The following is a 288,358-nucleotide window of genomic DNA, read 5'->3' on the forward strand; positions in this document are numbered from 1 at the left end:
CAGCTTGATGTTGTACTGTACTTCATTAGTCCAGCTTGATGCTGTACTGTACTTTATTAGTCCAACTTGATGCTGTACTGTACTAGTCCAGCTTGATGTTGTACTGTACTGTGCTTTATTAGTCCAGCTTGATGTGGTACTGTACTTTATTAGTCCAGCTTGATGCTGTACTGTACTTTATTAGTCCAGCTTGATGCTGCTGTACTGTACTTTATTAGTCCAGCTTGATGCTGCTGTACTGTACTTTATTAGTCCAGCTTGATGCTGCCGTACTGTACTTTTTTAGTCCAGCTTGATGCTCCTGTACTGTACTTTATTAGTCCAGCTTGATGCTGCTGTACTGTACTTTATTAGTCCAACTTGATGCTGCTGTACTGTACTTTATTAGTCCAGCATGATATTGTGCTGTACTTTATTAGTCCAGCTTGATATTGTACTGTACTTTACTAGTCAAACTTGATGCTGTACTGTACTTTATTAGTCCAGCTTGATGTTGTACTGTACTGTGCTTTATTAGTCCAGCTTTATGTGGTACTGTACTTTATTAGTCCAGCTTGATGCTGTAGTGTACTTTATTAGTCCAGCTTGATGCTGTACTGTACTTTATTAGTCCAGCTTGATATTGTACTGTACTTTATTAGTCCAGCTTGATGCTGTACTGTACTTTATTAGTCCAGCTTGATGTTGTACTGTACTGTATTAGTCCAGCTTGATGTTGTACTGTACTGTATTAGTCCAGCTTGATGTTGTACTGTACTTTATTAGTCCAGCTTGATGTTGTACTGTACTTTATTAGTCCAGCTTGATGTTGTACTTTGCTTTATTATTCCAGCTTGATGTTGTACTGTACTTTATTAGTCCAGCTTGATGCTGTACTGTACTTTATTAGTCCAGCTTGATGTTGTACTGTACTTTATTAGTCCAGCTTGATGCGGTACTCTACTTTCTTAGTCCAGCTTGATGTTGTACTGTACTTTATTATTCCAGCTTGATGCTGTACTGTACTTTATTAGTCCAGCTTGCTGCTGTACTGTACTTTATGAGTCCAGCTTGATGCTGCTGTACTGTACTTTATTAGTCCAGCTTGATGCTGCTGTACTGTACTTTATTAGTCCAGCTTGATGCTGCTGTACTGTACTTTATTAGTCCAGCTTGATGCTGCTGTATTGTACTTTATTAGTCCAGCTTGATGCTGCTGTACTGTACTTTATTAGTCCAGCTTGATGCTGTATTGTACTTTATTAGTCCAGCTTGATGTTGTATTGTACTTTATTAGTCCAGCTTGATGTTGTACTGTACTTTATTAGTCCAGCTTGATGTTGTACTGTACTTTATTAGTCCAGCTTGATGTTGTACTGTACTTTATTAGTCCAGCTTGATGTTGTACTGTACTTTATTAGTCCAGCTTGATGCTGCTGTACTGTACTTTATTAGTCCAGCTTGATGCTGCTGTACTGTACTTTATTAGTCCAGCTTGATGCTGCTGTACTGTACTTTATTATTCCAGCTTGATGCTGTACTGTACTTTATTAGTCCAGCTTGATTCTGCTGTACTGTACTTTATTAGTCCAGCTTGATTCTGCTGTACTGTACTTTATTAGTCCAGCTTGATGCTTTCCTGTACTTTATTAGTCCAGCTTGATGTTGTACTGTACTTTATTAGTCCAGCTTGATGCTGCCGTACTGTACTTTTTTAGTCCAGCTTGATGCTCCTGTACTGTACTTTATTAGTCCAGCTTGATGCTGCTGTACTGTACTTTATTAGTCCAACTTGATGCTGCTGTACTGTACTTTATTAGTCCAGCATGATATTGTGCTGTACTTTATTAGTCCAGCTTGATATTGTACTGTACTTTACTAGTCAAACTTGATGCTGTACTGTACTTTATTAGTCCAGCTTGATGTTGTACTGTACTGTGCTTTATTAGTCCAGCTTTATGTGGTACTGTACTTTATTAGTCCAGCTTGATGCTGTACTGTACTTTATTAGTCCAGCTTGATGCTGTACTGTACTTTATTAGTCCAGCTTGATATTGTACTGTACTTTATTAGTCCAGCTTGATGCTGTACTGTACTTTATTAGTCCAGCTTGATGTTGTACTGTACTGTATTAGTCCAGCTTGATGTTGTACTGTACTGTATTAGTCCAGCTTGATGTTGTACTGTACTTTATTAGTCCAGCTTGATGTTGTACTGTACTTTATTAGTCCAGCTTGATGTTGTACTTTGCTTTATTATTCCAGCTTGATGTTGTACTGTACTTTATTAGTCCAGCTTGATGCTGTACTGTACTTTATTAGTCCAGCTTGATGTTGTACTGTACTTTATTAGTCCAGCTTGATGCGGTACTCTACTTTCTTAGTCCAGCTTGATGCTGCTGTACTGTACTTTATTAGTCCAGCTTGATGCTGCTGTACTGTACTTTATTAGTTCAGCTTGATGCTGCTGTACTGTACTTTATTAGTCCAGCTTGATGCTGCTGTATTGTACTTTATTAGTCCAGCTTGATGCTGCTGTACTGTACTTTATTAGTCCAGCTTGATGCTGTATTGTACTTTATTAGTCCAGCTTGATGTTGTATTGTACTTTATTAGTCCAGCTTGATGTTGTACTGTACTTTATTAGTCCAGCTTGATGTTGTACTGTACTTTATTAGTCCAGCTTGATGTTGTACTGTACTTTATTAGTCCAGCTTGATGTTGTACTGTACTTTATTAGTCCAGCTTGATGCTGCTGTACTGTACTTTATTAGTCCAGCTTGATGCTGCTGTACTGTACTTTATTAGTCCAGCTTGATGCTGCTGTACTGTACTTTATTATTCCAGCTTGATGCTGTACTGTACTTTATTAGTCCAGCTTGATTCTGCTGTACTGTACTTTATTAGTCCAGCTTGATTCTGCTGTACTGTACTTTATTAGTCCAGCTTGATGCTTTCCTGTACTGTACTTTATTAGTCCAGCTTGATGCTTTCCTGTACTTTATTAGTCCAGCTTGATGTTGTACTGTACTTTATTAGTCCAGCTTGATGTTGTACTGTACTTTATTAGTCCAGCTAATGCGGTACTGTACTTTATTAGTCCAGCTAATGTGGTACTGTACTTCATTAGTCCAGCTTGATGTTGTACTGTACTTTATTAGTCCAGCTTGATGTGGTACTGTACTTTATTAGTCCAGCTTGATGCTGTACTGTACTTTATTAGTCCAGCTTGATGCTGTACTGTACTTTATTAGTCCAGCTTGTTGATGCTGTACTGTACTTTATTAGTCCAGCTTTTTGCTGCTGTACTGTACTTTATTAGTCCAGCTTGATGCTGCTGTACTGTACTTTATTAGTCCAGCTTGATGCTGCTGAACTGTACTTTATTAGTCCAGCTTGATGCTGCTGTACTGTACTTTATTAGTCCAACTTGATGCTGCTGTACTGTACTTTATTAGTCCAGCTTGATATTGTGCTGTACTTTATTAGTCCAGCTTGATATTGTACTGTACTTTATTAGTCAAACTTGATGCTGTACTGTACTTTATTAGTCCAGCTTGATGTTGTACTGTACTGTACTTTATTAGTCCAGCTTGATGTTGTACTGTACTGTGCTTTATTAGTCCAGCTTGATGCGGTACTGTACTTTATTAGTCCAGCTTGATGCTGTACTGTACTTTATTAGTCCAGCTTGATGTTGTACTGTATTGTGCTTTATTAGTCCAGCTTGATGTTGTACTGTACTTTATTATTCCAGCTTGATGTTGTACTCTACTTTATTAGTCCTGCATGATGTTGTACTCTACTTTATTAGTCCTGCTTGATGTTGTACTGTACTTTATTAGTCCAGCTTGATGCTGTACTGTACTGTATTATTCCAGCTTGATGCTGTACTGTACTTTATTATTCCAGCTTGATGCTGCTGTACTGTACTTTATTAGTCCAGCTTGATGCTGCTGTACTGTACTTTATTAGTCCAGCTTGATGCTGCCGTACTGTACTTTCTTAGTCCAGCTTGATGCTGCTGTACTGTACTTTCTTAGTCCAGCTTGATGCTGCTGTACTGTACTTTATTAGTCCAGCTTGATGCTGCTGTACTGTACTTTATTAGTCCAGCTTGATATTGTGCTGTACTTTATTAGTCCAGCTTGATATTGTACTGTACTTTACTAGTCAAACTTGATGCTGTACTGTACTTTATTAGTCCAGCTTGATGTTGTACTGTGCTTTATTAGTCCAGCTTGATGTGGTACTGTACTTTATTAGTCCAGCTTGATGCTGTACTGTACTTTATTAGTCCAGCTTGATGCTGTACTGTACTTTATTAGTCCAGCTTAATGCTGCTGTACTGTACTTTATTAGTCCAGCTTAATGCTGCTGTACTGTACTTTATTAGTCCAGCTTGATGCTGCTGTACTGTACTTTATTAGTCCAGCTTGATGCTGCCGTACTGTACTTTATTAGTCCAGCTTGATGCTGCTGTACTGTACTTTATTAGTCCAGCTTGATATTGTGCTGTACTTTATTAGTCCAGCTTGATATTGTACTGTACTTTATTAGTCAAACTTGATGCTGTACTGTACTTTATTAGTCCAGCTTGATGTTGTACTGTATTGTGCTTTATTAGTCCAGCTTGATGTTGTACTGTACTTTATTATTCCAGCTTGATGTTGTACTCTACTTTGTTAGTCCTGCTTGATGTTGTACTCTACTTTATTAGTCCTGCTTGATGTTGTACTGTACTTTATTAGTCCAGCTTGATGCTGTACTGTACTTTATTATTCCAGCTTGATGCTGTACTGTACTTTATTATTCCAGCTTGATGCTGTACTGTACTTTATTAGTCCAGCTTGATGCTGCTGTACTGTACTTTATTAGTCCAGCTTGATGCTGCTGTACTGTACTTTATTAGTCCAGCTTGATGCTGCTGTACTGTCCTTTATTAGTCCAGCTTGATGTTGTACTGTACTTTATTAGTCCAGCTTGATGTTGTACTGTACTTTATTATTCCAGCTTGATGTTGTACTCTACTTTATTAGTCCAGCTTGATGTTGTACTCTACTTTATTAGTCCAGCTTGATGTTGTACTGTACTTTATTAGTCCAGCTTGATGCTGTACTGTACTTTATTAGTCCAGCTTGATGCTGTACTGTACTTTATTAGTCCAGCTAATGTGGTACTGTACTTTATTAGTCCAGCTTGATGTTGAACTGTACTTTATTAGTCCAGCTTGATGCTGTACTGTACTTTATTAGTCCAGCTTGATGCTGTACTGTACTTTATTAGTCCAGCTTGATGCTGCTGTACTGTACTTTATTAGTCCAGCTTGATGCTGCTGTACTGTACTTTATTAGTCCAGCTTGATGCTGCTGTACTGTACTTTACTAGTCCAGCTTGATGTTGTATTGTACTTTATTAGTCCAGCTTGATGTTGTACTGTACTTTATTAGTCCAGCTTGATGTTGTACTGTACTTTATTAGTCCAGCTTGATGTTGTACTGTACTTTATTAGTCCAGCTTGATGTTGTACTGTACTTTATTAGTCCAGCTTGATGCTGTACTGTACTTTATTATTCCAGCTTGATGCTGTACTGTACTTTATTAGTCCAGCTAATGTGGTACTGTACTTTATTAGTCCAGCTTGATGTTGTACTGTACTTTATTAGTCCAGTTTGATGTTGTACTGTACTTTATTAGTCCAGCTTGATGCTGTACTGTACTTTATTAGTCCAGCTTGATGTTGTACTGTACTTTATTAGTCCAGCTTGATGCTGCTGTACTGTACTTTATTAGTCCAGCTTTATATTGTACTGTACTTTATTAGTCCAGCTTGATGTTGTACTGTACTTTATTAGTCCAGCTTGATGCTGTACTGTACTTTATTAGTCCAGCTTGATGTTGTACTGTACTTTATTAGTCCAGCTTGATGTTGTACTGTACTTTATTAGTCCAGCTTGATGCTGTACTGTACTTTATTAGTCCAGCTTGATGCTGTACTGTACTTTATTAGTCCAGCTTGATGTTGTACTGTACTTTATTAGTCCAGCTTGATGCTGCTGTACTGTACTTTATTAGTTCAGCTTGATGCTGCTGTACTGTACTTTATTAGTCCAGCTTGATGCTGCTGTATTGTACTTTATTAGTCCAGCTTGATGCTGCTGTACTGTACTTTATTAGTCCAGCTTGATGCTGTATTGTACTTTATTAGTCCAGCTTGATGTTGTATTGTACTTTATTAGTCCAGCTTGATGTTGTACTGTACTTTATTAGTCCAGCTTGATGTTGTACTGTACTTTATTAGTCCAGCTTGATGTTGTACTGTACTTTATTAGTCCAGCTTGATGTTGTACTGTACTTTATTAGTCCAGCTTGATGCTGCTGTACTGTACTTTATTAGTCCAGCTTGATGCTGCTGTACTGTACTTTATTAGTCCAGCTTGATGCTGCTGTACTGTACTTTATTATTCCAGCTTGATGCTGTACTGTACTTTATTAGTCCAGCTTGATTCTGCTGTACTGTACTTTATTAGTCCAGCTTGATTCTGCTGTACTGTACTTTATTAGTCCAGCTTGATGCTTTCCTGTACTGTACTTTATTAGTCCAGCTTGATGCTTTCCTGTACTTTATTAGTCCAGCTTGATGTTGTACTGTACTTTATTAGTCCAGCTTGATGTTGTACTGTACTTTATTAGTCCAGCTAATGCGGTACTGTACTTTATTAGTCCAGCTAATGTGGTACTGTACTTCATTAGTCCAGCTTGATGTTGTACTGTACTTTATTAGTCCAGCTTGATGTGGTACTGTACTTTATTAGTCCAGCTTGATGCTGTACTGTACTTTATTAGTCCAGCTTGATGCTGTACTGTACTTTATTAGTCCAGCTTGTTGATGCTGTACTGTACTTTATTAGTCCAGCTTTTTGCTGCTGTACTGTACTTTATTAGTCCAGCTTGATGCTGCTGTACTGTACTTTATTAGTCCAGCTTGATGCTGCTGAACTGTACTTTATTAGTCCAGCTTGATGCTGCTGTACTGTACTTTATTAGTCCAACTTGATGCTGCTGTACTGTACTTTATTAGTCCAGCTTGATATTGTGCTGTACTTTATTAGTCCAGCTTGATATTGTACTGTACTTTATTAGTCAAACTTGATGCTGTACTGTACTTTATTAGTCCAGCTTGATGTTGTACTGTACTGTACTTTATTAGTCCAGCTTGATGTTGTACTGTACTGTGCTTTATTAGTCCAGCTTGATGCGGTACTGTACTTTATTAGTCCAGCTTGATGCTGTACTGTACTTTATTAGTCCAGCTTGATGTTGTACTGTATTGTGCTTTATTAGTCCAGCTTGATGTTGTACTGTACTTTATTATTCCAGCTTGATGTTGTACTCTACTTTATTAGTCCTGCATGATGTTGTACTCTACTTTATTAGTCCTGCTTGATGTTGTACTGTACTTTATTAGTCCAGCTTGATGCTGTACTGTACTGTATTATTCCAGCTTGATGCTGTACTGTACTTTATTATTCCAGCTTGATGCTGCTGTACTGTACTTTATTAGTCCAGCTTGATGCTGCTGTACTGTACTTTATTAGTCCAGCTTGATGCTGCCGTACTGTACTTTCTTAGTCCAGCTTGATGCTGCTGTACTGTACTTTCTTAGTCCAGCTTGATGCTGCTGTACTGTACTTTATTAGTCCAGCTTGATGCTGCTGTACTGTACTTTATTAGTCCAGCTTGATATTGTGCTGTACTTTATTAGTCCAGCTTGATATTGTACTGTACTTTACTAGTCAAACTTGATGCTGTACTGTACTTTATTAGTCCAGCTTGATGTTGTACTGTGCTTTATTAGTCCAGCTTGATGTGGTACTGTACTTTATTAGTCCAGCTTGATGCTGTACTGTACTTTATTAGTCCAGCTTGATGCTGTACTGTACTTTATTAGTCCAGCTTAATGCTGCTGTACTGTACTTTATTAGTCCAGCTTAATGCTGCTGTACTGTACTTTATTAGTCCAGCTTGATGCTGCTGTACTGTACTTTATTAGTCCAGCTTGATGCTGCCGTACTGTACTTTATTAGTCCAGCTTGATGCTGCTGTACTGTACTTTATTAGTCCAGCTTGATATTGTGCTGTACTTTATTAGTCCAGCTTGATATTGTACTGTACTTTATTAGTCAAACTTGATGCTGTACTGTACTTTATTAGTCCAGCTTGATGTTGTACTGTATTGTGCTTTATTAGTCCAGCTTGATGTTGTACTGTACTTTATTATTCCAGCTTGATGTTGTACTCTACTTTGTTAGTCCTGCTTGATGTTGTACTCTACTTTATTAGTCCTGCTTGATGTTGTACTGTACTTTATTAGTCCAGCTTGATGCTGTACTGTACTTTATTATTCCAGCTTGATGCTGTACTGTACTTTATTATTCCAGCTTGATGCTGTACTGTACTTTATTAGTCCAGCTTGATGCTGCTGTACTGTACTTTATTAGTCCAGCTTGATGCTGCTGTACTGTACTTTATTAGTCCAGCTTGATGCTGCTGTACTGTCCTTTATTAGTCCAGCTTGATGTTGTACTGTACTTTATTAGTCCAGCTTGATGTTGTACTGTACTTTATTATTCCAGCTTGATGTTGTACTCTACTTTATTAGTCCAGCTTGATGTTGTACTCTACTTTATTAGTCCAGCTTGATGTTGTACTGTACTTTATTAGTCCAGCTTGATGCTGTACTGTACTTTATTAGTCCAGCTTGATGCTGTACTGTACTTTATTAGTCCAGCTAATGTGGTACTGTACTTTATTAGTCCAGCTTGATGTTGAACTGTACTTTATTAGTCCAGCTTGATGCTGTACTGTACTTTATTAGTCCAGCTTGATGCTGTACTGTACTTTATTAGTCCAGCTTGATGCTGCTGTACTGTACTTTATTAGTCCAGCTTGATGCTGCTGTACTGTACTTTATTAGTCCAGCTTGATGCTGCTGTACTGTACTTTACTAGTCCAGCTTGATGTTGTATTGTACTTTATTAGTCCAGCTTGATGTTGTACTGTACTTTATTAGTCCAGCTTGATGTTGTACTGTACTTTATTAGTCCAGCTTGATGTTGTACTGTACTTTATTAGTCCAGCTTGATGTTGTACTGTACTTTATTAGTCCAGCTTGATGCTGTACTGTACTTTATTATTCCAGCTTGATGCTGTACTGTACTTTATTAGTCCAGCTAATGTGGTACTGTACTTTATTAGTCCAGCTTGATGTTGTACTGTACTTTATTAGTCCAGTTTGATGTTGTACTGTACTTTATTAGTCCAGCTTGATGCTGTACTGTACTTTATTAGTCCAGCTTGATGTTGTACTGTACTTTATTAGTCCAGCTTGATGCTGCTGTACTGTACTTTATTAGTCCAGCTTTATATTGTACTGTACTTTATTAGTCCAGCTTGATGTTGTACTGTACTTTATTAGTCCAGCTTGATGCTGTACTGTACTTTATTAGTCCAGCTTGATGTTGTACTGTACTTTATTAGTCCAGCTTGATGTTGTACTGTACTTTATTAGTCCAGCTTGATGCTGTACTGTACTTTATTAGTCCAGCTTGATGCTGTACTGTACTTTATTAGTCCAGCTTGATGTTGTACTGTACTTTATTAGTCCAGCTTGATGTTGTACTGTACTTTATTATTCCAGCTTGATATTGTACTGTACTTTATTAGTCCAGCTTGATGCTGTACTGTACTTTATTAGTCCAGCTTGATGTTGTACTGTACTGTGCTTTATTAGTCCAGCTTGATGCTGTACTGTACTTTATTAGTCCAGCTTGATATTGTACTGTACTTTATTAGTCCAGCTTGATGCTGTACTTTATTAGTCCAGCTTGATGTTGTACTGTACTGTATTAGTCCAGCTTGATGTTGTACTGTACTTTATTAGTCCAGCTTGATGTTGTACTGTACTTTATTAGTCCAGCTTGATGCTGTACTGTACTTTATTAGTCCAGCTAGATGCTGTACTGCACTTTATTAGTCCAGCTTGATGTTGTACTGTATTAGTCCAGCTTGATGCTGAGATATCCACAGAGTTCTACGTCATCACAGAAAACCCTTTCCTTCTGCCACACGGCAAAATAATAGTACAGCACAATGGCTAACTGATAGAAAAGCATGTTGAATAAATAATGTTAAAGAGCTTGACAGCGTCATGGGACTGTACCCAACCGTCCACCCTTCCCTTTACCATAGGCCCTAATGCATCTATCTCCTGTTCCCTGTAGGCTAAAATAATTCCTCCCAGCACCAATCCTCCCAGCACCAAGTCTAAGAGAACATACCAGCTATTTTATCTATCTCTGCTGAAGTGCTTAGTTTTACACACAGGGCTGGATGCATCATTTAAAAAGGGTTGAAATGCTTTATTCATCACGGAGTGCAAAAATGTTCTTTGAGGAAAGGAAGTCAGGAACAACAGAGATGGGGAAGTAGAGGTCCCGTGTGGCTCTGTTGGTAGAGCATGGTGTTTGCAACGCCAGGGTTGTGGGTTCGATTCCCACGGGGGACCAGTATGGAGGGGAAAAACATTTTTTTAATGAAACGTATGCATTCACTACTGTAAGTCGCTCTGGAGAAGAGCGTCTGCTAAATGCCTAAAATGTAAAATGTAGAGGTCTGCATCCTAAGTGGCACCCTAGTCCTTACACTGTATGTGTCCTTCTACAGAAGTGTTGGAAATTGGGTGGGGATTTATATAACAATTTTATATAACAATAATGTGTATCCTTATTTTCCTAAAGTTTCAGCACACGTCTTCCAATATGCCAGGTAGACATAAATACGACTCACACACTTTGTATTGTATATTTGAAAATATTTTCCTGAATTCCTTAGCCCACCACTTCATTATGTCACTACCTAAACATAGTGAAAGAGTTACAACAAAGGGAGATCCATGCACAGTCGGGATCACCTTTGACAGCCATTACAGCTGTGATTCTTTCTGGGTACTTCTCTAAGAGCTTTGCACATCTAGATTGTAGAATATTTGCACATTATTCTTTTTTTTTTATTATTCAAGCTCAAGTTTATTGTTGATCATTGCTAGACTGACATTTTCAAGTCTTGCCATAGATTTTCAATCCGACTTTAAGTCAAAACTGCAATTAGGCCACTCCAGTTTATATTTGGCCTTGTGTTTTAGGTTATTGTCCTACGGAAAGATGAATTTGCCTCCCATTCTCTGCTGGAAAGCTGACTGAACCAGGATTTCGCCTTGTTTTTGTATTTATTGATATTTATTTAACCAGGCAAGACAGTTAAGAACAAATTCTTATTTACAAAGACGGCTCACCCCAGACGACACTGGGCCAATTGTGCACTGCTCTATGGGACTCCCAATCATGGCTCGTTGTGGATTCGGCCTGGAATCGAACCAGGGTCTGTAGTGACGCCTCTAGCACTGAGATGCAGTGCCTTAGATCGCAGCACCACTCGGGAGCTTACAGTAGCTCTATTCTGTTTATTTTTATTAAAAGACGATGACAAGCATATTCCTTGACGATGACAAGCATATTCATAACATGATGCAGCCACCACCATGCTTGAAAATATGATATGTTGCATTCAGGACATACTGGGGGGAAAAACATGCCACATTTTTTGCAATACTACTTTAGTGCCTTGTTGTAAACAGGATGCATGCTTTCATGTTTTAGGGGGGGGGGTGAAGGTCATACCAGGGATCGTTCACATTGAATAACAGATAGTCCTTACTGCTATTAGCCCATAGAAACACATTGAATAACAGATTACTGCTACTCGCCCATAGAAACACATTGAATAACAGATAGTCCTTACTGCTATTAGCCCATAGAAACACATTGAATAACAGATTCACTACATCGAACAACACATATTCCCTCCCAAAAAATCGAAAGGAAGTTTGTTCTGAAGTGTCGGTCCAATATGTGATGTAAGAAAGATCAGGAAGCATTATTATTATTTTGTATATGTATCTAACTCCTTATTTTGGCGCTAAACCGTCTCCATATACAGTGACTTCTGAAAGTATTCAGACCCCTTGACCTTTTTCCACATTTTGTTACGTTACAGCCTTATTCTAAAATGTATTATATTGTTTTTTTTTTCCCCCTCATCAATCTACACACAATACCCCATAACAGAAGTGGGACCAAGTCATTGTTTTACAAGTCACAACTAAGTCTCAAGTCTTTGCACTCAAATCTCAAGTCAAGTCCCAAGTCAAGAAAGGCAAGTCAGAGTCAAGTCTCAAGTCAAGACCGTCAAGTATCAAGTCAAGTCTAAAGTCCTAAACTTTGAGTTTCGAGTCGTAAACAAGTCATGTGACTCGAGTCCACACCTCTGCCCCATAATGAAACAAACAATTCATGTGACATATCAAAAACAGGTTTCTAGAAAATGTATGCAAATTATATATTTTTTTAATCAATTGAAATATCCCATTTACGTACATAAGTATTCAGACCCTTACTCAGTATTTTGTTGAAGCACATTTGGCAGTGGTTACAGCCTCCAGTCTTCTTGGGTATGACGCTACAAGCTTGGCACACCTGTATTTGGGGAGTTTCTCCCATTCTACTCTGCAGATCCACTCAAGCTCTGTCAGGTTGGATGGGGAGCGTCGCTGCACAGCTATTTTCAGGTCTCTCCAGAGATGTTCGATCAGGTTCAAGTCCAGGATCTGGCTGGGCCACTCAAGGACATTCAGAGACTTGTCCCGAAGCCACTCCTGCGTTTTCTTGGCTGTGTGCTTAGGGTTGTTGTCCTGTTGGAAGGTGAACCTTCGCCCCAGTCTGAGGTCCTGAGCGCTCTGGAGCAGGTTTTCATCAAGGATTTCTCTGTACTTTTCTCCGTTCCATCTTTCCCTCGATCCTGACTAGTCTCCCAGTCCCTGCCGCTGAAAAACATCCCCACAGCATGATGCTGCCACCACCATGCTTCACCGTAGGGATGGTGCCAGGTTTCCTCTAGACGTGATGCTTGGTATTCAAGCCAAAGAGTTCAATCTTGGTTTCATCAGACCAGAGAATCTTGTTTTTCATGGTCTGAGAGTCTTTAGCTGCCTTTTGAGAAACTCCAAACTGGCTGTCCTGTGCCTTTTACTGAGGAGTGGCTTCTGTCTGGCCACTCTACCATAAAGGCCTGATTGGTGGAGTGCTTCAGAGATGGTTGTCCTTCTGGAAGGTTCTTCCATCTCCACAGAGGAACTCTAGAGCTCTGTCAGAGTGACTATTGGGTTCTTGGTCTCCTCCCTGACCAAGGCCCTTCTCACCCGATTACTCAGTTTGTCCGGGCAGCCAGCTCTAGGAAGAGTCTTGGTGGCTACAAACTTCTTCCATTTAAGAATGATGGAGGCCACTGTGTTCTTGGGGACTTTCAATGCTGCAGACATTTTTTGTGATTTTTTTGGTGGTTGTCCTAGAGCAAAACAACATGTACGTGAGAACACCATCTTTCCATAGATGGGTCATAATAGTTTTGTAGGCCAAACCGTCCTGATGCTACAGACAATTTTGTGAGACGAACGATTTTCGGGATGTCTCATGGTCTGACAAACACTGGCCTGCTCATCTTTCACTGTAGATGCGGATATATGACATCGGCGAATGTAGTGGGTTGAGAATCATCCAATGCAAAGAAAACAGATATCGCTAGCTTAAACTGACAGATTTCTATGGGGAATGTTTTGTTATGCTAACTAGATGGCCACAGGGGAGCGGACATCGACTCTCTTAAGTAAATGTTTACTCTTGAACTTATTTAGGTTTGCCATAACAAAGGGGTTGAATAACTATTGAGTCAAGACATTTCCGTCTTTCATTTTTTAAATTTATTTGTAAACATTTCTAAAAACATTTTTCTTTGTCATTACTTTTACTCTGCGAGGTCCGAAGCCTGCTGGTTTTCTGTTCTACCTGATAATGAATTGCAGCCACCTGGTGTCCCAGGTCTAAATCAGTCCCTGATTAGAGGGGAATCACCCACCTGGTGTCCCAGGTCTAAATCAGTCCCTGATTAGAGGGGAATCACCCACCTGGTGTCCCAGGTCTAAATCAGTCCCTGATTAGAGGGGAATCACCCACCTGGTGTCCCAGGTCTAAATCAGTCCCTGATTAGAGGGGAATCACCCACCTGGTGTCCCAGGTCTAAATCAGTCCCTGATTAGAGGGGAATCACCCACCTGGTGTGCCAGGTCTAAATTAGTCCCTGATTAGAGGGGAACAGAAAAATGCAGTGGAACTGGCTTTGAGTGCAAGGGTTATACATTTACATTTGAGTCATTTAGCAGACGCTCTTATCCAGAGCACCTTACAGTAGTGAATGCATAAGTTTCAGACTTTTTTTTCTTCCATACTGGCCCCCGTGGGAATCAAACCCACAACCCTGACATTGCAAACACCATGCTCTACCAACTGAGCCACACGGGAGTCCAGTGAAACATCTCAATATAATCCATTTTAAATTCAAGGTTGTAACACAACAACATGTGGAACATGTAAAGGGGTGTGAATACTTTCTGATGGAACTATATATATCCTAAAACATTGCGGCGAGTACCCATAAAATCAATTATGAATGATTGTACAAAGAAGCCTCTAGCAACTACAGTATTTAGCAATTAGGGTGTTACTGTTCATTAAACTGGCCAGCAGTACCTGGCTACAGTACCACAGCTAGCCCAGATGGACAGGGGTGTTACTGTTCATTAAACTGGCCAGCAGTACCTGGCTACAGTACCACAGCTAGCCCAGATGGACAGGGTTGTAATATAGACATTGCCCAAAGAGAACGTGAGAGAGAGAGGAGAGAGCAACGTTCCCTAGCCTGTTTAGGTATGGGCTGACTGGTGGCTCTCAGAACAACGCTGTCGCTGCTTATTTCACTCACGTAAAGGAGGAACTTAAGGTCACGTTATGTGTGAAAATACAATATGGATGTCTGTCGTCCCTGAGTGAACCTGAGTGACTGAGATTATGTAATATGTTGAATACTTAACCAGGAAGGCCTTAGTCATATGACAGGTAATATACTGTAGAGTGATGCTGATAGCCCTTAGCCCTTCCTGTCTTTATTATAATGACAGGTAATATAGTGTAGAGTGATGCTGATAGCCCTTAGCCCTTCCTGTCTTTAGTAATATGACAGGTAATATACTATAGAGTGATGCTGATAGCCCTTCCTGCCTTTAGTAATGTGACAGGTAATATACTGTAGAGTGATGCTGATAGCCCTTCCTGTCTTTATTAATATGACAGGTAATATACTATAGAGTGATTCTGATAGCCCTTCCTGCCTTTAGTAATGTGACAGGTAATATACTGTAGAGTGATGCTGATAGCCCTTCCTGTCTTTATTAATATGACAGGTAATATACTGTAGAGTGATGCTGATAGCCCTTCCTGTCTTTGTTAATATGACAGGTAATATACTGTAGAGTGATGCTGATAGCCCTTCCTGTCTTTGTTAATATGACAGGTAATATACTGTAGAGTGATGCTGATAGCCCTTCCTGTCTTTATTAATGTGACAGGTAATATACTGTAGAGTGATGCTGATAGCCCTTAGCCCGTCCTGTCTTTATTAATGTGACAGGTAATATACTGTAGAGTGATTCTGATAGCCCTTCCTGTCTTTATTAATATGACAGGTAATATACTGTAGAGTGATGCTGATAGCCCTTCCTGTCTTTATTAACGTGACAGGTAATATACTGTAGAGTGATGCTGATAGACTGTAGCTGTGGTCAGAACAGAACTGGTCCATTAGTCCATTATACTGTAGCTGTGGTCAGAACAGAACCGTCCCATTAGTCCATTATACTGTAGCTGTGGTCAGAATAGAACCGGTCCATTAGTCCATTATACTGTAGCTGTGGTCAGAACAGAACCGTCCCATTAGTCTATTATACTGTAGCTGTGGTCAGAACAGAACCGTCCCATTAGTCCATTATACTGTAGCTGTGGTCAGAACAAAACCGTCCCATTAGACCATTATACTGTAGCTGTGGTCAGAACAGAACCGTCCCATTAGTCCATTATACTGTAGCTGTGGTCAGACAGAACCGTCCCATTAGTCCATTATACTGTAGCTGTGGTCAGAACAGAACCGTCCCATTAGTCCATTATACTGTAGCTGTGGTCAGACAGAACCGTCCCATTAGTCCATTATACTGTAGCTGTGGTCAGAACAGAACCGTCCCATTAGTCCATTATACTGTAGCTGTGGTCAGAACAGAACCGTCCCATTAGTCCATTATACTGTAGCTGTGGTCAGAACAGAACCGTCCCATTAGTCCATTATACTGTAGCTGTGGTCAGAACAGAACCGTCCCATTAGTCCATTATACTGTAGCTGTGGTCAGAACAGAACCGTCCCATTAGTCCATTATACTGTAGCTGTGGTCAGACAGAACCGTCCCATTAGACCATTATACTGTAGCTGTGGTCAGAACAGAACCGTCCCATTAGACCATTATACTGTAGCTGTGGTCTGAACAGAACCGTCCCATTAGTCCATTATACTGTAGCTGTGGTCAGAACAGAACCGTCCCATTAGTCCATTATACTGTAGCTGTGGTCAGAACAGAACCGGTCCATTAGTCCATTATACTGTAGCTGTGGTCAGAACAGAACCGGTCCATTAGTCCATTATACTGTAGCTGTGGTCAGAACAGAACCGTCCCATTAGTCCATTATACTGTAGCTGTGGTCAGAACAGAACCGTCCCATTAGTCCATTATACTGTAGCTGTGGTCAGAACAGAACCGTCCCATTAGTCCATTATACTGTAGCTGTGGTCAGAACAGAACCGGTCCTTTAGTCCATTATACTGTAGCTGTGGTCAGACAGAACCGTCCCATTAGTCCATTATACTGTAGCTGTGGTCAGACAGAACCGGTCCTTTAGTCCATTATACTGTAGCTGTGGTCAGAACAGAACCGGTCCATTAGTCCATTATACTGTAGCTGTGGTCAGAACAGAACCGTCCCATTAGTCCATTATACTGTAGCTGTGGTCAGAACAGAACCGTCCCATTAGACCATTATACTGTAGCTGTGGTCAGAACAGAACCGTCCCATTAGACCATTATACTGTAGCTGTGGTCTGAACAGAACCGTCCCATTAGTCCATTATACTGTAGCTGTGGTCAGAACAGAACCGTCCCATTAGTCCATTATACTGTAGCTGTGGTCAGACAGAACCGTCCCATTAGTCCATTATACTGTAGCTGTGGTCAGAACAGAACCGTCCCATTAGTCCATTATACTGTAGCTGTGGTCAGAGAACAGAACCGGTCCATTAGTCCATTATACTGTAGCTGTGGTCAGAACAGAACCGTCCCATTAGACCATTATACTGTAGCTGTGGTCTGAACAGAACCGTCCCATTAGTCCATTATACTGTAGCTGTGGTCAAAACAGAACCGTCCCATTAGTCCATTATACTGTAGCTGTGGTCAGAGAACAGAACCGGTCCATTAGTCCATTATACTGTAGCTGTGGTCAGACAGAACCGTCCCATTAGTCCATTATACTGTAGCTGTGGTCAGAACAGAACCGTCCCATTAGTCCATTATACTGTAGCTGTGGTCAGAACAGAACCGTCCCATTAGTCCATTATACTGTAGCTGTGGTCAGAACAGAACCGTCCCATTAGTCCATTATACTGTAGCTGTGGTCAGAACAGAACCGTCCCATTAGTCCATTATACTGTAGCTTTGGTCAGAACAGAACCGGTCCTTTAGTCCATTATACTGTAGCTGTGGTCAGACAGAACCGTCCCATTAGTCCATTATACTGTAGCTGTGGTCAGAACAGAACCGTCCCATTAGACCATTATACTGTAGCTGTGGTCTGAACAGAACCGTCCCATTAGACCATTATACTGTAGCTGTGGTCAGAACAGAACCGTCCCATTAGTCCATTATACTGTAGCTGTGGTCAGAACAGAACCGTCCCATTAGTCCATTATACTGTAGCTGTGGTCAGAACAGAACCGTCCCATTAGTCCATTATACTGTAGCTGTGGTCTGAACAGAACCGTCCCATTAGTCCATTATACTGTAGCTGTGGTCAGAACAGAACCGTCCCATTAGTCCATTATACTGTAGCTGTGGTCAGAACAGAACCGTCCCATTAGTCCATTATACTGTAGCTGTGGTCAGACAGAACCGGTCCTTTAGTCCATTATACTGTAGCTGTGGTCAGAACAGAACCGGTCCATTAGTCCATTATACTGTAGCTGTGGTCAGAACAGAACCGTCCCATTAGTCCATTATACTGTAGCTTTGGTCAGAACAGAACCGGTCCTTTAGTCCATTATACTGTAGCTGTGGTCAGACAGAACCGTCCCATTAGTCCATTATACTGTAGCTGTGGTCAGAACAGAACCGTCCCATTAGTCCATTATACTGTAGCTGTGGTCAGAACAGAACCGTCCCATTAGTCCATTATACTGTAGCTGTGGTCAGACAGAACCGTCCCATTAGTCCATTTTACTGTAGCTGTGGTCAGAACAGAACCGGTCCATTAGTCCATTATACTGTAGCTGTGGTCAGAACAGAACCGTCCCATTAGTCCATTATACTGTAGCTGTGGTCAGAATAGAACCGGTCCATTAGTCCATTATACTGTAGCTGTGGTCAGAACAGAACCGTCCCATTAGTCTATTATACTGTAGCTGTGGTCTGAACAGAACCGTCCCATTAGTCCATTATACTGTAGCTGTGGTCAGAGAACAGAACCGGTCCATTAGTCCATTATACTGTAGCTGTGGTCAGAACAGAACCGTCCCATTAGTCCATTATACTGTAGCTGTGGTCAGAGAACAGAACCGGTCCATTAGTCCATTATACTGTAGCTGTGGTCAGAACAGAACCGTCCCATTAGTCCATTATACTGTAGCTGTGGTCTGAACAGAACCGTCCCATTAGTCCATTATACTGTAGCTGTGGTCAGAACAGAACCGTCCCATTAGTCCATTATACTGTAGCTGTGGTCAAAACAGAACCGTCCCATTAGTCCATTATACTGTAGCTGTGGTCAGAACAGAACCGGTCCATTAGTCCATTATACTGTAGCTGTGGTCAGAACAGAACCGTCCCATTAGTCCATTATACTGTAGCTGTGGTCAGAGAACAGAACCGGTCCATTAGTCCATTATACTGTTTCTGTGGTCAGAACAAAACGGGTCCATTAGTCCATTATACTGTAGCTGTGGTCAGAACAGAACCGGTCCATTAGTCCATTATACTGTTTCTGTGGTCAGAACAGAACCGGTCCATTAGTCCTAACCCTCAGCAGCCAGCTGGTGCTACAACATAGGTAAACACTGGGTACAGTGTTAATATAGCATCTGGTAGGTACAGTGTTAATATACCATCTGGTAGGTACAGTGTTAATGTAGCATCTGGTATGTACAGTGTCAATATACCATCTGGTAGGTACAGTGTTAATATAGAATCTGGTAGGTACAGTGTTAATATAGCATCTGGTTGGTACAGTGTTAATATAGCATCTGGTAGGTACAGTGTTAATATAGCATCTGGTAGGTACAGTGTTAATATAGCATCTGATAGGTACAGTGTTAATATAGTATCTGGTAGGTACTGTGTTAATATAGCATATGGTAGGTACAGTGTTAATATAGTACCTGGTAGAACCTTGGGGTTCTTGTAATGGGGACAGGACACTAGGGTAGCATCCAAAATTACACCCTATTCTCTATACAGTATACCCCTGGTCAAAGGTAGTGCACTATATAGGGAGTAGGGGACCATGTGGGCTTCCTGCTCAACCGGCCCAGGGAGAGAACACTCGGAGATCTGTTTCTGGACGGGAGCTGAACTGAGTGTTGTTGTGTTTGCTGCATAATCACGCAGTGCCAACATTTACCCTGCAAACCAAAAGGAGTGGTACATGCTGATCTGCAGTGCTTTGTGGTTTTAGTTAACCTGCCAATCGGCTGCTGTGACCGTGGTGTTTAAACAAACACGCATGGTCGCTTTTACCACAGGCTGAGGGATTCACACACCATTTACAATTCAGTCGAATACAATACAATATAACTTGATTAACCCTCAAGGGGATACTGTAAGTAGATCTGGGGGAAAGAGCCTCTGATAAATTATTCACATGTAAAACATTTAAAAGTCACAGGGAAATCCACTTTAGCAGGAGAGTGGAGAGGTTGTGTAGACGTTATAGAGTTGGAGTCTGAAGCAGACAGTAAATACAGGGAGAGGGAGAGGGAGAGGGGGAGAGGGGGGGAGAGGGGGAGAGAGACTGCCTCTGCGTGTTCAGTGAGTTAGAGCAGACTAAGCACTTTTCTCGTCACTTGAAATAGCATACGAGGGCTGAATGGGAGCAGGAAGGGCTCTGCCTGTGACTCTTTGGAAATTCCTATTCCGCGTTCGGGAACTCTGTAACATCCCATGATAGTGTACAGGAGTTTGAAACGTACTGTAGGAGACTGTAGGAGACTGTCTGCTGATTTACCCCGGATAAGTGATCAGAGGGAAGCAAAGTTAATTCTCATCTACAGTATTTCTTCTGATACACAGATGAGACAGGTAGTTCCTTCGAGACAGGTAGTTCCTTCGAGACAGGTAGTTTCTTCAAGACTGGTATAGTTCACATCCCCCAGATATTTAAGGTATTTTATTATACATTTTGCAAGATGAAATCTCTTGCAATGCACAATCTCATTTTCAAGAATGTCCAAATAAAACAAACTAAAACAAACAATACTTAGAGGTCATCTATCTGCAGTGACGAGGGTGATACCAGGGTGAATATGACTGTAGAGACAAGGGTAATACCAGGGTAAATATGACTGTAGAGACGAGGGTGATACCAGGGTGAATATGACTGTAGAGACGAGGGTGATACCAGGGTGAATATGACTGTAGAGACGAGGGTGATACCAGGGTGAATATGACTGTAGAGACGAGGGTGATACCAGGGTGAATATGACTGTAGAGCTGAGGGTGATACCAGGGTGAATATGACTGTAGAGACGAGGGTGATACCAGGGTGAATATGACTGTAGAGACGAGGGTCATACCAGGGTGAATATGACTGTAGAGACGAGGGTGATACCAGGGTGAATATGACAGTAGGGTGATACCAGGGTGAATATGACTGTAGAGACGAGGGTGATACCAGGGTGAATATGACTGTAGAGCTGAGGGTCATACCAGGGTGAATATGACTGTAGAGACGAGGGTGATACCAGGGTGAATATGACTGTAGAGACGAGGGTGATACCAGGGTGAATATGACTGTAGAGATGAGGGTGATGCAGGGTGAATATGACTGTAGAGACGAGGGTGATGCCAGGGTGAATATGACTGTAGAGATGAGGGTGATGCAGGGTGAATATGACTGTAGAGACGAGGGTGATGCCAGGGTGAATATGACTGTAGAGACGAGGGTGATACCAGGGTGAATATGACTGTAGAGACGAGGGTGATACCAGGGTGAATATGACTGTAAAGACGAGGGTGATACCAGGGTGAATATGACTGAATGTATCTTTGTTCCTCAGCCAGTAAGGGTAGAAGGGGACAGAGGGTGGTATCAAGTGATATGATGCATAAAATGTGACGTGGAAAGTCAATGTGTTTCTACAGCCGAAGGCTCAGATAACAAACGATTCCGTGCCAGTGACGACAACTGTTTGGCACTGCCAGCCCGCTGTTTGAAACGCCAAGTGACGCCAAGTAGTTTGCTGAAGAAAAACAAATAATTACTAGCTATTTCTCTATCTAAACTACCCGTAATAGTTTATTATAGCAACTATAGTGTGCATTTTTTTTATTTCAGTGCTTTGTACAGTATGTATACACTGAGTGTACAAAACATTTAAGGTCAGCCTTTTGCCCTCCAAACAGCTTCAATTCGTCGGGAAAGAGATCCACAGGGATACTGGCCAATGTTGATTCCAATGCTTTCCACAATTATGTCAAGTTGACTGGATGTCCTTTAGGTGGTGGACCATTCTTGATACCTATGGGAAACTGTTGAGCGTGAAAAAAATGCAGCAGCGTTGCAGTTCTTGACACAAATCAGTGCTAGACCAGAAACTTCAGTGGTCCGATGATAGACTAGATACTTCAGTGGTCCTGTGATAGACTAGATACTTCAGTGGTCCTGTGATAGACTAGATACTTCAGTCAGTGGTCCTGTGATAGACTAGATACTTCAATCAGTGGTCCTGTGATAGACTAGATACTTCAATCAGTGGTCCTGTGACAGACTAGATACTTCAGTGGTCCTGTGATAGATTAGATACTTCAGTGGTCCTGTGATAGACTAGATACTTCAGTGGTCCTGTGATAGACTAGATACTTCAGTGGTCCTGTGATAGACAAGATACTTCAGTGGTCCTGTGATAGACTAGATACTTCAGTCAGTGGTCCTGTGATAGACTAGATACTTCAGTGGTCCTGTGATAGACTAGATACTTCAGTGGTCCTGTGACAGACTAGATACTTCAGTGGTCCTGTGACAGACTAGATACTTCAGTGGTCCTGTGATAGACTAGATACTTCAGTGGTCCTGTGATAGACTAGATACATCAGTCAGTGGTCCTGTGATAGACTAGATACATCAGTCAGTGGTCCTGTGATAGACTAGATACATCAGTCAGTGGTCCTGTGATAGACTAGATACTTCAGTGGTCCTGTGATAGACTAGAAACTTCAGTGGTCCTGTGACAGACTAGATACTTCAGTGGTCCTGTGATAGACTAGATACTTCAGTGGTCCTGTGATAGACTAGATAGTGTAGATGAAGGACATTCCACACATGGAAGAGGAGACGAACAAGATGCTATGCTGATGATGATACATTTGTCCGTAGTCTAGTAATACAGTTAATTATGTTATGCTGCTTGATAAAGTTAAATATGCCTTCAGACCAGTCTTCCTGATTGAACTTTCGTAATCTACATTTGCCGATGGTGATGGCAACGTCTTTGATCGGGCAAACCTTACCAGAGAGGAAGAGCAGCCCCGTCTTGTTGAGTTTGAGTTGAATTAATGGTTTGACATCCAAGCTGAGATGTCTGCCAGGCACGCAGAGATGCGTGTCGCCACCTGGGTGTCAGAAGGGGGGAATGAGAAAAGTAGTTGAGTGTTATCTGCAAAGCAATGATAGGAGAGACCATGTGAAGATATGACTGAACCGAGTGACTTGGTGTCGAGAGAAAAGAGGAGAGGGCCTAGAACCGAGCACTGGGGGACACCAGTAGGGAGAGAACATGGTGCAGACACAGATCCTCTCCACGCCACCTGGTAAGAGCGGCATGTCAGGTAGGATGCAAACCAGGAGTGTGCAGAGCCTGAGACGCCCAGCCCTGAGAGGGTGGAGAGGAGGCAGAGCCTGAGACGCCCAGCCCTGAGAGGGTGGAGAGGAGGCAGAGCCTGAGACGCCCAGCCCTGAGAGGGTGGAGAGGAGGATCTGATGGTTCACTGTGTTGAAGGCAGTGGATAGATCTAGGAGGATGAGAACAGAGGAGAGAGAGTCAGCTTTGGCGGTGCGGAGAGTCTCCGTGACAACAGAGGAGAGCGGCCTCGGTTTAGTGACCAGTCTTGAAGCCTGACTGGTTAGGGTGAAGAAAATCCTTCTGAGAGAGATAACAAGATAGTTGGTCAGAAACAGCACGCTCAAGTGTTCTGTGCTGAAAATATATACTATTTGCCAGAGTCGACCTGTCACAACTGTCATGACGTTGCCCTTTTTGAGTACAGGGAGGACAGTTGACCCCCTCCCCCTTGCACCATCCCCCAACCTACCTCCCCCCACACAGGCCCTGTGTGAAGGGGTGGTAAAATTCTAGAGGAGAATCTCTTGCCACATGGCCCAGTTGAGACACAGAGGGGTTTCATAGAGAGACACAGGAAATTCTTCCAACTCACAGAATTGGGGAACCGAACGACATTTATGTTCTGGAGAAGGTATAAAAAATTTGTGAAGAATCCAGCTATGAACTGGTCCGCTTGGTACAATTTTGTGATACTCAGAAGAGACAATATAGCCATATTACCATAAAACGGTTTATATAATAGCCTCAGCTATGGGACTTGCATCCAAATGGTTGTATAAAATGTATTAATAAGGCTAAAGCTATTTGGAATACGTTGAGATGCCATGTACTGATGTTAATGTGATAGAATGTATTTCTGTTCAAAGCATCGGCACGCCCCCCATGGACACAGACAGGACCAGGCGTCATGTGACAAGCCTGTTCTATGTTCACGTATAAAACCCCACCCTGATTTACTTTCTTTAGAACAGCTTACCTCAGAAGAGAGAGCCAAGGTTTGACCACCCAATTCCTCTACTGAAAGTTACCTATACCACGTGGTTAAACTTTTAGACTATCGAGACCGACAGAATAAGAACAAGTCTTTGATATTATTATTAGTCTGCAGCTAGAAATTATATCATTGAACGCGAAGACCAACGAAACATCCATTCTATAACGACATTAATGAATGCCGCTTTGAAAGATCCATTCTAACCGAGAGAGAGAGAACTCTCCAACAGAACAACTCTCCAACAAGGATCCCGACGACACACTGAGCGTAAATATATATTGATTGCAATTGTTCACGAATGAGTGAGCGTTCATGTGCAAAGGGTGAGCATATCAATTGTTAATATTAATGAACTCTGTGTGCCTCCTCAGCTGCCCTTTATGACCCTTTGTTTAACCTCTCTAGGCTAGGCAGGACGAATTCGTCCCACCTACGTAACAGCCACTGCTATCCTGTGGCGCGATTTTCAAAACCTTAAAAATCCTATTACTTCAATTTCTCAAACATATGACTATTTTACAGCCATTTAAAGACAAGACTCTCGTTAATCTAACCACACTGTCCGATTTCAAAAAGGCTTTACAACGAAAGCAAAACATTAGATTATGTCAGCAGAGTACCAAGCCAGAAATAATCAGACACCCATTTTTCAAGCTAGCATATAATGTCACAAAAACCCAGAAGACAGCTAAATGCAGCACTCACCTTTGATGATCTTCATCAGATGACAACCCTAGGACATTATGTTATACAATACATGCATGTTTTGTTCAATCAAGTTCATATTTATATCAAAAAACAGCTTTTTACATTAGCATGTGACGTTCAGAACTAGCATACCCCCCGCAAACTTCCGGGGAATTCGCTAACATTTTACTAAATTACTCACGATAAACGTTCACAAAAAGCATAACAATTATTTTAAGAATTATAGATACAGACCTCCTCTATGCACTCGATATGTCCGATTTTAAAATAGCTTTTGGTGAAAGCACATTTTGCAATATTCTAAGTACATAGCCCAGGCATCACGGGCTCGCTATTTAGACACCCGGCAAGTTTAGCACTCACCATAATCATATTTACTATTATAAAAGTTTGATTACCTTTTGTTGTCTTCGTCAGAATACACACCCAGGACTGCTACTTCAATAACAAATGTTGGTTTGGTCCAAAATAATCCATCGTTATATCCGAATAGCGGCGTTTTGTTCGTGCGTTCCAGACACTATCCGAAATAGTAAACAAGTGTCATGCGCATGGCGCAATTCGTGACAATAAAATTCTAAGTATTCCATTACCGTACTTCGAAGCATGTCAACCGCTGTTTAAAATCAATTTTTACGACATTTTTCTCGTAGAAAAGCGATAATATTCCGACAGGGAATCTCCTTTTCGGCAAACAGAGGAAAAAAATCCCAAAGGCGGGGGCGGTCGGGGTCACGCGCATAAGCCAGTGTCCCTTGATCGGCCACTTGAGAAAGGCGATAATGTGTTTCAGCCTGGGGCTGGAATGACGACATTCTGTTTTTTCCCGGGCTCTGAGCGCCTATGGACGACGTGGGAAGTGTCACGTTAGAGCAGAGATCCTTAGTAAATGATAGAGATGGAAAAGAAGTTCAACAAATGGTCAGACAGGCCACTTCCTGTAAAGGAATCTCTCAGGTTTTGACCTGCCATTTGAGTTCTGTTATACTCACAGACACCATTCAAACAGTTTTAGAAAATGTAGGGTGTTTTCTATCCATATGTAATAAGTATATGCATATTCTAGTTACTGGGTAGGAGTGGTAACCAGATTAAATCGGGTATGTTTTTTATCCAGCCGTGTCAATGCTGCCCCCTAGCCCTAACAGGTTAACAGGCCGCCATGCCTGTTTAGCCCACTAGGGCACATTACTCTACCAATTCTTTGTGACGATAATTACTGTTTGTATGCTTTCTGTGAATTACTTAGTTTAGTAAATAAATGATTTTAAGACAATTGATGTATGGATGACTTTACTAAAGGCTGGATTCGTGCAGATACAACAATTACGACGTTTGGAATGAGACTGGACGCGAGGTAAAATACACCATTTAAACCAGAAGATAATCGGCCTATGCTATAATATAATATAATATAATATATAATGTTATAATATAGGAAAGTTATATTAGGAAAATTATAACTTTGTAATCTGAATATTTTCCTTGGTGCCCCGATCTCCTAGTGAATTACAATTAAACGATTAATCAGTTTAATCGCGTGATAATAATTACAGGGAGTTATTTTGATAAACATGTCTTCAGTTTAATGGTGCCCCAAAGACACGACACAACTCTCCTTCCCTGAAAATAGATAACAGTAAAACTCCAGCCAACATGTTTAAAACGCTCAAAGGTGACGGCAAAAAAAGGGATACCGGTCTGTAGCTTTTGACGTCAGAGGGGTCGAGTGTTGGTTTCTTGAGGAGGGGAGCGACTCTGGCCATCTTGAACTCAGAGGGGGGACAGCCAGTGGTCAGGGATGAGTTGATAAGGAATGGGAGAAGGTCTGGAGAAGGGAGAAGGGGATGGGGTTGAGGGGGCAGGTTATTGGGCCGCCGCACGTCGCAGGATTTCATCCGGAGATAGAGGGGAGAAAGAGGTCAAGGTATAGAGTAGTTCTCTGTGAGTGGGACCTGTGGATTCAATAGGCTGAGTGAATGAGGAGCGGATGTTGTATGGAGTGAGAGGGGAGAAAGAGGTCAAGGTGTAGAGTAGTACTCTGTGAGTGGGACCAGTGGACTCAATAGGCTGAGTGAACGAGGAGCGGATGTTGTACGGAGTGAGAGGGGAGAAAGAGGTCAAGGTGTAGAGTAGTACTCTGTGAGTGGGACCTGTGGACTCAATAGGCTGAGTGAATGAGGAGCGGATGTTGTATGGAGTGAGAGGGGAGAAAGAGGTCAAGGTGTAGAGTAGTACTCTGTGAGTGGGACCAGTGGACTCAATAGGCTGAGTGAATGAGGAGCGGATGGAGTGAGAAGGGAGAAAGAGGTCAAGGTGTAGAGCAGTACTCTGTGAGTGGGACCTGTGGACTCAATAGGCTGAGTGAAGATATTCCTAGGGTTAGAGGCAGAAGCTTGATATTTATTAGAGTAATAAAAAGTCACTTTACAGAGGAACAGAAGGTAGGGAGGAGGTAGTGAAAGGATGATAGGTTCTCCGGAAGTTTAGTTTTGCTCAACTGCCCACAGCTCTATTCTAAGAGCTTGCAGTTAGTCACTCAGTCACTGAACAGGATGGGAGGGCCGGGCCGGCCGGGAGGAAAGGCAACAGTGAGATTCATAGGATGCGGAGGAAAGTAGGGTCGAAGAGGCAGAATCAGGAGCCAGTAGGGACAGTAGGGAGATGGATTTAACAGAAGGGAAAGATGATAGGATAGAAGAGGAGAGAGTATGGGAGAGAGACAGAGTGAAGATTGCGACAGTGCATGACCATCTGGGTAGGGGCTGAGTGGTTAGGGTTGGAGGAAAGGAGACAGGAAAGGGAACAAAATAGTGATCAGAGACCTGGAGAGGGGCTACAGTGAGATTAGTAGGAGAACAGAGACCTGGAGGGGGGTTACAGTGAGATTAGTAGGAGAACAGAGACCTGGAGGGAGAACAGAGACCTGGAGGGGGGTTACAGTGAGATTAGTGGGAGAACAGAGACCTGGAGGGGGGTCACAGTGAGATTAGTAGGAGAAGAGAGACCTGGAGGGGGGTTGCAGTGAGATTAGTAGGAGAACAGAGACCTGGAGGGGGGTCACAGTGAGATTAGTAGGAGAACAGAGACCTGGAGGGGTGTTACAGTGAGATTAGTAGGAGAACAGAGACCTGGAGGGGGGTTACAGTGAGATTAGTAGGAGAACAGAGACCTGGATGGGGTTACAGTGAGATTAGTAGGAGAACAGAGACCTGGAGGGGGTTACAGTGAGATTAGTAGGAGAACAGAGACCTGGAGGGGGGTTGCAGTGAGATTAGTAGATGAACAGAGACCTGGAGGGGGGTTACAGTGGGATTAGTAGGAGAACAGAGACCTGGAGGGGGTTTACAGTAGATAAACAGCCTGTAGTAAAGATGAGGTCAAGCGTATTGCCTGCCTTGTGAGTTGGAGGAGAGGATGCGGTCAAAAGAGGCAAGGAGGGGAAAGAGGGTTGGAAAAAATTTTTGCAAAGTCAGTCGGTAGGTTGAAGTTGCCAAGTACGAAGAGCGGTGAGCCATCGTCGGGAAATGACCTCATTGAGGAACTCTCCAAGGGCACCTGTTGAGGGATAGATTACAATGTTAAGCTTGAGTGGACAAGTGACAGTGACAGAATGGAATTTAAATGAGGAGATGGAGAAAAGAGAAAATCTCCAGTTAGGAGAAATGAGTAGCCCTGTTCCCCCACCGTGACGACCAGATGCTCTCGGACTAGGAGAGAAAACGTAGTCAGATGAAGAAAGAGCAGCTGGAGTAGCAGTGTTCTCTGGGGTTGATCCATATCTCCGCCAGGGCCAAAAAGTCAAGGGTCTGAAGGGCAGCCTAGGCTGAGTGGAACTCAGCGTTCTTGACCGCAGATCGGCAGTTCCAAACGATGTCAGAGATCCGGAAATTCCACATGGGTTGTGCGTACAGGGTACACTAAAGTAGAACTGTTGTAGCCAAGGGGTAGGAAAGCATCTGTAAAAGTTACAGGGAGAGGAGCGAACAGGGGTATAAAACACACACAGGCTAAGTGTGTTTTGGAGGCTGTGCTCCACAGCACCGTTGATGTAGGTCCCCTAGCTAGTACATCAGTGTTCCTCTGCAGGGATCTACAGAGAGAGAGAGAGAGAGAGAGAGAGAGCTCAGAGCATCCGTGCAGAGAACTGCTTCTCCATGGGACAATTATAGTGTCCATGTAGATGTATAAAATTCCTAGTTTGCATCTCAAATGGCACTCTAGTCTCTATATAGGAACCTACTGGCCCTGGTCAAAAGTAGTGCACTATATATAGGGAATAGGGTGCCATAGGGCTCTGGTCTAAAGTAGTGCACTATAAAGAGAATAGGGTGCGATAGGACTATGATCTAAAGTACTGCACTATAAAGGGAATAGGGTGCCATAGGGCTCTGGTCAAAAGTAGTGCACTATAATAAGGGAATAAGGTGCCATAGGGCTATGATCTAAAGTAGTGCACTATAAAGGGAATAGGGTGCCACAGGGCTCTGATCTAAAGTAGTGCACTATAAAGGGAATAGAGTGCCACAGGGCTCTGATCTAAAGTAGTGCACTATAAAAAGGGAATAGGGTTCCATAGGGCTCTGGTCTAAAGTGGTACACTATATAGGGAATACAGTAGTAAGGAAGAGAGAGAATGCATTAATGATTATACACTTGGCTCACTGTGGACATAGAGCCAAATCACACCACCACAGTGGATATAAAAATACTCAATGGACAGATTAATCTAATTTGTAAAGTTACAGACAGAGTTCATAGACATCTTGAAAGAGAGAAACCATTTGTACCAAGCATCTCAAGAATCTAGTTCCACCTGTCCAGGTAGTTGTGGGGCTTGAGTAGGAGTGCTGATATAGAATCTAGTCCCACCTGTCCGGGTAGTAGTGGGGCTTGAGTGGGAGTGCTGATCTAGAATCTAGTCCCCCTCTCTGTCCAGGTAGTAGTGGGGCTTGAGTGGGAGTGCTCATCTATAATCTAGTCCCACCTGTCCGGGTAGTAGTGGGGCTTGAGTGGGAGTGCTGATCTAGAATCTAGTCCCCCTCTCTGTCCAGGTAGTAGTGGGGCTTGAGTGGGAGTGCTCATCTATAATCTAGTCCCACCTGTCCAGGTAGTAGTGGGGCTTGAGTGGGAGTGCTGATCTAGAATCTAGTCCCCCCTGTCCAGGTAGTAGTGGGGCTTGAGTGGGAGTGCTCATCTAGAATCTAGTCCCCACCTGTCCAGGTAGTAGTGGGGCTTGAGTGGAAGTGCTGATCTAGAATCTAGTCCCCCTCTCTGTCCAGGTAGTAGTGGGGCTTGAGTGGAAGTGCTGATCTAGAATCTAGTCCCCACCTGTCCCAGGTAGTAGTGGGGCTTGAGTGGGAGTGCTGATCTAGAATCTAGTCCCCGTCTCTGTCCAGGTAGTAGTGGGGCTTGAGTGGGAGTGCTCATCTAGAATCTAGTCCCACCTGTCCAGGTAGTAGTGGGGCTTGAGTGGAAGTGCTGATCTAGAATCTAGTCCCACCTGTCCAGGTAGTAGTGGGGCTTGAGTGGAAGTGCTGATCTAGAATCTAGTCCCACCTGTCCAGGTAGTAGTGGGGCTTGAGTGGGAGTGCTCATCTAGAATCTAGTCCCACCTGTCCAGGTAGTAGTGGGGCTTGAGTGGGAGTGCTGATCTAGAATCTAGTCCCCCCTGTCCAGGTAGTAGTGGGGCTTGAGTGGGAGTGCTCATCTAGAATCTAGTCCCCACCTGTCCAGGTAGTAGTGGTGCTTGAGTGGAAGTGCTGATCTAGAATCTAGTCCCCCTCTCTGTCCAGGTAGTAGTGGGGCTTGAGTGGAAGTGCTGATCTAGAATCTAGTCCCCCTCTCTGTCCAGGTAGTAGTGGGGCTTGAGTGGGAGTGCTCATCTATAATCTAGTCCCACCTGTCCGGGTAGTAGTGGGGCTTGAGTGGGAGTGCTGATCTAGAATCTAGTCCCCCTCTCTGTCCAGGTAGTAGTGGGGCTTGAGTGGGAGTGCTCATCTATAATCTAGTCCCACCTGTCCAGGTAGTAGTGGGGCTTGAGTGGGAGTGCTGATCTAGAATCTAGTCCCCCTCTCTGTCCAGGTAGTAGTGGGGCTTGAGTGGGAGTGCTCATCTAGAATCTAGTCCCCACCTGTCCAGGTAGTAGTGGGGCTTGAGTGGAAGTGCTGATCTAGAATCTAGTCCCCCTCTCTGTCCAGCTAGTAGTGGGGCTTGAGTGGAAGTGCTGATCTAGAATCTAGTCCCCACCTGTCCCAGGTAGTAGTGGGGCTTGAGTGGGAGTGCTGATCTAGAATCTAGTCCCCGTCTCTGTCCAGGTAGTAGTGGAGCTTGAGTGGGAGTGCTCATCTAGAATCTAGTCCCACCTGTCCAGGTAGTAGTGGGGCTTGAGTGGAAGTGCTGATCTAGAATCTAGTCCCACCTGTCCAGGTAGTAGTGGGGCTTGAGTGGGAGTGCTCATCTAGAATCTAGTTCCACCTGTCCAGGTAGTTGTGGGGCTTGAGTAGGAGTGCTGATATAGAATCTAGTCCCACCTGTCCGGGTAGTAGTGGGGCTTGAGTGGGAGTGCTGATCTAGAATCTAGTCCCCCTCTCTGTCCAGGTAGTAGTGGGGCTTGAGTGGGAGTGCTCATCTATAATCTAGTCCCACCTGTCCGGGTAGTAGTGGGGCTTGAGTGGGAGTGCTGATCTAGAATCTAGTCCCCCTCTCTGTCCAGGTAGTAGTGGGGCTTGAGTGGGAGTGCTCATCTAGAATCTAGTCCCACCTGTCCAGGTAGTAGTGGGGCTTGAGTGGGAGTGCTCATCTAGAATCTAGTCCCCTCTGTCCAGGAAGTAGTAGGGCTTGAGTGGGAGTGCTCATCTAGAATCTAGTCCCCCTCTCTGTCCAGGTAGTAGTGGGACTTGAGTGGGAGTGCTCATCTAGAATCTAGTCCCACCTGTCCAGGTAGTAGTGGGGCTTGAGTGAGTGCTGATCTAGAATCTAGTCCCACCTGTCCAGGTAGTAGTGGGGTTGAGTGGGAGTGCTGATTTAGAATCTAGTCCCACCTGTCCAGGTAATCTTAGTAGTGAGGCTTCCTTTGGATCGCTAATCCTCCTACACCATTTAAACTAGAAACGTCATTCAAACATTAAAAACATGCAGATCGGTCTGGATTGAGTTGCTAGTCTGCAACTTTTTTATATATGTTATACCTGTCACGTCCTGACCAGTGAAAAGTGTCATTTTGCCATAGTAGTATGGTCAGGGCGTGGCAGGGGGGTTGTGTTGGGTGTTTCGGGGTTTTTTTTGGTTCAAGGGGAATTTGTTTTCTATTTCTATGTTTCGTTTTCCATGTTTGGGCCGAGTATGGTTTCCAATCAGAGGCAGGTGTATTTGGTTGTCTCTGATTGGAAGCCATACTTAGGCAGCCTGTTTTCCTTTGGGTTTTGTGGGTTGGTTGCTTTCTGTTTAGTTTGTTAGTATACCTGACAGAACTGTTTGGCTGTTGTTTATTTTTATATATTTTTTTTTGTGTGAAGTGCTTTCATTAAAAGTAAATGATGAGCACTGAACACTCTGCGCCTTGGTCTCTTCAATGCGACGCTTGTGACAATACTTTTTGGTCCTTTGTTTTGGTCCTTGTTTTTCTCCTCCATCCACTTTCATTTCCTCGTCATTCTAAAGGCCCCATTGTGATGTCATCACTTTCAACATTCCATTCACTGGTAATTCAACTAATGCAACTTTGACCAAAAAGTTGGGAGCTCATGAAATCTTCCTCAACTTCTCTGTTAGTCCAATCGGAAATCCCAAAAAATAAATTAAAAAAACATCTGCTGCCAATCAAAAATGACAGCTGTTTGTCAAAATTTTAGAGTGACAAAAAGTAGCTAGCTAACGTCTCTCACGTTTTTTTTCAATGAGCAGCCGTAATGGAGCTGTCGCTATGGATACTCACACACACACACACACACACACACACACACACACACACACACACACACACACAGAGGAGCACATGGGGCACCACAGGCCATAATTATGATGAGGGTGATTTAATTTAGAACAATAGCGTAATGAAGTTGAAGAATTGTGAACACCAAGTAAACAGCTACAAGGAGGCAGCTAAAGGCAAAAGCATGTCGTCTTTCTCCTCAGGATTGTGCTCTGTTCTCTAAATAACTCATCTGGCTAGTTTGCCTGAGTGTAAAGTGAAGGACGGGCTGTACGTTGATCTCGCTGCTCTGATTGGATAGAGCGAAGCTCTCTCGATTCACTTGCTTCATATTTCACTCGATCACTTCTCGTCGCACGTCTGATCATTTAGATTAGTTCTGCCTCCTGTTAGCCCGCTACCATGATAAATCAATAGGCGTGGACGTTTGCTAGCAAGCTGTCAATGTGCATAATATCTAACAAGTGAAGCGAGAGTAGGGAAAGAAGAAGAAACGCTGAGTGGCAGCACACTTGTCCACCCCAGCTGTAAGGTTTTGAGGACAGGACACAGATCCAGTCACACGCAGACACACCTCTGCATGCTGCTCCTAATCTGCAGCATGGTTGGTATTTTTTTACCTAGTCAGGCATAATAAAAACACTTTTATGTTTTCAACTGTCAATTTACAGATACAGTATGATTACGAGTATAGCCAGGTCATTCCCCTAGTAACAACCCAGTAGATTAATCTGATACGTAGGCTAAAGGGGAAGACAATTTTTTTTTTTTTTTTTTTAATGAAAACATATTTCAGTTTTCACACGTAACAACTATAGTTTAGATGTTTTAATTTGAATGAGAGTTCTGAAGCCTTTTCAGTTCAATCAATCAGAATCAGTGATACATAGTTTTTTATCCAACTCTCTGAAAACGGCACAGAAATACCCCTGTGTGTCTCTACTCTTTATGTAGCCATTAGCGATGATGCTAATGATCACCATCTTCTGGTAGAGAAGTAAAAGCTTTCCCATAAACCTTCCTAATTATTAAATGTTAACTATAAAGTAGCGTATGCCTACCTGGCAGAATAATATTGTGATTATTTGCATCAATCCAGTGGCCATTTGTTTTAGCAAACTCTGCAAATCACATGATCGCTACAGAAACGTTGCTAGCCAAACAGCGATCTCTTGCTGGTGCTGCACTGGAATTAAAGCATAACTACACCCTCAAAATTGAAATGTCTTCTATTTTTCCCAGACTTCAAAGGTGATCTTCTGATGTGGTTTAAACGTTGTTGAAAAAAACATGGTCAAATTTTCGAACTTGTAAAACAAAATGGAGAAAATTAAATTTGGGAAAAAACGGAATCAGGCAACATATTTGCTATGCCCAGTTAATTTGTGTCCCCCCCCTCCTCCTTGGCCAGAGGTGCTCTGAGGGAAAGGGTTCTTCCCACTGATTCCCCCTACACCCCCAGAGAGGTCTTCATTAACGTCATTAAAATACGTTGTAAAAAAAAAAATTCTCTGTCTCCGTATTACTAACATTTATTCTGTCATAAAGCCCAGCGACGGGAGGATTGATCCAATCTCTGTCTGTCTGTCTCTCTTTCTCTCTTTCTCTTTCTCTTTCTCTTTCTTTCTCATATGAGGGAAATCTTTCATTTGTATGCAGTCATTCCAGATGACAGGAAGCCTGCACAGGTTGATGTTTATTGGCATGAGTTCCCGAGTGGTGCAGCAGTCTAAGGCAATGCATCTCAGTGCTAGAGGCGTCACTACAGACCCTGGTTTGATTCCAGGCTGTATCACAACCGGCCGTGATTGGACGGTGCACAATTGGCCCCAGCGTCGTCCGGGTTAGGGTTTGGCCGGGGTAGACCGTCATTGTAAATAAGAATTTGTCTTCTTAACTGACTTGCCTAGTTAAAAAATAAAATAAATGAGCCTTGCCCAGGAGGCAGAACTGAGTGATTTCTGCTAGATGGAGCAGCTGCAAAGTCAAAATGAGGTTTAAAATGGATGACTTTGTGGCTGTGCCAGCTAGCGACCACTCTGCAGTGCTACCTCCCAGTACATGATTCATCCCACTAATGCCAACCTGCTAAACCTGCTGTAGAGTGATTTCACACCTACTCCAGCAGAGTAGTAAACCTTCTACTGTAGGGATTCATGTCCCCCATCGTACTAGAATATAAAAATGGCTATTTAATAGTAAGGATTTAATAGTCTTGCAAAGTTTCGTTATTTGATAAGATCCGATTAATTTGAGACGATGGAATAATGGTCTCTGGAGGAATAGGAAGTGGCTTAATGACTTCAAGTTACGCTGGCTTGTCTCAACTTGATTCTCTAAATGTTTTTAAAGCGTTTTATTGAAATGTCGATTTCTTCTGTAAGTCCTGACGTTAACAGGGTTTTATGTCTCGGTGTTTGCTGTTGGTCTCGGTGACATTGGGAATATCCTATGATGAGGACAATTTCTCTCATATAATTGTTTCAGATTATAGTACTGTTTTATTCAGTCCTTTTTCCCACTGGAGGCTCTGAAAGCTGAAAGGTTCAGCGCGCGTGCGCGTGTGTGTGTGTGTGTGTGTGTGTGTGTGTGTGTGTGTGTGTGTCGCAAGCTGATGTGATAGACTAGATACAGTTGAAGTCGAAAGTTTACATACACTTAGGTTGTTAACAAACTATAGTTTTGGCAAGTCGGTTAGGACATCTACTTGGTGCATGACACAAGTCATTTTTCCAACAATTGTTTACAGACAGATTATTTCACTTATAATTCACTGTATCACAATTCCAGTGGGTCAGAAGTTTACATACACTAAGCTGACTGTGCCTTTAAACAGCTTGGAAAATTCCAGAAAATGATGTCATGGCTTTAGAAGCTTCTGGTAGGCTAATTGACATCATTTGAGTCAATTGGAGGTGTACCTGTGGATGTATTTCAAGGCCTACCTTCAAACTCAGTGCCTCTTTGCTTGACATCACAGTAAAATCAAAAGAAATCAGCCAAGACCTCAGAAGAAAAATTGTAGACCTCCACAAGTCTGGTTCTTCCTTGGCAGCAATTTCCAAAAGCCTGAAGATACCACGTTCATCTGTACAAACAATAGTACGTAAGTATAAACACCAAGGGACCACACAGCCGTCATACCGCTCAGGAAGGAGACGCGTCTGTCTCCTAGAGATTAACATAATTTGGTGCGAAAATTGCAAATCAATCCCAGAACAACAGCAAAGGACCTTGTGAAGATGTTGGAGGAAACAGGTAGAGGTCGACCGATTATGATTTTTCAACGCCGGTGCCGATTATTGGAGGGCCAAAAAAGCCGATACCGATTAATCGGACGATTTTGTTTATTTATTTCTAATAATGACAATTACAACAATACTGAATGAACACTTATTTTAACTAATAATACATCATTAAAATCAATTTAGCCTCAAATAAATAATGAAACATGTTCAATTTGGTTTAAATAATGCAAAAACAAAGGGTTGGAGAAGAAAGTAAAAGTGCAATATGTGCCATGTAAAAAAGCTAACGTTTAAGTTCCTTACTCAGAACATGAGAACATATGAAAGCTGGTGGTTCCTTTTACATGAGTCTTCAATATTCCCAGGTAAGATGTTTTAGGTTGTAGATATTATAGGAATTATAGGACTATTTCTCTCTATACGATTTGTATTTCATATACCTTTGACTATTGGATGTTCTTATAGGCACTTTAGTATTGCCAGTGTAACAGTATAGCTTCCGTCCCTCTCCTCGCTCCTACCTGGGCTTGAACCAGGAACACATCGACAACAGCCACCCTCGAAGCAGCGTTACCCATGTAGAGGAAGGGAAAAAACTACTCCAACTCTCAGAGCGAGTGACATTTGAAACGCTATTGGCGCGCACCCCATTTCACATCGGTTACACCAGCCTGATCTTGGGAGTTGATAGGCTTGAAGTCATAAACAGCGCAATGCTTGAAGCATTGCGAAGAGCTGCTGGCAAAATGCATGAAAGTGCTATTTTGAATGAATGCTTACGAGCCTGCTGCTGCCTACCATTGCTCAGTCAGACTGCTCTATCAAATCATAGACTTAATTATAATATAATAACACACAGAAATACGAGCCTTAGGTCATTAATATGGTCGAATCCGGAAACTATAATCTCGAAAACAAAACGTTATTCCTGTTACATTGCACAACCTTCAGTGTTATGTCATAATTATGTAAAATTCTGGCAAATTAGTTCGCAACGAGCCAGGCGACCCAAACTGTTGCATATACACTGACTCTGCGTGCAATGAATGCAAAATGACACAATTTCACCTGGTTAATATTGCCTGCTAACCTGGATTTCTTTTAGCTAAATATGCAGGTTTAAAAATATATACTTGTGTATTGATTTTAAGAAAGGCATTGATGTTTATGGTTGGAGCAACGTGTACCTAAGCCATTATATGCAACGCAGGACAGGCTAGATAAACTAGTAATATCATCAACCATGTGTAGTTAACTAGTGATTATGATTGATTGTTTTTTATAAGATAAGTTTTATGCTAGCTAGCAACTTACCTTAGCTTCTTACTGCATTCGCGTAACCTCGTGGAGTGCAATGTAAAGCAGGTGGTTAGAGCGTTGGGCTAGTTAACCGTAAGGTTGCAAGATTGAATCCCTGAGCTGACAAGGTAAAAATCTGTCGTTCTGCCCCTGAACAAGGCAGTTAACCCACCGTTCCTAGTCTGTCATTGAAAATAAGAATGTGTTCTTAACTGACTTGCCTAGTTAAATAAAGGTCTAAAAAATATATAAAAACAAAAATAAAAATAAAATCGGCGTCCAAAAATACCAATTTCCGATTGTTAAGAAAACGTGAAATCGGCCCTAATTAATCGGCCATTCCGATGAATCGGCCGACCTCTAGAAACAGGTACAAAAGTATCTATCTCCACAGAAAAACGAGTCCTATATCGATATAACCTGAAAGGCCGCTCAGCAAGGAAGAAGCCACTGCTCCAAAACTGCCATAAAAAAGCCAGACTACGGTTTGCAACTGCACATGTGGACAAAGATCGTACTTTTTTGAGAAATTACCTCTGGTCTGATGAAGCAAAAATAGAACTGTTTGGCCATAATGACCATCGTTACGTTTGGAGGAAAAAGGGGGATGCTTGCAAGCTGAAGAACACCATCCCAACCGTGAAGCACGGGGGTGGCAGCATCATGTTGTGGGGGTGCTTTGCTGCAGGAGGGACTGGTGCACTTCACAAAATAGATGACATCATGAGGACGGAAAATGATGTGGATATATTGAAGCAACAGCTCAAGACATCAGTCAGGAAGTTAAAGCTTGGTTGCAAATGGATCTTCCAAATGGACAATGACCCCAAGCAAAATTCCAAAATTGTGGCAAATGGCTTAAGGACAACAAAGTCAAGGTATTGGAGGGGCCATCACAAAGCCCTGACCTCAATCCTATAGAAAATTTGTGGGCAGAACTGAAAAAGCGTGTGTGAGCAAGGAGGCCTACAAACCTGACTCAGTTACACCAGCTCTGTCAGGAGGAATGGGCCAAAATTCACCCAACTTATTGTGGGAAGCTTGTGGAAGGCTACCCGAAATGTTTAACCCAAGTTAAACCATTTAAAGGCAATGCTACCAAATACTAATTGAGTGTATGTATACTTCTGAACCACTGGGAATGCGATGAAAGAAATAAAAGCTAAAATAAATCATTCTCTCTATTATTCGGACATTTCACATTCTTAAAATAAAGTGGTGATCCTAACTGACCTAAAACAGTGAATTTTTACTAGGATTAAATGTCAGGAATTGTGAAAAACTGAGTTGAAATGTATTTGACTGAGGTGTATGTAAACTTCCGACTTCAACTGTAGCTCAGTTGGTAGAGCATGGTGTTTGCAACGCCAGGGTTGTAGGTTTGATTCCCACGGGGGGCCAAGTATGAAAAAAAAACAAAAATGTATGAAATGAAAAAAATGAAATGTACTACTACTGTAAGTCGCTCTGGATAAGAGCGTCTGCTAAATGACTAAAATGTAAATGTACCATATATCCCTATCATCATATAATATGATATGATATGATATAACATGATATGATATAACATGATATGACATAATATGATATGATATAACATAATATGATATGATATAATATGATATGATATAACATGATATGATATAATATCATATGATATGATATAACATGATATGATATATAATGATATAATATGATATCATATGATATATGATATGATATTACATAATATGATAAGATATAATATATTATATGATATAATATAACATGATATGATATAACATGATATGATATAACATGATATAATATAACATGATATGATATGATATAACATTATATGATATGATATAACATGATATAATATAACATGATATAATATAACATGATATGGTATGATGTAATATGATATGATATGATATAATATGATATGATACAATATGATATGATATAATATATGATATAATATGATATAATATGATATAATATAATATGATATGATATAATATGATATGATATAATATGATATGATATAAGATATGTTATGATATAATATGATATGATATAATATGATATGATATGATATAATACGACACGATATACAATATAATATGATACTGTATATGGTATGATATAATATAATAATTCGACATTACATGATATGCATCTCTTGCTCTCTCTGTCGTACCTCTCTCTCTCTCTCTGTCGTACCTCTCTCTCTGTGTGTCTCTGTCGTACCCCTCTCTCTCTGTGTGTCTCTGTCGTACCCCTCTCTCTCTCTGTGTCTCTGTCGTACCCCTCTCTCTCTGTGTCTCTGTCGTACCCCTCTCTCTCTGTGTCTCTGTCGTACCCCTCTCTCTCTGTGTGTCTCTGTCGTACCCCTTTCTCTCTGTGTGTCTCTGTCGTACCCCTCTCTCTCTCTCTGTGTCTCTGTCGTACCCCTCTCTCTCTCTGTGTCTCTGTCGTACCCCTCTCTCTCTCTGTGTCTCTGTCGTACCCCTCTCTCTCTCTGTCGTACCTCTCTCTCTCTCTCTCTGTGTCTCTGTCGTACCTCTCTCTCTCTGTGTCTCTGTCGTACCTCTCTCTCTCTCTCTCTCTCTCTCTCTCTCTCTGTCATACCTCTCTGTCGTACCTCTCTCTCTGTCGTACCTCTCTCTCTCTCTCTAATATAGAACATAATAATATATGCTATTTAGGAGACACTTTTATCCAAAGCGAGTTACAGTCATGAGTGCATATATGTTTTCATGTATAGGTGGCCCTGGGAATCGAACACATTATTCTGGCGTTGCAAGGGCGATGCTCTATATCAACTGAGATACAAACGAGCGCTCTCTCTAACACTTATCTCTCTCCGTCTGTCGCAACTCTCTTTCTCTCTCTGTCGTACCTCAGTCTTTCCCACCTCTTTAAGTATTTAACATTTCTGTTGCGTCTTTCACTTCGAATTGATCAGATTGCCCATATCTTCACTGAGCTGAGCCTTACTAGAATATACAATCTTTGATTTTATACCCGCAACTATCTCAGCAGCAGCCCTGCCATCGCACTCCCTCTAGATATCAACCTCTCCCAGTAACATGATCAGTACCCAGTCAAAACCCTGCATTCTAAACATTACCCAGTCAAAACCCTGCATTCTAAACATTACCCAGTCAAAACCCTGCATTCTAAACATTACCCAGTCAAAACCCTGCATTCTAAACATTACCCCGTCAAAACCCTGCATTCTAAACGTTACCCAGTCAAAACCCTGCATTCTAAACGTTACCCAGTCAAAACCCTGCATGCTAAACATTACCCAGTCAAAACCATGCATTCTAAACATTACCCAGTCAAAACCCTGCATTCTAAACATTACCCAGTCAAAACCCTGCATTCTAAACATTACCCCGTCAAAACCCTGCATTCTAAAGATTACCCAGTCAAAACCCCGCATTCTAAACATTACCCAGTCAAAACCCCGCATTCTAAACATTACCCAGTCAAAACCCCGCATTCTAAACATTACCCAGTCAAAACCCCGCATTCTAAACATTACCCAGTCAAAACCCTGCATTCTAAACGTTACCCAGTCAAAACCCTGCATTCTAAACGTTACCCAGTCAAAACCCTGCATTCTAAACATTACCCCGTCAAAACCTTGCATTCTAAACATTACCCAGTCAAAACCCTGCATTCTAAACATTACCCAGTCAAAACCCTGCATCCTAAACATTACCCAGCCAAAACCTTGCATCCTAAACATTACCCAGCCAAAACCCTGCATTCTAAACATTACCCAGTCAAAACCCTGCATTCTAAACATTACCCTGTCAAAACCCTGCATTCTAAACATTACCCTGTCAAAACCCTGCATTCTAAACATTACCCTGTCAAAACCCTGCATTCTAAACATTACCCTGTCAAAACCATGCATTCTAAACATTACCCAGTCAAACCCTGCATTCTAAACATAACCCAGTCAAAACCATGCATTCTAAACATTACCCAGTCAAACCCTGCATTCTAAACATAACCCAGTCAAAACCCTGCATTCTAAACATAACCCAGTCAAAACCCTGCATTCTAAACATTACCCAGTCAAAACCTTGCATCCTAAACATTACCCAGTCAAAACCCTGCATTCTAAACATTACCCCGTAAAAACCTTGCATTCTAAACATTACCCCGTCAAAACCCTGCATTCTAAACATTACCCTGTCAAAACCCTGCATTCTAAACATTACCCTGTCAAAACCTTGCATCCTAAACATTACCCAGTCAAAACCCTGCATTCTAAACATTACCCCGTCAAAACCCTGCATTCTAAACATTACCCAGTCAAAATCCTGCATTCTAAACATTATCCAGTCAAAACCCTGCATTCTAAACATTACCCCGTCAAAATCCTGCATTCTAAACATTACCCAGTCAAAATCCTGCATTCTAAACATTACCCAGTCAAAATCCTGCATTCTAAACATTACCCAGTCAAAACCCTGCATTCTAAACATTACCCCGTCAAAATCCTGCATTCTAAACATTACCCAGTCAAAATCCTGCATTCTAAACATTACCCAGTCAAAATCCTGCATTCTAAACATTACCCTGTCAAAACCCTGCATTCTAAACATTACCCTGTCAAAACCTTGCATCCTAAACATTACCCAGTCAAAACCCTGCATTCTAAACATTACCCCGTCAAAACCCTGCATTCTAAACATTACCCAGTCAAAATCCTGCATTCTAAACATTACCCAGTCAAAACCCTGCATTCTAAACATTACCCAGTCAAAATCCTGCATTCTAAACATTACCCAGTCAAAATCCTGCATTCTAAACATTACCCAGTCAAAATCCTGCATTCTAAACATTACCCAGTCAAAACCCTGCATTCTAAACATTACCCCGTCAAAACCATGCATTATAATTGTTACTACCAGCCTGTGCATTCATTGGCTTGCGGCACTCTCATTGAAAGTTACATGTAGCCCATATCGAATGCATAATGATGAAACATTACAAACATTGATCCTGTTAATAACCAGATAATAACTTTATTGGTAAACCCACAGTGATATTTACATAGTGAAAGTCATGCTATCATTAAGCAAATATTGTTTGCTATTCTTACGCTGCAGTTTACTTACAGAGCGGCGAGACAAAGCGTCTCACTTCCTGGTCGTCCTAACAAGAGAGCAAGTTTCTTCTTCTTCTCTGGTGAGGTTTAACGGCGGTTGGCATCCAATAGGATGCATTACTGACCCCAACTGAACTATAGTAAAGATCCATTACACTTTGTCATACAAAATGGAAAAGGTGAAATTTAATGTGTAACATTTAATTATACATCTATTTTTAATTACCCTACCAACTAACCCTACACTCATTAAGACCCACCACCTATTTGGCGGGTAATCTGGCTAGGCTAGCTATACATTTAGCTGGCTATCTACCTTGAATGGCAATAACAGAAACACTTAACCGCTAAAACATATAGACTCCCGTAGTAATCTACGCAGTGGTGAGAAAAGGATGGAGTCGAATTTATCAAAGAAAGAAAGTGCCAATAGCATGGCTAATCTCATGACGGAGATGAAGGATCCAAGGTACAAAAATTAACCTCTATGGGCTAGGTGGGACGCTAGCGTGCCACCCGTGGTGCACTCCTTCAACAGCAGGTGCATTTCAAGAGCGGCAAATTTGAATCCAAATAAATGTCAAAATTCAAATTTTTCAAACATACAACTATTTTACACCCTTTGAAAGATAAACATCTCCTTAATCTAACCACGTTTTACGATTTCAAAAAGGTTTTACGGCGAAAGCATAAATTTAGAGTATGTTAGGACAGTACATTTACAAGAGTTGTGTGTAATGTTTTGTCAAGTCAAAGACAGGGTCACCAAAACCATAAAACCAGCTAAAATGATGCACTAACCTTTTACAATCTCCATCAGATGACACTCCTAGGACATTATGTTAGACAATGCATGCATTTTTAGTTCTATCAAGTTCATATTTATATCCAAAAACAGCGTTTTACTATGGCATTGATGTTGAGGAAATCGTTTCCCTCCAATAACCGGCAGTCAAGTCAGCGTCACAAATTAAATAATTAAAATTAGAAAACATTGGTAAAATATTATATTGTCATTTAAAGAATTATAGATTTACATCTCTTGAACGCAATCAACTTGCCAGATTTAAAAATAACCTTACTGGGAAATCACACTTTGCAATAATCTGAGCACTGCGCCCAGAAAAATACGCGTTGCGATACAGACTAGACGTCATGTTGGGGAGATCTAAAATCGAAAATACTATGTAAATAATCCATTACCTTTGATTCTCTTCATCAGATGTCACTTCCAGGTATCACAGGTCCATAACGAATGTAGTTTTGTTCAAAAAAGCTCATCATTTATGTCCAAAAATCTCCGTCTTGTTAGCACATGATCTAAGCCAGCCGGACTTCTCGTCATGAACGAGGGGAAAAAATATATTTACGTTCGTTCAAACATGTCAAACGTTGTATAGCATAAATCATTAGGGCCTTTTTAACCAGAACATGAATAATATTCAAGGTGGACGAATGCATACTCTTTTATAACGTATTGGAACGAGGGTACCCAACATGAACTCGCGCGCCAGGTGTCTAATGGGACATCATCGTTCCATGGCTCTTGTTCGGTCAGATCTCCCTCCAGAAGACTCAAAACACTTTGTAAAGGCTGGTGACATCTAGTGGAAGCAATAGGAAGTGCCAAAATATTCCTCAGCCCCTGTGTTTTTCAATGGGATAGGTTTAAAGGTAATACAACACATCAGGTATCCACTTCCTGTCAGAAAATGTCTCAGGGTTTTGCCTGCCAAATTAGTTCTGTTATACTCACAGACACCATTCAAACAGTTTTAGAAACTTTAGAGTGTTCTCTATCCATATATAATAAGTATATGCATATTCTAGTTACTGGGTAGGATTAGTAACCAGATTAAATCGGGTACATTTTTTTTATCCAGACGTGCAAATGCTGCCCCCTAGCCCTAACAGGTTTTAAACTGAGTATTGAAGGAATGAATAGTAAAAAAGGATAATCATTTAGTTTCAGAGAAAGCCATTCAGGGAATCATTTAGTTTCAGAGAAAGCCATTCAGGATAATCGTTTAGTTTCAGAGAAAGCCATTCAGGATAATCATTTAGTTTCAGGGAAAGCCATTCAGGATAATCATTTAGTTTCAGAGAAAGCCATTCAGGATAATCATTTAGTTTCAGAGAAAGCCATTCAGGATAAATATTTAGTTTCAGAGAAAGCCATTCAGGATAATCATTTAGTTTCAGAGAAAGCCATTCAGGATAATCATTTAGTTTCGGAGAAAGCCATTCAGGATAATCATTTAGTTTCAGAGAAAGCCATTCAGGATAATCATTTAGTTTCAGAGAAAGCCATTCAGGATAATCATTTCGTTTCAGAGAAAGCCATTCAGGATAATCATACAGTTTCAGAGAAAGCCATTCAGGATAATAATTTAGTTTCAAAGAAAGCCATTCAGGATAATCATTTCGTTTCAAAGAAAGCCATTCAGGATAATCATTTCGTTTCAGAGAAAGCCATTCAGGATAATCATTTAGTTTCAGAGAAAGCCATTCAGGATAATCATACAGTTTTGGAGAAAGCCATTCAGGATAATCATTTAGTTTCGGAGAAAGCCATTCAGGATAATCATTTAGTTTCAGAGAAAGCCATTCAGGATAATCATTTAGTTTCGGAGAAAGCCATTCAGGATAATCATTTAGTTTCAGAGAAAGCCATTCAGGATAATCATTTAGTTTCAGAGAAAGCCATTCAGGATAATCATACAGTTTCAGAGAAAGCCATTCAGGATAATCATACAGTTTCAGAGAAAGCCATTCAGGATAATCATTTAGTTTCAAAGAAAGCCATTCAGGATAATCATTTAGTTTCAGAGAAAGCTATTCAGGATAATCATTTAGTTTCAGAGAAAGCCATTCAGGATAATCATTTAGTTTCAGGGAAAGCCATTCAGGATAATCATTTAGTTTCAGAGAAAGCCATTCAGGATAATCATTTAGTTTCAAAGAAAGCCATTCAGGATAATCATTTAGTTTCAGAGAAAGCCATTCAGGATAATCATACCGTTTTGGAGAAAGCCATTCAGGATAATCATTTAGTTTCGGAGAAAGCCATTCAGGATAATCATTTAGTTTCAGAGAAAGCCATTCAGGATAATCATACAGTTTCAGAGAAAGCCATTCAGGATAATCATTTAGTTTCAGAGAAAGCCATTCAGGATAATCATACAGTTTCAGAGAAAGCCATTCAGGATAATCATTTCGTTTCAGAGAAAGCCATTCAGGGTAATCATACAGTTTCAGAGAAAGCCATTCAGGATAATCATACAGTTTCAGAGAAAGCCATTCAGGATAAATCATATAGTTTCAGAGAAAGCCATTCAGGATAATCATTTAGTTTCAGAGAAAGCCATTCAGGGTAATCATACAGTTTCAGAGAAAGCCATTCAGGATAATCATACAGTTTCAGTTTGTAAACTGTCATGGTCAAAACATACAGATTCAATGCTTGTAAAGATGGGGAGAGGTCTGTCCTTAAAATAAAGAGATGCTTTTTTTTGACACCACAATCCAAAAAGCAAGTCCTGCAGGCTCTAGTTTTGTCTTATCTTGATTATTGTCCAGTCGTGTGGTCAAGTGCTGAAAGGGAAAGACCTAGTTAAGCTGCTGCTGGCCCAGAACAGAGCAACACGTCTTGCACTTAATTGTAATCAGAGGGCTGATATAAATACTCTTGGCTAAGAGTTGGGGAGAGACTGACTTATTTTTATTTAAAAAAATTCATTGTTTGCATAGTCAACTTACACACAGTTCTGACACACACACTTATGCCACCAGGGGTCTTTTCACAGTCCCCAGGTCCAGAACAAATTCAAGAAAGTGTACAGTATTTTATAGAGACATTACTGCATGGAACTTCCTTCCATTTGATATTGCTCAAGTGAACAACAAACCTGGTTTAAAAAAAACAGATAAAGCAACACCTCTCCCCTATTTGACCTAGATAGTTTGTTTGCATGTATTGATATGTAGGCTAGGTGTGGCTTTTGTAAAAAAAATAAAAAAAATAATAATAATACAAACATGAAACATGACATAATACAGAACATTAATAGACAAGAACAGCTCAAGGACAGAACTACACACACACACATATATATATATATATATATATGTGTTCTGTATTATGTCATGTTTCATGTTTTGTGTGGATCCCAGGAAGAGTAGCTTTTGCAACAGCTAATAGGGATCCTATTAAAATACCAAATACCTCCTCTCCTCTGCTCTCCTCTCATCGGAGCACTCAGCCACGTAATCTGGGTTACAGCTACTAAAAGCTGATCTGATTGTCTGCATACCTGTTCGGGTTGTCTGCATGCCTGTAAGCTGAGTTGCCTGGGTATTTCACCATATAGTGGTAAACAAGGATTATACGATTGTAAATCCACAGGGTAGGAATGCTGGACCAGAAGGTAATTTAAATCTTATGCTGTCATTGGTGGAAAATCACTGTAACTCTTGTATTCTGAGGAAGTGTGGTTTACTTTTCAAGTAATCTCTGATCACGTTTCATCAGGCTGTGTTCCCCTGTTAATGCTGCCTCAGGCTGTCCTCAGTGTCTTACTGTTAGACTGGCCAAAGGAGGTCCTGGCAGTCAGTAAAAGGTTTAAGGAGGTTTTTAGGAGGTCCTGGCAGTCAGTAGAAGGTTTAAAGTGGTCCTGGCAGTCTATAGAAGGTTTTCATTATTTTCTATGAGCTCCCCTCCCCAGCCAGCCTCCTACTACCCTCCCCTCCCCTCCCCAGCCAGCCAGCCTCCTTCTCCCCTCCCCAGCCAGCCAGCCTCCTTCTCCCCTCCCCAGCCAGCCTCCTTCTCCCCTCCCCAGCCAGCCTCCTTCTCCCCTCCCCTCCCCAGCCAGCCTCCTTCTCCCCTCCCCAGCCAGCCTCCCCTCCCCAGTCAGCCTTCTTCTCCCCTTCCCAGTCAGCCTCCTTCTCCCCTCCCCAGTCAGCCTCCTTCTCCCCTCCCCAGTCAGCCTCCTTCTCCCCTCCCCAGTCAGCCTCCTTCTCCCCTCCCCAGTCAGCCTCCTTCTCCCTTCCCCAGTCAGCCTCCTTCTCCCCTCCCCAGCCAGCCTCCTTCTACCCTCATTTAATAAAGTCATAGAAAAGCCAAGACAGAAGAGAGACTTTTGTCTTCTAGAACTCTTCATAACTGCTGCGTTCTTTTCCAGCCTGCTAGACAGGAAATCAATAAACATGTCAATTGGTGAAACAGTTCCCTTTGATAAACTCCTGGGTTTCTTTTTATTCTCATAAAGACGTATGATATCATAGACATCCTATCTAAACTCTGGTTTGTCGTTTGATATCTGATCTGATATATGTATCATCATAGACATCATATCTAAACTCTGGTTTGGCGTTCATATCTGATCTTTGTTTAGAATTAATAGTTTTGTTTGATAATAAATAACTTTTTAAATTGGCCTATACCGGTTGTTGATGTCCTCTCATTTTTGCCACAGGCTATGAGCCGGCCTGTGACAACATCCTATCTAAACTCTGGTTTGTCGTTCATAGCTGGTCGGATGATTTCCTTTGTTTTGTTTTTTTGTTGTTGTTGTTGTTTTTTTAAGGAATACCAGATCGACATCATCTTTGCCCAGACGTGGACAGACAGCAGGTTGAGCTACAATAGCACCATGAATATCCTGACCCTGAATAGCAACATGGTTGGACTCATCTGGCTCCCCGACACCATCTTCAGGAATTCCAAGAATGCTGACTCCCATTGGATTACAACGCCCAATCAGCTGCTCAGGATATGGAACGATGGGAAGATTCTCTACACACTAAGGTAAACAAAAGAGAAAATGTTTTGTTTTTGTTGTTTTGTTTGTTTGCTTGTTGTTGGGTTTTTTTTGTTGGTTTTTTGCCTCGGTCTGCTTTGGTTTTCATGAAGCGTCTCAGAGTAGGATTGCTGATTTAGTATCAGGGCTCCACTCTTATTCAGTATGTTGTTAATAAGAGGCGTAAACATTGATATACTATGATCTATGAGGCCATTTTGGGAAAATTGCCACTTTATCTCTGTTCTGCTTTGATAAGGTCAGAAAATAAATAACAGTTAGTGTTTCGCTCCTACTTACTTTTAACGGTTCCTAAAATCAGAACGGATCTTTTAGTTACTCAGCTCCGTGGTCTTGGAATTCTCTCCAGGATCAACTGGAAGTTTCCAGGATATGGTTTCCTTGGAGAAGTTTCAAAGTTTGGTTGACTCACATGTTACTGAGGAATGTTACTAGACTTCCTGTGTAGCTCAGTTGGTAGAGCATGGTGTTTGCAACACCAGGGTTGTGGGTTCAATTCCCACGGGGGGCCAGCACAGGAAAAAAAAAGTATGAAATTGTATGAAATGTATGCATTCACTACTGTAAGTTGCTCTGGATAAGAGCATCTGCTAAATGACTTACATGTAATGAATGTGACTGTACACTATCTAGCTACTGGCCTGATATTGACTACACTATCTAGCTACTGGCCTGATATTGACTACACCATCTAGCTACTTCCCTCTGTTTACTGGCCTGATATTGACTACACTATCTAGCTACTTCCCTCTGTTTACTGGCCTGATATTGACTAAGCTATCTAGCTACTTCCCTCTCCTTACTGTGGATAGCCGGAGCAAATTATTATTATTATTATACTGGGCCCTGTGTTGTTGTGTTGCCTGCATAGCAGCTCAAACTCTCCCCCATTGAGCAGTGTAGACACATGTATTACGGTGAAGTCCAGATGGCTACTACCAATACTGCAAGTTATTTCTCCCGTAGGCTGTTAGCTATTGCCTTCGACATGTGATAGCCTACAGCTGCCCAGTGGGGAGCAACTCAACGTCTGCAAATAACCTCAATACAACACCGTTGCACCAGCTTGTTATTTCAGCTAATTGGCATGTCACAGTAACATCCTGATGGGGATCAATACTACAAGTTAATACTCCTTCGCCCATCAAAAATAAATATCACATTCTTTTACATGTTTTAACTAGTGCCATGTTTCTGTTGTTGCCAGCTAGCCAGCCCAGCATGTAAACTAGCTAGCTGGGAAGGTCTCATCAGGATGACTGACTGAACTAGCTAGTTGGGAAGGGCTCATCAGGACGACTGGCTGAACTAGCTAGCTGGGAAGGTCTCATCAGGATGACTGACTGAACTAGCTAGCTGGGAAGGTCTCATCAGGATGACTGACTGAACTAGCTAGCTGGGAAGGTCTCATCAGGATGACTGACTGAACTAGCTAGCTGGAGAGGGCTCATCAGGATGACTGGCTGAACTAGCTAGCTGGGAAGGTCTCATCAGGATGACTGACTGAACTAGCTAGCTGGGAAGGGCTCATCAGGATGACTGACTGAACTAGCTAGCTGGGAAGGTCTCATCAGGATGACTGACTGAACTAGCTAGCTGGGAAGGTCTCATCAGGATGACTGACTGAACTAGCTAGCTGGAGAGGGCTCATCTGGATGACTGGCTGAACTAGCTAGCTGGGAAGGTCTCATCAGGATGACTGACTGAACTAGCTAGCTGGGAAGGTCTCATCAGGATGAACTAGCTAGCTGGGAAGGTCTCATCAGGATGAACTAGCTAGCTGGGAAGGTCTCATCAGGATGACTGACTGAACTAGCTAGCTGGGAAGGTCTCATCAGGAAGGTCTCATCAGGATGACTGACTGAATTAGCTAGCTGGGAAGGTCTCATCAGGATGACTGACTGAACTAGCTAGCTGGAGAGGGCTCATCAGGATGACTGACTGAACTAGCTAGCTGGGAATGGCTCATCAGGATGACTGACTGAACTAGCTAGCTGGGAAGGTCTCATCAGGATGACTGACTGAACTAGCTAGCTGGAGAGGGCTCATCAGGATGACTGACTGAACTAGCTAGCTGGGAATGGCTCATCAGGATGACTGACTGAACTAGCTAGCTGGGAAGGTCTCATCAGGATGACTGACTGAACTAGCTAGCTGGAGAGGGCTCATCAGGATGACTGACTGAACTAGCTAGCTGGGAATGGCTCATCAGGATGACTGACTGAACTAGCTAGCTGGGAAGGGCTCATCAGGATGACTGACTGAACTAGCTAGCTGGGAAGGTCTCATCAGGATGACTGACTGGACTAGCTAGCTGGGAAGGTCTCATCAGGATGACTGACTGAACTGGCTAGCTGGGAAGGTCTCATCAGGACAGCTGACTGAACTAGCTAGCTGGGAATGGCTCATCAGGATGACTGACTGACTGAACTAGCTAGTTGGGAAGGTCTCATCAGCACGACTGACTGAACTGGCTAGCTGGGAATGGCTCATCAGGATGACTGACTGAACTAGCTAGCTGGGAAGGGCTCATCAGGATGACTGACTGAACTAGCTAACTGGGAAAGTCTCATCAGGATGACTGACTGAACTGGCTAGCTGGGAAGGGCTCATCAGGATGACTGACTGACTGAACTAGCTAGCTGGGAAGGACTCATCAGGATGACTGACTGAACTAGCTAGCTGGGAAGGGCTCATCATGATGACTGACTGAACTAGCTAGCTGGGGAGGTCTCATCAGGACAGCTGACTGAACTAGCTAGCTGGGAAGGGCTCATCAGGATGACTGACTGAACTAACTAGCTGGGAAGGTCTCATCAGGACGACTGACTGAACTAGCTAGCTGGGAATGGCTCATCAGGATGACTGACTGACTGAACTAGCTAGTTGGGAAGGTCTCATCAGCACGACTGACTGAACTGGCTAGCTGGGAATGGCTCATCAGGATGACTGACTGAACTAGCTAGCTGGGAAGGGCTCATCAGGATGACTGACTGAACTAGCTAGCTGGGAAGGTCTCATCAGGATGACTGACTGGACTAGCTAGCTGGGAAGGTCTCATCAGGATGACTGACTGAACTGGCTAGCTGGGAAGGTCTCATCAGGACAGCTGACTGAACTAGCTAGCTGGGAAGGGCTCATCAGGACGACTGACTGAACTAGCTAGCTGGGAATGGCTCATCAGGATGACTGACTGACTGAACTAGCTAGTTGGGAAGGTCTCATCAGCACGACTGACTGAACTGGCTAGCTGGGAAGGGCTCATCAGGATGACTGACTGAACTAGCTAACTGGGAAGGTCTCATCAGGATGATTGACTGAACTGGCTAGCTGGGAAGGGCTCATCAGGATGACTGACTGACTGAACTAGCTAGCTGGGAAGGACTCATCAGGATGACTGACTGAACTAGCTAGCTGGGAAGGGCTCATCATGATGACTGACTGAACTAGCTAGCTGGGAAGGGCTCATCATGATGACTGACTGAACTAGCTAGCTGGGAAGGTCTCATCACGACTGGCTGAACCCAATCCATTCCTCTCCACATTCTACCCTCAGTTGCGTGACATACGTCATAAATTTGGGCCCCAGGTGTGTCTGTTTAGCCCATATAGGTCCCTCTCCTCACAAAGAACACATTTTCCTGAAGGACCCATAAAGGCCGCCATGATGGATTTTCCACCATTTAGAATTAAAACGCTACTCCTCTGGCAGCAACTGACCGATCTGCACGAAACTTGATATTTTTGGACCAAGTTCTCCCAACACAACATTTTCTAGACTGATACCTAAAACAACATGGACCAATAAGCCTTCCAGTGGGCGTGGTCTGGCACATAAATTAATATAAATCAGTCACGCATATTCGCGTTGTAACAAAACGCTGAAGACTCAACATATGCAAGCACATTCATATTGACGACACAGTGGCGCTATATTGGGCTCATGTTTATACCTTCTGTTTCACTGAGAGTGATGGAATTTGGCACACATGCTCATGGAAATGAGTCTAGCGAATCTGTAAAGTATGGTTCAGTTTGGCTGCATGGTGTTGTTGCTGGACAGTACAAAAACAATGCAAGTTCATTGTCCCATAATGTTTCATCTAGAGTCACGGTTCTGGAAAATAAGATGTTTAAAGTAGTCAACATCATTAAAAAGGGTCCAAAATACATCAAAAGCATATTATATTGCATGATCAATTTGATTTTGAGGTATGATATTTGGTAAGCATGGTAAAGAGTACAGAAGTAACTTGTCCTAGGGCAATGTGTCCAATTTGTCCTGATTGTGGCCCACAGCTGAAACCCAGCTTTGCTGCTTTCAGCTATAGTTGTTTGACTTTATTTTTTCCCTTTGAGTGTTTGTTTAGGTGATGATATTTGTCAAGTTGGTTGCGTGGTTATGAACACTATGGCTGTGTCTCAAATGGCAGCCTATTCCTTATATAGGGCTCTACTGCCATTTGGGAAGCATCCTAGCAGTGAAATGCCACAGCTGTCACATCATTAACCAGAAGCCAGTGTCACACAGGGAAGTGTCACACAGGGAAGTGTCACACAGGGAAGTGTCACACAGGGAAGTACCAAGGGGCCTTAGTAAACCCCAACCACTGGAACCAATGGAAGGTTCTATAAGGTCTAGCTTCCACAAAGTTTGATGGATTTCTCTGTTCTCTGGCTTGGTAAAAAGCCATTACAGAATATCAACAAATGGAAGGTTCTAGAAGGCCTGGCTTCCACAACGTTTGTGGGATTTCTCTGTTCTCTGGCTTGGTAAAAAGCCATTACAGAATATCAACAAATTCACCATCATGTTTTTTCTAATACCATCAGTATTCTCCATCCCCCAGGCAGGGTTATAAAAGCCTACCCTTGGCCCTGTCTGAATCAACCAGCTGTGAATTTAAGGCTGGGAATGTGTTCCAAATGGAACCCCTAGTACCTATATAGTTCACTATGGGCTCTGGTCAAAAGTAGTGCAAGGGAATAAGGTGCCATTTGGGACGCAGTCTTGGTGCCACTCTGTTTTCCCAGTCTGGTTTGTACTCAGTCTCAGTGACAGACCCATTAAAGAGCAATATAACACAATCCCAACAGGCCAAGTCAGGTAGCCTCAGTGCATAATGGCTTTAAACAAACAGATTACTACATAGCACAGTCACAGAGACCCTTTCAGGAACTTATTGTCAACTGGTTCTTGAGGACAGAAAAATGCACTCAATCAACTTAAAGGTAGAGTTAGCGATTCACAAAGTAAACAGCGGCATCAGTCCGACTTGCACAGATACGCTGTGTGAGTGAGTCATCTTGACTGGGGCTCATCCATTATCTCACGTCAGAGGGCATTACTGCTCTGCGGATAGCCAACTTTCCGTTTATAATGTTACTAGTCTGCTTAGTAGTCAGAGCGATGCTGCCAGCGAGGGGTTATGTGCTGAACGTATGATCAGAGCGATGCTGCCAGCGAGGGGTTATGTGCTGAACGTATGATCAGGGCAGATATTCCTGCCAGTGAGGGGTTATGTGCTGAACGTATGATCAGAGCGATGCTGCCAGCGAGGGGTTATGTGCTGAACGTATGTATGATCAGGGCAGATATTCCTGCCAGCGAGTGGTTATGTGCTGAACGTATGTATGGTCAGAGCGATGCTGCCAGCGAGTGGTTATGTGCTGAACGTATGGTCAGGGCAGATATTCCTGCCAGCGAGGGGATATGTGCTGAACGTATGTATGATCAGGGCAGGTTTTCTTGGAAAAAAAGTGACATTTGAAAATAGAGATGCAGCTCTTGAATATTGAGAGTTATTTGACTAAATGTTTTTACCTGCATGTGACTGAAGGAGGATTTGATCAATTGAGACTCCTATCCCTGCAGCTGTCAATTCCAAGCTGCGCTCATCTCTTCATGTATAATTTGATAATACTTTCACTCATCAGACTACTGTCAATGTAATGTTATCTATAGGCTAACTGTTATTATGTGTGAAATTTGTTTCGGTATTGTTTAGGTGTAGTTTCGATGGGCAGGTTGACTGGCATCGTTTGTTTCCCCTTGCTCATCAATAACATGTTCTGCGTTATTCTACAAAGCCATGTGGTTAAATTATTTGCTATAAACATGTGCCCCAAAAGCTGATAAATACGCATAATACAAACTCATCATTACACTATTGTCTTTCTCAAATGAAATCGACCTCCTTATCAGTCAGTTAGGCCTTATTACTATATTCAATTGTGAAGTAAGGTGCACAATTATCGCCCATTCATCCATTTGTCATTCCTTCAGTGATGAGATAGAGACGGATTTTGCGCCTGGCTAATTGTCTTGGTTAAATTGGTTAATAACAACAGTAAAATGGCTCAACATTTTTGGCAAATGAGCATTTCGGGGAAAAGTAAGGGAAGGAGCAGGACATGGTTTTTGTTTTGTTTTTTTGTGGCCAATTTTTTTGATTTCCAAAATCAAACGTTGGCCTATGGCAGTTCTAGTGTTAAACTAGTTGTAGACATACAGACCCACAATTAAGAGGAATTGACTTATCACGAATCAGTTCGTAGATAAACATGTTTCCTGACTCAGGAGGCTACTGAAATAACTTGTGGCAGAGCAACAGCTGCTTCATGAAAACTCATAATAATGTTAACATTAGCACTACAATCTACAGTAACTTGCTAGCTAGCTTTTGTTGGAAGATTTAACATTGTGTACAGTACTAAGTAGTTAGCTTGTTAGTAAGCAGGATCTTTTCAGTCAAAATGTATGCTAGCTTTCGTACCCATAGTCCAAACTTCAGAGATACTGCTCATTTGAAGCACAATAATCCAGACGTAAAATGGTGTGTCTTAAGACTTCCTCACCAAAAAAAAAAAATACTTATGTATTGTTTTATCTTAGATTAATTTAGATCGTTTTGAGGCAGAAATGGGGTTCATCAGACAATGTCACCTAGGTAATATTTTCAAATTTTACGGCAATCAATTCTAACCAGTCTACTTTTGATCAATCCCATTACCATTTGCAAGATACGAGACGGATGTACACACTATCTGATGTAAGACAATGGGGCTCATCTGCAATATCTACGGTTAATTTAATCCTGCTGCCCATGGCAACGTCATATTGCTGAGATTCAGTTTAATAAAACTCTTAGGCTGCTTTTTACACAGGTAGACCAATTGTGACCGACCATCTCAAATTGGTCTCATGTAGCAACGTTTGAAATTGTGTTTTTTTTTTTACATTGAATAAAGGTAGAGACTCAGAGATAGACATTTGTTTATCATACACTACAGTTGAGGAACAATGGGAAAGTAATTCTGCTTTGAAAGTTGATAAACTTGTAACCTCACTTTTGAGAAAATGGCCCTTGAATATTTTGGGACCTACTGGAGAGCTCATCTTTGTCTACACCTATTCAGCATCGTTCACACCCTCTTATGCCTTAGCCTCACCCATCTCTTTTAAGGATTCACATGTGAGGCCATGGATTAAAACAACCAAAGATTTGAAGACTAAAGGCTGGTTTATACTACAGGTGTATTCGTGAATTCAATCTGGAGTGCCAGAGTGCACGCTGGGTTTTCGTAAACTCAGAGCGTTGTCAGATTGTCCATTCGTAAATTCAGAACGTTGAGAGCGCACACTGGATGCTCTGGCCGAGGAGTAGTGTTGATCAGAGCTTTCTGACCTAACAACAGTAGTCAAGCTCCTAAACTAACTGGCTACCGTTGGCTAGCTTGCTAGCTACTTCCAGACACATGAGAGAACAGCTCACTCTGGCCATTTTACTCGCCCTAGCAGAGCTGGTTAAGCTGTGTTCATGTTATCCAGAGTGTTGGTGACTAACTGTGCTGCTGGCAACAATTTAGTTACGTTTTTTTTGTCGACGTTTACTGACATCAGCCATATTCAACATGTTGAAAATGTGTACATTTGTTAGTTATTCTGCACTCTGGCACACTCAGACGAGAGTGCTCTGAGTAGATAGCCAGAGTGAATTTGTGTAAAAGCAGTGTTGCTCATGCGTGGGACATTTTTGGGTGTTTTTATTAGTTATTGTCACGTGTGCTCTCTCTCTGGCCTCTAGGTCACCAGACTGCTCATTAGGGTGCACACCTGTCACCAGCGTGGGGCGCATAATGACACTCACCTGGACTCCATCACCTCCTTGAATACCTGCCCTTTATATGTCCGTTTTGGTTTCTTCCCCAGTCGTCATTGTTGCTGTATCTGTTCCTGTCATGTCGGTATCGCTGTTTGTGTTTCTTGTTTTGTTCATTTATTTATTAAAATGTATTCACTCCATGAACTTGCTTCCCGACTCTCAGCGTACATCGTTACAGTTACGGACAAGCTTTCATTAAGACTTTGATTAATTGAATAATATGTTTCATAATCAAGCTAATCAATTGAAACGTATTGACTGCAATCAATTACATAGCGGGTTAACTGGTTTGATTGATGATGTTTTTAGTGAGAACTTTCAATGGCCTTTTTTGAACGTCATGACACTATAAATCCAGCTATAATAATCTGCCGTAAATACTGTTGATATAATATCCTATTTTAATAGGGTTTAAGTGCGCCTTATCTTGAAATTAGGAAAAACATTGCTTGCTACTTCCCACACAACTGAAAATGATTTGAGAATTTGTTTTTGAATTTCATTATAAATATGTCATCTCAATATCCTTTTTTTGACATTGTAGCCATCTTGCTAAAATTGACTGTGCCTCTTAATCATGTTTTAAACTCCATTAAACACATTCCAAGATGTAAAGAACATGCCAATGTAAAAACCTTGAAATAATATTTACATTTTATTTTATATATTGTTTTATTTTTAAGAATAGTTCAGAATCAACAAGTTCAAAAATAATAAATAATTGATGTATTTTAAGCACAAGTCCCTCTGGCAATATTCATCTACACAGGATTTCCTCATTGACAGAGCTGCATACTCTAATATCGGAGCAGACTTGTCCAATTACGTTAGAGATGGTGTGTGTGAGGTTTCTGCCCCGGACAATTCTCTACATAAATTCTTATACTTTACAGCAGGGATCATCAACTAGATTCAGCCGCGGTCTGATTTTGTCTTGAGTGGATGGTCAGCGGGCCAGATCATAATTACAAATAATTAGTAGATTATTATTTATTTATTTAGATGCAAATTGACCGCAAGAATCCCAAACAGATATAATATTTGACTAAAACGTCATAATTTCAAACCTTGTTTATTTTGATATACTGTACAAATACATACACTCATCGGACAGTTTTTTAGGTACACCACCCCTTTCACGAAAATGGATCGCTCCTACAGACAGTGAGTCACGTGTCTTGCTATATAAAGCAGGCAGACAGGCATCAAGGCATTCAGTTACTGCTCTATTGAACGTTAGAATGGACAAAACGAGTGACCTAAGAGACTTTGAGAGTGGTATGATCGTCGGTGCCAGGCATGCTGGTTCCAGTATCTCAGAAACGGCCTCCTGGGCTTTTCACGCACGACAGTGTCTAGAGTTTACTGAGGAATGGTGTGACAAACAAAATCCCTCCAACCAGCGACAGTCCTGTGGGCGAAAACAGCTCGTTGATGAGAGAGGTAGAAGGAGATTGGCAAGAATCGTGCAAGCTAACAGGTTGGGCCCACATACAGACAAATAACGACGCAGTACAACAGCGGTGTGCAGAACGACATCTTGGAACGCACAACTCGTCAATCCTTGTCACGGATTGGCTATTCCAGCAAACGACCACATCTTACCTGGTATCAATGCTGGTGGCGGTAATGTACTGCCGTCCAATCTGCAGCAACTGCGTGATGCCATCTCGTTAGAATGGACCAACATCCCTGTGGAATGTTTCCTGTGGAATGTTTCCGACTTGTAGAATCCATGCACCGAAGAATTCAGGCTGTTCTGGAGGCAAAGCGGGGTCTGACCTGGTACTAGATGTGGTGTACCTAATAACCTGGCCATTGAGTGTATCTATAATACGCTTGTTAATACTTTGGAACAGATTTCCAAACTTAAAATCACTTGAAACTGATTTGCTGATGTTGTTTTGCTGATGTCCAACAATTTGTTCCTCAGAAAACTTGGGGGGGCCAAATAAAATCACACTTGGTCCACCAGGAGGGGAACCCTGCTTTACAGTATAGTGCACATACAGCTTCTGAGCATGTGGTGTGAGATGTCTCAAACTCTCACTCACACTCTCAAATGTGTGGCCCATAGGGTTCTGGTCAAAAGTACAGTGACTTGCGAAAGTATTCACCCTCCTTGGCATTTTTCCTATTTTGTTGCCTTACAACCTGGAAATAAAATAGATTTTTGGGGGGGTTCGTATCATTTGATTTACACAACATGCCTACCACTTTGAAGATGCAAAATATTTTTTATTGTGAAACAAACAAGAAATAAGACAACAAAATAAACTGAAAACTTGAGCGTGCATAACTATTCCCCACCCCAAACTCAATACTTTGTAGAGCCAGCTTGTGCAGCAATTACAGCTGCAAATCTCTTGGTATGTCTCTTTAAGCTTGGCACATCTAGCCACTGGGATTTTTGCCCATTCTTCAAGGCAAAACTGCTCCAGCTCTTTCAAGTTGGATGGGTTCTGCTGGTGTACAGCAATATTTAAGTCATACCACAGATTCTCAATTGGATTGAGGTCTGGGCTTTGACTAGGCCATTCCAAGACATTTAAATGTTTCCATTTACATTACATTTTAGTCATTTAGCAGACACTCTTATCCAGAGCGACTTACAGTAGTGAATGCATACATTTCTTTTTTTTTCACGTTTTTTTTTCATACTGGTCCCCCGTGGGAATCGAACCCACAACCCTGGCGTTGCAAACACCATGCTCTACCAACTAAACCACTCGAGTGTTGCTTTAGCAGTATGCTTAGGGTCATTGTCCTGCTGGAAGGTGAACCTCTGTCCCAGTCTCAAATCTCTGGAAGACTGAAACAGGTTTCCCTCAAGAATTTCCCTGTGTTTAGCGCCATCAGTTCAGACCAGTTTCCCAGTCCATGCCAATGAAAAACATCCCCATAGCATGATGCTACCACCACTATGCTTCAATGTGGGTATGTTGTTCTCGGGGTGATGAGAGGTGTTGGGTTTGCGCCTGACAGCGTTTTCCTTGATGGCCAAAAAGCAACATTTTAGTCTCATCTGACCAGAGTACCTTCTGTCGTGTCTTTGGGTTACCATTAAACGGAAGACATGTTTATCAATTAGCTCCCTGTAATTATTATCACGCGATTAAACTGATTAATCGTTTAATTGTAATTAACCTCTATGGGCTAGGTGGGACGCTTGCGTCCCACCTACGTAACAGCCACTGCCAGCCTGTGGCGCGATTTTCAAAACCTTAAAAATCCTATTACTTCAATTTCTCAAACATATGACTATTTTACAGCCATTTAAAGACAAGACTCTCGTTAATCTAACCACACTGTCCGATTTCAAAAAGGCTTTACAACGAAAGCAAAACATTAGATTATGTCAGCAGAGTACCAAGCCAGAAATAATCAGACACCCATTTTTCAAGCCAGCATATAATGTCACCAAAACCCAGAAGACAGCTAAATGCAGCACTCACCTTTGATGATCTTCATCAGATGACAACCCTAGGACATTATGTTATACAATACATGCATGTTTTGTTCAATCAAGTTCACATTTATATCAAAAAACAGCTTTTTACATTAGCATGTGACGTTCAGAACTAGCATACCCCCCACAAACTTCCGGGGAATTCGCTAACATTTTACTAAATTACTCACGATAAACGTTCACAAAAAGCATAACAATTATTTTAAGAATTATAGATACAGACCTCCTCTATGCACTCGATATGTCCGATTTTAAAATAGCTTTTTGGTGAAAGCACATTTTGCAATATTCTAAGTACATAGCCCAGGCATCACGGGCTCGCTATTTAGACACCCGGCAAGTTTAGCACTCACCATAATCATATTTACTATTATAAAAGTTTGATTACCTTTTGTTGTCTTCGTCAGAATGCACACCCAGGACTGCTACTTCAATAACAAATGTTGGTTTGGTCCAAAATAATCCATCGTTATATCCGAATAGCGGCGTTTTGTTCGTGCGTTCCAGACACTAAAGAAGTGTCGCGCGCATGGCGCAATTCGTGACAATAAAATTCTAAATATTCCATTACCGTACTTCGAAGCATGTCAACCGCTGTTTAAAATCAATTTTTACGACATTTTTCTCGTAGAAAAGCGATAATATTCCGACAGGGAATCTCCTTTTCGGCAAACAGAGGAAAAAATCCCAAAGGCGGGGGCGGTCGGGGTCACGCGCATAAGCCCAGTGTCCCTTGATCGGCCACTTGAGAAAGGCGATAATGTGTTTCAGCCTGGGGCTGGAATGACGACATTCTGTTTTTTCCCGGGCTCTGAGCGCCTATGGATGACGTGGGAAGTGTCACATTAGAGCAGAGATCCTTAGTAAATGATAGAGATGGAAAAGAAGTTCAAGAAATGGTCAGACAGGCCACTTCCTGTAAAGGAATCTCTCAGGTTTTGACCTGCCATTTGAGTTCTGTTATACTCACAGACACCATTCAAACAGTTTTAGAAAATTTAGGGTGTTTTCTATCCATATGTAATAAGTATATGCATATTCTAGTTACAGGGTAGGAGTGGTAACCAGATTAAATCGGGTATGTTTTTTATCCAGCCGTGTCAATACTGCTCCATAGCCCTAACAGGTTAACTAGGAGATCGGGGCACCAAGGAGAATATTCAGATTACATAGCTATAATTTTCCTAATATAACTTTCCTGTATTATAATATTATATTCTATTATAGTATAGGCCGATTATCTTCTAGTTTAAATGGTGTATTTTACCTCTAGTCCAGTCTCATTCCAAACGTCGTAAATTGTTGTATCTGCACGAACCCAGTCTTTACTAAAATCATCCATACATCAATTGTCTTAAAATCATTTATTTACTACACTAAGTTATTAACAGAAAAACATACAAACAGTAATTATCGTCACAATGGATTGGTAGCGGAATGTGCCCTTGTGGGCTAAACAGGCAGGTCGGCCTGTTGAACAATGGGTCATAAACAATCAGCTGAGAATGCACACCTACAGAGTTCATTAATATTAACAATTGACAATTGAAGGCTCACTCATTCGGGAACAATTGCAATCAATATATATTTACGCTCAGTGTGTCGCCGTGATCCTTGTTCGAGAGTTCTGTTCTGTTGGGGAGTTTTGTCCGCGTTCTCTCTCTCTCTCTCTCTCTCTCTCTCTCTCTCTCTCTCTCTCTCTCTCTCTCTCTCTCGGTTAGAATGGATCTTTCAGAGCGACATTCATTAATGTCGTCATAGAATGGTTGTTTCGTTGGTCTTCGCGTTCGATGATATAATTTACTTAGCTGCAGACTAATAATTAATATCAAAGACTTGTTCTTATTCTGTCGGTATCAATAGTCTAAAAGTTAACCACGTGGTATGGTTCACTTTCAGTAGAGGAATTGGAAGGTAAAACCTATTAGGCCTGGTCTCAAGAAATGTAAATCAGGGGGTGTTTTATAGTGCCCATAGAACAGCTTGTCAAATGACGCCTGGTCCTGTATGGGTCCCTGGGGGCGTGCCTATGACTGAGTTAGAATTGTATTTCTGTAACCAAATCTATCACATTACATCAGTACATAGCATCTCAATGTCTTACAAAAGCTTTATCCTTTTAATACATTCTATACAACCATTATGATGCTATTATATAAACAGTTTTATGGTAATATGGCTATATTGTCTCTTCTGAGTATCACAAAATTGTACCAAGCGGATCAGTTCGTAGCTGGATTCTTCACCAATCTTCCATACCTTCTCCAGAACACAAAATGTCGCTTGGCTCTCCAATTCTATGAGTTGGAAGAATTTCCTGTGTCTCTCTATGGGTCATGTGGCCAGAGACTCTCCTGGAATTTTAGAGTTTTTACGACCCTTTACACACAGGGTGGATTGGGGGGAAGGTAGGGGGTGGTTTTGCAGAAGGGAGGGGGTCAACTGTCCTCCCTGTACCAAAAGAGGCCAACGTCATGACACTTCTTCCATATGTTTTGGGAGTCTCCCACATGCCTTTTGGCGAACACCAAACGTGTTTGCTTATTGTTTTCTTTAAGCAATGGCTTTTTTTCTGGACACTCTTCCATAAAGCCCAGCTCTCTGGAGTGTATGGCTTAAATTGGTCCTATGGACAGAAACTTAAATCTCCACTGTGGAGCTTTGCAGCTCCTTCAGGGTTATCTTTTGTCTCTTTGTTTCCTCTCTGATTAATGCCCTCCTTGCCTGGTCCGTGAGTTTTGGTGGGTGACCCTCTCTTGGCAGGTTTGTTGTGGTGCCATATTCTTTAATGTTTTAATAATGGATTTAATGGTGCTCCGTGGGATGTTCAAAATGTCAGATATTTTTATAAATATATAACCCAACCCTGATCTGTACTTCTCTACAACTTTGACCCTGACCTGTTTGGTGAGCTCCTTGGTCTTCATGGTGCCGCTTGCTTGGTGGTGCCCCTTGCTTAGTGGTGTTGCAGACTCTGGGGCCTTTCAGAACAGGTGTATATATACTGAGATCATGTGACACTTAAGATTGCATACAGCTGGACTTTTTTTAACAAATTATGTGACTTTTGAAGGTAATTGGTTGCACCAGATCTTATTTAGGGGCTTCATAGCAAAGGGGGGTGAATACATCTGCACGCACCACTTTTTTAAATTATTTTTTTAAACAAGTAATTTTTTTCATTTCACTACCTCAATTTGGACTATTTTGTGTGTGTCCATTTCATGAAATCCAAATAAAAAAGCATTTAAATTACAGGTTGTAATGCAACGCAATAGGAAAAACACCAAGGCGGATGAATACTTTTGCAAGGCATTCTAGTGCATTATATACACTCTTAGAAAAAAAAGGAGCTATTTAGAACCAATAAGGGTCCTTCGGCTGTCCCCATAGGATAACCATTTGAAGAAATCTATTTGGTTCCAGATAGAACCCTTTTGGTTGGAGTTCAACCTGAAACCAAAAAGGGTGTAGGGTGCCATTTGGGGTGCATTCATGCTCTACTGTAACAGCGAGGTGCTCTACTGTAACAAGCGAGGTGCTCTACTGTAACAAGCGAGGTGCTCTACTGTAACAAGCGAGGTACTCTACTGTAACAAGCCAGGTGCTCTACTGTAACAAGCGAGGTGCTCTACTGTAACAAGCTAGCTGCTCTACTGTAACAAGCTTATTTGCTCTACTGTAACGAGCTTATTTGCTCTACTGTAACAAGCGAGGTGCTCTACTGTAACAAGCTAGGTGCTCTACTGTAACAAGCGAGGTACTCTACTGTAACAAGCTAGGTGCTCTACTGTAACAAGCGAGGTGCTCTACTGTAACAAGCTTATTTGCTCTACTGTAACAAGCTTATTTGCTCTACTGTAACAAGCTTATTTGCTCTACTGTAACAAGCGAGGTGCTCTACTGTAACAAGCGAGGTGCTCTACTGTAACAAGCGAGGTGCTCTACTGTAACAAGCGAGGTGCTCTACTGTAACAAGCGTGGTGCTCTACTGTAACAAGCGTGGTGCTCTACTGTAACAAGCGAGGTGCTCTACTGTAACAAGCGAGGTGCTCTACTGTAACAAGCGAGGTGCTCTACTGTAACAAGCGAGGTGCTCTACTGTAACAAGTTAGATGCTCTACTGTAACAAGTTAGATGCTCTACTGTAACAAGCTAGGTGCTCTACTGTAACAAGTTAGGTGCTCTACTGTAACAAGTTAGATGCTCTACTGTAACAAGCGAGGTGCTCTACCGTGACAAGCGTGGTGCTCTACCGTGACAAGCGTGGTGCTCTACCGTAACAAGCTAGCTGCTCTACCGTAACAAGCTAGCTGCTCTACTGTAACAAGCTAGCTGCTCTACTGTAACAAGCTAGCTGCTCTACTGTAACAAGCGAGGTGCTCCACTGTAACAAGCGAGGTGCTCTACTGTAACAAGCGAGGTGCTCTACTGTAACAAGCGTGGTGCTCTACCGTAACAAGCGTGGTGCTCTACCGTAACAAGCGAGGTGCTCTACCGTAACAAGCTAGCTGCTCTACTGTAACAAGCTAGATTGTCACGGCTGTCAAAAGGAGAGGACCAAGGTGCAGCATATGTGTCGTTCCACATTTTATTTAATCTGTGAAACTATGCAATACATCAATAAACTGAATAAACAAAACAACAAACTGTGACGCAGAGGAGAAACAAACACTACTCAAAAATAATCACCCACAAAACCCAGGTAGAAACACCCCTACTTAAGTATGATCTCCAATTAGAGACAACGAGGACCAGCTGCCTCTAATTGGAGATCATCCCAAACAAACCAACATAGAAATACAAAAACTAGAACCTAAGAACATAGAAATACAAAACATAGAAAAACACAAAACACCCCCTGTCACGCCCTGACCTACTCTACCTTTGAAAATAACATCTTACTATGGTCATGATGTGACATAGATGCTCTACTCATAACCTTTTGTTGGGGACAATGAAAGGCCACTCTAAAATGTGACGTTTTTTCACAAAACACAATGCCACAGACGTCTCAAGTTTTGAGGGAACATGTAATTGGCATGCTGAATGTCCACCAGAGCTGTAGCCAGATAATTTTATGTTTCTCAAACATAAGACGTTTTAGAGAATTTGGTAATTAGGTCCAACCGGCCTCAGAACCGCAGATCATGTGTAACCACGCCAGCCCAGGACCTCCACATCCGGCTTCTTCACCTGAGGTATCGTCTGAGACCAGCCACCCGGACAGCTTATAAAACTGTGGGTTTTGCACAACCGAAGAATTTCTTCACAAACTGCCAGAATCCGTCTCAGGGAAGCTGATCTGCATCCTAGTTGTCCTCACCAGGGTCTTGACCTGACTGCAGTTCGGCATCATAACCGATTTCAGTGGGCCAAATGCTCACCTTCGGTGGCCACTGGCATGCTGGAGAAGTGTGCTCTTCACTGATGAATCCCGATTTCAACTCTACCAGGCAGATGGCCATGACCGCGTGTATGGTGTCATGTGTGCGAGCGGTTTGCCGATGTCAACATTGTGAACAGAGTGCCCGATGGTGGCTGGCGGTGGGGTTATGGTATGGGGCAGGCATAAGCTACAAACAATGAATACAATTGCATTTTATCGATGGCAATTTGAATGCACAGAGATACCTTGACGGAGATCCTGAGGCCCATTGTCGTGCCATTCATCCACCATCATCACCTCATGTTTCAACATGATAATGCACGGCCCCCATGTCAACAAGGATCTGTACACAATTCCTGGAAGGTGAAAATATCCCAGTTCTTCCATGGCGCACATACTCACAAGACATGTCATCCATTGAGCATGTTTGGGATGCTCTGTATTGACATGTATGATAGCGTGTTCCAGTTCCCGTCAATATCCAGCAACGTCACACAGCCATTGAAGAGGAGTGGGACAACATTCCAACAGGCCACAATCAACAGCCTGATCAACTCTATGTGAAGGAGATGTGTCACGCTGCATTATGCAAATGGGGGTCACACCAGATACTAACTGGTTTTCTGATCCACGCCCCCTACCTTTTTTTTAAGGTATCTGTGACCAACAGATGCATATCTGTATTCCCAGTCATGTGAAATCCATAGATTAGGGCCTAATTAATTTATTTTAATGTACTGATTTCCTTATATGAACTGTAACTCAGTAAAATCTTTGAAATTGTTGCATTTTATATTTTTGTTCAGTGTATACACTCAAGTCGTATTCACCAGTCACAGAGACAGTGTAGTCTTTGACCTGATGAATCGACTATTAATAGTGGAAATGCATCATAATCCAATTACTGCGCTTTAGTTTGTCAGTCCTCACTATAAAGTTGCCCCGAGCTTAACAAGTGACATCGATAAGGGATCATAGCTTTCACCTGGATTCACCTGGTCAGTCTATGTCATGGAAAAGAGAGGGGAGTTCTTTAATTTTTTGTACACTCAGAGTAGATCATCAATTGGACTCCGTGAGAGAGAATCCATGAATATAGATCATCAATAGGACTCCTTTGTTCATGATTTGACTCACCCACACAGATCTGCCTCATTGCAACGCCGTTATTTCCGGTTGTTCTAGGGAAACGCTTCACAGAGTGACCGAGACAGCGTGGTAGACTTTCTGACTGCATCCCAAATGGTTACTCTATTCCCTATAACTGCACTACCTATGAGGCTTATGGGTAATACGGTGCCACACAGACAATGTTCAGCTGTTACATCTCCCCTTGTCCAACGAGCTGCTTCCCTCCTTCCTTACTCATGACTCCCCTCGCTAAATAGGCCACTGCAGAATGCCTTGGCATCACCTTGCTCAAGGGCAGAACTTAAAAAGGGGAAAATCTACAATAGTGGTGGTAGTGACTGCTGTGAGGGCTGTAAAAACAAATGAAAGATTCTATCTGTATCATAACTAGATTCATCCCAAAATACTGTCACCAGCAGAAAGAGCTCTGTTTTTTTTATGTGGTTATTTTTATTTTTGGGGGGGGAGAGAGATCTATTCAACTGTCAAGTCGGAGGAATATCAACAAAGACGTATTTGTCAAGCATTTCATCTAATCTTGCTCGGAGACATGTCTGTCTGAGACGTGCCTGTCTGAGTTTATATTTGATATGTGAAAGTAATGGACATATGCTGGATGATTTGTTGCAGTGTTTAGGCTTAGGGATGATTTGTTGCAATGTTTAGGCTTGGGGATGATTTGTGGCAGTGTTTAGGCTTGGGGTGTCACGTCCTGGCCAGTATAAGGGTTAATTGTTATTGTAGTTTGGTCAGGACGTGGCAGAGGGTATTTGTTTTATGTGGTTCAGGGTGGTGTGTTAGTTAGGAGGGCGTTTGATTTATTATTTCCGGGTTTTGAGTTATGGTCTATGTTTATGTATTTCTATGTGTAGTCTAGCGAGTGTGTTTCTATGTTGAGTTAATTGGGGTGGAGTTCCAATTGAAGGCAGCTGTTTGGTGTTGCCTTTGATTGGAAGTCCTATATTAGTTGGGTGTGTTTGTCTTGTATTTGTGGGAGATTGTTTTTGCATTGCGTGTTTTTGTGAGCCTGCAAAACTGTCATTTGTCGTGCTTATTGTTTTCTTGTTTTTCGTGTTCAAACGTTCTTTAATACAATTAAGAAAATGAACGTCAACTCTGCTGCATATTGGTCCACCTTTTTAGACGACTATTTCGCTATATCATCCTGCGACGAAGAAAGTCGTGACATGGGGATGATTTGTTGCATTGTTTAGGCTTGGGGATGATTTGTTGCAGTGTTTAGGCTTGGGGATGATTTGTTGCAGTGTTTGGGCTTGGGGATGATTTGTTGCAGTGTTTGGGCTTGGGGATGATTTGTTGCAGTGTTTAGGCTTGAGGATGATTTGTTGCAGTGTTTAGGCTTGGGGATGATTTGTTGCAGTGTTTGGGCTTGGGGATGATTTGTTGCAGTGTTTAGGCTTAGGGATGATTTGTTGCAGTGTTTAGGCTTGCTGGATGATTTGTTGCAGTGTTTGGGCTTGGGGATGATTTGTTGCAGTGTTTAGGCTTAGGGATGATTTGTTGCAGTGTTTAGGCTTGCTGGATGATTTGTTGCAGTGTTTAGGCTTGGGGATGATTTGTTGCAGTGTTTAGGCTTGGGGATGATTTGTTGCAGTGTTTAGGCTTGGGGATGATTTGTGGCAGTGTTTAGGCTTGGGGATGATTTGTTGCAATGTCTAGGCTTAAGGATGATTTGTTGCGGTCTTGTCACTTATCAGTGATTTTAGCAGGGTTTAAGTTTGGGGATGATTTGTTGCAGTGTTTGGGGACATGTATTGCCGTGTTTAGGCTTGGGGATGATTTGTTGCAGTGTTTAGGCTTGGGGATGATTTGTTGCAGTGTTTAGGCTTGGGGATGATTTGTTGCAGTGTTTAGGCTTGGGGATGATTTGTTGCAGTGTTTAGGCTTGGGGATGATTTGTTGCAGTGTTTAGGCTTGGGGATGATTTGTTGCAGTGTTTAGGCTTGGGGATGATTTGTTGCAGTGTTTAGGCTTGGGGATGATTTGTTGCAGTGTTTGGGCTTGGGGATGATTTGTTGCAGTGTTTGGGCTTGGGGATGATTTGTTGCAGTGTTTAGGCTTGGGGATGATTTGATGCAGTGTTTGGGCTTGGGGATGATTTGATGCACTGTTTAGGCATGGGGATGATTTGATGCACTGTTTAGGCATGGGGATGATATGTTGCAGTGTTTAGGCTTGGGGATGATTTGTTGCAGTGTTTGGGCTTGGGGATGATTTGTTGCAGTGTTTAGGCTTGGGGATGATTTGTTGCAGTGTTTAGGCTTGGGGATGATTTGATGCAGTATTTGGGCTTGGGGATGATTTGATGCACTGTTTAGGCATGGGGATGATTTGTTGCAGTGTTTGGGCTTGGGGATGATTTGTTGCAGTGTTTAGGCTTGGGGATGATTTGTTGCAGTGTTTAGGCTTGGGGATGATTTGATGCAGTATTTGGGCTTGGGGATGATTTGATGCACTGTTTAGGCATGGGGATGATATGTTGCAGTGTTTAGGCTTGGGGATGATTTGTTGCAGTGTTTAGGCTTGGGGATGATTTGTTGCAGTGTTTAGGCTTGGGGATGATTTGTTGCAGTGTTTAGGCTTGGGGATGATTTGTTGCAGTGTTTAGGCTTGGGGATGATTTGTTGCAGTGTTTAGGCTTGGGGATGATTTGTTGCAGTGTTTAGGCTTGGGGATGATTTGTTGCAGTGTTTAGGCTTGGGGATGATTTGTTGCAGTGTTTAGGCTTGGGGATGATTTGTTGCAGTGTTTAGGCTTGGGGATGATTTGTTACAGTGTTTAGGCTTGCTGGATGATTTGTTGCAGTGTTTAGGCTTGCTGGATGATTTGTTGCAGTGTTTAATGTTTTTTCATGTACATTCATGGCTACTGCAGGCAGACTTTGGGGTAGCATCTCAAACTGCACCCTATCCCCTATATAGTGCACTACATAGGGAATAGGCTGACATTTGGGACTCATTCACATCAAATTTTATGTTTACATTGACAATTTCACCTTACAGTGAAATGCTTACAAGCCCTTAACCAACAATGCAGTTTAAGGTTAGTCGAGGTAATTGTCGAGGTATTTGAGGTAATATGTACTTGTAGGTAGAGGTAAAGTGACTATGTGTAGATAATAAACGGAGAATAGCAGCAGTGTAAAATAGGGGGGGGCAATGCAAATAGTCCGGGTAGCCATTTGATTAGATGTTCAGGAGTCTTATGGCTTTGGGGTAGAAACCGTTTAGAAGCTTTTTGGACCTAGACTTGGCGCTCCGGTACCGCTTGTCGTGCGGTAGCAGAGAGAACAGTCTATGACTGGGGTGGCTGGATGCTTTGACAATTTTTAGGGCCTTTCTCTGACACCGCCTGGTATAGAGGTCCTGGATGGCAGGAAGCTTTGCCCCAGTGATGTAGTGGGCTGTACGCACTACCCTCTGTAGCGCCTTACGGTCAGAGGACGAGCAAGTTGTCATATCAGTTAGTGATGCAATCAGTCAGCATGCTCTCGATGGTGCAGCTGTAGAACTTTTTTGAGAATCTGAGGACCCTTGCCAAATCTTTTCTGTCTCCTGAGGGAGATAAAGTGTTGACGTGTCCTCTTTACGACTGTCTTGATCTGTTTGGACCATGATAGATTGTTAGTGATGTGGACACCAAGGTTACTTGAAACTCTCGACCAGCTCGTCTACAGCCCCGTCGATGTGAATGGGGGCGTGTTTCCTGTTTCCTGTAGTCCACGATCAGATCCTTTTTTTAATATATTTTTTGTATTTATTGATTATTCGAAATATGCAATATAATTGCAGTGAAGCCGCTCAACAACTACATCCTACCATTCATCCAACAGATTCCCATTCAGAGAGACACACAGAAGCATCCGGGGTCAATAACTACATCCTACCAGTCACCCAACAGATTCCCATTCAGAGAGACACACAGAGGCATCCAGGGTCAATAACTACATCCTACCATTCATCCTACAGATTCCCATTCAGAGAGACACACAGAAGCATCCAGGGTCAATAACTACATCCTACCAGTCATCCAACAGATTCCCATTCAGAGAGACACACAGAAGCATCCAGGGTTAACTACATCCTACCAGTCACCCAACAGATTCCCATTCAGAGAGACACACAGAGGCATCCAGGGTCAATAACTACATCCTACCAGTCATCCAACAGATTCCCATTCAGAGAGACACACAGAAGCATCCAGGGTCAATAACTACATCCTACCATTCATCCAACAGATTCCCATTCAGAGAGACACACAGAGGCATCCAGGGTCAATGACCTGCTCAAGGGCACGTTGACCGATCTACAACCAGGCCAAAAAACGTGAACCCTCAACCCTCCAAGATCCCCCCCCACAGTTCCCCAATAGCTGTCCCTCAACCCTCCAAGATCCCCCACACAGTTCCCCAATAGCTGTCCCTAGACCCTCCAAGATCCCCCCCACAGTTCCCCAATAGCTGTCCCTAGACCCTCCAAGATCCCCCCCACAGTTCCCCAATAGCTGTCCCTCAACCCTCCAAGATCCCCCCCCACAGTTCCCCAATAGCTGTCCCTCCACCATTCGAGACCCCTCCCACAGTTCCCCCCCAAGAAGAAAAAAAATACAATTAATTCCATTCCCCACCCCCCAAGAACCCCCCAATGCACCAACAACCAAGAGAATGAACTAAAGAGAAAAGGAAAAGACAGAAGAAAACAGCAAACAACAATGCAAGAAAATAATAAAACAAAACAATTAATTTAAAAGGAAGGACATCAAGGACAACTGAAATCATAACAGCAATGCCAACTGTATATGTTTGTGTGCATGTCTGGCACAATTACATGTATGTGTGTGTTCTTGTATGTGTTTATTTGAATGAGAGTGTACACATGCAATATACACACAAACACCTGCACGGCATCAGCTTCAGGCAAACCGGCATTAGTTGTAAAAACTCTGACACTATCATTCAAATGTACTTTTATTATGATTTATTTTAAAAAACATTTTTTTTTTTTTACTTTTATCTTTGACCATCATTCTCTCTCCCACACAGCCACTCCACTCCCACTTGTCTCCAATTCCACATCCCAACCCTCAGCTTCCCTCAGCCCATCCCATCTATCTCTGCTGGCCACCCACTTCGGGTTTCACATATCTTTCAACTATGCTGTGATGTTTAACGTACAATTTCAATCTACCTAATCGAATAGAATCCACAGATTGCGTGTTGAAGATAAATACTTTTACTAAGAGTATTAGTATATTAGTAATTGACTGACCTGGTCTCTCCAGATCTCCTAACAGTACTATTTCTAGGGTCAATTTTAGATCAATGTTATGCATTTTCAGCCATTCCTGAACCTGAGACCAGAAACAGGCTACATGAGGGCAATACCAAAATAAATGGTCTATTGATTCTGTATCCTCACAACAAAATCTGCAGAGCTTCGATGATTTTATGCCCCAAAAATTCAACATTTTGTTGGTACCAAGAATTCTATATAATCATTTTAACTGAAAAGCACGAAGTCTTGAATCTTGCGTTGTTTTATATATCAACTCATACACCCTGTACCATGGAATCGGTACATCAAAAATCTCTTTCCAACTATTTTGCAATCTGTATGGCACAGTTGTCAACATCCTGGTCCTCAAATGAAACTGGAATACTTTCCTATTTATGCTATTTTTATTCCTCTGACAGTTTTGATCCTTTATATTGGGCAGACAGACCAGTTCTCTACCTCCTCCCTCCTCCTCCATTTTTGGGGCAATGCTGTAATCAATTGGTTGTACTCTTGGATTGAGCAGACCTTCATGTACAATTCTGATAACTCCATGAAGGACATAACTCTACCGTTACAATTTACAATATAATTTAAGAACAAAATACCCTTTTCAAACATCTTTCCCATAAATACAGGTATTTTATCAACCAGCATATTTGAGTTCTGCCATAATATTTGTTTTATCTTTTCAGGGGGATGAAATTTAAATTGTAGCCAGCTCTGCAATTCAAGTTTGAAATAAAGAGATAATTTGGGAAAAAAAGTATCATTTTCAATTAATCGAAAATAAGACATGGCAATCTGCACAAAGGCAAAAAGGCGATTTTTAAACAATGGATGAGCTTTTCTTAGTAATCTACTGGAGGACCATTTTAGGGTTCAAATAAAACTTTTGAATGAGCGAAGCTTTTAGAGAGAGGGTTTAGTGCTTTTATATTTAAAAATCTCAACCCACCAAATTCATATTCATTATATAGATAGGCACGTTTTATTTTGTCTGGTTTAGCGTCCCAGATAAAGTAAATATTTTTAGCTGATTTGATTTGAAAAATGATTTGAAAAATGAATCATCAGGAGTAAGCAACGCCATAAGTGAGTAAACTCAAAATCAAATCAAATGTATTTATATAGCCCTTCTTAGATCAGCTGATATCTCAAAGTGCTCTACAGAAACCCGGCCTAAAACCCCCCAAACAGCAAGCAATGCAGGTGTGGAAGCACGGTGGCTAGGAAAAACTCCCTAGAAAGGCCAAAACCTAGGAAGAAACCTAGGGAGGAACCAGGCTATGAGGGGTGGCCAGTCCTCTTCTGGCTGTGCCGGGTGGAGATTATAACAGAACATGGCCAAGATGTTCAAATGTTCATAAATGACCAGCATGGTCAAATAATAATAATCATAGTAGTTGTCAAGGGTGCAACAAGTCAGCACCTCAGGAGTAAATGTCAGTTGGCTTTTCATAGCTGATCATTGAGAGTATCTCTACCACTCCTGCTGTCTCTAGAGAGTTGAAAACAGCAGATCTGGGACAGGTAGCACGTCCGGTGAACAGGTCAGGGTTCCATAGCCGCAAGCAGAACAGTTGAAACTGGAGCAGCAGCACGGCAAGGTGGACTGGGGACAGCAAGGAGTCATCATGCCAGGTAGTCCTGAGGCATGGTCCTAGGGCTCAGGTCCTCCGAGAGAAAGAGTGAAAGAGAGAAAGAAAGAAAATTAGAGAGAGCATACTTAAATTCACACAGGACACCGGATAAGACAGGAGAAATACTCCAGATATAAGACTGACCATAGCCCCCCGACACAGAAACTACTGCAGCATAAATACTGGAGGCTGAGAAAGGAGGGGTCAGGAGACACTGTGGCCCCATCCGATGATACCCCCGGACAGGGCCAAACAGGCAGGATATAACCCCACCCACTTTTCCAAAACACAGCCCCCACACCACTAGAGGGATATCTTCAACCACCAACTTACTATCCTGAGACAAGGCCGAGTATAGCCCACAAAGATCTCCGCCATGGCACAAACCAAGTGGGGGCGCCAACCCAGACAGGAAGATCACGTCAGTGACTCAACCCACTCAAGTGACGCACCCCTCCTCAGGACGGCATGGAAGAGCACCAGTAAGCCAGTGACTCAGCCCCTGTAATAGGGTTAGAGGCAGAGAATCCCAGTTGAGAGAGGGGAACCGGCCAGGCAGAGACAGCAAGGGCGGTTCATTGCTCCAGTGCCTTTCCATTCACCTTCACACTCCTGGGCCAGACTACACTCAATCATAGGACCTACTGAAGAGATGAGTCTTCAATCAAGACTTAAAGGTTGAGACCGAGTCTGCGTCACTCACATGGACAGGCAGACCATTCCATAAAAACGGAGCTCTATAGGAGAAAGCCCTGCCTCCAGTTGTTTGCTTAGAAATTCTAGGGACAATTAGGAGGCCTGCGTCTTGTGACCGTAGCGTACGTGTAGGTATGTACGGCAGGACCAAATCGGAACGATAGGTAGGAGCAAGCCCATGTGATGCTTTGTAGGTTTGCAGTAAAACCTTGAAATCAGCCCTTGCCTTAACAGGAAGCCAGTGTAGGGAGGCTAAACTGAGATATGACTAAGGAGTTAATCAGGGCAATTTTCTTCCATAAATAGACAGGTATTTACCACTTCATGGTTGCAGGATCTTGTCTATTTTTTACTAGTTTTCTATTTAAATTCATTGTGGAGAGCTTACTTATATCTTTTGTGATATGAATACCGAGTATGTCTACTTCACCATCAGCCCAGCGGACACCCTTGTTTAACTCCTCTTGACAATTCAAAACTCTCTGAGAAGTAGCCGTTATTTACTATTTTACACCTGGGGTTGCTATACATTACTTTTACCCATTTTATAAGAGAATTAGCGAAATTTAAAAAATCCAGACATTTATAAATAAAATCCAGTGTTACTTTATCAAATACCTTTTCAAAATCCACTATAAATACCATTCCTGGCTTCTTAGATGTTGCATGATGTTCTATTATTTCTAGTAGTTGTTGTATATTATCTCCAATGTATCGTCCATGTAAAAAACCTGTCTAATCAGGATGAACAATAGCTGGTAAAACCCTTTTAATTCAGAGTGCTCTGCATTTTGCTAGTATTTTTGCATCACAACATTGAAGTGTAAGGGGCCTCCAGTTTTTATAGATAGACTGGGTCTTTATATTTGCCATCTGGGTCTTGTTTTAATAATAGAGAAGTCAGACCTTCCTGCTGAGTACCTGACAGACTACCATTTCTATTGGAGTAGTTAAAACAATCTAACAACGGAGCTTTTAGTATATCAAAAAATACTTGATATACTTCTACCGGTATGCCATCAAGCCCTGGGGTTTTTCCAGACTGAAAGGATTTAAAAGCCTCAAAAAGTTCTTCCTCTGTAATTTGGCCTTCGCACTGATCTTTCTGTACATTTGTCAATTTTCCATTTTTTTATATTATTTGGAAAGAATTCCTTGCCGTAATCTTCATTCAGTGGGATAGGATGAGACGGAAAAGAGAACATCTGCCTAAAATAATTAGCTTCCTCTTTTAAAATATCATTCTGAGAATCATAAATGACTCCGTCTCCAGTAACGAATTTCTGCAAATTATTTTTGTTAGTGTTCCTGTATTGGAGATTCAGGAAGAATTTTGTGCATTTTCCTCCATATTAAATCCAGTTTGCTTTAATTTTGTAATAGATTACATTAGATCGTTCTGGAATAAGTTCCTCAAGTTCTTTTTGTTTTTCCTCTAACTTATTTTGTATCTCTGTAGTATCGTTTTTATTGCTATCTACCTGTACTATTAGTTCATGGATTTCCCTTGTTAGTCTGGTCTCTTTAGCCAGAAACTGCTTTTTTATTATTGATGAATATTGAATAGAATGACCCCTGAAAGTACATTTTGTCACGTTCTGACCATAGAAAGCTTTTATTTTCTATGGTAGAGTAGGCCAGGGAGTGACTGGGGGTTTTCTCTAGTTTATTTATTTCTATGTTGGTTCTAGTTTCTTTTTTCTATGTTGGGGGTTTTGTCTAGTTTCTGTATTTCTATGTGGGGTTCTAGTTTCTGTATTTCTATGTTGTTTTTTGGGATGATCTCCAATTAGAGGCAGCTGGTCATCGTTGTCTCTAATTTGGGATCATATTTAAGTTGTTGGTTTTCCCACTAGGTTTCGTGGGAGATGATTTTGAGTAAGTGTATGTTGCATCTCTTCATCACAGTTTGTTGTTTTGTTCATTCGTTTATTTGTATGTCTAGCATAGTTTCACAATTATAATAAAATGTGGAACGATACACACGCTTTGGTCCCATTCTTCAGACAGCCGTGACACATTTAAAGGTATCCAAAACAATAAGGGGATTTTCTGATCCTATGTTATACTGGAAAAATTCAGTTATAAATTATTTTGTCTTAGTTAAAAATAAGTTGTCCTCTAGTAAACTTTGATTAAATTTCCAATATCCCGGTCCACGTGGAAAATCTATAAGAGTAAAATTGTTTTATTTTATTCCACCTTTATTTAACCAGGTTAGCTAGTTGAGAACAAGTTCTCATTTACAACTGCGACCTGGCCAAGATAAAGCAAAGCAGTGCGACACAAACAACAACACAGAGTTATACATGGAAAAAATGAGCGTACAGTCAATAACACAATAGAAAAAAATAAAGTCTATGTACAGTGTTTTGCAAATGGCGTGGGGAGGTAAGGCAACAAATAGGCCATAGTAGCGAAGTAATTACAATTTAGTAGATTAACACTGGAGTGATAGATGAGCAGATGATGATGTGCAAGTAGTGATACTGGTGTGCAAAGGAGCAGAAAAGTAAATAAAACAGTATGGGGATGAGGTAGGTAGATTGGGTGGGCTATTTACAGATGGGCTGTGTACAGCAGCAATCAGTTAGCTGCTCAGATAGCTGATGTTTAAAGTTAGTGAGGGAAATGTAAGTCTCCAGCTTCAGCGATTTTTGCAATTCGTTCCAGTTATGTGAATGCCAATTAGATGATGATCTGATCGCATTCTGTCTCCTATTAAAACTTTTTTAGCCTTTGATGCAAGAGAGAAAGAGACAAGAAAGTAGTCAAGACGACCAGCTTGATTAAGTCTCCTCCATGTATATCTCATTAGGTCGGGGTTTTTTAGTCTCCAAATATCCACTATTTCTAATGTGTCCATAATATTTGTGATTTCCTTAAGGGCACGGTGATGACAGTTTGTAGAGTGATTACCTTTACGGTCTGTTGAGGTACTTAACACTGTGTTATAGTCTCCTACCATAATAATTAGATCATTTGTTTGCCTGTAAGATCAATAAATTGGCAGAAATGTTTTCGAAGAAGTGTGGATCATCCTGATTTGGATCATATAGATTAATTAGCCAAATCTCTTTTTCGTCCACTTTCATATTCAAAAGGATCCACCTTCCTTGCGAATCGTTCCTGACTATTTGCACATTCAGATCGAAATGTTTGTTAATTAATATCGTCACACCCTTTGAGTTCCTTTGTCCATGACAGAAAATGATTTCAACACCCCATTCCTTTTTCAACTTCATCTAAGGATGTAGAGTGAGTTTCCTGTAAACAGTATATCTTATATTCCTTTTCTTTTAGCCACGTAAAGACTGATCTTCTTTTTATAATCTGCTAAACCATTACAATTATAACTGGCTATACTTATTTCACCCCTTACCATAACTAGATACTGTTCTCAGTCTAAACGGACCATAATTAGAGCTTGTAAAGTTACTGCCATCAGAGGTATTATGAAGGTCAAAACTAGAGCTTTCAAATGTCTGATATTTACAATTCAAGAAATAGGTTCTAGCAATATTTATTTTATTCCCTTGCCTGTTTGCCTGAGCCAATGCCACAGATGGTAGAAAACAAGACAAGATATTATGTGTGTGGTAAATCAGAATAGGTTGATGTGTATGGTATTGGATGTGATATAGTGAGAGTGTGTACGATGTCTGTATAAGAGGAAGACTATAATGTGTGATGTCCAAATAAATAATAACTCTGACAATTTGCTTTGGTTGAGTGTCTATGTATGTAACATGTAATGCGTATAGCCTAAATATTCATGATGATAATTGTAATCCATATTGGTATACTCCGTCATAGTTGCATCATAATTACCTTTAACATCATTGGAAAAACACATCCCAGCATTTCCATAGCAATTGACGTTTCACATGATCATGAAAGAGACCTTGCATTACTCTAGAGACGGCTTCACTAGAGTACAAATGTATTTCCGTACAATATGTTATTATTCCCCAATGCTCCTATTCTGATATCTTCCCCTTTGCTTGTTGTAAACATATATAAACTTGTAGACAAATACATAAAAAAAGATGGACAAACAATAAACACATTAAATTATAAAACAGTTCTCGACAATAGAGAGGAAGAGAAGAGAAAAGAGAGAGAGAGTGAGAGAAGAGAACGAGATCAGGTGTGTGTGTTTAACTCCGTATCCGTACACAAGCGAGTACGTGTGTGTTCATATCCACTTCATAATGTTCAGATATTTTTACAGTTCCCATACCTTCTTTTTTTTTCGTAACCTGAAGTCCCTGTAGAATTTAGTACAGCCATGGTGTTATGGAGCTGTCCATCTATAAAGAGTTTGTCCACAATGATAAAGGCACTCTTACCCTTCTTCCTTTGTTGTCTTTGTACCAGATACAGCCTCTTACGACGTTCATTTATCTCCCTTGGAAATGGGTCATTGAGACCGAATTTGGTCCCTTTAAACTCCCTTCCCCTGCTGTTGATCAGCTCCTTTTGTTGGTAGTATTCAAATTGTGCGACCCTTGGTTTTTGTCGCTCCGAGCTCCAAGTCTGTGTACTCGGAGGAAAGCCACCTTGTTTACAGTCTCTATAGGAAGTTTCAAGGTGGATTGTTGGATGTGTCCTCAGGAATGCCAGAAAGAAAAAATAGATTTTCACACATGCTACGACTTTTTATGTCTAGTAGCAACTCCTTCTCACCCTGTTTTCCCTGAGTAGAAAATCCATGTTGGAATCGTGGATTTTTACCTTGGCTGTGAGTGTCTTGTTTTCTCTTTGGAGCTTGAGAATTTCACTCTGGCTGAACTCCAAACTCACCCCCAGCCCTGTTACCTCCTTACATAACTTTTTCATTGTTGCACGGATTCCAGCCAGAGCACTAGCCTCTACCTCAACAGTAAGTAAATCATCTGTGTCTGTAGATTAATCTGGTTTTTCTTTTTTTTTTTGTCGGGTTAAAGTTATGAGGTGGTTGGATCTTTCCACGAAGGAGTATGTTGTTCCTCCATAGTGTAAAGCTAAATCCCATTATACCCTCCGACTAACCATCATACAAGCAAAGCATAAATACAAGACTAAGATCGAATCATCATACTACACCGGCTCCAATGGATGTTGGCAGGGCCTGCAAACTTTTACAGACTACAAAGGGAAGCACAGCCGAGAGCTTCCCAGTGACAAGAGCCTACCAGACGAGCTAAATCCCTTCTATGCTCGCTTCGAGGCAAGATACACTGAAACATGCATGAGAGCATCAACTGTTCCGGATGACTGTGTGATCAAGCTCTCCATAGCCGATGTGAGTAAGACCTTTAAACAGGTCAACATTCACAATGTCACAGAGCCAGACAGATAACCAGGACGTGTACGCCGAGCGTGTGCTGACCAACTGGCAAGAGTCTTCACTGACATTTTCAACCTCTTCCTGTCTGAGTCTGTAATAACAACATGTTTCAAGCAGACCACTATAGTCCCTGTGCCCAAGAACACTAAGGTAACCTGCCTAAATGACTACCGACCCATAGCACTCACGTCTGTAGCCATGAAGTGCTTTGAAAGGCTGGTCATGGCTCACATCAACACCATTATCCCAGAAACCCTAGACCCACTACAATTTGCAGAGCCACCAACAGATCATCGTCATCATCATCAGATCAACAGAAACATTTTGTCCAGGAAGTTGTTTAGGAGGGATTGGATTTGTTGTTGGCCAATACTTGTTTGGTAGGTTTCTACACTACCTTCCTTCCATCTATATGTCACGACACCGACGGATGGTGGCGCCCCTCCTCGGCCGGGCGGAGCTCGGCGGTCGTCGTCGCCGGCCTACTAGCTGCCATCGATCCTTTTTTGTTTCACTTTCTGTTGGTTAGGTCTAGGTAGGCACACACCTGTTTTGGGTTAGTTATTAGTGGGGGGGTTATTTAGTTTAGCGTAGGATGTCTGTGTTTGTGCGTGATTATGTTTCTTGTCCGTTTTGTGTGCTTGAGGAACGTGTGCTGGTTTTCCTCTGCCTGTGGTTGGTTTCGTTGTGTTCACCACCGCAGAAGTATTTAACCTCTTGGGGCTAGGTGGGACGCTAGCGTGCCACCCGTGGTGCACTCCATCAACAGCAGGTGCATTTCAAGAGCGGCAAATTTGAATCCAAATAAATGTCAAAATTCAAATTTTTCAAAAATACAACTATTTTACACCATTTGAAAGATAAACATCTCCTTAATCTAACCACGTTTTATGATTTCAAAAAGGTTTTACGGCGAAAGCATCAATTTAGAGTATGTTAGGACAGTACATTTACAAGAGTTGTGTGTAATGTTTTGTCAAGTCAAAGACAGGGTCACCAAAACCATAAAACCAGCTAAAATGATGCACTAACCTTTTACAATCTCCATCAGATGACACTCCTAGGACATTATGTTAGACAATGCATGCATTTTTAGTTCTATCAAGTTCATATTTATATCCAAAAACAGCGTTTTACTATGGCATTGATGTTGAGGAAATCGTTTCCCTCCAATAACCGGCAGTCAAGTCAGCGTCACAAATTAAATAATTAAAATTAGAAAACATTGGTAAAATATTATATTGTCATTTAAAGAATTATAGATTTACATCTCTTGAACTCAATCAACTTGCCAGATTTAAAAATAACCTTACTGGGAAATCACACTTTGCAATAATCTGAGCACTGCGCCCAGAAAAATACGCGTTGCGATACAGACTAGACGTCATGTTGGGGAGATCTAAAATCGAAAATACTATGTAAATAATCCATTACCTTTGATTCTCTTCATCAGATGTCACTTCCAGGTATCACAGGTCCATAACGAATGTAGTTTTGTTCAAAAAAGCTCATCATTTATGTCCAAAAATCTCCGTCTCGTTAGCACATGATGTAAGCCAGCCGGACTTCTCGTCATGAACGAGGGGAAAAAATATATTTCCGTTCGTTCAAACATGTCAAACGTTGTATAGCATAAATCATTAGGGCCTTTTTTAACCAGAACATGAATAATATTCAAGGTGGACGAATGCATACTCTTTTATAACGTATTGGAACGAGGGTACCCAACATGAACTCGCGCGCCAGGTGTCTAATGGGACATCATCGTTCCATGGCTCTTGTTCGGTCAGATCTCCCTCCAGAAGACTCAAAACACTTTGTAAAGGCTGGTGACATCTAGTGGAAGCAATAGGAAGTGCCAAAATATTCCTAAGCCCCTGTGTTTTTCAATGGGATAGGTTTAAAGTCAATACAACACATCAGGTATCCACTTCCTGTCAGAAAATGTCTCAGGGTTTTGCCTGCCAAATGAGTTCTGTTATACTCACAGACACCATTCAAACAGTTTTAGAAACTTTAGAGTGTTTTCTATCCATATATAATAAGTATATGCATATTCTAGTTACTGGGTAGGATTAGTAACCAGATTAAATCAGGTACATTTTTTTATCCAGACGTGCAAATGCTGCCCCCTAGACCCAACAGGTTAAGGGCTGCGTCCCTATTTTTTGGCGACCATATCTACTTTCTGGAATAAAGAAGTGTGGTCAAGAATTCTCTGTCTCCTGCGCCTGACTCTACCTCTCCTGCTTTCTTGAGCCAGCCCGTGACACTATAGCATTTCTTAATAGTATGCAGTTTGATCAGCTACAATACCTCAAGGTTGTAACGCTTGTCGCCTGTAGAAGAAGGGGACCAAAGCGCAGCATGGTGAGTGTTCATATTAATGATTTAATAATAAGAAACACCGCCGACAGTTCTGTCAGGTCACGAATGTACAAAACAGAAAATAACCACCCACAAAACCCAAAGGAAAACAGTCTACCTAAGTATGGCTCCCAATCAGCAACAATGATGTACAGCTGTCCCTGATTGAGAGCCATACCAGGCCAAAACAAAGAAATAAAGAAATACAAAAACATAGAATAAAGGACATAGAATGCCCAAAATACACAGAAAACCCCCCCCTGCCACGCCCTGACCAAACTACAATAACAAATAACCCCTTTTTCTGGTCAGGACATGACAGTACCCCCCCCAAAGGTGCAGACCCCGAAATGCACCTCAAACAAAAAAAACACAAAAACAACCCCAAACTAAAAGGAAGGGAAGGGAGGGTGGCCACCGTCAACGACGGTTCTTGTGCTACACCCCCCCTTCCCAATCCTCCCCCCTACGGAGGTGGCTCAGGAGCGGGATGCAGACCCCGCTCCACCACTGGCTCACCCCACTTAGGTGGCGCCACTAGAGCAATGTCCCTCGCCGCCGACCCCGGATGGGGGACCCTCGCAGCGGGCGACTCTGGCTGCGCCGGACAGGCGGGCGGCTCTGGCGGCGCCGGACAGGCGGGCGGCTCTGGCGGCGCCGGACAGGCGGGCGGCTCTGGCGGCGCCGGACAGGCGGGCGGCTCTGGCGGCGCCGGACAGGCGGGCGGCTCTGGCGGCGCCGGCACAGGATTCACCAGGCTGGGGAGACATGCAGGAGGCCTGGCTCTGGGCGCAGGCACAGGACTCACCAGGCTGGGGAGACATGCAGGAGGCCTGGCTCTGGGAGCAGGCACAGGATAGACAGGATTTTGCAATATTCTGAGTAGATAGCTCGGCCATCACAGGCTAGCTAATTTGACACCCACCAAGTTTGGCTCTCACCAAACTCAGATTTACTATAAGAAAAATTGGATTACCTTTGCTGTTCTTCGTCAGAATGCACTCCCAGGACTTCTACTTCAACAACAAATGTTGTTTTGGTTCCAAATAATCCATAGTTATATTGAAATAGCTCCGTTTTGTTCGTGCGTTGAGGTCACTATCCGAAGGGTGACGCGCGAGCGCATTTCGTGACAAAAAAATTCAAAATATTCCATTACCGTACTTCGAAGCACGTCAAACGCTATTTAAAATCTATTTTTATGTAATTATTCTCGTAAAATAGAGATAATATTCCAACCGGGTGACGTTGTATTCATTCAAAGGCTGAAAGAAAGAAATGGAGTAGTCTCGTGGACGCATCTCCAGTGTCACAGTTCCCAGCCTGACCACTAACAAATACTCCTGCTGTTCTTAGCCCAGAGACTGCAGACACCCCATTACACTTTCTGCCACCTTCTGAGAGCCAATGGAAGCCTTAGAAAATGTCACGTTACAGCACAGATGCTGTATTTTCGATAGAGATGCTACAGAAGGACAATAAATTGTCAGACAGGGCACTTCCTGTATGGAATCTTCTCAGGTTTTGGCCTGCCATATGAGTTCTGTTATACCCACAGACACCATTCAAACAGTTTTAGAAACTTTAGAGTCTTGTCTATCCAAATCCACTGTCCCATCGATGTGGACAAGGGAGTGCTCCCTCTGCTGTTTCCTGAAGTCCATGATCATCTCTTTTGTTTTGTTGACATTGAGTGTGAGGTTATTTTCCTGACACCACACTCCGAGGGCCCTCACCTCCTCCCTGTAGGCCGTCTCGTTGTTGTTGGTAATCAAGCCTAACACTGTAGTGTCGTCTGCAAACTTGATGATTGAGTTGGAGGCGTGTATGGCCACGCAGTCATGGGTGAACAGAGAGTACAGGAGAGGGCTGAGAACGCACCCTTGTGGGGCCCCAGTGTTGAGGATCAGCGGGGTGGAGATGTTGTTTCCTACCTTCATCACCTGGGGGCGGCCCGTCAAAAAGTTCAGGACCCAGTTGCACAGGGCGGGGTTTGAGACCCAGGGTCTCAAGCTTAATGACGAGTTTGGAGGGTACTATGGTGTTAAATGTTGAGCTGTAGTCAATGAACAGCATTCTTACATATGTATTCCTCTTGTCCAGATGGGTTAGGGCAGTGTGCAGTGTGATTGCGTCGTCTGTGGACTTATTGGGGTGGTAAGCAAATTGGAATGGGTCTAGGGTCTCAGGTAGGGTTGAGGTGATATTTGACTAGTCTCTCAAAGCACTTCATGATGACGGAAGTAAGTGCTACGGGGTAATAGTTGTTTAGCTCACTTACCTTAGCTTCTTTGGGCTAGGGGGCAGTATTTTCACATCCGGATAAAAAAACGTACCCGCTTTAATCTGGTTACGACTCCTGCCCAGTAACTAGAATATGCATATAATTATTGGCTTTGGATAGAAAACACCCTAAAGTTTGTAAAACTGTTTGAATGGTGTCTGTGAGTATAACAGAACTCCTATGGCAGGCAAAAACCTGAGAAGGTTTCATGCAGGAAGTGGCCTGTCTGACAAGGTGTTGTTGTTCTTGCTTCTGTGTATTGAAGAGTCAGGATCTTAGCTGTAACGTGACATTTCCTAGGGCTCCAATAGGCTCTCAGAGCCTGGGAAAAACCTGAACGATGACGAGGCAGCCTCAGGCTGAAACACATTATCGCCTTTTCCAAGTGGCCCATCAGAGGACAATGGAATTAGGCGCGTGCCCGATTCGACCCCGTGCAGTATTTTCCTTCGGCTGTTTAGCTAATTGCAGATTCCCGGTCGGAATATTATCGCTTTTTTACGAGAATAATGTCATAAAAATTTATTTTAAACAGCGGTTGACATGCTTCGAAGTACGGTAATGGAATATTTAGCATTTTTTTGTCACGAAATGCGCCATGAGTACGACCGTTATTTACCATTTCGGATAGTGTCTAGAACTCACGAACAAAACGACGCTGTTTGGATATAACGATGGATTATTTGGGACCAAAACAACATTTGTTATTGAAGTAGAAGTCCTGGGAGTGCATTCTGACGAAGAACAGGAAAGGTAAGACCATTTTTGTTATAGTAAATGGGATTTTGGTGAAGGCTAAACTTGCCGGGTGTCTAAATAGCTAGCCCTGTGATGCCGGGCTATCTACTCAGAATATTGCAAAATGTGCTTCATCCGAAAAGCTACTTTAAAATCGGACATATCGAGTGCATAGAGGAGTAATGTATCTATAATTCTTAAAATAATTGTTATGCTTTTTGTGAACGTTTATCGTGAGTAATTTAGTAAATTGTTAGTAAATTCCCCGGAAGTTTGCGGGGGTATGCTTTTTCTGAACGTCACATGCTAATGTAAAAAGCTGGTTTTTGATATAAATATGAACTTGATTGAACAAAAAATGCATGTTTTGTATAACATAATGTCCTAGGTGTGTCATCTGATGAAGATCATCAAAGGTTAGTGCTGCATTTAGCTGTCTTCTGGGTTTTTGTGACATTATATGCTAGCTTGAAAAATGGGTGTCTGATTATTTCTGGCTGTGTACTCTGCTGACATAATCTAATGTTTTGCTTTCATTGTAAAGCCTTTTTGAAATCGGACAGTGTGGTTAGATTAACGAGAGTCTTGTCTTTAAATAGCTGTAAAATAGTCATATGTTTGAGAAATTGAAGTAATAGCATTTCAAAGGTTTTGAAAATCGCGCCACAGGATTCAACTGGCTGTAACGTAGGTGGGACGAATTCGTCCCGCCGGTCCCATAGAGGTTAGCTTTCTTGGAAACAGGAACACTGGTGGCCCTCTTGAAGCATGTGGGATAGGGATTGATTGAATATGTCTGAGGGTTAACACATTTAAATGTTTTACTCACGTTGGCCGCGTTGAAGGAGAGCCCGCAGGTTTTGGTAGCGGGCCGTGTCAGTGGCACTGTATTGTCCTCAAAGCAAGCAAAGATGTTGTTTAGTTTGTCTGGGAGCAAGAAATCCGTGTCTGCGACGGAACTGGTTTTCCCTTTGTAATCTGTGATTGACTGTAGACCCTGCCACATACGTCTCGTGTCTGAGCCAATGAATTGCGACTCTACTTTGTCTCTATACTGACGGTTAGCTTGTTTGATTGCCTTGTGGAGGGAATAGATACACTGTTTGTATTCAGTCATGTTTCTGGTTGCCTCGCCCTGATTAAAAGCAGTGGTTCGCGCTTTCAGTTTTGCGTGAATGCTGTCATCAATCCACGGTTTCTGGTTAGGGAAGGTTTTAATAGTCACCGTGGGTACAACATCATCGATGCACTTGCTAATAAACTCGCTCACCGAATCAGCGTATACATCAATGTTGTTGTCCGATGCTATCCGGAACATATCCCAGTCCATGTGATCGAAGCAATCTTGAAGCGTGGAATCCGATTGGTCAGACCAGTGCTGAATAGACCTGTGCACGGGCGTTTCCTGTTTTAGTTTCTGTCTATAGGCTGGGAGCACCCAAATGGAGTCGTGGTCAGATTTGCCGAAAGGTGGGCGAGGGAGGGCTTTGTATGCGTCGCGGAAGTTAGAGTCGCAATGATCCAGAATACTGCCAGCCCGGGTCGCGCATGCTTGGGGGGGGGGGGGATATACACGGCTGTGATTATAATCGGAGAGAATTCTCTTGGTAGATAATGCGTCGGCATTTGATTGTAAGGAATTCTAGGTCAGGTGAACAAAAGGACTTGAGTTCCTGTATGTTGTTGTGTTCACAACACGACTCGTTAATCATAAGACATACACCCCCACCCTTCTTCTTACCAGAGAGATGTTTGTTTCTGTCGGCGCGATGCGTGAAGAATCCGGGTGGTTGTACCAACTCTGATAACGTATCCCGAGTGAGCCATGTTTCCTTGAAACAGAGAATGTTACAATCTCTGATGTCTCTCTGGAACGCAACCCTTGCTGGAATTTCGTCTACCTTGTTGTCAAGAGACTGGACATTGGCGAGTAGTATACTCGGGAGCGGTGAGCGATGTGCCCGTCTACGGAGCCTGACCAGAAGACCGCTCCGCTCTGCCCCTTCTTGCGGCGCCGTTGTTTTGGGTCGCCGGCTGGGATCCGATCCATTGTCCTGGATGGTGGACCAAACAGAGGATCCGCTTCGGGAAAGTCGTATTCCTGGTCGTAATGTTGGTGAGTTGACGTTGCTCTTATATCCAATAGTTCTTCTCGTCTGTATGTAATAACACTTGAGATTTTCTGGGCTAACAATGTAAGAAATAATACATTTAAAAAAAACTAAATACTGCATAGTTTCCTAAGAACGCGAAGCGAGGCGACCATCTCTGCCGGTGCCATCTTTTAGTTCTCATTTTACAACTGCGACCTGGCCAAGATAAAGCAAACCAGTGCGATTAAAAACAACAACACAGAGTTACACATAAACAAACACTCGATCCACATTATAGCAGGGGATGTAAAGCCATAACACAGACATTTTTCAAGAAGCAGATTATGATCGATAATGTCAAATGCTGTACCGAAGTCGAACAAAACAGCTCCCTATCAATTTCTCTCAGCCAATCATCAGTCATTTGTGTAAGTACATGTTTCATGCCATTTCCCTATAAGAGTGCTGAAAATCTGTTGTTCATTTGTGTCTCGTCCAAGACTTTTTAACAAAAGTTTACTAAGGGTTGGTTACATGCTGATTGGTCTGCTATTTGAGCCAGTAAAGGTTGCTTTGATATTCTTGGGTAGCAGAATGACTTTTGCTTCCCTCCAGACCTGAGGGCACACTCTTTCCTGTAGGCTTAGATTGAAGAGATAACAAATAGGTGTGGCAAGGTCGTCCGCTGTGGTCCTCAGTAACTTTCCATCCAAGGTGTCAGAGAAGGTGGCTTGTAATTATTGATAGACAGTCCATGCTCCGACGAATTGAGGGTCTTTTAACCTGTTAGGGCTAAGGGGCAGTATTGACACGGCTGGATAAAAAACATACCCGATTTAATCTGGTTACCACTCCTACCCAGTAACTAGAATATGCATATACTTATTACATATGGATAGAAAACACCCTAAAGTTTCTAAAACTGTTTGAATGGTGTCTGTGAGTATAACAGAACTCAAATGGCAGGTCAAAACCTGAGAGATTCCTTTACAGGAAGTGGCCTGTCTGACCATTTCTTGAACTTCTTTTCCATCTCTATCTTTTACTAAGGATCTCTGCTCTAACGTGACACTTCTTACGTCGTCCATAGGCGCTCAGAGCCCGGGAAAAACCTGAATGTCGTCATCCCAGCCCCAGGCTGAAACACATTATCGCCTTTCTCAAGTGGCCGATCAAGGGACTCTGGGCTTAGGCGCGTGACCCGACCGCCCCCGCCTTTGTGATTTTTTTTCCTCTGTTTGCCCGAAAAGGAGATTCCCTGTCGGAATATTATCGCTTTTCTACGAGAAAAATGGCGTAAAAATTGATTTTAAACAACGGTTGACATGCTTCGAAGTACGGTAATGGAATATTTAGAATTTTTTTGTCACGAATTGGGTCGCGTGACCCTTCTTTACCATTTCGGATAGTGTCTGGAACGCACGAACAAAACGCCGCTATTCGGATATAACGATGGATTATTTTGGACCAAACCAACATTTGTTATTGAAGTAGCAGTCCTGGGAGTGCATTCTGACGAAGACAACAAAAGGTAATCAAACTTTTATAATAGTAAATATGATTATGGTGAGTGCTAAACTTGCCGGGTGTCTAAATAGCTAGCCCGTGATGCCTGGGCTATGTACTTAGAATATTGCAAAATGTGCTTTCACCAAAAAGCTATTTTAAAATCGGACATATCGAGTGCATAGAGGAGGTCTGTATCTATAATTCTTAAAATAATTGTTATGCTTTTTGTGAATGTTTATCGTGAGTAATTTAGTAAAATGTTAGCGAATTCCCCGGAAGTTTGCGGGGGGTATGCTAGTTCTGAACGTCACATGCTAATGTAAAAAGCTGGTTTTTGATATAAATATGAACTTGATTGAACAAAACATGCATGTATTGTATAACATAATGTCCTAGGTGTGTCATCTGATGAAGATCATCAAAGGTGAGTGCTGCATTTAGCTGTCTTCTGGGTTTTTGTGACATTATATGCTAGCTTGAAAAATGGGTGTCTGATTATTTCTGGCTGTGTACTCTGCTGACATAATCTAATGTTTTGCTTTCATTGTAAAGCCTTTTTGAAATCGGACAGTGTGGTTAGATTAACGAGAGTCTTGTCTTTAAATAGCTGTAAAATAGTCATATGTTTGAGAAATTGAAGTAATAGGATTTTTAAGGTTTTGAAAATCGCGCCACAGGCTTCAAGTGGCTGTTACGTAGGTGGGAAGAATTCGTCCCGCCCAGCCCAGAGAGGCTAAGGGAAAAGGGGGGTGCAACTCAATAGGAAGGTGTTCATAATGTTCAACTCAATAGGAAGGTGTTCAACCCAATAGGAAGGTGTTCAACTCAATAGGAAAGTGTTCAACTCAATAAGAAGGTGTTCAACTCAATAGGAAGGTGTTCAACTCAATAGGAAGGTGTTCAACTCAATAGGAAGATGTTCAACTCAATAGGAAGGTGTTCTAATGTTCAACCCAATAGGAAGGTGTTCATCTCAATAGGAAGGTGTTCATCTCAATAGGAAGGTATTCAACTCAATAGGAAGGTGTTCAACTCAATAGGAAGGTGTTCATAATGTTCAACTCAATAGGAAGGTGTTCAACTCAATAGGAAGGTGTTCAACTCAATAGGAAGGTGTTCAACTCAATAGGAAGGTGTTCAACTCAATAGGAAGATGTTCAACTCAATAGGAAGGTGTTCTAATGTTCAACCCAATAGGAAGGTGTTCATCTCAATAGGAAGGTGTTCATCTCAATAGGAAGGTGTTCATCTCAATAGGAAGGTATTCAACTCAATAGGAAGGTGTTCAACTCAATAGGAAGGTGTTCATAATGTTCAACTCAATAGGAAGGTGTTCAACTCAATAGGAAGGTGTTCAACTCAATAGGAAGGTGTTCAACTCAATAGGAAGGTGTTCAACTCAATAGGAAGGTGTTCAACTCAATAGGAAGGTGTTCAACTCAATAGGAAGATGTTCAACTCAATAGGAAGGTGTTCTAATGTTCAACCCAATAGGAAGGTGTTCATCTCAATAGGAAGGTGTTCATCTCAATAGGAAGGTGTTCATCTCAATAGGAAGGTATTCAACTCAATAGGAAGGTGTTCAACTCAATAGGAAGGTGTTCATAATGTTCAACTCAATAGGAAGGTGTTCAACTCAATAGGAAGGTGTTCAACTCAATAGGAAGGTGTTCAACTCAATAGGAAGGTGTTCAACTCAATAGGAAGGTGTTCATCTCAATAGGAAGGTGTTCAACTCAATAGGAAGGTGTTCTAATGTTCAACCCAATAGGAAGGTGTTCATCTCAATAGGAAGGTATTCAACTCAATAGGAAGGTGTTCAACTCAATAGGAAGGTGTTCATAATGTTCAACTCAATAGGAAGGTGTTCAACCCAATAGGAAGGTGTTCAACTCAATAGGAAGGTGTTCAACTCAATATGAAGGTGTTCAACTCAATAGGAAGGTGTTCAACTCAATAGGAAGGTGTTCAACTCAATAGGAAGGTGTTCTAATGTTCAACCCAATAGGAAGGTGTTCATCTCAATAGGAAGGTGTTCAACTCAATAGGAAGGTGTTCTAATGTTCAACCCAATAGGAAGGTGTTCATCTCAATAGGAAGGTATTCAACTCAATAGGAAGGTGTTCAACTCAATAGTAAGGGAAAACCCCCCTAATTTGGACAAAATAACATGGGAACATATTGGCATAGCACGAATCATACACACGATTGTAAATACCACCCAAAGCGGTCCATCTCCGTGCAAATCATATGGCAATTTTCCGATGGCAATTGCCAATTGTAACACCCCAAATTTCCTTTAGATGGCGAGCGCGCTCCACCGTGGATTTTCATACAGCAAATGATACCCAAGTCTACACCCAAGGGTCAGATTTTGATATGATATTTTTTTTGAAAACTTATCAACCCTTAAAAAAGTGGTTTCTGGACCGTTTTTCGAATTTTTTTCGATTGTTATGTCAATTACACATGTATAAGAGCTGTATGAACATGCTTATGACGTTTTTTATTGACGTCATTTTTTGGGTTGCTTTTGCTTGTGCACAAGGCATATGTTTTGTGCATTTTGAATATGATTTCATAGGAAAATAGTGACATTTTTGTTTTTCTTTTTTTTTGCTAAATGACATGTCCAATGCCTTTTTTTGTCAATTATGAAAGTATTGAATGTGCCAAATCACAGCAAATATCCAATAGATGGCTAGAGCTCTCCGCAGTGAATTTTCATATTGCAAATGTAACACAATTCAAGACCCAAGAGTCAAATTTTGAAAAAATGACATATTTTTTGAAAACTTTTCAACCCCTTAAAAAGTGGTTTCTGGACCGTTTTTCGAAATGTTTTCTGGTTACCCAACCATGGACCCCTTACACCCCCCTAAAGGCATTTAAAACCCTTCTAAAAAATGAATCCTGGCAACCCATTTCGGGTCACCATGTGCACGGATGCGCATTACCGATATGTTTCAATGGGCCTCAACATCACGAATTTGGCATGCTCAAAAACCCTGCAGAAATGCATAATTGACTGTCCCAATGAACTGGGGATGGCCGTGCAGTGACTGTGGTTCCTCTCTATCGCTCATTGTGTTGATTTCATCATGTCAACTTTGGTGATATTTATTGCTGTTGAATCATATTGCAAATGCACGTTACGTTTGCAATATTGCGCGTTACGTTTGCAATATGATTCATCATGTCAACTTTGGTGATATTTTTTGCTGTTGAATCATATTGCAAATGCACGTTACATTTGCAATATTGCGCGTTACGTTTGCAATATGATTCAATGGGCATTTAGCATCACGAATTTATGCATGCTCAAAAATACTGCAGAAATGCATAATTGACTGGCCCGATGAACTCGGGATGGCCGGGCAGTGACTGTGGTTCCTCTCCATTGCTCGTCACCCAGCAGTCAGCGTCCATCACTCAATTAGATGTCATTCTGACACCAAACTGATACCATCTGACACCAAATCCACTTTTTCCAACTCGTATAGAAGCCAACTATCACATATGTCAGAGAAGGCCCATAATTCACAGTCCTTTCAATTTTAACCATAAAAAAACATAAAACACATAGTTACGTTATAGCTGCGGGTCCAGCTCTGACAATATGTGTAGGCCTATGTGAGGCGACCCCGAATCCCAAGATTCGGCTCGATAGGTCATTCGGTGCCCGAGCAATGGCCTTAATTGGTGCTGAAAATCCACTTTTTCAGGGCGTTACTACGGGGTCCCTGAATGAGCTATCGGACAGAGACATTGGAGTCCATCTCTATGGGCCGAGGCGGTTTCAATGCACCTAGTCTTGCGACTCTGGGACATTTCTACATGTCGCCATGTCCGTGATATTCAAAATGAATTGAACATATTGCAAATGCACGAGGCGGTTTCTCGGTCTGAGAACCTTCTAGAGCCACATAAATCACCGTGCACTATCGACTTGAGCTCTAGAACAGGTTTCTAAAATTTCGGAGTTCTAGGTCTGACGGTTCTTGAATCGTTTGAACGAAAATAACTATTGAAGGCGGTATAAGCCTCTAAGCCCCACACTATGTCCCTATGGACAAATTGTGTGTGTGTGTTTTAGTGTTTTTTGCAAAAAGAATAGACACACGTTGTCTTTGGGGTAGGGATAAACAGAATCCTGAATATGAAGTCTCTACCTTAAGAATTGACTGAATGACAGATGGTTGAGTTGCGTGATTTTCACTATGTGCAGGTTAAATGACAATAGCTCTTGGCTGTTTTTAACCACTTCCGGTTGTCACAGGAATCTCTTGCTCCACACACGTTGTCTTTGGGGTAGACATAAACAGAATCCTGAATATGAAGTCTCTACCTTAAGAATTGACTGAATGACAGATGGTTGAGTTGCGTGATTTTTACTATGTGCGTTTTATATGACAATAGCTCTAGGCTGTTTTTAACCTGTTAGGGCTAGGGGGCAGCATTGACACGGCTGGATAAAAAACATACCCGATTTAATCTGGTTACCACTCCTACTCAGTAACTAGAATATGCATATACTTATTACATATGGATAGAAAACACCCTAAATTTTCTAAAACTGTTTGAATGGTGTCTGTGAGTATAACAGAACTCAAATGGCAGGTCAAAACCTGAGAGATTCCTTTACAGGAAGTGGCCTGTCTGACCATTTGTTGAACTTCTTTTCCATCTCTATCATTTACTAAGGATCTCTGCTCTAACGTGACACTTCCCACAACGTCCATAGGCGCTCAGAGCCCGGGAAAAAACAGAATGTCGTCATTCCAGCCCCAGGCTGAAACACATTATCGCCTTTCTCAAGTGGCCCATCAAGAGACACTAGCTTATGCGCGTGACCCCGACCGCCCCCGCCTTTGGGATTTTTTCCTCTGTTTGCCGAAAAGGAGATTCCCTGTCGGAATATTATCGCTTTTCTACGAGAAAAATGTCGTAAAAATTGATTTTAAACAGCGGTTGACCTGCTTCGAAGTACGGTCATGGAATACTTAGAATTTTATTGTCACGAATTGCGCCAAGCGCGTGACACTTCTTTACTATTTCGGATAGTGTCTGGAACGCACGAACAAAACGCCGCTATTCGGATATAACGATGGATTATTTTGGACCAAACCAACATTTGTTATTGAAGTAGCTGTCCTGGGTGTGTATTCTGACGAAGACAACAAAAGGTAATGACATTTTTATAATAGTAAATATGATTATGGTGAGTGCTAAACTTGCCGGGTGTCTAAATAGCGAGCCCGTGATGCCTGGGCTATGTACTTAGAATATTGCAAAATGTGCTTTCACCAAAAGCTATTTTAAAATCGGACATATCGAGTGCATAGAGGAGGTCTGTATCTATAATTCTTAAAATAATTGTTATGCTTTTTGTGAACGTTTATCGTGAGTAATTTAGTAAAATGTTAGCGAATTCCCCGGAAGTTTGCGGGGGGTATGCTAGTTCTGAACGTCACATGCTAATGTAAAAAGCTGTTTTTTGATATAAATATGAACTTGATTGAACAAAACATGCATGTATTGTGTAACATAATGTCCTAGGGTTGTCATCTGATGAAGATCATCAAAGGTGAGTGCTGCATTTAGCTGTCTTCTGGGTTTTGGTGACATTATATGCTGGCTTGAAAAATGGGTGTCTGATTATTTCTGGCTTGGTACTCTGCTGACATAATCTAATGTTTTGCTTTCGTTGTAAAGCCTTTTTGAAATCGGACAGTGTGGTTAGATTAACGAGAGTCTTATCTTTAAATGGCTGTAAAATAGTCATATGTTTGAGAAATTGAAGTAATAGGATTTTTAAGGTTTTGAAAATCGCGCCACAGGATAGCCGTGGCTGTTACGTAGGTGGGACGAATTCGTCCCGCCTAGCCTAGAGAGGTTAACAACTTCCGGTTGTCACAGGAAGTTCTTGCTCCACACACGTTGTCTTTGGGGTAGACATAAACAGAATCCTGAATATGAAGTCTCTACCTTAAAACCTCTTGGGGCTATGTGGGACGCTAGCGTGCCACCCGTGGTGCACCCTATCAACAGCAGGTGCATTTCAAGAGCGGCAAATTTGAAACCAAATAAATATCAAAATTCAAATTTTTCAAACATACAACTATCTTACACCCTTTGAAAGATAAACATCTCCTTAATCTAACCACGTTGTCCGATTTCAAAAAGGTTTTACGGCGAAAGCATAAAGTTAGATTATGTTAGGAGAGTACATTGACAATAGCTGTGTGTAATGTTTTGTCAATTCAAAGACAGGCGTCACCAAAACCATAAAACCAGCTAAAATGATGCACTAACCTTTGACAATCTCCATCAGATGACACTCCTAGGACATTATGTTAGACAATACATGCATTTTTAGTTCTATCAAGTTCATATTTATATCCAAAAACAGCGTTTTACTATGGCGTTGATGTTCAGGAAATAGTTTCCCTCCAATAACCGGCAGTCAAGTCAGCACAACAAATTAAATAATTAATATTAGAAAACATTGGTAAAATATTATATTGTCATTTAAAGAATTATAGAGTTACATCTCTTGAACGCAATCGACTTGCCAGATTTAAAAATAACCTTACTGGGAAATCACACTTTGCAATAATCTGAGCACTGCGCCCAGAAAAATACGCTTTGCGATACAGACAAACGGCCATGTTGGAGAGATCTAAAATCGAAAATACTATGTAAATAATCCATTACCTTTGATTCTCTTCATCAGATGTCACTTCCAGGAATCCCAGGTCCATAACGAATGTAGTTTTGTTCAAAAAAGCTCATCATTTATGTCCAAAAAGCTCCGTCTTGTTAGCACATGATCTAAGCCCGCCGGACTTCACTTCATGAACGAGGGGAAAAAATATATTTACGTTTGTTCAAACATGTCAAACGTTGTATAGCATAAATCATTAGTGCCTTTTTTAACCAGAACATGAATAATATTCAAGGTGGACGAATGCATTCTCTTTTAAAACGTATTGGAACGAGGGAACCCAACATGACCTCGCGCGCCAGAGTCTAATCGGCCATCACCGTTCCAAGGCTCTTGTTCAGTCAGATCGCACAGTAGAAGACTCAAAACACTTTGTAAAGGCTGGTGACATCTAGTGGAAGCAATAGGAAGTGCCAAAAGATTAATAAGCCCCTGTGTGTTTCAATGGCATAGGCTTAAAGGTAATTCAACACATCAGGTATCCACTTCCTGTCAGAATCTGTCTCAGGGTTTTGCCTGCCAAATGAGTTCTGTTATACTCACAGACACCATTCAAACAGTTTTAGAAACTTTAGGGTGTTTTCTATCCATATATAATAAGTATATGCATATTCTAGTTACTGGGTAGGATTAGTAACCAGATTAAATCGGGTACGTTTTTTATCCAGCCGTGAAAATACTGCCCCCTAGCCCCAACAGGTTAAGAATTGACTGAATGACAGATGGTTGAGTTGCGTGATTTTCACTATCTGCTGGTTGGCCATATGACAATAGCTCTTGGGTGTTTTTAACAACTTCCGGTTGTCACAGGAAGTTCTTACTCAACACACTTTGTCTTTGAGGTAGACATAAACAGAATCCTGAATATGAAGTCTCTACCTTAAGAATTGACTGAATGACAGATGGTTGAGTTGCGTGATTTTCACTATGTGCGTTTTATATGACAATAGCTCTAGGCTGTTTTTAACAACTTCCGGTTGTCACCGGAAGCTCTTGCTCCACACACGTTGTCTTTCGGGTAGACATAAACAGAATCCTGAATATGAAGTCTCTACCTTAAGAATTGACTGAATGGCACATGGTTGAGTTGCGTGATTTTCACTATCTGCTGGTTGGCCATATGACAATAGCTCTTGGGTGTTTTTAACAACTTCCGGTTGTCACAGGAAGTTCTTACTCAACACACTTTGTCTTTGAGGTAGACATAAACAGAATCCTGAATATGAAGTCTCTACCTTAAGAATTGACTGAATGACAGATGGTTGAGTTGCGTGATTTTCACTATGTGCGTTTTATATGACAATAGCTCTAGGCTGTTTTTAACAACTTCCGGTTGTCACAGGAGGCTCTTGCTCCACACACGTTGTCTTTGGGGTAGACATAAACAGAATCCTGAATATGAAGTCTCTACCTTAAGAATTGACTGAATGACAGATGGTTAAGTTGCGTGATTGTTCACTATGTGCGTTTTATATGACAATAGCTCTTGGGTGTTTTTAACAACTTCCGGTGGCTCCAGGAACCTTAGAATCGACACAAGTAGACCTCACAGTAGCCTGATGGATTGTTATAGAAGACAGGTTCATAAGGCATTCATAACCCACATAGGCTTCAGGTTGATCTAAAAACCTTATTTTCACTGTGAAGGGTTAATGCCACAGGGTCAAGGTTTGCACAGATCGGGAGGACCTCGGGAACGCTCCTGAGTTTGAATTGTGCTTCTAACACTAACGGTTCTCTCACTGTCACCCAAAAGCACTTGACATATTGGTGCAGGCATCATTTTGGGCCTAGTTTTCTCACGGTCACTGCGCTCAGACCGAGCGAGCTACGGTCAAGCAGGGCGTCTCATTGAACTCGGCACAGCCTAGAGATAATGGTAATGCCATTGCAGGCTCTTTGTGTCTTTAAGCACCGCACTGTGTCACTCCGTCCTTGCTGTGTGTGTGTGTGAGATAGCTTTTCTTTGACATCTGATGGGATATATGACTGAATTACAGTTCATGAGGGTTGCCTAGTCACACATATGAAGTTGTGGAAAGATCTGACCTTTTTAACCCTTCAAAACAGCCCCTATGACACCATTTTAAGGCACTTCTGGTTGACACAGGAATCTGAACATTAGGCTCTTATAGAATATTGAGTTTTAGGTCTTTATGTTAAGAACTGACTTATTTACAGAGGGTTGAACAAGTGTGTGTTGTTTCAGAAAATCACAGAAAATCACAGAAATCTCGCAGAGCTCCGAAACCCGCCTTAACGGACTCATCTGAACACGCTGCAACTGGATATGTAACTTTTTTGGAAAAAAACCCTCCTATTGTTGAATATCACCAATGTGTCATTGTACAATTTCTCTGAAATGAACATTGGTAAATGCATGGTTCCTTTTTTCCTGACACCGTAGGCTCATGTAGTTTGATGTGAAGCGGTCAAATCAGCACTCTATTTTCCTGTTTGACTTTCAATCCCAGAAAAATAGCCTTAACTCGAAAAGCGTCGAGGCCTCGACTCCATCCTGTTCGGGGCCAACTGCCCATAATGCCAAACCCATGCAGACCGAGTTTCGTCTTCGAATTCTTTTCCGTTTATGAGAAAAAGCCGTGTCGTGATTGGTGATATATGTTACATTTGCAATATGATTCCGTTCGCCCTCCCGTGGAATAATCCGGGACCGCAAAGAAATGACCAAATTTTGAACATTTTATTAAACGGAAACGAAAGGTCCGAGAGACTCCGTTCGATGACTTCCTGGAAGATCCGGCCCCTGTGAGCGGCCCGACGCCGTCTGCGGATTTATCGGACGTAGTCGGACGTCTAGTAAGGGCGCGTACATTTGCAACATGCACTTTCTCACTAACCACACAGCTGGCGCACGAGAGTTCCCTTCATGTATGGAAGGTGTTCAACTCAATAGGAAGGTGTTCAACTCAATAGGAAGGTGTTCTAATGTTCAACCCAATAGGAAGGTGTTCATCTCAATAGGAAGGTGTTCAACTCAATAGGAAGGTGTTCTAATGTTCAACCCAATAGGAAGGTGTTCATCTCAATAGGAAGGTATTCAACTCAATAGGAAGGTGTTCAACTCAATAGGAAGGTGTTCATAATGTTCAACTCAATAGGAAGGTGTTCAACCCAATAGGAAGGTGTTCAACTCAATAGGAAGGTGTTCAACTCAATAGGAAGGTGTTCTAATGTTCAACCCAATAGGAAGGTGTTCATCTCAATAGGAAGGTATTCAACTCAATAGGAAGGTGTTCAACTCAATAGGAAGGTGTTCAACTCAATAGGAAGGTGTTCAAGTCAATAGGAAGGTGTTCTTGATGTTCAACTCAATATTAGGAAGGGTTAGGGTTAGAGTTAATAGGAAGGTGTTCATAATGTTTTGTACATTCAGTGTAGGTAGCACACGGGACATTTTTCTCTGTTGAGATTATTTCCTTTTTAATTTCAAACCAAATGTAAAATGTTTCCATTTTGATTAATTCAAGTCTGTCTGTCTGTCTGTCTGTCTGTCTGTCTCTCTCTTTTTCCAGGCTGACCATAAATGCAGAGTGCCAGCTACAGCTACATAATTTCCCCATGGACGAACACTCCTGCCCGCTCATCTTCTCCAGCTGTGAGTAAAGTACCTCCTCCTGTGCTTCCGTGTGGCTCAGTTGGTAGAGCATGGTGTTTACAATGCCAGGGTTGTGGGTTCAATTCCCACGGGGGACCAGTACGGAGAAAAAAAATTATGAAATGTATGCATTCACTACTGTAAGTCGCTCTGGATAAGAGCGTCTGCTAAATGACTAAAAATGTGCTCAGCACCTACATCTTTCCAGGTTTTGATATCTTATCAACACCAGTCTATTATCAGAAGATCACATTATTTTCATAACATAATTATATTGAATTATAAACATATGATTGAGTGAAATGCCAAGAGTGTGCAAAGCTGTCATCAAGGCAAAAGGTGGCTACTTTGAAGTATCTCAAATATAAAATATATTTTGATTTGTTTAACACTTTTTTGGTTACTACATGATTCCATATGCGTTAGTAGAAAGTAGAAAATAGTAAAAAATTAAGAAAAACCCTTGAATAAGTAGGTGTGTCCAAACGTTTGACTGGTGCTGTACGTACAGAGCATTCGGAAAGTATTTGGACCCCTTCACCTTTTCTACATTTTTTTTACGTTACAGCCTTAATCTAAAATTGATTAAATAATTTTTTTCCCTCATCAATCTACACAAAATTCCCATAATGACAAAGTGAAAATAGGTCCCCAAGAACACAGTGGCCTCCATCATTCTTAAATGGAAGAGCTGGCCGCCCGGCCAAACTGAGCAATTGTGGGAGTAGGGCCTTACTCAGGGAGTTGACCAACAACCCGATAGTCACTCTGACAGAACTCCAGAGTTCCTCTGTGGAGATGGGAGAACCTTCCAGAAGGACAACCATCTCTGCAGCACTCCACCAATCAGGCCTTTATGGTAGAGTGGCCAGACGGAAGCCACTCCTCAGTAAAAGGCACATGACAGCCCACTTGGAGTTTGCCAAAAGGCACCTAAAGGACTCTCAGACTATGAGAAACAATATTCTCTGGTCTGATGAATCCATTATCGAACTCTTTGGCCTGAATGCCAAGCGTCACGTCTGGAAGAAACCTGCTGTGGGGATTTTTTTCAGCAGCAGGGGCTGGGAGATTAATCAGGATTGAGGGAAAGATGAATGGAGCAAAGTACAGCGAGATCCTTGATGAAAACCTGCTCCAGAGTGCTCCGGACCTCAGACTGGGGCGAAGGCTCACCTTCCAACATGACAACGACCGTAAGCACACAGCCAAGACATAGCAGGATTGGCTTCAGGACAAGTCTCAATGTCCCTGAGTGACCCAGCCAGAGCCCGGACTTGGGAGAATGGGCGAAACTCCCCAAATACCGGTGTGCCAAGCTTGTGGTGTCATACTCAAGAAGACTCAAGGCTGTAATTTCTGCCAAAGGTGCTTCAACAAAGTACTGAGTAAAGGGTCTGAATACTTATGTTGATGTGATATTTCATTTTTTTAAATATTTTTTTTATTCTAGAAACCTGTTTTTGCTTTGTTGTTATGAGGGGGTTGTGTGTAGATTTTGTTATGCCTTATGCTCAACGATACAACTTTAAAAATTCCTCATCAATTCACGGGGCCTTAGAAGTTCAAACAGTACAATTCTTAATAGGTGCATTCTTATAAGTAACTAATAATAACTGTAATAACTAACAACTGTAATAACTAACAACTGTAATAACTAACTGCTGTAATAACTGTAATAACTGTAATAACTGTAATAACTGATACCAACTGCAACAACTGTAATAACTGTAACGACTGTAATAACTGTAATGGCTGGTAATAACTAATAACTGTAATAACTGTAATTACTGTAATCACTGATAATAACCGTGATAACTGTGACAACTGTAATAACTAATAATAACCGGTAATAACTGTAACGGCTGTGACAACAAATAATAACTGCAATAACTGGTAATAACTAATAATAACTGGAATAAATGTAATAACTGGAATAACTGTAACAACTGGAACAACTGTAATATCTGCAATAACAGCAATAACTGTAATAACTAATAATAACTAGCAATAACTGCAATAACTGTAATAGCTAATAATAACTGCAATAACTGATCAAATCAAATTTATTTATATAGCCCTTCGTACATCAGCTGATATCTCAAAGTGCTGTACAGAAACCCAGCCTAAAACCCCAAACAGCAAGCAAAGCATGTGAAAGAAGCACGGTGGCTAGGAAAAACTCCCTAGGAAAAACTCCCTAGAAAGGCCAAAAACCTAGGAAGAAACCTAGAGAGGAACCAGGCTATGAGGGGTGGCCAGTCCTCTTCTGGCTGTGCAGGGTGGATATTATAACAGAACATGGTCAAGATGTTAAAATGTTCATAAATGACCAGCATGGTCAAATAATAATAATCATAGTAGTTGTCGAGGGTGCAACAAGCACGTCCGGTGAACAGGTCAGGGTTCCATAGCCGCAGGCAGAACAGTTGAAGCTGGAGCAGCAGCACGGCCAGGTGGACTGGGGACAGCAAGGAGTCATCATACCAGGTAGTCCTGAGGCATGGTCCTAGGGCTCAGGTCCTCCGAGAGAAAGACAGAAAGAGAGAAAGAGAGAATTAGAGAGAGCATATTTAAATTCACACAGGACATCGGATAAGACAAGAGAAATACTCCAGATGTAACAGACTGACCCTAGCCCCCCGACACATAAACTACTGCAGCATAAATACTGGAGGCTGAGACAGGAGGGATCAGAAGACATAATAACTGAAAATAACTGATAATAACTGAAATAACTGGTGGAACAACTGGAATAACTAATAATAACTGGAATAAATGTAATAACTGGAATAACTGATAACTGGAATAACGAATAATAACTGGAATAACCGCAGTAACTGATAATAACTGTAACAACTGTAATAACTGTAATAACTAGTAATAACTAGCAATAAGCGGTAAGAACTGTACTAACTAGTAATAACTTGTAATAACTGTAATTGCTGTAATAACTAATCATAACTGCAATATCTAATAATGGTAATAACTGGAATAACTAATCATAACTGGAATAACTGAAATAACTGTACTAACTAATAATAACTGGAATAACTGGAAAAACTAATAATAACTGGAATAACTGGAAGAAATAATGTCATAAATGCATCAAGTGCAGCATCTGCATGCTCTTCATTACACACATCCGAACAAATACAGCTTCAGGATAGGAATCACTACAACGTTTTGTATGATCTCTTATACACTATTTTAGGCCCAGCTTTTGGAACCTTGGCTTTCCTGGATATAGCAACTATTTTGTGATCACTGCATCCCATCTTTGAAATGCAACAAAGGTCCCACATCTAGCCATCATTCTGGTTGTAATTCCGATGGTGTCCACAAGATGGCAGAAGTGTATGTCAAAAGTTTCAGACGGATAAATTGAAGTATGAGCAAATTACATGACACTTAGTTTGAAGTCACCCAGGTACATTTGGGCAAATCGTGAAGAAGACATTTACAATTTCTTCTGCAAGAATATCGTTAAATCTGTGTACTTAGACTTTGATTTAGCTTTTCCAGTATTAGTAGCCATATTATAAGTTCAACATTTGCAAAACACCCAGTTTTCATAACTGTATAACTCTCTATATTCTTACAATATTTGTCCAAAAGGAAAAGGCTTGCTGTCGCACAAGGTTAGCAGCTACATTTTGCAACAGATACGGAGTTTCCCGTAAAGCCCAGATCATTGGCTATCTAGCTAGCTTTGTTTGACACCGATTGGTGCTTATTTGACAAAGTTACAGTTGATCAAGTGAAGACCACCCGCGTGTCATTAGTGCGTCGCTCTCTGACCAAATTTGGTAGATATACTACACCCCTAATGATATAGTGAAGTCTGGTTACGTTCTAGGATCTCTGCGGAATAAATACGAATGTGATTTGACTGGTTGAAACAACGTTTAGGGTTAGATTTTCACAGATTCCTTTCTTTGCAAATTGAACGAGTGGAAATACAAAATCGATCGTGCATGCTATATGGACCTTTTTAGGATATGAGAAATTATTTTATCTAACAAAAGGACACTTCATGTTATCTCTGGGACCCTTTGGATGATAAATCAGAGCAAGATTTCAGAATGTAAGTACACATTTTACCTTCAGAGGTGAATTTATCAAACCTATTGCGGTGGAAAAAGTGTTTTGTTGTTAGGAGCTCTCAAACAATAGCATGGCATTTTTTCGCAGTAATAGCTACTGTAAATTGGACAGTGCAGTTATATTAACAAGAATTTAAGCTTTCCGCCAATATATGTACCGACATTTGTTGTGTCTCTAAAATCTGCGATCGTGACACAATGCGCTGCATGATTTACAACTGTCCCGTTGACGGGACGCCGATCCCTAATTAACATCACATACACACATATTATCCAGATACTGACTGTTACCACTTGGTGGCCTATAGCAACACCCCAAAATAATGGGCTTGAGCTGAGGCAGGTGAACCTGCAACCACAGCACTTCAAATAACATTTAACATGAAATCCTCTCTAAGCTTAATGGGAATATGCATCTGAATATATACAGCAACACCACCCCATAGGGCCCCTTTGGGCTCCCGAGTGGCGCAGCGGTCTATGGCACTGTATCTCAGTGCTAGAGGCGTCACTACAGACACCCTGGTTCGATTCCAGGCTGTATCACAATCGGCCGTGATTGGGAGTCCCATAGAGCGGCCCACAATTGGCCCAGCGTCGTCTGTGTTTGGCCGGTGTAGGCCGTCATTGTAAAATAAGAATTTGTCCTTAACTGACTTGCCTCATTAAATAAAGGTAAACAAATTAAAATACAATAAAAAAAGGTATTTTTTACATCCCTTGCTACTACTGTATCATCAAAGGAAATATATTAGTCTCAGAGATGGTCAATATATGAATGTTATCTGATGTAAGCAAGTTATTGATTTCATGAACAGTTCCCACTCAGCCCAGTCAAAACTGTTCACTGCTCTGGCACCCCAATGGTGGAACAAGCTCCCTCACGACGCCAGGACAGCGGAGTCAATCACCACCTTCAGGGGACATCTGAAACCCCACCTCTTTAAGGAATACCTGGGATAGGATAAAGTAATCCTTCTAACCCTCCCCCCAAAAAGATATAGATGTACTATTGTAAAGTGGTTGTTCCACTGGATATCATCAGGTGAATGCACCAATTTGTAAGTCGCTCTGGATAAGAGCGTCTGCTAAATGACGTAAATTTAAAGGTAATGAACCTAAGGCTACATGTGTTAATATGGGCTATCTTTCGCCCTTTCATCGGTAGCTTATCTGAGATGGGGGGGAAAAAATGACATTATTCGTCAGTCAATCAGAAACTTGTGAGTGTAAGTGAGTTAGTCTCACCAGTTGGACAATTTGCCTGTCACAGTGGATGGAAGCAATGTCCCTGTGTTCTCTGGCAGCTTTCATGGCTGAGATCAGCACTTTTGGCCTCTGGCTTTCATCGATTATTTTCCTTTTTTTTGTTGTACTTTTTCCCGTCTCATGTAGAGACTCTGGGATTCTATCAACAACAATGTTATTTCACCTTGATTGTTCTTCTATAGTAGATAATCCTGTGTCCCTGCCTCTCTGGGACACCCGTACTTATTCCACCCGCGGTACACACTATTCAACAGCCAGTGAAATAGCAGAGCGGCAAATTCAAATCAACAAAAATCTCATAATTCAGATTTATCAAACATACAACTATTATATCCCATTTTAAAGATACACTTCTCGTTAATCCAACCACATTGTCCGATTTCAAAAAGGCTTTATGGCGAAAGCATAACATTAGATTATGTCAGGACAGCGCCGAGACAAGAAAAACCACACAGCCATTTTCCAAGCAAGGGAGAGGCGTCACAAAAACCAGAAATACAGCTAAAATTAATAACTAACCTTTAACGATCTTCATCAGATGACACTCCCAGGACTCAATGTTACACAATACATGTATGTTTTGTTCATTTACATGTAATTTAGGTTAATGTTGTGCAGAATGTATGTATCTCTTTCAAGTGTTAAGATATTGCTTTCTTATGAGGTAATATGGTTGTGGAAACATTACATATATGCATCATTGTGGATACTCTTTATTTTTAGGCACTTTTTCAGTCAAGTGAAATGTTCAAATATCTTGCCATTTCTGAAAGTCAATTTGCTTTGGCTAGTAATCTTCTATGACAGCTTTTGACGGGAATATATTCAGTCATTCTTTTCAGTCATATTTGCATGCTTTATATGTCATGTGAAAACGATTTGTTGCATGTCGCTAATGTAAAAATGATTTTCACATTCACAGAAATGTATACAATTCACATTTTGTTATGCTAGCTCTTCATGATTCTGAATAAAACTCCGTCAATTTGAACAAATGAAAAAGTAGATTGTGCTGAGTTACTGGCACATTGAACCATGTTGTAGCACATAGTATACAAACTTTACTGCCACATTGAACAATGTTGTAGCCCATAGTATAAAAACTTTACTGGCACATTGAACCATGTTGTAGCCCATAGTATAAAAACTTTACTAGCACATTGAACCATGTTGTAGCCCATAGTATAAGAACTTTACTGGCACATTGAACCATGTTGTAGCCCATAGTATACAAACTTTACTAGCACATTGAACCATGCTGTAGCCCACAGTATAAAAACTTTACTAGCACATTGACCATGTTGTAGCCCATAGTATACAAACTTTACTGGCACATTGAACCATGTTGTTGCCAATAGTATAAAAAACTTTACTGGCACATTGAACAATGTTGTAGCCCATAGTATAAAAACTTTATTGGCACATTGAACCATGTTGTAGCTCATAGTATAAAAACTTTACTAGCACATTGAACCATGTTGTAGCCCATAGTATACAAACTTTACTAGCACATTGAACCATGTTGTAGCCCATAGTATACAAACTTTACTGGCACATTGAACCATGTTGTAGCCCATAGTATCAAAAACTTTACTGGCACATTGAACAATATTTTAGCCCATAGTATAAAAACTTTACTAGCACATTGAACCATGTTGCAGCCCATAGTATACAAACTTTACTAGCACATTGAACCATGTTGTAGCCCATAGTATACAAACTTTACTAGCACATTGAACCATGTTGTAGCCCATAGTATAAAACCTTTACTAGCACATTGAACCATGTTGTAGCCCATAGTATAAAAACTTTACTAGCACATTGAACCATGTTGTAGCTCATAGTATAAAAACTTTACTAGCACATTGAACCATGTTGTAGCCCATAGTATACAAATTTTACTAGCACATTGAACCATGTTGTAGCCCATAGTATACAAACTTTACTAGCACATTGAACCATGTTGTAGCCCACATTATAACAACTTTACTGGCACATTGAACAATGTTGTAGCCCATAGTATAAAAACTTTACTAGCACAATGAACCATGTTGTAGCCCATAGTATACAAACTTTACTGGCACATTGAACAATGTTGTAGCCCATAGTATACAAACTATACTGGCACATTGAACCATGTTGTAGCCCATAGTATCAAAAACTTTACTGGAACATTGAACCATGTTGTAGCCCATAGTATACAAACTTTACTGGCACATTGAACCATGTTGTTGCCCATAGTATAAAAAACTTTACTGGCACATTGAACAATGTTGTAGCCCATAGTATAAAATCTTTACTGGCACATTGAACCATGTTGTAGCCCATAGTATACAAACTTTACTAGCACATTGAACCATGTTGTAGCCGACAGTATAACACCTTTACTGGCACATTGAATCATGTTGCAGCTCATAGTATAAAAACTTTACTGGCACATTGAATCATGTTGCAGCTCATAGTATAAAAACTTTACTAGCACATTGAACCATGTTGTAGCCCATAGTATACTTAGTTTAATGGCACATTGAACCATGTTGTAGCCCATAGTATACAAACTTTACTGGCACATTGAACCATGCTGCAGCCCATAGTATACAAACTTTACTAGCACATTGAACCATGTTGTAGCCCATAGTATACAAACTTTACTAGCACATTGAACCATGTTGTAGCCCATAGTATAAAAACTTTACTGGCACATTGAACCATGTTGTAGCCCATAGTATACAAACTTTACTGGCACATTGAACCATGTTGTATCCCATAGTATAAAAACTTTACTGGCACATTGAACAATGTTGTAGCCCATAGTATAAAAACTTTACTGGCACATTGAACCATGTTGTAGCCCATAGTATACAAACTTTACTGGCACATTGAACCATGTTGTATTTAGCCCATAGTATACAAACTTTACTGGCACATTGAACCATGTTGTAGCCCACATTATAACAACTTTACTGGCACATTGAACAATGTTGTAGCCCATAGTATAAAAACTTTACTAGCACATTGAACCATGTTGTAGCCCATAGTATACAAACATTACTGCCACATTGAACAATGTTGTATTTAGCCCATAGTATACAAACTTTACTGGCACATTGAACCATGTTGTAGCCCACATTATAACAACTTTACTGGCACATTGAACAATGTTGTAGCCCATAGTATAAAAACTTTACTGGCACATTGAACCATGTTGTAGCTCATAGTATAAAAACTTTACTAGCACATTGAACCATGTTGTATCCCATAGTATAAAAACTTTACTGGCACATTGAACAATGTTGTAGCCCATAGTATAAAAACTTTACTGGCACATTGAACCATGTTGTAGCTCATAGTATAAAAACTTTACTAGCACATTGAACCATGTTGTAGCCCATAGTATACAAACTTTACTGGCACATTGAACAATGTTGTAGCCCATAGTATACAAACTTTACTGGCACATTGAACCATGTTGTAGCCCATAGTATAAAAACTTTACTGGCACATTGAACAATGTTGTAGCCCATAGTATAAAAACTTTACTGGCACATTGAACCATGTTGTAGCCCATAGTATACAAACTTTACTGGCACATTGAACCATGTTGTAGCCCACATTATAACAACTTTACTGGCACATTGAACAATGTTGTAGCCCATAGTATAAAAACTTTAGTAGCACATTGAACCATGTTGTAGCCCATAGTATAACAACATTACTAGCACATTGAACCATGTTGTAGCCCATAGTATAACAACTTTACTAGCACATTGAACCATGTTGTAGCCCATAGTATAACAACTTTACTAGCACATTGAACCATGTTGTAGCCCATAGTATACAAACTTTAGTAGCACATTGAACCATGTTGTAGCCCATAGTATAACAACATTACTAGCACATTGAACCATGTTGTAGCCCATAGTATAACAACTTTACTAGCACATTGAACCATGTTGTAGCCCATAGTATAACAACTTTACTAGCACATTGAACCATGTTGTAGCCCATAGTATACAAACTTTACTGGCACATTGAACAATGTTGTAGCCCATAGTATACAAACTTTACTGGCACATTGAACCATGTTGTAGCCCACAGTATAACAACTTTACTGGCACATTGAACCATGTTGTTGCCCATAGTATAAAAAAACTTTACTGGCACATTGAACAATGTTGTAGCCCATAGTATAAAATCTTTACTGGCACATTGAACCATGTTGTAGCTTATAGTATAAAAACTTTACTAGCACATTGAACCATGTTGTAGCCCATAGTATACAAACTTTACTAGCACATTGAACCATGTTGTAGCCCACAGTATAACAACTTTACTGGCACATTGAATCATGTTGCAGCTCATAGTATAAAAAACTTTACTGGCACATTGAACCATGTTGTAGCCCATAGTATAAAAACTTTACTAGCACATTGAACCATGTTGTAGCCCATAGTATACAAACATTACTGTCACATTGAACAATGTTGTATTTAGCCCATAGTATACAAACTTTACTGTCACATTGAACCATGTTGTTGCCCACAGTATAAAAAACTTTACTGGCACATTGAACAATGTTGTAGCCCATAGTATAAAAACTTTACTGGCACATTGAACCATGTTGTAGCTCATAGTATAAAAACTTTACTAGCACATTGAACCATGTTGTATCCCATAGTATAAAAACTTTACTGGCACATTGAACAATGTTGTAGCCCATAGTATAAAAACTTTACTGGCACATTGAACCATGTTGTAGCCCATAGTATACAAACTTTACTGGCACATTGAACCATGTTGTAGCCCACATTATAACAACTTTACTGGCACATTGAACAATGTTGTAGCCCATAGTATAAAAACTTTACTAGCACATTGAACCATGTTGTAGCCCATAGTATACAAACATTACTGTCACATTGAACAATGTTGTATTTAGCCCATAGTATACAAACTTTACTGTCACATTGAACCATGTTGTTGCCCACAGTATAAAAAACTTTACTGGCACATTGAACAATGTTGTAGCCCATAGTATAAAAACTTTACTGGCACATTGAACCATGTTGTAGCTCATAGTATAAAAACTTTACTAGCACATTGAACCATGTTGTATCCCATAGTATAAAAACTTTACTGGCACATTGAACAATGTTGTAGCCCATAGTATAAAAACTTTACTGGCACATTGAACCATGTTGTAGCCCATAGTATACAAACTTTACTGGCACATTGAACCATGTTGTAGCCCATAGTATACAAACTTTACTGGCACATTGAACCATGTTGTATCCCATAGTATAAAAACTTTACTGGCACATTGAACAATGTTGTAGCCCATAGTATAAAAACTTTACTGGCACATTGAACCATGTTGTAGCCCATAGTATACAAACTTTACTGGCACATTGAACCATGTTGTATTTAGCCCATAGTATACAAACTTTACTGGCACATTGAACCATGTTGTAGCCCACATTATAACAACTTTACTGGCACATTGAACAATGTTGTAGCCCATAGTATAAAAACTTTACTAGCACATTGAACCATGTTGTAGCCCATAGTATACAAACATTACTGCCACATTGAACAATGTTGTATTTAGCCCATAGTATACAAACTTTACTGGCACATTGAACCATGTTGTAGCCCACATTATAACAACTTTACTGGCACATTGAACAATGTTGTAGCCCATAGTATAAAAACTTTACTGGCACATTGAACCATGTTGTAGCTCATAGTATAAAAACTTTACTAGCACATTGAACCATGTTGTATCCCATAGTATAAAAACTTTACTGGCACATTGAACAATGTTGTAGCCCATAGTATAAAAACTTTACTGGCACATTGAACCATGTTGTAGCTCATAGTATAAAAACTTTACTAGCACATTGAACCATGTTGTAGCCCATAGTATACAAACTTTACTGGCACATTGAACAATGTTGTAGCCCATAGTATACAAACTTTACTGGCACATTGAACCATGTTGTAGCCCATAGTATAAAAACTTTACTGGCACATTGAACAATGTTGTAGCCCATAGTATAAAAACTTTACTGGCACATTGAACCATGTTGTAGCCCATAGTATACAAACTTTACTGGCACATTGAACCATGTTGTAGCCCACATTATAACAACTTTACTGGCACATTGAACAATGTTGTAGCCCATAGTATAAAAACTTTAGTAGCACATTGAACCTTGTTGTAGCCCATAGTATAACAACATTACTAGCACATTGAACCATGTTGTAGCCCATAGTATAACAACTTTACTAGCACATTGAACCATGTTGTAGCCCATAGTATAACAACTTTACTAGCACATTGAACCATGTTGTAGCCCATAGTATACAAACTTTACTGGCACATTGAACAATGTTGTAGCCCATAGTATAAAAACTTTACTGGCACATTGAACCATGTTGTAGCCCATAGTATACAAACTTTACTGGCACATTGAACCATGTTGTAGCCCACATTATAACAACTTTACTGGCACATTGAACAATGTTGTAGCCCATAGTATAAAAACTTTACTAGCACATTGAACCATGTTGTAGCCCATAGTATACAAACATTACTGTCACATTGAACAATGTTGTATTTAGCCCATAGTATACAAACTTTACTGTCACATTGAACCATGTTGTTGCCCACAGTATAAAAACTTTACTGGCACATTGAACAATGTTGTAGCCCATAGTATAAAAACTTTACTGGCACATTGAACCATGTTGTAGCTCATAGTATAAAAACTTTACTAGCACATTGAACCATGTTGTATCCCATAGTATAAAAACTTTACTGGCACATTGAACAATGTTGTAGCCCATAGTATAAAAACTTTACCGGCACATTGAACCATGTTGTAGCCCATAGTATACAAACTTTACTGGCACATTGAACCATGTTGTAGCCCACATTATAACAACTTTACTGGCACATTGAACCATGTTGTAGCCCATAGTATACAAACTTTACTGGCACATTGAACCATGTTGTATCCCATAGTATAAAAACTTTACTGGCACATTGAACAATGTTGTAGCCCATAGTATAAAAACTTTACTGGCACATTGAACCATGTTGTAGCCCATAGTATACAAACTTTACTGGCACATTGAACCATGTTGTATTTAGCCCATAGTATACAAACTTTACTGGCACATTGAACCATGTTGTAGCCCACATTATAACAACTTTACTGGCACATTGAACAATGTTGTAGCCCATAGTATAAAAACTTTACTAGCACATTGAACCATGTTGTAGCCCATAGTATACAAACATTACTGCCACATTGAACAATGTTGTATTTAGCCCATAGTATACAAACTTTACTGGCACATTGAACCATGTTGTAGCCCACATTATAACAACTTTACTGGCACATTGAACAATGTTGTAGCCCATAGTATAAAAACTTTACTGGCACATTGAACCATGTTGTAGCTCATAGTATAAAAACTTTACTAGCACATTGAACCATGTTGTATCCCATAGTATAAAAACTTTACTGGCACATTGAACAATGTTGTAGCCCATAGTATAAAAACTTTACTGGCACATTGAACCATGTTGTAGCTCATAGTATAAAAACTTTACTAGCACATTGAACCATGTTGTAGCCCATAGTATACAAACTTTACTGGCACATTGAACAATGTTGTAGCCCATAGTATACAAACTTTACTGGCACATTGAACCATGTTGTAGCCCATAGTATAAAAACTTTACTGGCACATTGAACAATGTTGTAGCCCATAGTATAAAAACTTTACTGGCACATTGAACCATGTTGTAGCCCATAGTATACAAACTTTACTGGCACATTGAACCATGTTGTAGCCCACATTATAACAACTTTACTGGCACATTGAACAATGTTGTAGCCCATAGTATACAAACATTACTGTCACATTGAACAATGTTGTATTTAGCCCATAGTATACAAACTTTACTGTCACATTGAACCATGTTGTTGCCCACAGTATAAAAACTTTACTGGCACATTGAACAATGTTGTAGCCCATAGTATAAAAACTTTACTGGCACATTGAACCATGTTGTAGCTCATAGTATAAAAACTTTACTAGCACATTGAACCATGTTGTATCCCATAGTATAAAAACTTTACTGGCACATTGAACAATGTTGTAGCCCATAGTATAAAAACTTTACTGGCACATTGAACCATGTTGTAGCCCATAGTATACAAACTTTACTGGCACATTGAACCATGTTGTAGCCCACATTATAACAACTTTACTGGCACATTGAACCATGTTGTAGCCCATAGTATACAAACTTTACTGGCACATTGAACCATGTTGTATCCCATAGTATAAAAACTTTACTGGCACATTGAACAATGTTGTAGCCCATAGTATAAAAACTTTACTGGCACATTGAACCATGTTGTAGCCCATAGTATACAAACTTTACTGGCACATTGAACCATGTTGTATTTAGCCCATAGTATACAAACTTTACTGGCACATTGAACCATGTTGTAGCCCACATTATAACAACTTTACTGGCACATTGAACAATGTTGTAGCCCATAGTATAAAAACTTTACTAGCACATTGAACCATGTTGTAGCCCATAGTATACAAACATTACTGCCACATTGAACAATGTTGTATTTAGCCCATAGTATACAAACTTTACTGGCACATTGAACCATGTTGTAGCCCACATTATAACAACTTTACTGGCACATTGAACAATGTTGTAGCCCATAGTATAAAAACTTTACTGGCACATTGAACCATGTTGTAGCTCATAGTATAAAAACTTTACTAGCACATTGAACCATGTTGTATCCCATAGTATAAAAACTTTACTGGCACATTGAACAATGTTGTAGCCCATAGTATAAAAACTTTACTGGCACATTGAACCATGTTGTAGCTCATAGTATAAAAACTTTACTAGCACATTGAACCATGTTGTAGCCCATAGTATACAAACTTTACTGGCACATTGAACAATGTTGTAGCCCATAGTATACAAACTTTACTGGCACATTGAACCATGTTGTAGCCCATAGTATAAAAACTTTACTGGCACATTGAACAATGTTGTAGCCCATAGTATAAAAACTTTACTGGCACATTGAACCATGTTGTAGCCCATAGTATACAAACTTTACTGGCACATTGAACCATGTTGTAGCCCACATTATAACAACTTTACTGGCACATTGAACAATGTTGTAGCCCATAGTATAAAAACTTTAGTAGCACATTGAACCATGTTGTAGCCCATAGTATAACAACATTACTAGCACATTGAACCATGTTGTAGCCCATAGTATAACAACTTTACTAGCACATTGAACCATGTTGTAGCCCATAGTATAACAACTTTACTAGCACATTGAACCATGTTGTAGCCCATAGTATACAAACTTTACTGGCACATTGAACAATGTTGTAGCCCATAGTATACAAACTTTACTGGCACATTGAACCATGTTGTAGCCCATAGTATAAAAACTTTACTGGCACATTGAACAATGTTGTAGCCCATAGTATAAAAACTTTACTGGCACATTGAACCATGTTGTAGCCCATAGTATACAAACTTTACTGGCACATTGAACCATGTTGTTGCCCATAGTATAAAAACTTTACTGGCACATTGAACAATGTTGTAGCCCATAGTATAAAATCTTTACTGGCACATTGAACCATGTTGTAGCTCATAGTATAAAAACTTTACTAGCACATTGAACCATGTTGTAGCCCATAGTATACAAACTTTACTAGCACATTGAACCATGTTGTAGCCCACAGTATAACAACTTTACTGGCACATTGAACCATGTTGTTGCCCATAGTATAAAAAAACTTTACTGGCACATTGAACAATGTTGTAGCCCATAGTATAAAATCTTTACTGGCACATTGAACCATGTTGTAGCTTATAGTATAAAAACTTTACTAGCACATTGAACCATGTTGTAGCCCATAGTATACAAACTTTACTAGCACATTGAACCATGTTGTAGCCCACAGTATAACAACTTTACTGGCACATTGAATCATGTTGCAGCTCATAGTATAAAAAACTTTACTGGCACATTGAACCATGTTGTAGCCCATAGTATAAAAACTTTACTAGCACATTGAACCATGTTGTAGCCCATAGTATACAAACATTACTGTCACATTGAACAATGTTGTATTTAGCCCATAGTATACAAACTTTACTGTCACATTGAACCATGTTGTTGCCCACAGTATAAAAAACTTTACTGGCACATTGAACAATGTTGTAGCCCATAGTATAAAAACTTTACTGGCACATTGAACCATGTTGTAGCTCATAGTATAACAACTTTACTAGCACATTGAACCATGTTGTATCCCATAGTATAAAAACTTTACTGGCACATTGAACAATGTTGTAGCCCATAGTATAAAAACTTTACTGGCACATTGAACCATGTTGTAGCCCATAGTATACAAACTTTACTGGCACATTGAACCATGTTGTAGCCCACATTATAACAACTTTACTGGCACATTGAACAATGTTGTAGCCCATAGTATAAAAACTTTACTAGCACATTGAACCATGTTGTAGCCCATAGTATACAAACATTACTGTCACATTGAACAATGTTGTATTTAGCCCATAGTATACAAACTTTACTGTCACATTGAACCATGTTGTTGCCCACAGTATAAAAACTTTACTGGCACATTGAACAATGTTGTAGCCCATAGTATAAAAACTTTACTGGCACATTGAACCATGTTGTAGCTCATAGTATAAAAACTTTACTAGCACATTGAACCATGTTGTATCCCATAGTATAAAAACTTTACTGGCACATTGAACAATGTTGTAGCCCATAGTATAAAAACTTTACTGGCACATTGAACCATGTTGTAGCCCATAGTATACAAACTTTACTGGCACATTGAACCATGTTGTAGCCCACATTATAAAAACTTTACTGGCACATTGAACAATGTTGTAGCCCATAGTATAAAAACTTTAGTAGCACATTGAACCATGTTGTAGCCCATAGTATAACAACTTTACTAGCACATTGAACCATGTTGTAGCCCATAGTATAACAACTTTACTAGCACATTGAACCATGTTGTAGCCCATAGTATACAAACTTTACTGGCACATTGAACAATGTTGTAGCCCATAGTATACAAACTTTACTGGCACATTGAACCATGTTGTAGCCCATAGTATAAAAACTTTACTGGCACATTGAACAATGTTGTAGCCCATAGTATAAAAACTTTACTGGCACATTGAACCATGTTGTAGCCCATAGTATACAAACTTTACTGGCACATTGAACCATGTTGTTGCCCATAGTATAAAAAACTTTACTGGCACATTGAACAATGTTGTAGCCCATAGTATACAAACATTACTGTCACATTGAACAATGTTGTATTTAGCCCATAGTATACAAACTTTACTGTCACATTGAACCATGTTGTTGCCCACAGTATAAAAAACTTTACTGGCACATTGAACAATGTTGTAGCCCATAGTATAAAAACTTTACTGGCACATTGAACCATGTTGTAGCTCATAGTATAAAAACTTTACTAGCACATTGAACCATGTTGTATCCCATAGTATAAAAACTTTACTGGCACATTGAACAATGTTGTAGCCCATAGTATAAAAACTTTACTGGCACATTGAACCATGTTGTAGCCCATAGTATACAAACTTTACTGGCACATTGAACCATGTTGTAGCCCACATTATAAAAACTTTACTGGCACATTGAACAATGTTGTAGCCCATAGTATAAAAACTTTAGTAGCACATTGAACCATGTTGTAGCCCATAGTATAACAACTTTACTAGCACATTGAACCATGTTGTAGCCCATAGTATAACAACTTTACTAGCACATTGAACCATGTTGTAGCCCATAGTATACAAACTTTACTGGCACATTGAACAATGTTGTAGCCCATAGTATACAAACTTTACTGGCACATTGAACCATGTTGTAGCCCATAGTATAAAAACTTTACTGGCACATTGAACAATGTTGTAGCCCATAGTATAAAAACTTTACTGGCACATTGAACCATGTTGTAGCCCATAGTATACAAACTTTACTGGCACATTGAACCATGTTGTTGCCCATAGTATAAAAAACTTTACTGGCACATTGAACAATGTTGTAGCCCATAGTATAAAATCTTTACTGGCACATTGAACCATGTTGTAGCTCATAGTATAAAAACTTTACTAGCACATTGAACCATGTTGTAGCCCATAGTATAAAAACTTTACTGGCACATTGAACAATGTTGTAGCCCATAGTATAAAAACTTTACTGGCACATTGAACCATGTTGTAGCCCATAGTATACAAACTTTACTGGCACATTGAACCATGTTGTAGCCCACATTATAACAACTTTACTGGCACATTGAACAATGTTGTAGCCCATAGTATAAAAACTTTAGTAGCACATTGAACCATGTTGTAGCCCATAGTATAACAACTTTACTAGCACATTGAACCATGTTGTAGCCCATAGTATAACAACTTTACTAGCACATTGAACCATGTTGTAGCCCATAGTATACAAACTTTACTGGCACATTGAACAATGTTGTAGCCCATAGTATACAAACTTTACTGGCACATTGAACCATGTTGTAGCCCATAGTATAAAAACTTTACTGGCACATTGAACAATGTTGTAGCCCATAGTATAAAAACTTTACTGGCACATTGAACCATGTTGTAGCCCATAGTATACAAACTTTACTGGCACATTGAACCATGTTGTAGCCCACATTATAACAACTTTACTGGCACATTGAACAATGTTGTAGCCCATAGTATAAAAACTTTAGTAGCACATTGAACCATGTTGTAGCCCATAGTATAACAACTTTACTAGCACATTGAACCATGTGGAAGCCCATAGTATAACAACTTTACTAGCACATTGAACCATGTTGTAGCCCATAGTATACAAACTTTACTGGCACATTGAACAATGTTGTAGCCCATAGTATACAAACTTTACTGGCACATTGAACCATGTTGTAGCCCATAGTATAAAAACTTTACTGGCACATTGAACAATGTTGTAGCCCATAGTATAAAAACTTTACTGGCACATTGAACCATGTTGTAGCCCATAGTATACAAACTTTACTGGCACATTGAACCATGTTGTTGCCCATAGTATAAAAAACTTTACTGGCACATTGAACAATGTTGTAGCCCATAGTATAAAATCTTTACTGGCACATTGAACCATGTTGTAGCTCATAGTATAAAAACTTTACTAGCACATTGAACCATGTTGTAGCCCATAGTATACAAACTTTACTAGCACATTGAACCATGTTGTAGCCCACAGTATAACAACTTTACTGGCACATTGAATCATGTTGCAGCTCATAGTATAAAAAACTTTACTGGCACATTGAACCATGTTGTAGCCCATAGTATAAAAAACTTTACTTGCACATTGAACAATGTTGTAGCCCATAGTATAAAAACTTTACTAGCACATTGAACCATGTTGTAGCCCATAGTATACAAACATTACTGTCACATTGAACAATGTTGTATTTAGCCCATAGTATACAAACTTTACTGTCACATTGAACCATGTTGTTGCCCACAGTATAAAAAACTTTACTGGCACATTGAACAATGTTGTAGCCCATAGTATAAAAACTTTACTGGCACATTGAACCATGTTGTAGCTCATAGTATAAAAACTTTACTAGCACATTGAACCATGTTGTAGCCCATAGTATACAAACTTTACTAGCACATTGAACCATGTTGTAGCCCACAGTATAACAACTTTACTGGCACATTGAATCATGTTGCAGCTCATAGTATAAAAAACTTTACTGGCACATTGAACCATGTTGTAGCCCATAGTATAAAAATTTTACTGGCACATTGAACCATGTTGTAGCTCATAGTATAAAAACTTTACTAGCACATTGAACCATGTTGTAGCCCAGAGTATACAAACTTTACTAGCACATTGAACGATGTTGTAGCCCATAGTATACAAATTTTACTAGCACATTGAACCATGTTGTAGCCCACAGTATAACAACTTTACTGGCACATTGAGTCATGTTGCAGCTCATAGTATAAAAAACTTTACTGGCACATTGAACCATGTTGTCGCCCATAGTATAAAAAAGTTTACTGGCACATTGAACAATGTTGTAGCCCATAGTATAAAAACTTTACTAGCAGATTGAACCACGTTGTAGCCCATAGTATACAAACTTTACTGGCACATTGAACAATGTTGTAGCCCATAGTATACAAACTTTACTGGCACATTGAACCATTTTGTAGCCCATAGTATAAAAAACTTTACTGCCACATTGAACAATGTTGTATTTAGCCCATAGTATACAAACTTTACTGGCACATTGAACCATGTTGTAGCCCACATTATAACAACTTTACTGGCACATTGAACAATGTTGTAGCCCATAGTATAAAAACTTTACTGGCACATTGAACCATGTTGTAGCTCATAGTATAAAAACTTTACTAGCACATTGAACCATGTTGTATCCCATAGTATAAAAACTTTACTGGCACATTGAACAATGTTGTAGCCCATAGTATAAAAACTTTACTGGCACATTGAACCATGTTGTAGCTCATAGTATAAAAACTTTACTAGCACATTGAACCATGTTGTAGCCCATAGTATACAAACTTTACTGGCACATTGAACAATGTTGTAGCCCATAGTATACAAACTTTACTGGCACATTGAACCATGTTGTAGCCCATAGTATAAAAACTTTACTGGCACATTGAACAATGTTGTAGCCCATAGTATAAAAACTTTACTGGCACATTGAACCATGTTGTAGCCCATAGTATACAAACTTTACTGGCACATTGAACCATGTTGTAGCCCACATTATAACAACTTTACTGGCACATTGAACAATGTTGTAGCCCATAGTATACAAACATTACTGTCACATTGAACAATGTTGTATTTAGCCCATAGTATACAAACTTTACTGTCACATTGAACCATGTTGTTGCCCACAGTATAAAAAACTTTACTGGCACATTGAACAATGTTGTAGCCCATAGTATAAAAACTTTACTGGCACATTGAACCATGTTGTAGCTCATAGTATAAAAACTTTACTAGCACATTGAACCATGTTGTATCCCATAGTATAAAAACTTTACTGGCACATTGAACAATGTTGTAGCCCATAGTATAAAAACTTTACTGGCACATTGAACCATGTTGTAGCCCATAGTATACAAACTTTACTGGCACATTGAACCATGTTGTAGCCCACATTATAACAACTTTACTGGCACATTGAACCATGTTGTAGCCCATAGTATACAAACTTTACTGGCACATTGAACCATGTTGTATCCCATAGTATAAAAACTTTACTGGCACATTGAACAATGTTGTAGCCCATAGTATAAAAACTTTACTGGCACATTGAACCATGTTGTAGCCCATAGTATACAAACTTTACTGGCACATTGAACCATGTTGTATTTAGCCCATAGTATACAAACTTTACTGGCACATTGAACCATGTTGTAGCCCACATTATAACAACTTTACTGGCACATTGAACAATGTTGTAGCCCATAGTATAAAAACTTTACTAGCACATTGAACCATGTTGTAGCCCATAGTATACAAACATTACTGCCACATTGAACAATGTTGTATTTAGCCCATAGTATACAAACTTTACTGGCACATTGAACCATGTTGTAGCCCACATTATAACAACTTTACTGGCACATTGAACAATGTTGTAGCCCATAGTATAAAAACTTTACTGGCACATTGAACCATGTTGTAGCTCATAGTATAAAAACTTTACTAGCACATTGAACCATGTTGTATCCCATAGTATAAAAACTTTACTGGCACATTGAACAATGTTGTAGCCCATAGTATAAAAACTTTACTGGCACATTGAACCATGTTGTAGCTCATAGTATAAAAACTTTACTAGCACATTGAACCATGTTGTAGCCCATAGTATACAAACTTTACTGGCACATTGAACAATGTTGTAGCCCATAGTATACAAACTTTACTGGCACATTGAACCATGTTGTAGCCCATAGTATAAAAACTTTACTGGCACATTGAACAATGTTGTAGCCCATAGTATAAAAACTTTACTGGCACATTGAACCATGTTGTAGCCCATAGTATACAAACTTTACTGGCACATTGAACCATGTTGTAGCCCACATTATAACAACTTTACTGGCACATTGAACAATGTTGTAGCCCATAGTATAAAAACTTTAGTAGCACATTGAACCATGTTGTAGCCCATAGTATAACAACATTACTAGCACATTGAACCATGTTGTAGCCCATAGTATAACAACTTTACTAGCACATTGAACCATGTTGTAGCCCATAGTATAACAACTTTACTAGCACATTGAACCATGTTGTAGCCCATAGTATACAAACTTTACTGGCACATTGAACAATGTTGTAGCCCATAGTATACAAACTTTACTGGCACATTGAACCATGTTGTAGCCCATAGTATAAAAACTTTACTGGCACATTGAACAATGTTGTAGCCCATAGTATAAAAACTTTACTGGCACATTGAACCATGTTGTAGCCCATAGTATACAAACTTTACTGGCACATTGAACCATGTTGTTGCCCATAGTATAAAAAACTTTACTGGCACATTGAACAATGTTGTAGCCCATAGTATAAAATCTTTACTGGCACATTGAACCATGTTGTAGCTCATAGTATAAAAACTTTACTAGCACATTGAACCATGTTGTAGCCCATAGTATACAAACTTTACTAGCACATTGAACCATGTTGTAGCCCACAGTATAACAACTTTACTGGCACATTGAACCATGTTGTTGCCCATAGTATAAAAAAACTTTACTGGCACATTGAACAATGTTGTAGCCCATAGTATAAAATCTTTACTGGCACATTGAACCATGTTGTAGCTTATAGTATAAAAACTTTACTAGCACATTGAACCATGTTGTAGCCCATAGTATACAAACTTTACTAGCACATTGAACCATGTTGTAGCCCACAGTATAACAACTTTACTGGCACATTGAATCATGTTGCAGCTCATAGTATAAAAAACTTTACTGGCACATTGAACCATGTTGTAGCCCATAGTATAAAAACTTTACTAGCACATTGAACCATGTTGTAGCCCATAGTATACAAACATTACTGTCACATTGAACAATGTTGTATTTAGCCCATAGTATACAAACTTTACTGTCACATTGAACCATGTTGTTGCCCACAGTATAAAAAACTTTACTGGCACATTGAACAATGTTTTAGCCCATAGTATAAAAACTTTACTGGCACATTGAACCATGTTGTAGCTCATAGTATAACAACTTTACTAGCACATTGAACCATGTTGTATCCCATAGTATAAAAACTTTACTGGCACATTGAACAATGTTGTAGCCCATAGTATAAAAACTTTACTGGCACATTGAACCATGTTGTAGCCCATAGTATACAAACTTTACTGGCACATTGAACCATGTTGTAGCCCACATTATAACAACTTTACTGGCACATTGAACAATGTTGTAGCCCATAGTATAAAAACTTTACTAGCACATTGAACCATGTTGTAGCCCATAGTATACAAACATTACTGTCACATTGAACAATGTTGTATTTAGCCCATAGTATACAAACTTTACTGTCACATTGAACCATGTTGTTGCCCACAGTATAAAAAACTTTACTGGCACATTGAACAATGTTGTAGCCCATAGTATAAAAACTTTACTGGCACATTGAACCATGTTGTAGCTCATAGTATAAAAACTTTACTAGCACATTGAACCATGTTGTATCCCATAGTATAAAAACTTTACTGGCACATTGAACAATGTTGTAGCCCATAGTATAAAAACTTTACTGGCACATTGAACCATGTTGTAGCCCATAGTATACAAACTTTACTGGCACATTGAACCATGTTGTAGCCCACATTATAAAAACTTTACTGGCACATTGAACAATGTTGTAGCCCATAGTATAAAAACTTTAGTAGCACATTGAACCATGTTGTAGCCCATAGTATAACAACTTTACTAGCACATTGAACCATGTTGTAGCCCATAGTATAACAACTTTACTAGCACATTGAACCATGTTGTAGCCCATAGTATACAAACTTTACTGGCACATTGAACAATGTTGTAGCCCATAGTATACAAACTTTACTGGCACATTGAACCATGTTGTAGCCCATAGTATAAAAACTTTACTGGCACATTGAACAATGTTGTAGCCCATAGTATAAAAACTTTACTGGCACATTGAACCATGTTGTAGCCCATAGTATACAAACTTTACTGGCACATTGAACCATGTTGTTGCCCATAGTATAAAAAACTTTACTGGCACATTGAACAATGTTGTAGCCCATAGTATAAAATCTTTACTGGCACATTGAACCATGTTGTAGCTCATAGTATAAAAACTTTACTAGCACATTGAACCATGTTGTAGCCCATAGTATAAAAACTTTACTGGCACATTGAACAATGTTGTAGCCCATAGTATAAAAACTTTACTGGCACATTGAACCATGTTGTAGCCCATAGTATACAAACTTTACTGGCACATTGAACCATGTTGTAGCCCACATTATAACAACTTTACTGGCACATTGAACAATGTTGTAGCCCATAGTATAAAAACTTTAGTAGCACATTGAACCATGTTGTAGCCCATAGTATAACAACTTTACTAGCACATTGAACCATGTTGTAGCCCATAGTATAACAACTTTACTAGCACATTGAACCATGTTGTAGCCCATAGTATACAAACTTTACTGGCACATTGAACAATGTTGTAGCCCATAGTATACAAACTTTACTGGCACATTGAACCATGTTGTAGCCCATAGTATAAAAACTTTACTGGCACATTGAACAATGTTGTAGCCCATAGTATAAAAACTTTACTGGCACATTGAACCATGTTGTAGCCCATAGTATACAAACTTTACTGGCACATTGAACCATGTTGTAGCCCACATTATAACAACTTTACTGGCACATTGAACAATGTTGTAGCCCATAGTATAAAAACTTTAGTAGCACATTGAACCATGTTGTAGCCCATAGTATAACAACTTTACTAGCACATTGAACCATGTGGAAGCCCATAGTATAACAACTTTACTAGCACATTGAACCATGTTGTAGCCCATAGTATACAAACTTTACTGGCACATTGAACAATGTTGTAGCCCATAGTATACAAACTTTACTGGCACATTGAACCATGTTGTAGCCCATAGTATAAAAACTTTACTGGCACATTGAACAATGTTGTAGCCCATAGTATAAAAACTTTACTGGCACATTGAACCATGTTGTAGCCCATAGTATACAAACTTTACTGGCACATTGAACCATGTTGTTGCCCATAGTATAAAAAACTTTACTGGCACATTGAACAATGTTGTAGCCCATAGTATAAAATCTTTACTGGCACATTGAACCATGTTGTAGCTCATAGTATAAAAACTTTACTAGCACATTGAACCATGTTGTAGCCCATAGTATACAAACTTTACTAGCACATTGAACCATGTTGTAGCCCACAGTATAACAACTTTACTGGCACATTGAATCATGTTGCAGCTCATAGTATAAAAAACTTTACTGGCACATTGAACCATGTTGTAGCCCATAGTATAAAAACTTTACTTGCACATTGAACAATGTTGTAGCCCATAGTATAAAAACTTTACTAGCACATTGAACCATGTTGTAGCCCATAGTATACAAACATTACTGTCACATTGAACAATGTTGTATTTAGCCCATAGTATACAAACTTTACTGTCACATTGAACCATGTTGTTGCCCACAGTATAAAAAACTTTACTGGCACATTGAACAATGTTGTAGCCCATAGTATAAAAACTTTACTGGCACATTGAACCATGTTGTAGCTCATAGTATAAAAACTTTACTAGCACATTGAACCATGTTGTAGCCCATAGTATACAAACTTTACTAGCACATTGAACCATGTTGTAGCCCACAGTATAACAACTTTACTGGCACATTGAATCATGTTGCAGCTCATAGTATAAAAAACTTTACTGGCACATTGAACCATGTTGTAGCCCATAGTATACAAACTTTACTGGCACATTGAACCATGTTGTAGCCCATAGTATAAAAACTTTACTGGCACATTGAACAATGTTGTAGCCCATAGTATAAAAACTTTACTGGCACATTGAACCATGTTGTAGCCCATAGTATACAAACTTTACTGGCACATTGAACCATGTTGTTGCCCATAGTATAAAAAACTTTACTGGCACATTGAACAATGTTGTAGCCCATAGTATAAAATCTTTACTGGCACATTGAACCATGTTGTAGCTCATAGTATAAAAACTTTACTAGCACATTGAACCATGTTGTAGCCCATAGTATAAAAACTTTACTGGCACATTGAACAATGTTGTAGCCCATAGTATAAAAACTTTACTGGCACATTGAACCATGTTGTAGCCCATAGTATACAAACTTTACTGGCACATTGAACCATGTTGTAGCCCACATTATAACAACTTTACTGGCACATTGAACAATGTTGTAGCCCATAGTATAAAAACTTTAGTAGCACATTGAACCATGTTGTAGCCCATAGTATAACAACTTTACTAGCACATTGAACCATGTTGTAGCCCATAGTATACAAACTTTACTGGCACATTGAACAATGTTGTAGCCCATAGTATACAAACTTTACTGGCACATTGAACCATGTTGTAGCCCATAGTATAAAAACTTTACTGGCACATTGAACAATGTTGTAGCCCATAGTATAAAAAACTTTACTGGCACATTGAACCATGTTGTAGCCCATAGTATACAAACTTTACTGGCACATTGAACCATGTTGTAGCCCACATTATAACAACTTTACTGGCACATTGAACAATGTTGTAGCCCATAGTATAAAAACTTTAGTAGCACATTGAACCATGTTGTAGCCCATAGTATAACAACTTTACTAGCACATTGAACCATGTGGAAGCCCATAGTATAACAACTTTACTAGCACATTGAACCATGTTGTAGCCCATAGTATACAAACTTTACTGGCACATTGAACAATGTTGTAGCCCATAGTATACAAACTTTACTGGCACATTGAACCATGTTGTAGCCCATAGTATAAAAACTTTACTGGCACATTGAACAATGTTGTAGCCCATAGTATAAAAACTTTACTGGCACATTGAACCATGTTGTAGCCCATAGTATACAAACTTTACTGGCACATTGAACCATGTTGTTGCCCATAGTATAAAAACTTTACTGGCACATTGAACAATGTTGTAGCCCATAGTATAAAATCTTTACTGGCACATTGAACCATGTTGTAGCTCATAGTATAAAAACTTTACTAGCACATTGAACCATGTTGTAGCCCATAGTATACAAACTTTACTAGCACATTGAACCATGTTGTAGCCCACAGTATAACAACTTTACTGGCACATTGAATCATGTTGCAGCTCATAGTATAAAAAACTTTACTGGCACATTGAACCATGTTGTAGCCCATAGTATAAAAAACTTTACTTGCACATTGAACAATGTTGTAGCCCATAGTATAAAAACTTTACTAGCACATTGAACCATGTTGTAGCCCATAGTATACAAACATTACTGTCACATTGAACAATGTTGTATTTAGCCCATAGTATACAAACTTTACTGTCACATTGAACCATGTTGTTGCCCACAGTATAAAAAACTTTACTGGCACATTGAACAATGTTGTAGCCCATAGTATAAAAACTTTACTGGCACATTGAACCATGTTGTAGCTCATAGTATAAAAACTTTACTAGCACATTGAACCATGTTGTAGCCCATAGTATACAAACTTTACTAGCACATTGAACCATGTTGTAGCCCACAGTATAACAACTTTACTGGCACATTGAATCATGTTGCAGCTCATAGTATAAAAAACTTTACTGGCACATTGAACCATGTTGTAGCCCATAGTATAAAAATTTTACTGGCACATTGAACCATGTTGTAGCTCATAGTATAAAAACTTTACTAGCACATTGAACCATGTTGTAGCCCAGAGTATACAAACTTTACTAGCACATTGAACGATGTTGTAGCCCATAGTATACAAATTTTACTAGCACATTGAACCATGTTGTAGCCCACAGTATAACAACTTTACTGGCACATTGAGTCATGTTGCAGCTCATAGTATAAAAAACTTTACTGGCACATTGAACCATGTTGTCGCCCATAGTATAAAAAAGTTTACTGGCACATTGAACAATGTTGTAGCCCATAGTATAAAAACTTTACTAGCAGATTGAACCACGTTGTAGCCCATAGTATACAAACTTTACTGGCACATTGAACAATGTTGTAGCCCATAGTATACAAACTTTACTGGCACATTGAACCATTTTGTAGCCCATAGTATAAAAAACTTTACTGGCACATTGAACAATGTTGTAGCCCATAGTATAAAAAATCACTGGCACATTGAACCATGTTGTTGCCCATAGTATAAAAAACTTTACTGGCACATTGAACAATGTTGTAGCCCATAGCATAAAAATTTACTGGCACATTGAACCATGTTGTAGCTCATAGTATAAAAACTTTACTAGCACATTGAACCATGTTGCAGCCCATAGTATACAAACTTTACTAGCACATTGAACCATGTTGTAGCCCATAGTATAAAAACTTTACTAGCACATTGAACCATGTTGTTGCCCATAGTATAAAAAAACTTTACTGGCACATTGAACAATGTTGTAGCCCATAGTATAAAATCTTTACTGGCACATTGAACCATGTTGTAGCTTATAGTATAAAAACTTTACTAGCACATTGAACCATGTTGTAGCCCATAGTATACAAACTTTACTAGCACATTGAACCATGTTGTAGCCCACAGTATAACAACTTTACTGGCACATTGAATCATGTTGCAGCTCATAGTATAAAAAACTTTACTGGCACATTGAACCATGTTGTAGCCCATAGTATAAAAACTTTACTAGCACATTGAACCATGTTGTAGCCCATAGTATACAAACATTACTGTCACATTGAACAATGTTGTATTTAGCCCATAGTATACAAACTTTACTGTCACATTGAACCATGTTGTTGCCCACAGTATAAAAAACTTTACTGGCACATTGAACAATGTTGTAGCCCATAGTATAAAAACTTTACTGGCACATTGAACCATGTTGTAGCTCATAGTATAAAAACTTTACTAGCACATTGAACCATGTTGTATCCCATAGTATAAAAACTTTACTGGCACATTGAACAATGTTGTAGCCCATAGTATAAAAACTTTACTGGCACATTGAACCATGTTGTAGCCCATAGTATACAAACTTTACTGGCACATTGAACCATGTTGTAGCCCACATTATAACAACTTTACTGGCACATTGAACAATGTTGTAGCCCATAGTATAAAAACTTTACTAGCACATTGAACCATGTTGTAGCCCATAGTATACAAACATTACTGTCACATTGAACAATGTTGTATTTAGCCCATAGTATACAAACTTTACTGTCACATTGAACCATGTTGTTGCCCACAGTATAAAAACTTTACTGGCACATTGAACAATGTTGTAGCCCATAGTATAAAAACTTTACTGGCACATTGAACCATGTTGTAGCTCATAGTATAAAAACTTTACTAGCACATTGAACCATGTTGTATCCCATAGTATAAAAACTTTACTGGCACATTGAACAATGTTGTAGCCCATAGTATAAAAACTTTACTGGCACATTGAACCATGTTGTAGCCCATAGTATACAAACTTTACTGGCACATTGAACCATGTTGTAGCCCACATTATAAAAACTTTACTGGCACATTGAACAATGTTGTAGCCCATAGTATAAAAACTTTAGTAGCACATTGAACCATGTTGTAGCCCATAGTATAACAACTTTACTAGCACATTGAACCATGTTGTAGCCCATAGTATAACAACTTTACTAGCACATTGAACCATGTTGTAGCACATAGTATACAAACTTTACTGGCACATTGAACAATGTTGTAGCCCATAGTATACAAACTTTACTGGCACATTGAACCATGTTGTAGCCCATAGTATAAAAACTTTACTGGCACATTGAACAATGTTGTAGCCCATAGTATAAAAACTTTACTGGCACATTGAACCATGTTGTAGCCCATAGTATACAAACTTTACTGGCACATTGAACCATGTTGTTGCCCATAGTATAAAAAACTTTACTGGCACATTGAACAATGTTGTAGCCCATAGTATAAAATCTTTACTGGCACATTGAACCATGTTGTAGCTCATAGTATAAAAACTTTACTAGCACATTGAACCATGTTGTAGCCCATAGTATAAAAACTTTACTGGCACATTGAACAATGTTGTAGCCCATAGTATAAAAACTTTACTGGCACATTGAACCATGTTGTAGCCCATAGTATACAAACTTTACTGGCACATTGAACCATGTTGTAGCCCACATTATAACAACTTTACTGGCACATTGAACAATGTTGTAGCCCATAGTATAAAAACTTTAGTAGCACATTGAACCATGTTGTAGCCCATAGTATAACAACTTTACTAGCACATTGAACCATGTTGTAGCCCATAGTATAACAACTTTACTAGCACATTGAACCATGTTGTAGCCCATAGTATACAAACTTTACTGGCACATTGAACAATGTTGTAGCCCATAGTATACAAACTTTACTGGCACATTGAACCATGTTGTAGCCCATAGTATAAAAACTTTACTGGCACATTGAACCATGTTGTAGCCCATAGTATAAAAACTTTACTGGCACATTGAACCATGTTGTAGCCCATAGTATAAAAACTTTACTGGCACATTGAACCATGTTGTAGCCCATAGTATAAAAACTTTACTAGCACATTGAACCATGTTGTAGCCCATAGTATAAAAACTTTACTAGCACATTGAACCATGTTGTAGCCCACAGTATAACAACTTTACTGGCACATTGAACCATGTTGCAGCCCATAGTATAAAAAACTTTACTGGCACATTGAACAATGTTGTAGCCCATAGTATAAAAACTTTACTTGCACATTGAACAATGTTGTAGCCCATAGTATAAAAACTTTACTAGCACATTGAACCATGTTGTAGCCCATAGTATACAAACATTACTGTCACATTGAACAATGTTGTATTTAGCCCATAGTATACAAACTTTACTGTCACATTGAACCATGTTGTTGCCCACAGTATAAAAAACTTTACTGGCACATTGAACAATGTTGTAGCCCATAGTATAAAAACTTTACTGGCACATTGAACCATGTTGTAGCTCATAGTATAAAAACTTTACTAGCACATTGAACCATGTTGTAGCCCATAGTATACAAACTTTACTAGCACATTGAACCATGTTGTAGCCCACAGTATAACAACTTTACTGGCACATTGAATCATGTTGCAGCTCATAGTATAAAAAACTTTACTGGCACATTGAACCATGTTGTAGCCCATAGTATAAAATTTTTACTGGCACATTGAACCATGTTGTAGCTCATAGTATAAAAACTTTACTAGCACATTGAACCATGTTGTAGCCCAGAGTATACAAACTTTACTAGCACATTGAACGATGTTGTAGCCCATAGTATACAAATTTTACTAGCACATTGAACCATGTTGTAGCCCACAGTATAACAACTTTACTGGCACATTGAGTCATGTTGCAGCTCATAGTATAAAAAACTTTACTGGCACATTGAACCATGTTGTCGCCCATAGTATAAAAAAGTTTACTGGCACATTGAACAATGTTGTAGCCCATAGTATAAAAACTTTACTAGCAGATTGAACCACGTTGTAGCCCATAGTATACAAACTTTACTGGCACATTGAACAATGTTGTAGCCCATAGTATACAAACTTTACTGGCACATTGAACCATTTTGTAGCCCATAGTATAAAAAACTTTACTGGCACATTGAACAATGTTGTAGCCCATAGCATAAAAATTTACTGGCACATTGAACCATGTTGTAGCTCATAGTATAAAAACTTTACTAGCACATTGAACCATGTTGCAGCCCATAGTATACAAACTTTACTAGCACATTGAACCATGTTGTAGCCCATAGTATAAAAACTTTACTAGCACATTGAACCATGTTGTAGCCCATTTTATACCAACTTTACTGGCACATTGAACCATGTTGTAGCCCATAGTATACAAACTTTACTAGCACATTGACCATGTTGTAGCCCATAGTATACAAACTTTACTGGTACATTGAACCATGTTGTTGCCCATAGTATAAAAAACTTTACTGGCACATTGAACAATGTTGTAGCCCATAGTATAAAAACTTTACTGTCACATTGAACCATGTTGTAGCTCATAGTATAAAAACTTTACTAGCATATTGAACCATGTTGTAGCCCATAGTATACAAACTTTACTAGCACATTGAACCATGTTGTAGCCCACAGTATAACAACTTTACTGGCACATTGAATCATGTTGCAGCTCATAGTATAAAAAACTTTACTGGCACATTGAACCATGTTGTAGCCCATAGTATAAAAACTTTACTGGCACATTGAACCATGTTGTAGCTCATAGTATAAAAACTTTACTAGCACATTGAACCATGTTGTAGCCCAGAGTATACAAACTTTACTAGCACATTGAACCATGTTGTAGCCCATAGTATACAAATTTTACTAGCACATTGAACCATGTTGTAGCCCACAGTATAACAACTTTACTGGCACATTGAATCATGTTGCAGCTCATAGTATAAAAAACTTTACTGGCACATTGAACCATGTTGTCGCCCATAGTATAAAAAAGTTTACTGGCACATTGAACAATGTTGTAGCCCATAGTATAAAAACTTTACTAGCACATTGAACCACGTTGTAGCCCATAGTATACAAACTTTACTGGCACATTGAACAATGTTGTAGCCCATAGTATACAAACTTTACTGGCACATTGAACAATGTTGTAGCCCATAGTATAAAAAACTTTACTGGCACATTGAACAATGTTGTAGCCCATAGCATAAAAATTTACTGGCACATTGAACCATGTTGTAGCTCATAGTATAAAAACTTTACTAGCATATTGAACCATGTTGCAGCCCATAGTATACAAACTTTACTAGCACATTGAACCATGTTGTAGCCCATAGTATAAAAAACTTTACTGGCACATTGAACCATGTTGTAGCCAATTGTATACAAACTTTACTGGCACATTGAACCATGCTGTAGCCCATAGTATACAAACTTTACTGGCACATTGAACCATGCTGTAGCCCATAGTATAACAACTTTACTAGCACATTGAACCATGTTGTAGCCCATAGTATACAAACTTTACTGGCACATTGAACAATGTTGTAGCCCATAGTATACAAACTTTACTGGCACATTGAATCATGTTGTAGCCCATAGTATAAAAACTTTACTGGCATTGAACAATGTTGTAGCCCATAGTATAAAAACTTTACTGGCACATTGAACCATGTTGTAGCCCATAGTATACAAACTTTACTGGCACATTGAACCATGTTGTTGCCCATAGTATAAAAAACTTGCCTGGCACATTGAACAATGTTGTTGCCCATAGTATAAAAACTTTACTGGCACATTGAACCATGTTGTAGCTCATAGTATAAAAACTTTACTAGCACATTGAACCATGTTGTAGCCCACAGTATAACAACTTTACTGGCACATTGAATCATGTTGCAGCTCATAGTATAAAAAACTTTACTGGCACATTGAACGATGTTGTAGCCCATAGTATACAAATTTTACTAGCACATTGAACCATGTTGTAGCCCACAGTATAACAACTTTACTGGCACATTGAGTCATGTTGCAGCTCATAGTATAAAAAACTTTACTGGCACATTGAACCATGTTGTAGCCCATAGTATAAAAACTTTACTGGCACATTGAACCATGTTGTAGCTCATAGTATAAAAACTTTACTAGCACATTGAACCATGTTGTAGCCCAGAGTATACAAACTTTACTAGCACATTGAACCATGTTGTAGCCCATAGTATACACATTTTACTAGCACATTGAACCATGTTGTAGCCCACAGTATAACAACTTTACTGGCACATTGAGTCATGTTGCAGCTCATAGTATAAAAAACTTTACTGGCACATTGAACCATGTTGTCGCCCATAGTATAAAAAAGTTTACTGGCACATTGAACAATGTTGTAGCCCATAGTATAAAAACTTTACTAGCACATTGAACCACGTTGTAGCCCATAGTATACAAACTTTACTGGCACATTGAACAATGTTGTAGCCCATAGTATACAAACTTTACTGGCACATTGAACCATGTTGTAGCAAATAGTATAAAAAACTTTACTGGCACATTGAACAATGTTGTAGCCCATAGTATACAAACTTTACTGGCACATTGAACCATGTTGTAGCCCATAGTATAAAAAACTTTACTGGCACATTGAACAATGTTGTAGCCCATAGTATAAAAAATTTACTGGCACATTGAACCATGTTGTTGCCCATAGTATAAAAAATTTACTGGCACATTGAACCATGTTGTAGCTCATAGTATAAAAACTTTCCTAGCAAATTGAACCATGTTGCAGCCCATAGTATACAAACTTTACTAGCACATTGAACCGTGTTGTAGCTCATAGTATAAAAACTTTACTAGCATATTGAACCATGTTGTAGCCCATAGTATACAAACTTTACTAGCACATTGAACCATGTTGTAGCCCACAGTATAACAACTTTACTGGCACATTGAATCATGTTGCAGCTCATAGTATAAAAAACTTTACTGGCACATTGAACCATGTTGTAGCCCATAGTATAAAAACTTTACTGGCACATTGAACCATGTTGTAGCTCATAGTATAAAAACTTTACTAGCACATTGAACCATGTTGTAGCCCAGAGTATACAAACTTTACTAGCACATTGAACCATGTTGTAGCCCATAGTATACAAATTTTACTAGCACATTGAACCATGTTGTAGCCCACAGTATAACAACTTTACTGGCACATTGAGTCATGTTGCAGCTCATAGTATAAAAAACTTTACTGGCACATTGAACCATGTTGTCGCCCATAGTATAAAAAAGTTTACTGGCACATTGAACAATGTTGTAGCCCATAGTATAAAAACTTTACTAGCACATTGAACCACGTTGTAGCCCATAGTATACAAACTTTACTGGCACATTGAACAATGTTGTAGACCATAGTATACAAACTTTACTGGCACATTGAACCATGTTGTAGCCCATAGTATAAAAAACTTTACTGGCACATTGAACAATGTTGTAGCCCATAGTATAAAAAATTTACTGGCACATTGAACCATGTTGTTGCCCACAGTATAAAAAACTTTACTGGCACATTGAACAATGTTGTAGCCCATAGTATACAAACTTTACTGGCACATTGAACCATGTTGTAGCCCATAGTATAAAAAACTTTACTGGCACATTGAACAATGTTGTAGCCCATAGTATAAAAAATTTACTGTCACATTGAACCGTGTTGTAGCTCATAGTATAAAAACTTTACTAGCATATTGAACCATGTTGTAGCCCATAGTATACAAACTTTACTAGCACATTGAACCATGTTGTAGCCCACAGTATAACAACTTTACTGGCACATTGAATCATGTTGCAGCTCATAGTATAAAAAACTTTACTGGCACATTGAACCATGTTGTAGCCCATAGTATAAAAACTTTACTGGCACATTGAACCATGTTGTAGCTCATAGTATAAAAACTTTACTAGCACATTGAACCATGTTGTAGCCCAGAGTATACAAACTTTACTAGCACATTGAACCATGTTGTAGCCCATAGTATACACATTTTACTAGCACATTGAACCATGTTGTAGCCCACAGTATAACAACTTTACTGGCACATTGAGTCATGTTGCAGCTCATAGTATAAAAAACTTTACTGGCACATTGAACCATGTTGTCGCCCATAGTATAAAAAAGTTTACTGGCACATTGAACAATGTTGTAGCCCATAGTATAAAAACTTTACTAGCACATTGAACCACGTTGTAGCCCATAGCATACAAACTTTACTGGCACATTGAACAATGTTGTAGCCCATAGTATACAAACTTTACTGGCACATTGAACCATGTTGTAGCCCATAGTATAAAAAACTTTACTGGCACATTGAACAATGTTGTAGCCCATAGTATACAAACTTTACTGGCACATTGAACCATGTTGTAGCCCATAGTATAAAAAACTTTACTGGCACATTGAACAATGTTGTAGCCCATAGTATAAAAAATTTACTGGCACATTGAACCATGTTGTTGCCCATAGTATAAAAAATTTACTGGCACATTGAACCATGTTGTAGCTCATAGTATAAAAACTTTACTAGCACATTGAACCATGTAACAGCCCATAGTATACAAACTTTACTAGCACATTGAACCATGTTGTAGCCCATAGTATACAAACTTTACTGGCACATTGAACAATGTTGTAGCCCATAGTATACAAACTTTACTGGCACATTGAACCATGTTGTTGCCCATAGTATAAAAAACTTTACTGGCACATTGAACAATGTTGTAGCCCATAGTATAAAAACTTTACTGTCACATTGAACCGTGTTGTAGCTCATAGTATAAAAACTTTACTAGCATATTGAACCATGTTGTAGCCCATAGTATACAAACTTTACTAGCACATTGAACCATGTTGTAGCCCACAGTATAACAACTTTACTGGCACATTGAATCATGTTGCAGCTCATAGTATAAAAAACTTTACTGGCACATTGAACCATGTTGTAGCCCATAGTATAAAAACTTTACTGGCACATTGAACCATGTTGTAGCTCATAGTATAAAAACTTTACTAGCACATTGAACCATGTTGTAGCCCAGAGTATACAAACTTTACTAGCACATTGAACCATGTTGTAGCCCATAGTATACAAATTTTACTAGCACATTGAACCATGTTGTAGCCCACAGTATAACAACTTTACTGGCACATTGAGTCATGTTGCAGCTCATAGTATAAAAAACTTTACTGGCACATTGAACCATGTTGTCGCCCATAGTATAAAAAAGTTTACTGGCACATTGAACAATGTTTTAGCCCATAGTATAAAAACTTTACTAGCACATTGAACCACGTTGTAGCCCATAGTATACAAACTTTACTGGCACATTGAACAATGTTGTAGACCATAGTATACAAACTTTACTGGCACATTGAACCATGTTGTAGCCCATAGTATAAAAAACTTTACTGGCACATTGAACAATGTTGTAGCCCATAGTATAAAAAATTTACTGGCACATTGAACCATGTTGTTGCCCACAGTATAAAAAACTTTACTGGCACATTGAACAATGTTGTAGCCCATAGTATACAAACTTTACTGGCACATTGAACCATGTTGTAGCCCATAGTATAAAAAACTTTACTGGCACATTGAACAATGTTGTAGCCCATAGTATAAAAAATTTACTGGCACATTGAACCATGTTGTTGCCCATAGTATAAAAAATGTACTGGCACATTGAACCATGTTGTAGCTCATAGTATAAAAACTTTACTAGCACATTGAACCATGTTGCAGCCCATAGTATACAAACTTTACTAGCACATTGAACCATGTTGTAGCCCATAGTATAAAAAACTTTACTGGCACATTGAACCATGTTGTAGCCCATAGTATAAAAACTTTACTGGCACATTGAACCATGTTGTAGCCAATTGTATACAAACTTTACTGGCACATTGAACCATGCTGTAGCCCATAGTATACAAACTTTACTGGCACATTGAACCATGCTGTAGCCCATAGTATAACAACTTTACTAGCACATTGAACCATGTTGTAGCCCATAGTATACAAACTTTACTGGCACATTGAACAATGTTGTAGCCCATGGTATACAAACTTTACTGGCACATTGAATCATGTTGTAGCCCATAGTATAAAAACTTTACTGGCATTGAACAATGTTGTAGCCCATAGTATAAAAACTTTACTGGCACATTGAACCATGTTGTAGCCCATAGTATACAAACTTTACTGGCACATTGAACCATGTTGTTGCCCATAGTATAAAAAACTTGCCTGGCACATTGAACAATGTTGTTGCCCATAGTATAAAAACTTTACTGGCACATTGAACCATGTTGTAGCTCATAGTATAAAAACTTTACTAGCACATTGAACCATGTTGTAGCCCATAGTATACAAACTTTACTAGCACATTGAACCATGTTGTAGCCCACAGTATAACAACTTTACTGGCACATTGAATCATGTTGCAGCTCATAGTATAAAAAACTTTACTGGCACATTGAACAATGTTGTAGCCCATAGCATAAAAATTTACTGGCACATTGAACCATGTTGTAGCTCATAGTATAAAAACTTTACTAGCACATTGAACCATGTTGCAGCCCATAGTATACAAACTTTACTAGCACATTGAACCATGTTGTAGCCCATAGTATAAAAAACTTTACTGGCACATTGAACCATGTTGTAGCCCATAGTATAAAAACTTTACTGGCACATTGAACCATGTTGTAGCCAATTGTATACAAACTTTACTGGCACATTGAACCATGCTGTAGCCCATAGTATACAAACTTTACTGGCACATTGAACCATGCTGTAGCCCATAGTATAACAACTTTACTAGCACATTGAACCATGTTGTAGCCCATAGTATACAAACTTTACTAGCACATTGAACCATGTTGTAGCCCACAGTATAACAACTTTACTGGCACATTGAATCATGTTGCAGCTCATAGTATAAAAAACTTTACTGGCACATTGAACCATGTTGTAGCCCATAGTATAAAAAACTTTACTTGCACATTGAACAATGTTGTAGCCCATAGTATAAAAACTTTACTGGAACATTGAACCATGTTGTAGCCCATAGCATACAAACATTACTGTCACATTGAACAAAGTAGTAGCCCATAGTATACAAACTTTACTGTCACATTGAACCATGTTGTAGCCCATTGTATAAAAACTTTACTGGCACATTGAACCATGTTGTAGCTCATAGTATAAAAACTTTACTAGCACATTGAACCATGTTGTAGCCCATAGTATACAAACTTTACTAGCACATTGAACCATGTTGTAGCCCATAGTATACAAACTTTACTAGCACATTGAACCATGTTGTAGCCCATAGTATAAAAACTTTACTGGCACATTGAACCATGTTGTAGCCCATAGTATAAAAACTTTACTGGTACATTGAACCATGTTGTAGCCCATAGTATACAAACATTACTGGCACATTGAACCATTTTGTAGCCCATAGTACATTAACGTTACTGGCACATTGAACCATGTTGTAGCCCATAGTATACAAACTTTACTGGCACATTGAACCATGTTGTAGCCCATAGTACAAAAACTTTACTGGCACATTGAACCATGTTGCAGCCCATAGTATACAAACTTTACTGGCACATTGAACAATGTTGTAGCCCATGGTATACAAACTTTACTGGCACATTGAATCATGTTGTAGCCCATAGTATAAAAACTTTACTGGCATTGAACAATGTTGTAGCCCATAGTATAAAAACTTTACTGGCACATTGAACCATGTTGTAGCCCATAGTATACAAACTTTACTGGCACATTGAACCATGTTGTTGCCCATAGTATAAAAAACTTGCCTGGCACATTGAACAATGTTGTTGCCCATAGTATAAAAACTTTACTGGCACATTGAACCATGTTGTAGCTCATAGTATAAAAACTTTACTAGCACATTGAACCATGTTGTAGCCCATAGTATACAAACTTTACTAGCACATTGAACCATGTTGTAGCCCACAGTATAACAACTTTACTGGCACATTGAATCATGTTGCAGCTCATAGTATAAAAAACTTTACTGGCACATTGAACAATGTTGTAGCCCATAGCATAAAAATTTACTGGCACATTGAACCATGTTGTAGCTCATAGTATAAAAACTTTACTAGCACATTGAACCATGTTGCAGCCCATAGTATACAAACTTTACTAGCACATTGAACCATGTTGTAGCCCATAGTATAAAAAACTTTACTGGCACATTGAACCATGTTGTAGCCCATAGTATAAAAACTTTACTGGCACATTGAACCATGTTGTAGCCAATTGTATACAAACTTTACTGGCACATTGAACCATGCTGTAGCCCATAGTATACAAACTTTACTGGCACATTGAACCATGCTGTAGCCCATAGTATAACAACTTTACTAGCACATTGAACCATGTTGTAGCCCATAGTATACAAACTTTACTGGCACATTGAACAATGTTGTAGCCCATAGTATACAAACTTTACTGGCACATTGAATCATGTTGTAGCCCATAGTATAAAAACTTTACTGGCATTGAACAATGTTGTAGCCCATAGTATAAAAACTTTACTGGCACATTGAACCATGTTGTAGCCCATAGTATACAAACTTTACTGGCACATTGAACCATGTTGTTGCCCATAGTATAAAAAACTTGCCTGGCACATTGAACAATGTTGTTGCCCATAGTATAAAAACTTTACTGGCACATTGAACCATGTTGTAGCTCATAGTATAAAAACTTTACTAGCACATTGAACCATGTTGTAGCCCATAGTATACAAACTTTACTAGCACATTGAACCATGTTGTAGCCCACAGTATAACAACTTTACTGGCACATTGAATCATGTTGCAGCTCATAGTATAAAAAACTTTACTGGCACATTGAACCATGTTGTAGCCCATAGTATAAAAAACTTTACTTGCACATTGAACAATGTTGTAGCCCATAGTATAAAAACTTTACTGGCACATTGAACCATGTTGTAGCCCATAGCATACAAACATTACTGTCACATTGAACAAAGTAGTAGCCCATAGTATACAAACTTTACTGTCACATTGAACCATGTTGTAGCCCATTGTATAAAAACTTTACTGGCACATTGAACCATGTTGTAGCTCATAGTATAAAAACTTTACTAGCACATTGTACCATGTTGTAGCCCATAGTATACAAACTTTACTAGCACATTGAACCATGTTGTAGCCCATAGTATACAAACTTTACTAGCACATTGAACCATGTTGTAGCCCATAGTATACAAACTTTACTGGCACATTGAACCATGTTGTAGCCCATAGTACAAAAACTTTACTGGCACATTGAACCATGTTGCAGCCCATAGTATACAAACTTTACTGGCACATTGAACCATTTTGCAGCCCATAGTATACATAACTTTACTAGCACATTGAACCATGTTGTAGCCCATAGTATACAAACTTTACTGGCACATTGAACCATGTTGTAGCCCATAGTACAAAAACTTTACTGGCACATTGAACCATGTTGCAGCCCATAGTATAGAAACTTTACTGGCACATTGAACCATGTTGCAGCCCATAGTATACAAACTTTACTAGCACATTGAACCATGTTGTAGCCCATAGTATACAAACTTTACTAGCACATTGAACCATGTTGCAGCCCAAGCTTCCTATTTCGCATGAAATCCTCCTTCACTCGTGCTGCCAAACATACCGTCGTAAAACTGAATATCCTACCGATCCTTGACTTCGGCGATGGCATTTACAGAACAGCCTCAAACACTCCACTTAGCAAATTGGATGCAGTCTATCACAGTGCCATCCGTTTTGTCACCTAAGCCCCATACACTACCCACCACTGCAACCTGTATGCTCTCGTTGGCTGGCCCTCGCTTCATATTCGTCGCCAAACCCACTGGCTACAGGTTATCTACAAGTCTCTGCTAGGTAAAGCCCCGCCTTATCTCAGCTCACTGGTCACCATAGCAGTACCCACCCGTAGCACGCGCTCCAGCAGGTATATCTCACGGGTCACCTCCAAAGCCAACACCTCCTTTGGCCACCTTTCTTTACAGTTCTCTGCTGCCAATGACTGGAACGAATTGCAAAAATCACTGAAGCTGGAGACTCATATCTCCCTCACTAACTTTAAGCATCAGCTGTCAGATCCGTTTACCGATCACTGCACCTGTACATAGCCCATCTGTAAATAGCCTAACCAACTACCTCATCCCCATATTTTTTTTTTTTTGCTCCTTTGCACCCCAGTATCTCTACTTGCACATTAATCTTCTGCACATCTACCACTCCAGTGTTTAACTGCTGAATTGTAATTATTTTGCCAGTATGGCCTATTTATTGCCTTACCTCCCTAATCTTACCTCATTTGCACACACTGTATATAGACTTTTCTATTGTGTTATTGACTGTACGTTTGTTTATCCCATGTGTAACTCTGAGTTGTTTGTGTCGCACTGCTTTGCTTTATCTTGGCCTGGTCGCAGTTGTTAATGAGAACCTGTTCTCTACTGGACTACCTGGTTAAATAAAGGGTTAGGGTTATATATATAATATATAAATACCTGGTTAAATAAAGGTGAAATAACATTTTTTTAAATAGTATACAAACTGTGGGCACATTGAACCATGTTGCAGCTAGTAGTATACAAACTGTGGGCAGGTCTAAAAACAATGACGTCATTTCTTAATTCCTCCATCTCTATGCACCATCGTCTGCTTGTTTTTGTGAAAAATGTGCTCACAACTAACTACATTTGTATCTACGTGGAAACAGACACTACTTCAGTTAACTATGAACATGCATAAGAACTAAAGGTACAGGACATGGAAACAGACACCACTTCATTTTACTTTGAACAGACATATGGACTCAAGGTAAAGGACAGAAACAAAAGAGGGAGAAACAAAAAAATTGGTATTTTCCGTAATTACATGGTAATAAATGATCAATTGTCATGGTATGTTCATTGGTGTTTCTTGGGTATTACTTCAAAAGAGTGTCGTTAATATCATTTACACAGTAATAAGCTGCTACTTTCTTGTACTTACCTATATTGTTAAATGTGTACGTAGTACTTACTTGTACTTACCTATATTATTAAATATGTACGTAGCACTTACTTGTACTTACCTATATTGTTAAATATGTACGTAGTACTTACTTGCTGGGTTCCTAGAAAGTATTGTTGAAGACAAAATTGTTACTGCGTATTTTGTTTACACTACCTATTTACCTAGTACTTAGTAATTAACGTTATGTAAAAGGAACTGTTACACAACAAACAAGAAGCATTCCTGTGAGATTATTATTCTCTGAGGTTAGAACATGATCCAGAATTGTTCTGTGAGGTTAGAACATGATCCAGAATTATTCTGTGAGGTTAGAACATGATCCAGAATTGTTCTGTAAGGTTAGAACACGATCCAGAATTGTTCTGTGAGGTTAGAACATGATGCAGAATTGTTCTGTGAGGTTAGAACATGATCCAGAATTGTTCTGTGAGGTTAGAACATGATCCAGAATTATTCTGTGAGGTTAGAACATGATCCAGAATTGTTCTGTGAGGTTAGAACATGATCCAGAATTGTTCTGTGAGGTTAGAACATGATGCAGAATTGTTCTGTAAGGTTAGAACATGATCCAGAATTGTTCTGTGAGGTTATAACATGATATGATCCAGAATTGTTCTGTGAGGTTATAACATGATATGATCCAGAATTGTTCTGTGAGGTTAGGACATGATATGATCCAGAATTGTTCTGTGAGGTTAGGACATGTTATGATCCAGAATTGTTCTGTGAGGTTAGGATATGATCCAGAATTGTTCTGTGAGGTTAGGACATGTTATGATCCAGAATTGTTCTGTGAGGTTAGAACATGATATGATCCAGAATTGTTCTGTGAGGTTAGGACATGATATGATCCAAAATTGTTCTGTGAGGTTAGGACATGATAAGATCCAGAATTGTTCTGTGAGGTTAGAACATGATATGCTCCAGAATTATTCTGTGAGGTTAGAAGACGATCCAGAATTATTCTGTGAGGTTAGAACATGATCCAGAATTATTCTGTGAGGTTATAACATGATCCAGAATTGTTCTTTGAGGTTAGAACATGATCCAGAATTGTTCTGTAAGGTTAGAACATGATCCAGAATTGTTCTGTAAGGTTAGAACATGATCCAGAATTGTTCTTTGAGGTTAGAACATGATCCAGAATTGTTCTTTGAGGTTAGAACATGATCCAGAATTGTTCTGTGAGGTTAGAACATGATCCAGAATTGTTCTGTGAGGTTAGAACACGATCCAGAATTATTCTGTGAGGTTAGAACATGATCCAGAACTATTCTGTGAGGTTAGAACACAATCCAGAATTGTTCTGAAAAACATACTTCAATGATAATGCAAGTAGTTCTGAAAAACCTTGCTGCAATGATCTGCTAATGCTGATGTGTACTGTAACAGTTATATGAAGCTTCATTCAGTAGTAGTTGATTTTGTTAAATAGACATGGTGTGGCCTGCAGAATATATTCCGCCTTGGGCCTCCAGGTCACTAAATCCTCCCCTGACATAGTTTATTACCTCATGGTATTCTCCAAAAGTGGTTGTGCCATCTCTCAAAGACAAGGTCGTTTGTTTTGTTGAGTGATGCTGTTTGAGGAAAAATACTAGAGAGATTTCCCTGAACATCTCTGATTTAGTGTTGGTTGAGTGTTCGGTACAATGCTAGAATGTTGGCTTGGATGTGTCTGAATGTGCTATCGGGAGTTGGCAAGTGTGTTTACCGGGCATGGTTTGGATTTTATGATTGCATTTCATTTCCTAAACAGTGTTTGACTGTCCTTTTATATTCAAGTGTTGGCAGAAACAACATATCTGTGTTGTAGGTTTCAGCACAGGTCCTTTTTCTTGGCAGAAACAACAGATCTTTGTTGTAGGTTTCAGCATAGGTCCTTTTTCTTGGCAGAAACAACATATCTTTGTTGTAGGTTTCAGCATAGGTCCTTTTTCTTGGCAGAAACAACATATCTTTGTTGTAGGTTTCAGCACAGGTCCTTTTTCTTGGCAAAAACAACAGATCTGTGTTGTAGGTTTTAGCACAGGTCTCTTACTGCAATTGATTATTATTGTTAATTTCTTCATGTATTCATAGTGCAGCAAAAAAACATCACTCATTTTAGAGACACAATGCATTCTGGGTATATTATTATCTCAACGATGTTAAGGATTAAATGGAATTGTAGGTGACATTTAAAAAAGCCAAGTAATTACATGACTCTAGTGTGGTTCCTGCTTCAGGCTGGTTTTGTGATAAGAGTCATTCATTGTCACGATATCGCAGTCTATGATGAGGCTGGTTAATCTAAGATGCATTCGGAAAGCATTCAGAACCCCTTGACTTTTTGCCCATTTTGTTACGCTACAGCTGTATTCTAAAATGAATGAATGAAATAAAAATGTTTCTCATCAATCCAAGATGGCGTAGCAGTCAGACAGACGTCTTTGTCCTGTCGTGTCCCTTGTATATATCTTTTTACATCTTTTTCTTCGCATATCTTTTAAAAATATTTTCCTAAACCTCAACTTCTAAATACTCTCCTGCAACCCGCCTCACCCAATGTGGCGTGGATCAGTTTTTTTTCTTCTTCTAAAGTATTTCTATTTACTTCGGATCTGGAATCCCTCAACTGAAGCTAGCCAGCTAACTACCTACCATCTATCAGTCAGCAAACCATTGCTAGCGGTCATCAGCTAACCTTTAGCTTGGAAAGCTCTCGCCAGTTCAAACAACGTGACTCAAACCAGAGCATAACGGACCTATTATTATTTTTTATATATATATATATTTTTTTTTCTCCATATCCCCGGATTCCTACCGCAAACTCTGAACATTTTAATCTGGATCTTTGCAACTAGCTAACCGCAATCCCGGGTGACTACTCCTGGCTAGCGTTTCCATCCCGGAGCAAGCACCAATTAACTTGAAGCTAGCTCGGCCAGGGCTCCTGGGCTTGACCACCGAAGCCCACTTCTGGGCTACAATATCCGGACCCCTTCTACTGCCGGTACGGGGCACGGAACCCCGCCGATCCTCTACGACTGGAATACCGACATAATCTGCCCGAGGATTCCAACAGGCCTCTCAGGCGCGACATGTGCTGAAGGCCCATTCTGCTAACCGGCCTGCTAGCTATCTAGAGCTACTTGGAACCCTACTAATTCCACGATTGGTCTATCGACGTCACTGCACAAAGAGGCAAACTTACCCCCATCGCGACGTCCCCCAAAGGCTAACTTGCTAGCCCCGGTCTGCTAACTGCTAGCTTGCCTGCCCCGGTCTGCCAACTGCCTGCTTGCTAACCCGGTCTGCTAACTGCTAGCTTGCCAGCACCGGTCTGCTAATTGCTAGCTTGTTTAGCCCCGGCCTACTAACTGTTAGCATGTTAGCATCGGCCTGCCAACTGTCTGAATCGCCGTGTCCCCAGTCAGCCCAACCAATCACTGGACCCATATGTTCACTTGGCTACGCATGCCTCTCTCTAATATCAATATGCCTCGTCCATTACTGTCCTGGTTAGTGATTACTGTCTTATTTCACTGTAGAGCCTCTAGCCCTGCTCAGTATGCCATAACCAACCATGTTGTTCCACCTCCTACATATGCGATGACATCACCTGGTTTAAACGTCTCTAGAGACTATATCTCTCTCATCATTACTCAATGCCTAGGTTTACCTCCAATGTACTCACATCCTACCTTACCTTTGTCTGTACACTATGCCTTGAATCTATGCTATCGTGCCCAGAAACCTGCTCCTTTTACTCTCTGTTCCAAACGTGCTAGACGGCCAGTTCGTATAGCCTTTAGCCACACCCTTATCCTACTTCTCCTCTGTTCCTCTGGTGATGTGGAGGTTAATCCAGGTCCTGCAGTGCCTAGCTCCACTCCCACTCCCCAGGTGCTCTCATTTGTTGACTTCTGTAACCGTAAAAGCCTTGGTTTCATGCATGTTAACATTAGAAGCCTACACCCTAAGTTTGTTTTACTCACTGCTTTAGCACACTCTGCCAACCCGGATGTCTTAGCCGTGTCTGAATCCTGGCTTAGGAAAACCACCAAAAACCCTGATATCTCCATCGCTAACTATAACATTTTCCGCCAAGGTAGAACAGCCAAAGGGGGCGGTGTTGCAATCTACTGCAAAGATAGCCTGCAGAGTTCTGTCCTACTATCCAGGTCTGTACCCAAACAATTCGAGCTTCTATTTAAAAAAATTCACCTTTCCAAAAACAAGTCTCTCACTGTTGCTATAGACCTCCCTCTGCCCCCAGCTGTGCTCTCGATACCATATGTGAATTGGTTGCCCCCCGTCTATCTTCTGAGCTCGTGCTACTAGGTGACCTAAACTGGGAAATGCTTAACACCCCGGCCATCCTACAGCCTAAGCTTGATGCCCTCAATCTCACACAAATTATCAATGAACCTACCAGGTACAACCCCAACTCCGTAAACACGGGCACCCTCATAGATGTCATCCTAACTAACTCGCCCTCCAAATACACCTCTGCTGTTTTCAATCAAGAGCTCAGCGATCACTGCCTCATTGCCTGCATCCGCTTAAATAAAGGTGAAAAAAATCTACACAAAATACCCCATAATGACAATGCGAAAACAGGTTATTCTAAATGTTTGCAAATTGATAAAAAAACTGAAATATACCTTATTTACATAAGTATTCAGACCCTTCGCTATTAGACTCAAAATTGAGCTCAGGTGCATCCTGTTTCCATTGATCATCCTTGAGATGTTTCTACAACTTGATTAGAGTCCACCTGTGGTAAGTTCAATTGACTGGACATGATTTGGGAAGGCACACGCCTGTTTATATTTAATTTTTTACATTTATTTCACATTTACTTAATAACCAGGTAGGCAAGTTGAGAATAAGTTCTCATTTACAACTGCGACCTGGCCAAGATAAAGCAAAGCAGTTCGACACATACAACAACACAGAGATACACATGGAGTAAAACAAACATACAGTCAATAATACAGTAGAAAAATAAGTCTATATACAATGTGATCAAATGAGGTGAGATAAGGGAGGTAAAGGCAATAAATAGGCCATGGTGGCGAAGTAATTACAATATAGCAATTTAAACACTGGAATGGTAGATTTGACAGTAGATGAGTGTGCAAAGTAGAAATACTGGGGTGCAAAGGAGCAAAATAAATAAATAAATAAATACAGTAGGGGAAGAGGTAGTTGTTTGGGCTATTTATAGATGGGCTATGTACAGGTGTAGTGATCCGTGAGCTGCTCTGACAGCTGGTGCCTAAAGCTAGTGAGGGAGATAAGTGTTTCCAGTTTCAGAGATTTTTGTAGTTTGTTGTATATAAGGTCCCACAGTTGACCGTGCATGTCAGAGAGAAAACCAAGCCATGAGGTTTAAAGGAATTATCTGTAGAGCTCCAAGACAGGATTGTTTCGAGGCACAGATCTGGGGAAGGGTACCAAAAAAATGCCTGCAGCATTGAAGGCCCCCAAGAACACAGTGGCCTCTATAATTCTTAAGTGGAAGAAGTTTGGAACCACCAAGACTGGCCGCCCAGCTAAACTGAGCAATCGGGGGAGAAGGGCCTTGGTCAGGGAGGTGACCAAGAACCCAATGGTGACTCTGACAGAGCTCTAGAGTTCCTCTGTGGAGATGGGAGAACCTGCCAGAAGGACAACCATCTCTGCAGCACTCCACCAATCAGGCCTTTATGGTAGAGTGCCCATACAGAAGCCACTCCTCAGTAAAAGGCACATGACAGCCCGCTTGGAGTTTGCCAGAAGGCACCTAAAGGACTCTCAGACCATGAGAGACAAGATTCTCTGGTCTGATGAAACCGAGATTTGAACTCTTTGGCCTAAATGCCAAGCATCACGTCTGGAGGAAACCTGGCACCATCCCTACGGTGAAGCATGGTGGTGGCAGCATCATGCTGTGGCCATGTTTTTCAGCAGCAGGGACTGGGAGTCTAGTCAGAATCGAGGCAAAGATGAACAGAGCAATGTAAAGAGAGATCCTTGATGAAAACCTGCTCCAGAGCGCTCAGGACCTCAGACTGGGGTGAAGGTTCACCTTCCAACAGGACAACAACCCTAAGCACACAGCCAATACAATGCAGGAGTGGCTTCGGGACAAGTATCTGAATGTCCTTGAGTGGCCCAGCCAGAGCCTGGACTTGAACCCAATCTAACGTCTCTGAAGAGACCTGACAATAGCTGTGCAGCGACGCTCCCCATCCAACCTGACAGAGCTTGAGAGGATCTGCAGAGAAGAATGGGAGAAACTCCCCAAGAATAATGCTGTAACGTAACAAAATGTGGAAAAAGTCAATGAGTCTGAATACTTTCTGACTGCACTGTCAGTCCATTCATTGTGGTTGTACAGAGGCTCTATCCCTGTGTGCATTGAGGCTTGGATTTGTGTCATTCTCAAAACTTTTGGCCACGACTGTAGTGTCAAAATTGACTTACAGAGTGTGAAAAGGATAATTTTGGTCATAAAGTCTTGTCTAAAAGAGAGTTTAATACAACAAATACATGATGGTTGGGTTACAACTATGCAAACAATTCATGCATCTTTTTTCCAAGCTCCATATGCAAATCACCCCTCCACGCACTTCCCTTCACTGAATGAGGCTCTGTCTTCACTTCCCTTCACTGAATGAGGCTCTGTTGTTAGACCTTTGTTAGTAACATTAATGGCATTACCATCTCTCTAAAGTAAATTTGACGACGTAAAATGGCAATGTTGTTTCCTACTAATTATATGCCTACTTTAGCAACGTCATCGTATTTCCATGCCACTATAAGTTAGTGTAGTAACAAAACAGTCACATTAGCCTCCGAGGTGCAACCCATGTCCAGGGCATAAATAAATATTGGATGCAGCTATGGTGGTACTAGCTAATGTAACAGGGTTGGTTATGTTTCCACTTGCCTCTCTAAAGAAATTTGTACTTAATGTTCAAGCATTCTTATTGGTTGGTTCAACTCTGATGTCAATAAGGCGTGTTGTGATTGGCCCCCGCTTGCAGATAGGGGGAGATCGCGAACGTCAGGTCTCCCCAGTATGAAAATGTGATGCAAGGGGTAGGTCACGTTCTGAATACTGTTTTCTATTTTCTATTTTACAATGTGTACAAGTTTGCTGTACATTACTGATTTATACATGTGTGGGTATATGGTACCTGTTAGGGATTGAGGGTGCCTTCTGGGATGTGCTTTGGCATATGATTGCTGTAGATAAGTGTGTTAGCTAGCAGACACCGACGTAATGGTCACATAAGTCCACTGCTAACACAGTTGTCTTCATGCTACAGATTTGACCATCGACAGCCATCAGTATCATTAAGCCCTGCACAACTAACGTGCTGTTTCCCATTTAACAACAGGAATAAATGATGCTCGACTGGGACCACTGGCTGGTGTGATTTATTAGGAGAAAACACAACGCAAGGAGAGTACGATTATACATCTGTTACACTAACTCACGTCTGACTACAACAGTTGACCATAATAGCAAATGGCCATAGTAAAACATGTCACAGTTAGTTGCATAGTGTAATAGCCTGAATCGAATCCAATCTGGAGCCAGTCAGTCTACATCTGTAAAGAATTAGTCTCATAATCATACGACATAAGTACCCTTGTGACAGTTCCTTTGTTGCCAGTCTCCCTCGACTCCTATGAAAAGGACACACCATTATGAGGCCTCTGATAGTGACCCGACTTAACTGCAATGTTGACACAGACGGCTTCATCAACAACGACAGGTAATGTGCGTTATGTTTAAAAGGCGAAAAGTTATATTAAAAAAAATACCCAGTTTGATAAAATAGTAGGCTAATTCCCTAGCCAAGCAGATACAACTAGTATAGTCATTTTGGTTGTGAAGTGCATTAGCAGAAAGCTTTTTGTCCTTTCTTCAGAACAAAATGCAGTTTACCACTTGGCTGTCTATTATAATCACCCTGTCACAGGCCCTTCAAGTCATTATGGGGTATTGTGATGTCATTATGGGGTATTGTGATGTCATTATGGGGTATTGCGATGTCATTATGGGGTATTGTGATGTCATTATGGGGTATTGTGTGTAGATTGATGAGGGGGGGGGGGGGAACTATTTAATACATTTTAGAATAAGGCTGTAACGTAACAAAATGTGGAAATAGTCAAGGGGTCTGAATACTTTCCAAATGCGCTGTACATCTAGTTTGTACAATTTGGTTTTAGTTTTAAAATCATATATTTTCTCTCCAAACAGACGCAGGCAAGCCGTGTGTACCACGTTCCACAACGTGGTCAGGATCCGAGTCCAGGATATGGTTGTGTTCTCGCAAATAACTTGGATATCACCCCGTCAGTGAGGGTTTATGCACCCTCGGCAGTCGAAAGCCTCATATTCGGTGCACTTCCAGAAAGACTTAATTTGCGGTCTGTTATTCCCATCTGTAGGTGTAGCCTTCATGCGCCAGGAGATTCAGGTTCCTTTGGAGCTCTGACTGAGTTCTGACTTTCTCTAAAAATAATGAATGCAAGATATTTTTAAGCAGAATATTTTGATTATTACTGATCATAATTTAAACTTGTCTGACCGCTTGCATGATGAGTTTCGCACACGACTGGCCTATCTGGGTGATGTCTTTTCTCGCCTGAATGATCTGAATCTAGGATAAACAAGAACTCTCCACAACTCTATTCAATGTGCGGGACAAAATTGAGGCTATGATTAAGAAGTTGGAGCTCTTTTCTGTCTGCATTAACAAAACAACCCAACATTGCAGAGTTATGTGCATCCTTTCAAGCACATCCTTCTCATTAACCTGTGCTGAGTTATTCACAATTTTCGATAAACAAATAAGGTTTTATAGATGGTTAAATAAAGAGCAAAATTATTGATTATTACATTTGTGCCCTGGTCCTATAAGAGCTCTTTGTCACTTCCCACGAGCCGGGTTGTGACAACAACTCACACTCATTTTTATGTTTAATAAATGTACCGTATAGTGTGTGGCAGGCTTACAATGACGGGGAAAAACAACAACATTTGAGAGTACTCTAACCCTGGTGCTAGAAGGGGTACGCAGCTGGAGCTCTGGCATCTCACCATATATCTGCCTGAAGTTATTGAGCTCAACATGCAGGAGGTTTTGTTTGTTGTGAACGAGTGGAGAGGAAACCGCTGAGAACAAAGTTCTGACAGATGGGTGTGTCTTGGTGATGGCAAGAAAACACCCACATCAAACCACACCCCCAAGCCAACTCCCGTTTGGCTTCTGTCATGGCCCCGCCAGCATTTCATGAGGAGCAAACCAAAAAACGAGGCCAAAACAGCAGGTGTAGTTCCCCTTCAAGCTCTTTGCCTTATTACATCAGTTCAAAAGAATAGGGAACTTTTAATGAATCAATTAGGGCAACCAGATCTCCTTAATTAATTATTTGAATGAGGTTTAATATAAATGAGTGTCTCCGCTGTGCATTGTTACTGGCCGCTTAGTGTTTAACCTGCTTGGCTCTGGTCCAGAGAGATAGCAGATCATTTGTTTGTATTATAGGATTTGCATATTGCTTGTGTAAGTCAGGTTTTTCGCCTTTGAAAAGTATTCTGTTGGGGCTCTGAACTCAGACAAAGATAATAAATGGAAGGATGCTGAACAAAGTTTCCCCCCTTTGCAGTGTAGGAGAAGCTCTGCCATCATTCACATTCCTTATCCCCTTTGGCTGATCTCTCTCTCTCTCTCTCTCTCTCTCTCTCTCTGTCTCTTTGTCTCTCTCTCTCTCTCTCTCTCCAACCCTCTCCTCCATTTCCCCTTTCTCTTTCCTTATCTCCCTCTGTTCTCCCTCTCCCCCGCTCTCCCCCACTCTGTCCCTCTCCCCCGCTCTCTCCCTCTACCCTGTTCTCTCCCCAGCTCTGTCCCTTTCCCCCGTTTTCTCGCTCTCTACCGCTCTGTCCCTCTCCCCCGTTCTCTCCCTCTCCCCCTCTCTGCTTTTGTCTTGGGAAAGCGGTTGATGCAGTGCCATTTTGTTCTGTGTTCGTCTCCACCTTTATACCACCGTGTCACTCAGGATTATTTAGGCTGTGATTCAGTTTTTCCTGTTCATCAGAAGCGAAGGGCAGGATGTAAACTGAATGAGAGAATATTAGCAGCACAGGGCAGGACGTAAACTGGAATGAGAGAATATTAGCATTTAAACTGTCATAACCTCCTCACCTGTCATGAGAGCCTCCTTGCCTGTCATGAGAGCCTCCTCGCCTGTCATGAGAGCCTCCTCACCTGTCACGAGAGCCTCCTCGCCTTTCACGAGAGCCTCCACACCTGTCACGAGAGCCTCCTCGCCTGTCACGAGAGCCTCCTCGCCTGTCACGATAGCCTCCTCACCTGTCACGATTGCCTCCTCGCCTGTCACGATAGCCTCCTCGCCTGTCACGAGAGCCTCCTCGCCTGTCACGAGAGCCTCCTCGCCTGTCACGAGAGCCTCCTCGCCTGTCACGAGAGCCTCCTCGCCTGTCACGAGAGCCTCTTCATCTGTCACGAGAGCCTCACGAGAGCCTCCTCGCCTGTCACGAGAGCCTCCTCGCCTGTCATGATAGCCTCCTCGCCTCCTTACCCTGTAGAGGTCATTTTAAGAGTCACCACTCTTCCTGTCTGTTACTCTGTAGAGGTCATTTTAAGAGTCACCACTCTTCCTGTCTGTTACTCTGTAGAGGTCATTTTAAGAGTCACCCCTCTTCCTGTCTGTTACTCTGTAGAGGTCATTTTAAGAGTCACCACTCTTCCTGTCTGTTACTCTGTAGAGGTCATTTTAAGAGTCACCACTCTTCCTGTCTGTTACTCTGTAGAGGTCATTTTAAGAGTCACCACTCTTCCTGTCTGTTACCCTGTAGAGGTCATTTTAAATAACCTTCTGTCACCATAACAAAAGTAAGACATCATACTAATTTCAGTGTCCCAGGCTGGCACACAGCATGTTGTGCAGACTATAATTCTGATGTTTTACATTTTAGTCATTTAGCAGACGCTCATCTCCAGAGGAACTTACAGTAGTGAATGCATACATTTCAAGCATTTTTTTTCCTTCTTTTTTTTCTCTGTACTGGTCCCCCGTGGGAATCGAACCCACAACCCTGGCATTGCAAACACCATGCTCTACCAACTGAGCCACACGGGACCTTTTACCCTGGTGCTCCGTGTGCAACCCCATGACTACTTTTTTACTTGTGCATGGCGACTTTAGATTTTCTGTGAACACACTGAAAAGTAAATTCATACTGTGTTGATCGGTCAGCACAAATTTGGATTATAAGAATGAAGGAGACGGCAGGAGAGAGAGAGAACGATTGCCAAATCCGGAATTTATTCGACATGTTTAAAACAGATAGTTTCAGCCGAGTCTGATAAGTTTATGTTAGCATGTACATCTGAGGTTCTGTCTACATTTTGGGTTCAAACATTTACTATATGCGGTTCATAACTAACTTACTGTTTCTTAATTAACTAAACATGTTGTTTTCTCCATTATGGTTTGTGTGGTCTTGGTTGTTCTTAGCTACATTACATTCCTTGACTAAGTGCAGTTTTTTGTCCCGTCTGAAATCTGTCTACCTCATTTTACCGTAGCTTGGTCTGTGCAATGCAAATGAACGTGAGCAGTGTGGCAGTTGTTGGTTGTTTTAAAGTTAAAGTAACTAATGTTAACTAGCTTTGTTTTGTGTAAAAAAAAAGTATGATATATTGTGGCCATACACGTTAGCTAACGTTACCTAGCTAGCTAATGTTAACTGGCTATCATAGCAGCCAAAGACATTCGATGCCTTATTTGTGCTCAGATTACACACAAATGTATAGATCAGAAGTTTACACATGATGACTTAAGCCTTTTTATATGAAAAACCTTATTTGGTCAAATATAGCTAGTTAGCTTTCCTTGCTCGTTAGCGCTCATCTGACTGGTATAACTTTACGTTAGCTAGCTAGATAGCTAATCAAAACAAAAGCACATTAATTGGCTAGCCTTTATTTTCCTGTTCGTTAGCTAACTAGCTTTCAGCTGACTGGTGTTAACTAGTTACAGAGGCTTGTTGCTGGACTTTGTACAAGCAAGCTAATGTTAGCTAGGTAACAACATTAGACAGCTAGCTATCTAATTAATCCAAATATGTGTTTGCATTTATTGATTAACCTCAGTTTGAATACCACTATATAGCTAGTTACTGTAGCTACAGTAGTCTAGGGTTGTTCCATGCACTTAGCTGTGCTGTTGCCGAGCAACCAACCCCGTGTTATTGAACTCTGGGCTTCGGCTAAAACATATGTTAGCATTGTTTGTTTTTATTGTTGGTTTTTTATTATGAACACAACAAATACATTTTTTTTTTTTTTTTTTGTTAAATACTTTTATGGTGCTTTTTTGTTTTTACATTTACTGATCATTTCAAAAATAATATTTCAATTCTATCTTAAATAAAGTGAAAAGGGGTTTGTTCTCTGCCCACTTCAGATGTTAGCATTGTTAGACGTGCTACAAAAAGGTAGCACATCATTGTACCTTAATGGACGGAAATGTGCATGTGAGAGTACCAATACATACAGTGCATTTGATAAGTATTCAGACCCCTTGATTTTCTTCCACATTTTGTAACGTTTTTTTGTTTTTGTTGAAAAAATAAATAAATAAAGGAAATATCACTTTTACATAAGTATTCAGACCCTTTGCTATGAGACTCGAAATTGGAGCTCAGGTGCATCCTGTTTCCATTGATCATCCTTGAGCTGTTTCTTCAACTTGATTGGAGTCCACCGGTGGTAAAGTCCATTGATTGGACATGATTTAGAAATGCACACACCTGTCTATACAAGGTCCCACAGTTGACAGCGCATGTCAGAACAACAACCTCTTGCTGATCAACAACTGTTTTGTGTGTTGCCTAACCAATGGCTGTGCTGTGTAGGGCTATGGTGGCAGTTCAGGAGGAGAGCCAAAGTTTTCTTCAGATTTTTTTTTTTGTTGGGGGGGGGTTAGGCTTAGTCCAAAAAATTGCATGCAGACTAGCTTATGTTCTGTTCAGTGTGAGAAGGGGAGAGCGCGAACATGAGGAGGACTGTAGGTCAACTTTTATAGCTTGCTACTACTATAATAGATTTTTTATTCAAAAACAATGTTTCTTGCCCATTGTGTATCTATTAGTTATTACATTTTAGTCATTTTAGCAGACACTCTTATCCAGAGCGACTTACAGTAGTGAATGGATACATTTCATACATTTTTGTACTGGCACCCCGTGGGAATCGAACCCACAACTCTAGCGTTGCACACACCATGTTGCCGTTACAAACACCATGCTCTACCAACTGAGCCACAACTGACCTCACAAGATTCAAGTAATTTACATTGTGGTGCTGAAACTTGAAGCAGCAGTCGCAGCACAATCAATGGGAAATGGACAGCTCATGGTGCTGAAAGTAGGTAAATGCGAGTAGGCATAATTCATTTCAACGTTCTTCATTTGAATTAAACTTTACTAACAGTAAGAAAGGCTTTGTGTTGGAGCCTACTTCTTCCTATTTAAGAACTGAGGTAGGCCCACCTGTTAGACAGAAGACGTTAGGCTATAGGTTGCAACACCATGCACTCTACCTCCATGAAGTTAAGACCACAACATTAAGGTGGAAGGCTGAGGGTATAACGCAGATGTCTAGCAACCCAAAGGTTGAGTGTTCCAATCTCATCACGGACAACTTTTCGCTAATTACCAACTTTTCAACTACTTACTACTTCATGGCTACTTTGCAACTACTGTACTTAGCGTTTTAGCTAACCCTTCCCCCTAATCCTAAACTTAACACTTTAACAATAACTCTTAACCTAAATCCTAACCCTTAGTCTAGCTAACGTCAGCCACCTAGCTAACGTTAGCCACCTAGCTAATGTTAGCCACAACTATTTAAAATTTGTAAGATTTCATAGGTATTGGAAATTCATAGCATATTGCACAAATTGTAATTCGTAGCATATTCGAAAATGGATGAGGGACATCCACAAATGTAATAAATATCATACAAAACGTAACATATTATACTAAATGGAGTGTCTCTGATTTACATACAAAATAATATGAAAAGCTATGAAGTCAGGTTGCAGCAGCGTGCAGTCAAAAGAGAAAACGAATGAGTGTTCAAAGCTGTCGTTAAGGCAAAGGGTGGCTACTTTGAAGAATCTAACATATCAAATATATCTTAATTCCTTTAAAACTTTTTTTGGTTACTTCGTGATTCCATATAGCTACAGACCTTCATTAAGACCTGAGGTTAGCTCTACAGACCTGCATTGACCTACGAGGTTAGCTCTATGGACCTTCATGAAGACCTGAGGTTAGCTCTATAGACCTTCATTAGGACCTGAGGTTAGCTCTATAGACCTGAGGTTAGCTCTACAGACCTTCATTAAGACCTGAGGTTAGCTCTATAGACCTTCATTAAGACCTGAGGTTAGCTCTATAGACGTTCATTAGGACCTGAGGTTACCTCTATAGACCTTCATTGACCTACGAGGTTAGCTCTACAGACCTTCATTAAGACCTGAGGTTAGCTCTATAGACCTTCATTAGGACCTGAGGTTAGCTCTATAGACCTTCATTAAGACCTGAGGTTAGCTCTATAGACCTTCATTAAGACCTGAGGTTAGCTCTATGCTCTATAGACCTTCATTGAGACCTGAGGTTAGCTCTATAGACCTTCATTAAGACCTGAGGTTAGCTCTATAGACCTTCATTAAGACCTGAGGTTAGCTCTATAGACCTTCAAAACACCTGAGGTTAGCTCTACAGACCTTCATTAAGACCTGAGGTTAGCTCTATAGACCTTCATTAAGACCTAAGGTTAGCTCTATAGACCTTCATTAAGACCTGAGGTTAGCTCTATAGACCTTCATTAGGACCTGAGGTTAGCTCTACAGACCTTCATTAAGACCTGAGGTTGGCTCTATAGACCTTCATTAGGACCTGAGGTTAGCTCTATAGACCTTCATTAAGACCTGAGGTTAGCTCTACGCTCTATAGACCTTCATTAATAAGACCTGAGTTTAGCTCTATAGACCTCCATTAGGACCTGAGGTTAGCTCTACAGACCTTCATTAAGACCTGAGGTTAGCTCTATGGACCTGAGGTTAGCTCTATAGACTTTCATTAATAAGACCTGAGGTTAGCTCTACAGACCTTCATTAAGACCTGAGGTTGGCTCTATAGACCTTCATTAGGACCTGAGGTTAGCTCTATAGACCTTCATTAAGACCTGAGGTTAGCTCTATAGACCTTCATTAGGACCTGAGGTTAGCTCTATAGACCTTCATTAAGACCTGAGGTTAGCTCTATAGACCTTCATTAAGACCTGAGGTTAGCTCTATAGACCTGAGGTTACCTCTATAGACCTTCATTGACCTACGAGGTTAGCTCTACAGACCTTCATTAGGACCTGAGGTTAGCTCTATAGACTTTCATTAATAAGACCTGAGGTTAGCTCTACAGACCTTCATTAAGACCTGAGGTTGGCTCTATAGACCTTCATTAGGACCTGAGGTTAGCTCTATAGACCTTCATTAAGTCCTGAGGTTAGCTCTACGCTCTATAGACCTTCATTAATAAGACCTGAGGTTAGCTCTATAGACCTTCATTAAGACCTAAGGTTAGCTCTATAGACCTTCATTAAGACCTGAGGTTAGCTCTATAGACCTGAGGTTAGCTCTATAGACCTTCATTAGGACCTGAGGTTAGCTCTATAGACTTTCATTAATAAGACCTGAGGTTAGCTCTACAGACCTTCATTAAGACCTGAGGTTGGCTCTATAGACCTTCATTAGGACCTGAGGTTAGCTCTATAGACCTTCATTAAGACCTGAGGTTAGCTCTATAGACCTTCTATAACACCTGAGGTTAGCTCTACAGACCTTCATTAAGACCTGAGGTTAGCTCTATAGACCTTCATTAAGACCTGAGGTTAGCTCTATAGACCTTCATTAAGACCTAAGGTTAGCTCTATAGACCTTCATTAAGACCTGAGGTTACCTCTATAGACCTTCATTGACCTACGAGGTTAGCTCTACAGACCTTCATTAAGACTTGAGGTTAGCTCTATAGACCTTCATTAGGACCTGAGGTTAGCTCTATAGACCTTCATTAAGACCTGAGGTTAGCTCTATAGACCTTCTATAACACCTGAGGTTAGCTCTACAGACCTTCATTAAGACCTGAGGTTAGCTCTATAGACCTTCATTAAGACCTGAGGTTAGCTCTATGCTCTATAGACCTTCATTGAGACCTGAGGTTAGCTCTATAGACCTTCATTAAGACCTGAGGTTAGCTCTATAGACCTTCTATAACACCTGAGGTTAGCTCTACAGACCTTCATTAAGACCTGAGGTTAGCTCTATAGACCTTCATTAAGACCTGAGGTTAGCTCTATAGACCTTCATTAAGACCTAAGGTTAGCTCTATAGACCTTCATTAAGACCTGAGGTTAGCTCTATAGACCTTCATTAGGACCTGAGGTTAGCTCTACAGACCTTCATTAAGACCTGAGGTTAGCTCTATAGACCTTCATTAGGACCTGAGGTTAGCTCTACAGACCTTCATTAGGACCTGAGGTTAGCTCTATAGACTTTCATTAATAAGACCTGAGGTTAGCTCTACAGACCTTCATTAAGACCTGAGGTTGGCTCTATAGACCTTCATTAGGACCTGAGGTTAGCTCTATAGACTTTCATTAATAAGACCTGAGGTTAGCTCTACAGACCTTCATTAAGACCTGAGGTTAGCTCTATTGACCTTCATTAGGACCTGAGGTTAGCTCTATAGACCTTCATTAAGACCTGAGGTTAGCTCTATAGACCTTCTATAACACCTGAGGTTAGCTCTACAGACCTTCATTAAGACCTGAGGTTAGCTCTATAGACCTTCATTAAGACCTAAGGTTAGCTCAATAGACCTTCATTAAGACCTGAGGTTAGCTCTATAGACTTTCATTAATAAGACCTGAGGTTAGCTCTATAGACCTTCATTAAGACCTGAGGTTAGCTCTACGCTCTATAGACCTTCATTAATAAGACCTGAGTTTAGCTCTATAGACCTTCATTAAGACCTGATGTTAGCTCTATAGACCTTCATTAAGACCTGAGGTTAGCTCTATAGACCTTCATTAGGACCTGAGGTTAGCACTATAGACCTTCATTAAGACCTGAGGTTACCTCTATAGACCTTCATTAAGACCTGAGGTTAGCTCTACAGACCTTCATTGACCTACGAGGTTGGCTCTATAGACCTTCATTAAGACCTGAGGTTAGCTCTATAGACCTTCATTAAGACCTGAGGTTAGCTATATAGACCTGAAGTTAGCTCTATAGACCTTCATTAAGACCTGAGGTTAGCTCTATAGACCTGAGGTTAGCTCTATAGACCTTCATTAAGACCTGAGGTTAGCTCTACGCTCTATAGACCTTCATTAATAAGACCTGAGTTTAGCTCTATAGACCTTCATTAAGACCTGATGTTAGCTCTATAGACCTTCATTAAGACCTGAGGTTAGCTCTATAGACCTTCCTTAGGACCTGAGGTTACCTCTATAGACCTTCATTAAGACCTGAGGTTAGCTCTACAGACCTTCATTGACCTACGAGGTTGGCTCTATAGACCTTCATTAAGACCTGAGGTTAGCTCTATAGACCTTCATTAAGACCTGAGGTTAGCTATATAGACCTGAAGTTAGCTCTATAGACCTTCATTAAGACCTGAGGTTAGCTCTATAGACCTGAGGTTAGCTCTATAGACCTTCATTAAGACCTGAGGTTAGCTCTATAGACCTTCATTGACCTACGAGGTTAGCTCTATAGACCTTCATTGACCTACGAGGTTAGCTCTATAGACCTTCATTAATAAGACCTGAGGTTAGCTCTATAGATCTTCATTAAGACCTGAGGTTAGCTCTACAGACCTTCATTAATAAGACCTGAGTTTAGCTCTATAGACCTTCATTAAGACCTGAGGTTAGCTCTATAGACCTTCATTAAGACCTGAGGTTAGCTCTATAGACCTTCATTAAGACCTGAGGTTAGCTCTATAGACCTTCATTAAGACCTGAGGTTAGCTCTATAGACCTTCATTAAGACCTGAGGTTAGCTCTACAGACCTTCATTAGGACCTGAGGTTACCTCTAGAAATTACCTGGGTTTTTTTCTCTCCCTGAAGTCAGCAGTTAAATTGGTCATTTTAGATTAATATAGTCGATGCTGCGAGCATCAAGATGAATAGACTCAGTTGAATGTGTGAATAGCACAGCAATTAGACCATATTGATTGGACCAGACTTAAGGTAAAATTCACATGCTTTTTTTGTCTTCTTGAACCACAATGAATCATAGACATTGTGCTAGAGACTCTAGCTACACTACATGACCAAAAGTATGTGGACACCTGCTGGCCAAACATCTCATTCGAAAAATCATGAGCATTAATATGGAGTTGCCTTTGCAGCTGTAACAGCCTCCACTCTTCTGGGAAGTCATTAATATGGAGTTGGTCCCCCCTTCGCTGCTATAACAGCCTCCACTAGATGTTGGAACATTGCTGCAGGGACTTCCTTCCATTCAGCAACAAGAACATTAGTGAGGTCAGGAGCTGGTGTTGGGCGATTAGGCCCTGGCTCGCAGTCGGCGTTCCAATTCATCCCAAAGGTGTTCGATGGGGTTAAGCACCAGCTGTCAGAGCAGCTCACAGATCACTGCACCTGTACATAGCCCATCTATAAATAGCCCAAACAACTACCTCTTCCCCTACTGTATTTATTCATTTATTTATTTATTTTGCTCCTTTGCACCCCAGTATTTCTACTTTGCACACTCATCTACTGTCAAATCTACCATTCTTATCTCACCTCATTTGCTCACATTGTATATAGACTTATTTTTCTACTGTATTATTGACTGTATGTTTGTTTTACTCCATGTGTAACTCTGTGTTGTTGTATGTGTCGAACTGCTTTGCTTTATCTTAGCCAGGTCGCAGTTGTAAATGAGAACGTGTTCTCAACTTGCCTACCTGGTTAAATAAAGGTGAAATAAAAAAAATACAAATAAAAATCTGCCAAACCCAGATTTGTCCATCGGACTGCCAGATGGTAATGCGAGATTCAGAACTTGCTTCCACTGAGTCCAACGACGGCAAGCTTTACACCGCTCCAGCCGATGCTTTGCATTTCGCATGGTGATGTTAGGCTGGTGTATTAATCTGCTCGGCCATGGAAACCCATTTCATGAAGTTCACGAAGAACAGTTCTTGTGCTGACGTTGCTTTCAGATGCAGTTTTGAACTCAGTAGTGAGTTTTGCAACCGAGGACAGATGATTTCTACGCGCTGCGCGCTTCAGCACTCGGCGGTCCCGTTCTGTGAGCTTTTGTGTCCTACCACTTCGCGGTTGAGCTGTTGTTGCTCCTAGATGTTTGAATAACTTCCTTAAAAAAACTTTAACTAAATGTTTATATAAGACTTTGTAGTAACACTGCTAGCTTAGTTTGGGTTAACTGTTTTGAACTCCAACCACAGGTAGGACACATGGAAATGAATTTCCTTAGGAATGAATCATGCAACACAAATGTGCTTTCTATTGTGACACGGCATCTCAGTGAGATTCAAACCTATAATCTTGTGTTCTCTATCGATGGAATCCTGGATGGAAATAGCATACTATGTTTTTAGACACAAACTTCTTAATTTTAGTCTATTCAGACCGCATTTCAAAGGAAACAAGCACTCATTAAGATCAGGTATTGTCACGCCCTGACCCTAGAGAGTCCTTGGTTCTATACAGTGTAGTAGATCAGGGCATGACTAGGGGGTGATCTAGTATGTTTATTTCTATGTTGGTGCTAATATGGTTCCCAATTAGAGGCAGTTGTTTATCGTTGCCTCTGATTGGGGATCATATTTAGGTAGTTATTTCCCCACCTGTGTTTTGTCGGATATTGATTGTTAGTGTGTTTGGGCACTACGCCAGGGCCAACCATGCAGGATTGAACCCCCACCCACTTTGCCAAAGCACAGCCCCCCCACACCACTAGAGGGATATCTTCAACCACCAACTTACCATCCTGAGACAAGGCTGAGTATAGTTGTCAATCAAATAGGTGGGCGGGCAGGCAAGTTCCCGATCAGTTGTCAAAATGTGGGTTGGGACAAGCATACATAGTCAGACAAGCTGCAGAAGGACGAGCAGGCTAATATTCCCCGTCGTTTATCAGGGCAATTTTGACGACAAACTGAAAAAGCTTGAGAGGGCTTTTCTACTGTTCCCTTGTTAGATCTCTGGCTCGTTAGATTTCTGGCTAACAGTTGTTGTTGTTGTTGTTGTGAACAAACAACTGAGGGAGAGATATCCTACCTGGTCATGGCTGTTTGATCAATAGAACTTTCTAAATTTAAGAGGACCATTTTAAATGTGTGTTTTGTGGCTTTTGGCAAATGCTTTCCAATGATCTAAAGTTGTGCTGTTGTTACTGCATGTAAACACACAGTACAGTTCGAAGTGAATGATGACAGGCCAGTGTGGAAAATGGCTCATTTACATATAGGCCTACTGTAGCTCTGATTGGCTATGGTTCACTGGTCTGTGTACAGTCCGGCGCTGGACAAGACCGACACATTTCTATTCGGTTTTATTTACTGCAGTGTCTATTAATTGTCCAAAAGCACAGCTGCTATCCCACTCTATATTGCTATAGAATTTTCAGAAATGCCTTACTCTACGTCATTCCCAAACATTCTAGGAAAGTATGAAAATGTGAAAAAGACCATATCTAAGTGCTCGCTTCTCAGAAAAAAAAATTCAAATAAAGCTTTTGGGGGAAAAAATTGCATATTCTTGCTGGGGGTGTATATGAACAGATTTGAATAAGATTTAATGTTGCTAAAACGCTGTCAGTTCCACTTTAAATTGAACCATGAAGAAACCTGTTAGAAACGTTACGCTGAAGTATTGAACTGCCCACAGAAGAACGTTGTTTCCTAACGTTCTTGGAACAATTTCAAAGCATCATTTTATATAGAAACATGATGAAACCTGTAGGAAACATTATGTTGAAGTATTGAACTTCCCACAGAAGAACGTTGCTTCTTAATGTTCGCTGATCTATTTGAGAACATTCCCAAAGTCAAGCCAGTTGGAGAACATTCCTAGAACATTACCAAAATTGAAATGAAATGTTACCATGTTTGAACTTTTAAGGAAACCTTCTGTTAAAAGTAATGAAATACCAAGTAAATAATATTATTCTGTCAAGTTCCTTAAATGTGCTGAGAGTGCTCCAAAGCCAATAAACTATCCTGCGCCATTTCCAGAAAGTTGTGGCAAGGTTGTATGCAAAATAACCATAGGACAATCACACTCTCACCAAGATCTAATAAACATATGGTTCTCAGAACATTATGTGCTAGCTGAGTAGCTACTGAAATAACCTCATGACATGACTGTCCAGGATCATTCCACTTCAAAAAGCAGGAAAATATGATTTTTAACACCCACCATCTCAGATTGTTCTGAAATCATTTCTGTAATTAATTACAGATACGATTAGCTGTCAGGTGCATCGTAGAAAGTGGACCAAGGCGCAGCAGGTATCGTGCTCATCTTCTTTTATTTATAAAAGTGAACACTTAAACAAAATAAATCGACATCAACCAACAGTTCCGTAAAGACACAAGGACTATACGAAAAACAACTACCCACAAAACCCATGAAGAAACACCCCTACTAAATAGGACCTTCAATTAGAGGCAACGAGGAACAGCTGCCTCCAATTGAAGGTCAACCCAAGAAACATAGAAATACACACACTAGAATAAACATAGAAATATACTAACATAGAACATAAACCAAAAACCCCGATAAACACATAAAACAAACACGCCCTGACCAAACTACAAAATCAAATAACCCCCTTTACTGGTCAGGACGTGACATTAGCATTCCTGCAACATTATTTTGTTGAAAATAATTTTATCTCAGAGAACTTAAGCTAATTAATTGCACCCAAAATGTGCCATTTTTAATTGATAGGATTCAGATAATATTCAATAAATATAGTATCCAAAATCCAATTTGGACCAAACTTTTTCCTACCAATGAGTAAGACATGAGGAATCAGTTCTCTATATTTGACAAGTACTATGTAGCTGTGGCTTGGAGTATTTCTTCTCCATACTATGTAATTTATTCCCTGTGAATTTGGTGATATTTTTTATCTCCCCTATTAAGATAAATTATTTACCATAAAGTAGTGTGAAAGTACCCTATTCTGACCACTAGATGCCGCTGTTCCTGCTATACCGCCACACGATTTTATCCATTTTGCTGGACTTGTGTTTATTGAATAGATCACAACATTTATTTTTGCAACATTGTGTAGAAAAACAATAGATTTGACTCATTACGAAGATAAATTGTGTTAAATCCTCACAATTCAAGCCAGTCCTCCGTGAAAAGCAATGATCAGATGTGGTCATCCATTAACACAAAGATGAATGGACTCCTGTATTGAGCCAAACCTTTTCATTTACTCGGCTTTCCTTCCCCACTCTGTCTTCTTCATTCAGACTGTCTTTTCAATAGCTTGCTGTCCTCCAACCAGATACAGATACACTAATGTAACCCTGGGCTTATCAGTCTGTCTGTAGGACCATCTAGCATCACTATGGTGATGCTTTGCTGTTACATTTGAGATGTAAAACACATTTCTAGAAAGGGATACAATAAAGACATTATTAATATTATTAGGGGAGAGAGAGAGAGAGAGAGAGAGAGAGAGAGAGAGAGAGAGAGAGAGAGAGAGAGAGAGAGAGAGAGAGAGAGAGAGAGAGAGAGAGAGAGAGAGAGAGAGAGAGAGAGAGAGAGAGAGAGAGAGAGAGAGAGAGAGAGGGAGGTGGAGAAAGAGAGGGGTGGGGAGAGAGAAAGAGAGAGTGATTGTGAAAGAAAAATAGAGAGAGGAAGAGAGACTAGAGAGAGGAAGAGAGAGTGATTGTGAAAGAAAAATAGAGAGAGGAAGAGAGACTAGAGAGAGAGGAAGAGAGACTAGAGAGAGAGGAAGAGAGACTAGAGAGAGGAAGAGAGACTAGAGAGAGAGGAAGAGAGACTAGAGAGAGGAAGAGAGACTAGAGAGAGAGGAAGAGAGACAAGAGAGAGAGGAAGAGAGACTAGAGGGAGGAAGAGAGAGGTCACAGTCCCGTGTAATTCCAGATGGGTAGTCACACCACATTAACCTGCTCTGTGTGTAATTCCAGATGGGTAGTCACACCACATTAACCTGCTCTGTGTGTAATTCCAGATGGGTAGTCACACCACATTAGCCTGCTCTGTGTGTAATTCCAGATGTGTAGTCACACCACATTAACCTGCTCTGTGTGTAATTCCAGATGGGTAGTCACACCACATTAACCTGCTCTGTGTGTAATTCCAGATGGGTAGTCACACCACATTAACCTGCTCTGGGTGTAATTCCAGATGGGTAGTCACACCACATTAACCAGCTCTGTGTGTAATTCCAGATGGGTAGTCACACCACATTAGCCTGCTCTGTGTGTAATTCCAGATGGGTAGTCACACCACATTAACCTGCTCTGTGTGTAATTCCAGATGGGTAGTCACACCACATTAACCTGCTCTGTGTGTAATTCCAGATGGGTAGTCACACCACATTAACCTGCTCTGTGTGTAATTCCAGATGGGTAGTCACACCACATTAACCTGCTCTGTGTGTAATTCCAGATGGCTACCCGAGAGATGAGATGATTTACAAGTGGAGGAAGAACTCCGTGGAGACGTCGGACCAGAGGTCCTGGAGACTCTATCAGTTTGACTTCATGGGACTACGCAACACCTCACACATAGTCAAGACAACAGCAGGTAAAGTTGTTTACCGTTAGTGTTGTATTTTGTTAATAATGTATTTTAATGAATGATTATGTGAGTGTTCTGAGACATGAATAAAGATGTTAACTGATACCCTATCTCCTGCTGGTCACTATCTCTCTATCCCTCTAAATGGACATCTCTTGCAGAGTTTACTCTTAGCAACTGGTAAAAGTAAGTGGCCCAGCCAGAGCCCGGACTTGAACCCGATTAAACATCTCTGGAGAGACCTGAAAATAGCTGTGCAGCGACGCTCTCCAATCCAACCTGACAGAGCTTGAGAGGATCTGCAGAGAAGAATGGGAGAAACTCCCCAAATAAAGGGATTGTTGTCCTCCCCATTCGCTAGCAACTTCTCCAACACCCGATTTAATCCATTTACCTTTCTCCGCATTGAGGAACAATCTCCTTTTTGACTCCAAAATTCCATTGAATTTTTATAGACTCTTCAGTGGACAGAGACTGCAAGAAACCCTTAAATTATTGTGAAGATTCACGACTTTTCACGAGCTCTGGTCCTTGTATAATTATGCAACTCCATGCTTGTTGTTGTGATAAACCACAGTTTATTTTGTGCTTTCAAGACAACTGGGAACTCAATAAATGTAAAAAAAAAAAACCAAAAAACTAGGTCAAATCGTGACGTCAGTGATTTACATTTGACATTTTAGTCATTTAAGCAGACGCTCTTATCCAGAGTGACTTACAGTAGTGAATGCATACATTTCATACATTTTTTCTCCGTACTGATCCCCCGTGGAACCAGGTTGGAAAGTCTGAGCTTTAGAAAGATGCCAGAGTTTCCGACTTTAAATTCAGATTTGGATGACCATTCAAAAATGATTTTTCCAGTCAGAGTGTGTTTGTTTCCCCGAGTTCTTAGTTTTCTTGAACGCACTGAAATTTGAAGTCAGAGATTTCAGAGTTTCCAGTTGTTTTGAACACAGCATGTCTACTTTATTCGCCAGATACTCGCCAAGCCACACATTCTGGATACACCAAGCACAGAGAGTGACTGATCAAACCGTCAATGGAAAGGCAAAAGCGAAATGCTCAGTGAGAGAGAGAGATAAAAACATACAAAACCCTCCTCCTGAGTGAAATTGCAAAAGCCTGACCCTCCATTTTTGTCTGGTTAATAATTGCGTAAATTTAGTTCGTTTCCTAACAGCAATTTTCCTAACAGCAATTGTTTTCCCCTCCAACTCAGGCCACTCCCGTAAATTGTTCTTTGCTAAGAAGCATTTTTTTTTAACCATTTTAATATAAAACAATAAAGTGACTTATTGTTACACGGAAATGATTTGATATTGAGATAAAATCGGCTGCATTGGACGTTTAAATAGATTTGTTGGTTCTACTATTGTCATGGTTTCAGTCCATGTTGGTTCTACTATTGTCATGGTTTCAGTCCATGTTGGTTCTACTATTGTCATGGTTTCAGTCCATGTTGGTTCTACTATTGTCATGGTTTCAGTCCATGTTGGTTCTACTATTGTCATGGTTTCAGTCCATGTTGGTTGTACTACTGTCATGGTTTCAGTCTATGTTGGTTCTACTACTGTCATGGTTTCAGTCCATGTTGGTTCTACTATTGTCATGGTTTCAGTCCATGTTGGTTCTACTACTGTCATGGTTTCAGTCCATGTTGGTTCTACTGTTGTCATGGTTTCAGTCCATGTTGGTTCTACTATTGTCATGGTTTCAGTCCATGTTGGTTGTACTATTGTCATGGTTTCAGTCCATGTTGGTTCTACTATTGTCATGGTTTCAGTCCATGTTGGTTCTACTATTGTCATGGTTTCAGTCCATGTTGGTTCTACTACTGTCATGGTTTCAGTCTATGTTGGTTCTACTATTGTCATGGTTTCAGCCTATGTTGGTTCTACTATTGTCATGGTTTCAGTCTATGTTGGTTGTACTATTGTCATGGTTTCAGTCCATGTTGGTTCTACTATTGTCATGGTTTCAGTCCATGTTGGTTCTACTATTGTCATGGTTTCAGTCCATGTTGGTTTCACTCCTGTGGACTTTTCTAGTCCATGCTGGTTCTCTCACTGTACAGGTAAAGGGTCCAAGCCATGCAGTCCATGTTGTCGTCTCCTCTCCCCAGGTGATAGGGTCCAAACCATTCAGTCCATGTTGTCGTCTCCTCTCTCCAGGTGATAGGGTCCAAGCCATTCAGTCCATGTTGTCCTCCTCTCCTCTTCCCAGGTGATAGGGTCCAAGCCATGCAGTCCATGTTGTCGTCTCCTCTCCCCAGGTGATAGGGTATAAGCCATTCAGTCCATGTTGTCGTCTCCTCTCCCCAGGTGATAGGGTCCAAGCCATTCAGTCCATGTTGTCGTCTCCTCTCCCCAGGTGATAGGGTACAAGCCATTCAGTCCATGTTGTCGTCTCCTCTCCCCAGGTGATAGGGTCCAAGCCATTCAGTCCATGTTGTTGTCCTCCTCTCCTCTTCCCAGGTGATAGGGTCCAAGCCATGCAGTCCATGTTGTCGTCTCCTCTCCCCAGGTGATAGGGTATAAGCCATTCAGTCCATGTTGTCGTCTCCTCTCTCCAGGTGATAGGGTTCAAGCCATTCAGTCCATGTTGTCCTCCTCTCTCCAGATGATAGGGTTCAAGCCATTCAGTCCATGTTGTCGTCTCCTCTCCCCAGGTGATAGGGTCCAAGCCATTCAGTCCATGTTGTCGTCTCCTCTCCCCAGGTGATAGGGTCCAAGCCATTCAGTCCATGTTGTCGTCTCCTCTCCCCAGATGGTAGGGTCCAAGCCATTCAGTCCATTTTGTCGTCTCCTCTCTCCAGGTGATAGGGTCCAAGCCATTCAGTCCATGTTGTCGTCTCCTCTGTCGAGGTGATAGGGTCCAAGCCATTCAGTCCATGTTGTCATCTTCTCTCCCAAGGTAATAGGGTCCAAGCCATGCAGTCCATGTTTTTACTCCTCTCTCCAGGTGATAGGGTCCAAGCCATTCAGTCCATGTTGTCCTCCTCTCCTCTCCTCTCCCCAGGTGATTACATAGTGATGACCGTGTTCTTTGACCTGAGCAGAAGGATGGGTTACTTCACCATCCAGACCTACATACCCTGTATCCTCACTGTGGTGCTCTCCTGGGTCTCCTTCTGGATCAAGAAAGACGCCACACCTGCCAGAACAGCTCTAGGTAGGCTAAGCTCACCCGAAGCAGTTTACCCTACTTTTACTAGGTTATACTTCTAGATCCTTAGCCTGGGTACCAGTCTGTTTATGCCACTCCTTGTCATGCCAAACATTTGAGGAGCGGCATTATGATGCCTGCAGGCTTTACTGAAGTAGTGTTGCCCTTAGAAATAACTAGTACATGTACAACTGTGAAATACTTAAGGATTTACAGTATCTCACAAAAGTGAGTACATCCCTCACATTTCTTGTAAATATTTGAGTATATCTTTTCATGTGACAACACTGAAGAAATGACACTTTGCTACAATGTAAAGTAGTGAGTGTACAGCTTATAGAACAGTGTACATTTGCTGGCAAAATAACACAACACACACAGCCATTAATGTCTAACCGCTGGCAACAAAAGTGAGTACACCCTTAAGTGAAAATGTCCAAATTGGGCCCAAAGTGTCAATATTTTGTGTGGCCACCGTCATTTTCCAGCACTGCCTTAACCCTCTTGGGCATGGAGTTCACCAGAGCTTCACAGGTTGCCACTGGAGTCCTCTTCCACTCCTCCATGACGACATCACGGATCGTGATGCATCGTGGATGTTAGAGACTTTGCACTCCTCCACCTTCCGTTTTGAGGACGCCCCATAGATGCTCAATAGGGTTTAGGTCTGGAGACATGCTTGGGCCAGTCCATCACCTTTACCCTCAAGCTTCTTTAGCAAGGCAGTGGTCGTCTTGGAGGTGCGTTTGGGGTCGTTTATCATGTTGGAATACTGCCCTGCGGCCCAGTCTCCGAAGGGAGGGGATCATGCTCTGCTTCAGTATGTCACAGTACATGTTGGCATTCATGGTTCATTGGTCCCGTGTAGCTCAGTTGGTAGAGCATGGTGTTTGCAATGCCAGGGTTGTGGGTTCCATTCCCACGGGGGGACCAGTACGGAGAAGAAAAAAAAATGTATGAAATGTATGCATTCACTACTCTAAGTCGCTCCGGATAAGAGCGTCTGCTAAAATGACTAAAAATGTAATGGTTCCCTCAATGAACTGTAGCTCCCCAGTGCCGGCAGCACTCATGCAGCCCCAGACCATGACACTCCCTCCACCATGCTTGACCGTAGGCAAGACACACTTGTCTTTGTACTCCTCACCTGGTTGCCGCCACACACGCTTGACACCATCTGAACCAAATAAGTTTATCTTGGTCTCATCAGACCACAGGACATGGTTCCAGTAATCCATGTCTTTAGTCTGCTTGTCTTCAGCAAACTATTTGCGGGCTTTCTTGTTCATCATCTTTAGAAGAGGCTTCCTTCTGGGACGACAGCCATGCAGACCAATTTGATGCAGTGTGCGGCGTATGGTCTGAGCACTGACAGGCTGACCCCTCCACACACCCCTTCAACCTCTGGAGCAATGCTGGCAGCACTCATACGTCTATTTCCCAAAGACAACCTCTGGATATGACGCTGAGCACGTGCACTCAACTTCTTTGGGTCGACCATGGCGAGGCCTGTTCTGAGTGGAACCTGTCCTGTTAAACCTCTGTATGGTCTTGGCCACCATGCTGCAGCTCAGTTTCAGGGTCTTGGCAATCTTCTTAACCTCTATGGGCTATGGGGGACGCAAGCGTCCCACCCCTGGTACACCCAATCAACAACAGGTGAAATATCAAGACCGCCAAATTTGAAAACAATTAAATGTCATAATTCAAATTTCTCAAACATACAACTATCTTACACCCTTTGAAAGATAAACATCTCCTTAATCTAACCACGTTGTCCGATTTCAAAAAGGCTTTACGGCAAAAGCATAAAGTTAGATTATGTTAGGAGAGTACATTGACAATAGCTGTGTGTAATGTTTTGTCAATTCAAAGACAGGCGTCACCAAAAGCAGAAAACCAGCTAAAATGATGCACTAACCTTTGACAATCTCCATCAGATGACACTCCTAGGACATTATGTTAGACAATGCATGCATTTTTTGTTCTATCAAGTTCATATTTATATCCAAAAACAGCGTTTTACTATGGCGTTGATGTTGAGGAAATCGTTTCCCTCCAATAACCGCCAGTCAAGCAGCACAACAAATTAAATAATTACTATTCGAAAACATTGGTACAAAGAAGTACAGAGAAACCACATGAGGAGGCCCTGCTAGCATTATAATCTATACAGCTGTCAGATGTGGGCGTTAACAAGCAACAACGGATATGGAGAGATAATGGTAAAGACCGGTCAAGGGAAGCTATTTTCATATAGAGGAAGGGGACTCTATACGTTATGCAAAGACAGAGTCATATAAAAAAAGGACTTTGTAATATGAGAATTTAGTCTTTTCCATGGAGGGGCTTGGCCCTGTTGCGTGTGTAATAGGGTCCTTCCATGGAAGGGCTCGGCTCTGTTGCGTGTGGAATAGGGTCCTTCCATGGAGGGGCTCAGCTCTGTTGCGTGTGGAATAGGGTCCTTCCATGGAAGGGCTCAGCTCTGTTGTGTGTGGAATAGGGTCCTTCCATGGAGGGGCTGGTCTCTGTTGCGTGTGGAATAGGGTCCTTCCATGGAAGGGCTGGTCTCTGTTGCGTGTGGAATAGGGTCCTTCCATGGAAGGGCTCGGCTTTGCTACTCTGTATTAAAGTCTATATTGAATTGAAAAGTTCTTGTAAGAGTGTTATCTTCTTAAGACAATTTTCCACGACAATACTTGAGTATATCAAAAGCTGTTTACGCTTTGATTGTTACATTTAGTAAGGAACTTTGACACCACCCTACATGAAAATATTGGTAGGGCAAACTCAATCAACAAAGCTCCTATGCATCAAAACCAGCACAGTATGTAAGGCTTGAGCGTTGTGGGAGAGGAATCGGACGCAGGAAGCAGCGATATCGTTTAATGGCGTTTAATGAGCCCAACGGCGAAAACACAAGCCAACCCAAATAGCAAATAGAGCGCACACAAAACAAAGTGCCCCAAACACAGGGGGACAAACACAGTCGGCGCAAAAACACGCACTAGCGCAAAATACCAAATCCAATCAAATCAAATGTATTTATATAGCCCTTCTTACATCAGCTGATATCTCAAAGTGCTGTACAGAAACCCAGCCTAAAACCCCAAACAGCAAGCAATGCAGGTGTAGAAGCACGGTGGCTAGAAAAAACTCCCTAGAAAGGCCAAAAACCTAGGAAGAAACCTAGAGAGGAACCAGGCTATGAGGGGTGGCCAGTCCTCTTCTGGCTGTGCCGGGTGGAGATTATAACAGCACATGGCCAAGATGTTCAAATGTTCATAAATGACCAGCATGGTCAAATAATAATAATCATAGTAGTTGTCGAGGGTGCAACAAGTCAGTAACACAAGAGTAAGTGTCAGTTGGCTTTTTCATAGCCGATCTTTGAGAGTATCTCTACCGCTCCTGCTGTCTCTAGAGAGTTGAAAACAGCAGGTCTGGGACAGGTAGCACGTCCGGTACCAACAGCGTGTACACAAGCAATACAATCAGAGAAACAATCACGCATACAGAGCAAGCGGGCCTACTGGCTAACATAGCCCAGCTAATCAGCCCAACACAAAACAGGTGCAAACAATAAACAGAAATGGGGGAAACAAAAGGGAATCAGTGGCAGCTAGTAGGCCGGTGACGACAACCGCCGAGCGCCACCCGAACAGGAGGGGGAGCCACCTCCGATGGGAGTCGTGACACAGTACTGGCTATACATTGAATGCAATAATAGCCCATCAAGTCTTGAGCCACACATACAAACATTATAACATTTGGGTTATGATCAGTTTATGGCTACTTCACATATCTTAAACTCATACATTTACATTTTAGTCATTTAGCAGACACTTATCCAGAGCGACTTACAGTAGTGAATGCATACATTTCATGCATTTTATTTATTATTATTATTTTTTTGTACTGAATCAAACCCACAACCCTGGCGTTGCACACACCATGCTCTACCAACTGAGCCACAGGGAAGCCTATACATATATATAGTGGCGCAGCAGTCTAAGGCACTGCATCTCAGTGCTTGAGACGTCACTACAGACACCCTGGTTTCGAATCCAGTGTGTATCACAACCCGGCCGTGATTGGGAGTCCCATAGGGTGGCGCGTGATTGGCCCAGTGTTATCCGGGTTAGGCCGTCATTTGTAAATAAGAATTAGTTCTTAACTGACATGCCTCGTTAAAGATGACATTTTTAAATAAATACATTTACAGAGTAGACTAGCTACTGTAGGTAGACTACGGTAGTCTAACATATTTTTATAAAGTAAACTAGCTAGTAATCGATCTGCAATGTTGCGACATTGAGTGTGTCTGCCTGCCTGTTACAAACGTGCTCGGGTTTACAATAAGCAAAATATATAGTGCTAATTATTCCCTGATTTCATCTTTTGCATAGTTCCAGTTCCCATCAGATATTTTTGATAACTAACTCGTCCTCTACATGTGGTTCCAAGGGTATTACAGTCTGCCATCAAACATCAACAATAACACATGTAGTCTACAGGATATTTTTAGTTATTTATTTGTTTATTACACTTTTATTTAACCAGGTAGGCAAGTTGAGAACAAGTTCTCATTTACAACTACGACCTGACCAAGAATAAAGCAAAGCAGTTCGACACATACATACAACAACAACAGAGTTACACATGGAGTAAAACAAACATACAGTCAATAATACAACATAAAAAGTCTATATACAGTGTGTGCAAATGAGGTAAGATGTGCAGGTCTTCTTCTCAGAACAATAATAGACTGACGAGTTTCAGAAGAAAGTTCTTTGTTTCTGGCCATTTTGAGCCTGTAATCGAACCCACAAATGCTGATGCTCCAGATACTCAACTAGTCTAAAGAAGGCCAGTTTTATTGCTTCTTTAATCAGAACAACAGTTTTCAGCTGTGCTAACATAATTGCAAAAGGGTTTTCTAATGATCAATCAATTTAAATTGAAAAACTTGGATTAGCTAACACAACGTGCCATTGGAACACAGAAGTGAGGGTTGCTGATAATGGGCCTCTGTACGCCTATGTAGATATTCCATTAAAAATCAGCCGTTTCCAGCTACAATAGTAATTTACAACATGAACAATGTCTACACTGTATTTCTGATCAATTTGATGTTATTTTAATGGACAAAAAAAATGTGCTTTTCTTTCAAAAACAAGGACATTTGTAAGTGACCCCAAACTTTTGAACGGTAGTGTATATCAACGATTTGGCGAGGGCACTAGAACAGTCTGCAGCATCCGGCCTCACCTTACTAGAATCTGAAGTCAAATGTCTACTGATGATCTGGTGCTTCTGTCCCCAACCAAGGAGGGCCTATAGCAGCACCTAGATCTTCTGCACAGATTCTGTCTGACCTGGGACCTGACACACCTGGGCCCTGACACACCTGGGCCCTGACAGACCTGGGACCTGACAGACCTGGGCCCTGACAGACCTGGGCCCTGACAGACCTGGGCCCTGACAGTAAATCTCAGTAAGACCAAAATAATGGTTTTCCTAAAATAATCCAGTTGCCAGGACCACAAAAACAAATTCCATCTAGACACAGTTGCCCTAGAGCACACAAAAAAATCTATAAATACCTCGTCCTAAACATCAGCCAGCACCACAGGTAACTTCCACAAAGCTGTGAACGATCTGAGAGACAAGGCAAGAAGGGCCTTCTATGCCATCAAAACAAACATAAAATTCGACATACCAATTAGGATCTGGCTAAAAATACTTGAATCAGTTATAGAACTCAATACCCTTCATGGTTGTGAGGTCTGGGGTCCACTCACCAACCAAGAATTCACAAAATGGGACAAAAGCCAAATTGAGACTGCATGCAGAATTTTGGAAATAATATCCTCAGTTTACAACGTAAAACACCAAATAATGCATGCAGAGCAGAATTAGGCCGATACCCGCTAATTATCAAAATCCAGAAAAGAGACGTTAAATTCTACAACCACCTAAAATGAAGTGATTCCCAAACCTTCCATAACAAAGCCATCATCTACAGAGAGATGAACCTGGAGAAGAGTCCCCTAAGCAAGCTGGTCCTCTGTTCACAAATACAAACAGACCCCACAGAGCCCCAGAACAGCAACACAATTAAACCCAACCAAGTCATGAGAAAACAATAAGATAATTACTTGACACATTGTAAAGAATTTACCAAAAAACAGAGCAAACTAAAATGCTATTTGGCCCTAAACAGAGAGTACACAGTGACCCAATATTAAAGAAAGCTTTGACTATATGTTCAGACTCAGTGAGCATAGCCTTGCTATTGAGAAAGGCCAACGTAGGCAGACCTGACTCTCAAGAGAAGACAGGCTATGTGCAACACCGCCCACAAAATGAGGTGGAAACTGAACTGCACTTCATAACCTCCTGACAAATGCATGACAATATTAGAGACACATATTTCCCTCAGATTACACGGACCCACAAAGAAACCCATATATATACTGCTCAAAAAAATAAAGGGAACACTTAAACAACACAATGTAACTCCAAGTCAATCACACTTCTGTGAAATCAAACTGTCCACTTAGGAAGCAACACTGATTGACAATACATTTCACATGCTGTTGTGCAAATGGAATAGACAACAGGTGGAAATTATAGGCAATTAGCAAGACACCCCCAATAAAGGAGTGGTTCTGCAGGTGGTAACCACAGACCACTTCTCAGTTCCTATGCTTCCTGGCTGATGTTTTGGTCACTTTTGAATGCTGACGGTGCTTTCACTGTAGTGGTAACATGAGACGGAGTCTACAACCCACACAAGTGGCTCAGGTAGTGCAGCTCATCCAGGATGGCACATCAATGCAAGCTGTGGCAAGAAGGTTTGCTGTGTCTGTCAGCGTAGTGTTCAGAGCATGGAGGCGCTACCAGGAGACAGGCCAGTACATCAGGAGACGTGGAGGAGGCCGTAGGAGGGCAACAACCCAGCAGCAGGACCGCTACCTCCGCCTTTGTGCAAGGAGGAGCACTGCCAGAGCCCTGCAAAATGACCTCCAGCAGGCCACAAATGTGCATGTGTCTGCTCAAACGGTCAGAAACAGACTCCATGAGGGTGGTATGAGGGCCCGACGTCCACAGGTGGGGGTTGTGCTTACAGCCCAACACCGTGCAGGATGTTTGGCATTTGCCAGAGAACACCAAGATTGGCAAATTCGCCACTGGCGCCCTGTGCTCTTCACAGATGAAAGCAGGTTCACACTGAGCACGTGACAGACATAACAGAGTCTGGAAATGCCGTGGAGAACGTTCTGCTGCCTGCAACATCCTCCAGCATGACCGGTTTGGCGGTGGGTCAGTCATGGTGTGGGGTGGCATTTCTTTGGGGGGCTGCACAGCCCTCCATGTGCTCGCCAGAGGTAGCCTGACTGCCATTAGGTACCGAGATGAGATCCTCAGACCCCTTGTGAGACCATATGCTGGTGCGGTTGGCCCTGGGTTCCTCCTAATGCAAGACAATGCTAGACCTCATGTGGCTGGAGTGTGTCAGCAGTTCCTGCAAGAGGAAGGCATTGATGCTATGGACTGGCCCACCCGTTCCCCAGACCTGAATCCAATTGAGCACATCTGGGACATCATGTCTCATTCCATCCACCAACGCCACGTTACACCACAGACTGTCCAGGAGTTGGCGGATGCTTTAGTCCAGGTCTGGGAGGAGATCCCTCAGGAGACCATCCGCCACCTCATCAGGAGCATGCCCAGGCGTTGTAGGGAGGTCATACAGGCACGTGGAGGCCACACACACTACTGAGCCTCATTTTGACTTGTTTTAAGGACATTACATCAAAGTTGGATCAGCCTGTAGTATGGTTTTCCACTTTAATTTTGAGTGTGACTCCAAATCCAGACCTCCATGGGTTGATAAATTGGATTTCCATTGATTATTTTTGTGTGATTTTGTTGTCAGCACATTCAACTATGTAAAGATAAAAGTATTTAATAAGATTATTTCATTCATTCAGATCTAGGATGTGTTATATTGGGGTGAAATACCACAGGGTGCCATCACAGCAGCAACATGTGTAACCTGATGCCACAAGAAAAGGTCAACCAGTGAAGAACAAACACCACCATAAATACAACCTATATTTATGTTTATTTATTTTCCCTTTTCTACTTTAACTATTTGCACATCGTCACAACACTGCATATATAGACATATTATGACATTTTATGTCTTTATTCTTTTGGAACTTTTGTGAGTGTAATGTTTACCGTTAATTATTATTATTTTATTGTTTATTTCACTTTTGTTTATCTATTTTACTTGCTTTGGTAAAGTAACCTATGTTTCCCATGCCAATAAAGCCATTTGAATTGAGATATATGAGAAGAGAGAGAGGAGAGAAAGAGAGAGATGAAGAGAGAAATAGAGATATGTAGAGAGAGAGAGGGAGTGAGAAAGAGAGGGAGGTATAGAGAGAGGGAAAGAGAGAGAGAGGGGAAAAGAGAGAGACGGAGAGAAAGAAAGGGCGCAAGAGGGATAAATGGGGAGCGAGAGGGAGATGGGGAGAGAGAGAGGGAGATGGGGAGAGAGAGAGGGAGATGGGGATGGGGAGAGGGAGATGGGGAGAGAGAGAGGGAGATGGGGAGAGAGAGAGAGAGATGGGGAGAGAGAGAGAGGGAGATGGGGAGAGAGAGGGAGATGGGGAGGGGAGAGAGAGAGGGAGATGGGGAGAGAGAGGGAGATGGGGAGAGAGAGAGGGAGATGGGGAGAGGGGGGGTAGATGGGGGAGATGGGGAGAGAGAGGGAGATGGGGAGAGAGAGGGAGATGGGGGATAGAGAGGGAGATGGGGAGAGAGAGGGAGATGGGGAGAGAGAGGGAGATGGGGAGCGATGGGGAGATGGGGAGGGAGATGGGGAGAGAGAGAGGGAGATGGGGAGGGAGATGGGGAGAGAGAGGGAGACGGAGAGAGAGAGAGGGATATGGGGAGGGAGAGGGAGATGGAGAGAGAGAGATGGGGAGAGAGAGAGGGAGATGGGGAGAGAGAGAGGGAGATGGGGAGAGAGAGGGAGATCACGAGAGAGAGAGAGAAAAGAGTGTGTGGGAGGTAGAGATTGTAAATTAGCAGTTTTTTATATATGAAGGAATATATGAGAACAGTCTGGGGAGGGAAGGTGTGAGAGATGGAGAGAGAGAGAGTTTTATATGCAGGAAACAGTCTAGGGAGAGAAGGTGTGAGAGATGGAGAGAGAGAGTTTTATATGCAGGAAACAGTCTGGAGAGGGAAGGTGTGAGAGATGGAGAGAGAGAGTTTTATATGCAGGAAACAGTCTAGGAAGGGAAGGTCTGGGAGATGGAGAGAGAGAGTTTTATATGCAGGAAACAGTCTAGGGAGAGAAGGTGTGAGAGATGGAGAGATAGAGTTTTAAATGCAGGAAACAGTCTGGAGAGGGAAGGTGTGGGAGATGGATAGAGAGAGTTTTATATGCAGGAAGCAGTCTAGGGAGAGAAGGTGTGAGAGATGGAGAGAGAGTTTTAAATGCAGGAAACAGTCTAGGGAGGGAAGGTGTGAGAGATGGAGAGAGAGAGTTTTATATGCAGGAAACAGTCTGGGGAGGGAAGGTGTGAGAGATGGAGAGAGAGAGTTTTATATGCAGGAAACAGTCTGGGGAGGGAAGGTGTGAGAGATGGAGAGAGAGAGTTTTATATGCAGGAAACAGTCTAGGGAGGGAAGGTGTGAGAGATGAAGAGAGTGATGGTGTCTTTTTCCCTGTCAATAACATAATGGGCTCTGTTTTTACAAACCTATCGCTGGTCGTAGTGCTATATACATCTGGGGTTGTGTCAGCAATATTTAAGCTATTTTCACAGCTGTTATTACGGCTTGGCATTGGCGCGAAAGGTGATTGATGGTCTTTGCGTTGTCATCAACTCCGATTTGTCTGTGGGCACGGAATATTCCAGGCCCTGGTCCATTGTGGATATATACTATATTAAATAGCGTAGGACTACAGTAACGACTGATAGCAATGGTAACGCATTTTTTACTCGATATGTTTTGGAGTGTTGACAATCAAAGTTGTTGTAATTGACTTCAACGAGTTATAAGCCTTTACGCATCGCTTCTCCTCTAATATAAAATACTAGCCTCCAAGGGGATTGTATTGTGTGTGTGTGTGTGTGTGTGTGTGTGTGTGTGTGTGTGTGTGTGATGCACAAAAGTCAATAAGACAGATATGTCCTAGCACTACTGTTGATATGGTGTTATAAGACTGAATCATTTCAATAGCCTGTGTTTGGAAGAGCAAGTTTTTAAGGTAACAGGACCAGAGGAGCTCTTTAGAAATGGGGGGGATGGATATAAGCTAAATGGAGTATGAATTGCAGGTGTGTACTGAGAATAATGCAAACGCCTCACCAGTAACCCCATTTAGAAACCTGTTATGGATAGGCTCCTTGGCTGAAGCATGGCCACAATAAGGAAGACAGCAGACACATTGCTATTGAACCAGTTTTTGTTAAAGTTGGGTAAGGTTTTTTTTTTTTTTTTTTTACTTCTGGATCGGTGTCCCTTCCACGAGACGGTTGAGCTAACGTAGGCTAATGCGATTAGCATGAGGTTGTAAGAAACAGGAACATTTCCCAGGACATAGACATATCTGATATGGGCAGAAAGCTTACATTCTTGTTAATCTAACTGCACTGTTCAATTTACAGTAGCTATTACAGTGAATGAATACCATGCTATTGTTTGAGGAGAGTGCACAATTTTGAACATGAAAAGTTATTAATAAACAAATTAGGCACATTTTGGCATAAATGCAATGGTTCATTGGATCAGTCTAAAACTTTGCACATACACTGCTGCCATCTATTGGCCAAAATCTGAATTGCAGCTGGGCTGGAATAATACATTATGGCCTTTCTTTTGCATTTCAAAGAAGATGGTACAAAAAAATATAAAATAACGTTTTTTTTTGTCTTTGTATTATCTGTTACCAGATCTATTGTGTTATTCTCCTACATTCTTTTCACATTTCCACAAATTACAAAGTGTTTCCTTTCAAATGATACCAAGAATATGAATATCCTTGCTTCAGGTCCTGAGCTAAGCGAAAAATTGTAAGAAAAAAAAAAGAGACGGATCCTTAAGAGGTATTAATCAAACAAAACAGAAAACTAGAAATTGTTACCGGAAAATAAATATTTCTAAATAAGAGTGAAGTATCTTATCTCTCGTTCCGTATAGCATAGAGGGGTTTTTAATCCACAATAAATGACGGAGCTGTATAAAATAATGTAATAGCCTATAGATAAAAAGAGGATGTCTGCTCACTGTTTTTCTGCTGACACACTTTTAATAGGATTATCGGTAGTTTTGACTATTGGCGAAAGGATTGGGCATGACAAAAACAAACTACCTTAGTATAGCCTCCCTTCCTCAATTAAGGTTTTTAATCAAATGAAACAAAATAGGGAAAAACAAATGTCATTTTGTATGTTTACAAATACAAGGTTTACGGGCGCTGCGTGTCATAGCTGGATAGTCTGTGCTTCTGCTGTCAAAATCCATGCCGTCACCGTAACGTCCGTTCGTCTGTAGAAGAAGGGGACCAAAGCACAGCGTGGTGAGTGTTCATATTAAAGATTTAATAATAAGAAACACTTCAAACAAAACAACCAAATGAACGACCGCCAACAGTTCTGTCAGGTTACAAAATGTACAAAACAGAAAATAACTACCCACAAAACCCCAAAGGAAAACAGGGCTGCCTAAGTATGACTCCCAATCAGCGACAACGACGTACAGCTGTCCCTGATTGAGAGCCATACCAGGCCAAAAACAAAGAAATAGAAAGCATAGAAAAAAAAGGACATAGAATACCCACCCAAATCACACCCTGACCAAACCTAAATAGAGACATAAAAAAAGGCTCTCTCAGATCAGGGCGTGACAATCACCTAACCGTTAAGACCAGCTGTCAACTGGTCTTAAATATCCCTACCAGCACATACTGAAACTGGTACGTTGGCACACGTTTTCAGGGACACACATCAGATAGTGCCACCCCTCTCTCCCACCTCAGAGCAAGCAAGCTCATGTAAGATAGGTAAATTATCGATCCTGGTACTAAGGTTTGTAAATAGAAGCTCACCGGCTTTAAACGAGCGTGTGTTTGCTCTAGCTTAACGGCAGCTGCTCTAGCTTAAACGGCAGCTGAAAAAACAGCCCAATGTGTCTGGACAGATAAGATAATGTACTGAAAGATAGTGTACTGAAAGATAGTGTACTGAAAGATGGTGTACTGATAATATACTGTACTGGTAATATACTGTACTGGTAATATACTGTACTGAAAGATAGTGTACTGGTAAGATACTGTACTGGTAAGATACTGTACTGAAAGATAGTGTACTGGTAAGATGGTGTACTGGTAAGATACTGTACTGGTAAGATACTGTACTGGTAATATACTGTACTGAAAGATAGTGTACTGGTAAGATACTGTACTGGTAAGATACTGTACTGAAAGATAGTGTACTGGTAAGATACTGTACTGGTAAGATACTGTACTGAAAGATAGTGTACTGGTAAGATACTGTACTGGTAAGATACTGTACTGGTAATATACTGTACTGAAAGATAGTGTACTGGTAAGATACTGTACTGGTAAGATACTGTACTGAAAGATAGTGTACTGGTAAGATACTGTACTGGTAAGATACTGTACTGGTAAGATACTGTACTGAAAGATAGTGTACTGGTAAGATTGTGTACTGGTAAGATTGTGTACTGGTAATATACTGTACTGAAAGATACTGTACTGGTAAGATACTTTACTGGTAACATTTACATTTACATTTAAGTCATTTAGCAGACGCTTTTATCCAGAGCGACTTACAAATTGGTAAGATACTGTACTGGTAAGATACTGTACTGAAAGATAGTGTACTGGTAAGATACTGTACTGAAATATACTGTACTGAAAGATAGTGTACTGAAAGATACTGTACTGGTAAGATACTGTACTGAAAGATAGTGTACTGGTAAGATACTGTACTGAAAGATAGTGTACTGGTAAGATACTGTACTGGTAAGATACTGTACTGAAAGATAGTGTACTGGTAAGATACTGTACTGGTAAGATACTGTACTGGTAAGATACTGTACTGAAAGATAGTGTACTGGTAAGATTGTGTACTGGTAAGATTGTGTACTGGTAATATACTGTACTGAAAGATACTGTACTGGTAAGATACTTTACTGGTAACATTTACATTTACATTTAAGTCATTTAGCAGACGCTTTTATCCAGAGCGACTTACAAATTGGTAAGATACTGTACTGGTAAGATACTGTACTGAAAGATAGTGTACTGGTAAGATACTGTACTGAAATATACTGTACTGAAAGATAGTGTACTGAAAGATACTGTACTGGTAAGATACTGTACTGAAAGATAGTGTACTGGTAAGATACTGTACTGAAAGATAGTGTACTGGTAAGATACTGTACTGGTAGGATACTGTACTGGTAATATACTGTACTGAAAGATAGTGTACTGGTAAGATACTGTACTGGTAATATACTGTACTGAAAGATACTGTACTGAAAGACACTGTACTGCAAGGCTGTGGAGAAAGTTGGTGTCGAATTTACAGTACAGAAAACAGAAACAGAACTGAAACATCTCTTTCCTTTCCAGGCATAACCACGGTGTTGACCATGACCACTCTGAGCACAGTGGCAAGGACGTCACTTCCCAGGGTTTCCTATGTGACGGCCATGGACCTCTTCGTCACCGTGTGTTTCCTGTTTGTGTTCGCTGCATTAATGGAGTACGCCACACTCAACTACTATTCATACGGTGCCAGCCCAAGACCCAGACCACGGAACACCCAGAGAATGGTAAGATAGAGCCCAAGACCCAGAAAGACCCAGAGAATGGTAAGATACAGACCCAGACCACGGAACACCCAGAGAATGGTAAGATAGAGCCCGAGACCCAGAAAATGGTATGATACAGCCCAAGACCCAGACCACGGAACACCCAGAGAATGGTAAGATAGAGCCCCAGACCACGGAACACCCAGATAATGGTAAGATAGAGCCCCAGACCCAGAAAGACCCAGAGAATGGTAAGATACAGCCCCAGACCCAGAAACACCCAGAGAATGGTATGATAGAGTCCTAGACCCAGGAAGACGCAAAGAATGATAAGATTGAGCCCCAGACCAAGGAAGGCCCAGATAATGTTTAGATATAGGAAACAACCCCAGGAAGGCCCAGAGAATGGTAAGATACAGCCCTAGACCCAGGAATATATTTTTGACTGCAGTGAAAACCTTTGCTTACATTAATGTATGGTTAATTGTGTCCAACGTACAGTTCTGCCCCTGATAAGTTACAGTATACTGATGTATTAGTAATATAACAACGGTATTAGTCAGAGCCTGGTCCGCCCTAACTCCTTCATTACCAATACTATATACTAGTCAGAGCCTGTTCCGCCCTACCTCCTTCATTACTAATACTATATATTAGTCAGAGCCCGGTCCGCTCTACCTCCTACATTACTAATACTATATATTAGTCAGAGCCCGGTGCGCCCTACCTCCTTCATTACTAATACTATATATTAGTCAGAGCCCGGTCCGCCCTACCTCCGTCATTACTAAAACTATATATTAGTCAGAGCCCGGTCCGCCCTACCTCCTTCATTACTAATACTATATACTAGTCAGAGCCCGGTGCGCCCTACCTCCTTCATTACTAATACTATATATTAGTCAGAGCCCGGTCCGCCCTACCTCCGTCATTACTAAAACTATATATTAGTCAGAGCCCGGTCCGCCCTACCTCCTTCATTACTAATACTATATATTAGTCAGAGCCCGGTCCGCCCTACCTCCGTCATTACTAAAACTATATATTAGTCAGAGCCCGGTCCGCCCTACCTCCTTCATTACTAATACTATATATTAGTCAGAGCCCGGTCCGCCCTACCTCCTTCATTACTAATACTATATATTAGTCAGAGCCCGGTCCGCCCTACCTCCGTCATTACTAAAACTATATATTAGTCAGAGCCCGGTCCGCCCTACCTCCTTCATTACTAATACTATATATTAGTCAGAGCCCGGTCCGCCCTACCTCCTTCATTACTAATACTATATATTAGTCAGAGCCCGGTCCACCTGACCTCCTTCATTACTAATACTATATTTTAGTCAGAGCCTGGTCCGCAATACCTCCTTCATTACTAATACTATATATTAGTCAGAGCCTGGTCCGCCCTACCTCCTTCATTACTAATACTATATATTAGTCAGAGCCCGGTGCGCCCTACCTCCTTCATTACTAATACTATATATTAGTCAGAGCCCGGTCCGCCCTACCTCCGTCATTACTAAAACTATATATTAGTCAGAGCCCGGTCCGCCCTACCTCCTTCATTACTAATACTATATATTAGTCGGAGCCCGGTCCGCCCTACCTCCTTCATTACTAATACTATATATTAGTCAGAGCCCGGTCCGCCCTGCCTCCTTCATTACTAATACTATATATTAGTCAGAGCCCGGTCCGCCCTGCCTACTTCATTACTAATACTATATATTAGTCAGAGCCTGGTCCGTCCTACCTCCTTCATTACTAATTCTATATATTAGTCAGAGTCTGGTCCGCATTACCTCCTTCATTACTAATACTATATATTAGTCAGAGCCTGGTCAGCCCTACCTCCTTCATTACTAATACTATATATTAGTCAGAGCCCGCACTAACCTCCTTCATTACTAATACTATATATTAGTCAGAGCCCGGTCCTCCCTACCTCCTTCATTACTAATACTATATATTAGTCAGAGCATGGTCCGTCCTACCTCCTTCATTAATAATACTATATATTGGTCAGAGGCTGGCCCGCCCTACCTCTTCATTACTAATACTATATATTAGTCAGAGCCTGCCCCACCTTCTTCATTACTAATAATATATATTAGTCAGAGCCCATTCTGCCCTACCTCCTTCATTACTAATACTATATATTAGTCAGAGCCTGGTCCGCCCTACCTCCTTCATTACTAATACTATATATTAGTCAGAGGCAGGTCCGCCCTACCTCCTTCATTACTAATACTATATATTAGTCAGAGCCCGGTGCGCCCTACCTCCTTCATTACTAATACTATATATTAGTCAGAGCCCGGTCCGCCCTACCTCCGTCATTACTAAAACTATATATTAGTCAGAGCCCGGTCCGCCCTACCTCCTTCATTACTAATACTATATATTAGTCAGAGCCCGGTCCGCCCTACCTCCTTCATTACTAATACTATATATTAGTCAGAGCCCGGTCCGCCCTGCCTACTTCATTACTAATACTATATATTAGTCAGAGCCTGGTCCGCCCTACCTCCTTCATTACTAATTCTATATATTAGTCAGAGTCTGGTCCGCATTACCTCCTTCATTACTAATACTATATATTAGTCAGAGCCTGGTCAGCCCTACCTCCTTCATTACTAATACTATATATTAGTCAGAGTCTGGTCCGACCTACCTCCTTCATTACTAATACTATATATTAGTCAGAGCCCGCCCTACCTCCTTCATTACTAATACTATATATTAGTCAGAGCCCGGTCCTCCCTACCTCCTTCATTACTAATACTATATATTAGTCAGAGCATGGTCCGTCCTACCTCCTTCATTACTAATACTATATATTGGTCAGAGCCCGGTCCTCCCTACCTCCTTCATTACTAATACTATATATTAGTCAGAGCCTGGTCCGTCCTACCTCCTTCATTAATAATACTATATATTGGTCAGAGGCTGGCCCGCCCTACCTCTTCATTACTAATACTATATATTAGTCAGAGCCTGCCCCACCTTCTTCATTACTAATACTATATATTAGTCAGAGCCCATTCTGCCCTACCTCCTTCATTACTAATACTATATATTAGTCAGAGCCTGGTCCGCCCTACCTCCTTCATTACTAATACTATATATTAGTCAGAGGCTGGTCCGCCCTACCTCCTTCATTACTAATACTATATATTAGTCAGAGCCCGGTGCGCCCTACCTCCTTCATTACTAATACTATATATTAGTCAGAGCCCGGTCCGCCCTACCTCCGTCATTACTAAAACTATATATTAGTCAGAGCCCGGTCCGCCCTACCTCCTTCATTACTAATACTATATATTAGTCAGAGCCCGGTCCGCCCTACCTCCTTCATTACTAATACTATATATTAGTCAGAGCCCGGTCCGCCCTGCCTACTTCATTACTAATACTATATATTAGTCAGAGCCTGGTCCGCCCTAACTCCTTCATTACTAATTCTATATATTAGTCAGAGTCTGGTCCGCATTACCTCCTTCATTACTAATACTATATATTAGTCAGAGCATGGTCAGCCCTACCTCCTTCATTACTAATACTATATATTAGTCAGAGTCTGGTCCGCCCTACCTCCTTCATTACTAATACTATATATTAGTCAGAGCCCGCCCTACCTCCTTCATTACTAATACTATATATTAGTCAGAGCCCGGTCCTCCCTACCTCCTTCATTACTAATACTATATATTAGTCAGAGCATGGTCCGTCCTACCTCCTTCATTACTAATACTATATATTGGTCAGAGCCCGGTCCTCCCTACCTCCTTCATTACTAATACTATATATTAGTCAGAGCCTGGTCCGTCCTACCTCCTTCATTAATAATACTATATATTGGTCAGAGGCTGGCCCGCCCTACCTCTTCATTACTAATACTATATATTAGTCAGAGCCTGCCCCACCTTCTTCATTACTAATACTATATATTAGTCAGAGCCCATTCTGCCCTACCTCCTTCATTACTAATACTATATATTAGTCAGAGCCTGGTCCGCCCTACCTCCTTCATTACTAATACTATATATTAGTCAGAGGCTGGTCCGCCCTACCTCCTTCATTACTAATACTATATATTAGTTAGAGCCTTGTCTGCCCTACGTCCTTCATTAGTAATACTATATATTAGTCAGAGCACGGTCCTCCCTACCTCCTTCATTACTAATACTATATATTAGTCAGAGCCTGGTCCGCAATACCTCCTTCATTACTAATACTGTATATTAGTCAGAGCCTGGTCCTCCCTACCTCCTTCATTACTAATACTATATATTAGTCAGAGACTGGTCCACCCTACCTCCATCATTACTAATACTATATATTAGTCAGCGTCCGCCCTACCTCCTTCATTACTAAAACCATATATTAGTCAAAGCCCGGTCCGCCCTACCTCCTTCATTACTAATACTATATATTAGTCAGAGCCCGGTCCGCCCTACCTCCTTCATTACTAATGCTATGTATTGGTCAGAGCCTGGCCCGCCCTACCTCCTTCATTACTAATACTATATATTAGTCAGAGCCCACCCCACCTTCTTCATTACTAATACTATATATTAGTCAGAGCCCATTCTGCACAACCTCCTTCATTACTAATACTATATATTAGTTAGAGCCCTGTCCGTCCTACCTCCTTCATTACTAATACTATATATTAGTCAGAGCCCTGTCCGCCCTACCTCCTTCATTACTAATACTATATATTAGTCAGAGCCTGGTCCGCCATACCTCCTTCATTACTAATACTATATATTAGTCAGAGCCCGCTCTAGCTCCTTCATTACTAATACTATATATTAGTCAGAGCCTGGTCCGCCCTACCTCCTTCATTACTAATACAATATATTAGTCAGAGCCTGTTCCGCCCTACCTCCTTCATTACTAATTCTATATATTAGTCAGAGCCCTGTCCGCCCTACCTCCTTCATTACTAATACTATATATTAGTCAGAGCCCGGTCCGCCCTACCTCCTTCATTACTAATACTATATATTAGTCAGAGCCCGGTCCGCCCTACCTCCTTCATTACTAATACTATATATTAGTCAGAGCCCGCTCTAGCTCCTTCATTACTAATACTATATATTAGTCAGAGCCTGGTCCGCCCTACCTCCTTCATTACTAATACAATATATTAGTCAGAGCCTGTTCCGCCCTACCTCCTTCATTACTAATACTATATATTAGTCAGAGCCCGGTCCGCCCTACCTCCTTCATTACTAATACTATATATTAGTCAGAGCCCGGCCCTACCTCCTTCATTACTAATACTATATATTAGTCAGAGCCTGGTCCGCCCTACCTCCTTCATTACTAATACTATATATTAGTCAGAGCCTGGTCCGCCCTACCTCCTTCATTACTAATACTATATATTAGTCAGAGCCCGGTCCGCCCTGCCTCCTTCATTACTAATACTATATATTAGTCAGAGCCTGGTCCGCCCTACCTCCTTCATTACTAATACTATATATTAGTCAGAGCCCGGTCCGCCCTACCTACTTCATTACTAATACTATATATTAGTCAGAGCCTGGTCCGCCCTACCTCCTTCATTACTAATACTATATATTAGTCAGAGCCTGGTCCGCCCTACCTCCTTCATTACTAATACTATATATTAGTCAGAGCCTGGTCCCCTACCTCCTTCATTACTAATACTATATATTAGTCAGAGCCCGTTCCGCCCTACCTCCTTCATTACTAATACTATATATTAGTCAGAGCCTGGTCCGCCCTACCTCCTTCATTACTAATACTATATATTAGTCAGAGCCTGGTCCGCCCTACCTCCTTCATTACTAATACTATATATTAGTCAGAGCCTGGTCCGCCCTACCTCCTTCATTACTAATACTATATATTAGTCAGAGCCCGGTCCGCCCCTACCTCCTTCATTACTAATACTATATATTAGTCAGAGCCCGGTCCGCCCTACCTCCTTCATTACTAATACTATATATTAGTCAGAGCCCGGTCCGCCCTACCTCCTTCATTACTAATACTATATATTAGTCAGAGCCCGGTCCGCCCTGCCTCCTTCATTACTAATACTATATATTAGTCAGAGCCTGGTCCGCCCTACCTCCTTCATTACTAATTCTATATATTAGTCAGAGCCTGGTCCGCACTACCTCCTTCATTACTAATACTATATATTAGTCAGAGCCTGGTCAGCCCTACCTCCTTCATTACTAATACTATATATTAGTCAGAGCCTGGTCCGCCCTACCTCCTTCATTACTAATACTATATATTAGTCAGAGCCCGCCCTACCTCCTTCATTACTAATACTATATATTAGTCAGAGCCCGGTCCTCCCTACCTCCTTCATTACTAATACTATATATTTGTCAGAGCATGGTCCGTCCTACCTCCTTCATTACTAATACTATATATTGGTCAGAGCCCGGTCCTCCCTACCTCCTTCATTACTAATACTATATATTAGTCAGAGCCTGGTCCGTCCTACCTCCTTCATTAATAATACTATATATTGGTCAGAGGCTGGCCCGCCCTACCTCCTTCATTACTAATACTATATATTAGTCAGAGCCTGCCCCACCTTCTTCATTACTAATACCATATATTAGTCAGAGCCCATTCTGCCCTACCTCCTTCATTACTAATACTATATATTAGTCAGAGCCTGGTCCGCCCTACCTCCTTCATTACTAATACTATATATTAGTCAGAGGCTGGTCCGCCCTACCTCCTTCATTACTAATACTATATATTAGTCAGAGCCTTGTCCGCCCTACCTCCTTCATTACTAATACTATATATTAGTCAGAGCACGGTCCGCCCTACCTCCTTCATTACTAATACTATATATTAGTCAGAGCCTGGTCCGCAATACCTCCTTCATTACTAATACTGTATATTAGTCAGAGCCTGGTCCTCCCTACCTCCTTCATTACTAATACTATATATTAGTCAGAGACTGGTCCACCCTACCTCCATCATTACTAATACTATATATTAGTCAGCGTCCGCCCTACCTCCTTCATTACTAAAACCATATATTAGTCAAAGCCCGGTCCGCCCTACCTCCTTCATTACTAATACTATATATTAGTCAGAGCCCGGTCCGCCCTACCTCCTTCATTACTAATGCTATGTATTGGTCAGAGCCTGGCCCGCCCTACCTCCTTCATTACTAATACTATATATTAGTCAGAGCCCGCCCCACCTCCTTCATTACTAATACTATATATTAGTCAGAGCCCGTTCTGCACAACCTCCTTCATTACTAATACTATATATTAGTCAGAGCCCGGTCCGTCCTACCTCCTTCATTACTAATACTATATATTAGTCAGAGCCCTGTCCGCCCTACCTCCTTCATTACTAATACTATATATTAGTCAGAGCCCGGTCCGCCCTACCTCCTTCATTACTAATACTATATATTAGTCAGAGCCCGCTCTAGCTCCTTCATTACTAATACTATATATTAGTCAGAGCCTGGTCCGCCCTACCTCCTTCATTACTAATACAATATATTAGTCAGAGCCTGTTCCGCCCTACCTCCTTCATTACTAATACTATATATTAGTCAGAGCCCTGTCCGCCCTACCTCCTTCATTACTAATACTATATATTAGTCAGAGCCCGGTCCGCCCTACCTCCTTCATTACTAATACTATATATTAGTCAGAGCCCGGTCCGCCCTACCTCCTTCATTACTAATACTATATATTAGTCAGAGCCCGCTCTAGCTCCTTCATTACTAATACTATATATTAGTCAGAGCTTGGTCCGCCCTACCTCCTTCATTACTAATACTATATATTAGTCAGAGCCTGGTCCGCCCTACCTCCTTCATTACTAATACTATATATTAGTCAGAGCCCGGTCCGCCCTGCCTACTTCATTACTAATACTATATATTAGTCAGAGCCTTGTCCGTCCTACCTCCTTCATTACTAATACTATATATTAGTCAGAGCCCGGTCCGCCCTGCCTACTTCATTACTAATACTATATATTAGTCAGAGCCTGGTCCGCCCTACCTCCTTCATTACTAATACTATATATTAGTCAGAGCCCGGTCCGCCCTGCCTACTTCATTACTAATACTATATATTAGTCAGAGCCCGCTCTAGCTCCTTCATTACTAATACTATATATTAGTCAGAGCTTGGTCCGCCCTACCTCCTTCATTACTAATACTATATATTAGTCAGAGCCTGGTCCGCCCTACCTCCTTCATTACTAATACTATATATTAGTCAGAGCCCGGTCCGCCCTGCCTACTTCATTACTAATACTATATATTAGTCAGAGCCTGGTCCGTCCTACCTCCTTCATTACTAATACTATATATTAGTTAGAGCCTGGTCCGCCCTACCTCCTTCATTACTAATACAATATATTAGTCAGAGCCTTGTCCGCCCTACCTCCTTCATTACTATTACTATGTATTAGTCAGAGCCCGGTCCGCCCTACCTCCTTCATTACTAATACTATATATTAGTCAGAGCCCGGTCCTCCCTACCTCCTTCATTACTAATACTATATATTAGTCAGAGCATGGTCCGTCCTACCTCCTTCATTAATAATACTATATATTGGTCAGAGGCTGGCCCGCCCTACCTCCTTCATTACTAATACTATATATTAGTCAGAGCCTGCCCCACCTCCTTCATTACTAATAATATATATTAGTCAGAGCCCGTTCTGCCCTACCTCCTTCATTACTAATACTATATATTAGTCAGAGCCTGGTCCGCCCTACCTCCTTCATTACTAATACTATATATTAGTCAGAGGCAGGTCCGCCCTACCTCCTTCATTACTAATACTATATATTAGTCAGAGCCCGGTCCGCCCTACCTCCTTCATTACTAATACTATATATTAGTCAGAGCCCGGTCCGCCCTACCTCCGTCATTACTAATACTATATATTAGTCAGAGCCCGGTCCGCCCTACCTCCTTCATTACTAATACTATATATTAGTCAGAGCCCGGTCCGCCCTACCTCCTTCATTACTAATACTATATATTAGTCAGAGCCCGGTCCGCCCTGCCTACTTCATTACTAATACTATATATTAGTCAGAGCCTGGTCCGCCCTACCTCCTTCATTACTAATTCTATATATTAGTCAGAGTCTGGTCCGCATTACCTCCTTCATTACTAATACTATATATTAGTCAGAGCCTGGTCAGCCCTACCTCCTTCATTACTAATACTATATATTAGTCAGAGCCTGGTCCGACCTACCTCCTTCATTACTAATACTATATATTAGTCAGAGCCCGCCCTACCTCCTTCATTACTAATACTATATATTAGTCAGAGCCCGGTCCGCCCTACCTCCTTCATTACTAATACTATATATTAGTCAGAGCATGGTCCGTCCTACCTCCTTCATTACTAATACTATATATTGGTCAGAGCCCGGTCCTCCCTACCTCCTTCATTACTAATACTATATATTAGTCAGAGCCTGGTCCGTCCTACCTCCTTCATTAATAATACTATATATTGGTCAGAGGCTGGCCCGCCCTACCTCTTCATTACTAATACTATATATTAGTCAGAGCCTGCCCCACCTCCTTCATTACTAATACTATATATTAGTCAGAGCCCATTCTGCCCTACCTCCTTCATTACTAATACTATATATTAGTCAGAGCCTGGTCCGCCCTACCTCCTTCATTACTAATACTATATATTAGTCAGAGGCTGGTCCGCCCTACCTCCTTCATTACTAATACTATATATTAGTCAGAGCCCGGTGCGCCCTACCTCCTTCATTACTAATACTATATATTAGTCAGAGCCCGGTCCGCCCTACCTCCTTCATTACTAATACTATATATTAGTCAGAGCCCGGTCCGCCCTACCTCCTTCATTACTAATACTATATATTAGTCAGAGCCCGGTCCGCCCTACCTCCTTCATTACTAATACTATATATTAGTCAGAGCCCGGTCCGCCCTGCCTACTTCATTACTAATACTATATATTAGTCAGAGCCTGGTCCGCCCTACCTCCTTCATTACTAATTCTATATATTAGTCAGAGTCTGGTCCGCATTACCTCCTTCATTACTAATACTATATATTAGTCAGAGCCCGGTCCGCCCTACCTCCTTCATTACTAATACTATATATTAGTCAGAGCCCGGTCCGCCCTACCTCCTTCATTACTAATACTATATATTAGTCAGAGCCCGGTCCGCCCTGCCTACTTCATTACTAATACTATATATTAGTCAGAGCCTGGTCCGCCCTACCTCCTTCATTACTAATTCTATATATTAGTCAGAGCCTGGTCCGCATTACCTCCTTCATTACTAATACTATATATTAGTCAGAGCCTGGTCCGCCCTACCTCCTTCATTACTAATACTATATATTAGTCAGAGCCTGGTCCGCCCTACCTCCTTCATTACTAATACTATATATTAGTCAGAGCCCGCCCTACCTCCTTCATTACTAATACTATATATTAGTCAGAGCCCGGTCCGCCCTACCTCCTTCATTACTAATACTATATATTAGTCAGAGCCTGGTCCGTCCTACCTCCTTCATTACTAATACTATATATTGGTCAGAGCCCGGTCCTCCCTACCTCCTTCATTACTAATACTATATATTAGTCAGAGCCTGGTCCGTCCTACCTCCTTCATTAATAATACTATATATTGGTCAGAGGCTGGCCCGCCCTACCTCCTTCATTACTAATACTATATATTAGTCAGAGCCTGCCCCACCTTCTTCATTACTAATACTATATATTAGTCAGAGCCCATTCCGCCCTACCTCCTTCATTACTAATACTATATATTAGTCAGAGCCTGGTCCGCCCTACCTCCTTCATTACTAATACCATATATTAGTCAGAGGCTGGTCCGCCCTACCTCCTTCATTACTAATACTATATATTAGTCAGAGCCCGGTCCGCCCTACCTCCTTCATTACTAATACTATATATTAGTCAGAGCCCGGTCCGCCCTACCTCCTTCATTACTAATACTATATATTAGTCAGAGCCCGGTCCGCCCTACCTCCTTCATTACTAATACTATATATTAGTCAGAGCCCGGTCCGCCCTACCTCCTTCATTACTAATACTATATATTAGTCAGAGCCCGGTCCGCCCTGCCTACTTCATTACTAATACTATATATTAGTCAGAGCCTGGTCCGCCCTACCTCCTTCATTACTAATTCTATATATTAGTCAGAGCCTGGTCCGCATTACCTCCTTCATTACTAATACTATATATTAGTCAGAGCCTGGTCCGCCCTACCTCCTTCATTACTAATACTATATATTAGTCAGAGCCTGGTCCGCCCTACCTCCTTCATTACTAATACTATATATTAGTCAGAGCCCGCCCTACCTCCTTCATTACTAATACTATATATTAGTCAGAGCCCGGTCCTCCCTACCTCCTTCATTACTAATACTATATATTAGTCAGAGCATGGTCCGCCCTACCTCCTTCATTACTAATACTATATATTGGTCAGAGCCCGGTCCTCCCTACCTCCTTCATTACTAATACTATATATTAGTCAGAGCCTGGTCCGTCCTACCTCCTTCATTACTAATACTATATATTGGTCAGAGGCTGGCCCGCCCTACCTCCTTCATTACTAATACTATATATTAGTCAGAGCCTGCCCCACCTCCTTCATTACTAATACCATATATTAGTCAGAGCCCATTCTGCCCTACCTCCTTCATTACTAATACTATATATTAGTCAGAGCCTGGTCCGCCCTACCTCCTTCATTACTAATACTATATATTAGTCAGAGGCTGGTCCGCCCTACCTCCTTCATTACTAATACTATATATTAGTTAGAGCCTTGTCTGCCCTACGTCCTTCATTAGTAATACTATATATTAGTCAGAGCACGGTCCTCCCTACCTCCTTCATTACTAATACTATATATTAGTCAGAGCCTGGTCCGCAATACCTCCTTCATTACTAATACTGTATATTAGTCAGAGCCTGGTCCGCCCTACCTCCTTCATTACTAATACTATATATTAGTCAGAGCCTGGTCCACCCTACCTCCTTCATTACTAATACTATATATTAGTCAGAGCGTCCGCCCTACCTCCTTCATTACTAAAACCATATATTAGTCAAAGCCCGGTCCGCCCTACCTCCTTCATTACTAATACTATATATTAGTCAGAGCCCGGTCCGCCCTACCTCCTTCATTACTAATGCTATGTATTGGTCAGAGCCTGGCCCGCCCTACCTCCTTCATTACTAATACTATATATTAGTCAGAGCCCACCCCACCTCCTTCATTACTAATACTATATATTAGTCAGAGCCCATTCTGCACAACCTCCTTCATTACTAATACTATATATTAGTCAGAGCCCTGTCCGTCCTACCTCCTTCATTACTAATACTATATATTAGTCAGAGCCCGGTCCGCCCTACCTCCTTCATTACTAATACTATATATTAGTCAGAGCCTGGTCCGCCCTACCTCCTTCATTACTAATACTATATATTAGTCAGAGCCCCGCTCTACCTCCTTCATTACTAATACTATATATTAGTCAGAGCTTGGTCCGCCCTACCTCCTTCATTACTAATACAATATATTAGTCAGAGCCTGTTCCGCCCTACCTCCTTCATTACTAATACTATATATTAGTCAGAGCCCGGTCCGCCCTACCTCCTTCATTACTAATACTATATATTAGTCAGAGCCCGGTCCGCCCTACCTCCTTCATTACTAATACTATATATTAGTCAGAGCCCGGTCCGCCCTACCTCCTTCATTACTAATACTATATATTAGTCAGAGCCCGCTCTAGCTCCTTCATTACTAATACTATATATTAGTCAGAGCTTGGTCCGCCCTACCTCCTTCATTACTAATACTATATATTAGTCAGAGCCTGGTCCGCCCTACCTCCTTCATTACTAATACTATATATTAGTCAGAGCCCGGTCCGCCCTGCCTACTTCATTACTAATACTATATATTAGTCAGAGCCTTGTCCGTCCTACCTCCTTCATTACTAATACTATATATTAGTCAGAGCCCGGTCCGCCCTGCCTACTTCATTACTAATACTATATATTAGTCAGAGCCTGGTCCGCCCTACCTCCTTCATTACTAATACTATATATTAGTCAGAGCCCGGTCCGCCCTGCCTACTTCATTACTAATACTATATATTAGTCAGAGCCCGCTCCAGCTCCTTCATTACTAATACTATATATTAGTCAGAGCTTGGTCCGCCCTACCTCCTTCATTACTAATACTATATATTAGTCAGAGCCTGGTCCGCCCTACCTCCTTCATTACTAATACTATATATTAGTCAGAGCCCGGTCCGCCCTGCCTACTTCATTACTAATACTATATATTAGTCAGAGCCTGGTCCGTCCTACCTCCTTCATTACTAATACTATATATTAGTTAGAGCCTGGTCCGCCCTACCTCCTTCATTACTAATACTATATATTAGTCAGAGCCTTGTCCGCCCTACCTCCTTCATTACTAATACTATGTATTAGTCAGAGCCCGGTCCGCCCTACCTCCTTCATTACTAATACTATATATTAGTCAGAGCCTGGTCCGTCCTACCTCCTTCATTACTAATACTATATATTAGTCAGAGCCTGGTCCGTCCTACCTCCTTCATTACTAATACTATATATTAGTTAGAGCCTGGTCCGCCCTACCTCCTTCATTACTAATACAATATATTAGTCAGAGCCTTGTCCGCCCTACCTCCTTCATTACTAATACTATATATTAGTCAGAGCCCGCTCTAGTTCCTTCATTACTAATACTATATATTAGTCAGAGCCTGGTCCGCCCTACCTCCTTCATTACTAATACAATATATTAGTCAGAGCCTGTTCCGCCCTACCTCCTTCATTACTAATTCTATATATTAGTCAGAGCCCTGTCCGCCCTACCTCCTTCATTACTAATACTATATATTAGTCAGAGCCCGGTCCGCCCTACCTCCTTCATTACTAATACTATATATTAGTCAGAGCCCGGTCCGCCCTACCTCCTTCATTACTAATACTATATATTAGTCAGAGCCCGCTCTAGCTCCTTCATTACTAATACTATATATTAGTCAGAGCTTGGTCCGCCCTACCTCCTTCATTACTAATACAATATATTAGTCAGAGCCTGTTCCGCCCTACCTCCTTCATTACTAATTCTATATATTAGTCAGAGCCTGTTCCGTCCTACCTCCTTCACTACTAATACTATATATTAGTCAGAGCCTGGTCCGCCCTACCTCCTTCATTACTAATACTATATATTAGTCAGAGCCCGGTCCGCCCTGCCTACTTCATTACTAATACTATATATTAGTCAGAGCCTGGTCCGTCCTACCTCCTTCATTACTAATACTATATATTAGTTAGAGCCTGGTCCGCCCTACCTCCTTCATTACTAATACAATATATTAGTCAGAGCCTTGTCCGCCCTACGTCCTTCATTACTATTACTATGTATTAGTCAGAGCCCGGTCCGCCCTACCTCCTTCATTACTAATACTATATATTAGTCAGAGCCTGTCCGCCCTACCTCCTTCAATACTAATACTATATATTAGTCAGAGCCCGCTCTACCTCCTTCATTACTAATACTATATATTAGTCAGAGACTGGTCCGCCCTACCTCCTTCATTACTAATACAATATATTAGTCAGAGCCTGGTCCGCCCTACCTCCTTCATTACTAATACTATATATTAGTCAGAGCCTTGTCCGCCCTACCTCCTTCATTACTATTACTATGTATTAGTCAGAGCCCGGTCCGCCCTACCTCCTTCATTACTAATACTATATATTAGTCAGAGTCTGCCCTACCTCCTTCATTACTAATACTCTATATTAGTCAGAGCCCGGTCCGCCCTACCTCCTTCATTACTAATACTATATATTAGTCAGAGCCCGGTCCTCCCTACCTCCTTCATTACTAATACTATATATTAGTCAGAGCCTGTTCCGTCCTACCTCCTTCACTACTAATACTATATATTAGTCAGAGCCTGGTCCGCCCTACCTCCTTCATTACTAATACTATATATTAGTCAGAGCCCGGTCCGCCCTGCCTACTTCATTACTAATACTATATATTAGTCAGAGCCCGGTCCGCCCTACCTCCTTCATTACTAATACTATATATTAGTCAGAGCCGGTCCGCCCTACCTCCTTCATTACTAATAATATATATTAGTCAGAGCCCGCTCTACCTCCTTCATTACTAATACTATATATTAGTCAGAGACTGGTCCGCCCTACCTCCTTCATTACTGATACAATATATTAGTCAGAGCCTGGTCCGCCCTACCTCCTTCATTACTAATACTATATATTAGTCAGAGCCTTGTCCGCCCTACCTCCTTCATTACTATTACTATGTATTAGTCAGAGCCCGGTCCGCCCTACCTCCTTCATTACTAATACCATATATTAGTCAGAGCCTTGTCCGCCCTACCTCCTTCATTACTAATACTATATATTAGTCAGAGCCTGGTCCGCCCTACCTCCTTCATTACTAATACTATATATTAGTCAGAGCCCGGTCCGCCCTGCCTACTTCATTACTAATACTATATATTAGTCAGAGCCTTGTCCGTCCTACCTCCTTCATTACTAATACTATATATTAGTCAGAGCCCGGTCCGCCCTGCCTACTTCATTACTAATACTATATATTAGTCAGAGCCTGGTCCGCCCTACCTCCTTCATTACTAATACTATATATTAGTCAGAGCCCGGTCCGCCCTGCCTACTTCATTACTAATACTATATATTAGTCAGAGCCCGCTCCAGCTCCTTCATTACTAATACTATATATTAGTCAGAGCTTGGTCCGCCCTACCTCCTTCATTACTAATACTATATATTAGTCAGAGCCTGGTCCGCCCTACCTCCTTCATTACTAATACTATATATTAGTCAGAGCCCGGTCCGCCCTGCCTCCTTCATTACTAATACTATATATTAGTCAGAGCCTGGTCCGCCCTACCTCCTTCATTACTAATACTATATATTAGTCAGAGCCTGGTCCGCCCTACCTCCTTCATTACTAATACTATATATTAGTCAGAGCCTTGTCCGCCCTACCTCCTTCATTACTATTACTATGTATTAGTCAGAGCCCGGTCCGCCCTACCTCCTTCATTACTAATACTATATATTAGTCAGAGCCTGGTCCGTCCTACCTCCTTCATTACTAATACTATATATTAGTCAGAGCCTGGTCCGCCCTACCTCCTTCATTACTAATACTATATATTAGTCAGAGCCTGGTCCGCCCTACCTCCTTCATTACTAATACTATATATTAGTCAGAGCCTTGTCCGCCCTACCTCCTTCATTACTAATACTATATATTAGTCAGAGCCCGCTCTAGCTCCTTCATTACTAATACTATATATTAGTCAGAGCCTGGTCCGCCCTACCTCCTTCATTACTAATACAATATATTAGTCAGAGCCTGTTCCGCCCTACCTCCTTCATTACTAATTCTATATATTAGTCAGAGCCCTGTCCGCCCTACCTCCTTCATTACTAATACTATATATTAGTCAGAGCCCGGTCCGCCCTACCTCCTTCATTACTAATACTATATATTAGTCAGAGCCCGGTCCGCCCTACCTCCTTCATTACTAATACTATATATTAGTCAGAGCCCGCTCTACCTCCTTCATTACTAATACTATATATTAGTCAGAGCCTGGTCCGCCCTACCTCCTTCATTACTAATACAATATATTAGTCAGAGCCTGTTCCGCCCTACCTCCTTCATTACTAATTCTATATATTAGTCAGAGCCTGTTCCGTCCTACCTCCTTCACTACTAATACTATATATTAGTCAGAGCCTGGTCCGCCCTACCTCCTTCATTACTAATACTATATATTAGTCAGAGCCCGGTCCGCCCTGCCTACTTCATTACTAATACTATATATTAGTCAGAGCCTGGTCCGTCCTACCTCCTTCATTACTAATACTATATATTAGTTAGAGCCTGGTCCGCCCTACCTCCTTCATTACTAATACTATATATTAGTCAGAGCCTTGTCCGCCCTACGTCCTTCATTACTATTACTATGTATTAGTCAGAGCCCGGTCCGCCCTACCTCCTTCATTACTAATACTATATATTAGTCAGAGCCTGTCCGCCCTACCTCCTTCAATACTAATACTATATATTAGTCAGAGCCCGCTCTACCTCCTTCATTACTAATACTATATATTAGTCAGAGACCGGTCCGCCCTACCTCCTTCATTACTAATACAATATATTAGTCAGAGCCTGGTCCGCCCTACCTCCTTCACTACTAATACTATATATTAGTCAGAGCCTTGTCCGCCCTACCTCCTTCATTACTAATACTATGTATTAGTCAGAGCCCGGTCCGCCCTACCTCCTTCATTACTAATACTATATATTAGTCAGAGCCTGCCCTACCTCCTTCATTACTAATACTCTATATTAGTCAGAGCCCGGTCCGCCCTACCTCCTTCATTACTAATACTATATATTAGTCAGAGCCCGGTCCTCCCTACCTCCTTCATTACTAATACTATATATTAGTCAGAGCCTGTTCCGTCCTACCTCCTTCACTACTAATACTATATATTAGTCAGAGCCTGGTCCGCCCTACCTCCTTCATTACTAATACTATATATTAGTCAGAGCCCGGTCCGCCCTGCCTACTTCATTACTAATACTATATATTAGTCAGAGCCCGGTCCGCCCTACCTCCTTCATTACTAATACTATATATTAGTCAGAGCCGGTCCGCCCTACCTCCTTCATTACTAATAATATATATTAGTCAGAGCCCGCTCTACCTCCTTCATTACTAATACTATATATTAGTCAGAGACTGGTCCGCCCTACCTCCTTCATTACTGATACAATATATTAGTCAGAGCCTGGTCCGCCCTACCTCCTTCATTACTAATACTATATATTAGTCAGAGCCTTGTCCGCCCTACCTCCTTCATTACTATTACTATGTATTAGTCAGAGCCCGGTCCGCCCTACCTCCTTCATTACTAATACTATATATTAGTCAGAGTCTGCCCTACCTCGTTCATTACTAATACTCTATATTAGTCAGAGCCCGGTCCGCCCTACCTCCTTCATTACTAATACTATATATTAGTCAGAGCCCGGTCCTCCCTAACTCCTTCATTACTAATACTATATATTAGTCAGAGCCTGGTCCGCCCTACCTCCTTCATTACTAATACTATATATTAGTCAGAGCCCGGTCCGCCCTACCTCCTTCATTACTAATACTATATATTAGTCAGAGCCCGGTCCTCCCTACCTCCTTCATTACTAATTCTATAAATTAGTCAGTGCCTGGTCCGCCCTACCTCCTTCATTACTAATACTATGTAATAGTCAGAGCCCTTTCTACCCTACCTCCTTCATTACTAATACTATATATTAGTCAGATCCCGGTCCTCCCTACCTCCTTCATTACTAATACTATATATTAGTCAGAGCCTTGTCCGCCCTACCTCCTTCATTACTATTACCATGTATTAGTCAGAGCCCGGTCCGCCCTACCTCCTTCATTACTAATACTATATATTAGTCAGAGCCTGGTCCGCCCTACCTCCTTCATTACTAATACTATATATTAGTCAGAGCCCGGTCCGCCCTACCTCCTTCATTACTAATACTATATATTAGTCAGAGCCCGGTCCTCCCTACCTCCTTCATTACTAATTCTATAAATTAGTCAGTGCCTGGTCCGCCCTACCTCCTTCATTACTAATACTATGTAATAGTCAGAGCCCTTTCTACCCTACCTCCTTCATTACTAATACTATATATTAGTCAGATCCCGGTCCTCCCTACCTCCTTCATTACTAATACTATATATTAGTCAGAGCCTTGTCCGCCCTACCTCCTTCATTACTATTACCATGTATTAGTCAGAGCCCGGTCCGCCCTACCTCCTTCATTACTAATACTATATATTAGTCAGAGTCTGCCCTACCTCCTTCATTACTAATACTCTATATTAGTCAGAGCCCGGTCCGCCCTACCTCCTTCATTACTAATACTATATATTAGTCAGAGCCCGGTCCTCCCTACCTCCTTCATTACTAATACTATATATTAGTCAGAGCCTGTTCCGTCCTACCTCCTTCACTACTAATCCTATATATTAGTCAGAGCCTGGTCCGCCCTACCTCCTTCATTACTAATACTATATATTAGTCAGAGCCCGGTCCGCCCTGCCTACTTCATTACTAATACTATATATTAGTCAGAGCCCGGTCCGCCCTACCTCCTTCATTACTAATACTATATATTAGTCAGAGCCGGTCCGCCCTACCTCCTTCATTACTAATAATATATATTAGTCAGAGCCCGCTCTACCTCCTTCATTACTAATACTATATATTAGTCAGAGACTGGTCCGCCCTACCTCCTTCATTACTGATACAATATATTAGTCAGAGCCTGGTCCGCCCTACCTCCTTCATTACTAATACTATATATTAGTCAGAGCCTTGTCCGCCCTACCTCCTTCATTACTATTACTATGTATTAGTCAGAGCCCGGTCCGCCCTACCTCCTTCATTACTAATACTATATATTAGTCAGAGTCTGCCCTACCTCGTTCATTACTAATACTCTATATTAGTCAGAGCCCGGTCCGCCCTACCTCCTTCATTACTAATACTATATATTAGTCAGAGCCCGGTCCTCCCTAACTCCTTCATTACTAATACTATATATTAGTCAGAGCCTGGTCCGCCCTACCTCCTTCATTACTAATACTATATATTAGTCAGAGCCCGGTCCGCCCTACCTCCTTCATTACTAATACTATATATTAGTCAGAGCCCGGTCCTCCCTACCTCCTTCATTACTAATTCTATAAATTAGTCAGTGCCTGGTCCGCCCTACCTCCTTCATTACTAATACTATGTAATAGTCAGAGCCCTTTCTACCCTACCTCCTTCATTACTAATACTATATATTAGTCAGAGTCCGCCCTACCTCCTTCATTACTAATACTATATATTAGTCAGATCCCGGTCCTCCCTACCTCCTTCATTACTAATACTATATATTAGTCAGAGCCCGGTCCGCCCACCTCCTTCATTACTATTACTATATATTAGTCAGAGCCTGGTCCGCCCTACCTCCTTCATTACTAATACTATATATTAGTCAGAGCCCGTCCGCCCTACCTCCTTCATTACTAATACTATATATTGGTCAGAGCCTGGCCCGCCCTACCTCCTTCATTACTAATACTATATATTAGTCAGAGCCTGGTCCGCCCTACCTCCATCATTACTAATACTATATATTAGTCAGAGCCTGGTCCGCCCTACCTCCTCCATTACTAATACTATATATTAGTCAGAGGCTGGTCCGCCCTACCTCCTTAACCTACCTCTTTCATTACTAATACTATATATTAGTCAGAGCCCGGTCCGCCCTACCTCCTTCATTACTAATACAATATATATTAGTCAGAGCCCGGTCCGCCCTACCTCCTTCATTACTAATACTATATATTAGTCAGAGCCTGGTCCGCCCTACCTCCTTCATTACTAATACTATATATTACTCAGAGCCTGCTCTACCTCCTTCATTACTAATACTATATATTAGTCAGAGCCTGGTCCGCCCTACCTCCTTCATTACTAATACAATATATTAGTCAGAGCCTGGTCCGCCCTACCTCCTTCATTACTAATACTATATATTAGTCAGAGCCTGGTCCGCCCTACCTCTTTCATTACTAATACTATATATTAGTCAGAGTCCGCCCTACCTCCTTCATTACTAATACTATATATTAGTCAGAGTCCGCCCTACCTCCTTCATTACTAATACTATGTATTAGTCAGAGCCCGTTCCGCCCTACCTCCTTCATTACTAATTCTATATATTAGTCAGAGCCTGGTCCGCCCTACCTCCTTCACTACTAATACTATATATTAGTCAGAGCCTGGTCCGCCCTACCTCCTTCATTACTAATACTATATATTAGTCAGAGCCCGGTCCGCCCTACCTCCTTCATTACTAATACTATATATTAGTCAGAGCCTGGTCCGCCCTACCTCCTTCATTACTAATACTATATATTAGTCAGAGCCCGGTCCGCCCTACCTCCTTCATTACTAATACTATATATTAGTCAGAGCCCGGTCCGCCCTACCTCCTTCATTACTAATACTATATATTAGTCAGAGCCCGGTCCGCCCTACCTCCTTCATTACTAATACTATATATTAGTCAGAGCCCGGTCCGCCCTACCTCCTTCATTACTAATACTATATATTAGTCAGAGCCTGGTCCGCCCTACCTCCTTCATTACTAATACTATATATTAGTCAGAGCCCGGTCCGCCCTACCTCCTTCATTACTAATACTATATATTAGTCAGAGCCTGGTCCGCCCTACCTCCTTCATTACTAATACTATATATTAGTCAGAGCCTGGTCCGCCCTACCTCCTTCATTACTAATACTATATATTAGTCAGAGCCTGGTCCGCCCTACCTCCTTCATTACTAATACTATATATTAGTCAGAGCCTGGTCCGCCCTACCTCCTTCATTACTAATACTATATATTAGTCAGAGCCTGGTCCGCCCTACCTCCTTCATTACTAATACTATATATTAGTCAGAGCCCGGTCCGCCCTACCTCCTTCATTACTAATACTATATATTAGTCAGAGCCCGGTCCGCCCTACCTCCTTCATTACTAATACTATATATTAGTCAGAGCCCGGTCCGCCCTACCTCCTTCATTACTAATACTATATATTAGTCAGAGCCCGGTCCGCCCTACCTCCTTCATTACTAATACTATATATTAGTCAGAGCCCGGTCCGCCCTACCTCCTTCATTACTAATACTATATATTAGTCAGAGCCTGGTCCGCCCTACCTCCTTCATTACTAATACTATATATTAGTCAGAGCCGGTCCGCCCTACCTCCTTCATTACTAATACTATATATTAGTCAGAGCCCGGTCCGCCCTACCTCCTTCATTACTAATACTATATATTAGTCAGAGCCTGGTCCGCCCTACCTCCTTCATTACTAATACTATATATTAGTCAGAGCTGGTCCGCCCTACCTCCTTCATTACTAATACTATATATTAGTCAGAGCCCTTCCGCCCTACCTCCTTCATTACTAATACTATATATTGGTCAGAGCCTGGCCCGCCCTACCTCCTTCATTACTAATACTATATATTAGTCAGAGCCTGGTCTGCCCTACACTCCTTCATTACTAATACTATATATTAGTCAGAGCCCGGTCCGCCCTACCTCCTCCATTACTAATACTATATATTAGTCAGAGCCTGGTCCGCCCTACCTCCTTCCCTCTTTCATTACTAATACTATATATTAGTCAGAGCCCGGTCCGCCCTACCTCCTTCATTACTAATACAATATATATTAGTCAGAGCCCGGTCCGCCCTACCTCCTTCATTACTAATACTATATATTAGTCAGAGCCTGGTCCGCCCTACCTCCTTCATTACTAATACTATATATTACTCAGAGCCTGCTCTACCTCCTTCATTACTAATACTATATATTAGTCAGAGCCTGGTCCGCCCTACCTCCTTCATTACTAATACAATATATTAGTCAGAGCCTGGTCCGCCCTACCTCCTTCATTACTAATACTATATATTAGTCAGAGCCTGGTCCGCCCTACCTCTTTCATTACTAATACTATATATTAGTCAGAGTCCGCCCTACCTCCTTCATTACTAATACTATATATTAGTCAGAGTCCGCCCTACCTCCTTCATTACTAATACTATGTATTAGTCAGAGCCCTTTCTGCCCTACCTCCTTCATTACTAATTCTATATATTAGTCAGAGCCTGTTCCGTCCTACCTCCTTCACTACTAATACTATATATTAGTCAGAGCCTGGTCCGCCCTACCTCCTTCATTACTAATACTATATATTAGTCAGAGCCCGGTCCGCCCTGCCTACTTCATTACTAATACTATATATTAGTCAGAGCCTGGTCCGTCCTACCTCCTTCATTACTAATACTATATATTAGTTAGAGCCTGGTCCGCCCTACCTCCTTCATTACTAATACAATATATTAGTCAGAGCCTTGTCCGCCCTACCTCCTTCATTACTAATACTATATATTAGTCAGAGCCCGGTCCGCCCTACCTCCTTCATTACTAATACTATATATTAGTCAGAGCCCGGTCCGCCCTACCTCCTTCATTAATAATACTATGTATTGGTCAGAGCCTGGTCCGCCCTACCTCCTTCATTACTAATACTATATATTAGTCAGAGCCTGGTCCGCCCTACCTCCTTCATTACTAATACTATATATTAGTCAGAGCCTGGTCCGTCCTACCTCCTTCATTACTAATACTATATATTAGTCAGAGCCCGCTCTACCTCCTTCATTACTAATACTATATATTAGTCAGACTGGTCCGCCCTACCTCCTTCATTACTAATACAATATATTAGTCAGAGCCTGGTCCGTCCTACCTCCTTCATTACTAATACTATATATTAGTCAGAGCCTGGTCCGCAATACCTCCTTCATTACTAATACTATATATTAGTCAGAGCCTGGTCCGCCCTACCTCCTTCATTACTAATACTATATATTAGTCAGAGCCCGGTCCTCCCTACTTCCTTAATTACTAATACTATGTAATAGTCAGAGCCCTTTCTACCCTACCTCCTTCATTACTAATACTATATATTAGTCAGAGTCCGCCCTACCTCCTTCATTACTAATACTATATATTAGTCAGAGCCCGGTCCTCCCTACCTCCTTCATTACTAATAGTATATATTAGTCAGAGCCCGGTCCGCCCTACCTCCTTCATTACTAATACTATATATTAGTCAGAGCCTGGTCCGCCCTACCTCCTTCATTACTAATACTATATATATAGTCAGAGCCCGCCCTACCTCCTTCATTACTAATACTATATATTAGTCAGAGCCTGGTCCGCCCTACCTCCTTCATTACTAAAACCATATATTAGTCAGAGCCCGGTCCGCCCTACCTCCTTCATTACTAATACTATATATTAGTCAGAGCCCGGTCCGCCCTACCTCCTTCATTACTAATACTATATATTAGTCAGAGCCCGGTCCGCCCTACCTCCTTCATTAATAATACTATGTATTTTTCAGAGTCTTGTCCGCCCTACCTCTATATATTAGTCAGCGCCTGGTCCGCCCTACCTCCTTCATTACTAATACTATATATTAGTCAGAGCCTGGTCCGTCCTACCTCCTTCATTACTAATACTATATATTGGTCAGAGCCTGGCCCGCCCTACCTCTTCATTACTAATACTATATATTAGTCAGAGCTCGCCCCACCAACTTCATTACTAATACTATATATTAGTCAGAGCCCATTCTGCCCTACCTCCTTCATTACTAATACTATGTATTAGTCAGAGCCCTTTCTGCCCTACCTCCTTCATTACTAATACTATATATTAGTCAGAGTCCACCCTACCTCCTTCATTACTAATACTATATATTAGTCAGAGCCTGGTCCGCCCTACCTCCTTCATTACTAATACTATGTATTGGTCAGAGCCTGGCCCGCCGTACCTCCTTCATTACTAATACTATATATTAGTCAGAGCCCGCCCCACCTTCTTCATTACTAATACTATATATTAGTCAGATCCCGTTCTGCCCTACCTCCTTCATTAGTAATACTATATATTAGTCAGAGCCTGGTCCTCCCTACCTCCTTCATTACTAATACTATATATTAGTCAGAGCCGTTTCTGCCCTACCTCCTTCATTACTAATACTATATATTAGTCAGAGTCCGCCCTACCTCCTTCATTAGTAATACTATATATTAGTCAGAGCCTGTTCCGCCCTACCTCCTTCATTACTAATACTATATATTAGTCAGATCCCGGTCCTCCCTACCTCCTTCATTACTAATACTATATATTAGTCATAGCCCGTTCCGCCCACCTCCTTCATTACTAATACTATATATTAGTCAGAGCCTGGTCCGCCCTACCTCCTTCATTACTAATACTATATAGTAGTCAGAGCCCGGTCCGCCCTATCTCTTTCACCTACCTCCTTCATTACTAATACTATATATTAGTTAGAGCCTTGTCTGCCCTACCTCCTTCATTACTAATACTATATATTAGTCAGAGACTGGTCCGCCCTACCTCCTTCATTACTAATACAATATATTAGTCAGAGCCTGGTCCGTCCTACCTCCTTCATTACTAATACTATATATTAGTCAGAGCCTGGTCCGCAATACCTCCTTCATTACTAATACTATATATTAGTCAGAGCCTGGTCCGCCCTACCTCCTTCATTACTAATACTATATATTAGTCAGAGCCCGGTCCTCCCTACTTCCTTCATTACTAATACTATGTAATAGTCAGAGCCCTTTCTACCCTACCTCCTTCATTACTAATACTATATATTAGTCAGAGTCCGCCCTACCTCCTTCATTACTAATACTATATATTAGTCAGATCCCGGTCCTCCCTACCTCCTTCATTACTAATACTATATATTAGTCAGAACCCGGTCCGCCCACCTCCTTCATTACTAATACTATATATTAGTCAGAGCCTGGTCCGCCCTACCTCCTTCATTACTAATACTATATATATTAGTCAGAGCCCGCCCTACCTCCTTCATTACTAATACTATATATTAGTCAGAGCCTGGTCCGCAATACCTCCTTCATTACTAATACTGTATATTTGTCAGAGCCTGGTCCTCCCTACCTCCGTCATTACTAATACTATATATTAGTCAGAGCCTGGTCCGCCCTACCTCCTTCATTATTAATACTATATATTAGTCAGAGTCCGCCCTACCTCCTTCATTACTAAAACCATATATTAGTCAGAGCCCGGTCCGCCCTACCTCCTTCATTACTAATACTATATATTAGTCAGAGCCCGGTCCGCCCTACCTCCTTCATTACTAATACTATATATTAGTCAGAGCCCGGTCCGCCCTACCTCCTTCATTAATAATACTATGTATTGGTCAGAGCCTGGTCCGCCCTACCTCCTTCATTACTAATACTATATATTAGTCAGAGCCTGGTCCGCCCTACCTCCTTCATTACTAATACTATATATTAGTCAGAGCCTGGTCCGTCCTACCTCCTTCATTACTAATACTATATATTGGTCAGAGCCTGGCCCGCCCTACCTCTTCATTACTAATACTATATATTAGTCAGAGCTCGCCCCACCTTCTTCATTACTAATACTATATATTAGTCAGAGCCCATTCTGCCCTACCTCCTTCATTACTAATACTATGTATTAGTCAGAGCCCTTTCTGCCCTACCTCCTTCATTACTAATACTATATATTAGTCAGAGTCCACCCTACCTCCTTCATTACTAATACTATATATTAGTCAGAGCCTGGTCCGCCCTACCTCCTTCATTACTAATACTATGTATTGGTCAGAGCCTGGCCCGCCGTACCTCCTTCATTACTAATACTATATATTAGTCAGAGCCCGCCCCACCTTCTTCATTACTAATACTATATATTAGTCAGGTCCCGTTCTGCCCTACCTCCTTCATTAGTAATACTATATATTAGTCAGAGCCTGGTCCTCCCTACCTCCTTCATTACTAATACTATATATTAGTCAGAGCCGTTTCTGCCCTACCTCCTTCATTACTAATACTATATATTAGTCAGAGTCCGCCCTACCTCCTTCATTAGTAATACTATATATTAGTCAGAGCCTGTTCCGCCCTACCTCCTTCATTACTAATACTATATATTAGTCAGATCCCGGTCCTCCCTACCTCCTTCATTACTAATACTATATATTAGTCATAGCCCGGTCCGCCCACCTCCTTCATTACTAATACTATATATTAGTCAGAGCCTGGTCCGCCCTACCTCCTTCATTACTAATACTATATAGTAGTCAGAGCCCGGTCCGCCCTATCTCTTTCACCTACCTCCTTCATTACTAATACTATATATTAGTTAGAGCCTTGTCTGCCCTACCTCCTTCATTACTAATACTATATATTAGTCAGAGACTGGTCCGCCCTACCTCCTTCATTACTAATACAATATATTAGTCAGAGCCTGGTCCGTCCTACCTCCTTCATTACTAATACTATATATTAGTCAGAGCCTGGTCCGCAATACCTCCTTCATTACTAATACTATATATTAGTCAGAGCATCGGTCCGCCCTACCTCCTTCATTACTAATACTATATATTAGTCAGAGCCCGGTCCTCCCTACTTCCTTCATTACTAATACTATGTAATAGTCAGAGCCCTTTCTACCCTACCTCCTTCATTACTAATACTATATATTAGTCAGAGTCCGCCCTACCTCCTTCATTACTAATACTATATATTAGTCAGATCCCGGTCCTCCCTACCTCCTTCATTACTAATACTATATATTAGTCAGAACCCGGTCCGCCCACCTCCTTCATTACTAATACTATATATTAGTCAGAGCCTGGTCCGCCCTACCTCCTTCATTACTAATACTATATATATTAGTCAGAGCCCGCCCTACCTCCTTCATTACTAATACTATATATTAGTCAGAGCCTGGTCCGCAATACCTCCTTCATTACTAATACTGTATATTTGTCAGAGCCTGGTCCTCCCTACCTCCGTCATTACTAATACTATATATTAGTCAGAGCCTGGTCCGCCCTACCTCCTTCATTATTAATACTATATATTAGTCAGAGTCCGCCCTACCTCCTTCATTACTAAAACCATATATTAGTCAGAGCCCGGTCCGCCCTACCTCCTTCATTACTAATACTATATATTAGTCAGAGCCCGGTCCGCCCTACCTCCTTCATTACTAATACTATATATTAGTCAGAGCCCGGTCCGCCCTACCTCCTTCATTAATAATACTATGTATTGGTCAGAGCCTGGTCCGCCCTACCTCCTTCATTACTAATACTATATATTAGTCAGAGCCTGGTCCGCCCTACCTCCTTCATTACTAATACTATATATTGGTCAGAGCCTGGTCCGTCCTACCTCCTTCATTACTAATACTATATATTGGTCAGAGCCTGGCCCGCCCTACCTTCTTCATTACTAATACTATATATTAGTCAGAGCCCATTCTGCCCTACCTCCTTCATTACTAATACTATGTATTAGTCAGAGCCCTTTCTGCCCTACCTCCTTCATTACTAATACTATATATTAGTCAGAGTCCACCCTACCTCCTTCATTACTAATACTATATATTAGTCAGAGCCTGGTCCGCCCTACCTCCTTCATTACTAATACTATATATTAGTCAGAGCCTGGTCCGCCCTACCTCCTTCATTACTAATACTATGTATTGGTCAGAGCCTGGCCCGCCGTACCTCCTTCATTACTAATACTATATATTAGTCAGAGCCCGCCCCACCTTCTTCATTACTAATACTATATATTAGTCAGGTCCCGTTCTGCCCTACCTCCTTCATTAGTAATACTATATATTAGTCAGAGCCTGGTCCTCCCTACCTCCTTCATTACTAATACTATATATTAGTCAGAGCCGTTTCTGCCCTACCTCCTTCATTACTAATACTATATATTAGTCAGAGTCCGCCCTACCTCCTTCATTAGTAATACTATATATTAGTCAGAGCCTGTTCCGCCCTACCTCCTTCATTACTAATACTATATATTAGTCAGATCCCGGTCCTCCCTACCTCCTTCATTACTAATACTATATATTAGTCATAGCCCGGTCCGCCCACCTCCTTCATTACTAATACTATATATTAGTCAGAGCCTGGTCCGCCCTACCTCCTTCATTACTAATACTATATAGTAGTCAGAGCCCGGTCCGCCCTATCTCTTTCACCTACCTCCTTCATTACTAATACTATATATTAGTTAGAGCCTTGTCTGCCCTACCTCCTTCATTACTAATACTATATATATTAGTCAGAGCGCGCCCTACCTCCTTCATTACTAATACTATATATTAGTCAGAGCCTGGTCCGCAATACCTCCTTCATTACTAATACTGTATATTAGTCAGAGCCTGGTCCTCCCTACCTCCTTCATTACTAATACTATATATTAGTCAGAGCCTGGTCCGCCCTACCTCCTTCATTACTAATACTATATATTAGTCAGAGTCCGCCCTACCTCCTTCATTACTAATACCATATATTAGTCAGAGCCCGGTCCGTCCTACCTCCTTCATTACTAATACTATATATTAGTCAGAGCCCGGTCCGCCCTACCTCCTTCATTACTAATACTATGTATTGGTCAGAGCCTGGCCCGCCCTACCTCCTTCATTACTAATACTATATATTAGTCAGAGCCTGGTCTGCCCTACCTCCTTCATTACTAATACCATATATTAGTCAGAGCCTGGTCCGCCCTACCTCCTTCATTACTAATACTATATATTAGTCAGAGACCGCCCTACCTCCTTCATTACTAATACTATATATTAGTCAGAGCCCGGTCCTCCCTACCTCCTTCATTACTAATACTATATATTAGTCAGAGCCTGGTCCGAAATACCTCCTTCATTACTAATACTATATATTAGTCAGAACCTGGTCCGCCCTACCTCCTTCATTACTAATACTATATATTAGTCAGAGCCTGGTCCTCCCTACCCCCTTCATTACTAATACTATATATTAGTCAGAGCACGGTCCTCCCTACCTCCTTCATTATTAATACTATTTATTAGTCAGAGCCTGGTCCAAAATACCTCCTTCATTACTAATACTATATATATTAGTCAGAGTCCGCACTACCTCCTTCATTACTAATATGATATATTAGTCAGAGCCCGGTCCGCCCTACCTCCTTCATTACTAATACTATATATTAGTCAGAGCCCGGTCCGCCCTACCTCCTTCATTACTAATACTATATATTAGTCAGAGCCCGGTCCGCCCTACCTCCTTCATTACTAATACTATATATATTAGTCAGAGCCCGCCCTACCTCCTTCATTACTAATACTATATATTAGTCAGAGCCTGGTCCGCAATACCTCCTTCATTACTAATACTGTATATTAGTCAGAGCCTGGTCCTCCCTACCTCCTTCATTACTAATACTATATATTAGTCAGAGCCTGGTCCACCCTACCTCCTTCATTACTAATACTATATATTAGTCAGAGTCCTCCATACCTCCTTCATTACTAATACTATATATTAGTCAGAGACTGGTCCGCCCTACCTCCTTCATTACTAATACAATATATTAGTCAGATCCCGGTCCTCCCTACCTCCTTCATTACTAATAATATATATTAGTCAGAACCCGGTCCGCCCACCTCCTTCATTACTAATACTATATATTAGTCAGAGCCTGGTCCGCCCTACCTCCTTCATTACTAATACTATATATATTAGTCAGAGCCCGCCCTACCTCCTTCATTACTAATACTGTATATTAGTCAGATCCTGGTCCTCCCTACCTCCTTCATTACTAATACTATATATTAGTCAGAGCCTGGTCCACCCTACCTCCTACATTACTAATACTATATATTAGTCAGAGTCCTCCATACCTCCTTCATTACTAATACTATATATTAGTCAGAGACTGGTCCGCCCTACCTCCTTCATTACTAATACAATATATTAGTCAGATCCCGGTCCTCCCTACCTCCTTCATTACTAATAATATATATTAGTCAGAACCCGGTCCGCCCACCTCCTTCATTACTAATACTATATATTAGTCAGAGCCTGGTCCGCCCTACCTCCTTCATTACTAATACTATATATATTAGTCAGAGCCCGCCCTACCTCCTTCATTACTAATACTATATATTAGTCAGAGCCTGGTCCGCAATACCTCCTTCATTACTAATACTGTATATTAGTCAGAGCCTGGTCCTCCCTACCTCCTTCATTACTAATACTATATATTAGTCAGAGCCTGGTCCACCCTACCTCCTTCATTACTAATACTGTATATATTAGTCAGAGCCCGCCCTACCGCCTTCATTACTAATACTATATATTAGTCAGAGCCTGGTCCGAAATACCTCCTTCATTACTAATACTATATATTAGTCAGAGTCCACCCTACCTCCTTCATTACTAATACTATATATTAGTCAGAGCCCGGTCCGCCCTACCTCCTTCATTACTAATACTATATATTAGTCAGAGCCTGGTCCGCCCTACCTCCTTCATTACTAATACTATATATTAGTCAGAGCCTGGTCCGAAATACCTCCTTCATTACTAATACTATATATTAGTCAGAGCCTGGTCCGCCCTACCTCCTTCATTTCTAATACTATATATTAGTCAGAGCCCGGTCCGCCCTACCTCCTTCATTACTAATACTATATATTAGTCAGAGCCCGGTCCGCCCTACCTCCTTCATTACTAATACTGTATATATTAGTCAGAGCCTGGTCCTCCCTACCTCCTTCATTACTAATACTATATATTAGTCAGAGCCTGGTCCTCCCTACCTCCTTCATTACTAATACTATATATTAGTCAGAGCCCGGTCCGCCCTACCTCCTTCATTACTAATTCTATATATTAGTCAGAGCCCGGGCCGCCCTACCTCCTTCATTACTAATACTATATATTAGTCAGAGCCCGCCCCACCTTCTTCATTACTAATACTATATATTAGTCAGAGCCTGGTCCGCAATACCTCCTTCATTACTAATACTGTATATTAGTCAGAGCCTGGTCCGCCCTATCTCCTTCACCTACCTCCTTCATTACTAATACTATATATTAGTTAGAGCCTTGTCTGCCCTACCTCCTTCATTACTAATACTATATATTAGTCAGAGCCCGCCCTACCTCCTTCATTACTAATACTATATATTAGTCAGAGCCTTGTCCGTCCTACCTCCTTCATTACTAATACTATATATTAGTCAGAGCCTGGTCCGAAATACCTCCTTCATTACTAATACTATATATTAGTCAGAGACTGGTCCGCCCTACCTCCTTCATTTCTAATACTATATATTAGTCAGAGCCCGGTCTGCCCTACCTCCTTCATTACTAATACTATATATTAGTCAGGGCCCGGTCCGCCCTACCTCCTTCATTACTAATACTGTATATATTAGTCAGAGCCCGCCCTACCTCCTTCATTACTAATACTATATATTAGTCAGAGCCTGGTCCGCAATACCTCCTTCATTACTAATACTATATATTAGTCAGAGCCTGGTCCTCCCTACCTCCTTCATTACTAATACTATATATTAGTCAGAGCCTGGTCCACCCTACCTCCTTCATTACTAATACTATATATTAGTCAGTGTCCTCCATACCTCCTTCATTACTAATACTATATATTAGTCAGAACCTGGTCCGCCCTACCTCCTTCATTACTAATACTATATGTTAGTCAGAGCCTGGTCCTCCCTACCTCCTTCATTACTAATACTATATATTAGTCAGAGCCTGGTCCTCCCTACCTCCTTCATTACTAATACTATATATTAGTCAGAGCCTGGTCCGCCCTACCTCCTTCATTTCTAATACTATATATTAGTCAGAGCCCGGTCCGCCCTACCTCCTTCATTACTAATACTATATATTAGTCAGAGCCCGCCCTACCTCCTTCATTACTAATACTATATATTAGTCGGAGCCCGGTCCGCAATACCTCCTTCATTACTAACACTATATATTAGTCAGAGCCTGGTCCGCCCTACCTCCTTCATTACTAATACTATATATATTAGTCAGAGCCCGCCCTACCTCCTTCATTACTAATACTATATATTAGTCAGAGCCTGGTCCGAAATACCTCCTTCATTACTAATACTATATATTAGTCAGAACCTGGTCCGCCCTACCTCCTTCATTACTAATACTATATATTAGTCAGAGCCTGGTCCTCCCTACCTCCTTCATTACTAATACTATATATTAGTCAGAGCCCGCCCCACCTTCTTCATTACTAATACTATAAATTAGTCAGTTCCTGGTCCGCCCTACCTCCTTCATTACTAAAACTGTATATTAGTCAGAGTCCGCACTACCTCCTTCATTACTAATACTATATATTAGTCAGAGCCTGGTCCGCCCTACCTCCTTCATTTCTAATACTATATATTAGTCAGAGCCCGGTCCGCCCTACCTCCTTCATTACTAATACTATATATTAGTCAGAGCCCGGTCCGCCCTACCTCCTTCATTACTAATACTATATATATTAGTCAGAGTCCACCCTACCTCCTTCATTGCTAATACTATATATTAGTCAGAGCCCGGTCCGCCCTACCTCCTTCATTACTAATACTATATATTAGTCAGAGCCTGGTCCGCCCTACCTCCTTCATTACTAATACTATATATTAGTCAGAGCCTGGTCCGCCCTACCTCCTTCATTACTAATACTATATATTAGTCAGAGCCTGGTCCAAAATACCTCCTTCATTACTAATACTATATATTAGTCAGAGCCTGGTCCGCCCTACCTCCTTCATTTCTAATACTATATATTAGTCAGAGCCCGGTCCGCCCTACCTCCTTCATTACTAATACTATATATTAGTCAGAGCCCGGTCCGCCCTACCTCCTTCATTACTAATACTGTATATATTAGTCAGAGCCCGCCCTACCTCCTTCATTACTAATACTATATATTAGTCAGAGCCTGGTCCGAAATACCTCCTTCATTACTAATACTATATATTAGTCAGAACCTGGTCCGCCCTACCTCCTTCATTACTAATACTATATGTTAGTCAGAGCCTGGTCCTCCCTACCTCCTTCATTACTAATACTATATATTAGTCAGAGCCTGGTCCTCCCTACCTCCTTCATTACTAATACTATATATTAGTCTGAGCCCGGTCCACCCTACCTCCTTCATTACTAATTCTATATATTAGTCAGAGCCCGGGCCGCCCTACCTCCTTCATTACTAATACTATATATTAGTCAGAGCCCGCCCCACCTTCTTCATTACTAATACTATATATTAGTCAGAGCCTGGTCCGCAATACCTCCTTCATTACTAATACTGTATATTAGTCAGAGCCTGGTCCGCCCTATCTCCTTCACCTACCTCCTTCATTACTAATACTATATATTAGTTAGAGCCTTGTCTGCCCTACCTCCTTCATTACTAATACTATATATTAGTCAGAGCCCGCCCTACCTCCTTCATTACTAATACTATATATTAGTCAGAGCCTTGTCCGTCCTACCTCCTTCATTACTAATACTATATATTAGTCAGAGCCTGGTCCGAAATACCTCCTTCATTACTAATACTATATATTAGTCAGAGACTGGTCCGCCCTACCTCCTTCATTTCTAATACTATATATTAGTCAGAGCCCGGTCCGAAATACCTCCTTCATTACTAATACTATATATTAGTCAGGGCCCGGTCCGCCCTACCTCCTTCATTACTAATACTGTATATATTAGTCAGAGCCCGCCCTACCTCCTTCATTACTAATACTATATATTAGTCAGAGCCTGGTCCGCAATACCTCCTTCATTACTAATACTATATATTAGTCAGAGCCTGGTCCTCCCTACCTCCTTCATTACTAATACTATATATTAGTCAGAGCCTGGTCCACCCTACCTCCTTCATTACTAATACTATATATTAGTCAGTGTCCTCCATACCTCCTTCATTACTAATACTATATATTAGTCAGAGACTGGTCCGCCCTACCTCCTTCATTACTAATACAATATATTAGTCAGATCCCGGTCCTCCCTACCTCCTTCATTACTAATAATATATATTAGTCAGAACCCGGTCTGCCCACCTCCTTCATTACTAATACTATATATTAGTCAGAGCCTGGTCCGCCCTACCTCCTTCATTACTAATACTATATATATTAGTCAGAGCCCGCCCTACCTCCTTCATTACTAATACTATATATTAGTCAGAGCCTGGTCCGCAATACCTCCTTCATTACTAATACTGTATATTAGTCAGAGCCTGGTCCTCCCTACCTCCTTCATTACTAATACTATATATTAGTCAGAGCCTGGTCCACCCTACCTCCTTCAGTACTAATACTGTATATATTAGTCAGAGCCCGCCCTACCTCCTTCATTACTAATACTATATATTAGTCAGAGCCTGGTCCGAAATACCTCCTTCATTACTAATACTATATATTGGTCAGAGCCTGGCCCGCCGTACCTCCTTCATTACTAATACTATATATTAGTCAGAGTCCACCCTACCTCCTTCATTACTAATACTATATATTAGTCAGAGCCCGGTCCGCCCTACCTCCTTCATTACTAATACTATATATTAGTCAGAGTCTGGTCCGAAATACCTCCTTCATTACTAATACTATATATTAGTCAGAACCTGGTCCGCCCTACCTCCTTCATTACTAATACTATATGTTAGTCAGAGCCTGGTCCTCCCTACCTCCTTCATTACTAATACTATATATTAGTCAGAGCCTGGTCCTCCCTACCTCCTTCATTACTAATACTATATATTAGTCAGAGCCCGGTCCGCCCTACCTCCTTCATTACTAATTCTATATATTAGTCAGAGCCCGGGCCGCCCTACCTCCTTCATTACTAATACTATATATTAGTCAGAGCCCGCCCCACCTTCTTCATTACTAATACTATATATTAGTCAGAGCCTGGTCCGCAATACCTCCTTCATTACTAATACTGTATATTAGTCAGAGCCTGGTCCGCCCTATCTCCTTCACCTACCTCCTTCATTACTAATACTATATATTAGTTAGAGCTTTGTCTGCCCTACCTCCTTCATTACTAATACTATATATTAGTCAGAGCCCGCCCTACCTCCTTCATTACTAATACTATATATTAGTCAGAGCCTGGTCCGTCCTACCTCCTTCATTACTGATACTATATATTAGTCAGAGCCTGGTCCGAAATACCTCCTTCATTACTAATACTATATATTAGTCAGAGACTGGTCCGCCCTACCTCCTTCATTTCTAATACTATATATTAGTCAGAGCCCGGTCTGCCCTACCTCCTTCATTACTAATACTATATATTAGTCAGGGCCCGGTCCGCCCTACCTCCTTCATTACTAATACTGTATATATTAGTCAGAGCCCGCCCTACCTCCTTCATTACTAATACTATATATTAGTCAGAGCCTGGTCCGCAATACCTCCTTCATTACTAATACTATATATTAGTCAGAGCCTGGTCCTCCCTACCTCCTTCATTACTAATACTATATATTAGTCAGAGCCTGGTCCACCCTACCTCCTTCATTACTAATACTATATATTAGTCAGTGTCCTCCATACCTCCTTCATTACTAATACTATATATTAGTCAGAGACTGGTCCGCCCTACCTCCTTCATTACTAATACAATATATTAGTCAGATCCCGGTCCTCCCTACCTCCTTCATTACTAATAATATATATTAGTCAGAACCCGGTCTGCCCACCTCCTTCATTACTAATACTATATATTAGTCAGAGCCTGGTCCGCCCTACCTCCTTCATTACTAATACTATATATATTAGTCAGAGCCCGCCCTACCTCCTTCATTACTAATACTATATATTAGTCAGAGCCTGGTCCGCAATACCTCCTTCATTACTAATACTGTATATTAGTCAGAGCCTGGTCCTCCCTACCTCCTTCATTACTAATACTATATATTAGTCAGAGCCTGGTCCACCCTACCTCCTTCATTACTAATACTGTATATATTAGTCAGAGCCCGCCCTACCTCCTTCATTACTAATACTATATATTAGTCAGAGCCTGGTCCGAAATACCTCCTTCATTACTAATACTATATATTGGTCAGAGCCTGGCCCGCCGTATCTCCTTCATTACTAATACTATATATTAGTCAGAGTCCACCCTACCTCCTTCATTACTAATACTATATATTAGTCAGAGCCCGGTCCGCCCTACCTCCTTCATTACTAATACTATATATTAGTCGGAGCCTGGTCCGCCCTACCTCCTTCATTACTAATACTATATATTAGTCAGAGTCCTCCATACCTCCTTCATTACTAATACTATATATTAGTCAGAGACTGGTCCGCCCTACCTCCTTCATTACTAATACAATATATTAGTCAGATCCCGGTCCTCCCTACCTCCTTCATTACTAATAATATATATTAGTCAGAACCCGGTCCGCCCACCTCCTTCATTACTAATACTATATATTAGTCAGAGCCTGGTCCGCCCTACCTCCTTCATTACTAATACTATATATATTAGTCAGAGCCCGCCCTACCTCCTTCATTACTAATACTATATATTAGTCAGAGCCTGGTCCGCAATACCTCCTTCATTACTAATACTGTATATTAGTCAGAGCCTGGTCCTCCCTACCTCCTTCATTACTAATACTATATATTAGTCAGAGCCTTGTCCACCCTACCTCCTTCATTACTAATACTGTATATATTAGTCAGAGCCCGCCCTACCTCCTTCATTACTAATACTATATATTAGTCAGAGCCTGGTCCGAAATACCTCCTTCATTACTAATACTATATATTGGTCAGAGCCTGGCCCGCCGTACCTCCTTCATTACTAATACTATATATTAGTCAGAGTCCACCCTACCTCCTTCATTACTAATACTATATATTAGTCAGAGACTGGTCCGCCCTACCTCCTTCATTACTAATACAATATATTAGTCAGTTCCCGGTCCTCCCTACCTCCTTCATTACTAATAATATATATTAGTCAGAACCCGGTCCGCCCACCTCCTTCATTACTAAAACTATATATTAGTCAGAGCCTGGTCCGCCCTACCTCCTTCATTACTAATACTATATATATTAGTCAGAGCCCGCCCTACCTCCTTCATTACTAATACTATATATTAGTCAGAGCCTGGTCAGCAATACCTCCTTCATTACTAATACTGTATATTAGTCAGAGCCTGGTCCTCCCTACCTCCTTCATTACTAATACTATATATTAGTCAGAGCCTGGTCCACCCTACGTCCTTCATTACTAATACTGTATATATTAGTCAGAGCCCTCCCTACCTCCTTCATTACTAATACTATATATTAGTCAGAGCCTGGTCCGAAATACCTCCTTCATTACTAATACTATATATTGGTCAGAGCCTGGCCCGCCGTACCTCCTTCATTACTAATACTATATATTAGTCAGAGTCCACCCTACCTCCTTCATTACTAATACTATATATTAGTCAGAGCCCGGTCCGCCCTACCTCCTTCATTACTAATACTATATATTAGTCAGAGCCTGGTCCGCCCTACCTCCTTCATTACTAATACTGTATATATTAGTCAGAGCCCGCCCTACCTCCTTCATTACTAATACTATATATTAGTCAGAGCCTGGTCTGAAATACCTCCTTCATTACTAATACTATATATTAGTCAGAACCTGGTCCGCCCTACCTCCTTCATTACTAATACTATATGTTAGTCAGAGCCTGGTCCTCCCTACCTCCTTCATTACTAATACTATATATTAGTCAGAGCCCGGTCCTCCCTACCTCCTTCATTACTAATACTATATATTAGTCAGAGCCCGGTCCGCCCTACCTCCTTCATTACTAATTCTATATATTAGTCAGAGCCCGGGCCGCCCTACCTCCTTCATTACTAATACTATATATTAGTCAGAGCCCGCCCCACCTTCTTCATTACTAATACTATATATTAGTCAGAGCCTGGTCCGCAATACCTCCTTCATTACTAATACTGTATATAAGTCAGAGCCTGGTCCGCCCTATCTCCTTCACCTACCTCCTTCATTACTAATACTATATATTAGTTAGAGCCTTGTCTGCCCTACGTCCTTCATTACTAATACTGTATATATTAGTCAGAGCCCGCCCTACCTCCTTCATTACTAATACTATATATTAGTCAGAGCCTGGTCCGAAATACCTCCTTCATTACTAATACTATATATTGGTCAGAGCCTGGCCCGCCGTACCTCCTTCATTACTAATACTATATATTAGTCAGAGTCCACCCTACCTCCTTCATTACTAATACTATATATTAGTCAGAGCCCGGTCCGCCCTACCTCCTTCATTACTAATACTATATATTAGTCAGAGCCTGGTCCGCCCTACCTCCTTCATTACTAATACTGTATATATTAGTCAGAGCCCGCCCTACCTCCTTCATTACTAATACTATAAATTAGTCAGAGCCCTGTCCGAAATACCTCCTTCATTACTAATACTATATATTAGTCAGAACCTGGTCCGCCCTACCTCCTTCATTACTAATACTATATATTAGTCAGAGCCTGGTCCTCCCTACCTCCTTCATTACTAATACTATATATTAGTCAGAGCCTGGTCCTCCCTACCTCCTTCATTACTAATACTATATATTAGTCAGAGCCTGGTCCGCCCTACCTCCTTCATTACTAATTCTATATATTAGTCAGAGCCCGGGCCGCCCTACCTCCTTCATTACTAATACTATATTTTAGTCAGAGCCCGCCCTACCTCCTTCATTACTAATACTATATATTAGTCAGAGCCCGGTCCTCCCTACCTCCTTCATTACTAACACTATATATTAGTCAGAGCCTGGTCCGCCCTACCTCCTTCATTACTAATACTATATATTAGTCTGAGCCCGGTCCGCAATACCTCCTTCATTACTAATACTATATATTAGTCAGAGCCCGGTCCGCCCTACCTTCTTAATTTCTAATACTATATATTAGTCAGAGCCCGGTCCGCCCTACCTCCTTCATTACTAATACTATATATTAGTCAGAGCCCGGTCCGCCCTACCTCCTTCATTACTATTTCTATATATTAGTCAGAGCCCGGGCCGCCCTACCTCCTTCATTACTAATACTATATATTAGTCAGAGCCTGGTCCGCCCTACCTCCTTCATTACTAATACTATATATTAGTCAGAGCCTTGTCCGCCCTACCTCCTTCATTACTAATACTATATATATAGTCAGAGCCCGCCCCACCTTCTTCATTACTAATACTATAAATTAGTCAGTTCCTGGTCCGCCCTACCTCCTTCATTACTAATACTATATATATTAGTCAGAGCCCGCCCCACCTTCTTCATTACTAATACTATAAATTAGTCAGTTCCTGGTCCGCCCTACCTCCTTCATTACTAAAACTATATATTAGTCAGAGCCCGGTCCGCCCTACCTCCTTCATTACTAATACTATATATTAGTCAGTGCCTTGTCCGCCCTACCTCCTTCATTACTAATACTATATATTAGTCAGAGCCTGGTCCGCCCTACCTCCTTCATTACTAATACTATATATTAGTCAGAGCCCGGTCCGCCCTACCTCCTTCATTACTAATTCTATATATTAGTCAGAGCCCGGGCCGCCCTACCTCCTTCATTACTAATAGTATATATTAGTCAGAGCACGGTCCGCCCTACCTCCTTCATTACTAATACTATATATTAGTCAGAGTCCTCCATACCTCCTTCATTACTAATACTATATATTAGTCAGTTCCTGGTCCGCCCTACCTCCTTCATTACTAAAACTGTATATTAGTCAGAGTCCGCACTACCTCCTTCATTACTAAAACCATATATTAGTCAGAGCCCGGTCCGCCCTACCTCCTTCATTACTAATACTATATATTAGTCAGAGCCCGGTCCGCCCTACCTCCTTCATTACTAATACTATGTATTGGTCAGAGCCTGGCCCGCCCTACCTCCTTCATTACTAATACTATATATTAGTCAGAGCCCGCCCCACCTTCTTCATTACTAATACTATATATTAGTCAGAGCCTGGTCCGCAATACCTCCTTCATTACTAATACTGTATATTAGTCAGAGCCTGGTCCTCCCTACCTCCTTCATTACTAATACTATATATTAGTCAGATCCTGGTCCACCCTACCTCCTTCATTACTAATACTATATATTAGTCAGAGTCCGCCCTACCTCCTTGATTACTAAAACCATATATTAGTCAGAGCCCGGTCCGCACAACCTCCTTCATTACTAATACTATATATTAGTCAGAGCCTGGTCCGCCCTACCTCCTTCATTACTAATACTATATATATTAGTCAGAGCCCGGTCCGCCCTACCTCCTTCATTACTAATAATATATATTGGTCAGAGCCTGGCCCGCCCTACCTCCTTCATTACTAATACTATATATTAGTCAGTTCCTGGTCCACCCTACCTCCTTCATTACTAAAACTGTATATTAGTCAGAGTCCGCACTACCTCCTTCATTACTAATACTATATATTAGTCAGAGCCCGGTCCGCCCTACCTCCTTCATTACTAATACTATATATTAGTCAGAGCCCGGTCCGCCCTACCTCCTTCATTACTAATACTATATATTAGTCAGAGTCCTCCATACCTCCTTCATTACTAATACTATATATTAGTCAGCGACTGGTCCGCCCTACCTCCTTCATTACTAATACAATATATTAGTCAGAGCCCAGTCCGCCCTACCTCCTTCAATACTAATACTATATAGTAGTCAGAGCCCGGTCCGCCCTACCTCCTTCATTACTAATACTATATATTAGTCAGAGCCCGGTCCGCCCTACCTCCTTCATTACTAATACTGTATATATTAGTCAGAGCCCGCCCTACCTCCTTCATTACTAATACTATATATTAGTCAGAGCCTGGTCCGAAATACCTCCTTCATTACTAATACTATATATTAGTCAGAACCTGGTCCGCCCTACCTCCTTCATTACTAATACTATATATATTAGTCAGAGCCCGCCCTACCTCCTTCATTACTAATACTATATATTAGTCAGAGCCTGGTCCGCAATACCTCCTTCATTACTAATACTGTATATTAGTCAGAGCCTGGTCCTCCCTACCTCCTTCCTTACTAATACTATATATTAGTCAGAGCCTGGTCCACCCTACCTCCTTCATTACTAATACTGTATATATTAGTCAGAGCCCGCCCTACCTCCTTCATTACTAATACTATATATTAGTCAGAGCCCTGTCCGAAATACCTCCTTCATTACTAATACTATATATTAGTCAGAACCTGGTCCGCCCTACCTCCTTCATTACTAATACTATATATTAGTCAGAGCCTGGTCCTCCCTACCTCCTTCATTACTAATACTATATATTAGTCAGAGCCTGGTCCTCCCTACCTCCTTCATTACTAATACTATATATTAGTCAGAGCCTGGTCCGCCCTACCTCCTTCATTTCTAATACTATATATTAGTCAGAGCCCGGTCCGCCCTACCTCCTTCATTACTAATACTATATATTAGTCAGAGCCCGCCCTACCTCCTTCATTACTAATACTATATATTAGTCAGAGCCCGGTCCTCCCTACCTCCTTCATTACTAACACTATATATTAGTCAGAGCCTGGTCCGCCCTACCTCCTTCATTACTAATACTATATATTGGTCAGAGCCTGGTCCACCCTACCTCCTTCATTACTAATACTGTATATATTAGTCAGAGCCAGCCCTACCTCCTTCATTACTAATACTATATATTAGTCAGAGCCTGGTCCGAAATACCTCCTTCATTACTAATACTATATATTAGTCAGAGCCTGGTCCGCCCTACCTCCTTCATTACTAATACTATATATTAGTCAGAGCCTGGTCCGCCCTACCTCCTTCATTACTAATACTATATATTAGTCAGAGCCTGGTCCTCCCTACCTCCTTCATTACTAATACTATATATTAGTCAGAGCCTGGTCCGCCCTACCTCCTTCATTTCTAATACTATATATTAGTCAGAGCCCGGTCCGCCCTACCTCCTTCATTACTAATACTATATATTAGTCAGAGCCCGCCCTAACTCCTTCATTACTAATACTATATATTAGTCAGAGCCTGGTCCTCCCTACCTCCTTCATTACTAATACTATATATTAGTCAGAGCCCGGTCCGCAATACCTCCTTCATTACTAATACTATATATTAGTCAGAGCCCGGTCCGCCCTACCTCCTTCATTTCTAATACTATATATTAGTCAGAGCCCGGTCCGCCCTACCTCCTTCATTACTAATACTATATATTAGTCAGAGCCCGGTCCGCCCTACCTCCTTCATTACTAATACTATATATTAGTCAGAGCCCGGTCCGCCCTACCTCCTTCATTACTAATACTATATATTTAGTCAGAGCCCGCCCTACCTTCTTCATTACTAATACTATATATTAGTCAGTTCCTGGTCCGCCCTACCTCCTTCATTACTAATACTATATATTAGTCAGAGTCCGCACTACCTCCTTCATTACTAATACCATATATTAGTCAGAGCCCGGTCCGCCCTACCTCCTTCATTACTAATACTATATATTAGTCAGAGCCTGGTCCGCCCTACCTCCTTCATTACTAATAATATATATTGGTCAGAGCCTGGTCCGCCCTACCTCCTTCATTACTAATACTATATATATTAGTCAGAGCCCGCCCCACCTTCTTCATTACTAATACTATAAATTAGTCAGTTCCTGGTCCGCCCTACCTCCTTCATTACTAAAACTGTATATTAGTCAGAGTCCGCACTACCTCCTTCATTACTAAAACCATATATTAGTCAGAGCCCGGTCCGCCCTACCTCCTTCATTACTAATACTATATATTAGTCAGAGCCTGGTCCGCCCTACCTCCTTCATTAGTAATACTATATATTAGTCAGAGCCCGGTCCGCCCTACCTCCTTCATTACTAATTCTATATATTAGTCAGAGCCCGGGCCGCCCTACCTCCTTCATTACTAATACTATATATTAGTCAGAGCCTGGTCCGCCCTACCTCCTTCATTACTAATAATATATATTGGTCAGAGCCTGGTCCGCCCTACCTCCTTCATTACTAATACTATATATATTAGTCAGAGCCCGCCCCACCTTCTTCATTACTAATACTATAAATTAGTCAGTTCCTGGTCCGCCCTACCTCCTTCATTACTAAAACTGTATATTAGTCAGAGTCCGCACTACCTCCTTCATTACTAAAACCATATATTAGTCAGAGCCCGGTCCGCCCTACCTCCTTCATTACTAATACTATATATTAGTCAGAGCCCGGTCCGCCCTACCTCCTTCATTACTAATACTATGTATTGGTCAGAGCCTGGCCCGCCCTACCTCCTTCATTACTAATACTATATATTAGTCAGAGCCCGCCCCACCTTCTTCATTACTAATACTATATATTAGTCAGAGCCTGGTCCGCAATACCTCCTTCATTACTAATACTGTATATTAGTCAGAGCCTGGTCCTCCCTTCCTCCTTCATTACTAATACTATATATTAGTCAGAACCTGGTCCACCCTACCTCCTTCATTACTAATACTATATATTAGTCAGAGTCCGCCCTACCTCCTTCATTACTAAAACCATATATTAGTCAGAGCCCGGTCCGCACTACCTCCTTCATTACTAATACTATATATTAGTCAGAGCCTGGTCCGCCCTACCTCCTTCATTACTAATACTATATATATTAGTCAGAGCCTGGCCCGCCCTACCTCCTTCATTACTAATACTATATATTAGTCAGATCCTGGCCCGCCCTACCTCCTTCATTACTAATACTATATATTAGTCAGATCCTGGTCCGCCCTACCTCCTTCATTACTAATACTGTATATTAGTCAGAGCCTCCGCCCTACCTCCTTCATTACTAATACTATATATTAGTCAGAGCCCGGTCCGCCCTACCTCCTTCATTACTAATACTATATATTAGTCAGAGCCTGGCCCGCCCTACCTCCTTCATTACTAATACTATATATTAGTCAGTTCCTGGTCCGCCCTACCTCCTTCATTACTAAAACTGTATATTAGTCAGAGTCCGCACTACCTCCTTCATTACTAATACTATATATTAGTCAGAGCCCGGTCCGCCCTACCTCCTTCATTACTAATACTATATATTAGTCAGAGCCTGGTCCGTCCTACCTCCTTCATTACTAATACTATATATTAGTCAGAGCCTGGTCCGCCCTACCTCCTTCATTACTAATACTATATATATTAGTCAGAGCCCGCCCCACCTTCTTCATTACTAATACTATAAATTAGTCAGTTCCTGGTCCGCCCTACCTCCTTCATTACTAAAACTGTATATTAGTCAGAGTCCGCACTACCTCCTTCATTACTAATACCATATATTAGTCAGAGCCCGGTCCGCCCTACCTCCTTCATTACTAATACTATATATTAGTCAGAGCCTGGTCCGCCCTACCTCCTTCATTACTAATACTATATATTAGTCAGAGCCCGCCCTACCTCCTTCATTACTAATACTATATATTAGTCAGAGCCTGGTCCGAAATACCTCCTTCATTACTAATACTATATATTAGTCAGAGCCCGGGCCGCCCTACCTCCTTCATTACTAATAGTATATATTAGTCAGAGCACGGTCCACCCTACCTCCTTCATTACTGATACTATATATTAGTCAGAGCCTGGTCCGCCCTACCTCCTTCATTACTAATACTATATATTAGTCAGAGTCCGCCCTACCTCCTTCATTACTAAAACCATATATTAGTCAGAGCCCGGTCCGCCCTACCTCCTTCATTACTAATACTATATATTAGTCAGAGTCCTCCATACCTCCTTCATTACTAATACTATATATTAGTCAGCGACTGGTCCGCCCTACCTCCTTCATTACTAATACAATATATTAGTCAGAGCCCAGTCCGCCCTACCTCCTTCATTAATAATACTATATATTAGTAAGAGCCCGGTCCGCCCTACCTCCTTCATTACTAATACTATATATTAGTCAGAGCCCGGTCCGCCCTACCTCCTTCATTACTAATACTGTATATATTAGTCAGAGCCAGCCCTACCTCCTTCATTACTAATACTATATATTAGTCAGAGCCTGGTCCGAAATACCTCCTTCATTACTAATACTATATATTAGTCAGAACCTGGTCCGCCCTACCTCCTTCATTACTAATACTATATATTAGTCAGAGCCTGGTCCTCCCTACCTCCTTCATTACTAATACTATATATTAGTCAGAGCCTGGTCCTCCCTACCTCCTTCATTACTAATACTATATATTAGTCAGAGCCTGGTCCGCCCTACCTCCTTCATTTCTAATACTATATATTAGTCAGAGCCCGGTCCGCCCTACCTCCTTCATTACTAATACTATATATTAGTCAGAGCCCGCCCTACCTCCTTCATTACTAATATTATATATTAGTCAGAGCCCGGTCCTCCCTACCTCCTTCATTACTAACACTATATATTAGTCAGAGCCCGGTCCGCAATACCTCCTTCATTACTAATACTATATATTAGTCAGAGCCCGGTCCGCCCTACCTTCTTAATTTCTAATACTATATATTAGTCAGAGCCCGGTCCGCCCTACCTCCTTCATTACTAATACTATATATTAGTCAGAGCCCGGTCCGCCCTACCTCCTTCATTACTAATTCTATATATTAGTCAGAGCCCGGGCCGCCCTACCTCCTTCATTACTAATAGTATATATTAGTCAGAGCACGGTCCGCCCTACCTCCTTCATTACTAATACTATATATTAGTCAGAGCCTGGTCCGCCCTACCTCCTTCATTACTAATAATATATATTGGTCAGAGCCTGGTCCGCCCTACCTCCTTCATTACTAATACTATATATATTAGTCAGAGCCCGCCCCACCTTCTTCATTACTAATACTATAAATTAGTCAGTTCCTGGTCCGCCCTACCTCCTTCATTACTAATACTATATATTAGTCAGAGTCCGCACTACCTCCTTCATTACTAATACCATATATTAGTCAGAGCCCGGTCCGCCCTACCTCCTTCATTACTAATACTATATATTAGTCAGAGCCTGGTCCGCCCTACCTCCTTCATTAGTAATACTATATATTAGTCAAAGCCCGGTCCGCCCTACCTCCTTCATTACTAATTCTATATATTAGTCAGAGCCCGGGCCGCCCTACCTCCTTCATTACTAATACTATATATTAGTCAGAGCCTGGTCCGCCCTACCTCCTTCATTACTAATAATATATATTGGTCAGAGCCTGGTCCGCCCTACCTCATTCATTACTAATACTATATATATTAGTCAGAGCCCGCCCCACCTTCTTCATTACTAATACTATAAATTAGTCAGTTCCTGGTCCGCCCTACCTCCTTCATTACTAAAACTGTATATTAGTCAGAGTCCGCACTACCTCCTTCATTACTAAAACCATATATTAGTCAGAGCCCGGTCCGCCCTACCTCCTTCATTACTAATACTATATATTAGTCAGAGCCCGGTCCGCCCTACCTCCTTCATTACTAATACTATGTATTGGTCAGAGCCTGGCCCGCCCTACCTCCTTCATTACTAATACTATATATTAGTCAGAGCCCGCCCCACCTTCTTCATTACTAATACTATATATTAGTCAGAGCCTGGTCCGCAATACCTCCTTCATTACTAATACTGTATATTAGTCAGAGCCTGGTCCTCCCTACCTCCTTCATTACTAATACTATATATTAGTCAGAGCCTGGTCCACCCTACCTCCTTCATTACTAATACTATATATTAGTCAGAGTCAACCCTACCTCCTTCATTACTAAAACCATATATTAGTCAGAGCCCGGTCCGCACTACCTCCTTCATTACTAATACTATATATTAGTCAGAGCCTGGTCCGCCCTACCTCCTTCATTACTAATACTATATATATTAGTCAGAGCCCGGTCTGCCCTACCTCCTTCATTAATAATAATATATATTGGTCAGAGCCTGGCCCGCCCTACCTCCTTCATTACTAATACTATATATTAGTCAGTTCCTGGTCCGCCCTACCTCCTTCATTACTAAAACTGTATATTAGTCAGAGTCCGCACTACCTCCTTCATTACTAATACTATATATTAGTCAGAGCCCGGTCCACCCTACCTCCTTCATTACTAATACTATATATTAGTCAGAGCCTGGTCCGCCCTACCTCCTTCATTACTAATACTATATATATTAGTCAGAGCCCGGTCCGCCCTACCTCCTTCATTACTAATAATATATATTGGTCAGAGCCTGGCCCGCCCTACCTCCTTCATTACTAATACTATATATTAGTCAGTTCCTGGTCCGCCCTACCTCCTTCATTACTAAAACTGTATATTAGTCAGAGTCCGCACTACCTCCTTCATTACTAATACTATATATTAGTCAGAGCCCGGTCCGCCCTACCTCCTTCATTACTAATACTATATATTAGTCAGAGCCTGGTCCGTCCTACCTCCTTCATTACTAATACTATATATTAGTCAGAGCCTGGTCCGCCCTACCTCCTTCATTACTAATACTATATATATTAGTCAGAGCCCGCCCCACCTTCTTCATTACTAATACTATAAATTAGTCAGTTCCTGGTCCGCCCTACCTCCTTCATTACTAAAACTGTATATTAGTCAGAGTCCGCACTACCTCCTTCATTACTAAAACCATATATTAGTCAGAGCCCGGTCCGCCCTACCTCCTTCATTACTAATACTATATATTAGTCAGAGCCTGGTCCGCCCTACCTCCTTCATTACTAATACTATATATATTAGTCAGAGCCCGCCCTACCTCCTTCATTACTAATACTATATATTAGTCAGAGCCTGGTCCGAAATACATCCTTCATTACTAATACTATATATTAGTCAGAGCCCGGGCCGCCCTACCTCCTTCATTACTAATAGTATATATTAGTCAGAGCACGGTCCGCCCTACCTCCTTCATTACTAATACTATATATTAGTCAGAGCCCGGTCCGCCCTACCTCCTTCATTACTAATACTATATATTAGTCAGAGCCCGGTCCGCCCTACCTCCTTCATTACTAATACTATATATTAGTCAGAGCCCGGTCCGCCCTACCTCCTTCATTACTAATTCTATATATTAGTCAGAGCCCGGGCCGCCCTTCCTCCTTCATTACTAATACTATATATTAGTCAGAGCACGGTCCGCCCTACCTCCTTCATTACTAATACTATATATTAGTCAGAGCCTGGTCCGCCCTACCTCCTTCATTACTAATACTATATATTAGTCAGAGTCCGCCCTACCTCCTTCATTACTAAAACCATATATTAGTCAGAGCCCGGTCCGCCCTACCTCCTTCATTACTAATACTATATTTTAGTCAGAGCCCGGTCCGCCCTACCTCCTTCATTACTAATACTATGTATTGGTCAGAGCTAGGCCCGCCCTACCTCCTTCATTACTAATACTATATATTAGTCAGAGCCCGCCCCACCTTCTTCATTACTAATACTATATATTAGTCAGAGCCTGGTCCGCAATACCTCCTTCATTACTAATACTGTATATTAGTCAGAGCCTGGTCCTCACTACCTCCTTCATTACTAATACTATATATTAGTCAGAGCCTGGTCCACCCTACCTCCTTCATTACTAATACTATATATTAGTCAGAGTCCGCCCTACCTCCTTCATTACTAAAACCATATATTAGTCAGAGCCCGGTCCTCCCTACCTCCTTCATTACTAATACTATATATTAGTCAGAGCCTGGTCCGCCCTACCTCCTTCATTACTAATACTATATATATTAGTCAGAGCCCGCCCTACCTCCTTCATTACTAATACTATATATTAGTCAGAGCCTGGTCCGCCCTACCTCCTTCATTACTAATACTATATATTAGTCAGAGCCTGGTCCGTCCTACCTCCTTCATTACTAATACTATATATTAGTCAGAGCCTGGTCCGCCCTACCTCCTTCATTACTAATACTATATATATTAGTCAGAACCCGCCCCACCTTCTTCATTACTAATACTATAAATTAGTCAGTTCCTGGTCCGCCCTACCTCCTTCATTACTAAAACTGTATATTAGTCAGAGTCCGCCCTACCTCCTTCATTACTAATAATATATATTGGTCAGAGCCTGGCCCGCCCTACCTCCTTCATTACTAATACTATATATTAGTCAGAGCCCGCCCCACCTCCTTCATTACTAATACTATATATTAGTCAGAGCCTGGTCCGAAATACCTCCTTCATTACTAATACTATATATTAGTCAGAGCCCGGGCCGCCCTACCTCCTTCATTACTAATAGTATATATTAGTCAGAGCACGGTCCGCCCTACCTCCTTCATTACTAATACTATATATTATTCAGAGCCTGGTCCGCCCTACCTCCTTCATTACTAATACTATATATTAGTCAGAGTCCGCCCTACCTCCTTCATTACTAAAACCATATATTAGTCAGAGCCCGGTCCGCCCTACCTCCTTCATTACTAATACTATATATTAGTCAGCGACTGGTCCGCCCTACCTCCTTCATTACTAATACAATATATTAGTCAGAGCCCAGTCCGCCCTACCTCCTTCATTACTAATACTATATATTAGTCAGAGCCCGGTCCGCCCTACCTCCTTCATTACTAATACTATATATTAGTCAGAGCCCGGTCCGCCCTACCTCCTTCATTACTAATACTTATATATTAGTCAGAGCCCGCCCTACCTCCTTCATTGCTAATACTATATATTAGTCAGCGCCTGGTCCGAAATACCTCCTTCATTACTAATACTATATATTAGTCAGAGCCTGGTCCGCCCTACCTCCTTCATTACTAATAATATATATTGGTCAGAGCCTGGTCCGCCCTACCTCCTTCATTACTAATACTATATATATTAGTCAGAGCCCGCCCCACCTTCTTCATTACTAATACTATAAATTAGTCAGTTCCTGGTCCGCCCTACCTCCTTCATTACTAATACTGTATATTAGTCAGAGTCCGCACTACCTCCTTCATTACTAATACCATATATTAGTCAGAGCCCGGTCCGCCCTACCTCCTTCATTACTAATACTATATATTAGTCAGAGCCCGGTCCGCCCTACCTCCTTCATTACTAATACTATGTATTGGTCAGAGCCTGGCCCGCCCTACCTCCTTCATTACTAATACTATATATTAGTCAGAGCCCGCCCCACCTTCTTCATTACTAATACTATATATTAGTCAGAGCCTGGTCCGCACTACCTCCTTCATTACTAATACTGTATATTAGTCAGAGCCTGGTCCTCCCTACCTCCTTCATTACTAATACTATATATTAGTCAGAGCCTGGTCCACCCTACCTCCTTCATTACTAATACTATATATTAGTCAGAGTCAACCCTACCTCCTTCATTACTAAAACCATATATTAGTCAGAGCCCGGTCCGCACTTACCTCCTTCATTACTAATACTATATATTAGTCAGAGCCTGGTCCGCCCTACCTCCTTCATTACTAATACTATATATATTAGTCAGAGCCCGGTCTGCCCTACCTCCTTCATTAATAATAATATATATTGGTCAGAGCCTGGCCCGCCCTACCTCCTTCATTACTAATACTATATATTAGTCAGTTCCTGGTCCGCCCTACCTCCTTCATTACTAAAACTGTATATTAGTCAGAGTCCGCACTACCTCCTTCATTACTAATACTATATATTAGTCAGAGCCCGGTCCACCCTACCTCCTTCATTACTAATACTATATATTAGTCAGAGCCTGGTCCGCCCTACCTCCTTCATTACTAATACTATATATATTAGTCAGAGCCCGGTCCGCCCTACCTCCTTCATTACTAATAATATATATTGGTCAGAGCCTGGCCCGCCCTACCTCCTTCATTACTAATACTATATATTAGTCAGTTCCTGGTCCGCCCTACCTCCTTCATTACTAAAACTGTATATTAGTCAGAGTCCGCACTACCTCCTTCATTACTAATACTATATATTAGTCAGAGCCCGGTCCGCCCTACCTCCTTCATTACTAATACTATATATTAGTCAGAGCCTGGTCCGTCCTACCTCCTTCATTACTAATACTATATATTAGTCAGAGCCTGGTCCGCCCTACCTCCTTCATTACTAATACTATATATTAGTCAGAGCCTGGTCCGCCCTACCTCCTTCATTACTAATACTATAAATTAGTCAGTTCCTGGTCCGCCCTACCTCCTTCATTACTAAAACTGTATATTAGTCAGAGTCCGCACTACCTCCTTCATTACTAAAACCATATATTAGTCAGAGCCCGGTCCGCCCTACCTCCTTCATTACTAATACTATATATTAGTCAGAGCCTGGTCCGCCCTACCTCCTTCATTACTAATACTATATATATTAGTCAGAGCCCGCCCTACCTCCTTCATTACTAATACTATATATTAGTCAGAGCCTGGTCCGAAATACATCCTTCATTACTAATACTATATATTAGTCAGAGCCCGGGCCGCCCTACCTCCTTCATTACTAATAGTATATATTAGTCAGAGCACGGTCCGCCCTACCTCCTTCATTACTAATACTATATATTAGTCAGAGCCTGGTCCGCCCTACCTCCTTCATTACTAATACTATATATTAGTCAGAGCCCGGTCCGCCCTACCTCCTTCATTACTAATACTATATATTAGTCAGAGCCCGGTCCGCCCTACCTCCTTCATTACTAATTCTATATATTAGTCAGAGCCCGGGCCGCCCTTCCTCCTTCATTACTAATACTATATATTAGTCAGAGCACGGTCCGCCCTACCTCCTTCATTACTAATACTATATATTAGTCAGAGCCTGGTCCGCCCTACCTCCTTCATTACTAATACTATATATTAGTCAGAGTCCGCCCTACCTCCTTCATTACTAAAACCATATATTAGTCAGAGCCCGGTCCGCCCTACCTCCTTCATTACTAATACTATATTTTAGTCAGAGCCCGGTCCGCCCTACCTCCTTCATTACTAATACTATGTATTGGTCAGAGCTAGGCCCGCCCTACCTCCTTCATTACTAATACTATATATTAGTCAGAGCCCGCCCCACCTTCTTCATTACTAATACTATATATTAGTCAGAGCCTGGTCCGCAATACCTCCTTCATTACTAATACTGTATATTAGTCAGAGCCTGGTCCTCACTACCTCCTTCATTACTAATACTATATATTAGTCAGAGCCTGGTCCACCCTACCTCCTTCATTACTAATACTATATATTAGTCAGAGTCCGCCCTACCTCCTTCATTACTAAAACCATATATTAGTCAGAGCCTGGTCCGCCCTACCTCCTTCATTACTAATACTATATATATTAGTCAGAGCCCGCCCTACCTCCTTCATTACTAATACTATATATTAGTCAGAGCCTGGTCCGCCCTACCTCCTTCATTACTAATACTATATATTAGTCAGAGCCTGGTCCGTCCTACCTCCTTCATTACTAATACTATATATTAGTCAGAGCCTGGTCCGCCCTACCTCCTTCATTACTAATACTATATATATTAGTCAGAACCCGCCCCACCTTCTTCATTACTAATACTATAAATTAGTCAGTTCCTGGTCCGCCCTACCTCCTTCATTACTAAAACTGTATATTAGTCAGAGTCCGCCCTACCTCCTTCATTACTAATAATATATATTGGTCAGAGCCTGGCCCGCCCTACCTCCTTCATTACTAATACTATATATTAGTCAGAGCCCGCCCCACCTCCTTCATTACTAATACTATATATTAGTCAGAGCCTGGTCCGAAATACCTCCTTCATTACTAATACTATATATTAGTCAGAGCCCGGGCCGCCCTACCTCCTTCATTACTAATAGTATATATTAGTCAGAGCACGGTCCGCCCTACCTCCTTCATTACTAATACTAAATATTAGTCAGAGCCTGGTCTGCCCTACCTCCTTCATTACTAATACTATATATTAGTCAGAGTCCGCCCTACCTCCTTCATTACTAAAACCATATATTAGTCAGAGCCCGGTCCGCCCTACCTCCTTCATTACTAATACTATATATTAGTCAGCGACTGGTCCGCCCTACCTCCTTCATTACTAATACAATATATTAGTCAGAGCCCAGTCCGCCCTACCTCCTTCATTACTAATACTATATATTAGTCAGAGCCCGGTCCGCCCTACCTCCTTCATTACTAATACTATATATTAGTCAGAGCCCGGTCCGCCCTACCTCCTTCATTACTAATACTGTATATATTAGTCAGAGCCCGCCCTACCTCCTTCATTGCTAATACTATATATTAGTCAGCGCCTGGTCCGAAATACCTCCTTCATTACTAATACTATATATTAGTCAGAGCCTGGTCCGCCCTACCTCCTTCATTACTAAAACCATATATTAGTCAGAGCCCGGTCCGCCCTACCTCCTTCATTACTAATACTATATATTAGTCAGAGCCTGGTCCGCCCTACCTCCTTCATTACTAATACTATATATATTAGTCAGAGCCCGCCCTACCTCCTTCATTACTAATACTATATATTAGTCAGAGCCTGGTCCGAAATACCTCCTTCATTACTAATACTATATATTAGTCAGAGCCCGGGCCGCTCTACCTCCTTCATTACTAATAGTATATATTAGTCAGAGCACGGTCCGCCCTACCTCCTTCATTACTAATACTATATATTAGTCAGAGCCTGGTCCGCCCTACCTCCTTCATTACTAATACTATATATTAGTCAGAGCCTGGTCCGAAATACCTCCTTCATTACTAATACTATATATTAGTCAGAGCCCGGGCCGCTCTACCTCCTTCATTACTAATAGTATATATTAGTCAGAGCACGGTCCGCCCTACCTCCTTCATTACTAATACTATATATTAGTCAGAGCCTGGTCCGCCCTACCTCCTTCATTACTAATACTATATATTAGTCAGAGTCCGCCCTACCTCCTTCATTACTAAAACCATATATTAGTCAGAGCCCGGTCCGCCCTACCTCCTTCATTACTAATACTATATATTAGTCAGAGTCCTCCATACCTCCTTCATTAGTAATACTATATATTAGTCAGCGACTGGTCCGCCCTACCTCCTTCATTACTAATACAATATATTAGTCAGAGCCCAGTCCGCCCTACCTCCTTCATTACTAATACAATATATTAGTCAGAGCCCAGTCCGCCCTACCTCCTTCATTACTAATAGTATATATTAGTCAGAGCCCGGTCCGCCCTACCTCCTTCATTACTAATACTATATATTAGTCAGAGCCTGGTCCGAAATACCTCCTTCATTACTAATACTATATATTAGTCAGAACCTGGTCCGCCCTACCTCCTTCATTACTAATAATATATATTAGTCAGAGCCTGGTCCTCCCTACCTCCTTCATTACTAATACTATATATTAGTCAGAGCCTGGTCCTCCCTACCTCCTTCATTACTAATACTATATATTAGTCAGAGCCTGGTCCGCCCTACCTCCTTCATTTCTAATACTATATATTAGTCAGAGCCCGGTCCGCCCTACCTCCTTCATTACCAATACTATATATTAGTCAGAGCCCGCCCTACCTCCTTCATTACTAACACTATATATTAGTCAGAGCCTGGTCCTCCATACCTCCTTCATTACTAATACTATATATTAGTCAGCGACTGGTCCGCCCTACCTCCTTCATTACTAATACAATATATTAGTCAGAGCCCAGTCCGCCCTACCTCCTTCATTACTAATACTATATATTAGTCAGAGCCCGGTCCGCCCTACCTCCTTCATTACTAATGCTGTATATATTAGTCAGAGCCCGCCCTACCTCCTTCATTACTAATACTATATATTAGTCAGAGCCTGGTCCTCCCTACCTCCTTCATTACTAATACTATATATTAGTCAGAGCCCGCCCCACCTTCTTCATTACTAATACTATAAATTAGTCAGTTCCTGTTCCGCCCTACCTCCTTCATTACTAAAACTGTATATTAGTCAGAGTCCGCACTACCTCCTTCATTACTAATACTATATATTAGTCAGAGCCCGGTCCGCCCTACCTCCTTCATTACTAATACTATATATTAGTCAGATCCCGGTCCGCACTACCTCCTTCATTACTAATACTATATATTAGTCAGAGCCTGGTCCTCCCTACCTCCTTCATTACTAATACTATATATTAGTCAGAGCCTGGTCCGCCCTACCTCCTTCATTTCTAATACTATATATTAGTCAGAGCCCGGTCCGCCCTACCTCCTTCATTACTCATACTATATATTAGTCAGAGCCTGGTCCGCCCTACCTCCTTCATTACTAATACTATATATTAGTCAGAGCCTGGTCCGCCCTACCTCCTTCATTACTAATACTATATATTAGTCAGAGCCCGGTCCGCCCTACCTCCTTCATTACTAATACTATATATTAGTCAGAGCCTGGTCCTCCCTACCTCCTTCATTACTAATACTATATATTAGTCAGAGCCTGGTCCGCCCTACCTCCTTCATTTCTAATACTATATATTAGTCAGAGCCCGGTCCGCCCTACCTCCTTCATTACTAATACTATATATTAGTCAGAGCCTGGTCCGCCCTACCTCCTTCATTACTAATACTATATATTAGTCAGAGCCTGGTCCGCCCTACCTCCTTCATTACTAATACTATATATTAGTCAGAGCCCGGTCCGCCCTACCTCCTTCATTACTAATACTATATTTAAATGTGTTTATGTATGTATGTGTGTATGTATGTATGTATGTGTGTATATATATATATATATATATATATATATATATATATATATATATATATATATATATATATATATATATATATATATATAAAACTATGAAAAGGTTAATCGATAAGTATTATTTTATTTGTACAGCGGCCTTCAAAAGTCACCTAAATGATTAATTTGACAGTTTTATTTCTTGTAACCACTTTTATTGGTTCTAACAGAGGCTCTGTTTTGTTACTGGACATCTCTGAAGCTGTTTCATGTTGTTGTTGCTCAGCTCTGTCCTGTCTGATGTTGACAGGGTCTGTGTTGCTGCTCAGCTCTGTCCTGTCTGATATTGACAGGGTCTGTGTTGCTGCTCAGCTCTGTCCTGTCTGATATTGACAGGGTCTGTGTTGCTGCTCAGCACTTTCCTGTCTGATATTGACAGGGTCTGTGTTGCTGCTCAGCTCTTTCCTGTCTGATATTGACAGGGTCTGTGTTGCCGCTCAGCTCTGTCTGATATTGACAGGGTCTGTGTTGCAGCTCAGCTCTGTCCTGTCTGATATTGACAGGGTCTGTGTTGCTGCTCAGCTCTGTCCTGTTTGATATTGACAGGTTCTGTGTTGCCTCTCAGCTCTGTCTGATATTGACAGGGTCTGTGTTGCTGCTCAACTCTGTCTGATATTGACAGGATCTGTGTTGCTGCTCAGCTCTGTCCTGTCTGATGTTGACAGGGTCTGTGTTGCTGCTCAGCTCTGTCCTGTCTGATGTTGACAGGGTCTGTGTTGCTGCTCAGCTCTGTCCTGTCTGATATTGACAGGGTCTGTGTTGCCGCTCAGCTCTGTCTGATGTTGACAGGATCTGTGTTGCTGCTCAGCTCTGTCTGATATTGACAGGGTCTGTGTTTCCGCTCAGCTCTGTCCTGTCTGATATTGACAGGGTCTGTGTTGCCGCTCAGCTCTGTCTGATATTGTCCTGTTCTGTGTTGCTGCTCAGCCCTGTCCTGTCTCATATTGTCAGGGTCTGTGTTGCTGCTCAGCTCTGTCCTGTCTGATATTGACAGGGTCTGTGTTGCTGCTCAGCTCTGTCCTGTCTGATATTGACAGGGTCTGTGTTGCTGGTCAGCTCTGTCCTGTCTTATATTGACAGGGTCTGTGTTGCTGCTCAGCTCTGTCTGATATTGACAGACGTATGTGACACGCTCTCCTCTTAAAGCCTGTGAATGAGGTCAGAGATGGGGGAGACCTGGGTTGCGTCCCAAATAAAACCCTATTCCTTACGTAGTCCACTACTTTTGACCAGAGCCCTGTGGGTTCCTCTATGGGTTCCTCTATGGGTTTCTCTATGAGCCCCATGGGTTTCTCTATGGGTTTCTCTATGAGCCCTGTGGGTTTCTCTATGGGTTTCTCTATGAGCCCTATGGGTTTCTCTATGGGTTTCCCTATGGGCCCTATGGGTTTCTCTATGGGTTTCCCTATGAACCCTATGGGTTTTTCTATGGGCCCTATGGGTTTCCCTATGAACCCTATAGGTTTCTCTCTGGGCCCTATGGGTTTCTCTATGAGACCTATGGGTTTCTCTATGGGCCCTATGGGTTTATCTATGAACCCTATGGGTTTCTCTATGGGCCCTATGGGTTTCTCTATGAGACCTATGGGTTTCCCTATGGGTTTCTCTATGGGTTTCTCTATGGGTTTCTCTATGGGTTTCCCTATGGGCCCTGTGGGTTTCTCTATGGGCCCTATGGGTTTCTCTATGGGTTTCCCTATGGGCCCTATGAGTTTCTCTATGGGATTCTTTATGGGCCCTGAGGGTTGTGGTCAAAAGTGGTGCACCATATAGCGAACGTGGTGTCATTTGGGACACAGACATGGATTCTCCCAGATCTGAGTGACAGTCCTCTCTTACAGTGCACTTCCTTCCTCTCAAACCTGATATTCTGTCTGTCTGTCTGTCTGTCTGTCTGTCTGTCTGTCTGTCTGTCTGTCTGTCTGTCTGTCTGTCTGTCTGTCTGTCTGTCTGTCTGTCTGTCTGTCTGTCTGTCTGTCTGTCTGTCTGTCTGTCTGTCTGTCTGTCTGTCTGTCTCCCTCCAGAACTACTCAGTGTTGGAAGTGGGACCTGCCCCTACAGTGATCACGTTGAACAACTCCACGTATAACAACCTATACTGGCAGGAATTTGAGGACGCCTGTGTCTATGAGTGCCTGGACGGGAAGGACTGCCAGAGCTTCTTCTGCTGTTACGATGAGTGTAGAGGAGGCGGCTGGAGGAAAGGACGCATCCACATAGATATACTGGAGCTGGACTCTTATTCCAGGGTCTTCTTCCCCACATCCTTCATACTGTTTAATGTAGTCTACTGGGTCAGCTATCTGTACCTTTAGCAGACTGTACTGGGAAGGCTATGTATCTTCAGCAACCTGGAGAGAGAGAGAGAGGTGCCATAGACTTTAAGACCGAAGAGAGAGAGAGAGTTGGCATGGACTTTAAGACCAGAGAGAGAGAGGTGCCATGGACTTTCAGACCAGAGAGAGAGGTGTCTTGGACTTTAAGACCAGAGAGAGAGGTGTCATGGACTTTAAGACCAGAGAGAGAGGTGCCATGGACTTTAAGACCAGAGAGAGAGGTGGCATGCCTCTTGGGGCTATGTGGGACGCTAGCGTGCCACCCGTGGTGCACCCTATCAACAGCAGGTGCATTTCAAGAGCGGCAAATTTGAAACCAAATAAATGTCAAAATTCAAATTTTTCAAACATACAACTATCTTACACCCTTTGAAAGATAAACATCTCCTTAATCGAACCACGTTGTCCGATTTCAAAAAGGTTTTACGGCGAAAGCATAAAGTTAGATTATGTTAGGAGAGTACATTGACAATAGCTGTGTGTAATGTTTTGTCAATTCAAAGACAGGCGTCACCAAAACCATAAAACCAGCTAAAATGATGCACTAACCTTTGACAATCTCCATCAGATGACACTCCTAGGACATTATGTTAGACAATGCATGCATTTTTAGTTCTCTCAAGTTCATGGCGTTGATGTTCAGGAAATCGTTTCCCTTCAATAACCGGCAGTCAAGTCAGCACCACTAATTAAATAATTAAAATTAGAAAACATTGGTAAAATATTATATTGTCATTTAAAGAATTATAGATTTACATCTCTTGAACGCAATCGACTTGCCAGATTTAAAAATAACCTTACTGGGAAATCACACTTTGCAATAATCTGAGCACTGCGCCCAGAAAAATACGCTTTGCGATACAGACAAACGGCCATGTTGGAGAGATCTAAAATCGAAAATACTATGTAAATAATCCATTACCTTTGATTCTCTTCATCAGATGTCACTTCCAGGAATCCCAGGTCCATAACGAATGTAGTTTTGTTCAAAAAAGCTCATCATTTATGTCCAAAAAGCTCCGTGTTGTTATCACATGATCTAAGCCCGCCGGACTTCACTTCATGAACGAGGGGAAAAAATATATTTACGTTCGTTCAAACATGTCAAACGTTGTATAGCATAAATCATTACTGCCTTTTTTAACCAGAACATGAATAATATTCAAGGTGAACGAATGCATTCTCTTTTAAAACGTATTGGAACGACGGTACCCAACATGACCTCGTGCGCCAGAGTCTAATCGGCCATCACCGTTCCAAGGCTCTTGTTCGGTCAGATCTCATAGTAGAAGATTCAAAACACTTTGTAAATGCTGGTGACATCTAGTGGAAGCAATAGGAAGTGCCAAAACATTAATCAGCCCCTGTGTGTTTCAATGCCATAGGCTTAAAGGTAATTCAACACATCAGGTATCCACTTCCTGTCAGAAAATGTCTCAGGGTTTTGCCTGCCAAATGAGTTCTGTTATACTTACAGACACCATTCAAACAGTTTTAGAAACTTTAGGGTGTTTTCTATCCATATATAATACGTATATGCATATTCTCGTTACTGGGTAGGATTAGTAACCAGATTAAATCGGGTATGTTTTTTTATCCAGCCGTGAAAATACTGCCCCCTAGCCCCAACAGGTTAAGACCAGAGAGAGAGGTGTCTTGGACTTTAAGACCAGAGAGAGAGGTGCCATGGACATTAAGACCAGAGAGAGAGGTGTCAAGGACTTTAAGACCAGAGAGAGAGGTGTCATGGACATTAAGACCAGAGAGAGAGATGTCTTGGACATTAAGACCAGAGAGAGAGGTGTCATGGACTTTAAGACCAGAGAGAGAGAGGTGCCATGGACATTAAGACCAGAGAGAGGTGGCATGGACGTTAAGACCGGAGAGACAGGTGTCATGGACTTTAAGACCAGAGAGAGGTGTCATGGACTCTTACATCTAGACGTTCCGCTAGCGGAACACCTGCTCCAATATCCAATGATAGGCGTGGCGCGAATTACAAATTCCTCAAAAATTCAAAAACTTCAATTTTTCAAACATATGACTATTTCACAGCATTTTAAAGACAAGACTCTCCTTTATCTAACCACACTGTCCGATTTCAAAAAGGCTTTACAGCGAAAGCAAAACATTAGATTATGTCAGCAGAGTACCCAGCCAGAAATAATCAGACACCCATTTTTCAAGCTAGCATATAATGTCACAAAAACCCAGAAGACAGCTAAATGCAGCACTAACCTTTGATGATCTTCATCAGATGACACAGCTAGGACATTATGTTATACAATACATGCATGTTTTGTTCAATCAAGTTAATATTTATATCAAAAAACAGCTTTTTACATTAGCATGTGACGTTCAGAACTAGCATACCCCCCGCAAACTTCCGGGGAATTTACTAACAATTTACTAAATTACTCACGATAAACGTTCACAAAAAGCATAACAATTATTTTAAGAATTATAGATACAGAACTCCTCTATGCACTCGATATGTCCGATTTTAAAATAGCTTTTTGGTGAAAGCACATTTTGCAATATTCTAAGTACATAGCCCAGCCATCACGGGCTAGCTATTTAGACACCCGGCAAGTTTAGCCTTCACCAAAATCAGATTTACTATTACAAAAATGTTATTACCTTTGTTGTCTTCGTCAGAATGCACTCCCAGGACTTCTACTTCAATAACAAATGTTGGTTTGGTCCCAAATAATCCATCGTTATATCCGAATAGCGGCGTTTTGTTCGTGCGTTCCAGAAACTATCCGAAATGGTATATCAGGGTCGTGCGCATGGCGCAATTCGTGACAAAAAAATTCTAAATATTCCATTACCGTACTTCGAAGCATGTCAACCGCTGTTTAAAATCAATTTTTATGCAATTTATCTCGTAAAAAAAGCGATAATATTCCGACCGGGAATCTCCTTTTCGGCAAACAGAGGAAAAATTACAAAGACGGGGGGCGGCCAGGGCACGCGCCTAAGCCCACAGTCCCTTGATCGGCCACTTGAGAAAGGCCATAATGTGTTTCAGCCTGGGGCTGGGATGACGACATTCAGGTTTTTCCCGGGCTCTGAGCGCCCATGGAAGACGTAGGAAGTGTCACGTTAGAGCAGAGATCCTTTGTAAAAGATAGAGATGGCAAAGAAGTTCAAGAAATGGTCAGACAGGCCACTTCCTGTAAAGGAATCTCTCAGGTTTTGACCTGCCATTTGAGTTCTGTTATACTCACAGACACCATTCAAACAGTTTTAGAAACTTTGGAGTGTTTTCTATCCAAAGCCAATAATTATATGCATATTCTAGTTACTGGACAGGAGTAGTAACCAGATTAAATCGGGTACGTTTTTTATCCAGCCGTGAAAATACTGCCCCCTAGCCATAACAGGTTAAGACCAGAGAGAGAGGTGGCATGGACTTTCAGACCAGAGAGAGAGTTGGCTTGAACATTAAGACCAGAGAGAGAGGTGCCATGGACATTAAGACCAGAAAGAGAGAGGTGTCATGGACTTTAAGACCAGAGAGAGAGGTGCCATGGACTTTAAGACCGGAGAGAGAGGTGCCATGGACTTTAAGACCAGAGAGAGAGGTGCCATGGACATTAAGACCAGAAAGAGAGAGGTGTCATGGACTTTAAGACCGGAGAGAGAGGTGCCATGGACTTTAAGACCAGAGAGAGAGGTGTCATGGACATTAAGACCAGAAAGAGAGAGGTGTCATGGACTTTAAGACCAGAGAGAGAGGTGGCATGGACATTAAGACCAGAGAGAGGTGGCATGGACTTTAAGACCAGAGAGAGAGGTGGCATGGACATTAAGACCAGAGAGAGGTGGCATGGACATTAAGACCAGAGAGAGAGGTGGCATGGACATTAAGACCAGAGAGAGGTGGCATGGACATTAAGACCAGAGAGAGAGGTGTCATGGACTTTAAGACCGGAGAGAGAGAGAGAGGTGCCATGGACATTCAGACCAGAGAGAGAGAGAGTGGTGCCATGGACTTTAAGACCAGAGAGAGAGGTGCCATGGACTTTAAGACCAGAGAGAGAGGTGCCATGGACTTTAAGACCAGAGAGAGAGGTGGCATGGACGTTAAGACCAGAGAGAGGTGCCGTGGACTTTAAGACCAGAGAGAGAGGTGTCATGGACTTTCAGAGCAGAGAGAGAGGTGCCATGGACATTAAGACCAGAGAGATAGGTGCCATTGGCATTAAGACCAGAGAGAGAGGTGGCATGGACATTAAGACCAGAGAGAGAGGTGGCATGGACTTTAAGACCAGAGAGAGATGGCATGGACGTTAAGACCGGAGAGAGAGATGCCATGGACTTTAAGACCAGAGAGAGATGTGCCATGGACATTAAGACCAGAAAGAGAGAGACAGGTGCCATTGACATTAAGACCAGAGAGAGAGGTGCCATGGACATTAAGACCAGAAAGAGAGACGTGCCATGGACACTAAGACCAGAGAGAGATGGCATGGACGTTAAGACCGGAGAGACAGGTGTCATGGACTTTAAGACCGGAGAGAGAGGTGTCATGGACTTTAGGAACAGAGAGACAGGTGCCATGGACTTTAAGACCGGAGAGAGAGGTGCCATGGACTTTAGGAACAGAGAGTGAGGTGCCATGGACTTTAAGACCAGGCATAGAAGAAAGACTGATCAAATGTGAGAGAGAAACAAGAAGACTTTTAAAGGGTAAACGCCAAAGTAACTCCAAGTGTTACGTAAAGCAATGAACTGAAAATGAAGACACGACATGGTCAGGAAACGTCTTTCTGTATTTCAGGTATCAGAGGAAGATACACACAGACCCTTCACAGACACTGGACTGTCTCGATACACATAGACCCTTCACAGACACTGGACTGTCTCGATACACACAGACCCTTCACAGACAATGGACTGTCTCTATACACACAGACTCTTCACAGACACTGGACTGTCTTGATACACAGACACTGGACTGTCTCGATACACACAAACCCTTCACAGACACTGGACTGTCTCGATACACATAGACTCTTCACAGACACTGGACTGTCTCGATACACATAGACCCTTCACAGACGCTGGACTGTCTCGATACATATAGACTCTTCACAGACACTGGACTGTCTCGATACACATAGACTCTTCACAGACACTGGACTGTCTCGATACACATGTCCTCGATCTCTTCACAGACACTGGACAGTCTCGATACACATTGACCCTTCACAGACACTGGACTATCTCGATACACACAGACCCTTCACAGACAATGGACTGTCTCAATACACACAGACCCTTCATAGACAATGGACTGTCTCGATACACATAGACTCTTCACAGACACTGGACTGTCTTGATACACAGACACTGGACTGTCTCGATACACACAGACCCTTCACAGACAATGGACTGTCTCGATACACACAGACCCTTCACAGACAATGGACTGTCTCGATACACACAGACCCTTCACAGACACTGGACTGTCTCGATACATATAGACCCTTCACAGACACTGGACTGTCTCGATACACATAGACTCTTCACAGACACTGGACTGTCTCGATACACATAGACTCTTCACAGACACTGGACTGTCTCGATACACATAGACTCTTCACAGACACTGGACAGTCTCGATACACACAGACCCTTCATAGACAATGGACTGTCTCGATACACACAGACCCTTCACAGACAATGGACTGTCTCGATACACATAGACTCTTCACAGACACTGGACTGTCTTGATACACAGACACTGGACTGTCTCGATACACACAGACCCTTCACAGACAATGGACTGTCTCGATACACACAGACCCTTCACAGACACTGGACTGTCTCGATACACATAGACTCTTCACAGACACTGGACTGTCTCGATACACATAGACTCTTCACAGACACTGGACTGTCTCGATACACATAGACTCTTCACAGACACTGGACAGTCTCGATACACACAGACCCTTCATAGACAATGGACTGTCTCGATACACACAGACCCTTCACAGACAATGGACTGTCTCGATACACATAGACTCTTCACAGACACTGGACTGTCTTGATACACAGACACTGGACTGTCTCGATACAAACAGACCCTTCACAGACAATGGACTGTCTCGATACACACAGACCCTTCACAGACACTGGACTGTCTCGATACACATAGACCCTTCACAGACACTGGACTGTCTCGATACAACTACTGTCTCTACATATAGACTCTTCACAGACACTGGACTGTCTCGATACACACAGACTCTTCATAGACACTGGACTGTCTCTATACACAGACTCTTCACAGACACTGGACTGTCTCGATACACACAGACTCTTCACAGACTCTTGACTGTCTCGATACACACAGACTCTTCACAGACACTGGACTGTCTTGATACACAGACTCTTCACAGACACTGGACTGTCTCGATACACATAGACCCTTCACAGACACTGGACTGTCTCGATACACACAGACCCTTCACAGACACTGGACTGTCTCGACAGGCTGTCTCGATACACACAGACCCTTCACAGACACTGGACTGTCTACTGATACACACAGACTCTTCACAGACACTGGACTGTCTCGATACACATAGACCCTTCACAGACACTGGACTGTCTCGATACACATAGACTCTTCACAGACACTGGACTGTCTCGATACACATAGACCCTTCACAGACACTGGACTGTCTCGATACACATAGACTCTTCACAGACACTGGACTGTCTTTATACACAGACTCTTCACCGACACTGGACTGTCTCGATACACATAGACTCTTCACAGACTCTTGACTGTCTCGATACACACAGACCCTTCACAGACACTGGACTGTCTTGACACTGGACTGTCTTGAGATACACACAGACTCTTCACAGACACTGGACTGTCTCGATACACATAGACCCTTCACAGACACTGGACTGTCTCGATACACATAGACTCTTCACAGACACTGGACTGTCTCGATACATATAGACTCTTCACAGACACTGGACTGTCTCGATACACATATACCCTTCACAGACACTGGACTGTCTCGATACACATAGACCCTTCACAGACACTGGACTGTCTCGATACACACAGACCCTTCACAGACAATGGACTGTCTCAATACACACAGACCCTTCACAGACAATGGACTGTCTCTATACACACAGAGTCTTCACAGACACTGGACTGTCTTGATACACAGACACTGGTCTGTCTCGATACACACAGACCCTTCATAGACAATGGACTGTCTCGATACACACAGACCCTTCACAGACAATGGACTGTCTCGATACACATAGACTCTTCACAGACACTGGACTGTCTCGATACACACAGACCCTTCACAGACAATGGACTGTCTCAATACACACAGACCCTTCACAGACAATGGACTGTCTCTATACACACAGAGTCTTCACAGACACTGGACTGTCTTGATACACAGACACTGGACTGTCTCGATACACACAGACCCTTCACAGACAATGGACTGTCTCGATACACACAGACCCTTCACAGACAATGGACTGTCTCGATACACATAGACTCTTCACAGACACTGGACTGTCTCGATACACATAGACTCTTCACAGACACTGGACTGTCTCGATACACACAGACCCTTCACAGACACTGGACTGTCTTGATACACAGACACTGGACTGTCTTGAGATACACACAGACTCTTCACAGACACTGGACTGTCTCGATACACATAGACCATTCACAGACAATGGACTGTCTCGATACACATAGACTCTTCACAGACACTGGACTGTGTCGATACACACAGACCCTTCAAAGACACTGGACTGTCTTGACACTGGACTGTCTTGAGATACACACAGACTCTTCACAGACACTGGACTGTCTCGATACACATATACCCTTCACAGACACTGGACTGTCTCGATACACATAGACCCTTCACAGACAATGGACTGTCTCGATACACATAGACTCTTCACAGACACTGGACTGTCTCGATACACACAGACCCTTCACAGACACTGGACTGTCTTGACACTGGACTGTCTTGAGATACACACAGACTCTTCACAGACACTGGACTGTCTCGATACACATATACCCTTCACAGACACTGGACTGTCTCGATACACATAGACTCTTCACAGACACTGGACTGTCTCGATACATATAGTCTCTTCACAGACACTGGACTGTCTCGATACACATAGACTCTTCACAGACACTGGACTGTCTCGATACACATAGACCCTTCACAGACACTGGACTGTCTCGATACACACAGACCCTTCACAGACAATGGACTGTCTCAATACACACAGACCCTTCACAGACAATTGACTGTCTCTATACACACAGAGTCTTCACAGACACTGGACTGTCTTGATACACAGACACTGGACTGTCTCGATACACACAGACCTTCACAGACAATGGACTGTCTCGATACACACAGACCCTTCACAGACAATGGACTGTCTCGATACACATAGACTCTTCACAGACACTGGACTGTCTCGATACACAAAGACTCTTCACAGACACTGGACTGTCTCGATACACATAGACCCTTCACAGACACTGGACTGTCTCGATACACACAGACCCTTCATAGACAATGGACTGTCTCGATACACACAGACCCTTCACAGACAATGGACTGTCTCGATACACATAGACTCTTCACAGACACTGGACTGTCTTGATACACAGACACTGGACTGTCTCGATACACACAGACCCTTCACAGACAATGGACTGTCTCGATACACACAGACCCTTCACAGACACTGGACTGTCTCGATACACATAGACCCTTCACAGACACTGGACTGTCTCGATACACATAGACTCTTCACAGACACTGGACTGTCTCGATACACATAGACTCTTCACAGACACTGGACTGTCTCGATACACACAGACCCTTCACAGACACTGGACTGTCTCGATACACACAGACCCTTCACAGACACTGGACTGTGACGTCTCGATACACACAGACCCTTCACAGACAATGGACTGTCTCGATACACATAGACCCTTCACAGACACTGGACTGTCTCGATACACACAGACTCTTCACAGACACTGGACTGTCTCGATACACATAGACCCTTCACAGACACTGGACTGTCTCGATACACACAGACTCTTCACAGACACTGGACTGTCTCGATACACACTGACCCTTCACAGACACTGGACTGTCTCGATACACACAGACCCTTCACAGACACTGGACTGTCTCGATACACATAGACCCTTCACAGACACTGGACTGTCTCGAATGGACGCTCGATACACATAGACCCTTCACAGACACTGGACTGTCTCGATACACACAGACTCTTCACAGACACTGGACTGTCTCAATACACACAGACCCTTCACAGACACTGGACTGTCTCGATACACACAGACCCTTCACAGACACTGGACTGTCTCGATACACATGACCCTTCAGACACTGGACTGTCTCGATACACATAGACCCTTCACAGACACTGGACTGTCTCGATACACACAGACCCTTCACAGACACTGGACTGTCTCGATACACACAGACCCTTCACAGACACTGGACTGTCTCGATACACACAGACCCTTCACAGACAATGGACTGTCTCGATACACATAGACTCTTCACAGACACTGGACTGTCTCGATACACATAGACTCTTCACAGACACTGGACTGTCTCGATACACATAGACCCTTCACAGACACTGGACTGTCTCGATACACATAGACTCTTCACAGACACTGGACTGTCTCGATACACATAGACCCTTCACAGACACTGGACTGTCTCGATACACATAGACTCTTCACAGACACTGGACTGTCTCGATACACATAGACTCTTCACAGACACTGGACAGTCTCGATACACACAGACCCTTCATAGACAATGGACTCTCTCGATACACACAGACCCTTCACAGACAATGGACTGTCTCGATACACATAGACTCTTCACAGACACTGGACTGTCTTGATACACAGACACTGGACTGTCTTGAGATACACACAGACTGTTCACAGACAATGGACTGTCTCGATACACACAGACCCTTCACAGACACTGGACTGTCTCGATACACATAGACACTTCACAGACACTGGACTGTCTCGATACACATAGACTCTTCATAGACACTGGACTGTCTTTATACACAGACTCTTCACCGACACTGGACTGTCTCGATACACATAGACTCTTCAGACACTTGACTGTCTTGATACACATAGACTCTTCACAGACACTGGACTGTCTCGATACACATAGACTCTTCACAGACACTGGACTGTCTCGATACACATAGACTCTTCACAGACACTGGACTGTCTCGATACACACAGACCCTTCACAGACACTGGACTGTCTCGATACACACAGACCCTTCACAGACACTGGACTGTCTTGATACACAGACACTGGACTGTCTCGATACACACAGACCCTTCACAGACAATGGACTGTCTCGATACACACAGACCCTTCACAGACACTGGACTGTCTCGATACACATAGACCCTTCACAGACACTGGACTGTCTCGATACACATAGACTCTTCACAGACACTGGACTGTCTCGATACACATAGACTCTTCACAGACACTGGACTGTCTCGATACACATAGACTCTTCACAGACACTGGACTGTCTCGATACATATAGACTCTTCACAGACACTGGACTGTCTCGATACACATAGACCCTTCACAGACACTGGACTGTCTCGATACACAGACTCTTCACAGACACTGGACAGTCTCGATACACATTGACCCTTCACAGACACTGGACTGTCTCGATACACACAGACCCTTCACAGACAATGGACTGTCTCGATACACACAGACCCTTCACAGACAATGGACTGTCTCGATACACATAGACTCTTCACAGACACTGGACTGTCTTGATACACAGACACTGGACTGTCTCGATACACACAGACCCTTCACAGACAATGGACTGTCTCGATACACACAGACCCTTCACAGACAATGGACTGTCTCGATACACATAGACTCTTCACAGACACTGGACTGTCTCGATACACATAGACTCTTCACAGACACTGGACTGTCTCGATACACATAGACTCTTCACAGACACTGGACTGTCTCGATACACATAGACCCTTCACAGACACTGGACTGTCTCGATACATATAGACTCTTCACAGACACTGGACTGTCTCGATACACATAGACTCTTCACAGACACTGGACTGTCTCGATACACATAGACTCTTCACAGACACTGGACTGTCTCGATACACATAGACTCTTCACAGACACTGGACAGTCTCGATACACACAGACCCTTCACAGACAATGGACTGTCTCGATACACACAGACCCTTCACAGACAATGGACTGTCTCGATACACATAGACTCTTCACAGACACTGGACTGTCTTGATACACAGACACTGGACTGTCTTGAGATACACACAGACTCTTCACAGACAATGGACTGTCTCGATACACACAGACCCTTCACAGACACTGGACTGTCTCGATACACATAGACACTTCACAGACACTGGACTGTCTCGATACACACAGACTCTTCACAGACACTGGACTGTCTTTATACACAGACTCTTCACCGACACTGGACTGTCTCGATACACATAGACCCTTCACAGACACTTGACTGTCTCGATACACATAGACTCTTCACAGACATTGGACTGTCTCGATACACACAGACCATTCACAGACACTGGACTGTCTCGATACACACAGACCCTTCACAGACAATGGACTGTCTCGATACACACAGACTCTTCACAGACACTGGACTGCCTTGATACACATAGACCCTTCACAGACACTGGACTGTCTCGATACACACAGACTCTTCACAGACACTGGACTGTCTTGATACACAGACACTGGACTGTCTTGAGATACACACAGACTCTTCACAGACAATGGACTGTCTCGATACACACAGACCCTTCACAGACACTGGACTGTCTCGATACACATAGACTCTTCACAGACACTGGACTGTCTCGATACACATAGACTCTTCACAGACACTTGACTGTCTTGATACACAGACTCTTCACAGACACTGGACTGTCTCGATACACACAGACCCTTCACAGACACTGGACTGTCTTGATACACATGACACTGGACTGTCTCGAGATACACACAGACCCTTCACAGACACTGGACTGTCTCGATACACATAAACCCTTCACAGACACTGGACTGTCTCGATACACACAGACCCTTCACAGACACTGGACTGTCTTGATACACAGACACTGGACTGTCTTGTGATACACACAGACTCTTCACAGACACTGGACTGTCTCGATACACACAGACACTTCACAGACACTGGACTGTCTCGATACACATAGACTCTTCACAGACACTGGACTGTCTCGATACACATAGACCCTTCACAGACACTGGACTGTCTCGATACACACAGACCCTTCACAGACACTGGACTGTCTCGATACACACAGACCCTTCACAGACACTGGACTGTCTCGATACACACAGACTCTTCACAGACACTGGACTGTCTCGATACACACAGACCCTTCACAGACACTGGACTGTCTCGATACACATGACTCTTCACAGACACTGGACTGTCTCGAGATACACACAGACTCTTCACAGACACTGGACTGTCTCGATACACATAGACTCTTCACAGACACTGGACTGTCTCGATACACACAGACCCTTCACAGACACTGGACTGTCTCGATACACACAGACCCTTCACAGACAATGGACTGTCTCGATACACACAGACTCTTCACAGACAATGGACTGTCTCGATACACATAGACTCTTCACAGACACTGGACTGTCTTGATACACAGACACTGGACTGTCTCGAGATACACACAGACCCTTCACAGACAATGGACTGTCTCGATACACACAGACCATTCACAGACAATGGACTGTCTCGATACACATAGACTCTTCACAGACACTGGACTGTCTCGATACACATAGACTCTTCACAGACACTGGACTGTCTCGATACACATAGACTCTTCACAGACACTGGACTGTCTCGATACACATAGACTCTTCACAGACACTGGACTGTCTCGATACACATAGACTCTTCACAGACACTGGACTGTCTCGATACACACAGACCCTTCACAGACACTGGACGTACTGTCTCGAGTACACACAGACTCTTCACAGACACTGGACTGTCTCGATACACATAGACCCTTCACAGACACTGGACTGTCTCGATACACACAGACTCTTCACAGACACTGGACTGTCTCGATACACATAGACTCTTCACAGACACTGGACTGTCTCGATACACATAGACCCTTCACAGACACTGGACTGTCTCGATACACACAGACTCTTCACAGACACTGGACTGTCTCGATACACACAGACTCTTCACAGACACTGGACTGTCTCGATACACACAGACCCTTCACAGACAATGGACTGTCTCGATACACACAGACCCTTCACAGACAATGGACTGTCTCGATACACATAGACTCTTCACAGACACTGGACTGTCTTGATACACAGACACTGGACTGTCTCGATACACACAGACTCTTCACAGACAATGGACTGTCTCGATACACACAGACACTGGACTGTCTCGATACACATACACTTCACAGACACTGGACTGTCTCGATACACATAGACTCTTCACAGACACTGGACTGTCTCTATACACATAGACTCTTCACAGACACTGGACTGTCTCGATACACACAGACTCTTCACAGACACTGGACTGTCTCGATACACACAGACCCTTCACAGACACTGGACTGTCTCGATACACACAGACCCTTCACAGACACTGGACTGTCTCGATACACACAGACCCTTCACAGACACTGGACTGTCTCGATACACACAGACCCTTCACAGACACTGGACTGTCTCGATACACATAGACTCTTCACAGACACTGGACTGTCTCGATACACATAGACTCTTCACAGACACTGGACTGTCTCGATACACACAGACCCTTCACAGACACTGGACTGTCTCGATACACACAGACTCTTCACAGACACTGGACTGTCTCGATACACACAGACTCTTCACAGACAATGGACTGTCTCGATACACATAGACCCTTCACAGACACTGGACTGTCTCGATACACATAGACTCTTCACAGACACTGGACTGTCTTGATACACAGACACTGGACTGTCTTGAGATACACACAGACTCTTCACAGACACTGGACTGTCTCGATACACACAGACCCTTCACAGACACTGGACTGTCTCGATACACACAGACACTTCACAGACACTGGACTGTCTCGATACACACAGACCCTTCACAGACACTGGACTGTCTCGATACACACAGACCCTTCACAGACACTGGACTGTCTCGATACACATAGACCCTTCACAGACACTGGACTGTCTCGATACACACAGACTCTTCACAGACACTGGACTGTCTCGATACACATAGACTCTTCACAGACACTGGACTGTCTCGATACACACAGACCCTTCACAGACAATGGACTGTCTCGATACACAGACCCTTCACAGACACTGGACTGTCTCGATACACACAGACTCTTCACAGACACTGGACTGTCTCGATACACACAGACCCTTCACAGACAATGGACTGTCTCGATACACACAGACCCTTCACAGACAATGGACTGTCTCGATACACATAGACTCTTCACAGACACTGGACTGTCTCGATACACACCCAGACACTGGACTGTCTCGAGATACACACAGACTCTTCACAGACACTGGACTGTCTCGATACACACAGACCCTTCACAGACACTGGACTGTCTCGATACACACAGACTCTTCACAGACACTGGACTGTCTCGATACACACAGACCCTTCACAGACACTGGACTGTCTCGATACACATAGACTCTTCACAGACACTGGACTGTCTCGATACACATAGACTCTTCACAGACACTGGACTGTCTCGATACACACAGACTCTTCACAGACACTGGACTGTCTCGATACACATAGACCCTTCACAGACACTGGACTGTCTCGATACACATAGACCCTTCACAGACAATGGACTGTCTCGATACACACAGACCCTTCACAGACAATGGACTGTCTCGATACACACAGACCCTTCACAGACACTGGACTGTCTCGATACACACAGACCCTTCACAGACACTGGACTGTCTCGATACACACAGACCCTTCACAGACAATGGACTGTCTCGATACACACAGACCCTTCACAGACAATGGACTGTCTCGATACACACAGACCCTTCACAGACAATGGACTGTCTCGATACACATAGACCCTTCACAGACACTGGACTGTCTTGATACACAGACACTGGACTGTCTTGAGATACACACAGACTCTTCACAGACAATGGACTGTCTCGATACACACAGACCCTTCACAGACACTGGACTGTCTCGATACACATAGACACTTCACAGACACTGGACTGTCTCGATACACATAGACTCTTCACAGACACTGGACTGTCTTTATACACAGACTCTTCACCGACACTGGACTGTCTCGATACACATAGACTCTTCACAGACAATGGACTGTCTTGATACACATAGACTCTTCACAGACACTGGACTGTCTCGATACACATAGACCCTTCACAGACACTGGACTGTCTCGATACACATAGACTCTTCACAGACACTGGACTGTCTCGATACACACAGACCCTTCACAGACACTGGACTGTCTTGACACTGGACTGTCTTGAGATACACACAGACTCTTCACAGACACTGGACTGTCTCGATACACACAGACCCTTCACAGACACTGGACTGTCTCGATACACACAGACTCTTCACAGACACTGGACTGTCTCGATACACATAGACTCTTCACAGACACTGGACTGTCTCGATACACATAGACCCTTCACAGACACTGGACTGTCTCGATACACACAGACTCTTCACAGACACTGGACTGTCTCGATACACATAGACTCTTCACAGACACTGGACTGTCTTATACACAGACACTGGACTGTCTCGATACACACAGACCCTTCACAGACAATGGACTGTCTCGATACACACAGACCCTTCACAGACAATGGACTGTCTCGATACACATAGACTCTTCACAGACACTGGACTGTCTCGATACACACAGACCCTTCACAGACACTGGACTGTCTTGATACACAGACACTGGACTGTCTTGAGATACACACAGACTCTTCACAGACACTGGACTGTCTCGATACACATAGACCATTCACAGACAATGGACTGTCTCGATACACATAGACTCTTCACAGACACTGGACTGTGTCGATACACACAGACCCTTCAAAGACACTGGACTGTCTTGACACTGGACTGTCTTGAGATACACACAGACTCTTCACAGACACTGGACTGTCTCGATACACATATACCCTTCACAGACACTGGACTGTCTCGATACACATAGACCCTTCACAGACAATGGACTGTCTCGATACACATAGACTCTTCACAGACACTGGACTGTCTCGATACACACAGACCCTTCACAGACACTGGACTGTCTTACCTGGACTCCTGAGATACACACAGACTCTTCACAGACACTGGACTGTCTTGATACACATATACCCTTCACAGACACTGGACTGTCTCGATACACATAGACTCTTCACAGACACTGGACTGTCTCGATACATATAGTCTCTTCACAGACACTGGACTGTCTCGATACACATATACCCTTCACAGACACTGGACTGTCTCGATACACATAGACCCTTCACAGACACTGGACTGTCTCGATACACACAGACCCTTCACAGACAATGGACTGTCTCAATACACACAGACCCTTCACAGACAATGGACTGTCTCTATACACACAGAGTCTTCACAGACACTGGACTGTCTTGATACACAGACACTGGACTGTCTCGATACACACAGACCCTTCACAGACAATGGACTGTCTCGATACACACAGACCCTTCACAGACAATGGACTGTCTCGATACACATAGACTCTTCACAGACACTGGACTGTCTCGATACACATAGACTCTTCACAGACACTGGACTGTCTCCACCCTTCACAGACACTGGACTGTCTCGATACAGATAGACTCTTCACAGACACTGGACTGTCTCGATACACATAGACTCTTCACAGACACTGGACTGTCTCGATACACATAGACTCTTCACAGACACTGGACTGTCTCGATACACATAGACTCTTCACAGACACTGGACAGTCTCGATACACATTGACCCTTCACAGACACTGGACTGTCTCGATACACACAGACCCTTCACAGACAATGGACTGTCTCGATACACACAGACCCTTCACAGACAATGGACTGTCTCGATACACATAGACTCTTCACAGACACTGGACTGTCTTGATACACAGACACTGGACTGTCTCGATACACACAGACCCTTCACAGACAATGGACTGTCTCGATACACACAGACCCTTCACAGACAATGGACTGTCTGGATACACATAGACTCTTCACAGACACTGGACTGTCTCGATACACATAGACTCTTCACAGACACTGGACTGTCTCGATACACATAGACTCTTCACAGACACTGGACTGTCTCGATACACATAGACTCTTCACAGACACTGGACTGTCTCGATACACATAGACCCTTCACAGACACTGGACTGTCTCGATACATATAGACGCTTCACAGACACTGGACTGTCTCGATACACATAGACTCTTCACAGACACTGGACTGTCTCGATACACATAGACTCTTCACAGACACTGGACTGTCTCAATACACATAGACTCTTCACAGACACTGGACAGTCTCGATACACACAGACCCTTCATAGACAATGGACTCTCTCGATACACACAGACCCTTCACAGACAATGGACTGTCTCGATACACATAGACTCTTCACAGACACTGGACTGTCTTGATACACAGACACTGGACTGTCTTGAGATACACACAGACTGTTCACAGACAATGGACTGTCTCGATACACACAGACCCTTCACAGACACTGGACTGTCTCGATACACATAGACACTTCACAGACACTGGACTGTCTCGATACACATAGACTCTTCATAGACACTGGACTGTCTTTATACACAGACTCTTCACCGACACTGGACTGTCTCGATACACACATACCCTTCACAGACACTGGACTGTCTTGATACACAGACACTGGACTGTCTTGAGATACACACAGACTCTTCACAGACACTGGACTGTCTCGATACACATTATCCCTTCACAGACAATGGACTGTCTCGATACACATAGACTCTTCACAGACACTGGACTGTCTCGATACACACAGACCCTTCACAGACACTGGACTGTCTTGACACTAGACTGTCTTGAGATACACACAGACTCTTCACAGACACTGGACTGTCTCGATACACATATACCCTTCACAGACACTGGACTGTCTCGATACACATAGACTCTTCACAGACACTGGACTGTCTCGATACATATAGACTCTTCACAGACACTGGACTGTCTCGATACACACAGACCCTTCACAGACATTGGACTGTCTCGATACACACAGACCCTTCACAGACACTGGACTGCCTTGATACACACAGACTCTTCACAGACACGGGACTGTCTCGATACACACAGACTCTTCACAGACAATGGACTGTCTCGATACACACAGACCCTTCACAGACAATGGACTGTCTCGATACACATAGACTCTTCACAGACACTGGACTGTCTTGATACACAGACACTGGACTGTCTTGAGATACACACAGACTCTTCACAGACACTGGACTGTCTCGTTACACATAGACCCTTCACAGACACTGGACTGTCTCGATACACACAGACTCTTCACAGACACTGGTATGTCTCGATACACATAGACTCTTCACAGACACTGGACTGTCTCGATACACATAGACCCTTCACAGACACTGGACTGTCTCGATACACATAGACTCTTCACAGACACTGGACTGTCTCGATACACATAGACTCTTCACAGACACTGGACTGTCTCGATACACATAGACTCTTCACAGACACTGGACTGTCTCGATACACAGACTCTTCACAGACACTGGACTGTCTCGATACACAGACTCTTCACAGACACTGGACAGTCTCGATACACATTTACTCTTCACAGACACTGGACTGTCTCGATACACACAGACCCTTCACAGACAATGGACTGTCTCGATACACACAGACCCTTCACAGACAATGGACTGTCTCGATACACATAGACTCTTCACAGACACTGGACTATCTCGATACACATAGACTCTTCACCGACACTGGACTGTATCGATACACATAGACTCTTCACAGACACTGGACTGTCTCGATACACATAGACCCTTCACAGACACTGGACTGTCTTGAGATACACAGAGACTCTTCACAGACAATGGACTGTCTCGATACACACAGACCCTTCACAGACACTGGACTGTCTCGATACACATAGACACTTCACAGACACTGGACTGTCTCGATACACATAGACTCTTCACAGACACTGGACTGTCTCGATACACATAGACTCTTCACAGACACTGGACTGTCTCGATACACATAGACTCTTCACAGACACTGGACTGTCTCGATACACACAGACCCTTCACAGACAATGGACTGTCTCGATACACACAGACCCTTCACAGACACTGGACTGTCTCGATACACACAGACCCTTCACAGACACTGGACTGTCTCGATACACACAGACCCTTCACAGACAATGGACTGTCTCGATACACACAGACCCTTCACAGACAATGGACTGTCTCGATACACACAGACCCTTCACAGACAATGGACTGTCTCGATACACATAGACTCTTCACAGACACTGGACTGTCTTGATACACAGACACTGGACTGTCTTGAGATACACACAGACTCTTCACAGACAATGGACTGTCTCGATACACACAGACCCTTCACAGACACTGGACTGTCTCGATACACATAGACACTTCACAGACACTGGACTGTCTCGATACACATAGACTCTTCATAGACACTGGACTGTCTTTATACACAGACTCTTCACCGACACTGGACTGTCTCGATACACATAGACTCTTCACAGACAATGGACTGTCTTGATACACATAGACTCTTCACAGACACTGGACTGTCTCGATACACATAGACTCTTCACAGACACTGGACTGTCTCGATACACATAGACTCTTCACAGAAACTGGACTGTCTCGATACACACAGACCCTTCACAGACACTGGACTGTCTTGACACTGGACTGTCTTGAGATACACACAGACACTTCACAGACAATGGACTGTCTCGATACACACAGACCCTTCACAGACACTGGACTGTCTCGATACACTCAGACTCTTCACAGACACTGGACTGTCTCGATACACAGAGACTCTTCACAGACACTGGACTGTCTCGATACACATAGACTCTTCAGAGACACTGGACTGTCTCGATACACATAGACTCTTCACAGACACTGGACAGTCTCGATACACATTGACCCTTCACAGACACTGGACTGTCTCGATACACACAGACCCTTCACAGACAATGGACTGTCTCGATACACACAGACCCTTCATAGACAATGGACTGTCTCGATACACACAGACCCTTCACAGACAATGGACTGTCTTGATACACACAGACACTGGACTGTCTCGATACACATAGACTCTTCACAGACACTGGACTGTCTTGATACACAGACACTGGACTGTCTTGAGATACACACAGACTCTTCACAGACAATGTACTGTCTCGATACACACAGACCCTTCACAGACACTGGACTGTCTTGATACACAGACACTGGACTGTCTTGAGATACACACAGACTCTTCACAGACAATGGACTGTCTCGATACACACAGACCCTTCACAGACACTGGACTGTCTCGATACACATAGACACTTCACAGACACTGGACTGTCTCGATACACATAGACTCTTCATAGACACTGGACTGTCTTTATACACAGACTCTTCACCGACACTGGACTGTCTCGATACACATAGACACTTCAGACACTTGACTGTCTTGATACACATAGACTCTTCACAGACACTGGACTGTCTCGATACACATAGACTCTTCACAGACACTGGACTGTCTCGATACACATAGACTCTTCACAGACACTGGACTGTCTCGATACACACAGACCCTTCACAGACACTGGACTGTCTCGATACACACAGACCCTTCACAGACAATGGACTGTCTTGATACACAGACACTGGACTGTCTCGATACACACAGACCCTTCACAGACAATGGACTGTCTCGATACACACAGACAATTCACAGACAATGGACTGTCTCGATACACATAGACCCTTCACAGACACTGGACTGTCTCGATACACATAGACTCTTCACAGACACTGGACTGTCTCGATACACATAGACTCTTCACAGACACTGGACTGTCTCGATACACATAGACCCTTCACAGACACTGGACTGTCTCGATACATATAGACTCTTCACAGACACTGGACTGTCTCGATACACATAGACCCTTCACAGACACTGGACTGTCTCGATACACATAGACTCTTCACAGACACTGGACTGTCTCGATACACATAGACTCTTCACAGACACTGGACTGTCTCGATACACATAGACCCTTCACAGACACTGGACTGTCTCGATACACACAGACCCTTCACAGACAATGGACTGTCTCGATACACACAGACCCTTCATAGACAATGGACTGTCTCGATACACATAGAATCTTCACAGACACTGGACTGTCTTGATACACAGACACTGGACTGTCTCGATACACACAGACCCTTCACAGACACTGGACTGTCTTGATACACAGACACTGGACTGTCTTGAGATACACACAGACTCTTCACAGACACTGGACTGCCTTGATACACATAGACCCTTCACAGACACTGGACTGTCTCGATACACAGACTCTTCACATACACTGGACTGTCTTGATACACAGACACTGGACTGTCTTGTGATACACACAGACTCTTCACAGACAATGGACTGTCTCGATACACACAGACACTTCACAGACACTGGACTGTCTCGATACACATAGACTCTTTACAGACACTGGACAGTCTCGATACACATTGACCCTTCACAGACACTGGACTGTCTCGATACACACAGACCCTTCACAGACAATGGACTGTCTCAATACACACAGACCCTTCATAGACAATGGACTGTCTCGATACACATAGACTCTTCACAGACACTGGACTGTCTCGATACACACAGACCCTTCACAGACACTGGACTGTCTTGACACTGGACTGTCTTGAGATACACACAGACTCTTCACAGACACTGGACTGTCTCGATACACATAGACTCTTCACAGACACTGGACTGTCTTGATACACAGACACTGGACTGTCTCGATACACACAGACCCTTCACAGACACTGGACTGTCTCGATACATACAGACTCTTCACAGACAATGGACTGTCTCGATACACATAGACTCTTCACAGACACTGGACTGTCTTGATACACAGACACTGGACTGTCTTGAGATACACACAGACTCATCACAGACACTGGACTGTCTCGATACACACAGACTCTTCACAGACACTGGACTGTCTCGATACACATAGACTCTTCACAGACACTGGACTGTCTCGATACACATAGACCCTTCACAGACACTGGACTGTCTCGATACACATAGACTCTTCACAGACACTGGACTGTCTCGATACACATAGACTCTTCACAGACACTGGACTGTCTCGATACACATAGACTCTTCACAGACACTGGACTGTCTCGATACACATAGACTCTTCACAGACACTGGACTGTCTCGATACACATAGACTCTTCACAGACACTGGACAGTCTCGATACACATTGACCCTTCACAGACACTGGACTGTCTCGATACACACAGACCCTTCACAGACAATGGACTGTCTCGATACACACAGACCCTTCATAAACAATGGACTGTCTCGATACACACAGACCCTTCACAGACAATGGACTGTCTCGATACACACAGACCCTTCACAGACAATGGACTGTCTCGATACACATAGACTCTTCACAGACACTGGACTGTCTTGATACACAGACACTGGACTGTCTTGAGATACACACAGACTCTTCACAGACAATGGACTGTCTCGATACACACAGACTCTTCACAGACACTGGACTGTCTCGATACACATAGACTCTTCACAGACACTGGACTGTCTCGATACACATAGACTCTTCACAGACACTGGACTGTCTCGATACACATAGACTCTTCACAGACACTGGACAGTCTCGATACACATTGACCCTTCACAGACACTGGACTGTCTCGATACACACAGACCCTTCACAGACAATGGACTGTCTCGATACACACAGACCCTTCATAGACAATGGACTGTCTCGATACACACAGACCCTTCACAGACAATGGACTGTCTCGATACACACAGACCCTTCACAGACAATGGACTGTCTCGATACACATAGACTTCACAGACACTGGACTGTCTTGATACACAGACACTGGACTGTCTTGAGATACACACAGACTCTTCACAGACAATGGACTGTCTCGATACACACAGACCCTTCACAGACACTGGACTGTCTCGATACACATAGACACTTCACAGACACTGGACTGTCTCGATACACATAGACTCTTCATAGACACTGGACTGTCTTTATACACAGACTCTTCACCGACACTGGACTGTCTCGATACACATAGACTCTTCACAAACACTGGACTGTCTCGATACACATAGACTCTTCACAGACACTGGACTGTCTCGATACACACAGACCCTTCACAGACACTGGACAGTCTTGACACTGGACTGTCTTGAGATACACACAGACTCTTCACAGACACTGGACTGTCTCGATACACATAGACCCTTCACAGACACTGGACTGTCTCGATACACATAGACTCTTCACAGACACTGGACTGTCTCGATACACATAGACTCTTCACAGACACTGGACTGTCTCGATACACATAGACTCTTCACAGACACTGGACTGTCTCGATACACATAGACTCTTCACAGACACTGGACTGTCTCGATACATATAGACTCTTCATAGACACTGGACTGTCTCGATACACACAGACCCTTCACAGACAATGGACTGTCTCGATACACATAGACTCTTCACAGACACTGGACTGTCTTGATACACAGACACTGGATTGTCTCGATACACACAGACCCTTCACAGACAATGGACTGTCTCGATAGACACAGACCCTTCACAGACAATGGACTGTCTCGATACACATAGACTCTTCACAGACACTGGACTGTCTCGATACACATAGACTCTTCACAGACACTGGACTGTCTCGATACACATAGACTCTTCACAGACACTGGACTGTCTCGATACACATAGACCCTTCACAGACACTGGACTGTCTCGATACACATAGACCCTTCACAGACACTGGACTGTCTCGATACACATAGACTCTTCACAGACACTGGACTGTCTCGATACACATAGACTCTTCACAGACACTGGACTGTCTCGATACACACAGACCCTTCACAGACACTGGACAGTCTTGACACTGGACTGTCTTGAGATACACACAGACTCTTCACAGACACTGGACTGTCTCGATACACATAGACCCTTCACAGACACTGGACTGTCTCGATACACATAGACTCTTCAAAGACACTGGACTGTCTCGATACACATAGACTCTTCACAGACACTGGACTGTCTCGATACACACAGACCCTTCACAGACACTGGACTGTCTCACTGGACTTCTTGAGATACACACAGACTCTTCACAGACACTGGACTGTCTCGATACACATAGACCCTTCACAGACACTGGACTGTCTCGATACACATAGACTCTTCAAAGACACTGGACTGTCTCGATACACATAGACTCTTCACAGACACTGGACTGTCTCGATACACATAGACTCTTCACAGACACTGGACTGTCTCGATACACACAGACCCTTCACAGACACTGGACTGTCTCGATACACACAGACCCTTCACAGACAATGGACTGTCTCGATACACATAGACTCTTCACAGACACTGGACTGTCTTGATACACAGACACTGGACTGTCTCGATACACACAGACCCTTCACAGACAATGGACTGTCTCGATACACACAGACCCTTCACAGACAATGGACTGTCTCGATACACATAGACTCTTCACAGACACTGGACTGTCTCGATACACATAGACTCTTCACAGACACTGGACTGTCTCGATACACATAGACCCTTCACAGACACTGGACTGTCTCGATACACATAGACCCTTCACAGACACTGGACTGTCTCGATACACATAGACTCTTCACAGACACTGGACTGTCTCGATACACATAGACTCTTCACAGACACTGGACTGTCTCGATACACATAGACTCTTCACAGACACTGGACAGTCTCGATACACACAGACCCTTCATAGACAATGGACTGTCTCGATACACACAGACCCTTCACAGACAATGGACTGTCTCAATACACATAGACCCTTCACAGACACTGGACTGTCTTGATACACAGACACTGGACTGTCTTGAGATACACACAGACTCTTCACAGACAATGGACTGTCTCGATACACACAGACCCTTCACAGACACTGGACTGTCTCGATACACATAGACACTTCACAGACACTGGACTGTCTCGATACACATAGACTCTTCATAGACACTGGACTGTCTTTATACACAGAGTCTTCACCGACACTGGACTGTCTCGATACACATAGACTCTTCACAGACACTTGACTGTCTTGATACACATAGACTCTTCACAGACACTGGACTGTCTCGATACACATAGACTCTTCACAGACACTGGACTGTCTCGATACACATAGACCCTTCACAGACACTGGACTGTCTCGATACATATAGACTCTTCACAGACATTGGACTGTCTCGATACACATAGACTCTTCACAGACACTGGACTGTCTCGATACACATAGACTCTTCACAGACACTGGACTGTCTCGATACACACAGACTCTTCACAGACACTGGACTGTCTCGATACACATAGACCCTTCACAGACACTGGACTGTCTCGATACACACAGACCCTTCACAGACAATGGACTGTCTCGATACACATAGACTCTTCACAGACACTGGACTGTCTCGATACACATAGACTCTTCACAGACACTGGACTGTCTCGATACACACAGACCCTTCACAGACACTGGACTGTCTCGATACACACAGACCCTTCACAGACAATGGACTGTCTCGATACACACAGACCCTTCACAGACAATGGACTGTCTCGATACACATAGACCCTTCACAGACACTGGACTGTCTTGATACACAGACACTGGACTGTCTTGAGATACACACAGACTCTTCACAGACACTGGACTGTCTCGATACACACAGACCCTTCACAGACACTGGACTGTCTCGATACACATAGACACTTCACAGACACTGGACTGTCTCTGACACTGGACTGTCTTGAGATACACACAGACTCTTCACAGACACTGGACTGTCTCGATACACATAGACCCTTCACAGACACTGGACTGTCTCGATACACATAGACTCTTCACAGACACTGGACTGTCTCGATACACATAGACGCTTCACAGACACTGGACTGTCTCGATACACATAGACTCTTCACAGACACTGGACTGTCTCGATACACACAGACCCTTCACAGACACTGGACTGTCTCGATACACATAGACTCTTCACAGACACTGGACTGTCTCGATACACACAGACCCTTCACAGACAATGGACTGTCTCAATACACACAGACCCTTCACAGACAATGGACTGTCTCGATACACATAGACTCTTCACAGACACTGGACTGTCTTGATACACAGACACTGGACTGTCTCGAGATACACACAGACCCTTCACAGACAATGGACTGTCTCGATACACACAGACCCTTCACAGACAATGGACTGTCTCGATACACATAGACTCTTCACAGACACTGGACTGTCTCGATACACATAGACTCTTCACAGACACTGGACTGTCTCGATACACATAGACTCTTCACAGACACTGGACTGTCTCGATACACATAGACCCTTCACAGACACTGGACTGTCTCGATACACACAGACCCTTCACAGACACTGGACTGTCTCGATACACATAGACTCTTCACAGACACTGGACTGTCTCGATACACACAGACCCTTCACAGACACTGGACAGTCTTGACACTGGACTGTCTTGAGATACACACAGACTCTTCACAGACACTGGACTGTCTCGATACACACAGACCCTTCACAGACACTGGACTGTCTCGATACACACAGACCCTTCACAGACACTGGACTGTCTCGATACACACAGACCCTTCACAGACAATGGACTGTCTCGATACACACAGACCCTTCACAGACACTGGACTGTCTTGACACTGGACTGTCTTGAGATACACACAGACTCTTCACAGACACTGGACTGTCTCGATACACACAGACCCTTCACAGACACTGGACTGTCTCGATACACATAGACTCTTCACAGACACTGGACTGTCTCGATACACACAGACTCTTCACAGACACTGGACTGTCTCGATACACATAGACCCTTCACAGACACTGGACTGTCTCGATACACATAGACTCTTCACAGACACTGGACTGTCTCGATACACATAGACCCTTCACAGACACTGGACTGTCTCGATACACACAGACCCTTCACAGACAATGGACTGTCTCGATACACACAGACCCTTCACAGACAATGGACTGTCTCGATACACATAGACTCTTCACAGACACTGGACTGTCTTGATACACAGACACTGGACTGTCTCGAGTACACACAGACCCTTCACAGACAATGGACTGTCTCGATACACACAGACCCTTCACAGACAATGGACTGTCTCGATACACATAGACTCTTCACAGACACTGGACTGTCTCGATACACACAGACTCTTCACAGACACTGGACTGTCTCGATACACATAGACCCTTCACAGACACTGGACTGTCTCGATACACATAGACCCTTCACAGACACTGGACTGTCTCGATACACATAGACTCTTCACAGACACTGGACTGTCTCGATACACATAGACCCTTCACAGACACTGGACTGTCTCGATACACACAGACCCTTCACAGACACTGGACTGTCTCGATACACATAGACACTTCACAGACACTGGACAGTCTCGATACACACAGACCCTTCACAGACAATGGACTGTCTCGATACACACAGACCCTTCACAGACAATGGACTGTCTCAATACACATAGACCCTTCACAGACACTGGACTGTCTTGATACACAGACACTGGACTGTCTTGAGATACACACAGACTCTTCACAGACAATGGACTGTCTCGATACACACAGACCCTTCACAGACACTGGACTGTCTCGATACACATAGACACTTCACAGACACTGGACTGTCTCGATACACATAGACTCTTCATAGACACTGGACTGTCTTTATACACAGAGTCTTCACAGACAATGGACTGTCTCGATACACATAGACTCTTCACAGACACTGGACTGTCTCGATACACATAGACTATTCACAGACACTGGACTGTCTCGATACACATAGACTCTTCACAGACACTGGACTGTCTCGATACACACAGACTCTTCACAGACACTGGACTGTCTTGATACACAGACACTGGACTGTCTCGATACACACAGACCCTTCACAGACAATGGACTGTCTCGATACACACAGACCATTCACAGACAATGGACTGTCTCGATAAACATAGACTCTTCACAGACACTGGACTGTCTCGATACACACAGACCCTTCACAGACAATGGACTGTCTCTATACACACAGACCCTTCACAGACAATGGATTGTCTCGATACACATAGACTCTTCACAGACATTGGACTGTCTCGATACACATAGACTCTTCACAGACACTGGACTGTCTCGATACACATAGACTCTTCACAGACACTGGACTGTCTCGATACACATAGACCCTTCACAGACACTGGACTGTCTCGATACATATAGACTCTTCACAGACACTGGACTGTCTCGATACACATAGACTCTTCACAGACACTAGACTGTCTCGATACACATAGACCCTTCACAGACACTGGACTGTCTCGATACACACAGACTCTTCACAGACACTGGACTGCCTTGATACACACAGACCCTTCATAGACAATGGACTGTCTCGATACACACAGACCCTTCACAGACAATGGACTGTCTCGATACACATAGACTCTTCACAGACACTGGACTGTCTTGATACACAGACACTGGACTGTCTTGAGATACACACAGACTCTTCACAGACAATGGACTGTCTCGATACACACAGACCCTTCACAGACACTGGACTGTCTCGATACACATAGACACTTCACAGACACTGGACTGTCTCGATACACATAGACTCTTCACAGACACTGGACTGTCTTTATACACAGACTCTTCACCGACACTGGACTGTCTCGATACACATAGACTCTTCACAGACACTTGACTGTCTCGATACACATAGACTCTTCACAGACACTGGACTGTCTCGATACACACAGACCCTTCACAGACACTGGACTGTCTCGATACACACAGACCCTTCACAGACACTGGACTGTCTCGATACACACAGACTCTTCACAGACACTGGACTGTCTTGATACACATAGACCCTTCACAGACACTGGACTGTCTCGATACACAAAGACTCTTCACAGACACTGGACTGTCTTGATACACAGACACTGGACTGTCTCGAGATACACACAGACTCTTCACAGACAATGGACTGTCTCGATACACACAGACCCTTCACAGACACTGGACTGTCTCGATACACATAGACTCTTCACAGACACTGGACTGTCTCGATACACACAGACTCTTCACAGACACTTGACTGTCTCGATACACATAGACTCTTCACAGACACTGGACTTTCTCGATACACATAGACCCTTCACAGACACTGGACTGTCTTGATACACAGACACTGGACTGTCTTGAGATACACACAGACTCTTCACAGACACTGGACTGTCTCGATACACATAGACCCTTCACAGACACTGGACTGTCTCGATACACACAGACCCTTCACAGACACTGGACTGTCTTGACACTGGACTTCTTGAGATACACACAGACTCTTCACAGACACTGGACTGTCTCGATACACACAGACTCTTCACAGACACTGGACTGTCTCGATACACACAGACTCTTCACAGACACTGGACTGTCTCGATACACACAGACCCTTCACAGACACTGGACTGTCTCGATACATATAGACTCTTCACAGACAATGGACTGTCTCGATACACACAGACCCTTCACAGACACTGGACTGTCTCGATACACACAGACTCTTCACAGACACTGGACTGTCTCGATACACATAGACTCTTCACAGACACTGGACTGTCTTGATACACAAGACTCTTCACAGACACTGGACTGTCTCGATACACACAGACCCTTCACAGACACTGGACTGTCTCGATACACACTGACCCTTCACAGACACTGGACTGTCTCGATACACACAGACCCTTCACAGACACTGGACTGTCTCGATACACACAGACCCTTCACAGACAATGGACTGTCTCGATACACACAGACCCTTCACAGACAATGGACTGTCTCGATACACATAGACTTTCACAGACACTGGACTGTCTTGATACACAGACACTGGACTGTCTTGAGATACACACAGACTCTTCACAGACAATGGACTGTCTCGATACACACAGACCCTTCACAGACACTGGACTGTCTCGATACACATAGACACTTCACAGACACTGGACTGTCTCGATACACATAGACTCTTCACAGACACTTGACTGTCTTGATACACATAGACTCTTCACAGACACTGGACTGTCTCGATACACATAGACTCTTCACAGACACTGGACTGTCTCGATACACATAGACACTTCACAGACACTGGACTGTCTCGATACACACAGACCCTTCACAGACACTGGACTGTCTCGATACACATAGACTCTTCACAGACACTGGACAGTCTCGATACACATTGACCCTTCACAGACACTGGACTGTCTCGATACACACAGACCCTTCACAGACAATGGACTGTCTCAATACACACAGACCCTTCATAGACAATGGACTGTCTCGATACACATAGAATCTTCACAGACACTGGACTGTCTTGATACACAGACACTGGACTGTCTCGATACACACAGACCCTTCACAGACAATGGACTGTCTCGATACACACAGACCCTTCACAGACAATGGATTGTCTCGATACACATAGACTCTTCACAGACATTGGACTGTCTCGATACACATAGACTCTTCACAGACACTGGACTGTCTCGATACACATAGACTCTTCACAGACACTGGACTGTCTCGATACACATAGACCCTTCACAGACACTGGACTGTCTCGATACATACAGACTCTTCACAGACACTGGACTGTCTCGATACACATAGACTCTTCACAGACACTAGACTGTCTCGATACACATAGACTCTTCACAGACACTGGACTGTCTCGATACACATAGACTCTTCACAGACACTGGACAGTCTCGATACACACAGACCCTTCATAGACAATGGACTGTCTCGATACACACAGACCCTTCACAGACAATGGACTGTCTCGATACACATAGACTCTTCACAGACACTGGACTGTCTTGATACACAGACACTGGACTGTCTTGAGATACACACAGACTCTTCACAGACAATGGACTGTCTCGATACACACAGACCCTTCACAGACACTGGACTGTCTCGATACACATAGACACTTCACAGACACTGGACTGTCTCGATACACATAGACTCTTCATAGACACTGGACTGTCTTTATACACAGACTCTTCACCGACACTGGACTGTCTCGATACACATAGACTCTTCACAGACACTTGACTGTCTTGATACACATAGACTCTTCACAGACATTGGACTGTCTCGATACACACAGACCATTCACAGACACTGGACTGTCTCGATACACACAGACCCTTCACAGACAATGGACTGTCTCGATACACACAGACTCTTCACAGACACTGGACTGCCTTGATACACATAGACCCTTCACAGACACTGGACTGTCTCGATACACACAGACTCTTCACAGACACTGGACTGTCTTGATACACAGACACTGGACTGTCTTGAGATACACACAGACTCTTCACAGACAATGGACTGTCTCGATACACACAGACCCTTCACAGACACTGGACTGTCTCGATACACATAGACTCTTCACAGACACTGGACTGTCTCGATACACATAGACTCTTCACAGACACTTGACTGTCTTGATACACATAGACTCTTCACAGACACTGGACTTTCTCGATACACACATACCCTTCACAGACACTGGACTGTCTTGATACACAGACACTGGACTGTCTTGAGATACACACAGACTCTTCACAGACACTGGACTGTCTCGATACACATAATCCCTTCACAGACACTGGACTGTCTCGATACACACAGACCCTTCACAGACACTGGACTGTCTTGACACTGGACTGTCTTGAGATACACACAGACTCTTCACAGACACTGGACTGTCTCGATACACACATACTCTTCACAGACACTGGACTGTCTCGATACACATAGACTCTTCACAGACACTGGACTGTCTCGATACACATAGACCCTTCACAGACACTGGACTGTCTCGATACATATAGACTCTTCACAGACAAAGGACTGTCTCGATACACACAGACCCTTCACAGACACTGGACTGTCTCGATACACTCAGACTCTTCACAGACACTGGACTGTCTCGATACACATAGACTCTTCACAGACACTGGACTGTCTCGATACACATAGACTCTTCACAGACACTGGACTGTCTCGATAACCATAGACTCTTCACAGACACTGGACAGTCTCGATACACATTGACCCTTCACAGACACTGGACTGTCTCGATACACACAGACCCTTCACAGACAATGGACTGTCTCGATACACACAGACCCTTCATAGACAATGGACTGTCTCGATACACACAGACCCTTCACAGACAATGGACTGTCTCGATACACATAGACTTCACAGACACTGGACTGTCTTGATACACAGACACTGGACTGTCTTGAGATACACACAGACTCTTCACAGACAATGGACTGTCTCGATACACACAGACCCTTCACAGACACTGGACTGTCTCGATACACATAGACACTTCACAGACACTGGACTGTCTCGATACACATAGACTCTTCACAGACACTTGACTGTCTTGATACACATAGACTCTTCACAGACACTGGACTGTCTCGATACACATAGACTCTTCACAGACACTGGACTGTCTCGATACACATAGACACTTCACAGACACTGGACTGTCTCGATACACACAGACCCTTCACAGACACTGGACAGTCTTGACACTGGACTGTCTTGAGATACACACAGACTCTTCACAGACACTGGACTGTCTCGATACACATAGACCCTTCACAGACACTGGACTGTCTCGATACACATAGACTCTTCACAGACACTGGACTGTCTCGATACACATAGACTCTTCTTAGACACTGGACTGTCTCGATAAACATAGACTCTTCACAGACACTGGACTGTCTCGATACACATAGACTTTTCACAGACACTGGACTGTCTCGATACATATAGACTCTTCACAGACACTGGACTGTCTCGATACACACAGACCCTTCACAGACAATGGACTGTCTCAATACACACAGACCCTTCACAGACAATGGACTGTCTCGATACACATAGACTCTTCACAGACACTGGACTGTCTTGATACACAGACACTGGACTGTCTCGATACACACAGACCCTTCACAGACAATGGACTGTCTCGATACACACAGACACTGGACTGTCTCGATACACATAGACACTTCACAGACACTGGACTGTCTCGATACACATAGACTCTTCATAGACACTGGACTGTCTTTATACACAGACTCTTCACCGACACTGGACTGTCTCGATACACATATACTCTTCACAGACACTTGACTGTCTTGATACACATAGACTCTTCACAGACACTGGACTGTCTCGATACACATAGACTCTTCACAGACACTGGACTGTCTCGATACACATAGACCCTTCACAGACACTGGACTGTCTCGATACATATAGACTCTTCACAGACACTGGACTGTCTCGATACACATAGACTCTTCACAGACACTGAACTGTCTCGATACACATAGACTCTTCACAGACACTGGACAGTCTCGATACACACAGACCCTTCATAGACAATGGACTGTCTCGATACACACAGACCCTTCACAGACAATGGACTGTCTCGATACACATAGACTCTTCACAGACACTGGACTGTCTTGATACACAGACACTGGACTGTCTTGAGATACTCACAGACAATGGACTGTCTCGATACACACAGACCCTTCACAGACACTGGACTGTCTCGATACACATAGACACTTCACAGACACTGGACTGTCTCGATACACACAGACCCTTCACAGACAATGGACTGTCTCGATACACACAAACTCTTCACAGACACTGGACTGCCTTGATACACATAGACCCTTCACAGACACTGGACTGTCTCGATACACACAGACTCTTCACAGACACTGGACTGTCTTGATACACAGACACTGGACTATCTTGAGATACACACAGACTCTTCACAGACAATGGACTGTCTCGATACCCACAGACCCTTCTCAGACAATGGACTGTCTCGATACACACAGACCCTTCATAGACAATGGACTGTCTCGATACACACAGACCCTTCACAGACAATTTGACTGTCTCGATACACACAGACCCTTCACAGACAATGGACTGTCTCGATACACATAGACTCTTCACAGACACTGGACTGTCTTGATACACAGACACTGGACTGTCTTGAGATACACACAGACTCTTCACAGACAATGGACTGTCTCGATACACACAGACCCTTCACAGACACTGGACTGTCTCGATACACTCAGACTCTTCACAGACACTGGAATGTCTCGATACACATAGACCCTTCACAGACACTGGACTGTCTCGATACACATAGACTCTTCACAGACACTGGACAGTCTCGATACACATTGACCCTTCACAGACACTGGACTGTCTCGATACACACAGACCCTTCACAGACAATGGACTGTCTCGATACACACAGACCCTTCATAGACAATGGACTGTCTTGATACACACAGACCCTTCACAGACAATGGACTGTCTTGATACACAAAGACCCTTCACAGACAATGAACTGTCTCGATACACATAGACTCTTCACAGACACTGGACTGTCTTGATACACATAGACTCTTCACAGACACTTGACTGTCTTGATACACATACACTCTTCACAGACATTGGACTGTCTCGATACACACAGACCATTCACAGACACTGGACTGTCTCGATACACACAGACCCTTCACAGACAATGGACTGTCTCGATACACACAGACTCTTCACAGACACTGGACTGCCTTGATACACATAGACCCTTCACAGACACTGGACTGTCTCGATACACACAGACTCTTCACAGACACTGGACTGTCTTGATACACAGACACTGGACTGTCTTGAGATACACACAGACTCTTCACAGACAATGGACTGTCTCGATACACACAGACCCTTCACAGACACTGGACTGTCTCGATACACATAGACTCTTCACAGACACTGGACTGTCTCTATACACATAGACTCTTCACAGACACTTGACTGTCTTGATACACATAGACTCTTCACAGACACTGGACTGTCTCGATACACACAGACCCTTCACAGACACTGGACTGTCTCGATACACAGACACTGGACTGTCTTGAGATACACACAGACTCTTCACAGACACTGGACTGTCTCGATACACATAATCCCTTCACAGACAATGGACTGTCTCGATACACATAGACTCTTCACAGACACTGGACTGTCTCGATACACACAGACCCTTCACAGACACTGGACTGTCTTGACACTGGACTGTCTTGAGATACACACAGACTCTTCACAGACACTGGACTGTCTCGATACACACAGACTCTTCACAGACACTGGACTGTCTCGATACACACAGACTCTTCACAGACACTGGACTGTCTCGATACACATAGACTCTTCACAGACACTGGACTGTCTCGATACACATAGACCCTTCACAGACACTGGACTGTCTCGATACATATAGACTCTTCACAGACACTGGACTGTCTCGATACACATAGACTCTTCACAGACACTGGACTGTCTCGATACACATAGACTCTTCACAGACACTGGACTGTCTCGATACACATAGACTCTTCAAAGACACTGGACTGTCTCGATACACATAGACTCTTCACAGACACTGGACAGTCTCGATACACATTGACCCTTCACAGACACTGGACTGTCTCGATACACACAGACCCTTCACAGACAATGGACTGTCTCGATACACACAGACCCTTCATAAACAATGGACTGTCTCGATACACACAGACCCTTCACAGACAATGGACTGTCTCGATACACACAGACCCTTCACAGACAATGGACTGTCTCGATACACACAGACCCTTCACAGACAATGGACTGTCTCGATACACATAGACTCATCACAGACACTGGACTGTCTCGATACACATAGACTCTTCACAGACACTGGACTGTCTCGATACACATAGACTCTTCAAAGACACTGGACTGTCTCGATACACATAGACTCTTCACAGACACTGGACTGTCTCGATACACACAGACCCTTCACAGACAATGGACTGTCTCAATACACACAGACCCTTCACAGACAATGGACTGTCTCGATACACATAGACTCTTCACAGACACTGGACTGTCTTGATACACAGACACTGGACTGTCTCGATACACACAGACCCTTCACAGACAATGGACTGTCTCGATACACACAGACACTGGACTGTCTCGATACACATAGACACTTCACAGACACTGGACTGTCTCGATACACATAGACTCTTCATAGACACTGGACTGTCTTTATACACAGACCCTTCACCGACACTGGACTGTCTCGATACACATATACTCTTCACAGACACTTGACTGTCTTGATACACATAGACTCTTCACAGACACTGGACTGTCTCGATACACATAGACTCTTCACAGACACTGGACTGTCTCGATACACATAGACCCTTCACAGACACTGGACTGTCTCGATACATATAGACTCTTCACAGACACTGGACTGTCTCGATACACATAGACTCTTAACAGACACTGGACTGTCTCGATACACATAGACTCTTCACAGACACTGGACTGTCTCGATACACATAGACTCTTCACAGACACTGGACTGTCTCGATACACATAGACTCTTCACAGACACTGGACAGTCTCGATACACACAGACCCTTCATAGACAATGGACTGTCTCGATACACACAGACCCTTCACAGACAATGGACTGTCTCGATACACATAGACTCTTCACAGACACTGGACTGTCTTGATACACAGACACTGGACTGTCTTGAGATACACACAGACTCTTCACAGACAATGGACTGTCTCGATACACACAGACCCTTCACAGACACTGGACTGTCTCGATACACATAGACACTTCACAGACACTGGACTGTCTCGATACACACAGACCCTTCACAGACAATGGACTTTCTCGATACACACAAACTCTTCACAGACACTGGACTGCCTTGATACACATAGACCCTTCACAGACACTGGACTGTCTCGATACACACAGACTCTTCACAGACACTGGACTGTCTTGATACACAGACACTGGACTATCTTGAGATACACACAGACTCTTCACAGACAATGGACTGTCTCGATACCCACAGACCCTTCTCAGACAATGGACTGTCTCGATACACACAGACCCTTCATAGACAATGGACTGTCTCGATACACACAGACCCTTCACAGACAATTTGACTGTCTCGATACACACAGACCCTTCACAGACAATGGACTGTCTCGATACACATAGACTCTTCACAGACACTGGACTGTCTTGATACACAGACACTGGACTGTCTTGAGATACACACAGACTCTTCACAGACAATGGACTGTCTCGATACACACAGACCCTTCACAGACACTGGACTGTCTCGATACACTCAGACTCTTCACAGACACTGGACTGTCTCGATACACATAGACCCTTCACAGACACTGGACTGTCTCGATACACATAGACTCTTCACAGACACTGGACTGTCTCGATACACATAGACTCTTCACAGACACTGGACAGTCTCGATACACATTGACCCTTCACAGACACTGGACTGTCTCGATACACACAGACCCTTCACAGACAATGGACTGTCTCGATACACACAGACCCTTCATAGACAATGGACTGTCTCGATACACACAGACCCTTCACAGACAATGGACTGTCTTGATACACAAAGACCCTTCACAGACAATGAACTGTCTCGATACACATAGACTCTTCACAGACACTGGACTGTCTTGATACACATAGACTCTTCACAGACACTTGACTGTCTTGATACACATAGACTCTTCACAGACATTGGACTGTCTCGATACACACAGACCATTCACAGACACTGGACTGTCTCGATACACACAGACCCTTCACAGACAATGGACTGTCTCGATACACACAGACTCTTCACAGACACTGGACTGCCTTGATACACATAGACCCTTCACAGACACTGGACTGTCTCGATACACACAGACTCTTCACAGACACTGGACTGTCTTGATACACAGACACTGGACTGTCTTGAGATACGCACAGACTCTTCACAGACAATGGACTGTCTCGATACACACAGACCCTTCACAGACACTGGACTGTCTCGATACACATAGACTCTTCACAGACACTGGACTGTCTCTATACACATAGACTCTTCACAGACACTTGACTGTCTTGATACACATAGACTCTTCACAGACACTGGACTGTCTCGATACACACAGACCCTTCACAGACACTGGACTGTCTCGATACACAGACACTGGACTGTATTTGAGATACACACAGACTTTTCACAGACACTGGACTGTCTCGATACACATAATCCCTTCACAGACAATGGACTGTCTCGATACACATAGACTCTTCACAGACACTGGACTGTCTCGATACACACAGACCCTTCACAGACACTGGACTGTCTTGACACTGGACTGTCTTGAGATACACACAGACTCTTCACAGACACTGGACTGTCTCGATACACACAGACTCTTCACAGACACTGGACTGTCTCGATACACACAGACTCTTCACAGACACTGGACTGTCTCGATACACATAGACTCTTCACAGACATTGGACTGTCTCGATACACATAGACCCTTCACAGACACTGGACTGTCTCGATACATATAGACTCTTCACAGACACTGGACTGTCTCGATACACATAGACTCTTCACAGACACTGGACTGTCTCGATACACATAGACTCTTCACAGACACTGGACTGTCTCGATACACATAGACTCTTCAAAGACACTGGACTGTCTCGATACACATAGACTCTTCACAGACACTGGACAGTCTCGATACACATTGACCCTTCACAGACACTGGACTGTCTCGATACACACAGACCCTTCACAGACAATGGACTGTCTCGATACACACAGACCCTTCATAAACAATGGACTGTCTCGATACACACAGACCCTTCACAGACAATGGACTGTCTCGATACACACAGACCCTTCACAGACAATGGACTGTCTCGATACACACAGACCCTTCACAGACAATGGACTGTCTCGATACACATAGACTCTTCACAGACACTGGACTGTCTTGATACACAGACACTGGACTGTCTTGAGATACACACAGACTCTTCACAGACAATGGACTGTCTCGATACACACAGACCCTTCACAGACACTGGACTGTCTCGATACACTCAGACTCTTCACAGACACTGGACTGTCTCGATACACATAGACTCTTCACAGACACTGGACTGTCTCGATACACATAGACTCTTCACAGACACTGGACTGTCTCGATACACATAGACTCTTCACAGACACTGGACAGTCTCGATACACATTGACCCTTCACAGACACTGGACTGTCTCGATACACACAGACCCTTCACAGACAATGGACTGTCTCGATACACACAGACCCTTCATAGACAATGGACTGTCTCGATACACACAGACCCTTCACAGACAACGGACTGTCTCGATACACACAGACCCTTCACAGACAATGGACTGTCTCGATACACATAGACTTCACAGACACTGGACTGTCTTGATACACAGACACTGGACTGTCTTGAGATACACACAGACTCTTCACAGACAATGGACTGTCTCGATACACACAGACCCTTCACAGACACTGGACTGTCTTGATACACATAGACTCTTCATAGACACTGGACTGTCTTTATACACAGACTCTTCACCGACACTGGACTGTCTCGATACACATAGACTCTTCACAGACACTTGACTGTCTTGATACACATAGACTCTTCACAGACACTGGACTGTCTCGATACACATAGACTCTTCACAGACACTGGACTGTCTCGATACACATAGACACTTCACAGACACTGGACTGTCTCGATACACACAGACCCTTCACAGACACTGGACAGTCTTGACACTGGACTGTCTTGATACACAGACACTGGACTGTCTTGAGATACACACAGACTCTTCACAGACAATGGACTGTCTCGATACACACAGACCCTTCACAGACACTGGACTGTCTCGATACACATAGACACTTCACAGACACTGGACTGTCTTGATACACATAGACTCTTCATAGACACTGGACTGTCTTTATACACAGACTCTTCACCGACACTGGACTGTCTCGATACACATAGACTCTTCACAGACACTTGACTGTCTTGATACACATAGACTCTTCACAGACACTGGACTGTCTCGATACACATAGACTCTTCACAGACACTGGACTGTCTCGATACACATAGACACTTCACAGACACTGGACTGTCTCGATACACACAGACCCTTCACCGACACTGGACTGTCTCGATACACATAGACTCTTCACAGACACTTGACTGTCTTGATACACATAGACTCTTCACAGACACTGGACTGTCTCCGATACACATGACTCTTCACAGACACTGGACTGTCTCGATACACACAGACTCTTCACAGACACTGGACTGTCTCGATACACATAGACCCATCACAGACACTGGACTGTCTCGATACACATAGACTCTTCACAGACACTGGACTGTCTCGATACACATAGACTCTTCTTAGACACTGGACTGTCTCGATACACATAGACTCTTCACAGACACTGGACTGTCTCGATACACATAGACTCTTCACAGACACTGGACTGTCTCGATACATATAGACTCTTCACAGACACTGGACTGTCTCGATACACACAGACCCTTCACAGACAATGGACTGTCTCAATACACACAGACCCTTCACAGACAATGGACTGTCTCGATACACATAGACTCTTCACAGACACTGGACTGTCTTGATACACAGACCACTGGACTGTCTCGATACACACAGACCCTTCACAGACAATGGACTGTCTCGATACACACAGACCCTTCACAGACACTGGACTGTCTCGATACACATAGACTCTTCACAGACACTGGACTGTCTCGATACACATAGACCCTTCACAGACACTGGACTGTCTCGATACATATAGACTCTTCACAGACACTGGACTGTCTCGATACACATAGACTCTTCACAGACACTGGACTGTCTCGATACACATAGACTCTTCACAGACACTGGACAGTCTCGATACACACAGACCCTTCATAGACAATGGACTGTCTCGATACACACAGACCCTTCACAGACAATGGACTGTCTCGATACACATAGACTCTTCACAGACACTGGACTGTCTTGAAACACAGACACTGGACTGTCTTGAGATACACACAGACTCTTCACAGACAATGGACTGTCTCGATACACACAGACCCTTCACAGACACTGGACTGTCTCGATACACATAGACACTTCACAGACACTGGACTGTCTCGATACACACAGACCCTTCACAGACAATGGACTGTCTCGATACACACAAACTCTTCACAGACACTGGACTGCCTTGATACACATAGACCCTTCACAGACACTGGACTGTCTCGATACACACAGACTCTTCACAGACACTGGACTGTCTTGATACACAGACACTGGACTATCTTGAGATACACACAGACTCTTCACAGACAATGGACTGTCTCGATACACACAGACCCTTCACAGACACTGGACTGTCTCGATACACACAGACCCTTCACAGACAATGGACTGTCTCGATACACACAGACCCTTCATAGACAATGGACTGTCTCGATACACACAGACCCTTCACAGACAATTTGACTGTCTCGATACACACAGACCCTTCACAGACAATGGACTGTCTCGATACACATAGACTCTTCACAGACACTGGACTGTCTTGATACACAGACACTGGACTGTCTTGAGATACACACAGACTCTTCACAGACAATGGACTGTCTCGATACACTCAGACTCTTCACAGACACTGGACTGTCTCGATACACTCAGACTCTTCACAGACACTGGACTGTCTCGATACACATAGACTCTTCACAGACACTGGACTGTCTCGATACACATAGACCCTTCACAGACACTGGACTGTCTCGATACACATAGACTCTTCACAGACACTGGACAGTCTCGATACACATTGAACCTTCACAGACACTGGACTGTCTCGATACACACAGACCCTTCACAGACAATGGACTGTCTCGATACACACAGACCCTTCACAGACAATGAACTGTCTCGATACACACAGACCCTTCACAGACAATGGACTGTCTCGATACACACAGACCCTTCACAGACAATGGACTGTCCAGATACACACAGACCCTTCATAGACAATGGACTGTCTCGATACACACAGACCCTTCACAGACAATGGACTGTCTTGATACACAAAGACCCTTCACAGACAATGGACTGTCTCGATACACATAGACTCTTCACAGACACTGGACTGTCTTGATACACAGACACTGGACTGTCTCGATACACACAGACCCTTCACAGACAATGGACTGTCTCGATACACACAGACCCTTCACAGACACTGGACTGTTTCGATACACATAGACACTTCACAGACACTGGACTGTCTCGATACACATAGACTCTTCACAGACACTGGACTGTCCTTATACACAGACTCTTCACCGACACTGGACTGTCTCGATACACATATACTCTTCACAGACACTTGACTGTCTTGATACACATAGACTCTTCACAGACACTGGACTGTCTCGATACACACAGACTCTTCACAGACACTGGACTGTCTCGATACACATAGACCCTTCACAGACACTGGACTGTCTCGATACATATAGACTCTTCACAGACACTGGACTGTCTCGATACACATAGACTCTTAACAGACACTGGACTGTCTCGATACACACAGACTCTTCACAGACACTGGACTGTCTCGATACACACAGACTCTTCACAGACACTGGACTGTCTCGATACACATAGACTCTTCACAGACACTGGACTGTCTCGATACACACAGACCCTTCACAGACAATGGACTGTCTCGATACACACAGACCCTTCACAGACAATGGACTGTCTCGATACACATAGACTCTTCACAGACACTGGACTGTCTTGATACACAGACACTGGACTGTCTTGAGATACACACAGACTCTTCACAGACAATGGACTGTCTCGATACACACAGACCCTTCACAGACAATGGACTGTCTCGATACACACAGACCCTTCACAGACAATTTGACTGTCTCGATACACACAGACCCTTCACAGACAATGGACTGTCTCGATACACATAGACTCTTCACAGACACTGGACTGTCTTGATACACAGACACTGGACTGTCTTGAGATACACACAGACTGTTCACAGACAATGGACTGTCTCGATACACACAGACCCTTCACAGACACTGGACTGTCTCGATACACTCAGACTCTTCACAGACACTGGACTGTCTCGATACACATAGACTCTTCACAGACACTGGACTGTCTCGATACACATAGACCCTTCACAGACACTGGACTGTCTCGATACATATAGACTCTTCACAGACACTGGACTGTCTCGATACACATAGACTCTTCACAGACACTGGACTGTCTCGATACACATAGACTCTTCACAGACACTGGACAGTCTCGATACACACAGACCCTTCATAGACAATGGACTGTCTCGATACACACAGACCCTTCACAGACAATGGACTGTCTCGATACACATAGACTCTTCACAGACACTGGACTGTCTTGAAACACAGACACTGGACTGTCTTGAGATACACACAGACTCTTCACAGACAATGGACTGTCTCGATACACACAGACCCTTCACAGACACTGGACTGTCTCGATACACATAGACACTTCACAGACACTGGACTGTCTCGATACACACAGACCCTTCACAGACAATGGACTGTCTCGATACACACAAACTCTTCACAGACACTGGGCTGCCTCGATACACATAGACCCTTCACAGACACTGGACTGTCTCGATACACACAGACTCTTCACAGACACTGGACTGTCTTGATACACAGACACTGGACTATCTTGAGATACACACAGACTCTTCACAGACAATGGACTGTCTCGATACACACAGACCCTTCACAGACACTGGACTGTCTCGATACACACAGACCCTTCACAGACAATGGACTGTCTCGATACACACAGACCCTTCATAGACAATGGACTGTCTCGATACACACAGACCCTTCACAGACAATTTGACTGTCTCGATACACACAGACCCTTCACAGACAATGGACTGTCTCGATACACATAGACTCTTCACAGACACTGGACTGTCTTGATACACAGACACTGGACTGTCTTGAGATACACACAGACTGTTCACAGACAATGGACTGTCTCGATACACACAGACCCTTCACAGACACTGGACTGTCTCGATACACTCAGACTCTTCACAGACACTGGACTGTCTCGATACACATAGACTCTTCACAGACACTGGACTGTCTCGATACACATAGACCCTTCACAGACACTGGACTGTCTCGATACACATAGACTCTTCACAGACACTGGACAGTCTCGATACACATTGACCCTTCACAGACACTGGACTGTCTCGATACACACAGACCCTTCACAGACAATGGACTGTCTCGATACACACAGACCCTTCATAGACAATGGACTGTCTCGATACACACAGACCCTTCACAGACAATGGACTGTCTCGATACACACAGACCCTTCACAGACAATGGACTGTCTCGATACACACAGACCCTTCACAGACAATGGACTGTCTCGATACACACAGACCCTTCACAGACAATGGACTGTCTTGATACACAAAGACCCTTCACAGACAATGAACTGTCTCGATACACATAGACTCTTCACAGACACTGGACTGTCTTGATACACAGACACTGGACTGTCTCGATACACACAGACCCTTCACAGACAATGGACTGTCTCGATACACACAGACCCTTCACAGACACTGGACTGTCTCGATACACATAGACACTTCACAGACACTGGACTGTCTCGATACACATAGACTCTTCATAGACACTGGACTGTCCTTATACACAGACTCTTCACCGACACTGGACTGTCTCGATACACATATACTCTTCACAGACACTTGACTGTCTCGATACACATAGACTCTTCACAGACACTGGACTGTCTCGATACACATAGACTCTTCACAGACACTGGACTGTCTCGATACACATAGACCCTTCACAGACACTGGACTGTCTCGATACACATAGACTCTTCACAGACACTGGACTGTCTCGATACACATAGACTCTTCACAGACACTGGACTGTCTCGATACACATAGACTCTTCACAGACACTGGACTGTCTCGATACACATAGACTCTTCACAGACACTGGACTGTCTCGATACACATAGACTCTTCACAGACACTGGACAGTCTCGATACACACAGACCCTTCATAGACAATGGACTGTCTCGATACACACAGACCCTTCACAGACAATGGACTGTCTCGATACACATAGACTCTTCACAGACACTGGACTGTCTTGATACACAGACACTGGACTGTCTTGAGATACACACAGACTCTTCACAGACAATGGACTGTCTCGATACACACAGACCCTTCACAGACACTGGACTGTCTCGATACACATAGACACTTCACAGACACTGGACTGTCTCGATACACACAGACCCTTCACAGACAATGGACTGTCTCGATACACACAAACTCTTCACAGACAATGGACTGTCTCGATACACATAGACTCTTCACAGACACTGGACTGTCTTGATACACAGACACTGGACTATCTTGAGATACACACAGACTCTTCACAGACAATGGACTGTCTCGATACACACAGACCCTTCACAGACACTGGACTGTCTCGATACACATAGACACTTCACAGACACTGGACTGTCTCGATACACACAGACCCTTCACAGACACTGGACTGTCTTGATACACAGACACTGGACTATCTTGAGATACACACAGACTCTTCACAGACAATGGACTGTCTCGATACACATAGACACTTCACAGACACTGGACTGTCTCGATACACACAGACCCTTCACAGACAAAGGACTGTCTCGATACACACAGACCCTTCATAGACAATGGACTGTCTCGATACACACAGACCCTTCACAGACAATTTGACTGTCTCGATACACAC

At 42.0% G+C, this 288,358-nt stretch overlaps 1 protein-coding gene across 1 annotated transcript; it reads left to right on the forward strand.

Annotated features, from left to right (window-relative positions):
- The first annotated feature begins 21,298 nt into the window (after nt 1-21,298).
- LOC106613408 (gamma-aminobutyric acid receptor subunit gamma-3-like) lies at nt 21,299-241,326 on the forward strand. The gene is made up of 7 exons (XM_045688601.1): nt 21,299-21,430; nt 48,237-48,457; nt 98,844-98,926; nt 165,250-165,387; nt 168,403-168,555; nt 182,240-182,442; nt 241,036-241,326. Exons 1-7 carry the CDS (start codon nt 21,299-21,301, stop codon nt 241,324-241,326), a joined length of 1,221 nt encoding a protein of 406 aa, XP_045544557.1.
- Nucleotides 241,327-288,358: the final 47,032 nt, after the last annotated feature.

Source organism: Salmo salar, chromosome ssa10 (assembly GCF_905237065.1).
Source record: "Salmo salar chromosome ssa10, Ssal_v3.1, whole genome shotgun sequence".
NCBI lineage: Eukaryota > Metazoa > Chordata > Actinopteri > Salmoniformes > Salmonidae > Salmo > Salmo salar.

Bases quoted from the DNA above. Each gene is read 5' to 3' on its own strand.
- LOC106613408 (XM_045688601.1), top strand. From the start codon at position 21,299: ATGACTGTAGAGATGAGGGTGATGCAGGGTGAATATGACTGTAGAGAC. The intron at 21,431-48,236 runs GTGAATATGACT...TGTTTTTTTAAG, and splicing joins GAGACGAGGGTGATGCCAGG to GAATACCAGATCGACATCAT. The intron at 168,556-182,239 runs GTAGGCTAAGCT...TTTCCTTTCCAG, and splicing joins ACCTGCCAGAACAGCTCTAG to GCATAACCACGGTGTTGACC.